Source organism: Poecile atricapillus, chromosome W, assembly GCF_030490865.1.
Source record: "Poecile atricapillus isolate bPoeAtr1 chromosome W, bPoeAtr1.hap1, whole genome shotgun sequence".
NCBI classification, from domain to species: domain Eukaryota; kingdom Metazoa; phylum Chordata; class Aves; order Passeriformes; family Paridae; genus Poecile; species Poecile atricapillus.
The window spans coordinates 83,276,151-83,564,508 of NC_081288.1; the positions used below are offsets into that span (position 1 = coordinate 83,276,151).

Sequence of the window (288,358 nt, forward strand, 5' to 3'; positions counted from 1 at the left end):
AAAATAAGGTTTGATAAGCAGGACTTTCCTTTCATGAAGCCATGCTGTCTGTGACCAATGACTGCGTTGTCTTCCAGGTGTTTTTCAGTACCTCCCAGAATGATCTTCTCCATAACTTTACCAGGTTGTAAGTACAAGGTCAGAGTGAATTAGTGTGGGCTCTATTGTCTATTTGTAATTGTCCTTCCATGCCATGCAGCTAATGAATAAGCAATTTAGTCAAATCTGTAACGGCTTTTTCTGTGCACCAGCCACAGTTTCTCTGAGCTTTTCTCACTGCTGCTTTATTGCATGGAAACTCAGTGTGAAAAACAAAGTTCACTCCTGTAAAATTTTAAAAAAGTTTAATAAAGACAATAAGAGACATAAAGTAAAGCAAAGAGTTACGGCCGGGTGCCTTGGCGCTCTGCCAAGAGCACACTTGGTATCTTGGGAATACCCTTTTTATCCCATCCTTGCTGTGAGGGGTTAATGCATATTCAAGCATGTCCCCTCCCTGGTTCCGCCTTCTTGGATCATGCTTTTGCACAATTTTATTTTCTGCTGGTCAGCATTTTTTTTTTTTGCTGGTCATCATTATTCTAGCTTGTCAGCATTATTTGAAGTTTGGTTTCCTTTCTTCTGCAAATGGTCACTTGTTGATAACAATCCGGGCCCCTTATCCTTCCTCTGAGGGCAGCTGGGCTTCATATCTTTCCCCCCTGCCCACGTCCTGGTACCGGCTTTTTGATAACAGTTTGCTCTCCATTTCCTGCTGCTGATAATAGCCTGTTTTCCACTGTCCTTCTGTTGGAAAAACATCTTGATCCTCCCATTGTCTTGCCTGTTGGAGTTATCTTGCCTTGTCCGGATGAAACATATCCTTACCATTCAGAATTCCTATCTAAGCCTATAACTTGCTAAGAGAGAAAAGAATATAGCGAAAGCATATAGTATATTTATCAGAATAATTGTGAAAAGACAATATTTACAACATGAATTCACAACATCAGGCTACTTCCAGTTCTTTGCTAGGGGATCTCCAGCTTTGAAAGAAAAAAGTCATAACAATAACCAGCCCAGATAATCTTGATTCCTTGCTATAGCAGCACCATCAGCATGCAGGACTTTCCCTTCCCATATGGTTTATTTGCTCTGTAGTTAGTCATGTGCACAGAGTGTAGGGAAACATTTTAGCAGAATAAGGGCATGATATTTTAGTAAAAGCCTGTCTGCACAACCCAACTTTCAATCCAGGAGACAATTCTAAGGGCAGTGTCCTTGAAACTCTCCTGGAACATCAAGAATAAAGAAAAACAATGCCATTGTGTACTTAGAAAAGAATGTAAAACAATATGTATTAACCAATAGTAGCTTGTTAAACCTGCAAACCCTGTAGGACCCTATAAAAGTGTGCTAAAGATAGAAATAGATGACATTTGCTATACCTCTACTATGGATGCTAGCTTTGGAGCAGGCTGTAGGCCCATGGCCTGCCAGCCCTGCCTGAGAAGCTAGCCTGGGAAATTCATGGGAGGATTCAAAACAATCCTCAAAGACAGAAAACAGCCTGCAGGTGCTGTTTTCTGATTCCCGTGTTTTCCTTGCAAGAGAAGGTCAGGGGGTGGTAAACCCCACTGACCAATGATGGTAATGTAGTACTTTACTAACCAATAAGAGTTTCCTTTCTGTACTTTGCACGAACCAGTCTATATAACATGACTGAAGCAATAAACTAGAGATTCTCTCCTGTTCTGACTCCTTTGAGAGTCCGTGTCGTTCTTTCCGCCGTTCCCAATTAGAACGACACCTCTACGAGGACTCAGTGAATAGTCTGAGTGGTTTTCCATTAGCAGAGGAAGCTATCATTATGTAAATTATGCAAAGTACATCTAACGTGAAGGCAGTCTAGACCCTTTAACATGATGGGAGCTAGAAAAAAAGGCAAATTAAATGCACAGGACTTCATATGGAATATGCCCCACTCTATGCAATTCCTCTGAAACTGAGGTGCTGATCTCCATCTATTTTAGGATCTCCAAAATCTGAATTAGCTTGGCTTTGGTACCAGGTATAGGAATTCTGCTCTTTCTGTTTGTTTGCCAAACAAATATGTTTGCCTTTGTCTTTAGCATCCAATATTTCAATCTGTAAATGAGGGACGGGGCATAGGAATAAATAACGTTTCATCTATTTAATAAAATTAAAAGTTATAATTTATAACTAGCCATAAGATAGATGCATGTAGAAAGCTTTAAAACAGCCCCTTTGCACCATAAATTCTTTTTTCCTCTTAATAACAGGATACAATGAATGGAAATAAAGGAGTTTTAAAGGAAGTGTTGTGAAAAATTGTTACATGTGGGTTGTGGGTTGGGAGACAGAAACCACAACTCGAGTCCTCTTGATCATCAGACAAAACAGCCTGTTTTATTGTTCAGAACTTTCTTATATAGTCGGTTCAAAACTCTCAGGCTTAGATAGCTCATTGGCTGGGATCTCTCTCCACCCAGAACTCTGGCCAGTGGTGTGCTTGCAACTAAGCTCAAATGGGGTTGGCTGAAGGTCCCCTGTAATTTATCCAGGGACTTGTTCTGGCATGAACTAGGCTAGCCGAAATGGATTTGTGTTATGGCCAGATTTACCTTGTCCAGTACAGACCAGCTGTACTGTGACAATATAGTGACAATAAATAAATAATACCTTGGCAGATTATTTCCATGAATGATCTAACTCATCTTTTTAAAATCCTAAAAGACTCTATTCCTTTCTCCACTGACTGAAATACTCAGAGGCTGATGGAGTGCAAGATCAGGCTCAAAATCATGGGTAAGTGGACTCCATGTCTAATTTAACTCCACTTTATCAGTGTATTTAAACTGGACACCAATGCCTTATATTGTTGACAGAATGATTTTTGCTTTTATATAATCTCTTTATTCTTTACACATGTATTTGTAGCTCGGTAGCCTATTATTGTAATAATAGCCTAGTCCCAGTACTTTTCCCTACCTTTTCCCTAGGCAGAAAGACAAAACATGTTCCAGAGCTCCAAGCCTTGGGGGGCACAAAGCTTCTATTGTATCTTGGCTCTTCCTGGGAACCAAGGTTGAAAACAGCTCTTCAAGACACATTTTTATAAACAATGTGTTATAGATACATATTATAATATTGGCTTTTCACAAATATTAAAATGAATGTTATATGTATAAGGTTTGAAAACTTTGTTGTATTAATATAGTTCCTTCCATTTTTGTTATTGATGAAACTTAGAAATAGTGGTATAATACATATATGTTGAGCTATGGCATAGTATTAAAGCAAAAACTACTTTTGTTTGTATAACCCAAAGACTGAAAAAATAGTCAGAGACCCCCCTGCATTCTTAGATTATCTTATCCAGATGAAGACAGCAGTCCTCCAAGTCCTCCAGGAAAGGAATTTAGTGCACCTTTGTTATCAGAGTGTGAGACTGAATGGAGCCAAGAAGATTGATTTATTGGGAAGGAAGGGGGAAAGTTAAAAACTAAACAAAGAAACATCTAAAACTTAAGAGGAATGTTTGAATTATGTATAAGAATTTATGAATAGGTAGTAGACTTCTGTTTTTAAGAGACAATCCTTTGTTAGTAAGGTGTGCTCTCTTGGCTGAATGCAAAGACACCCGGCCGTATCTGTATATTTTACTTTATTTTATCTCCTAACTGTCTTTCTATTAAACTTTCAAATTCTATATAAAAAATATGTGACCACGTTTTTCACAAACGTTTAGTCCCTATCTAAAGGGAGGGGGAGGGAGGGCAAGATTAAGAGATAGTTGAACCAGGGGGAAATTACTTCATCACTTGTGCTCCTAATCGGGGATTTTTGTCAAATATGCTAATTTGATAAATTTATGAAACTGTATTCACTGCACAGAGGGGCAGGCATTTTGAATATTTTCCATATCTACCCCCTGGAGGTCTCAAATAAAGACCAGCCTTTATAGTGCCTCCTATACTAATATTATCTTGAGTGTTGTTTCATTTCTAGGTTCTTTAAGGCATCAGTATCAACCTCATTTTTAGCAAACTGTGCTGCCTCTTTAAAACATTAGTGTGTTTAATTTTTTTCACTTTTTCACAGAGTTTATTATCTTAATTTTTAATTCAAAACTGAAACTGAATTTGTTCAGGGGTTCATTAATTTCTGTCAAGTGAACTTTTTACAGAGGGTTTCATATCCATATGACAGACAGGTATAGACTTCGCATTAATTTTGCACAGAGGATCTGAATGCTTGGTGATCTAAGCAGATATTTAATATGTAATGGGAAATCGCTCAGACTATTCACTGAGTCCTCATAGAGGTATAACGAACGTCATCGATTTCTATCTTTAGCACACTTTTATAGGGTCCTACAGGGTTTGCAGGCTTAACAAGCTACTATTGGTTAATACATATTGTTTTACATTCTTTTCTAAGTACACAATGGCATTGTTTTTCTTTATTCTTGCTGTTCCAGGAGAGTTTCAAGGACACTGCCCTTAGAATTGTCTCCTGGATTGAAAGCTGGGTTGTGCAGACAGACTTTTACTAAAATATCATGCCCTTATTCTGCTAAAATGTTTTCCTACAAATATGCCAACACTAGGCAATATAAAATCTTTTATTTCAGCTCCTATAACTGGAAGCGATTGAGAATAAAATTCCACTCTGCAGGTTTTCCAGTGAATGGGTTTATCCCTCAAAACTGTTATAAATTGATGGGGAAGATCTTGCAATCTTGGTAAGAGTAAAAAAAGGGTGATAATTAATTATTAATGATTATAAAGGTATTTCAAAAGACTTTACAAGGAATTCTCCTATAGGGGAATTCACAGCCACTGGAGACAGATTGCTGAAGAGACCTTCAAGCTAAAAACCCAGAACAAAGACTTTGCAGACTTTGGAGAAATTTTGACTAATGCTTATGTTTATCCTTGATCCTACAAGTCAAAATCTTCATTGGTCCAGGAGCAGTTGGCAAGGGGAGAGGGGCTACATCTCCCCTCCATGTGGCACTCGGATGGGGCAGGACTATGTGTGTGCCTGGGGCAATATGCAGTGTCCATCTCACAAACTCCTGACTGCCCCCTTGTTCCTTGGCTGGAATTTGGTTTACCTGTTTTCATAGTGGGTCTGTCTTCACTTGAGCTTTGCAATAGACACGTGGCTTTCATCCCCCTTCTTTCCCAGGCTAGACCTTAAAGGTAGTGTCCATCCAATGCCAATTGCACACAGCAGGAGTTGGGGTTTGACTTATCTTGGTGTCCTGATTTAGGGTAAATTTGGGAGGAAACCTCCAAATGGCGTTCCCCTAGAAAACAGACTCAAGTGGCCTCACCCCCAGCTGGTTGGAGAAAAAGATTTCCTTGGAGAACAGTGGAAAAAACCTGTTTATTTAACATGCAAAGTATTCACAAACATAAAAAAACCTTGAATAATATTAAACAATAAAACGTCTCGCTATTCTGAAGAGATGGCAAATTCAGAAAGTTCTTTTCATGGGGTGTAGCTCAGCTCGTTCAGTCTCTTATCAGTCGTTCCTGCACTGGAAAATGCTGTGTCCTGGGCCCCGGTGGGCCACAGACATGAGCTCCCGGTGTTTTCCTAGGTTTTCAGTCCAGAGCAGGTTTGAACAGTTCCAAGAAAAAGAAAAACCACAGTCCAGGGAACTTCTCTGCCTCAGCTAGCTAAAAACTAACTAAAAGCAAAGGAGAGCTCTCTCCCACTGTCTGTCTGTGCTGCAGACAACACAGTCCAGGAGCAGGAATGCAGAGGAGTGAATGCAGTTTCTGAAAATAAACTGTGTGCTTCTTTCCCCCCCTTTGCTCTTGGAACCAATCTTAAAGGTGCAGAACTTAACATCCAGCATAAACAGAACAGACAATTGGGGATACAAGCATCATACAGTCACTCTAAGACATTTGGGGATCTGCCCCTAAAAGCTTAAAGTTCTTAGATTTCAGTAGAAATCAAAAACCCCCATTTTTTTCATGATTAAAAACAGAACTCGCTGCACAGAAGCAAACCCCTGTGCCAAACTCCAAAGCAAATCCTAGTTTCAGTAAATGTGCATTTTAATCACAGCAGTGTTATCAGGTAAGGTTGACCATAACTCCGTAACTTTGATGTTTTTTTCCTCTTCATGTCCAAGGAAGTGTGCTGAGCTCAATGTGACCCAAGCACTACCCTGCCCTGTCCCCACACACGTGTGCTCCCCTAACAGTGCTTGCCATTGTTTTGCTTATTAATGTGATTAGCAAAGGGATCAGAACAAAACAATTAATTATTTAGAGATAAGCTTATTTATTACATGGATGATAAGTAAGTAACAGAAATAACATACATGGATAATAAGCAGATAATAGAAATAAACATAGAAAGGCAATGCATCAAATTATTACTACAGATTGCAGCTAGTGATTAAGAAAAGATTCATCTCCAATTACCCTAATATGTTACTGTGTCTTGGTTTGAAAGATAGGTGTCTGCCAAGGAAGGTGGGAACCTCCCTTGGAATGGAAAATGTGACCCCCTTCCCTTCAAATTATTATAACTTTGAAATTACAGGGCTTTCAGACAAAGATATGGAAAAAGGAATAACAGTTCTTTACTAGCATATATATGCATAACATGGCTGTAGTAGTTTAGATTCACCAATTTGAGTTTCCCGGCCAACGCACCAAATAATGTGGTGGGTTTTAGTGCTAGCTAAAATCACCAGGGTACTTACTAATTTCTTGCTGTGAGATATGGATTAGAAGAAGGGAAAAACAGGCTTAAAACTTAAAAGGAATAAAGAAATTTTATTAACAGGACTACAAGAATAAGAAACCAGAATAAACTCTCCAGAAACCTTTTCTCCCCCGACACAACCTTTTCCCTTTCCCAAGTGACAACATAGAGACAAAACCTGGGATGTTAAAGCAGTACCAACTATACAATAGTCTTTTGTCAGTCTTTGTAGGGAGATGAGTTTTCTCTTGTCATTCCATGGAGAGTTCTCCACAAGAAACAGTTTTGTCACAGCTTTTCATTTCTACAACTGGCAGCCGCCTGGGCACAAATTCTGCCATCTCCTCCCATTTTCACACCACTCAGAGGTGTGTTCATGGGCTATGAACTCAAAGGGTATTATTTTAAGAATGAGTTGTTCAAAGGCAAAGGTTCTCTCCATCTGTCTCTGTGATCATCTCTGGGAACAGAGGTTTTCTTCTTCTCTCCCTGGGGCAAAGGGTCTTCATCAGTTCTCATCTCTCTCTCTCTATTCAAGCATTTGATAGGATCACAGCTACTCCACCATCTGCTTAGCTTCATCAATGGATACCTTTGCTCAGATCTACAACTTGAATACTTCATTCCCCCAAAACTCTTTCATGAATTAAAGGAGTTATTTTTCAAAACATTATTGTCTATCTCCATGGCCCTACCAAAAGAATATTTCAGCTGATTAGAGCATCTCCTCATTCTCCTTCCATCTGAGACTTGACTTTCTTTCACTGACCTTGATGTTTCATGTTGGTTTTTTATGTGTCACTTTGTTCTTTTATTTCCCTGGAGACAGGACTAAAGTCTGCAGGTCTCATCTGTGTAGTGAAAAGGTTAAATCTGGCTCACACCACACAGGCAGTCATAGTGTCAGATTTCTGGCCAGCAGCCAGCTGGGACAGGCAGAGGGACGGATGGTCCTTGGCCTGGAGCTGTCTGTGCAGGGCGGATGGTCCTTGGCCTGGAGCTGTCTGTGCAGGGCGGAGGGAGCGGGACAGGTCTCAGCTGGTGTCAGCAGCCATGGCTCGGCCCAGCCGGGGGCCGGGGGACCCCTGGGAAGGGCTTTGGCCACCCTGCCCAAACGGGACCCAGAAGGCTTCCCAGGAGAAGCCAGTGCCGCAGCACAGCCTGGCTCGGCGCGGCCTGGGGCCGAATCTCCGCAGTCTCCATTCCCTGCATGGGAGCTGCTGGAGTCTCTCCCAGCCCCTCCCCCCCCCCCCCCCCCCCCCCCAGGCCGCACAGGCCATGGGGGAGTGGGTGGGCCAGCCGCACCATAGTTCTGCTACCTTTGAAGGCTGGAAAGAAAGAGAAAGATGTTTCCGGACTTGGGTTTTTAAAAGGTGATATTCACAAAGGTGAACTTACTTTTCAGTGGTGCAAAATACTGTCAGTTCTCAGAACTGGCCAGCTATTGGCCTGATCTCAAGCAGAGAAGAAACTCCCAGCAGCCTCTCTCAGAGAAATCACTTCTGTGGGTGGTTCCCACTTCTTTCCCTAAATGCCAAACTATCACAATGGCAAACAAACAACGATGGCAGCAAACACAAACATAACTAGAAACCCAGCAACAGCCTTCAAGCTGTTAATCACTTTCCCCGTGGTGTAGTTATGGTCACAGCTGGCAGGGGCACTGGTGGCTCCTGGCCAGGCAGGGCAGGTGTGATGATTCCCCTGTGGCTGCAGGGGGCACTGGGGCACAAACTCAGCCACCTCTCTCTACGCAGTAATGATGGGTGTGCTGGCGGAAGACAGAGAAGGGGCTTTCCTTTGAACACGTGTGGGAAGTACCCACGTTCAGTGCCACTTGAAAAACTGAATAGACTGTATCAGGAAACCTCAGAGCAGCGGCTGGAACGGAAGAGGTGGGCACACCCTGGAGTGGCAAACAAAATGTAACAGAAAACTCTGCAACCTTACCAGGAGCCGCGGGGGTCAGGTGGACAAGGTGTTGGGTTACACTGTAGCAAAAAAACCCAAGCAAGCAGCAGAAAACAGCAGGGCTAGGCAGCTGCAGCAGGGCTTCTCCGCAGCAGTTGCCGCATGCAGCTAGGGAGATGCATCCTCCAGGAAGGGGGAGGGGCGAGGGTTCCCAGATTTTTCCCCTGAGGCACCCAAGTTGATGATGAGAGTCCTTTCTAGTCAGATTGGGTCTTGCTAAGGTCCCAGTGATGCCATGATGATTTTTTGCCTTTTCTTTTTGTGAAAAACTCGGTTCACTCTCCTGGTAAAATTTAAAAGTTTAATAAAGGACAATAGGAGACAAAGATAAAGCAACATTTAACGGCCGGGTGCTTGGCGCTCAGCCAAAAGCACACCTGCTGTTTCAGAGACATTCTATATACCTTTTCTATTGCATTAACCTATTGCATATTCATAAACAATTATACATATTTGAACTTTTCTCCAAACTAGTTTAAATGTTCCAAGAACTGTTTAGCATGGCTCCTCCTTGGGACCACCTTTTTAGAGCATGTGAATTTCTTGGTTGTGGTTTTAGTCCATTCTTATTATCACCTCCAGCTTGGATTTTGGTCCATACTTTCTTCAGACAGTAAGTGCTGATACTTGGCGTATTAGTAGCAGGAGTCTTCAGCATACATTCATTGGATGTTATCCCAACTATTAAAAATGAGATTCACTTAATAAATTATAAAAAGTTTAATATAAACAAAAAGACAATTAGGAGACAAAGGAAATAAAGCAAAGGGTTAAAACGGCCGGGTGCCCTGGCAGGTTGCCAGGAGCACCCCTGGTATCTTGGGAACACTCTTTTTATCCCCTCCTGCTGTGAAGGTTTAATGCATATTCAAAGCATGTCCCCTCCCTGGTTTTGCCTTCTTAGAACACGCTCTGTATGGGGGTATTTTCTGCTGGTCAGCATTATTTCTGCTGGTCATCATTATTCTTGCTGACCAACATTATTTTGAGTCTGGTTTCCTTTCTTCTGCAAATGGTCAGTGTTGATAACAGTCTGGGCCCCTCATCCTTCCTTTGAGGGCAGCTGGGCTTCATATCTTTCCTCCTTGCTGCAAATAACTTGGGCTCTATTGTTCTTCCACTGGCAACAGCTTGGGCCCCACTGTCTTTGCCCTCTGGGGTTTTCTTGCTGGTACGTAGGAGATTCCTTTAAGCTTAAAACTTGTTAGCAAGAAAAAAAAAAAACATACATAGCTAAAAAGTATTTAACATATAATATTCATCTTAATACCTGCGAAAGCCAATATCACAATATAGATTTATAACACAACCAAGCAGGCAGTTCAATTATTGCAAGTATAACTATATCAGCTACTATACCTAAGTTTAGTTAACAGCAGAAAAAAAACTATAGCAAAAGTTACTTTAACATTATACATATAATATCTATTTCAATATTTTGCAAAAAGCCAATATTATAATATGAATTTAAAACATTTTTATATACCTTTTATGTATTCTCAGTATTCTTAGCATACATAATTGAAATTTTTTAGCCTGATAGCTTAGCTTAGACACAGTATTCTGCTTGGCAAGAGGACCAACTATCCTAAAGGCCTCACGGTTGGAGGCTGGAAAGCCTTACGCTATCTTGAGAAACCAAGGGTCTTTCTGGAACATATTTTGTAAACTAGGTTCAAGCCCCATCTAGGGGGGAGTACTTTAGAATAGGGAGATGTCACACAATTCTTTTAAGCTTCTTATTGGTGAATATTTGTCAGATATGCTAATTTGCAAGGTCTATAAAATTATACACACAGCATACCGTGTGTGTGCATTTTGGCGTATTCTACCTTGACAAATTTTTGCACCATAAGGATTCTTATTAATACTACTGAGGTAAAACCTTTTTTATCACTTAGCTCTGTCTGGGTCGTAATTCTAGGACCAGGAAAAAGGCATCACCAGTTCACCAGCAGCTCTTATGAGCAGAGGGTCATCCATGGTAAAGAAGAAGCAGTGCCGTGCTGGACTCCGTGGTGACAGCAAATTCTCCCCTGGTAGTAGCAGCTTGACCATTCCTCTCCGATCCCGAGATGGAAAGGGAGAGGAGCTGAGCCCAGCCCCTCACCCCCTAGCCAAAATATCGTGGTATCTTTGCCCTTTCCCAAGAGAATGCCCCTTAGCTATGAGAGTGCAGCCACCTGCACCCCTCCCCCCACCTTGGCCACTTCTTTTGTATCTTAAGTAGTGCTCATTATTGTCTCTCAACAACAAATGGGACAAAAATCCCTGAGAGAAAGAATAAAAAAAGGAAAAATCCTAACCTCTAACATACTGTTGTAATAAATTATTGTTGTATTAAAAATTCGGAGTGTATATAAGAAAGATATGTTTTGTAGGAACAAAACAAAATATAAAGCATGGAAAAGCCTCTCCTCAAGGTAGGATGAGGCTTTTCTTCAAGGAGTTGCTGATTGCCAGCAACGCCCAAGATAACTAACCAAAACCGGCCCATCAACCCAAACAAACACACAGGACACGGACCATCAGGAAAACAATGAAACTAGCTCGGGAAATTATCTACCTCCGGACCCAAGCAACGCCCTGCGGATTCCAGTGGGTAGAGAAACCGATCAGTGGGAAAAAGACAAGTTCCAAAAGAAAGACTTCGCCAGACTTAAACATTTCTGTGTTGAAAAAGCAATCAGGGGAGACAAAGGAGGAAACCCGGCCGAGATACCCATCGGCACCAGCCCGGATTCCACCACCCTGTCATGAAAAACCTAACATTGCAACACACAGAGTCTCCTTTGCATATGAGGAGATTCTGGCCGGACACGAAATAATGTCATCATTCTATGTCAGGAAATCCATTCACTGGACAATCAAGGACACTTGGTGAATGGAACCTGCCTGGAATTTTGGCCTGAGGACTTAAAAATCCTATAAAACCCCAATCCTGAGGATGCTCAGACGTGGATTTGGGAAACCTATACCTCTGGTGTAGACCCCTGTCCACCCAGCGCTGCGCTGATCTTTTTATTGTGGGTTTTTATCGCTGTTTCTACTTATTATTGTTTATTAATAAATTTCTCTTTGATTTTATCCCAAAATTGCCTTTGCATTTATAACAGATTGGTGCCGTGACTCGGATCGGAAAAACTGTGGGAGAACCTCGCTATCCAGGGGGGTACCCCCGCTGATTTCAGCGGCCTGGGAAGCCGAGAACCTCCGCAGTTCACTCCGACACCCGAACCAAATTTAGGCTAAGGTAAAAACCACAATAAAAGAGGATACGGATCCAAGAAGAGCTCGGGAAAAGAAGCCGCGGCTTGGTAGCTCATAAAAAGTCAGTTGTGCACGAAGACATCCTCGCAAGAAAATTGCTGTAAGTACTGCGAGGTTGAGCGGGGTGATTGGGCAAGCGTGTGTGAGACGTGATCTGATCACGGAGCGAGTGCGGACTCCAAAAGTCGCGGTTCCATCCTCCCGCGAGGGAATTGGCCGGCTACGGAGGAAGCGAATCGGTGTGAAGGGTCTCTCTACGCGTTTGTAAAACCTGGGGCCAAAAGGGGTGCTCTGGGGGACCGATCAAAAAGGGCTGGAAGAGGAAGAGGACGTCCAGTAGAGCTCGGGAAAGAGTAAACTCTTCTAGCAATTAGGATCCAGGAGAGGTCCGAAGGAGAGATCAAAGCGCTAAGAAAAACCCCGGAACAGCAAACCGCGAAGGTGAGTATTAGCAGACTTTTTGACTCTCAAACCACAAACAACGCAGAGTACTAGGTAAGACTCTTGTTTTTTTCTTCACCATGGGACAGAAAAAGAGTAAAATACAAAAGCCAGTAGATACGAAAAACCCTTCCATAGAAACGAAGGAATTGTTAGACATCCCACCAGAAAGTCCTTTAGGTGGGTTGTTAAAAGATTGGGAAAATTGCCCTGAGAGGAAAAAGAAGTCCAAGGCAAAAATGATCTACTATTGTGCCGAGGTTTGGGGTGAACAGGAACTGAGGCCCCATCTCACTTGGCCAATATTAGGAACATTTGAAAAGTGGACATGCAATGAGTTACTCTCTTATGTAGAGAGCAAGGTTTCCTCGGACTCCGAGGAACAGGAATATGCCCGACTCTGGCTAAAGGCCAGAGTAGGACTATTTCCGATGAAACTAAAAGGTGAAACAAAAACAGAAACCTGGGAGCCCCTTGATCATTTACCTCCTCCATACCACGGGCCGGCAGGGTCTCCCGTGGTGGATCAAGTGGTGCCATCAGCTCCCACGAGCTCGCCGGCACAACCAGGTGAAGCACACACATCGCGAACAGGGGAACCGGCGCCAGCAGTGGTTCCGGTGGCCCCTCCTCTGGCTCCTCCTGGGGGAACCGCAACCGCCGCTGTTTCCCCAGAAACCATGGTAGCGCAAAGTAGGGGATCTCCGTATCCCCCATTGCCCGTCCCGCTGCCCCAGCCAGGTTCCCCGACTTTGGCAAGGGGAATCCTTCATAATAACCTAGTGGCGACTGATTTTTCATCAGCAATAAAAGAACAAACTCTCAAAAACCCCTATTCCCCCCCCGCAAGCAGGACTCGGTTTAAGTCTAGACAGATGAGTGAAGAATGGGAAGAGAATGAGAGTAGGCACAGAATGTTCCCTCTCAGGGAAGTGCCTACTGCTCCGGGAGTGATTGGATTTGTGAATGTACCCCTAAATTCAGGGGATGTGCGAGCGTTTAAGAAAGAGATGGGAAGATTGTTGGATGATCCGTTTGGAGTAGCAGAGAGATTGGATGAATTTTTAGGCAGTAGCATTTATACATATGAGGATCTCATGGCTATCTTGAGATCTCTGTTTAGTCAAGAGGAAAGAGAAATGATTAAACAGGCTGGTATCAGGGACTGGGAGCGGCGAAACCCTCAGGGAACGCCAGGCGACCAAAAGTGGCCGAGCGTAAGCCCGAGTTGGAGCGCCCAAACAGAGGATGGCAGAAGGAGCATGAATGATTTAAGGAATATAATTGTGCAAGGAATAAGGGAAGCGGTTCCCCGGGGCCAAAATATTAGTAAGGTGTTTGGGGAATGTCAGGGGAAGGAGGAATCCCCCACCGAGTGGTTGGAGAGATTGCGGCGAAGTCTGCAGATCTATTCTGGGACAGACCCTAGTTCTCCGGTAGGAGAAGTGTTACTTAAAACGCAATTCGTGGCGAAATCATGGGAGGATATTAGAAAGAAATTAGAAAAGATTGAAGGGTGGCAGGAGAAAGGTCTCCAAGAGCTTCTGAGGGAAGCTCAAAAGATTTACATGAGGAGAGAGGACGAGAAACAGAAACTTCAGGCCAAAATACTAGTGGCCGCAGTAAAAGAAGCTCAGAAACAAGAACAGACGCACGGCAAGTTTAAAACAGCGCCGAAAAAGCCGCAGGAGCCACAGAAGGATGGCTCTGCCCCGCGGAAAGATCCCCCAGAATGTTTTTACTGTAAGAAAGTAGGACACATACAACGGAATTGCCGCCAGAAAATAAAAGATGAAAAGGTATTTCAAGAAGATTAGGGAAGTCTTGGGCTCTTTCAGATGGGGACGATAACAGCTAAAGAGCCCTTGATAAAATTAAAAGTGGGTCCCCATCGTGAGGAAATAGAATTTTTGGTTGACACGGGAGCTGAGAGAAGCACCCTGCAAAAATTACCCAGGGGATGCGTAGCAAGTAAAGAAAAGGTAGTGGTAATCGGTGCGAAGGGAGATCCCTTCAAAGTTTCTGTAATTAAAGATGTGGAAATAGAGTCTGAAAATAAAATATGCCTAGGAAATTTGTTATTAGTAGAAGAAGCCGATTACAATTTGTTAGGAAGAGATATGATTGTCTCGTTGGGTATAAACATTGTTGTAAAGAATTCTGAATTAGTAATAAAGATATTTCATTTAACTCCGAAAGATGAAAGGGAAATCGATCCCAAAGTGTGGCATTCAAAAGGGGAGGTGGGGAAATTAGATATCACCCTCATCAAAATTGAAATAGAAAACCCAGAGGACCCGATAAGGGTAAAACAATATCCCATCCCGATAGAAGGGAAAAGGGGTTTGAAACTAGTAATTGATGACCTCCTTAGAGGAGGTACCCTCGAACCCTGCCTGTCCCAACATAACACCCCCATCCTGGCAGTGAAGAAAGCGGATGGGAGCTTCCGACTGGTTCAGGATCTCAGGGCAGTAAATGCTAGAACCCGAACCAGGTTTCCGGTAGTGGCAAATCCTTATACTTTACTTAACAGACTCTCACCCGAGGATGTATGGTACAGTGTAATTGATTTAAAAGACGCATTCTGGACTTGTCTTTTGGATGAAGGGAGTAGGAATTTCTTTGCCTTTCAATGGGAGGATCCGGACACGAACAGAAATCAACAATTAAGGTGGACGGTCCTCCCCCAGGGGTTTGTGGAATCACCCAATTTATTTGGACAGGCATTGGAACAATTACTTACTGAATTCATTCCAGAGGAAGGGACAAAGCTCTTACAATATGTAGATGATTTATTAATTGCTGGAACCATGGAGGAAAAAGTCAGAAAAAGTACAATTTCATTGTTGAATTTTTTGGGAAAAAAGGGTTTGAAAGTATCAAAATCCAAACTGCAGTTTACGGAGCCCGAGGTAAAATATCTGGGACATTGGATTTCTCAGGGGAAAAAGATGCTAGATCCTGACAGAGTGGCCGGGATTCTGGTGCTCCCAGCCCCAAAAACGAAAAGACAAATCAGGCAATTTTTAGGGCTCCTGGGATATTGCAGACAGTGGATTGAAGGATACAGTGAAAAAGTAAAATTTTTGTATGAGAGATTAAACACAGATAGAGTGAAATGGACCACTCAGGATGAAAGCAAGTTTCAGGAATTGAAAACTGCACTTATAACTGCCCCTGTTCTAACCTTGCCAGACACAAATAAAGAATTCCAGCTATTTGTTGATGTAAGTGGACAAACAGCCCAAGGAGTTCTGACCCAGGAGTGGGCAGAAAAGAAAAAGCCCATAGGATTTTTATCAAAAATCCTAGATCCAGTCAGTCGAGGGTGGCCTACTTGCTTGCAAGCAATTGTTGCAGTAGCTCTGTTAGTTGGGGAAGCAAAAAAGATAACTTTTGGAGCCTCTTTAACAGTCTACACCCCACACGATGTAAGAAATATCTTACAACAAAAAGCCGAGAAATGGCTAACTGATTCAAGACTTCTGAAATATGAAGCCATGCTAATTAGTTCACCAGGCCTCGAGTTAAGGACAACTACTGCCCAAAACCCGGCGCAGTTTTTGTTTGGGGAACCAACAGGTGAGCTGTTGCATAATTGCATTGAAGCAGTGGAATTGCAAACTAAGGTAAGACCGGACCTGGAAGATCAAGAGTTAGAAGGGGGGGAAAAATGGTTCATTGATGGTTCATCAAAAATGGTAGAAGGAAAAAGGAAGTCAGGTTATGCCATCATAAATGGTAAGACCGAACAAATCATAGAATCAGGTCCCTTGCAGGCATGCTGGTCGGCTCAAGCCTGTGAACTGTTTGCACTCTTAAGAGCCCTCAAAGGCCTGAAGGGAAAAAGGGGAACTATTTTCACGGATTCAAAGTATGCATTTGGGGTAGTGCATACTTTTGGAAAAATATGGGAAGAAAGAGGTTTAATAAACACCAAGGGAAAAAGATTAATACATGGAGAAATAATTAAACAAATTTTAGAAGCTATCAGAGAGCCCCAGGAGATATCAGTAGTCCATGTAAAAGGACACCAAACTGGGTGGCGGTTTCACACCAGGGGAAACAATCTAGCGGACAAAGAGGCGAAACGAGCTGCGTTACTGGCGGTAAGTATTCCCGAGATCAGTCCCAAAGAAACCCCAGAAGTGTCCGTGCTTCCTTCAGAAAAGGAGCAAGAAGATTTCAAGAAGGTGGGTGGATATTTTAAAGAAAATAAATGGTGGTTGCCAGACGGGAGGGAGCTGGTTCCAAAAAGTATAGCGAGAGGAATACTCAGGAGATTGCATGAACAAACCCACTGGGGAACCAGAGCACTGGCTGAACAATTTTTAAAATTTTTCGGATGTAAAGGAATCTTTGAACTTGCCAAGCAAGAGGTACAGGGGTGCGTGATATGCCAGAAAGTAAATCGTGCCAATTCAAAACAAACAAATTGGGGTGGCCGGCCACTTTCATATAGGCCATTCGAGAGAATCCAGGTAGATTTCACGGAACTACCAAAGATTGGGAGAAATAAATATTTATTAGTGATAGTGGATAAACTGACACATTGGGTCGAGGCATTTCCCAGAGCAAAGGCTACGGCCCAAACCGTGTCTAAAATTCTACTAGAGGAAATAATTCCTAGATATGGGATAATAGACCATATCGATTCTGATCAAGGGACTCACTTCACCTCCAAAATCATTAAACAACTGTCAGAAGCATTGGGAATCAGATGGCAATATCACACCCCCTGGCACCCTCAAAGCTCGGGACAGGTAGAAAGGATGAATCAAACATTAAAATCGCAATTGTCCAAATTAATAATCGAAACAAAAATGACTTGGGTCCGATGTCTTCCTTTAGCTTTGTTAAACATCCGGACCATGCCTCATTCTGAAACCGGTTTATCCCCTTTTGAAATGCTATATGGAATGCCATATAGGCATGGGATGCCAGTGGCACACCCTCAAATAGAGGATGTGCAAATACAACCTTATCTCATTTCTATAAATAAAAATCTACAGGAACTCCGGAAAAAAGGATTGATTCCTCAGAGCACAACATTGGGATTTCCAATTCACAAAATCCAGCCGGGCGACAAAGTATTGATTAAGGTGTGGAGGGAACTTCCCCTCAGTCCTCATTGGGAAGGTCCCTTCCTCGTTCTCCTGACCATGGACACTGCTGTGCGAACGGCCGAGAAAGGGTGGACTCACTTCTCTCGGGCCAAGAAGGTTCCGGATTGCCAAGCTCCCGAGTGGAAGATCACCACCCCGCCAGGAGATTTGAAAATCAAGCTCCGAAGGCACCACAAATGAACAATAGCGAAAGGATAAGTTGCAATATCCGCGATTGTTATTGTTTCCCGTTTGTACATTTTAAGTGCGCTTATTGTAAGCAGATTTGGGTAACTCATTGCATAAGGGGTTATAAACCGAGGGGATTGTGCACTAGGTGCTACGAGAGGGAGTTAGACCAGACCAATCGATTCCTGATACTTGCAACTCGAGCGGGCCTTTTGGAACTTGACTCTCCGGAGTGGTTCCTGTTTTATCAAAAAGGATTAGGGGGTCAGCTTGATTGCAAAGCAGAACCCTTGGAGGTTGAGTGCCGTAGAACCGTGAAAGTACCGTGCAGGTTTGACCCGGTTAAAGCGTCTCGGTGGGCAACCTTCAAGCGGAGGTTTGCCATCAGGACATCAAGGGCCCCTGAAGACAGTCCTTGCTGCCGGGAAGATGGTTATCCCCGCCGTATACTTTTGTACGGGCGGAGGGAATGGCAGAGGGATGCAATTGTGGGGAATCCTGATGTCCCTGAGCCTAGTCATGTACTCGATCAAGAAAATAGAGGCCGAGGTCCCCCCAGGGGAGGTTCCCCAGGGGAAGTGTGAGCAGTGTCAGACTGCCCCAGAAAACGAGCTCTTGACCGAGTGCCCTTCAGAACTACATGCAGGTATTTGTTGGTTAAACGGCACTCAGTTCGAATTGTGTAAATCAAAAAAGAAAATCTGGTGCTCGAATTCGAGAGTAAGTATCAAGGAAAAACCCATTCGGAACTTGGAAGGAATAGGGGTTGTAAGGACCCACTTCCGAAACAAAAGAGCAATAAAGGGAATTCCCCCAATCGAGGTCTGTGGACAGTGTAATAAGACTGTCTGGATTGGGGGAAAGAAGCATTCGACGTTTTTGGCACACCACCGAGTTAACCCTACATGCTACAATGAAGCAAACTTAAAACCGTGCATGATGGGGGGAAAATTGTACTGGGAAGGGAAAAATGTGAAACACGAGACAAGGCTGACGTTCAATAATGAACCCATAATTTTGGAACTATTGAAGTCAGATGATGAGAACTCGTGTCTTCAATTTGACCCAGTGTTCTGCTTTTCAAAGGATGAAAAGGGATTAGATCCAGAGAGTAAAATAAAGCAAATAGCTATAGACTTAAAACGACAAGAAATGGAAAATAAAAAGAAAAGGCTGGAGCAAGAGAGGTTAAACTCTCTCAGTGAACAATATGAATTATTAGAAAGACAATACGATAATTGGAAATTACCCAGCCCCAACCAAAACTTGTTTGTTGATCTAATGCAGGAAATAGCCACCGAATTAGGTATATCCAACTGCTGGATATACGGTGGCTTAAAATCAGCCGAGAGGTGGCCATGGAAAGGAGAGGGATTGACCCCGGAACAAATATTAAAAGGGACAGAATTAAAATTCTCAAAAACAACCCGGAGGCCAGAAGGATGGGTCATAGATGACCGAATAATTGGGACTTTTTGCATTAGCCGGGAGGGAAAAGAGTTTACCGATTTGGTAGGATACACTCCGTGTGTGAATACCCTCACAGTAAACTCAGAAAAGAAAACAAAAATCTGGCACCCGGAATCACCCGAAGGATATTGGATCTCCTATCGGGAAAACAATTGCGAGTGGATAGAGACTATCGGATTATGTTGGAACAAGAAACCAGGGGCCAATCCCTTCCATACTTTCATAGGCCTGAGGGATTATTGGGAGGATCCGGCAAAAACTAATAAAAACTGGGAAGCTCCCGATGGAATTTACTGGATATGCGGGAAAAAGGCATACAGTGAATTACCTCGGAAGTGGAAAGGGTCATGCACACTCGGACTAATTCGGCCATTTTTCTTCACACTACCAAAAGATGAAAGTAAGTCCCTAGGGGCTCCCCTCTTTGAAACTTTAGCTCGACAAAAGAGGGACCTAAAAAAGATATTACCGATAGCAGGAGGGAGCCAGAAATGGAACGAGGAGGAATGGCCGGCCGAGAGAATCATACAATACTATGGTCCGGCCACTTGGGCGAATGATGGCAGTTGGGGTTATAGAACCCCCATTTATCTTCTCAATCGGCTTATTCGACTGCAAGCGGTAATGGAGGTAGTTTCAAATCACACCTCAGAAGCCCTAGAACTCCTAGCAAGGCAACATTCTCAAATGAGGGCCTTTGTTTACCAGAACAGACTGGCTCTCGACTACTTGCTAGCTGAGGAGGGAGGGGTGTGCGGGAGATTTAATGAATCAGAGTGTTGCATGGAAATAGATGATTATGGCGAAACTATAAAGGGACTAGCTGCGGAAATCAAGAAAGTGGCACATGTGCCAGTTCAAAAATGGAATTCTATTTTACAAGCCTCTTGGTGGGACCAAATTTTCGGGCAAGGGGCTTGGTGGAAAAAGCTAGTATTCTTTATAGGATGTTCAATAGCCGGAATCATCTTTTTGCCTTGTTTAATTCCTTGTCTGATTAGGCTAATACAATCTGTAGTGCAAGGAATGCAAATTGCCGCCCTCCCAATAGATCCGGAAAAATCACAAGATAAAAATGCCCTTCTTTCTAAATTACTTATTTTAGAAGAAGAGAAAGAGAGTGATAAGGCATTAAAGGCCTTAGAAAAATTTGAAAACGAACATATGCTGACCACTAAAATTGACAATTAAACAAAGAAAAAAATGATGATGAAAAAGGAGTAAGAAAAGGATACTTTTCTTTAAAAGAAAGTGTGAAAATGACGAATTTTTAAATGTGATAAATTATTAGGTGGGGGACTGTAATAAATTATTGTTGTATTAAAAATTCGGAGTGTATATAAGAAAGATATGTTTTGTAGGAACAAAACAAAATATAAAGCATGGAAAAGCCTCTCCTCAAGGTAGGATGAGGCTTTTCTTCAAGGAGTTGCTGATTGCCAGCAACGCCCAAGATAACTAACCAAAACCGGCCCATCAACCCAAACAAACACACAGGACACGGACCATCAGGAAAACAATGAAACTAGCTCGGGAAATTATCTACCTCCGGACCCAAGCAACGCCCTGCGGATTCCAGTGGGTAGAGAAACCGATCAGTGGGAAAAAGACAAGTTCCAAAAGAAAGACTTCGCCAGACTTAAACATTTCTGTGTTGAAAAAGCAATCAGGGGAGACAAAGGAGGAAACCCGGCCGAGATACCCATCGGCACCAGCCCGGATTCCACCACCCTGTCATGAAAAACCTAACATTGCAACACACAGAGTCTCCTTTGCATATGAGGAGATTCTGGCCGGACACGAAATAATGTCATCATTCTATGTCAGGAAATCCATTCACTGGACAATCAAGGACACTTGGTGAATGGAACCTGCCTGGAATTTTGGCCTGAGGACTTAAAAATCCTATAAAACCCCAATCCTGAGGATGCTCAGACGTGGATTTGGGAAACCTATACCTCTGGTGTAGACCCCTGTCCACCCAGCGCTGCGCTGATCTTTTTATTGTGGGTTTTTATCGCTGTTTCTACTTATTATTGTTTATTAATAAATTTCTCTTTGATTTTATCCCAAAATTGCCTTTGCATTTATAACACTGTCATCCTGTCCTGTGCTTCATCTGGGGAGCCCTGTTGCAGAGAAGGGCTGGAGAAACACTCCTGGTAATTGGAAAGTCTTATACAGCATGTCTGCTCATAGGTGAGGTCCCCGACCTTGATGCAATTTGGTCTCACTTTTATATTGTTACTTGTATGGGGGCACATGACTGGATGTTCCTTTTGGAACTTTGTGGTCTGGCACACCTGTCTGCTGGCCAGGCACTTGGGTATGTCTGAACACGTAGCTCTTGTTTTCCTAAAATTGTATATGTTGTTTTGAAAAGGTACATATGTTCAAAAGTTCATACAGTGATCAACTTGAGAGTTCACATAGTGGTCAACTTTGGTTCAGGCTCCACATAGAGCCTACCCTGTCAGCCATGCTCCTTCTTCTTGTACACAAGGGTGGTCTTCATGTCCACTTTGGAGGTTCTGCAAACAGACAGATCTTGACTGGGGTTTGAGTTCAATCCTGGATGCCACCAAGAAGGAAACTGCTGCACTGGGATAGGACATGGGGTCATTGTTTTAAATAGAAAGAGGATTGATTTGGATTAGATATAAGATTTTTACAATGAGCATGGTAAAACCCTGGCACAGGTTGCCCAGAGAGGTGGTGGATGCCTGTGCTGGGTTTGCATGGCCTGGTTTTTTAGAGCAGGGGGGTTACAGGGGTGACTTCTGTGAGAAGCTGCTGGAAGCTTCCTTCATGTCCAGCAGGGCTAATCCCTGGTAGCTCCTAAGATGGATGTGCCACTGGTCAAGGCTGGGCCAATTAAAAATGTTAGTAACACCTCTGTTATAACAGATTTAAGAAGAAAGAAAAAGAAGTTGTGCAGTTGTAATTGCAGCCAGAGAAGAGGGGGGTGAGAACATGAGAAGAACAACTATGCAGACACCAAGGTCAGTGAACAAGGAGGGAGAGGAGTTGGTCCAGGCACAGGAGCTGAGATTCCTCTGCAGCCCATGGAGATCCACAAGGGATGCAGAGATCCAACTGCAGCCCATGGAGGAGTCCCAGGCTGGAGTAGGTGGATGCCTAGAGTAGGCTGTGAGTCCGGGGGAGACCCATGATAAGAAGGGACCTGGTCCCATGCTGGAGCAGCCTGCCTTTGAAGGACTGCAGCCTGTGGAAGAGCGACCCACACTGCAGCAGTTTGAGGGGTACTGTTGCCCGTGGGGTGGATTGATGGACTCACATTGCAGCAGTGTGCAGAGAGCTGTTGCGTTATAAATGCAAAGGCAAATTCAGGATAAAATAAAAAGAGAAATTTATTATAAAACAACAAAGAACAAACAGCGAGAAAAACCACAATAAAATGGGCAGCGCAGCACTGGGTGGACAGGGTCTATACCAAAGGTATAGGTGTTCCCAAATCCACACTTGAGGGTTCTCAAGCCTAGGTTTTTATAGAGATTTTGTGTCCTCAGGCTAGAATTCCAAGCAGGTTCCATTCACCAAGTGTCCTTGATTGTTGGGTGAATGGATTTCCTGGCATGGAAAAATAGAGTTAACAAGTGTCCGGACAGAATCTCCTCATATGCAAAGAGATTCTGTATGTTTCTTGATTTTATTTCGATTTGTATCATCAGGGCAGAGTGGTGGGATCCGGGCCGGAGCCGATGGGTATCTCGGCAGTGCTTTTCCCTTTGTCTCCTTTGATTGCTTTTCCAACAACGGTTTGACAGGTGGGGTGTTCAGGTCTGGCGATGACTATCTTCTTGGGGCTTGTCTTTTTGTCGACCTGATTGTTTCCCAACAGAGATCTGCAGGGCGTTGCTCAGGTCCGGCGATGGATACCTTCTCCGAGCCAGTTCCTTTGTCTTCTTGATGGCCCTCGTCCTGTCTATTTTTCTGGGCTGATGTGCCTGCTTGTGTTTGTTATCTGGGTGTTGGTTGCAATCTGTTGCCTCTCGGAGGGGAATCCCAACCAGACCCGGAGAAGGATTTTTTCATTTTGTATTTTATATCATTACAAACATATATATATCTTATTTATACCTTTTACGAATTTTTATTCATAGATTAATTTATTACATGTCGTGGTTTAAACCAGTAATTAACAAAAAGGGGAAAAAAGGAATTATTTATTTCTTGCTGTGAGATATGGATTAAAATAAGAGCAAACCAGGCATAAAACTTAAAAGGAATAAAGAAGAGTTTATTGACAAACTACAAGAATAAGAACACCAGAATAAACTTTTAGAAAAAACCTTTTCATTTCTCGCTGCTCACTATTCTTTTGTTTACATGACAACAGAGACAAAAACTGTATAATTTTGATGGTTTAAACAGTCCTAATTCTTTCTATAGTCTTTTCCTCAGTTTCTGTAGAGAAACAGAAGTTCCTTTCTGTTAATTTATGGAGTTTGTCACAAGAAAACTATTTTTGTTATAGTTTCTCGTTTCTCTGATATCAGCTGCTCAGAGCTACTGTTATTAAAGCCCACCCCTCCCATTCCACATCACTCTGAAAATGTGTTATGGGTCATGAGTTTGAAGATAGCATTTTTAAGGATAAGTTAGTCAAAGGTAAAAAAGTATTCTTCATCTGCTTCTGTGAGCTTCACTAAGAAACAGTTTTTCTCATTGCCTCTCAAGGCTTCAAATTTCTCAGCACTTCACTATACCACAATTACTTCACTTATTACTCAAATTTACACTTTGAACACCTTATTCCTCTCCATACTCTATTATGAATTAAAGGGGTTTTTCTCAAGACTTCATTGTCCATTTCCATAGTTTTAACAGAAAGATATTTCAGCTTAATTAAAGCATCTCCTTAATTCTCTACCTTTCTTGAAGTCTCTTTTCTTTCTTGCCACTAGTAGTTTATAAAGTCTCTTTTCATGTTGATTACTTTCCTTTTCTCTCTCTGGATGAAAAGATTAATCTGCAAGTTTCATCTGGATAAGAAAGAGTTAAAATCTTGCCCAGGCTTTTGTAGATGGTTCTGTGATCTCTGCCGGAGCAGCAGCTGAAGCTGTCTTCGATAGAAGATTCTTCATGGCTGCTCTGCAGTGTAGTTGCTGTCTCAGCCTGCCGCAGGTCCAGAGCTTTTCTTCTTTACTCGGCAGTTTCCTAGTAAATTCTATTACAGCAAAACCTGCAGCTAAGCCAGGAACCGGCCTGGCCCGGCTCAGCCCGGGGCAAGCCCCCGCCGGCCCCCATCTCCCGGCCGGGAGAACGGCAGGCTCAGCCCGGCTCCCCACCCAGGCCGCATGGCCTGGGCAGAGAACGGGAGGCTTGGAGCTCCGCCACCCTTTACAGCCAAGAAACAAAGAACAACTACAGACTTCTGGGTGTACACTTTAAGGTGGGGTTCACAAGTTGATTCTACTTTTCAATGGCTAAAACTGCTGTCAATTCTCAGCAATGACCGATAATTGGTCAAGAGAAAAGACTCCCAGGAGACCCCAGCAACTTTAACTTTCTTAAAGGTAAAGGAACTTTATGACATTACAGTTGCTTGTGAGATGGACTCATGTTGGAGAAGTTTGAAGAGAACTGTCTCCCATGGCAGGGACGTGTGCTTGTTTGAAGGCAAACCAGCAGGAAGAATTAACCCCACACAAGTATATTTCAAGAGATTCCAAGTCAGAACTACATTTTAATAGGAAAATTGCAAGAAAGGCAATAATACAGAAACACTGACTTAAACTGACAAAGTCAGAATACAACCTGTCACCCTGTTGGTCAGGGTGGTGTTAGCAGTCCAATTAAATGGTGGTTGCAGTCCTGTTGGAGTGATGGATGTGGTGCTGTTGAAGCAGTGATCATGTGGAAAGGCCTGGTCTTTCTCTGGAGGTCCAGTGGTAGTTATCAATGGCTCTTGTCCTCTGGGAATCCAATGGTAGTGATGTGTCGCACTATATTAAAAACGGTGATAAGCATGACAGTGACTCTCTTAGCTTCATTGTCCAAGAGAGCAAACTTTATTATTCTTGATCTTCTTTTATAGGCATGTTTGATAAAGTTTGAAAGGTAAAATTCTCATTGGTTATTAAAGCAACACATCCACCATCATTGGTTAAGTGGAACACCACCCCTTGACTGTTTTCCTAAACACCACCTGCAAAGATTGTTGTCCTTAACCAAGGACTGTTTGGATTCTTTCTCATGCTTTCTCAGGCCAGAGTGAGAAGCCTGTGACTTAGTTTCACACAGGCTCTGTTCCCTGCTTTTTGCATCCACAGTGGTGTCTTGCTGTCCCAAGCCTCAGATAATATACAAGTAGGAATGCTTGGTTCCTCTCCCAGAGCAAGGCATCTCACGATGAGGAGATGCAATTCTATGAGTCATTCTGGAAGACCTTGATAGCCCATTAATGGACAGGACCCCCCCAGGATGGCTGCTGCTTCCCCAGAGGGAGTTCTCAGGGCTGAGTCATAGAGAAGATAAAGAACACTATTCCACCCATTTTAACACCTCATGTAGATGTTAGTAGAACTTTTGGTTACACCTTACACTGTAACCCAAGACAGGACCCAACGGTGCAGCAGGGGAAACGATTCCTCTCCCTGAGCAGCAGGAGAGACCACAGGTAAAGAACTTTCCATAATCCCCATTCCCTGTCTCTTTGCACTGCTGGAGGAGGAGGTAGAGCTGGGAAGGAGGGAGGGGTGGGGGAAGGTGTTTTTAAGGGCTTATTTTACTTCTCATTATTCTGCTTTGATTTTGTTAGCAAAAAATTCAATTAATATCTCTAATTCTAACCTGTTTTGCCTATGAGGGTATTTGGCGAGTGATCTCTTCCAGTCCTTACCTCATGAACCCTTCATTATATTTTCTCTCTCCTGTCTAGCTGCAGAGTGGAGTGAGAAAGTGGCTTTGGTGGGTGCCTGGCATCCAGCTGGCATCACCCAATTACAATGCCCCATCCCTGGAAACATTCAAGGCCAGATTGGATAGGGTTCTGAGAAACCTGGTCTAATTGAAGATATCCCTGGTCACTGCAGGGGAGTTGGACTGAATGGCCTTCAAATGTCCTTTCTAACCTATACGATTCTGTGATTCTATGATTCTAAGACCATAGCATTATATGGCCAGAAGAGGTTGTCCAAGTCTCACTTGATTAGTGGCTCTATGGTGGGATCTGCTGCAGTGTTTGGTGTGGAGGAATAGGGGATTTCTCCTGGCATGTGGATCAGTGAGTGTTGGATTTCTTACCACCCCTTCCTTGTGCTGTTGGGGAAGGTGAAACAGGGAAACCTTATGAATGTGATTGTTTGGCAGAAGATTCTAAAAATATGAAGGCTAGAATCGAAGTAGCAATGAAAGCCTGCTTTGAGTCATAGGATACTGAGTACTGGTTAACCAAAGAACAATAGCTTAGCCAGCTAGAGGAGAATCCCTGTTGATAAAACAATGTCCTTCTGCTGATAGAAAAGTACAAAGGTCAAGAAGCAAGGAAAGAACTTGTAAAGTTTTGTAGAATCTAAAATGCAACACTGTATGTTAATATAGGGAAGCGCATAGGCTGTATGTGAATTCTTTAGTGGGTGTGTCTCATGGTGATTGGTTACTAAGAATTAGAATATTCACGATAGAAAAAGATATATTGGATTGTAACAAGAACTTCGCTCTCTTAACTCTTAACTCTGACTCCTTACCTCTTACCCCTTAGCCTTTCCCTCTTACCCCTTTACCCCTCTCCCCCACTCCTAACTCTCAGCCCCCTCTCCCTGCTCCTACCCCTCTCGTCTTCCCTGCTCTCTCCCTCTGCTTTTTCCCTCTTTCCCTCTGTTGCTCTTACTCCCTCCCTCCCCCATCCAACCTCACCTCCCCTGCTCTACCTGTTCTCTCTCCCCTCCCCCGGACCACGTGGACGCCGAGGCTGGTGGCGGACATGGGTCTCCCCTCCTTTTACCCTTATAATAAATTGCTTATACTTGAACAGCTTGACCCTGGAGAAGTCTCTCACCGTGAACGAGTGTTTTTTACACTCCAATATTGTGCCACCCACAGAACTGAAAACATGCTATGTCTTCAGAAATACGTATCATTAAATAGCAGTTTATTTATATTTGTCCTTATAGAATAGCTGAATGTTGGAGTGAGAGGCACAGAGTTTGTGCCCTTATCTCCAATACCTGGCTCTGACATCCAAGAAAGCACTGAATTTCATATAACACCATGGAAACAACTGTTAATGTTAGATAGAAAAACTAGGAGTGTGAGTGTAAATTAGAGAGTTTTCATAAGTCACTAGGTAAAAAAGTTAAAGGTTTAAGCTAGTTAGAAAACAAAAGACAAGATGGAGGATTTAGGGTGTTGTCTCTTCTTCCTTCTTCTTTCTTCATCTTTTTCTGTGGGATTTTGGGTAGTAGTAAGTGATTGGATAGAGAATGCCGCAGTGCAGCACACACGTGTTGGGTCATTGGGTCACTAAGAAAAATAATTTACTTGGCAATTGTTAATTGATTAAATAGACATATAAAAGACCTTGAAAAAGTTCTTTGTTAGCCATTTTGCACCTATCTTAGTTCATGTAGCTTCTTGTACCCTGTATATATGTAATATAGCTAAAAGAAGAATATACAACCAAGTCCGAACAAGAGAGAACTGCCTCTCTCATCAATCTCAGTCCAAAGGGGAAAAGAACCCATCCACAAGTGTCCCATCAGGACAGCTAAAGACAAGGAGAAAAGCAACCTGAGACAGTCAGTGCCTCATAGACTCAAACAGGTTCTTTCCCTGCTTTGTTATAATACTTCATTGGAACTGACACATTGATATCCCAAGTTTTTCTAGGAAGTGACCTTTGTTCTGCCCATTGATTCCCAGTGGCCATCAACTCCTTACAATTGGAATGACAGGCCAGGTTAAAGGTCAGTCCTTAAATAAAGGTTCTGAATTACTAAACAACTGAAGTTAAAATGAAAATGGAAATCTGCACCTCATTTTTTCCGACAAAGTTACTGCTAATGACACTTCAGGATCTTAAATGCCTTCTGCTCTTTAACTCATGAATATTTCACTTGATAGCCTCTTAAACCAGCTCCTCTTGCAGGACAGGCAGAAAAGGAAAGCAATCTTCCTGGGATATATGACTTGTGGGAAAAAAAAAGCTTTTGCAGGAAAAGAAATCAGAAGCAAATAAAGTATTTGCCTTTTAGGTGATGGCCAGAAACAATCATTCCCTCAACTAAGATTCACAGTAAAATTATTTTGTTTATATGAGCTGTGGCATTAAAAGCACCTAAATCATACAGTTGTGCCAGGGAAGTCTGATGTGTTTTGCTTGCCTGTGCAGAGTAGGGCAGCACTGAACCCCTTGGCTCTGCCAGGTTATGGGGATGGGTGGTGGTGTGTTTGTACAGAAGAGCAGAAAGGGCTGCTGTCTCCTTATGCCTTACGAAGCTGTTAGTCCAGTCATTCTCACACTGAACCATGGTCCCACAGCCAGGTGCCCTCAGCCTTGGTGGGACCCAGCTCACTGTCTGCAGGGCATCCATGATGCCTTAAGCTGTAGCTTTTATATTTTTCAGATTGTGTTGCAGAATAAGGACTTAACTATTAAAATTGTAAAGATATGTTTTACTTACAGCAGCTGACAGCAGCAGGGACACATGGGGGATTTTCCACCATACATTCTTACTTGGTCGAAACAAGTTACAGGTTTAAATACACACTGATCCCACAAGTCCACACCTCCCTGCCCACCCATTCCCCATCCATTTCCCCTCCACCTGCTTAAGCACATTATATTCTTCTAAAATTCTGAATTTTCATAAGCATACATGTTTCCCATATCAAGATCAGTACTGCTTTAGTGTATAACTCTAAAACTCCATAGCCTGTCAGCTATTGTTCTCCCATTTTATTCAGACAAAACAATTTCTCTCTAGGCCTGAAATTCAAAGACACCTCTCAGGCCCCAAAAAATGTAAACAACAGTGAAGTAGGGGGGTAAACTGGGGGAATGTGACTCCATTATTGAAGCTATAATTGGACAATTAACCTCTGATATGGAAATAGACCAAACTTATATCTGTCTGACAATAACATGGATGAGGGTACTGAGTCTTCCATTAGTAAATTTGCAGACGACACTAAGCTGGGAGCATGCGTCAATCTGTTGGAAGGTAGGAGGGCTCTGAAAAGAGACCTGGAATGACTGGATGGATGGGCAGAATCAAATAAGATGATGTTTAATAAGTCCAAGTGCTGAGTCCTGCATTTTGGCCACAATAACCCCCTGCAACATTATTGCTGGGGACAGTGTGGCTGGACAGTGCCCAGGCAGAAAGGGACCTGGGGATACTGGTGACAGCTGGCTAAACATGAGCCAGCAGTGTGCCCTGGTGGCCAAGAAGGCCAATGACATCCTGGCCTGTATCAGAAATAGTGTGGCCAGCAGGAACGGGAAAGTGATTCTTCCCCTGTACTAGGCACTGGTGAGGCCGCACCTTGAGTACTGTGTCCAGTTCTGGGCCCCTCAGTTTAGGAAGGACATTGAGATGCTGGATGGAGCACGTCCAGAGAAGGGCAACAAGGCTGGTGAGGGGCTTGGAACACAATCCCTGTGAGGAACGACTGAGGGAGCTGGGGTTGTTCAGCCTGGAGAAAAGGAGACTTAGAGGTGACCTTATCACTCTCTAAAACTTCTTGAAAGGTGGTTATAGTCAGGTAGGGGTTGGTCTCTTTCTCCAGGCAACAACTGACAGAACAAGAGGACAGTCTTAAGCTGCACCAAGGGCAATTTAGGTTGGATATTAGGAACAAGTTTTTTACATAAAGGGTGATAAAGTATTGGAATGGTTTTCCCCGGGAGGTAGTGGAGTCACCATCTCTGGATGTGTTTAAAAAAAGACTAGATGTGGCACTCGGTGCCATGGTCTAGTTGAGGGGTTAGGGCTAGGTTGGATTCAATGATCTTGAAGGTCTCTTCCAACCTACTGATTCTGTGACAAACCGAGGACAGTTGTCCATCTTGGGTGCAGTCTCTGCAAGACTCCTGAACTGCCCAAGGTGTACCCTTTGAAGGCCTTTCAAAAAATACCTACTTTTAACTCTGTCTAGCTTCTGTTCCAGGTAGCCTCTCCAGTCATCATCCAGAGCTCCCCAGGGCTCCCAGAACCTTCCTTTGCCCCAAAGGACCCTCAGGTCCTCTGAGGGTGGTGGGTTCAAATTTACCTCTGTATCTTCTCCTCTAAACTTTTATTCATTTTCTGTACCATGAGTTGAGTGGGAAACATTGGTAGATAGCACAGTAAATTTGCTATTGAATCTTCAGGAGTATTTATACTTATTGTATAGCTTTTGCAAAAGAATACTTTGACAGATTCTGCAAATTTATTTCTATGCTATTATAACATCGCTAGTTCCAGCTGAGATGAGCATACCCTTGTGCCAGATGCAGTATATACTCCCCATACCTTTCCCAAAAATCGCACTAAGTAATATGAAGCTATTTGCCTCAGGGTAAGTTCATCTTCTGCAGTGTCAGGACAGGAGGTGCCAGAACCTGATGAACATGGCACCATACTCTTATATCTTGATCCAGACTCCTCAGTGTTTAATAAATGACTATATTGAAACGAAGAAATTAAGAATTAAAAAAAAAAAAATGCTTAACTAAAAGGGGTGTCTGACAAAAACCAGACCCTGACACCCTAATCCACAAGAACAGGAAAAAGAGTCAGACTGCAAGATGAGATAAGGAGCTGGAATACACAAACAAGATGCAAAGACAAAGGCACCACAGGATAAAGGAGATTCCTCAAACCCTAAGCCAGAAGAAACGGATTTAAAGTCCCAAAAAAAAAAAAAAAAAAAGCGACCAAAGGACTGAAAGGGGCACGAGGCTAATTGTAATATGAAGTGAAGACAGGCGGGGTTAGGAAATTAATATGTATTAGGCGTATCAGTGTAAACCTAGTCTGTAAAGGATAAAAAGGGAAAACCCAATCAAAAAGGTGTGCATGCTTTTTGGAGGAGATAACCCCATGCACCTCAGCGCTGAATAAATTCATACCTGCTCTTATAACTACTCTGCGAGTTATAGGGTTCCTTTTATTCCGCACTTCATTTTGGCGAGCCAGCCAGGAGGGTCTCTGTCTGGCTGCGGGAGCAGCCGAGGAACGGATTCCCTTGCGCGCCCCCAGGACTTTCCGGGAGGGACCCCGAACCTCGGTTCGCTCACCGTGGGGACAGACAACAACCTGCCGGCCTGCAGATAAAGGTATGAATTAAATATCAAGGGGAGAGCTGCTGGTAAAGTGACCAGAGACATCTGTCATACAGCACAGTCCCAGTGGGCTTGCAAGCACCCGGCCAGGAGGGGCCGGGGACAGAGGGAAATGGATCGATCCTGGCCAATAGCGTGGCCGACAAGGGGGGGGTTCTCGCTGAGCTGATAGGGCAGCCTGCTAGCGACTCTGGGGGTGAGTCGAGGGAACCCTTGTTTTGTGTGAATGCTAAGTCCGGACATGTTGAGTCACTGAGTGTGTTTGGTGTGTGAATGAGCGAGTGAGACGCACCAGAGGTGCGGAGCGAGTGTGGAGCCCTATCCGCGGTTCCAACCTCGGGCGACTGGGGCGGCCGGAAAAAGGCAAAGCGACTGGAGTCAGTGTGGGGCAAACCCAAATGTAAATGAGGAGTGTTGTGCCTGAGTGCAAAGTGATTAATATTTGTTTTAAACGTGGGTAGACACTGGTATTGTTGCTTTAATAACCATCAGGGCATATGCTTCACGTGCAAAGTGAAAACTTTGAAGTTTGTGTGTGAAAAGTCACATTGGATGCCCACTAATTGCAATTGTGTGTGAAGAAAACTTTGCGTGGAAATGGGACAGGACAAGAAAGGGAAACAATGGGCACTGGACAAAGTAAAGAAATCCCTAAAGCAAGTCAGCTAGGTTGTATTCTTGCACATTGGAAAAATATTGCTGGACGTGGAGGAACTGAGAACAAGAAGGATTTAATCAAATTCTGTAAGGACTGGTGGCCGCTATATAAATTGGATGAGGGAGCGAAGTGGCCACCTAGTGGAACTTTGGACTATAACACGCTATTGCAACTCATGCTCTTTCTCAGGAGGGAAGGGAAATGGGCAGAGGTAACATATGCTGATATGTTTTTCTCCCTTCGAAATCACCCCAAATGGCAGAGGGACTGTGGGATCAGGGCTCCCTCTGACCCTCTGGTATTGGTCCTGGAGAAGGAGAATAAGACTAAGAGGGGGAGGCTTAAGCGGTGTTGTTCAGCATGTAGCATAGGGCAAAGATGCACAAAATCAGATAAGGTTTACCAGACTGTGGCCCAAGAACAAGATCTGGCAGATGATTTGCTTAAGCCTCCCCACATAAGACCAGAAAGGGATGAGGATGAGGATGTGGACTCAGGGGATGTAGACACCCCTCCGGTTGCACACTGCACTAGACAACAGACACATATATTACAGGCACTGCTGCGAGAGGCAGTGGCACCAGAGGGAGGAGTGGTATTGGTTAAGGTTCCTTTCTCCACAATCAATTTGGAGGCATGGGAGAAGGTTGCTAAAAATTACAGCAATGATCCAGTTAACACAGCTAAACGTCTGCGATATATAATAAAACAACACAATCCAGACTGGAGTGATATGCAATTACTATTGGATGCACTGACCGAGACAGAAAAACAATTAATTATAAAAACTGCAGGGGATCTGGCAGAAGATTATTATAAAACCCAACAATTGGATGTGAAAGATTATTTCCCACTCCAAAACCTACAGTGGGATCCAAACAGATTAGCAGAATTAAAAAAAACTAGAAAGCTATCAGGAGTGGATCACAAAGGGGATGGAAAGAGCCATCCCCAAAACTATAAATTGGTCAGCCTTATATGCAGTCAGGCAGGGGCCCTCTGAGTCACCATCTGAATTCCTCGAAAAATTAAGAGATGCCATGCACCGTCACACATCACTGGACCCTGGGTCTGAAGTAGGGATACAGCAGTTAGTTAATTTATTCCTGGGGCAGTCTATGGGTGACATAAGGCGTAAACTCCAAAAGCTTTGGGGGGCAGATGGGAGGAACTTAGAGACTTTGTTAGATGAGGCGCGGAGAGTTTTTAGTAACCGGGAAGAAGGATATAAACAAGGAATGAGGAAGTTTGTAGCTGTTGCAAGTGAGGGAGAGAGAGGAAAACGTGGACAGGGATCATATAGACAAGGCCCGTCTCGGCTGGGCAGAGACCAGTGTGCGATCTGTAAGAAATATGGTCACTGGAAAAATCAGTGCCCAGAGCGGAGACGGGGTGGCTTCCAGGATAAGGGAGACCGGGAAAAAAGGAAAATGATTGCATATGAAGATTGAAGAGGACCGGTAGATCTCACCCCAGAAGATCCACTGGTTATAAAATTGAAACTGGGGGAAAGAGGGAAAGAGGTGGAATTTCTGGTTGACACGGGGGCAACATATTCAGCCTTGAATAAGACTTTGGCACCTGTGGGGAAGGATTATGTTACAGCAATAGGAGCAACTGGTCAACCTGAAAAAGCATATTTTTGCAAGCCATTAAAGTATAAGCTTGGAAAGCAATGGGGTATTCATAAATTCCTATATCTGCCCAGATCCCCGAGACATCTGTTGGGTAGAGACTTGCCGCGGCGACGGAAAGCCCGAAGCACCACGACTTCTCTAGAGAAACCGCCCTGAGAAGGGCTGGGTCGAAGCGCGTGAGCAGCTTCTAGCAGGCGAGTGATTTCAGCTCAGCTCAGCGGCAGCGGCAGGCAGGCAGGCAGGCAGGCAACACAGGAAGCAGGGACGAGATAGCTGGTCCAGCATTCCGCTAAGCACAAACCTTTATTCAGACAGAGCTTCGGCGAAGGGTGCCGGCAACAGCGAATCTCCTGAACAGGGGAAAACCCGGGATATTTATGGGGAAGGAGAGGGGCGGGGGGAAGCCCGAGATACCTGTATCGGGGTGGGACAGCAGGGGGGAGCACCAATGGGACACAACAGTTTAACATATTTAACTCAAAGACTCCTGGGAGCGACACATTGTGTCTCTCTTACAGAGAAGTATCTTGCCTCCAGGGGAGATCCAGGATCTCAGGCCCAGCGGGCTCCTCCATACCCACAACTCCCCCTTCTTTACTTATTAAAAAGGTATTCCCTAGAGAGTTAGCTAATAGCTTCTTAAAACATGAAAACATACTTAGGAAGATAATAACAATCAAGAAAACCCAAAAAATGTTCTTGAGGACGGAGGCAACCCATCTCTCAAGTCCCCAGCTCACAAAAAGGTTTTCAAGCCACTGGGGCTCCTTTTCAGTCTGGAGTTTTTGGACTGCATGTTGGAGTCTCTGGATGCGGGCGTGGATGCCTTCACTGGGGCTGGAGAGGTTAAAGCAGCACAAACCATCTGATTCTTTGCAGCCGTGTCCATGGGCCAGGAGTAGGAAGTCTATGGCAGCTCGGTTTTGTAGCGTGGCATGCCTAACAGTCTCTTCATCTGTCAGGAGGTCACTCAGGACAGAGGAGGTCCGGTTGGCCTGCTTACCAAGCCAACACTCCAGGTGAGAAGGCTCACCAAGGGCTTTAGCAGCAGCTGCCCACGGCAAAAATGCTGACATCACCACCCTCTTTGTGTAGGACCGATCTTTAATTTGGCTATTGCAATTTTCATCTAACTGGGTGTCATGGTTTTAAACCATTAATTAACAAAAGGGAAAAAATTACTTATTTCTTGCTGTGAGATATGGATTAGAACAAGAGCAAAACAGGCATAAAATTTAAAAGGAATAAAGAAAGTTTATTGACAAACTATAATAATAAGAACACCAGAATAAACTTCCAGGAAAAAACCTTTTCATCTCTTACTGCCCACTATTCCTTTGTTCACATGACAACAGAGACAAAAACATTAGAACTTTGATGGTTTAAACAGTCCTAATTCTTTCTACAGTTTTTTCACCAGTCTTTGTAGAGAAACAGAAGTTTCTTTCTGTTAATTTATGGAGTTTCTCACAAGAAAACTATTTTTGTTATAGTTTTCCTTTTCCCTGATATCAGCTGCCCAGAGCTGCTGTTATCAGAGCTCATTCCTCCCATTCCGCATCACTCTGAGGTGTGTTATGGGCCATGAGTCTAGGGATACCATTTTTAAGGATGAGTTATTCAAAAGCAAAAGTCTTCGTCATCTGTTTTTTGTGAGCTTCATCAGAAAACAGTTTTTTCTCATTGCCCTCCCAAGGCTTCAAATTTTCGCTTTACTGTTTCCAGCACTTCACTATATCACAATCACTCTACTTTTTACTCAAATTTTACCTTGAACACTCTATTCCTCTCCATACTCCGTCATGAATTAAAGGAGTTCTTTTTCAGGACTTCATTGTCCATCTCCATAGTTTTAACAGAAAGATATTTCAGCTTAATTAAAACATCTTCTTAATTCTCTACCTTTTCTTGAAGCTTCTTTTCTTTCTTGTCACTGGTAGTTTATAAAGTTTCTTTTCATGTTGATCACTCTCCTTTTCTCTCTCTGGATAAAAAGATTAATCCGCAAGTCTCATCTGGGTAATGAAAGAGTTAAAATCTTGCCCAGGCTTTGTAGATAGTTCTGTAGCCTCGGCCGGTGCAGGAGCGGGAGCCGTCTGCGATGGAAAGTTCCTCATGGCTGCTCTGGAGAGTGTAGTCGCCGCCCCAGCCCGCTGCAGGTCCAGAGCCTCTCTCCTTCTTCACTCGGCAGTTTCTGGTGAATCCCATCACGGCAAAAACTGCAGCGGAGCCAGGGACCGGGGCCAGCCCCGCAGGCCCCCCCCCATCTCCCAGCCGGGAGATGCGGCAGTCCCAGCCAGGCCCCCGCCCGGCCGCATGGCCGGGCAGAGAGCGAGAGGCCGGAGCTCTGCTACCTTTCACAGCCAGGAAACAAAGAGAACTCAAGTGCCCTGACTTTACATCTTAAGGTAGGGTTCACAAGTTGATCTCCCTTTTCAATGGTTAAAATTGCTGTCAATTCTCAGTAATGACCAATAATTGGTCAGGTGTTGGAGTCTGAGATACAGACTGTGTGCCCTTGCTTTTAATATTTAGTTCCAGGATTCAAAGAAACACTGAATTTCATATAATATGAAATTCATGTGCATGTTTTCATGGTGATACATGAAAACAAATGTTAAAGTTAGATAGGAAATGTGTAAATGTGTAGATTAGAAAGTTTCTTAAATCACTGGGTGAAAAAGTAGTTTAGAGAACAGGAGACAAGATGGAGGATTTAGGGTGTTGTCTCTTGTCCTTCTTCTTTCTCCTTCATGTTCTTCTCCTAGGGGTGTTTGGGTAGTAGTGAGTGATTGGGTAGAAAATATCACAGTGCAGCACACAGGTGTTGGGTCATTGGGTCACTAAGAAAAATAGCTTAGTTGGCATCTGTTAATTGGGTAAATGGACATATAAAAGACCTTGAAGAAGATCTTTGTTAGCCATTTTACCCCTTTTCTATCATAGTGCACATAGCTCCTTGTACCTTGTAATGCTGATAAGAAAAAATAAACAACTGAGACCGAACGAGAGAAAAAACTGCCTCCCTCTCATCAATCTTCAGTTCAAAGGGAAAAAGAACCCAAATCAAAAAGTCCATAAACAGACAAATGGCTCCCAAACTTGGGGCACTTTGAACTGAAGGCTCCTGTTCAGAAAAAAGCAAACAAACAAAAAAAAAAAAAAAAAGAGAAGACAGCGAAAAGCTGGAAAAAAGGAGAAGACAGCGGAAAGCTGGAAAACTCCCTGGAAAGGGGAAAAAGAAGATCTCAGTAATCCCGGTGCTGGTGAGAGCGGACAAGCCAAGCCAGATGTCTGTGAGCTGTGGAACGGATCACGGATAGAGGAGCTGAGAGAAAGCTGACCCTGAGGTCAGGTAAGCCGTCAAAAGGGAGCAAAAATATGAGAAACATGTCCAAACCTGAGGGGGAGGTTTTGGCTACCTTGGAAGCTATGGTAAAGGAGCACCCGCTCTCTGTATCCACGGATGAGTTTAAAAGCCTTATATCCTGGGTACGAGTAGAATTCCCTAATGTGAATTCAGAGAATATTTTTACCCCAAGCCTGTGGGAGAAGATAAACGTGAGAGTATATGAAAAAACCACTCTTAGAGACGAGGTAGCAGCTGAACTTCTAACAGCTTCTGCAGTGACTTATGAAGTCATCGCCTGTAAATGGGAGTCTGAAACTCAGGCAAAGGACACTATGGGTCCAGAAAAACAGAAGGGTTTGTTTCAGCCAGATGCGGAATGCTTGTTACCGCACGCTGTAAAGTCTGTATTAGACTTCCTGAAATCTACCTCAGGAATGTCTAAGCCTGTCGAAAACCCAGAGAAACAACTATACAGAGACGAGGAGGCGATTCAAAAATGCGGGCAGAATTTGCAAAAAGGGGTCTTAGAGCTTTCGCAAGAGTGTCTCAGTTCTCTTGGAGCTGTTCCAGCAGCCGGTATGCTGGTGCCGGCAGAAGAGGGAGGGGAAACTTCCTTGGCCGCCTGCGTGCCGGCAGCCGAGTCCCTTTCCGGCCCTAGGGGGGTGGAGGGGACAGCCCTGTCCCCCCTGGGAGGGTACGGCGGGGTTCGGCCCGACCCAGAGCGGTCCGGGACCTCCACGGGCACAGCGGTCCCTGCGCCCCGCCTTCCAGGGGTGGGCTTGGAGCCACAGCTGTCAGTCAGCGTGACGTCAGCAGTGACGCAACCACAGCCGGAGCTCTATACCCCGCCTGCGGCACCGCCCCCAGGCCAGCCCTCATCAGGGGCGCCCGTGACGTCACAGGGAGGCGTGGTCCCGTCCCTGCATGCCCAGCCCGGAGCCGGGGCACAGGCGGGTGGAGAAACCGAGCCTCGGCCTGCACCAAGCGCTGCAGCGGCAGTTTTAAAATTGAATTCGCTTTTCAATACAGCTGCAGCAGAGCAACAACATCTTGAAAAAACAACAGCTTCACAACCGCAGATAGTTTCACTGGACACCACACAAAGCAAAGAGTCTTTTGAGCATAGCCGTGGTAATGCACAGTTCTGTCAATCTACAAATCCTCCCACAGACATGGATACAGGGTTACGGGACATGTCAATACAAAGTCCAGCATCTCTGGAATGGTTTCAGAAAAATAGCCGAAAAGCAAAAATCAAAAGCATTGTAAGATGCATTGCTGGCTGATCTGCAAATTATAGCAGTCACAAGCTTCAGAAAGAAGCCCTTATTGAAGTGCCTTCAAAAATGGATCAAAAAGTTTAAAAATGTTGCATAATAGAATGCATATGGATGTTGTATTTCTAATGATATCTGTTGATTTTGTTTTTACAGAATAACATAGAAAATGATATTTATGCATCCCAAGAAATTTAAAAGATTTTTCTTCAGTTTCAGTATTCTCAATACATGAAAGCTTTGAAAATGTTATCTTCTCTATATATCTACTGATAATGTAGTATTGTATGATATAGAGTGATCAAGCAGTATTACTGTAGTTACAGTCGGTTTCTACAAGATGCATTTCTTTAAAATTAAGTTGAAAGATCATATGATTAACCCTACAGAAAAAGGATTGAATGACAAGTTTTTTTTTATTTTTAATCTTTCCTTTCATTTGAATAAGTGTATTGTAGATTTAGTTCAATACAGTTTTCAGTAATCTGAAAGTTATATTAACCATATATTATCCATTTGCTTGGTATTTTTTTTACAGTTTTAATAAAGAAATTTTAATGTGAGTCCTTTTGTTATAAAACAAAAAAAAAAAACCAAAAAAAAAAAAAACCAAAAAAAAAAAACCACCAAAACCAAACCTGTATAACAGCATATATACCAATTTGGATTTTAGTTAAAAAAGTTAAACTTAATGTTTCTGAAAAGTACTACAAAGGCTGAATCACAAATTATCAAATCTGTGGTGTTGTATTTTTTCTCTAGTAAAACTGAATTCTAAAAATCCTAACAAATTTAAGCATATACCAAGCAAATTCTTGTTACGAATGGTATTTTTAATAACATGTGCAGTTATTATAAGTTATTCTCAAAACCAGATAGCATAGAATGGTGATAAATTTGTTGCATCCCTATAATCTCTATAGTGAATCAATATTCCTGTTATATTGTGTTCAAAGAAGTGTATACCAAACTTTTAATTGCCTTTTTTTTATAATAATAGAGTAAGATTAAGTTGTATTGTCATCTGATACAGATTAAGTGTTAATAGAATTAATCAAAGTTAAATTTCACTATGTTTAAGTTTGAATGTTTTTTACTTAAGTTATAACTTTAGTATTTTTTAATTTTAAGTTTTGTTACTTTCTTTTATCATAATTAACTTTTAACAAGTTTAAATTTAAATTGCTTCATGTCTTATTGAAGACATTTGTTTAAAATGCATAGTTATTTTCCTATAAAGATGAAGATAATTACAAATATTTTCAATTTATTATCTTGATTTCCTCAGACACTTACTGATGACATATTCATTCTATAATGTAAATTTATAGATTTCTATGATGAGCATTATCTATAAAGTGTCATTGTATTTACAAGCAGCTTTATACATATTTTAATATATCTTTGTGTGATTACCTTTTAGACACGTGTCATTTGAGATTTTTTTGCTTTCTCACTACAGATGCATCTTAGTAAATAAGTTATGCAGCTGCTCTATACAGAGTTTTTTTGTCTTAGTTTTTACTCTTTTCTTTGTTTAAAAAGATTTGCATTTGCCTAATCCAATGTATCTTTATTATTTTAGTTTCCAAAATTCTAAGAAGATGTGTCATGGTTGAAAGTCAAGGGTTATGAAAGAAACTTCAGATTGAATTGACTACTGAATGGTTTGATTGGTCGATTGCCTAAGACATCTGATCATTGTTTTATACAAATGCTTTTTAAAAGTTTGCTGTGTTTTAACCATCGTATAGCTATTATTTTTAAACCCCTTGCTTTGAAAATGACTTAAGAGACATCTTTCCCGATGAGGCCTAAGGCTCTGGCCAAGCCTTGACTTTACCTGGATGGAGAATTTACCAATAAACCCAGAAGTTTTCTGCATCAAAACAATATTCAAGTCAATTTGACTTGGCAATTAGTGAATTAATATAGCAGCTGGATTTTACAGTGAGCTTGGAAAATTGTTATCCGGACATGATTTTCCAATCTTCCACTGATTTATCAGCTGTGGCAGACTCTGGGATGAGAGTATATATTTAGTACATTCAGCAATTCATATTATAGATTATTCAGATAAGTTTAATATTGCATAATATTAATTATGCATCTTCTTAATAAGTTTTTGATTTCTGTAAAAGTGTTATTTCCTATGTGTATACATGTGCAAGTGTTTTAATTTGATGGTTTTTCATTTTTATAACAAAAAAAACCAAATACCTTACTTAATTATATAAAGAAAAAGGGGGGGACCAAGGCTATGCCTCGGAAGTATAAAAACCTTATATATCTTAAATTTTTGGAAAAAGCATAAAGATCTTACATCTATTGCAAACAATTCTTGAACAGTCCTTTTTAAACAAGTCTTTTACAAAGCCAATTCCATCAATTACTAGGTATTGTTCTAACAAGTACTCAAGCAAAGTTAAGAGAGAATTCTTTGCGTCTAGTCAAAGGTTCAGAAACAAGATTAAAAAATTCATTTCAATTAATAATTTGGAGGAAAGTCTATGTTTGTGTATTCACAGGTTCAAAGCAGAAGTAACTTCCTAGAGAAAAACATAGAAACTCATCAGCTGCAGAGACAAGCAGACAGCCTAAAGAGCAGAAGAGCGAGCATGCTGATGTGAACTGTATCAAGACCACAGTTGACAGCAGAACAGCTTGGATCCAACATGCAAGAACAATGAACTTTGGGTTTCAAGTGAAAAAGTGGGAAAATTAATATTGTAAAGCCTCATTTGTTAAAACAGGAGTGAAGGAAAAATAACCCTTCTTGAAAAGTAATCCAAAGAAAGATTTAGGTTGATTTTTTTTAATATTTTTTTTTTTTAAAAAAGAGAGGGGCAGATGTTGGAGTCTGAGATACAGACTGTGTGCCCTTGCTTTTAATATTTAGTTCCAGGATTCAAAGAAACACTGAATTTCATATAATATGAAATTCATGTGCATGTTTTCATGGTGATACATGAAAACAAATGTTAAAGTTAGATAGGAAATGTGTAAATGTGTAGATTAGAAAGTTTCTTAAATCACTGGGTGAAAAAGTAGTTTAGAGAACAGGAGACAAGATGGAGGATTTAGGGTGTTGTCTCTTGTCCTTCTTCTTTCTCCTTCATGTTCTTCTCCTAGGGGTGTTTGGGTAGTAGTGAGTGATTGGGTAGAAAATATCACAGTGCAGCATACAGGTGTTGGGTCATTGGGTCACTAAGAAAAATAGCTTAGTTGGCATCTGTTAATTGGGTAAATGGACATATAAAAGACCTTGAAGAAGATCTTTGTTAGCCATTTTACCCCTTTTCTATCATAGTGCACATAGCTCCTTGTACCTTGTAATGCTGATAAGAAAAAATAAACAACTGAGACCGAATGAGAGAAAAAACTGCCTCCCTCTCATCAATCTTCAGTTCAAAGGGAAAAAGAACCCAAATCAAAAAGTCCATAAACAGACAGTCAGGAGAAGAGACTCCTTTCAGTCCCCAGCAACTTTAACTTCCTTAAAGGTAAAGAAACCCCATGACATTGGGTGAGATCCTTCTTTTGGCGGGCCAATTCATTCTTTTTCAGCCAATCATGTATTAGAGTTGAATTTGGAGTGAGGATGGTAAGCTGTCCAAGCATGCAAGGGCCTCCCCGGAGTCAGGAAGGGATTCCTGCCCACACTCTATCCCCACAGATCAAGAACACTCCCCGGGGCAGCACTCTGGGATAGTGAGAGGAGGCGGATCATGTGCTGCTGGTGTAATTGCACCATTTGGACTGATTGTAAATTTTACTGTTGGGAGTCACATTTTTCCTTGATTTAATTGCCTTTTGGTATTTTGAGGCAGGCCATGCATTGGCTACTGGGTGGTAATTAAAATTTATGCAATAGGTAGCTTTAGAGGATCACAAAAGCTCTAATTCCTGGGTTCCTCTGGTGCATGGGGCAAGATCTTTGTCCACTCATCCCAAATGTCTACTGGGTTGGGTTCTTTCCCTGTGAAAGGATGTTCATGGGGCTTTAAAGGAATCCTTACCAGGCAGGATGACAGAGGGTTGGTGGCGCTGCCCATGGACAAGCACATGTGTTCTTGTTGGGGCGTCTTTGTGAGGGTGATCCACACGTTCTCCTGGGGCTGTGCTACTAGCTAGGCATCCACAGCTGATGTTTTCAGGAGCATCCAGATAATCAGGAACATCATGAACTCAAGGATGGTTTTGCTCTCCATTTTCTACAATAGGACATAAAAGATTAGCTCTGATTTTTGGAGGGGGGGGAAAGCTATTTTCTTTCTCCCTTTCCTCTCCCATCTCCCCCCTCTTTAAAAAAAACCAAACAAAAACAAAAACAAAAAAAACCAAACAATTATAAGCAAGGTTATTCTGTGTATTGGGGACACATGACCCAACATCAGCAGCAGCACCGAAGTGCAATTTGGTGCAAACTAGCAATTTGGGCTGCGCAACGAGGGCAAGAAGGGGAAGGGGGAGGGGGTTAAGAAGACTTGTGTACTGTCACGGTGTCAGGAGTGATGTTGGCAGTCATCTCGTTGCGGCCCTGGAAGCAGGATGGTTTGGCCTCTTTCTGGTTGTTGGTCTGGTGGCAGGTCGGTTTGGTGGACTCCGACGACGTCTCCGTTTCCAGGCTGCAGTGGATTGCTGTTTTTCTGGACCTGTGTGGGTCTCAGGAGACTTTGAAAGTTCTGAATCTGGTGCAGGGTTTGTAGGGCCTAAATAAGGTTTTACATTTTTCCCTGGGAGCCACTTAGGTCCTGATGATGTGGACACACACACATACCCTCTCCCCCAGGTAATCAATGGGAAAGGTCCTGATGTCCATTGTGATTCAGCATCCTTGATCAGCACCAGCGGCTTCTCTGTGAGTTTGGCATGAGTTGAATTAGAGAAGTGCCGAATTACAGGGGGGTCAGGCTCTGTAGACAAGCAATTTAGGAAGTTCATGACATATAGAGCCTTACAGAGCCTCTCAATGGGAGGAATGATTTCTGTTCCTCCCCGCTGGTGATCAAGGACCCTTTTCAGGTTTTGGTGGGTTCTCTCTACTATTGATTGCCCTGTAGGGGAATGAGGAATGCCCGTGGTGTGTTTCACCCCCCACTCATTGAAAAAGTCTCTTAATTTGTGAGAGGTGTAAGCAGGTCCATTGTCTGTTTTAATTTGTTCTGGGACTCCCAGGGTAGCAAAAGCAAGGAGAAAATGTCGGATGGTGTGCTTGGCATTTTCTCCTGCATGGGCTGAGGCAAACACTGCACCAGAGAAGGTGTCTACGGAGACATGTACGTATTTGACTCTCCCGAAGGATGGGACGTGACATCGGTTTGCCATATCTGGCAGCTGTTAAGTCCTCGGGGGTTTACCCCTGAGTTAACAACAAGTATTTGGAACGATTGGTAATTAGGACAGGTGGCAACTATTGCTCTTGCCTGGTCTCTGGGTAGTCTGAACATTCTCATAAGTGCAGGCACATTTTGGTGGATGAACTGGTGGGACAATTTTGCTTGTGCGAAAATGTCAGCAACATTGGCTGCTTCAGCAGGCATGGCTAAGGCATCTGCCCTCCTGTTTCCTTCAGCAATGGCACCTGGAAGGTCAGTGTGCGCCCTCACAGGCATGACATAGTAAGGTTGCTTTCTGTGGGAGATAAGATATACTAATTCAGAAAGCAATTTGTATAAATTTGGGTTAGAGACCTCTTTTAGAAATGCATGTTCTGCTCGCATAGCTATTCCAGCCACATAAGCCGAATCAGTCACCAGATTGAAAGGTTCTTGGAATTTCTCAAAAGCTCTGACGACGGCTGCTAATTCAGCAATCTGTGGTGATCCCTCAACCACTTGGACATCAGACTCCCATTTCTGTGTCCTGGGGTCCTTCCAAGTCATGACTGACTTGTGGGATTTCCCTGAGCCATCTGTGAAAACCGTCAGAGCCTTGAGCGGTGTTTTGCTATGTAATGATTTGGGGACCAAATTAAATGTTGTTTTGAAAAGTCTGTGGCCAGGTGGGTGTATAGAAATTTGGCCTGAATAGCTATCGAGAGCGAACTGAAGGCTCTCATTGGTTTGGAGCAAAGGCTCCAAACTTCCAGTTGCCAATGGGAGGAAGATGCATGTGAACTCACTGGCTGCAAGAGTGCGGAGACAGACTCTAGCTCTTTTAATGAGTTCAGCCATGATTTCCTGCAGGGTGGTAATAGTTTTAATGGGCTGGTTATGTGTAAAAATCCACTCGATGATAAGGAGAGGATCCTTCAATGCCATGTCCCATTGAAAAATGAGTGCGTGTTAGCGCGGGGCCTTACCCAGGATAACCAGTTGGAAGGGCAGGCTGGGCATATACCGGCGGGCTTGCCGCAAAGACAGGGCCTCCTGGACCTTGGTGATGGATTCCCGGGCCTCCGGCGTGAGGAAGCATGGTGAGTCGAGGGCCTCGCTGCCACGGAGCAGGTTGAAGAGGGGTGCAAGGACTTCTGTTGTTACTCCAAGCAGAGGGCGTATCCAGTTGATGGACCCGGAGAGCTGATGCAAGTCCCGCAGGGTCTTGGGGTCGTCTTTGATGGTCAGCTGCTGGGGCACGATGGTCCGCTCGCGGATCTGGAGTCCCAGGTAGGTCCAAGGGCAGGTGTGCTGGATCTTGTCCTCACGGATCTCAAATCCAGCGTCCTCAATGGTCTGGATAGTTTTTTGTAAAGTCCGGTGCAGATAGTCATTGTCAGCAGCACAAACCAGGATGTCATCCATGTAGTGGAGGATGACGGCATCTGGGAACAGGGTCCTCACAGGTGACAGAATGTAGGCCACGTACCATTGACAGATGGTAGGAGGATTTTTCATCCCTTGAGGAAGGACTAGCCAATGGTATCTTTTTAAAGGTGCTTGTCTGTTTAGAGAGGGAACTGAGAATGCAAATCTGGGGGCGTCTCGAGGATGAAGGGGTATGTTGAAAAAACAGTCCTTGATGTCAATGACAGCCAGCTTCCAATCCCGGGGGAGCATTGAAGGGGAGGGCATGCCAGGCTGGAGAGGTCCCATGTCCTCAATGACATCGTTAATCTTTCGGAGGTCATGAAGGAGTCTCCACCTGTCCTTGCCTGGTTTGCATAGTGTTGCCGCTGAAGATGAATAGATCACACGGACACAGGTCGAGGTGTGGTGAAGAGAAGAGCAGAGTTTATTTTTCCTCCCAGGATTTATAGGTTCCTGACCACAGCCAGGGATTGGGTGGTCAGGATAACACTTTCTCACTGCACTGGCCATGAGAGATGCCCATCACAAGATGTGTAACAGAAAGAATGTACACATATCTATGTTTACAGTTACTGTCCTGGGAAAGTCTTTAGAAAACCATGTCAGCAAGCTCAGAAGCTGAGTTTTCAGGGCGACACATAGGACAAAGACAGGGGAGTTCCAAGGGCTATTGGACTCAGTGATGTGGCCCTTGGCAAGCTGCTCTTCTACGAGGGCTTCCAGTGTGTGCAGTTTGGTCTCAGATAGAGGCCACTGATCAACCCACACTGGATGGTGCTGTTTCCAGGTGAGTTGGGGGATGGTAGGCGTGGCGCGCTTCTCAGTGACCCCCACTAAAAATCCCTGCTGGGAATCCTCAGAGAAGCCCCCCATTGGGACAGGAGATCCCATCCCCAGAGGGTGATTGGTGCTCTCACCACAAATGGCCTGATGGTTCCCATTTGTCCCTCAGGTCCTTCCATGACAATATTCCGTTTGCTCCTCATGGAAGCTGTCATCCCTCCAATTCCTGAAATCATGCTTGCCACAGGTTGTAATTCCCAATTGTCTGGCCACTCGGAGTGGGCGATGATGGTAACATCTGCTCCAGTGTCTATCATTCCTGGGCGCTGAATCCTTTCCCCATAACAAAACAGGCTGCAGTCCACAATGGGTTTGCTGGAGCCCACAACCTGAGTCCACATAGCGCTGGGGTTGAGGGGAACCTGATCTGGGGAGTCACTAAGAAGTAAAAACGCCTGTGCCACGGGAGTCTGTTCCTTTAAATAATAAGGAGGGTCTATGCAGGTCAGAGAGATGGAAATTTCATCTCCAGGGTATATAGTCTGGACCTCAGGAACAGCATGAATTTGTCCTGGACAGTTGGTAGGATCCCCAAGTATTAAGATGTTAGAGGGACCGCCTGGCGGTCCACGTTTCCCTGTGGGGATTTTGTAAATACAGTCACCTTTCATATGTAAAGGGAGTCTAGTTACCAGTTGACGGCGGGTTCCCATCTGAAGCGCTCCACCTGCTGGGCTTGATATCGGGGTCCCTGTGGTGGCAGGATGGTGGGTTTGGCAGGAGGGGTGGAGTGGTGCGGCATTTGATTTGATGTCGAAGTGCAGGGCCGTCCCGCGCTCTGCTTGAAGTTTCCCGAATGCCAGTTCTGTCTGGGTAACCGTTGGTGGGCTGGCGGTTGTATGAAATGTCTCTCCGGACAGTCTTTCAAAAAAATGTCCAGGCTCGCCACAATTAAAACAACAACTTGTATTGGGGTCTGCAGCATAAGCTCCAGATATCCCCTCTGCCACTCCCTTAGCCACTGCAAGTGCCACTGTATTCTCACTTGAGGCAGAGGAGTGTTTGGTGCAGGCTTCAACCACCTGATCTATGGTTGGTTTGGGGTCCAGTGGGAGGGCTCGCAAAACTGCTTTGCACTCTAGATTAGCATTGGCCATTGCTATTTTTACTAAAAATTCCTTTTGCGCCTGAGGGCTCTCTATCTGCTTTTCAATGGCTACTTTTAACTTATCAGTATACTTAATAAAAGACTCAGTTGCCCCTTGCTTAATATTGGTGAAGCACTGCGTTGGCACTTTATCATCAGGGGTGGTAAAAAGAGATATCTTGGCAGCATTAGCTATATCCTGTAAGGCTGCTTCAGGCAGATCCCGGGCCTGATCTCGGGGCTTTTGGAAATCTCCTTCTCCTGCTAATTGCTCTAAAGTAAAATTAGGTCTGTTGGCATCTTTAGCATAAACATCTGCCAATTGCTTTAAATATTTTTTCCACTGCCTCTCCCATAACATTTACTCTGCTGGGGAGGGAAGGCAGTTCATAATATTTTTGATGTCATGGGGGACCATGACGTGGGCAGAGGAGGCTTCTAGCAAGTGTTTAAAAAAATGTGAACCCCTGCCATGTTCCTCGGCAGCTTTGCAAAGTTCCTGCAGTTCCCTATAGTGAAGGGACTCCCATGCAGCAACCTGTGCCCCTGTCCTGTCTCTCCTCATTATTACAGGAAAGGCAAGTATTTTCCGGGACAGAGCTGAGTTCCCCGCCCGTGTGGCTTCCCTCTGCACCTCAGCCCAGTGTTCTTCATACTCAGAATCTGAATAAGAAGATTCACTGCTCTCATCTCCTAGTGGAGATAGGGGGCACTTGCTGGCAGTGCGGGGCCGGCTCGGGTGTCTAGAGCTGGCCCTTTTGTGGCAGGGTGGGGAAGTCGGGATGGCCCCGCTCCGGCCAGAGCGGTCCAAACGTCCAGGGCGCTGGGACCCTGGAGCGGGCGCGCCGCTGGTGGCGGGGCCCCGGCACAAAGGGGCAGGACTGGGGTCTGCGACGGGGACGGATTTCCCGATGGATGGGACGGGGCCCGACGCGGTTACACCCAACGAGGCAGTGTGGGGGGAGGAGGAGCAGGACGCGGCAGGAAGAGAAGGGGTAGAGGCGGGAAAGTGGCCATTTTGGGCATCGAGGGTGGGAAAACCGGGGTGGGAGTGGGACAAAATGGCGGGGCTGGCCACACTGCCGGCGCCATCTGTGCTAACGCTAGGAACTGGGGGGGACACAACCGGGTGTGAGGGCATGGGAGAGAGGTTAGAGGAAAGATCCAGAGCGGCATGGCCAGTGCCGCCCTGGTACGGGTAGAGACGGTAGGAGGGTGTCAGGGAGACGGCAGCAGCCCTGTGCCCGGGGGCAATGTCCACCCGCCGACTATCTCTCAGATAGGGATGAGGGTTTGGGGACACTTGGAGAGGTTGACGAGGTTGGGGGGTTTAACTGGGGACCCAAAACTCCCTCTTCTTTTTTTCCCTCTTTTTCCAATGAGAAAATAATATTTTGAAACACAGGAAAAAACTTTGCAACAGAAAAATCCCCTTTAGCTTGAACTCTATATAACTTTCTCCCTACATTATCCCAAAAAATTCCTGATATAGCAGAATCCGAATTAATCTTAAAATGTTTAAAAACCCAATGAATAAATCTCTTTAAATCCCCTTTAGAAAACTTAAAATTTCCCGCTTTTAGGGTATTTACAACTTGGATATAAAAGTCCCTCTCAGGTGGGGTCAGTCTCCGTACAGAGGACTGATTCCCCATCCTTTTTCACTCCCCAAACCAGCAGTAAAACAGCAAAGAAAAAAAAGAAAAAAAGCCTGAAAAAAAAACCTTTCACGGGATCGACTTACAATTTCTCTTCAGCAGATGCTGGTGGGTGAAAAAAAAGCTGCTGGGCGGGTGGTCACCAGGCAGCCGGTCCTCAGAGGCTCTTCCTTGCCCCAGATGATCAGACGAGGGTCCCGGTCGCAGCCTCTTGAATAGCTTTCTTGCTAAAACGCAAGAAAGGCTTCCTCGAGTGGTGGCGGCTCGAATGGCGGCTCGCCTCGCAGTTAAAGCTGCAGGCGGACGCTTCTTCAGGGCTCCTTCGAAGGCCTCACTTTGAGACTCCAGTTGCCGTGGCGACGGAAAGCCCGGAGCACCACGACTTCTCTAGAGAAACAGCCCTGAGAAGGGCTGGGTCGAAGCGTGTGAGCAGCTTCTAGCAGGCGAGTGATTTCAGCTCAGCTCAGCGGCGGCGGCAGGCAGGCAGGCAGGCAACACAGGAAGCAGGGACGAGATAGCTGGTCCAGCGTTCCGCAAAGCACAAACCTTTATTCAGGCAGAGCTTCGGCGAAGGGTACCGGTAACAGTGAATCTCCTGAACAGGGGAAAACCCGGGATATTTATAGGGGAAGAGAGGGGCGGGGGGAAGCCCGAGATACCTGTATCGGGGTGGGACAGCAGGGGGGAGCACCAATGGGACACAACAGTTTAACATATCTAACTCAAAGACTCCTGGGAGCGACACATTGTGTCTCTCTTACAGAGAAGTATCTTGCCTCCAAGGGAGAGCCAGGATCTCAGGCCCAGCGGGCTCCTCTGTACCCACAGAGACTTGTTAAAACAATTACAAGTAACTATTAAATTTAAAAATGGAGAGGTTATTCTGGAGGTAAATGATGAACAGTACATAGAGGCATTGAGTCTAATGTTGACAGCTGTCCACACAGAGGGAGAAATTAGTGAAGAAATAATAAATCAAGTATTTCCTGGAGTGTGGGCCTCCAATGTACCAGGGAGAGCGAAAAATGCACTTCCAATATTAATCAAAGTCAAGGAAGGAAGACAACCAGTTAGAATTAAACAGTATCCCCTGAAAAGAGAAGATAGGGAAGGAATTAGTCCCATAATTGAAAACTTTTTGCAGTTAGGCTTGTTAAAAGAGTGCCCATCTGAGTTCAATACTCCCATTTTGCCAGTCCGAAAACCTGATGGGTCATACTGGATAGTACAAGATCTAAGGGCTGTCAACAAAATAACTGAGGATCTCTATCCTGTAGTCGCAAATCCATACACTCTACTAACGTGCCTGACACCTGAGATAACTTGGTTTACTGTTTTAGACTTGAAAGATGCCTTCTTTTGCCTCCCTATCCATGAGGACAGCCAGAAAATTTTTGCATTTGAATGGGAAAACCCCAAAAGTGGGCGCAAATCCCAGCTCACCTGGACTGTGTTGCCTCAAGGATTTAAAAACTCTCCTACTCTGTTTGGGGAGCAACTCGCCAAGGATCTGGAATCCTGGGAGGCTCCCCCAGAAGAAGGAAAGATATTGCAGTATGTGGATGACATCCTCATAGCCACCCGGACAAAAGAGGCATGCATAGCCTGGACTGTAAGCCTGCTAAACTTTCTGGGACTTCAGGGATACAGGGTATCAAAGAAAAAGGCCCAGGTAGTGAAGCCAAAAGTAATTTATCTGGGTTATGAGATCAGTGCTGGACAGCGGACTCTAGGGCAAGATTGCAAAGAAGCGATATGCCAAACCCCGAAACCTCAAACAGTGAAGGAGTTGCGAACATTCTTAGGAATGACAGGATGGTGCAGACTATGGATACACAGCTACGGGTTGCTTGTGAAACCTCTGTATGCGCTCATTACAAGAGGGAACAGAGAACTCCAGTGGACAAAAGAGGCCACACAAGCCTTCCACCAGCTGAAGAATGCCCTAATGTCGGCTCCAGCACTTGGACTCCCAGATGTAAGTAAACCGTTCTTCCTGTTTTCCCATGAGAAGCAAGGAATTGCCCTGGGAATACTGGCCCAGGACTTGGGTCCATACCGAAGAGCAGTTGCTTACTTCTCCAAACAACTAGATGCAACAGCCAAGGGATGGCCAGGATGCCTTAGAGCTGTTGCTGCAGTGGTGCTGAATATTCAGGAAGCACGCAAATTCACCCTGGGCCAGAAGATGACTGTATTGGTGTCTCACACAGTGTCTGCAGTCCTAGAAGTAAAGGGCGGGCACTGGCTTTCCCCACAAAGGTTCCTAAAATACCAAGCCATCATGGTAGAACAAGATGATGTAGAGATAGTTGTAACTAACATTATCAATCCAGCTTCTTTTCTCAGTGGGAATCAAGGGGAGCCGGTGCACCATGACTGCCTGGAGACCATCGAAGCTTCCTACTCCAGCCGCCCAGACCTGAAAGACACCCCGCTGGATGATGCAGAAACCTGGTTCACTGATGGGAGCAGCTACATCATCAGTGGAAAGCGACATGCCGGGTATGCAGTTACCACCTGCAAAGAGGTAATAGAATCTGGACCCTTGCCAACAGATACCTCTGCACAAAAGGCAGAGATCATCGCTCTAACCCGTGCCCTGGAGATTGCAAAGGGAAGGAAAATAAACATCTATACAGACTCAAGATATGCATTTGGGGTTGTACATGCACATGGGGCCATCTGGAAAGAAAGAGGACTGTTAAACTCACAAGGGAAAAACATCAAACATGCGCAGGAGATATTGCGGCTACTGGAAGCAGTCCAGCTACCTGAGCAGGTAGCAATTATGCACATTAAGGCACACCAGAAGGTGAGCTCAGAATTGGAGGAAGAGAACGAGCTGGCGGACAGAGAGGCAAAAGAAGCAGCAAAAGGTGAGATAACAATTGAGGGAACCTTAATTCCTGATGGACAGGTCTCCCTTGAAGGTAAGCCAGTATATACTAGAAAAGATAGAAAAGTAATTCAAGATCAAGGGGGAAAATATAACCAAGAGGGATGGGCTATTACTGCAGAAGGGACAATAGTCATCCCTTCTCATTTGTTATGGTCACTAGTAAGAGAAGAGCACGAGAAAACACACTGGGGAATACATGCCCTGTATAGCTATCTAATTGAAAAGATTACTGCCAGAAATTTATACTCTACTGTCATTCAGGTAACTCGGCAGTGTGACATTTGCCTCCAGACTAAACCTAAGAATACCCCCAAACCAAAACTTGGTCAAATTGGAAAAGTGTGGGTACGGAGGAGACCGCTGGGCCCGAGATACTGGCCCTCCCCTGGAGAGGAGATGCTTCTCTGTAAGAGTGACACAATGTCGCTCCCAGGGGTCTTTGAGTTAGTTATGTTAAACTGTCGTGTTTCATTGGTGTTCTCCCCTGCTGTCCCACCCCGATACAGGTATCTCGGGCTTCCCCCCGCCCCTGTCCTTCCCCATAAATATCCCGGGTTTTCCCCTGTTCAGGAGATTCGCTGTTACTGGCACCCTTTGCCGAAGCTTTGCCTGAATAAAGGCTTGTGCCTCAGTGGAACGCTGGACCAGCTATCTCGTCCCTGCTTCCTGTGTTGCCTGCCGCCGCCGCTGCCGAACTGAGCTGAGCTGAGCTGAAATCACTATACTATTACTGAGCTGAGCTGGAATCACTCTGCTCGAAGCTGCTCACATGCGCTTTGGGCCAGCCTTTCTCAAGGCTGCTTCTGGAGAAGTCGCGGTGCTCCGGGCTTTCCGCCGCTGCGGCAGAAAAGGCCATGGGCCTGGACAACAATGGCAAATTGACTTCTCAGAACTCCCAAGAAAAGGGGGGTATCGATATTTGCTAGTTTTAACAGATACCTTTTCAGGGTGGCCAGAGGCTTTTCCCACCAGGACTGCCAAAGCCCAGGAGGTAACCAGGGTATTGTTACAAGAGGTAATACCACGCTTTGGGGTTCCAGCCACAATATCTTCAGATAGGGGGCCACATTTTATCTCAAAAATAGTACAACAAATCAGTCGACATCTGGGGATAGATTGGGAGCTCCATACCCCTTATCGCCCCCAGTCAAGTGGCCAAGTAGAAAAAATGAATCATTTAATTAAACAGCAAATTGTGAGGCTGGGACAAGAAGCTAATTTACCTTGGCCCCAATCTCTCCCACTGGCATTGATGCGGATCCGAACCAAGCCCAGAGCCAAAGAAAAACTAAGTCCCTTTGAAATGCTTTATGGGAGACCATACGGTGTGCAAAAGGAATTGTCTACCCAAGTGGGGGAGGAGAGGCTGACTGCCTATATGATAGCCCTAGGCAAACAGCTCAAAGCAATTGAGAAACATGTGGCTGGAACCCAGAGCAGAGGGCTGGATGGGCCAGTGCATGACATACAGCCTGGAGATTATGTGTATGTTAAGCCTCTTACAGAAAAAACTTTAGAACCACAGTGGGAAGGACCATTCCAGGTGATCCTCACCACCTTCACTGCAGTTAAGATCAAGGAACAGAGCGCCTGGATTCACCATTCTCGAGTGAAGAAGGCTCCAGAAGCCCCTTGGAAAGTAACACTGGGTGACAATGAACTGAAACTAAAACTTACTAGAGCAAAATGAGTACATTGCAGTTGGGAGCATTCCATGATTTAGCTTGCAAAAACCTAGTCAATAAAGTCAGTCTGTTTGTTTTACTTGTAACCACAAGTGTAATTCAAGAATTGGAAAGCACCTCTAGCCAGAAAAATGCTGAATGGCCTTTGTCCCAAGCTTTCATTCAATCCACTGGATTCATGGGAAAACACTCTGATATAAGAGATTTAAACCTATCAACTGTAGTTATGCATGAAAACCAGATATATAAAAAGCGAGAATGGCAAAAACAAAGGTTATGGACCCTTCAAGGGACTACTGGAGAAATAATCAGGGTAGGATGCCGGATGATTAATGGGACTAACTATGAAAGGCAGTCCAAATTAGTGTTTCAGCTTCCCCTACGAGCAAGCACTGGGAAGTTTTTGACCGTTTAAGTAAATTGGATTGTTGGTATAATTATACATTAGTACAAACAGTGGATGTGGTCTGCCTCTGGGGTCGTGGGGATAAAGGGCTAACATTCAAATTTAGAATGAAAGCCATGCCTATTGCAATGACCAAATCAACTGTAACCCAAGCTCAGACCACACCATCTAAAGTTAAACCTTAGATTGAACCTAAAATTTATGAAGTTGGTCCATATGTAATAAGGAATACAGGACAACAACAACTGTTATTTAATCCAGAGTGGTCTCTCAAGCGTATTGAATTACTAATGCAAACTAACATCTCTGAGATTCAGCCAGCCTGCTCCTCTTTCATAAAGACATCATCTGAGGGCTGGGTAACATGGTTACAAAAGCAGATACACTTCAGGGGCAGAATGAGAAGAGACTTAACTGGAATATTGTCGTTCTATTAAGGAACGGCCGGAAAGAGACGACACAGACTCTCATGGAGTCAGAACAGGAGAATTCCTTAGTTTATTGCTTCAGCCTTGTTTTTTATAGACTGGTTCGTGGAAAGTACAGAAAGGAAACTCTCATTGGTCCTCAAATCACTACATCACCATCATTGGTCAGTGGTGAACAACACCCTCTGACTTTCTCTTGCAAAGACAACAAGAGACAGGAAAACAGCACCTGGCAGTTGTTTTCTGTCTCTAAGAATTGTTTTGATTCCTCCTTAAAACTTCCCAGGCTACTTTCTCAGGCTGGACTTGAGAAAGCTATGGGGCCTGCAGTTTCTGCAGCTCCCTGCAGCCTGTTCCAAAGCTAGCATCCACAGAATATTAGGAACAGGGTTAGGAGTATTAAATGGAATTGATTCAGAAATATTAATGAATAAATTAGCTGCTGCAACAAGTGATTTGACGAAACTAAAACAGCCCCTACAATCCTCTTTATTAGCACTAGGAACTAACCAATGGGAAGTTTCTAAAATATTACCAAGGTGGAAAGAGGCTGGGGACCAAGACCACAAGCTAATAATAAAAGCACTAAATATTGCCCAAAATAATGTGTCGTTAGCCCTTAGCTGCATACAGGCACAATTATGGATGCAATCAATAGTTGCTTCAGTAATAAGAGAAGTAAGTGAAGGTGCTTTTCCAATTGAAATTAGGAAAATTGTCTGGGACAATACAAATAATTTAGAAAGAAAACTTCAGTCTTGGTGGACTCTGGTAAATTTTACTTATGACCCTACCACCAAAATAGCTACTGCCTTTGTGCTGACTATACGTAATGCCACAATTTACAATATCCACCCTATTATTGCATTAGGACTGAATCATGAAGGGGCAGTTCTCTACCCCTTGGAGCACAGAGCATGGGCCCGGATGATGAATGGGGGGTGGCAAACTGTGAATTTGGAATCTTGTGTTACCCGGGAACAACAAGAGTTTATCTGTGAGGCTAACACGATTGATGCACAAGACATATGTTTAGACACTGAGCAAAGCATCTGCCACTTTGAGATTCATCCTGATGCTAGTCAGAAGAGTGTGCTTGTATATATTGGCCTAGGCTGTGTATGTCTAAGAACTGTGTGTGTTTCTGTAGAAATAGATTATAACAGTGTAAATTTGCCTATTAATAACCATTCTAACTTTTGTATTTGTAACTTTGTTAAAATTGTAGGGTATGATTTTTTATATTCAGCACCAGTTACATCCCACCAGTTGATAAGATCTAACTATACAATATACCATAAATTATCACCTACACCCATTGGAATGAACCTGACATTAGTAAGACAGCTAATGAACCACCAAGATTTGGCAAAAATCCTGAAAGAGATCCAGGAAAACGGGCAAAAGACTCTGATTACTGTCTATCATGATACAAAGGAAATAAGCAAAGTATTACAAAGAGTAAACCAAGACACAAATCATCACTGGTGGGATGCACTCTTTGGATGGTCACCAACTGCAACTGGAATTCTGAACACACTTTGCCACCCTATCATTATAATACTGGCATTAGTAGGTATAAGTCTGGTGCTATCGATTGCAATGCTTGTTTGGAACTGGAGGATGTTAAAACGAATGGCAGTACTGACTTCCCTAGCAGCAGCATATGGTAATGCAATGAGGGATACATACCGAGGAGAGCAAGTTGTAAAAGTAGACTGAAAAATAAAAGGCATTAGTATTGCTAAGTAAAAGAATTTACTGATTTTCTAGAAAAGGGGGGACTGAAACGAAGAAATTAAGAATTAAAAAAAAATAAATGCTTAACTAAAAGGGGTGTCTGACAAAAACCAGACCCTGACACCCTAATCCACAAGAACAGGAAAAAGAGTCAGACTGCAAGATGAGATAAGGAGCTGGAATACACAAACAAGATGCAAAGACAAAGGCACCACAGGATAAAGGAGATTCCTCAAACCCTAAGCCAGAAGAAACGGATTTAAAGTCCCAAAAAAAAAAAAAAGCGACCAAAGGACTGAAAGGGGCACGAGGCTAATTGTAATATGAAGTGAAGACAGGCAGGGTTAGGAAATTAATATGTATTAGGCGTATCAGTGTAAACCTAGTCTGTAAAGGATAAAAAGGGAAAACCCAATCAAAAAGGTGTGCATGCTTTTTGGAGGAGATATCCCCATGCACCTCAGCGCTGAATAAATTCATACCTGCTCTTATAACTACTCTGCGAGTTATAGGGTTCCTTTTATTCCGCACTTCAATAACACTTGGCAAGAACCTTCTAGTAGAGTGAAATTTGGGTGGGCCCTAGAGCAGATAGCAAACTATCAGAATAGAGAAACAGGTCAGGTAGATAGACTAGCAAGAGTCACCCGGGAAAGATTTAAAAAATTAAATGTACAATTACAACTTATTACTCCTGAAAGAGCATGGAGTGTGTGAGTTTTTTTAAGGGGACGGATTGATCGTTGCTGCATCCACATCCCAAATGTGACTGCAGATGTAGAATATGACATCAATCAGTTGCAACAAATAGAGCATGGAGCATAGGAAGAGCAAAAGGATTTAACTATAAATTGGTTAGGCAAAATCTTCAAAGGGTTAGGGTGGAATGTGAGTTTATGGATTAAATCTATCATTGAGAGTGTGATAATCTTACTAATTGTATTCTTAGCAATTTAGTTAGTTTACAGCATCTTAAAAGGAGAAATACAGAAGAAAACGTCCTGGAACCAGAAAACAATAAAGGCACTGATGCGAGATCCACACTCACCATCTTCTGGTTCTCCAGTTCCTGACAGCATCCAGGACAACGTTTACATCAATCGAGGATTTAAAGAACACCAAGTATAAACTCAGAAACAAAGGACTGTATCAAGTGAAAACATTTGCACTTATAGTGAAGTGAAAATGCTTTCAAAGGGGGGAAATGATAGTAAAAGGTCTTAAAATCTTAGAAAATTCAGGGACTTAGAAAGAAAGTTAGGTTTGGAAAGCCCTGGGAAAAGTAGGCCCTGAGAAATGTTAGGCCTTGTGCTTGCTAAAGATCAGGTCAAACTGTACCTGTGTAGTCAGTATATGATAAATAATACAATTGTTAGATGTGATTAGATATAATTATAGTTTAAAGAACATGAGGAACAATGTTAGGGGGCTAGGGGGGATCACGAGAAATCCATGCTTGGGTAAAAACAATGCATACAATAGAACAATGTAAGTTTAATAATTAATATGTAAGTTGCATAACGATAGAGTATAAAATATGTTCAACTCAAAACCAAATCGGGTCAGATTTGGGTATGTGTACCCCTGACACCCAGAGCTCTTCAATAAAGCACCTTCATATAATCATTCGTGATTATGTGTGTTCCTGAATGCTAACAAAGCAAATTCTGCAACTCCCATCTTGTGGGGAACCCCCCCACCAGTCTGTGACCTGTTGTGGAGAACTAGAATTGCCAGGCTCTAATCCTGAGGCTGATTCTGCAGCTGCTGCCTTGTGGGGATGGTGTTGTCCTATGCAGACCTAGGTATTTATCATGCATCTTCCTCTGTGGGGACTATAGGAAAACTTTAGGGGAAAGTATTTAATATCTTTCCTTAATAAAAGTTAATTTGTTAGTCACCTCCCTACGCCTAAGATGAACTTGATGCGAAAAAATTGGGACAGGGAGCAATTAGTTACTAAAAAAAAATAAAAATGTGATTTGCTTTAGGCAGTGGCATTGCTTGCTGCTGAACTGGGTCAGATTTAAAAGGAAAATCAATGGAACAAAAGGAGGGGAAATGGTAAAACAACAACTGACATAGCCAGCCCTCCTGCAGGGATATACAGAGTCACCTGTTTTGTTTGGGCAAGCTTTGCAGAAAATTAAGAGAGTTTACTCCACCCTCAGGAGTTGTTGCAGTAGGTGGATGTTAAACAAAGTCATGGTAAAGGAATTTTGGTGCAAGACCACGGGCGAACAAGAAAGCCTGTTGCCTATTTTTCTAAATTGTTAAACCTGATAGCCAGAGGCTGGCCCCATTGTCTGCAGAACCATGAAGCCACAGCTCTGATGGTGGCTGAAGCCCGAAAGCTAACATGGGGAGGGTATCTGATTGTTAAAGTTTCACATCAGATTAAAGCTTTGTTAACTGAAAGAGCCTCTAAGTGGATGACCAGCCCTCGGTTATTACAGTATGAGTCTTGTCTAATGGAACAGGAGGATTTGGAATTTAAAAGCAGGGAAGGGTTTAACCCAGCCTCCTGTTTGAACGGCCTTGAAGCAGGAGGTCAGGAAGAAACCCATGGCTGCATTCAAGTGGTAGATCTACAGACCCAGATGAGGGAAGATTTGAAATACTCCCTGGCCTGAGGGAGAAAATGTGTTTTTTTGATAGGTCTTCAAGGGTGGTAGAAGGGAAGCAATTTACAGGATACTCTATTGTGAATGGAAAGCAATTAAAGGAAGAGGGGAGGTTACTGCTGTCCTGGTCAATGCAGACAGTCGAGCTGTATGTGCTTGTGAGAGCTTGTGAATTATACTGAGACAAGACAGTGAATGGTTTTACTGATTCGAAATATGCATATAGGGTGATACATGCATTTGGGAAACTATGGATAGAAAGAGGTTTATTAACTTACTGGGAAAAAGGTTGGTTCATGAGAACTTAATCTTCTGCCTGTTGGAGGTGGTGAAGTTAGCCAAAAGGGTGGCAATAATACACATCAAGGGGCACCAGGCAGGGTGCTCGGAGGAGACAATAGGAAACCAACTGGCTGATGAAGCAGCTTGTAAAGCTGCATTGTTGCCAGAAATCTCTAAGATCCTCCCCTTGCACTGCTGCCAGAGAAACTCTTTTCCACCAGAGGAACTTGAGATACTTAAAAAGAGTGGGGCAAAGGATAAGCGGGGATAATTGGTTTACAAGAGATGGTAGGCAGTAAATACCAAAAGCTCTGGCCTTAAAATTGCTATAACAACTTCATGAAGGGAGTCATTGGGGCACCCAAGGACTGGCAAGAGCCTTCCTCAAAATGTATGCTGCTGTGGGTCTTTTTACTGTGGCAAAAAGAGTTACTGAAAGTTGTTTGATTTGTGCGAAAACCAATAACAAAGTTACAAAGAAACTTGCCAGGGGAGGGAGGCCTTGGGCTGTATGCCCCTTCCAGAGATGCCAGGTAGATTTTACTGAAATGCCTCGAGTGGCAAGATTTAAATATCTTCTGGTAATAGTATGTCAGTTAACAGGGTGGCCAGAAGCATTTCCAGGCATCTCAGCAACTACAGGATCTGTTATTAATGTATTTTTGGGACAAATAATTCTAAGATATGGGATTGTGGAAGCAATAGACTCAGATAGGGGAACTCATTTTACAGGAAAAATTCTTAAAGGAGTTATGACTGCTTTAGGGATACAATGGATCATCCATACCCCCTGGTACCCCCAGAGTTCAGACTGGGTTGAAAGGATGAATGGGAAAATAAGGAAACACCTTCTGAAGCTGGTGATAGAAACTAAGATGCCATCAGTACAGCTCTTGCCACTGGCTTTGTCAAGAATAAGGGCCAGACTCAGGGGGGATACTCAATTATCTCCCTTTGAATTGATGTTTGGAATTCCTTATCCTTGTAATTCTAAGCCTGGGGGGGGAGGGATATAGATAAGTGATGTATATTCGAAGCAATATGTGGCCTGGATACTGTCTCTTGTGAAATCTCTGACAGGAAGCTCAGCTGGCACAGACCCTGCCTTTGGACTTTGCTGTTCACAAAAGTGAAATCCAGGAGACTGGGTCCTAGCTAAGGAGTGGAAAAAGGCACCACTGGCGGCAAAGTGGCGTGGACCAGTCCAGGTGTTGCTGACCACAGAAACAACCGTCAAGACAGCTGAACACGGGTAGACCCATCACACTCGGGTCAAGGTCTCTGAGGCCCCAGAGATTTGGAGATCTCAGCTGGAGGAGAAGGATGGGAAGCCACAACTGACACTCCGCAGGAGTGGACTGGAGCAGTAGCCAGTGCGTCAGCATTGGGGGAAGCCCCGAGTGCCTACCCAAAGACTGTCTGTTGAAAGAGTTTGTGTGGGCATCTGTGGACCTGATTTTTCTTTGTCTGAGAGAGTTCCAGCCTGTCAGTGGCTAATCTGTTTCCAAGGGAAAGTCTCTTGAGAGCGTCTCTCGCTCAAGGACTATTATTGTAAATAATCTCATGTTCTCAAAACAGTTCTGTACAGCTGTGGTTAGTGTGTTTTCTCTTGTCCCACCAATGGGACAGAGAGGTGGTGTTCCCTTTACCAATCATGTTAAACCTGAGGCGTAATACCCTATAAAAAGCTGAAAAGTTCGGATAATAAAGCTTTTTCCTTAGCATCTCGTTCTGGTGTGTGAGGTGAATGAATCCACTTCTACTTCATGTTCAACAGCGACATCTGGTGGCCCAACGTGGGTTCGGCATCGACACCGCGACTGGTTCGACGGTAAAGCCTCCCCCATCCCCCGCCCGCCCACCCGGGAAAAAAATGAGTTTTTCAGTGGAGACTGTGGGGTTTTGCCTGCTGTTTTTGCTGGAGACCCTTTTTCTGTGAGCTGACAGCATGATAATTACCGTCTTGAATCGAGAAGAGGAGCTGGTCTTGGAGTTATGGTTTGATATCCTGCACAGGTGTCACGATCCGCAAGGTGGGATTCGTGATGTGGTTCTTTTATTCAGTCTTAGAGTACAAAAGATTATCAGCAAACCAGGGACTTAAACAGCAAAAACACACTTTATTGAGTGCTCATCAGCACTAATATGCAATAGAGGGAAAAGAGGAGAAAGCAAAGCATAAGAAAAAGAGAGGGGTTTATAGCTACCAATGTTGAAGTCCACTCAGCCGTCCACCGAAGCAGAGTCTTCTGTCCGTTGGGGAGATCTCAAATGAAAGTAAGTTTTGGGGTATATTTTATAGTTTTTTACAAAGCAAGGGGCACAAGGCCAAAACCAGAGGAGATTGATGACCATTGCAATGAAACCCATTGCTCAGGGGGGCAGGTGTGGGGTACAAGTCTCTACTCGCCAGCAGGAGCGAGGGCAGTGTACCGTGGCAGCACAGCAAGCACACCTGCAAACAATCACTTGGCAAGCATTCACCTCAGCCAGGCCAGAGCCCCTGTACCGAGTCCCTTGTGATATTTAGGGTCTTTCCTTGCGGCGATCGTGAGACAGATGGGAGAATCTTTGGACCGTCTCTTACAAGAGGCATGACTTGAACATTCCTGAGACAGATATTAATGACTTGTATTTATGGGGAAAGGAGCAGGACTTCTTCCCAACTGCTGCGGATGCCCTGCTGAAAGGCCACTGGCAGAGCCTCAGCGATGCCTTGTTATCAGCTCGTGGTGTCGGGTGGGGTGAAGAAGCGAAACTCGTCCTTCCGTGGAGGAAATTCATCGATATGATAGAAACCGTCAGGTCCAGAGCATCTTTGTGGGACGTCTCAGACGCAGGCTCCGATCCGGGAGACTGGTCTGACCCAGAAGACGTTCTCCTAGACCGTGACACACGGAGAATCCCGGTGGAGGTGGTCCAGGGTTGTTTGGACGGGATCTTTGCCCCATCCATATCCCTTAGTGGCTCGAGCGAGGGGCTCGCAGCCCTTTATCCTGAGTCCTCTGCGGCCAGTGACAATAGGGAGGGAGGCAGGGGAGGTTCGGACTGCGTCCCCTCTCCTCCCGCTTGGCGGGAGTCACCCCGCCCGGGGATCGGGACTCCGTGGGAAGAGGGGGAACAAAGCATTCCTGCGGTGTTCCCCGCGGTGGGGAGTGCGACACAGGCGCCCCCCCCCCTCCCCCCGACCACACCAACGGAGCCGTTCAAACCCCTGTCTGTGGTATGCATGAACTGCGGAGTAGCGGCACTCATTCCCTTTCCGCAGTCGGGCGGCGCGGGCGGGATCCCATCCGCACCGCGGGGTCCGCGGGGTGCGATCCCGCTGCGCATGCGCAGGCCACGACCGGCGCCGTGGGACCACTGAGAAACTTCACAAATGCAGTGGCCCCCGCTCGCAGCGCAGGCGTGGACGCTGATCCCCGCGACTCCGCGCCAATGGACGGCGAGAACCGGGGGGGATGCCGCCGCCGCCGCCGCCGCCGCTGCGGCGGCCGAAGGGGCCGATGGGAAGAGCGCCGCTCGCAGCGGGGCAGCTGAGACCGCGGTTGGCGCCGCGCCGGCTCAGCGAGCGCCTCTGCGAAACCCCGTGGGGGGGCAAGCAGCATGAACACTACTGCGGAGAGCACAAGCAGAGCAGACCGCGGGAGGCGGGGGCGACACTGTCCCCCCGACTGGCGCGGGCTCGGCGGAGACGGCGCCACGGCTTCTGACAATTTGCCCGGGGCTGTCCCCGCACTGGGAGCGGTGCCGGGAGGGGGAAGAGTCGGCTCTCAAGTGGCGCCGCCCTTTTCCCCAGGCGGGCCAGCCCCGCCTGCCGGCTCGGCATCGGAGCCGGCAGGGAACGCCCCCCTGGCTTCCGCTTCTGCAGAGGCAGGGGCAAACGAGTCTCCTTTGTTTACCATTGGGACTCGCAGTGACTCTGGCTTGGCGGAACGAGTGTCTGCTCTAAGTGCAGGGCACAGAGACGGCCCTCACTCGAGTACACACTGGACTTTACCCCCTTGCCGGGTTACTGTACGGCCTCGAGATCCAAGGAAATTTTGGGATGAAGTAAAGGAAAAAGCGATGGAGATGGGAGACTGGGAGCTAATGGAAAGATTTAGAGGCATTGGACACAGTTTCCTTGATTTTTCCGATTCTGCCAGGAATGGACAGTATGGTACAGGAGAAACGAGCTCCAGCCAGGGGCCTGTCTGCTCCTGTGACGTCTAAGGGGCAGGATTACAGACATGCTGTGACTTCACAGGGAGGTCTTCAGGCTTTTCCTGTAATAAAAGGAAATCCTGGAACAGGACTGCCTAACACACTGAGCCCTGACCACAAAAACGGTGATGGGTATTAGAGACAAGGTGGCACAGCATGGACTGGGGTCTCAGGAAGTAATGCACACGATTAGCGTTCTTAATTCTGAGCCATGTGGTACCATATATTAGGCACCTTGCTCAGGTGTTGTTTCAGCCTATTCAGTTTGAGATTTTTGAGGACAATTTGAGTCAGATGGCCACAAAAGTGGCTGGATGAAATAGTCAATTGCCTCAAGAGGACCCTAGATTTGGGGTTGGGCCTGACCTTTTGACAGGGATTGGAAATTTCTCTAACCCTGATTTCCAGGTCACATTCCACCTGCTGATGTTAGATCAGTGCCAGAAGACAGGCTTTGCAGCTCTGATGAAAACAATAGAGCTGTCTGCTCCAAAGCAAAAGTTTGCTACCATTATCCAGGGACCTAGGGAGCCATATGTGGATGCTAACTGTGAAACACAGAGCACGGTGCCTGTGGAAATTGCAGGCCGCATAGCTTTCTCAGTCTTGCCTGAGAAAGTGGCCTGGGAAATCATGGGGAGAAATTAAAGCAATCCTCAGAGATAGAAAACAGCCTTGCAGGTGCTGTTTGTCTGTTCCTTGTTTTCTTGCAAGAGAAGGTCGAGGGGTGGTGTGTTGTAGTCTAGGGCATGGCAGTGCGGAAGACTTCGGGATGTCACGGAAAGTTAGTAACCCACCCCTCTCTGTTAGGATAGTAAACCCTCCTGCAATTAGCCAATAGCACCTAACGGTGACGAAAGCAGAATGGGAGTAACACAATGACCCTAGGTTATAAAATGTTAAATTCCCCGGCAATAAACACCATATTCGCCATCCATCACATTGGTGCTGTGGGTTATGGTCCGTGTGGCCAAGGAGGGCCACCGTGCTGGCTTCTAATTCAGGGTGCTTGCCTTGCTTGAAAACCTACATATGGTGCCCGAAACCCGGGAAGAAAAGCGAGAAGAAACCCAGAAAGCGAGGATTCCCTGAAAAACCGAAGCAGCGACCAGGAGAGCTGGACTTAGTCCTGGTGAGGGAGACGTCCCTGCATCCTGAACGAAGATGGAATCACTGATAAAGGTCGTATCTGAATTATATAAGCAGTGGGAGGTAGATTGTAAATCTAAGGATTTTATGCTTGCTGTTACACAGCTTTTACAAATCGGTGTTATAGAGCAGCCAGTGGACATTCTTCACCCTGAGGTGTGGGAGAAATGTACCGGAGCTCTGGCTAATGAAACTGTAGATTCTGGTAATATGAAACATTTTAAGTCATGGGGTAAGGTCGTTAAGGCCTTGAAAAAAGCTAGACAAAAGCAAGAAACCTGGACGGCAGCAAAAAACTGTCTGTTGGTCACCCCAAAACTAGGAGTTAGTGCTACAACACAAACTTTAAAGCCTCCAGATGAGAGCAGCTCAGCTGAGCAGAAGGGGATACAGGAGGACGATACGCCCCCTAAAACCCCAAACCCTGAGCTGCCCTCAGAGGGACAACAGAAAGCAAGAGATTTTTGGGAAAAATTAACAAAAGAAGCCAGAGATGTGGCAAAGAAAGTAAGAGGAGAAACATCCCCCCAAAGACTTAAAGATGGCGCTGAGAAAAGACTTACAGAGCGGGAAAAAAATGTCTTTAACAAAGAACAAAAGCTGGCCTTGGAAGATGGGCACAGTCGGGAGGTTGAGAGAGATAAGAAATGTGGAGAAGAAAGTGGGGGATGGATACAGAATGATTGGAATGCAAAGGCAGTGGAAAGAGGGGGAGGCAGAGGGCAGAACAGAGCCTGGAGTGAGGGGCGGAGGGAAAGGTGGGGTGAAAGACGGAGTGGAGGATGGACCGAAAGGCAGGGAGAACCAGGGGGGAGGGAACGGCCCGCCCACAGGGGTGGCAGGCAGGGCCGGAGCCCAACAAAAAGGTACGGGAAACAGGAAGTAGCCAGCCAGTCGAGCTCGGATTCCGACAGAGATACTAGTGATGAATGCTCAGAGCTCGAGTCCTCAGAAGAGGAAACAATAAAGATAAACAAGAACATCCCCCCCCACATTAAAAAATAACTGAGAGAGGACACCCCTCTCACTGACTGTGGACAGATAAGAGCAGAATGTGCCACCTGGGTTGCCCCAGATGCATTAGTATTCCCAGTCAGGGTGTCTGAGGCAGGGCAGAGGGTTTACTCACCAATAAATCCTAAAGAAGTTAAAACAATTGTTAAAGCAGTTTCAGAAAAAGGGCTTACTTCACCTATGGTCACCTCCCTTATCGATGGTCTTTTTGGAGGTGACGACCTGCTCCCTTTTGATATAAAACACACTTGCAGAATGTTCTTTGATGGAGCAGGGATGATTGTTTTTAAACAAGAATGGGAAGATAACTGTGCCAGATACCTAGCCCAAATAAATGGGGCAGACCATCCACTACACGGTTCCAGCTTGCCACGGTTAATGGGCACAGACCCAGCCATGACTACACCTCAGGCACAAGCCCAGGGTATGCAAGCCCATGAAGTTATGACAACCACTTGTGTGGCCAGAGAAGCTATTCGCTCGGCCTCTAGAGTTGTTGCTAAGCCATCACCGTGGGCTACCATAAAGCAAAAAGAAAGTGAGAGTGTTGCAGTCAGCAACCTCAGGATCTCATCCAGGGAAGCAGCAGGATTCTGGGGACCAGCATCAAACACCAACGAGACGGGCTCCCGGTTCACGAAACCATTTATTCAGCATGGGAACAAAGCCAGGTCCAGAACAGAGAGCTCCGAACAGAGGCACAGCGGGGGTTTTTGAGGGACAGAACCGAGGGTTTACACCTTTGAGGGTGGAGTTCAGGGTCAGGGACCATTAGAAACACACCAAGGGAGAACCCCCCAGGGACTCAAACCCAATCAGAACTCCTGGGCCGCCCTTCACAAGGGGTTTGGGGTGGGACAATGTAACTCTTTGTCTCCCTGAGGCTGCTGCCACATGAGAGCTTTACACAATTTGTAGACCGCCTTCAGGCAGCTGTTGACTCCTCTTCCCTGCCCCCAGAGGCAAAAGGCCCTGAAGGCTGGTGAATAAGCTGGCGGTCTGTCGTGGTTTTGAACCAGTAATTAACAAAAAGGGGAAAAAAAGAATTATTTATTTCTTGCTGTGAGATATGGATTAAAATAAGAGCAAACCAGGCATAAAACTTAAAAGGAATAAAGAAAAGTTTATTGACAAACTACAAGAATAAGAACACCAGAATAAACTTTTAGAAAAACCTTTTCATTTCTCACTGCTTACTATTCTTTCGTTTACATGACAACAGAGACAAAAACTTCATAATTTTGATGGTTTAAATAATCTTAATTTTCTTTATAGTCTTTCCATCAGTTTCTGTAAAGAAACAGAAGTTCCTTTCTGTTAATTTATGGAGTTTGTCACAAGAAAACTATTTTTGTTATAGTTTCTCGTTTCTCTGATATCAGCTGTTCAGAGCTACTGTTATTAAAGCCCACCCCTCCCATTTCACATCACTCTGAAATGTGTTATGGGTCATAAGTTTGAGGATAGCATTTTTAAGGATAAGTTAGTCAAAGGCAAAAAAGTATTTTTCATCTGCTTCTGTGAGCTTCACTAGAAAACAGTTTTCTCATTGCCTCTCAAGGCTTCAAATCTCCCAGCACTTCACTATACCACAATTACTTCACTTTTTACTCAAATTTACACTTTGAACACTTTATTCCTCCCCATACTCTATTATGAATTAAAGGAGTTTTTTTCAAGACTTCATTGTCCATCTCCATAGTTTTAACAGAAAGATATTTCAGCTTAATTAAAGCATCTTCTTAATTCTCTACCTTTCTTGAAGCTTCTTTTCTTTCTTGCCACTAGTAGTTTATAAAGTCTCTTTTCATGTTGATTACTCTCCTTTTCTCTCTCTGGATGAAAAGATTAATCCGCAAGTTTCATCTGGATAAGAAAGAGTTAAAATCTTGCCCAAGCTTTTGTAGATGGTTCGGTGATCTCTGCTGAACAGGAGCTGGAGCCGTCTGCGATGGAAAGTTCTTCATAGCTGCTTTAGAGCGTGGTCTCCGTCTCTGCTTGCAGCAGGCTTAGAGCTCTTTTCCTTCTTCACTCAGCAGTTTTCTAGTGAATGTAGTTACAGCAAAACCTGCAGCTGAGCCAGAGATCGGGCCGGGCCCGGCCCAGCCCGACCTGGCTCGGAGCAAGCCTCATCTCCCGGCCGGGAGACGAGAGACGCGGCGGGCCCGGCCCGGCCCCCGCCCAGCCGCATGGCCTGGGCAGGGAACTGGAGGCCAGCCGGAGCTCCGCCAGCCTTCCCAGTCAAAAAACAAAGAACAACTACGGACTTCTGGGTGTACACTTTAAGGTGGGGTTCACAAGTTGATTCTACTTTTCAATGGCTAAAACTGCTGTCAATTCTCAGCAATGACCGATAATTGGTCAGGAGAAAAGACTCCCAGGAGACCCCAGCAACTTTAACTTTCTTAAAGGTAAAGGAACCCCATGACATGGTCTCTCAATATTTGGTGCTCCGACCAGGGACCTCCCGCAGGCAGAGCAAGCTACTATTGGCTAACACACACAGGTTTACATTTTTTGTCCTACACACAAGGATATTGTTTTGCTTTACTCTCTCTTCTGCATGAAGGTTTCAAGGACTTTAGCCTTTAATATCACGACTCATTCAAAGGCTGGTTTGTGCATACAGGCCTTTACTAATATATAAAATATATCAACAAGGCCCAGTCATGGCAGACTGCTTACGTCAGCAATGCAATTCAACAACCGAGGAAATCCTTCGATCATTACCGGCAAGGGCAAATAGCACAGAGATGATTAAGCATGTCGCGAGGGAGGAACAGGCAGTTCAGATTCAAACTGCAATCTGCACAGCAGTTGCTAACGTGATGGCGTGTTTCAAATGCGGTCAGGCAGGTCATGTTGCTGCAAATTGCAAAAAGGGGGGGGCCCTGGCAGCGCCCGCCTCACAGCAGAACCAGTTTAAAGGACTATGCTGGGCTTGTGGGAAAAAGGGGCACCTTGCCAGAGAATGCAGATCCAAGGCTCAGGGAAACGGGAGGGGGAGAGGACAGCAGGGCCGCATCCAGTTCTCTCCCACTTGGGATGCGAGGCGGCCCAGCTATGCCAATCCTGCAAGAATCGAGCTGCTCCTGAACCCATTACCCCCCCGAGAGGCAACCACTTTCGTAATCCAGCCAGTTACTCAGTCAACCCTGCCTTATCTGCCTCAGGGACAGCAGGGTTGACGTTTGGGGGACAGGACCCCAGGGTGGCCCTCGCTGTAAGGTGTGACAACCCGCCGGTTGTATGGGGGATCTGCACCCTTTATGACACCTCAGGTGATCAAAATATCCCCTCTGGGTCCATCAGTGTTCCTTTTCTAATTGATACTGGGGCAGATGTCACAGTCATTCCGGAGACAAATTGGCCTCCTCTCTGGAAACTAGAGGATGCCCCCATGGTGGGCGGGGTTGGAGGGTTGTCACGAGCTCGGAGAAGCACACAGCTAATAGCCATTACACTCCACACAGAAAAAGGGCCAGAAAAAACTACTGCCCTCTTCCCGTATGTCATGACAGGAATCCCAGCATTGCTAGGGAGAGATGCCCTAGCCTTGCTAAAAGCCAGGGTGACAAATTTACCCTAAGGGCCGCTGCTGTGTACCCGCTGCCACCAATCAAGCTTTCTTGGAAATCATCCGACCCAGTGTGGGTCGAGCAGTGGCCCCTGTCCAAGCCTCGATTAGATGCCCTTCTTGAGTTAGTTAACCGTGAATTACAACAAGGTCATATAGAGCCATCTACTAGCCCATGGAATACTCCTGTTTTTGTAATCCCTAAGCGATCCAGAGAAGGGTTTCGCCTCCTCCACGATTTACGTGAAGTGAATAAGAAAATTCAACCCATGGGACCTGTTTAAACATTGTTACCTATGAACTCTATGGTGCCAGAGGGCCATCCCTGTGCTGTTCTTGATATCAAAGACTGTTTCTTTTCTATATCCTTACATGAAGAAGACAAAGAGAGGTTTGCTTTTTCAGTGGTGTTTCCAAACAGCCAGTGCCCCAACCTACGCTTCCAGTGGAAAGTGCTGCCTCAGGGGATGGTCAACTCACCTACAATCTGCCAAATCACAGTCGATCGAGCGCTAGCACCGATCCGTCATAGCAACTCGACTGCGACCATCATCCAGTACATGGACGACATCCTGATTGCCGCACCCTCGGGAGGTCAGGTAGACCAGTTAGTGTCAACAATCACAGAGACTCTAAAAGCAAATGGCTTTGAAATCGCGAGTGCAAAAATAAAAAAGGGGCCATGTGTAACCTTTTTGGGGGTGGGGATCACAGACTCTTACATATCCCCTCCCCAGATAAAGATCCGTCGGGACATCAAAACGCTCCATGATGTGCAGCAGCTGGTGGGATCCTTTCAATGGCTCCGCAACATCGTCCTAATCCCACCTGAGAAGATGACCCCCCTGTATGATCTCATGAGAGGGAAAAATCCATGGGAACACAAAGCCTTGACAGCAGAAGCAATGAACTCTCTTGACTTTATCGAACAGCAGGTATCTTTAAGTTCCCTCGCCAGGTGGAAGCCCCAGGTACCACTCGATCTGTATGTGCACTTCACTAAGGGTGGGGGAGTAGGAGCACTGGCTCAAGGTCCCCCAGAAAAAGCTCACCCAATACAGTGGATAGTGTGATAAACAGAGACCCTTTTGTTCGACTAAACATGCAGATATGATGTTCTGTAATGCTATGTTCTGTAAAATCAGAATTGTGTTGGGGGTTGCTACTGACGCTGGCATAGTTATTACGGCCTTGCCGAGATTCCTTGAATTCCAGAAAGTTACTGAGCTAAGCCTCTAGGGAGAACGGTGGAGAGAGGTCAAGAAGATAAGGACTGAGGAAGACTTCTGATCCTCCCCTTGCGATCATAAAAAAGCAGAAAAAGACCCCTAACAGCTGGAGATGCATGCGCAGAAACACCCGAGAAAGGACACGTCGTTGGAGAGCCGGACTGATTAAAAGGAGACACACGGAAAACGGAAGTGCGGCAGCGGCGAAGCGGGATCGCTTCCCGGCCGTCCAGCGCTGTGTTTTGCTTATTGCTTGCTTGCTACAATTAATAAAACTTTTCTTTGATTAAACTTTAACACTCTCTCGAGTGTATTTATAACAGATAGTCCTGGGAAAACAGACATGTGCATTTTCCCCAGGAGCTGAGTACCTCAGCAGCTTCATTATGAAAGGCAGAAAACTTGCCCTGAAACATCTTGGCATTGAGCCAGCCAGAATATTCTTGCCTTTCCGCAAGCAACTCTCTACACAGTCAACAGTGATGTCAGAATACCTGGCGACAGCCCTAGTTGGGTTCAGCGGAGAGATTCAGTATTCTGCAAAGCCCCCTTGGACTCAGATGCTGGCTGTTGTCGACATGGATCTACCACAAAAGGTCATGGACCAGCCCCAGCCAGGACCAACAGTCTTCACAGATGCATCCTCGACAACCTCCACTGCGGCTGCAGTGTGGCAATCAGAGGACGAGTGGCACTGTGTCAAAGCAACTGATGGTACACTCTCAGTCCAGCAACTGGAAGTAGCAGCTGTAGTACTGGCATGTGGACTGTTCCAAACAGAGCATCTTAACATTGTAACTGATTCAATGTTTGTAGCCAAGCTTTGCCTGGCTATGTCAGGACCCGGCATATCGACATCTACAGCAGCTCTAATGCTAGAAGAAGCGCTCTCCTCTCAAAAAGGTACCATATCAGTCATCCATGTCAACAGCCACAATCCGATCAAAGGGTTCTTCCAAGTCGGCAACGACAAAGCAGATGCTGCCGCAAAAGGATTGTGGACCCTACAAGAAGCTCGTTAGCTACATGAAACCCTGCACATCAGAGCCAAAGCACTAGCAAAGAGATGTGAAATCTCAGTTGCTGATGCAAAACATGTAGTAGCTTCCTGCCCCCACTGCCAAAAGGCACCACTGTGGTCCCGTGGAATCAACCCCAGAGGCCTAAAAGCCTCAGAGATATGGCAAACAGACTTTACATTGTGCCAGCTGTTAAAACCCCGAGCATGGCTTGCAGTAACAGTAGATACGTACAGCGGAATGATTGTAGCCACGCAGCACCTGAAAACCAACTCCAAAGCAACTATCCAGCATTGGCTAACAGCCATGGCTTGGCTTGGCATCCCCAAGCAAATCAAAACGGACAATGGTGCAAATTTTATCTCAAAGCCGAGCCAGGAATTCACCTCCAAATGGGGAATCACTCTAGTACAAGGCATCCCGTACAATAGCACAGGACAAGCCATCGTTGAGCGAGCAAACCAAACCTGGAAAGCCAAGCTAGAAGTGTTAGCAAAGTCAGAAAGCTTTAACAATTCCATTCCCCAGGCAGACCAGGTGCGCTTGCTAGCAACTGCACTGTTAGCTCTGAACCAATTCCCTAGGGGAGATGAAATAAACAGTCCCTCCCAAAAACACTGGGCCACTCGAGCTCTAGAAGAGGGCCCACAGGTCATAATCAGAAATTAGTTAGGGGAGTGGGAGCAAGGTTGGAGATTAGTACTCACAGGGCGAGGGTACGCTGCAGTGAAAAGAGATGGTAAAGTGAAGTGGTGTCCACTTAAGTCAATAAAACCAGACCTTAAAAATGAAACTGACAAGAACTCTGAAGTTTTGTTCGCAGGACCTGATCATTGGGTGCCCGCGTGATGCATATGCTCCAGTGCCAGAAGGAGGCGATGAACCACCAGACAACCCGAAGGCGCACAAAACTCCTGAACCTGTGAAACCCAAGCGACAACAACTTTTGTGTGTAATCTTGTTTTTAGCACTTGTTAACAGCGAGCAGGTTGGTGCAGAATATAACCCACATCAACCATTCAGGTGGATCTTATACCGTGCCTCGAACAAAGTGATCAAAGAAGTAGTCACAGCAGGCACCCCAAGGTTCTTTGTGCTCATCCGAGACATTTTCCCTGGTATAGCAGCTCATAACACTCACCCTCGCTTTGAGCTGTACCAGTCATACTGGTGCCCAGCCACCAACCCAGGCAAAGACTACTGCCACCAACCAGGGTATTGGTTTTGTGGCTATTGGGGGTGTGAAACAATAGTCCTGAGTAACAGGTGGGCACCACCAAAAGCAGACGAGTTTCTGCAGGTAACCTGGGATCCGGCAGGCTGTATGCGTCCCAGTTTCAACTCTATAGGGCAAGTGTTTTATGGCTTTTATGATGACCGATCTAAAGTCTGTCATCAAATGATCGTGCAGGTTCTGCAGCCAGCAGATGTGTGTTGGACCACCGGAAGAATGTGGTCGGTATTCTTGCACAAACCTGGTAAAGATCCCGGTGAAGTAGTACAAATTATCCGACTCCCAGTTATAGCACCTGAAGCAGTTGGCCCCAACCTTGTGGTACAGGCTGAGAACCCACGATCTAATAGTCTATACCTGCTGCATAATCGAGAAGCTTCTCCCCAAAGATCTGAAGCCACTGCTTTCGATTCGCTCTATCGAATGTTAGATGCCACCTTTTTACCTCTAAATCAATCCAACCCTAATGCCACAGAATCCTGCTGGCTGTGTTATGACACACAGCCCCCTTACTATGAGGCTGTGGCCCTTAACAACAGGCCACTGTGGGTTAATGCAGAAGCCCCAGTCCAGTGCCGCAGTGAGTCACCTTCTCGCAGAATCACCATCAGCCACATGACAGGGCAAGGATTTTGCGTGGGCAAAGCCACTGTTGTTGACAAAAAAGTTTGTGCGACCACCGTGCAGGTGGACAGGTCCAAGAGATGGGCAATCGCCCCCTTGTCTGGCATGTGGGTTTGCAACCGCAGTGGGCTAAGCCCTTGTATTTATACTCAAAGCTTTAACTCCTCTGTTGACTTTTGTGTATTAGCTGTTATCATCCCCAGAGTCCTATACCACTCCGGAGAAGAAGTGAACCAGTACCTTGAGCGAGCAGGCCGCCTTCAGAAAAGAGAGCTGTTGACAGGACTGTCAATAGCAATGCTGCTCGGCTTGGGAGCGACCGGTGCAGCCACGGGTGTCTCCGCTCTGGTAACCCAGAGTCAGAGTCTCTCTCAGCTACAGATGACTGTAGATGAAGATCTACAGAGAATTGAGAAATCCATATCCTTTTTAGAAAAGTCAGTCTCCTCACTCTCTGAAGTTGTTTTGCAGAACAGGCGAGGTCTCGACCTTCTATTCGTGCAGCAAGGAGGCCTCTGCATCGCCCTGAAAGAAGAGTGCTGCTTCTACGCAGACCACACCGGAGTAGTGAGAGACACCATGGCAGAGCTACGAGACAGGCTGTCTCAACGGAAGGCGGAGAGAGAAGCCCAGCAATGCTGGTTCCAGTCCTGGTTCGACCAATCTCCGTGGCTGACCACCCTGGTGTCTACCCTAATTGGACCAGTTGTGATGATTTTACTTGTGCTAATCTTTGGACCGTGTATTTTAAATAAGCTTGTGTCCTTTGTTAAGAGCTGACTAGAAAAAGTTAACATTTTGTTTATAGAAAGGCAACAGATGCTTTAAAAATATACTTAGTTACTGCATGTGCTTTATATTTACTAATGAAAACTGTAGTATCCATTTTATAAGCTTTAGCTTTTTAGTTAAGTATAGTGTATCTTATATTTTACTCAATTTTATATTATCCATTTTTAAAACTTTTTAATATAGATAAGTTAGACAAAGTGTTTAGAGATCCGTATATAGAAAATAACATTAGAATTTTTAAAACTAATATACCTTATGTTTTAGCAAATTAGTTATTCATAGAGGATGGGGAATATGTTGTAGTCTAGGGCATGGCAGTGTGGAAGACTTCGGGATGTAACGGAAAGTTAGTAACCCACCCCTCTCTGTTAGGATAGTAAACCCTCCTGCAATTAGCCAATAGCACCTAACGGTGACGAAAGCAGAATGGGAGTAACACAATGACCCTAGGTTATAAAATGTTAAATTCCCCTGCAATAAACACCATATTCACCATCCATCACATTGGTGCTGTGGGTTATGGTCCGTGTGGCCAAGGAGGGCCACCGTGCTGGCTTCTAATTCAGGGTGCTTGCCTTGCTTGAAAACCTACAGTGGTGTACCCCATTGACCAATGATGGTGATGTGTTAGTTTACTAGCCAATAAGAGTTTCTTTTCTGTACTTTTCACTTATCGGTCTATAAAAAAGATCTGAAGCAATAAACTGGGAGAAATCCTCCTGATCGACTCCCAAGAGAGTCTGTGTCGTTCTTCTCGCCGTTCCTAATAGAGCGACAGCCATACATGCAGTTTTTTGAGAAACTCTCTGCCTCCTTAGAGGAGCAAGTGGACCAGGGGCATCTTGAGTCTTTGACTAGTCCCTGGAACACTCCTGTCTTTTGTATCACAAAGAAATCTGGGAATTGGAGGTTATTACAAGACCTCTGGAAAGTCAATGCCGTGATTGAGAGCATGGGGGTGCTGCAACCGGGTATACCGTCACCCACTATGCTTCCTGCAGACTGGCCTGTTCTCATCATTGATTTGAAGGATTGTTTCTTTACATTTCTTCTGCATCCTGATGATAAACCTAAGTTTGCTTTCACAGTGCCAGCAATTAACAATGCTGAGCCTGCTCGGAGGTATCAATGGAGAGTTTTACCACAAGGCATGCGCAATTCTCTGGCCATTTGCCAATGGCATGTGGCCCTGGCCTTGTTGGGAGTTCGCAAGCAATTTTCTGATGCCCATTTTTACCATATTTTATATGGATGATATCCTGGTGGTGGCATCCACTCAGGATGAACTGCTGAGGATACAGCCTCAGTTGCTCGATGCTTTGCACTCTCACGGGCTGCAGGTGGCTCCTGAGAAGGTTCAGCAGCAGCCTCCTTGGAGGTATTTGGGGGTGAAAATTCTGGAGCAAGCAATTTAACACCAAGAGGTGTAATTTGTGCAGTCTGTTAAGACTCTGAATGATGCACAGAAATTGGTGGGTGTCATTACCTGGTTACGTCCGTATTTGGGACTGACCACGACACAACTGTCTCCATTGTATGATCTATTAACAGGGGACTCTGATTTGAAGTCGCCTCGCAAGTTGACCCCTGAGGTGCAACAAGCACTGGAGGAGGTACACAGACCCATCTCTGATTGCCAAGTTTATCGCATTGATCCCTCTGTTGATGTCACTGTCTTCATCACTGCTCCGGACTTGCCTCCTATAGGCATCATCAGCCAGTGGTGTGACAAATGGTCTGATTCTTTGCACATTTTGGAATGGGTTCTTTTGCCCCATCAGCCACAAAAAACAGCCACGACGTTGCTTGAATTGATTGCTTGCCTGATAATCAAATGCCGACAACGGTGTTTGCAGTTGATGGGAGTGGATCCTGCAAAGGTTGTACTCCCGGTACAGTGGGAGGAATTTGACTGGGGCTTTGCAAACAGTGTTTCCTTGCAGATTGCTCTGGAAAACTTTACAGGGCAGGTCGCTTACCATCTGCCCAGCCACAAGCTACTGAAGGTGGCAACAACAATTAATTTTTCTTTGTGGCCAAGATGTAGTCGGGGGCCAGTGCAAGGACCCACTGTCTTTACTGACAGTTTGGGGAAGGCCATTGTCACTTGGCAGGATGGGTCTGAGTGGCAGAAGCTGGAAGGTCATAAGACTGGCTCAGCCCAATTGGTTGAATTGAGGGTTGCTGTCATGGCATTCCAAAGATTTTCCGAGGTACCTTTCAATCTGGTCATGGATTCTGCCTATGTGGCAGTCATAGCACAACGCTTAAGTTATTCACTGTTGAAAAAAGTCGGCAACGCTACTTTGTTTCATTAGTTGAAGACCTTGTGGTATGCTATTGAGGCCCGAGTTCATCCGTAGTACGTTCTGCACGTTAGAAGCCATACCAATCTGCCAGGTTTTATAGCAGAAAGTAATGCCAGGGCTGACAAATTGGGTAACCCTGCCTGGGTAGCACCTCAGCCTGATGTACTAGTACAGGCCAGAGCATTGCATGAATTCTTTCATCAAAATGCGCATACATTGCAAAAGCAGTTTCAGTTGACTCCAACTGAGGCTAATGACATTGTCAGTTCCTCTGATGACTGTCACACACTTGCTTCACCTTTACCGGTGGGCGTAAACCCTAGAGGTCTCAAGGCCTTAGAAATTTGGCAAACAGACGTTACCCAAATTGCCGAATTTGGAAGGGTCAAGTATGTGCATGTGTCTATTGACACTTTCTCCTCTGCAATGTAGGCTTCTGCTCACACTGGAGAAAAACGCGCAATGCCATTGCCCATTGGAGGCAGGCTTTTGCCATGCTAGGAATACCTTCTACTGTGAAAACCGATAATGGCCCTGCGTACGCTTCACAGAAGGTGCGGCAGTTTATGCAGTTGTGGAGTGTCTCGCACAAATTTGGCATTCTGCATTCTCCAACTGGCCAAGCCATTGTTGAACGTGCTCATGGTACTCTGAAGCAGGTTCTTCAAAAACAAAAACAGGGAATGCAAGGTGAAACCCTGCAAAGTCAATTAGCAAAAGCTTTGTACATGATAAATCACCTCATGGTGCTGCAGAATTCAAATAACCCGGTCGTCTTGAACCATCACCTTTCTTTACAGGATTCAGGTGAGACACATCAGCCCCGAGCGAAAGTTCAGGTGCGAAATTTAACCACCAAACAGTGGGAGAGCCCGTTCAAACTTATCGCTTCAAGTCGTGGGTATGCATGTGTATCCACAGATACTGGGGTGCACTGGGTACCTACAAAGTGTGTCTGCCCTGACCTGCAATCCCAAAGGCAGAACTGAGCCAACAGGCAAACCACAGGCTGTGACCAGGAGGAAGGTCATCAAGTGGAGGAACCTTCGAGTGATGACACAGATGCAGAAGATGCGAGTGATCACTCAGATGGTCCCTCTACAAGCAGGCGTTAAACATCTTGTTCATTTTTTCTTTTTTTAATATAAAAAAAGGGTGAGATGTGGACCTGATTTTTCGGAGTCTGAGAGAATTACAGCCTCTCAGTGGCTGATCTGTTTCCAAGGGAAAGTCTCTTGAGAGCATCTCTCGCTCAAGGACTATTATTGTAAATAATCTCATGTTCTCAAAACAGTTCTGTACAGCTGTGGTTAGTGTGTTTTCTCTTGTCCCACCAATGGGACAGAGAGGTGGTGTTCCCTTTACCAATCATGTTAAACCTGAGGCGTAATACCCTATAAAAAGCTGAAAAGTTCGGATAATAAAGCTTTTTCCTTAGCATCTCGTTCTGGTGTGTGAGGTGAATGAATCCACTTCTACTTCATGTTCAACAGCGACAGGCATCCCTTCTCTCGGATCTCCAATCATTAGGGGAAATCCTCGCTGTCATTGCTTTCTTTATGCTAAGCTGTTTCTGTGCCTTCACTCACCACAGGTGGTACGAAAGACAGCGTGAAAGTGAAAATTAGGTTAGGAAATTAGATTATTACACTATTAGAATGTTTCTCTTAATAATCTTACCATTATATTGTCAGTTAGGTTGGGGTCTAAAGTGGGAAAAGAATTTTTTAACCTTAGAAGAAGAACTAGCAAAAACCTTTAACCTTAGCAGTTGTTGGGTCTGCAGAGGGCCAGGGGGATCTGAAAACTGGCCATGGGTGGCCAGCCCAGTCGAACCTAAATAGTGGGTTAGCAACCTGAGTGAAGTCCATAATGGAACAGGATTTTGGGACAAAGAAGGAAGTCCATGGAAGCTTAATTCTTCTGAAAGAGGCATATATTGTCTAAACAGAACAGGAAGCATATATGTGGGAAAAAGCATTTGTGACTGGACTTTTATCTTTGGGTTTAGATTGTTGGACCCCCAAATGCCCTCGTTATGATTGTTTCAGATATTGAGGCAGATGGAATCAAACGCATGTTAAGCTCACTAATGGTAGCTGGGTAAGGTGTTCCTTCCATAATTACCAAAAGGATTTTGAAGCCTGTAAAGCAGTGGGGAAGGATAAGGTTTTTTTTACCTCTTATTTTTAAGCTGCCCCTGAGATAATTTCACAAGTAGGACACATGTTATCTGGGATGCAACTGCAGGTGGAAACCTCATGTGGGAGCTTGGAAATGCAAATACTGTGATTCTTACGGCAAGGCAACTATTGTTGGGACACCACTGGGCCCCAGAAGCAAGCTGTATTTTGACCCACCAATTGATGATGAAAATTGGAAAGGTCCCTTTGCCAATGGGACTTGGGCTTTAAATGGGCAGTACTGGATTTGTGGCCAATATGCTTACCGCAGGCTACCCCCAAACTGGTCAGGGATATGTTATATAGGGTATATTAGACCATTGTTCTTTCTGCTGCCACAAGTTCAGGGAAATCAGTTAGGAGTCAAAGTATATTGTAATAAATTATTTGTAAATAAAAATTCGTAAAGGTATAAATAAGATGTATATGTGTTGAAATAGTAAAAATCCAAAGATGTACATAAACCCTTTTTCCAAGCCTGGCCGGGAGTTTTTCTCTAAAGGCAAAGGATTGCAGCCAACACCCAGATAACGAACATTAGCTCGGAAAATAGACAGGACGAGAGCCATCAAGAAAACAAAAGGACTAGCTCGGAGGAGGAACCCAACCCCGGACCTGACCAACGTCCCTGCAGATCTCGGTTGGGAAACAATCAAGGCCAACAAAGACGAGCCTCAGAAAAAGTATCCACCGCTAGTCCTGAATCTCTCACCTGTCAGACCAGTGTTGGAGATGCAATCACTGGAAACAAAAGGGAAGACTCTGCCGAGATTTCCATCGGCACCAACCCCGGATCACACCACTTCTGCCTTGATAACCCAAAATTAAAATACATACAGAGTCTCTTTACATATGAGGAGACTCTGTCCGGACACTGGTTAAGTCTATTTTTCCAAGCCAGGAAATCCATTCACCGAACAATCAAGAACACTTGGTGAATGGAGCCTGCTTGGAATTTTAGCCTGAGGACTTAAAATCCCTATAAAACCCCAAGCCTGAGAGCGCTCAGACGTGGATTTGGGAACCCTACACCTCCGGTGTAGACCCTGTCCACCCAGCGCTGCGCTGACCATTTTTATTGTGGTTTTTTTCTCTCATTGTTATTCTTTGCTGTTTATCCCAAATTTGCCTTTGCATTTATAACATATATGATGATCTAATTAGAGAAAAGCGGTCAATTGATGCATCTCTGGCTGGAGGGAGCACCCAAAGGTGGGGCAAAGATGAATGAGCACCTGAACAAATCATACAGCACTATGGACCAGCTACTTGGAACTCAAATGAATTAATATCAGGTGCCAGAGAACACATTTATAATTTAAATTGGATAATTAGGTTGCAAGCTGTCTTTGAAATAATAATCAACCAGACAGCCACAGCTCTTGACCTTCTTGCTGACCAGTCTACTCAGATGAGAAATGCAATATTTCAACACAGGATGATATTAGACTATTTATTAGCAGAAGAAGGGGGAGTGTGTGGCAAATGAAATGACTCAAACAGCTGTTTGCAAATAGATGACAATGGAAAAGTGGTGAAACAAATAACAAAAAGAATAAGAAAGTTACCTCGTGTACCGGTCCAAACATGGAAAGGATGGGAAGGGGACATGTTTTCATGGTTACCTGGTGGACTATGGGTTAAACAAATGCTTTTTTTCCTCTTATGTGTTGTCATGTGTTCTAATCTTCTTACCATGCATGATCCCTTGCAACTCATTCAAGATGTGATCAAAAGGGGTACAGGTAGTAGCCATGCCTACTGACCCAGAGATGGCTACAAAAAGACAGAAATTGATGTCACTGCAAATAGTTGTAAAACCAAAAAAGACCCAGGAACAAGAAATTAAGTCAATGATAACAAAAGTTTGTAAAGACAATTATTAAAAATTAAAAGAGGAGGGATTGAGAGGAATGACGTGTTTGTCTTTACAAACAAGCTGTGAATCTGCTGATAAGATGAAATTATCACTGAGAGATAAAAGAAATAATGGGATGGATTCCACTGATTGAGTGAAAGATGAAAGGGACACTGGGGAAACACCATAAATTCCATAAGAATTAAAAATTAAAAGGGAGGGTTATACATTAGAGGGGAATCTTAGGTATCAGGCATTCCAGGAAGTCTGTACCTCTCAAGTACCTCAGCCAATGGGGAAAGAGAGAAAGACATGCGGCCAGGAAATTAGGATAAAAATGAGGCTGCATCCTCAAAAAATTTGAAAGACCCCAGGGGAATGCCCCATGGCCTCTCCGTTTATTTGAATAAAGTTGAGGGTTAAGTGTCCATTTTTTTTCGTTTTTTTGTTGTTCTGGCCTGCCCGTGGAATTTTTACCTATTAGTTGCTGGGACAACCTAACTGTGGGTACTTAGGGGGTGCTCGACAAAGGACAATGAGCGGCTGGGCCGGGGGGGGGGGGGGGGGTAGGAAAGGAGGGTGGGGACAGTTTTTGGCTGGTTTTCTTCGGCTTCGGGGAGAGACGTTGGTTTTCTGGGTCGCGGAGCTGCTGCGGGGGGAGAGAAGGGAACTTCGCCATCACCCAGATGGAGCTGCTGCTTCTTCTCCTTATCCATATCTCACAGCAAGAAATAAGTAATTATTTGTTACTGGTTTAAAACCACGACACCCAGACAGACAGAGCTGCTTCTTCTTCTTCCCTCTTTGTTGGTTGTCCTCGCACCCCCTGTCCTGCCGGGACGTGTGGCAGTGCCAGCCACCGCCGCGGAGCTGCTGATACACCTAATCCACCAGCCCAGGATCTCAGCTCATTCCTGCTGTTCCAGCCAACTGTTCCTCAGAGCCCTGCAGGAGCACCGGGACTGACTGCCCGAGGGGTTTGTGAAAACAAAGCCTCTCCTCCATCCCGTCTCAGCCGAGAAAGCTGTCACGGGGCTCCCTGTTTCTGTTTTCTTGTTAATGTTGTAGTTATTGTTGTTTGTTTGCCTGGTTATACTAGTAAAGAACTGTTATTCCTATCCCCAGATCTCTGCCTAAAGCCCCCTTGATTTCAAAATTATAATAATTCGGAGGGAGGGGGGTCTACATTCTTTCATCCCAAGGGAAGCTCCTGCTCTCCCTAGCAGACACCTGTCTTCTAGAACCAAGACAGCCCTCCAAAAATTTGAAAGACCCCAGGGGAATGCCCCATGGCCTCTCCGTTTATTTGAATAAAGTAAAAGGACTCCTCTGTCTCCTTTTTGGACATAAACCTCTGGTGTTCATGGATTAATTTTCCTGACATTATTAACCTCTGAATTTCACACCCTCCCACTTAAACATGAAAAATCAAGTTGGGCACACAAAAATCAAAGGCGTAGTAAAGTATGGTAGCTATGATTTCTAGTTTTAACTGTGTTAATTAAAGCTACTATTCCTGAACATCCAAACTGACTACTTTGATAGCACCCAAGAACCCATCAAGGCAGTTTTGATTTAGGAATGGTATTCCCCAATTTAGTGTTCCCACTAAAACACTCCAAAGAATGCTGCTTGTTCACTCCCCCCTCTGCTTCCACCCTGTGACAGGATGAAGAGGAGAATTAGAAGCACAAAAGGAGAAGATCACAGGTTACGAACAATTTACTGAAAACAGCAATGACATAAGGAAACGAACGGTAACAGCAACAATATTAATAACAGGATGTACAAGGGAGGCAAATGATTCACATGTGATTTGCTCACCAGACAGCCTGGCAACACCTGATGGCCCGCCATGCTATGCAACCTTGAAGGGACCCCTTCTCCTGCGTCCGGATGTTGGAGTCTGAGATACAGAGTGTGTGCCCTTGTTTATAATACTTAGTTTTAAGATCCAGAAAAACACTGAATTTCATATAACATGAAATTCATGAGCATGTTTTCATGGTGATACATGAGAACAAATGTTAAAGTTAGATAGAAAAAGCTAAAAGTGTATGTAGATTAGAATCTTTTATAAATCACTGTGTGAAAAGTTAGAGAACAAGAAACAAGATGGAGGGTTTAGAGTGTTGTCTCTTGTCCCTTCTTTCTTCTTCATGTTCTTCTCCTAGAGGTTTTTGGGTAATAGTAAGTGATTGGACAGAAAATGCTGCAGTGAAGCACAGAGGTGATGGGTCATTGGGTTATTAAGAAAAATAATATACATGTGTATTGTTAATTGGGTAAAAATAGGTATAAAGATAAAAGAACTGTGTATTTCAGGGGCATTTTGTGCATCAGACACGAAGTGGGCCACAAAGCCTTGTTGTACCATCAGAAGAAAGAAATGTACCAGATTACAAAGAATTAACCTTGTGCAGCCAGCCTAGAGAGACCTGTCAAGTTTTGTGATGACCTTTTAATAAACACGAGAAACAAGATTCTAACAAGCTCAGGAGTTTTCTTCATATCATAAGAACTGATATAAGCAGGGCTCCCCATGAGGGAGGATCCCAAAATAATTCAGTCCAAAGGAGGCTGAGAAATCCAGGAAGAAAAAGAAAAATACAGAAGAAATGCAGCATAATCAGAAAAACAGAAAAAGGATTTTTTAGAGAAAAGTTACATCTGGAAAATGAAGTGTGGTGGTATAGAATAAACTCCAGGTCCTAGCCATGCCCCCCTCCTGGCTACTGCAAAAATTAACCTTGTCCTGGCTGGAACAAGTACATTATCCACCCCTTTTTCTATACTATCTACATCATGCCCAGATCCTACACTTTCCAACTATATATATACATACACACATACATACATATATATATATACACATATACAAGCATGAGTATAATTTCCATAGTCAATTGCCATCCCTCCAAAAAGTCTGTTGGGTTCATTTAGTCCATGACTACAGGTTCTATCTACCCTAGATGTCTTCATGGAAAGGAGGGCTGGTGTGCTGTCAGATGGTTGCAAACTGCATCATGAGCTCACAACTGGTGTATCTGGAACAGTCCATTCTCATGGTCCATGGTAGTTATGGCATACAGTGACAGTGTCATTCAGAAACCAATATCACACAATTCAACATTGCTGACTGTTCTCACCAAAAAAATCAAAACCCATTAAGGTGCACACAGTGTTTCCCTGTCCCTTTGATTACCCACCAGGTGTACACAGGTCCTTGAGCAAAAATAATCCCACAGCTGGTTTTGACTTGGCTTGAGGCAGGACTAATCCAAACTGTCTTCCTTAACATATTCCTCATAATGTACCAGAGGAACATTATCCCTTTCTACAGTATGTGGAGGTTTTGATTGGGCAGGGCCAGCTTGGTTGGTAGAGCCTCTAGTGTTAACTAATTAGATGGCCTTTGTTAAATGTAGAGTCCAATGTTTGAAAATACCACCACCAATTGCTTTCAGCGTGGTTTTTGACAGTCCATTGCACCATTCAACTTTCCTAGAGGCTAGTATGTGATAGGGAATATGATGCAACCACTCAATACTATGCTCTCTGGCCCAGGTGTCTATGAGGCTATTTTTGAAATGAGTCCTGTTGTCCAACTCAATTTTTATGGGGGTGCCACAATGCCACAGGACTTGCTTTTCATGGCCCAAGATGGTGTTCTGGGCAGTGGTGTGAGGCATAGGGTACATCTCCATCCACCCAGGGGTTGTTTCTAAGCATGTAGTGCTTGCCTTGGTGAGTTTGTGGGAGTGTGATGTAATTTATCTGCCAGGCCTCCCCATACTTATATTTCAACCATCATCCACCATACACAATCTTTACCCACTTGGCCTACTTGATCACAGTGCATGATTCACAGTTATGGATAACCTGGGAGATAGTCTCCATGGTTAAGCCCCCCTCCTTGACCATGAGCACATCTGTTGCATCTCTTCCCTGATGACCTGAGGAGTCATGGGCCCACTGAATCAGAAATAATTCATGCTTATGTTGCCAGTCCAGATTCACCTGAGACACTTTAATCTTGTGTTGTGGGTTGATGCTTGCCAGATGCCAAGCACCCACAAAGGCCACTCACTCACTCCCCTCTGCAGCTGGACAAGGGAGAGAAAATTAACAAAGGGTTCATGGGTTGAGATAAGGACGGGGAGAGATTATTCAACAAATACCATAATGGGCAAAACAGACTCAAATTAGAGCTATGAAATGAATTTATTACTAACAAAATCAGAGCAGGACAAGGAGAAGTAAAATAAGCCCTTAAAGCACCTTCCCCCACCCCTCCCTCCTTCCCAGCTCTACCTCCTCCCCTAGTGGAGCAAGGAGACAGGGAATGGAGGTTATGGTCAGTTCATCACTCGTGGTTTCTCCTGCTCTCAGGGAGAGAAGTCGTTTCCCCTGCTGTACTGTGGGGTCCCTCCCATGTGAGACAGTTCTCTGTGAATTTCTCCAACGTGAGTCCATCTCATGACCAACAGCTCTCTGCACACTGTTACAGCCTGAGTCCATCCCACAGACAACAGTACCTATCAAACTGCTGCAGCATAGGTCACTCTTCCACAGGATACAGTCCTTCAAGGACAGGCTGCTTGTCTTGGTTTAGAGACAAGTTTGGAAAAACATTCTGGAATAAGTGTTTCCTCTAAAAAAAAAGGGTTCCAGCAATCCCTTTACACCAATAAGTGAATACTAGTGGAGAAAAGTGAAAAAAACCCCCCATCCATTTATTGACCGAGTGCACACACAGCACAGTAAAAGGTAAATAAATGCTTGATATTGAACTGTCAGACCTTGCGTTTCCCCCCCGCCCCCCATTGGAACAAAAAACCAAAATGCCAGGGGGAAAAAACCAAAAACCAAAAATCCCCTGCCATGTTGGGGGGGCAAGAAAGATGTCACTGGGTCCTTTCTCAGGGAAAAAACCCAAAAGGTTCATGCAGCAGCTCCAGCAAACAGATGGGAACCTAGTTAATCTCTGGTGTTGCTCCCCTCTTCACAGCAGATGAAGCAGGTGGGTTTGGTGTCCTTTCTCTTGATGGCTTGACTTTTTTGGAGATGTGGGGCCAAAACAGAGTGGCCCCTTGCCTTTTCTGCTGGTTGTTCTCTCTGATCTCAGACCAAAATCAAATTATCCAGGTCACTTTGAAAAGCTGATGAAGGATTGATGCTGCAGCCTCTCCAAGGATGGGGAAAGAAAAAACCTCCTGGCTGGGATAACAAAAAAACCCAAACTAGCCAAGAAAAAAACCCAAACCGCACAGCACGCTGGATGCCTGGGGAGTGAGGCTTTGAAAAAGACTGCCAAGGAGTCCCAAAGCTCCCGCCTCCTCCTGGACCTACCTTAAAGTTACAGCAACCATTTTTGGGCATAAAACAGACGATAAGGGAATAGACTAATTATCATAAAATCACCCCAAGACACTGCTCCAGCATGGGAACAGGGCCCCTCTCTCCATGGGTCTTTCCCCAGCTCATACCCTACTCTAGGCATCCACCTGCTCCAGCGTGGGGCTCTTCCACAGGCTGCAGGTGGATCTTTGCATCCCCCATGGACCTCCATGGGCTGCAGGGGGACAGCCTGCTTCACCATGGGCTGCAGAGGAATCTTGGCTCTTGTGCCTGGAGCACCTCCTCCCCCTCCTTCTTCACTGACCTTGGTGTCTGCATGTTGTTTTTCTCACGTGTTCTCACTCTGCTCTTCTCTGGTTGGAATTAAAACTGTGCCACCACTTTTTGTTTATCTCTCTTCTCAAATATGTTATCACAGAGGCATTACCACTATTTCTAATTGGTCCAGCCTTGACCAGTGGTATATCCATCTTAGGAGCCACCAGGGATTGGCTCTGCTGGACATGGAAAAAGCTTCTAGGAGCTTGTCACAGAAGCCACTCCTGTAGCCCCCCTGCTGCCAAAAACCAGGCCATGCAAAAACAATACATCTTGGCAGCATGATCCATCTGTCCATTGTTGTGATGTTATTTAGTAGCCTGACCCTTGGGTACATGTGCATCTACATGACATACTTTTACAACCAGATTCTCTAACTGGGCAGCAATGTCTTGCCACAATTCAGCAGCCTAGATGGGTTTCTCTCTGCACTTCCAATTGGTCTTTTTTCATCAGTCTAGCCACTCCCGCAGAGCATTTTCTACCATCCATGAGTCAGTTCAGAGGTAGAGTGCTGGCCATTTTTTAAATTCAGAGATATCTAAAGCCAGCTGGACGACTATCAGTCTGCAACCTGACTCAATCTTCCTTGTCCCTCAATAGCTTCTGTGACTTGTCATGTACCACTCCATGTGCATCCTCCAAAAACCCACAGTGCTTAGAAAAGCCTGTGTTTCCTTCTTGCTGGTCAGTAGGTACATAGCTGCTATTTTGTTGACCACATTTATTGGAATCTGAATACATTCATCTTGCCATTTTACTCCTAAAAACTGAATTTCCTGGGCAGGTCCCTTGACTATACTTTGCTTTATGGAAAAAATGGCCTTCAGGACAATCTGGATTATCTTCTCCCCTTTCTTGAAGACTTCCTCTGCTGTGCTGCACCATACGATGATGTCATCGATGTATTGCAAGTGTTCTGAAGTGTCACCCTTTTCCAGTACAGTCTGGATCATTCCATGGCAAATCATGGGGCTGTGTTTCTACCCCTGGGGCAGGCGGTTCCAGGTGTACTGGACGCCCTTCCAGGTAAAAGCAAACTGTGGCCTGCACTCTGCTGCTAAAGGAGTGTAGAAAAATGCATTAGCAATGTCAGTGGTGGCACCACTTTGCTGCCTTGGATTCCAGTTCATACTGAATTTCCAGCATGTCTGGCACAGCAGCACTCAGTGGTGGTGACTTTGTTCAGGCCATGATGGTCCACTGTCAGTCTCCACGATAGTCCACTGGACTTACATACTGGCCATATAGGGCTATTGAAGGGTGAATGAGTCTTGCTAACCACTCCCTGGCTCTCCAGTTCATGAATCATCTCACGGATGGGGGTTACAAAGTCCTGGTTGTTGTGATATTGTTGTCAGTGCACTGTTGTGATAGCAATAAGTACCTGTTGTTCTTTGACCCTCAGCAGTCCCACAGCTGAAGGGTCTCTGAGAGACCAGGAAAGGTATTCAGTTGTCTAATTTTCTCTGTCTCCACAGCAGCTATCTCAAAAGGCCAGTGATGTCTTTTTGAGCCCTTGAAATACCCTTTCCTGAGGTAATCTATGCCAAGGATGCACGGGGGCTCTGGATAAGTCACAATGGGGTGTTTTTGCCATTCGTTCCCAGTCAGGCTCACTTCAGCTTCCAGTACAGTCAGCTGTTGGGATACCCCCATCATCCCAGAAACAGAGATGGATTCTGTCCCTACATATCTCAATGGCATCAGGGTACATTGTGTACCAGTGTCAACTAAAGCCTTATACTCCTGTGGGTCTGATATGCCAGGCCATTGGATCCACAGAGTCCAATAGATTTGACTGTCTGTTTCGTCCACCTGGCCAGAGGTCTTTAGTCCTGGTCATAGTACTCATTGCTCACTTCTTGTAAATATGAACTGGAGGTCCTTTCAAGAGGATCACAAGTGACAGCCCTCTGTATGGGGTTTGACTGAAACAGAGTTCATTTTTCCTTAGCACCCCTCACAGTTCTGTGCTTTGCATTGGTATTGTTTTAGCTACTGTTGAGCAGCGTTATCCCTCTAACATTCCTTCCCCCCCCATCAAGGGGCTGGGAGTAGGTGAGATTCTGGGAGGGGACACAACCAGGCCAGCTGACCCAAATTAACCAAAAGGATATTCTATACCATATGATGTCAGCTCAGATATAAAAGCTAAGGGAGGGAGGAAGAATGGGGGAGGCATTTGTTGTTCTACAATGTTTGCCTTCCAGAGAAACTGCTGCATGTGTTGAAGCCCCGCTTCCTGGGAAGTGGCTGAACATCACTCGCTGATGGGAAGTAGAGATTAACTTTTCCCTTTGCCGATGTGTGTGCAAACTTTTGCTTGTTTATTTCTTTGCTTTTGTAAACTGCTTTATCTAAACCTCCTAGCTGTTTTCCATCTTATTCTCCCTCCCCTGTCCCACTGGAAAAGGGAGTGATAGAGTGGCTTAGTGGGCACCTGGCCAAGGTCAAACCACTACATACTCCTCTTCTGTCTGAGGACTTGCCCACTGCAAACTGAAGCAGCATTTATCCTTGAAGGATTTCTTGCAGTGCTTGTTCTTCCTCTCAACTCACATCCCCATGCTGTTAGGGCAAAGGTGGGTTTTCCATTCCACTTCCTCATGTCCTCTCTGTGGCTGTCGTTCTAATTGGGAACGGCAGGAAGAACGACACGGACTCTCAGGGGAGTCAGAAGAGGAGAGAATCTCTAGTTTATTGCTACAGTCATGTTATATAGACTAGTTCGTCAAAAGTACAGAAAGGAAACTCTTATTGGTTAGTAAAGTGCTACATTACCATCATTGGTCAGTGGTGTTCACCACCCTCTGACTTTCTCCTGCAAGGAAAACACGGGAACAGACAAACAGCACCTGCAGGCTGTTTTCTGTCTTTGAGGATTGTTTTGAATCCTCCCATGAAATTCCCAGGCTAGCTTCTCAGGCAGGGCTGGCAGGCCATGGGCCTACAGCCTGCTCCAAAGCTAGCCTCCACATGTGGCCATGTAGGTAAGACCACAAGTGACCTTGTGGTGTGTACCCTTTCTCTTGAGCAGGGGAGCACTTTCTCCCAATAGCAGAGACTCTTGTTTGTACTAGTAGGGCATGGGACAATTATTTAAATTGCTGGTAGTCCTCTTTAAATTGATGGAGGTCCTTGGACAGTCTACACAGATGAGACACAGGCCCATATAGGGCAAGAGATACTTTCTTCATATTGCCAGAGTTTGGTAACCAAATTATCCACTCTTTATTCTTTCTTTCATTGACATTGTTGGGGGTTTGGTGTCTTTTTTTTTTTAGTTTTGGCTTGCCTGTAAAACTTTTACCCATTAGTTGCGGAGACAACCTAACTGTGGGTACTTGGTGAGCGCTTGAGAGAAGACAAAGAGTTCAGCCATGCCCAGGAAGGGAAGGGGGCAGGAAAAAAGGAGGGTGGGGACAGTTTGGAGGGCTTTCTTCAGCTTCGGGGAAGGACACTTTGGGCACGGAGCTGTTGCAGTGGGGAGAAGGGAATTTCGCCATCACTCAGTGTCATGGGGTGGCTTTACCTTTAAGATAGCTTTGGGAGCTAAGGAAGTTGAAACTGCTGGTGGCTGATGGGAGGCTTTCCTCCTGACCAATTATCAGTAATTTCTGGGAATTGGCAGCAGTTTTGACCATTAGAAAGTGAGATCAACTTGTGAACACCTCCTTCAGATGTAAAGTCAGAGCACTCTGGTTCTCTTTTGTTTCTGGCTTCTGAGAAGGTAACAAGGCTCTGTCTTGGCCTCCTCCTCTTCCCCCCCCCTCAAGGCTGGACAAGGCCGCAGAGGACGAAGGGGGGGGGGGAAAGGAGACAGAGCCGGCCAGCTTATCTTAGTTTTCAGTTTCTGCTGCTGGACTGAAACCTGACACCATGAACTCTTGCAGTTTTCTAAGACTTTAATTCTTTTACTACCTGGATAAAACGTACAGATTACTCCTTTTTCCCAGAAAGACACAGAAAGAGAGACAATCAACATGAAGAAGACATCATAAAACCACCAAAAACAGTGAGGAAAAGAGTTAAGTTTTAAATAGGGAAGAGAGAATAAGGAGACGCTTTACAAGCTGAAATACCTTTCTGTTAAAGCTATGGAGATGGACAATAGTAGTTTAAAAAGACTCCTTTAATTAATGACAGAGTATATTGGAAGGAATGGAGTGTTCAAAGTGTGGATTTTGAGCAAAAGAAAGAGTAATTGTAATACAGTGAGTTGCTGGAACAAAGTGAAGCGAAGATTTGAGGCCATGAGGGCAATGAGAAAACTGTTTCCAGGGAAGCTCACAGAGACAGATGAAGAGAACTTTTGCCTTTGAATAACTCATCCTTAAAATGACATCCCTAGACTCATGGCCCATACACACCTCAGAGTGATGTGAAATGGGAGGAGAAAATCTGATGACAGATTTCCGGGCAGCTGGAATCAGGGCAATAGAAAACTATAACAGAAATAGTTTTCTTGTGAAAAACTCCATAGATTAGCAGGAGACTTCTGTTTCTCTACAAAGACTGATGAAAAGACTGTAGCAAGAATTAGGACTGTTTTTAACCACCAAAGTTCTAAGGTTTTTTGTCTCTATGTTAATACGTGTACAAAGGAATGGTCAAGTAGTGGGGGATAAAAGGGTTTTCTGGAAGTTTATTCTGGTGTTCTTATTTTTGTAGTTTGCTAATAAACTTTTTTTATTCCTTTTTAAGTTTTAAGCCTGTTTTGCTCTTGTTCTAATCCATATCTCACAGCAAGAAATAAGTAATTATTTGTTACTGGTTTAAAACCACGACACCCAGACAGACAGAGCTGCTTCTTCTTCTTCCCTCTTCGTTGGTGGCCTCGCACCCCCTGTCCTGTCGGGACGTGCAGCAGTGCCAGCCACTGCCGCGGAGCTGCTGATACACCTCAGCCACCAGCCCGAGATCTCAGCTCATCCCTGCTGTTCCAGCCAACTGTTCCTCAGAGCCCTGCAGGAGCACCGGGACTGCCTGCCCGAGGGGGTTTGTGAAACAAAGCCTCTCCTCCATCCCTTCCCGTCTCAACCGAGAAAGCTGTCACGGGGCCCCTGGTTCTGTTTCCTTGCTAATGCTGTAGTTATTGTTGTTTGTTTGCCTGGTTATACTAGTAAAGAACTGTTATTCCTATCCCCAGATCTCTGCCTGAAAGCCCCCTTGATTTCAGAATTATAATAATTCAGAGGGAGGGGGTCTACATTCTTTCATTCCAAGGGAGGTTCCTGCCCTCCCAGCAGAAACCTGTCTTCTAAAACCAAGACAGATTTTGGCACCCACCCGTGGGGCACTGAGCGAAAAAGGGCAAAAAAGGAATAACAGTTCTTAAATAACCTAATTTTTCTGTGCTGGATTTAGAAACCTTGTTAGGTAGAACCATGTTGTTTAGCTTACCCAGGTTTGGGTGGCATGTGGTCACGGCTATATTTCTCCCATTTGCTACACCTTACCTAAATATGGGTCCTATAACTAAGGCTACTGTGGCTATTATCCAGTTTGTTTTGTGGGTTGATAAGGTGAGGAATTCATGGATGTTTACCATCCTCTGGATGGCGGGCTCATGGATTCAGAGCTATCACACACTAACTGGATGGTTTTGGGGTTGCTTTAATAATGGTACCTACTGGGAGAAAATAACAGCTGGGGAAATTTCCTCCCAACCTTTCACCCAGTTCCTTGGGCCTACCCCACCAGTTTTCGAAGGGTTAAAATCATCTCTGAATGCTAATGACATCATACAGTGACTGGTGTTGCTGATAGGCCTGTTCTACTTAGCATTCAGAGACAAAGGGAAATTGACTGGGGATGCTGCCTCAGAACCTGGCACAGCCCCAGAGACAGGGGGTGCTACTCCAGAACCTGGCACAGCCCCAGAGACAGGGTGTGCTACTCCAGAACCTGGCACAGCCCCAGACACAGGGGGTGCTGCTCCAGAACCTGGCACAGCCCCAGAGACAGGGGGTGCTGCTCCAGAGCCTGCTGCTGCCCCATGGCCCACCTCAGAAATGAACCACCCAGAGTGGGTGGGGGTTCTGGTGAGGGAGATGCATGAGATGGGCCAGATGCTAAAGGAGTGCATTTCCTCAGCTGCTGGGAAACCCTCCCCCTGCCTCGAAGAGGGACAGTCTGATGGTGCAGCAGTGGAACCCACAAACGTTACAACCGTCCAGGTTCCAGCTGAACCACAAGGGCAGTCACAGCCAGCAGCAGTTGCCCCTGTGGAAACGAGGAAGTCTAAGATGAAATCACAGCACCCTGTTAATAAAGATAAGAAAGGAGGGCCCTCACAACCCACAGGGGAGCCAGAGGTTGAAATCATTACAGAGTCCCTGATGTATGAGAGTCTCTGTAATCTGCAAAAAGACATTGTGAGGTGGGGGTGAGGCTTATACCACCTGGTTACTTCGGGTCTGGGACCTTATGGGTACAGGCGTGCAACTGGATGGTGGTGAGGCAAGGAATGTGGGACCCTTGACCCAGGACCCAGGTGTGAATCAGGTATTCGTCAGGGAACCAGGGCCCCTTTCCCTCTGGGAGCGGCTTTTAATGAGTGTAAGAGAGAGGTTTGTCCACAGAGAGAGAATGGAAGAGCACTATCATAGAAGGGGATGGAAAACCATTGAGGAAGGGATCCAACAGCTGAGAGAAGTGGCGGTATTAGAGGTCCTTTTTGGGAGGGGTGGACAGCATGATAATGACCCTGACAAAGTCAGGTGCACTGGGCAGATGTTGTGGAGTCTGGCAAATCTAGGGCCACGTGAATATACCACCTATATTGCACTGATTAACGCCGCTGATAACAACCGAGAGACAGTGGGTTCTGTCGCCACCAGGCTTAGAAATTTCGACACTATGGTCCATGGCCCGCAGCAGGCCCAGGTTTCTGCTGTGATTAAGGAACTCAAAGAGGCGATGAGGGAAATGAGGGAAGAGATGAGGAAGAGCAGTTCCCATATGGCACCAGTGCGAGTCACAAGCCCAAAACTCCAAGCCCAGCGTCCCCCAGCTAGAGAGAGAGGGTACACCCCACGAGCTGAGCTGTGGTTCTTTCTACGTGACCATGGGGAAGACATGGGAAAGTGGGATGGGAAACCCACTTCTGCCCTGGCAGCACGAGTGCGTTAACTCAGGGAGGGAACCATTAACCAGAAAAATTCCACTAAAGTGAAGGTAGCCTCAACCTCCCGTGACCAAACTGACAGATATTACAGAAAAGAGGATGAGCCCCTTGAAGGAACCTGCAGAATGTATGCCCAGGGAGGAGAGGATGACCAGTGCTAGAGGGGCCCTGCCTCTAGCCAGGAAGAGGCACGGGAAAACCGGGTCTTTTGGACGGTGTAGATCTGATGGCCTGGCACATCAGAGCCACAAAAATATGAAGCTTTAGTTGATACTGGTGCACAGTGTACCCTAATGCCACCAGGACATGTGAGGGCAGAACCTGTTTCCATTGCTGGGGAGATGGGGGGATCACAGCAATTGACTCTGTTGGAAGCCGAGGTGAGCCTGACTGGGAAAGAGTGGCAGAAACATCCCGTTGTGACTGGCCCAGAGGCCCCGTGTATTCTGGGCATAGACTTCCTTCAGAATGGCTATTACAAAGACCCAAAGGGACTCAGGTGGGCTTTTGGAATAGCTGCTGTGGAGGCAGAGGACATTAAGCAACTGAACACCTTACCTGGACTATCGGAGAATCCATCTGCAGTAGGACTCCTGAAAGTAGAAGAACAACGAGTACCAATTGCCACCTCGACGGTGCACCACCGGCATTATAGGACAAATCGAGATGCTGTGATCCCCATCCACAAGATGATCCAAGAACTAGAGAGTCAAGGGGTAGTCAGCAAAACCCACTCACCCTTCAACAGCCCCATTTGGCCTGTGTGCAAATTTGACAGAGAATGGAGATTGACTGTGGACTATCGTGCATTGAATGAAGTGACTCCACCGCTGAGCGCTGCTGTGCCGGACATGCTGGAGCTCCAGTACGAGCTGGAGTCCAAGGCAGCGAAGTGGTACACCACTATTGACATTGATAATGCATTTTTCTCCATTCCCCTGGCAGCAGAATGCAGGCCTCAGTTTGCCTTCACGTGGAGGGGAGTGCAGTACACTTGGAACCGACTGCCCCAGGGGTGGAAGCACAGCCCCACCATCTGCCATGGACTGATCCAGGCTGCCCTGGAAAAGGGTGAAGCTCCAGAACATCTGGAGTACATTGATGACATCATTGTGTGGGGGAACACGGCAGTTGAAGTATTTGAGAAAGGAGAGAAAAGATCATCCAGATTCTGCTAGAAGCCGGCTTCGCCATCAAGAAGAACAAAGTCAAAGGACCTGCTCGTGAGATCCAGTTCCTGGGGGTAAAGTGGCAAGACGGACGGCATCAGATTCCCACCAAGGTGGTCAATAAGATCACTGCAATGTCTCCACCGACCAGCAAGAAGGAAACTCAAGCTTTCCTAGGTGCCATAGGTTTTTGGAGGATACACATTCCTGAGTACAGCCAGATCGTGAGCCCTCTCTACCTGGTTACCCAAAAAAAGAATGATTTCCACTGGGGCCCTGAACAGCAATAAGCCTTTGCCCAAATCAAGCAGGAGATCGCTCATGCAGTAGCCCTTGGCCCAGTCAGGACAGGACCAGATGTGAAGAACGTACTCTACTCTGCAGCCGGGAACAATGGCTTGTCCTGGAGTCTTTGGCAGAAAGTGCCTGGAGAGACTCAAGGCCGACCACTGGGATTCTGGAGCCGAAGCTGCAGAGGGTCCGAAGCCAATTACACTCCCACAGAGAAGGAAATCTTAGCTGCCTATGAAGGAGTTCAAGCTGCCTCAGAAGTGATTGGCACAGAAGCACAACTCCTCCTGGCACCCTGACTACCAGTGCTGGGCTGAATGTTTAAAGGAAAGGTTTCTGCTACCCACCACGCCACCGACGCTACATGGAGCAAGTGGATTGCCCTCATCACGCAGCGCGCCTGTATTGGAAACCCAAATCGCCCTGGGATTTTGGAGATAATTACAAAATGGCTGGAAGGTGGAAACTTTGGTCTCACTGATGAAGAGGAGCAGGAACAAGTGACATGAGCTGAAGAAGCTCCACCGTACAACCAACTGCCAGCAGAAGAAACATTCTATGCTCTGTTTATTGATGGTTCCTGTCGCATCGTAGGGATGAACCGGAAGTGGAAAGCAGCCATATGGAGCTCCACACGACAGGTTGCAGAAGCTACTGAAGGAGAGGGTGGATCAAGCCAACTTGCAGAACTCAAAGCTGTTCAACTGGCCCTGGACATTGCTGAAAGAGAGAAGTAGACAAAGCTCTACCTCTACACTGATTCATGGATGGTAGCCAATGCTCTGTGGAGATGGCTGGAAAGGTGGAAAAGGGCCAATTGGCAGCGTAGGAGAAAACTAATCTGGGCTGCTGATGAGTGGAAAGACATCGCCACCAGAGTAGAGAAACTGTCTGTGAGGGTCCGTCATGTAGATGCCCATGTCCCCAAGAGTAGGGCTAATGAAGAGCACCGAAACAATGAGCAGGTGGATCAGGCTGCAAAGATAGAAGTGTCAAAGATAGACTTCAATTGCAACACAAGGGAGAGTTGTTTCTAGCTCGATGGGCCCATGACGCCTCAGGTCATCAGGGTAGAGATGCCACCTATAAGTGGGCACGAGACCGAGGGGTGGACCTATCCATGGACAGCATTTCTCAGTCATTCATGACTGTGAGACGTGTGCCACGATCAAGCAGGCCAAGCGGCTGAAGCCACTATGGTATGGTGGGCATTGGCCCAAGTATAGGTATGGGGAAGCCTGGCAGATTGACTACATCACACTGCCCCAAACCTGCCAAGGCAAGCGCTACGTGCTCATGATGGTAGAAGCCACCACAGGATGGTTGGAAACCTACCCTGTGCCTCATGCCACTGACCGGAACACCATCCTGGGCCTTGAAAAGCAGGTCCTTTGGAGGCATGGTACCCCTGAGAGGATTGAGTCAGACAATGGGACTCATTTAAAGAACAGCCTTATAAACACCTGGGCTAGGAACATGGCATTGAGTGGGTGTACCATATCCCCTACCATGCACCTGCTGCTGGAAAAGTTGAATGGTGCAATGGCCTGCTTAAAACCAGCTTGAAGGCACTGGGAGGGGGGAGTTTCAAGAACTGGGAGATTAATTTAGCAGAAGCCACATGGTTAGTGAACACCCGAGGTTCCACTAACCGAGCAGGCCCTGCCCAATCTGAGACCTTTAGAACAACAGATGGAGATAAGGTTCCAGAGTGTTGGAGTCTGAGATACAGACTGTGTGCCCTTGTTTTTAATATTTAGTTCTAAGATTCAAGGAAACACTGAATTTCATATAATATGAAATTCATGAGTATGTTTTCATGGTGATACATGAAAACAAATGCTAAAGTTAGATAAGAAAGGTAGGTGTGTAGATTAGAAAGTTTTTTAAATCACTGGGTGAAAAAGTTAGTTTAGAGAACAGGAGACAACATGGAAGATTTAGGGTGTTGTCCCTTGTCCCTTCTTCTTTCTTCTTCATGTTCTTCTCCTAGAAGTTTTTGGGTAATAGTAAGTGATTGAATAGAAAATGCCACAGTGCATCACAGAGGTGATGGGTCATTGGGTCATTAAGAAAAATAATATACGTGTCTATTGTTAATTGGGTAAAAATAGGTATAAAGATAAAAGAACTGCATAGTTTGGGGCCATTTTGTGCATCAGACACGAAGTGTGCCACAAGGCCTTCTTTGTACCATCAGAAGAAAGAAATGTGCCAAATTGCAAAGATTAACCTTGTAACCAGCCTGGAGAGACCTGTTAAGTTTTGTAAGGATCCTTCAATAAACACAAGAAACAAGATTCTAACGAGCTCGGGAGTTTTCTTCGAATCATAAGGACTGAGATAAGTGGGAATCCCCACGAGGGAGGATCCCAGAGGAATTTAGCTTAAAGGAAGCTGAGAGACTAGGGAAAAGTTATATCCACAGAAAATTGAGCCCAAAGGAGGCAAGGAGAGAGAAATTACACATATGAGAGGTATGCTGGGAAAATCTGTTTGGATTAATTCTGCCTCCAGCAAAGACAATCCAATCTGTGGGGTTGTCTTTGCACAGGGACCGGGTTGCACTTGGTGAGTGATGCAGAAGGATGGAGAGACCCGGTGCATACCTCAAGGGGACCTTGTTTTAGGGTGAACTACCCATGACACTGTGCTTGTATCTGTATCTGCATGTACGTATGTATATAGTTAAAGCAGTGTGTGTTTGTGTATAATTTAAAGGTTTAATATTTGATGTAACATTTTGGTATGGGAAAAAATTCAGGGTGGATAATGTTGGGGGTTTGGTGTCCTTTTTTTTTAGTTCTGGCTTGCCCGTGGAATTTTTACCCATTAGTTGCGGGGACAACCTAACTGTGGGTACTTGGTGGGTGCTTGACAGAAGACAAAGAGTTCAGCCAGGCCCAGAGGGAGAAGGGGGCAGGAAAAAAGGAGGGTGCGGACAGTTTGAAAGGCTTTCTTCAGCTTCGGGGAAGGACACTTTGGGCACGGAGCTGTTGCAGTGGGGAGAAGGGAATTTAGCAATCACCCAGACGGACCTGCTGCTTCTTCTTCCCTCTTCGTTGGTGGCCTCGCACCCCCTGTCCTGTCGGGACGTGCAGCAGTGCCAGCCACTGCCGCGGAGCTGCTGATACACCTCAGCCACCAGCCCGAGATCTCAGCTCATCCCTGCTGTTCCAGCCAACTGTTCCTCAGAGCCCTGCAGGAGCACCGGGACTGCCTGCCCGAGGGGGTTTGTGAAACAAAGCCTCTCCTCCATCCCTTCCCGTCTCAACCGAGAAAGCTGTCACGGGGCCCCTGGTTCTGTTTCCTTGCTAATGCTGTAGTTATTGTTGTTTGTTTGCCTGGTTATACTAGTAAAGAACTGTTATTCCTATCCCCAGATCTCTGCCTGAAAGCCCCTTGATTTCAGAATTATAATAATTCAGAGGGAGGGGGTCTACATTCTTTCATTCCAAGGGAGGTTCCTGCCCTCCCTAGCAGACACCTGTCTTCTAAAACTGAGACAGACATCAATGCTAATGAGTTGATGCACGGCAATGGCACTCTCCATAGGAACTACCACTGCATAGTTTCTGTACACTTGACCATATCTGGATTTATAGGGGATTACTCATTATTTGAATCCTTAAAGAGTACCTCCAGCACAGCTAATTCTCTCAGGTGCCAGATACTTTGCTCCATGGTGTTCCACTGTCACCCTGAAAATCAGGCCTTTCAATATTGTTTTCATAATTTCTAGCCACTTTCCCAGGAAAGTAACTATAAACATAGATGTTTATACATTCCATTAAAGATATGCCTTTTGATGGACGTCTCTCATGGCCAATGTGGTTGGGAAGGTGGTAACCTGACTATCCAATCCCTGGTCATTGTCAAAAACCTATAAATACTGAAAGAACAAATAAACTTCACTTCTTCTTTCACCACACTTCGAGCTGCGTCCGCGTGAATCATTTCGTGTCCGACAGTGACATTCCACCTGTCTTAGTGCACTACTAGATCATCCTTGAAAAGATATCTTTCCCTCAAGCTAGACAGGAGTTGCCTCCAGAGGCTGAGTTTCTATTCTTTTCACAATCTCCTGGTCAATGCCCACATCCTGGGACAGGGATTCCAGTTGCTTGGCTTCACTACCATCTAGTTTCATATTGTGGGCCATGACATTCCAGCATCAGAGCAACCAGATCACCAGGGGCTCACCCAATTGGCAATTGACATTTTTTTGCATACCTCGCAGCTTACCCAGGAATAGGGATTACCTCTTCCTCCTGCTGTGAGGGCTCTACTTCATCCTTAAAAGAACTGATTTTTTCTTAGCTTTCTTCTTCTGTACAGGGGCAACTGCTACCAGCACAGGTTGTTCCTCTGGTTCAGCTACAGTTTGAGTGGCCATAATGCCTGTTGGTCTGCTTTTCTCCTCCGCCTCCCCCCCAAGGGTGCTGTCTAGTAATGGGCAGTGTCCAATAAATAGTAGCCAGGGCCTAGCATCTTGCATAACTTTACGCCTCTCTAGAACTGCCACAGCATTTTTCTTTCCAATATACTGCCACTTTATCAGGGTCCTGTAGTTGTTCAGGGGTGAACTTCCAAACCACTGGAGCAGAATAGTCCTTCAAAAGCTGGCTGATTTTCTCCCACCTTCCATGTCGCTCATGATTATCCACCCTCGGGGCAGATCTCTGAAAGACCCTCCTAAAAATCTCTTGTAACTCTAAACATGGTGTGGACATCACTGAGGAGACCTGGCAGACATAGCAACAAGAACATGCTTTCCTTAACACCCAAAGGGAATTCAAAATTCTCAAAACCTGTTGTAACAGACCTGAAGGACAAAAAGGGGATGAAAGGCTGGGGAAATTCATCATCCCCTGTTTCCCCCCACAGGCTGGGTACAATTATTAAAGGACTCCTAGAAGTAGCACACAAGGGAAGGGCAGAAGGGAAGCACTGAAGACACATCCCAAATGACCCTCATTGTCCTTGATGTTCTGTCATTAACTGATATCACACAGTACATCAACAAAACACTCCTGATCCCTCTCCCTGTTCTGAAAATCATCACGAGGAGCATATGTATATATGGGAATATATACAGGGTTAGGTGCCACAGCACATGAACAGACCAAGCAACATTGTGACCAGTGGTTCTGAACCTAATACAACAAATGCTTAAATCAAATTTGGTTCCAACCTGCTCTGGTAAGATCTGTTGTTATCTCAACCCTTTGAGGCCCAAATTGGGTGCCAAATAAGGCTGTCATGGTTTAGGAATGATATTCCCCAATTTAGTGTTCCCACTGAAACACTCCAAACCGCACACTGGTAACACTCCCCCCTTTCCCCTGTGGCAGGCTGGAGAGGAGAATTGGAAGCACAAAAGGTAAAGATCATGGGTTGAGATAAGAACAATTTACTAGAAACAGCAATGAAATAAGGAAACAAACAGTAATAAGAACAATATTAATAACAAAAGTGTATGAGGGAGGTGAATGATTCACACAGGATTTGTTCACCACACAGAGCCTGGCAATACCTGCCCACCCACCACACTACATGACCCCAAAGGGACCCCTTCCCCTGTTCCCAGAAAATGACATGAGGTTGTAAAGAATAACCTCTGTGTGCTAGCCATGCCCCCTCCTGGCTACTGCAAAAATTAACCCTTTCCTGGCCAGAACCAGGACAGGCAGATATTCCTACTTACTTTATGCATTTAAATCAAGCACCTCAGCCAACAGCCTAGGTTCTCTGCCAGAGAGCAACTCAGAGCCCCAAATTCAGGCTTTGCCTTTCTGTTCTGATTATACAGGTAGTCTGAAATTAAACTATGCTGCTTGCCTGCAATCAGTCTCAAGGAGGTTAAGTTCTGATTAAGCACAATGTCCTGAATAAGAGCAGGAAAACACCACAGCTCTCACTGCTCTAGATTTATATAACAGCACCTGAAAGCGAAAGCACTCTGCAAGATGCTAAAGTAACAGCAGAGAATTCCTGTTGCAGAAAGCTTACCACCTAGATAGGAAGCATGCATTAAAGTAAGGGGAAAATACACAGAGAAAATACTTGACTATCAATTCTCACAATTTAAAGCCATAAGTCCAGGCATTTGACATTGTTCTCAAAGCCTCAACCCTGAAACAACATCAAAATGAAATCAGGTTTTTCCTTGGAGGGAAAAGGGTTCTTAAATGTTAGTTCAGTGTACCCAAGTTGCCAAAAGGCAACTCAAAAATAATTTTTAGGCCTGGGTTTTACACCAACTATCTGATTTTTGATTACTTGGCTTTGGCAATACTATGAAAATCAAGCTCAGACAGAGCTAGTGACAAGAGAGAGATCAGAATCCAGGGTTACAGAATCAGTCCAAACTTAAGGCACCAATTACATGCAGAGTTTTTCCAGCTTGACAATACAGATAAGCAGCTGGCTGCCCATACTTTAAGCATCTCCATTTGAGTACTCCCTGCTTGGTAACTATTTTATTTTACAAAACAGCCTCACTGAAAAAAAATTTCACTTTTCATATGTACTTTGGACATCAGTACTTTGGCAGAAGAAGGATGAAATCACATTCCTTACATACCACAGGCATTCCGCATTAAGATGCTTGAGCAGGCACTGGTCAGATTTTGAAGAGCAGAACAGCAGTGGGATAAGTCAGAAAGGCACTGGATTAAGAAACAGGAGTAGGTAAAGTTACTCAAGAACTGACAAAAGAATTTAAATGAAATACAGGCAAGCAAATGTTTCAAATGCAGATAAATTCCCTTGTGCCACTAAGCTGTGGCTGAAACAGCAATCACAGGACACAATATCTTAGTGGTACTAACAGAAGTTAAAAAAAATGACCTACATAGACTGAGATGGCCTTGCATGCAGGCAGCAGCACAGGTCCACAGATAATGTCTGCGGTGTCCTTGTCTACTTGGAAGTGCCCACCAAAAAAAGGGTACGGTCAAGGTTATTAATTACAATATTCAAGGCAAAGCAAAGTAATATTGCCATAACTGAAAGAACACATACAGAAATCCACAGTAAGGGGACTACAGAATTAGGTCATCCAACTGATTCAAGATGCAAACTGCTCATAAATGCAATGGAAGTCTTTCACCCAGACAAGTCGCTCTTATTTGTTTCACAGGTGAAAGTAATCATCTGAGCTAGTAGGATGCAATTTGATTGTAGTAGGAAAAAGCAACATCTTTAATAAAATTAATTGAGAGTAGAAATCTGTATCACTAAACACACATAAATTCAGAACCTGCACAACAGCTGTATGAGAAGTGATTTTAACATCTACACTATACCTTTCCAGCCACAACATGCAGGACAGTTGTGCCATTTATTTGGGTGGGTTAAAATGACTCCTAACCTTCAACAGAAAATACAGACAGCAATTAATAAAAAAAAACAACCATCATGAGAATTAAAAGTTTTATTAGTGTACTCACATATTAGGCAAATGCAACACACATGAAGCTTATTTCTTAGGTTCACAAGTTCTACCAATACATTAGTCTAGTAGTAAAACTAGCATAAATTGGTAACTTCTTTGCCAATTTTGGAAAGGTGTCTGTCCCACTTTTTCAAGGCTTGATTTTTGGTATTGCTTCTGTGTCCTAGTCATTATGGCATAAAACTATCCATCTCTATTATCAATTTACTTAACAGATTAAAAGCTGTAACACTGGCCCCATTTTTGTTCTAAAAGCTATCACTAGCTGTACTTACAAAGTACAGTACTAGTGTAATGGATGAAACAATGGGAAAAACAAAGACAATCCCGCTACTGCCACAATAACAAAAGAATGACAGACAGCTAGATCACAAGCTCGTTAGTAAGATATATATTTTTCAAGTCAGAATAACCCTTCTATATAGCTTCCCAACCCATCCCCAACCCAGACTTATTTGTAGAATATATTTCTGAATATTTTTAATATGGTGTAGCTGTAGTGTCCAAGGGTTCACAATAACATGCACGGTCACAAAGAACCTAGAAGTCCTCCTTTCTGGTCATACCTCAGCAACCACTTTCCTAGAGGTTTTGCAAAAGCAACTACTTTTAATAACAAGACCCATTATGACATAATGAATGTGTATGATCTGGTATGCAAGTAAGCTATACAAAGCCACACAGATCAGAAATTTAAAATCTGTTACTGAAATATATTAAGAAGATCTATTAAAAACCTATATGATCTATTTAAAACTTATATGAAAGAGTAGTTTACCTTGGGAAAGAGTTTTTCAAGGTACTTAGCTCCAAAAACTAAAACCCACGATTTTTAGTGACATCTGTTCAATGAAAAAATACAGGGGTATTTTTTGTAAGGGGTAAACCAATAACCTTGTGTACTTAATCCAGTATCCAATGCTACAATAAATTCTTATTCCATGAGAAAAAAACCAGTGACTTCAATGATTCAAGGTAAACAAACAAGTCCCAAATTATACTATTGCCAGCAATAATGCCAGCACCAGATTCATCAACTCAGATGAGTAGGGAAAAGTAGATTCTAAGTGTGATGGATACTTGGAATTTATAATATGAATGGATTTAGGCCCCATTAAGTGGATAGTGTCATAAAATTTCACAGATGAATCTCAAGACATTTTTTTCCCTTGAAATTGAGGTATTTTATTTTTCTTTAAGAAGGCAGCAAGAAGTTGAGCTTTTTATATTTAGGACAACTCAAAAAACTGCTTATATAAAAAAATATAAAAGAATAAGGGAGTAGTATCTTGGAATTTTATAAGAGATTTACCCAAATCAAAAAACCCAAGCAACTATTTATGGGAACTAAAATGTAGAACAGCACAATATGGTGATATTTGAGATCATGATACATTACCTGTACATATACTTAGTTATTCATGTTATTGATAAACCATTAGGACACTCAATTATATGCCCAGTAAAAACACCATTAAGAGTCTTGAGAACAGTCCCATCTTCTTTCTGAAGAAGGCATTTCTATACACTAAATTTTTATCTAGTAGCAGAGTATAGGAAACAGAATCCACAAGGTGCTTTAATTGATGAGACCTCAAGTGCTGGGTTTTTTTTTTTTTTCTTTTTTAAAAACCTTTTTAGACAGTAAATAGTTCATGGGGACCACACACAAATACTATGGCAGACGAGGTGTTATATTAAGTCTGTTGATTAGACTTGATATTTAGCCCACTGGTAACAGAGGAAGGAGTTTTACGACATGCTGGAGCAGCGTACTGAAGGGGAGCCCATCTGAGTCAATACTTTGTCCAACCACTGTAGAGGTCCATTCAGATGAAGTTCAATCCAGCAAGGAGTGCTTGTTACTGTTTGCCGCCTAGAAAATAAAGAATAGGGAAGTCAGAAAGCAGCTTTAGCTACCATAAAGTTCACCATATGATCAAATCTGTTTCCATCTATATCTCATATACAGAAAGATAAAAATCCACAACCATTACCATAACTGTTACTAAACTTTTTTCAGATAGTCTTTCAAGGAAGAAAACCCAACAAAAACTCCAAAACACTCCACATCTGTAAGACACATCAGTAATTACATGCTTGTACATAATACATTGAGAGTATTCCACTCTGGAGAATAAGAGCTTCAGCATTTGCTTCAAGTACCACACAAAGATCTTTACATCTAAAAAGAAATTCAAAACTGAAGATTGTCCAACCAGTGTGGTGTTCACATCACAGATAGCTGTGTGCAGCTGCACTGCAACCTTCAAAGAGTCTGCATGCATAACTAGGTTTGAATTTTGTAGACAATTACTGAGAAATACAAACTAGAAACCCTTGATTCTGCACTATTAGAATGGCCAAACAGCACAATGCTATGATGATCATAAGGTCTATCTTTTTTGGAGCAACTGACAAGATAAATGTATAAGGAAACTGCTAGATGTTGTCAGAAACACTATGTCAAAACACAGTGTGTGGCTATACTGTGCTAACTGATGCTATCTCAAAGGAACACTAAACTCTTATCTCAAATTTTCTGTAATCTTACACTTCTACATGTGTTTTGTACTGCAACATCCTCACAAAAACAACCAAGGTAACGTAAGTTGTGTTTCCATTGTCTTCTATATAAACTTACCCATAATTTTTCACAATAGAAGCCCTTAATTAAACACCATATTGCAAGTCTCAGTAAGGCTGAAGGGCTGACAAGCAAAAAAGCTTCATTCACTCTCCCATATATCCTTGTTTCAGATAGCTGTTGTTCAAAAATTTTCCTTCTCATCTCCAAAGTAAAAAATCAGTATCAGACATACTCTGCCTGAAAAATTCTGGTTTTTTCACTATACCTGCTCCAGGCATGGGAATTTTCCCAAATTAGACTGCCAAGACTATTGTTGCTAAGCCAGTTTTTCCTAGTAATTCTAGCTATCCCAAAGTCAAAGCAAGAAGCCATCAAGATTCAAAGGCAGCAGATTAGTTAGATACAAACCCAGCCCCTTCATTTTTACTGTTGGCATTGGAACCCTTCGCTTTAAGGAAATCTGTTTATATAAACAGAGGAACTAAAAAGAGAGAAAAATTAAGCCAAAGAGAGGATGAATTTCCAAAGTTGTCAGTGATTTCACATTTTCTAGGAAAAGAAAGCAGCTGAGGTCTGTGCACACTCAGCACTCTAAAAAACATTGTTTATCTTAGCCCCAAATGCCTATGCCAAAATAAAGTGATCCAATAGAACAACCTAAATCACAGGAAATATAATTCAATTTAGTCTCAAATCCTTTCCCAAAGAAGTAAGTTCATTATTCCAATGCTGTTAACTCCCCTACAATGTATTCCACAACACACTTCCTCAGAATTTTATAACTGGTTCTGTTCAACAACCCTAGCTTGGCACTACACTGGCAGAAGTTGATAAAATAGTAACAGTTGCTTAGCAGCTGTCTCAAAACTAAAACTCAGCCTCTTCTACCCACAGATTTCTAGCTCACATGTCACTAAGTCTGTTTGCTGTAGTTATGTCTCTACTGAACTCTCTTCAGATGATGATCCTAGACCTGGATAGCCCTTGTGATAACGTGAACACTTGACTGCTGAGCTGAATTTCTACCACCATCCTTAATTCTAGCCAACATGTGTTGAGCAAAAAGTTGCAAACTATTTTGTTTATCAAGCTTATAAGTTTGGTAAACAAACAAAATGTACCACTTTGCCATGTCTGTGCATTTACCCACATAGCATAAAATGTAAGTAATGCTTTGGCTTTGCCCAAGCCCGTTGTATAAGAAACCTTTTTGACATAATGATGAAGCATGGAAGTTTTAACAAGAATGATGGATTTTACAGTGCCTCCTGGTCTATTTTGATAATTCAGACTACATTTGTTTAAATTCAAGGTTGTGTTTGCAGGAGCAACCTTGTCTTGCTTTAATCACAACTGCAGCATAACTTACAGGTTTTGTGCATCAATACTTTATTAACATCATCTTAAATAGAGATGCAAAGAAACTAGTTCAGCATTATGCCAGTAATCAGTTTCTGTGGTGTTCTGGCAGTGTTTTCACTGCAGCTTTTTTAATCCTATGATCTCTCAGCAGTTTATAGACTAACAACCAACATTCTCCCTCCTTAGAAACAAATTTACCAAAAGGCTCCTCACTGTTTTAATTCAGCACTTATTCTCCATTCACTTCAAGTTGTCTCCATATAATCTGACTTATTAAGCCTCTTCTGTTCCGATTTGAATGTTATATTTAATTATGTGTAAGTGTATACATACTTCTTTCGAGACAAATCCAATAATTCTTTAAACTTGAGACACATTCTTTTTTGTGTATCTCTTACTAACAAAGAGGTACCAATTTATTCCATTACTCAAATTTCTCACTTAATCTAATTAGACTTCTACAAAATTGGCTTAATTTATCTGAGAAGCCTCCCCCACATATTTGTGTGTTGGAGTCAGAGGCACAGAATGTGTGCCCTTATCTCTGATACCTGGCTCTGACATCCAAGAAAGCACTGAATTTCATATAACACCATAGAAACAACTGTTAAAGTGAAATAGAAAAACTAAGAGTGTGTGTGTAAATTAGAGAATTTTCTTAAGTCACTGAGTGAAAAAGTTAAAGTCTAAGGTTTAAGCTAGTATTAAGTGATTGGATTAAAAAGTGCCGCAGTGCAGCACACAGGTGTCGGGTCATTGGGTCACTAAGAAAAATAACTTACTTGGCATTTGTTAATTGGGTAAATAGACATATAAAAGACCTTGAAAAAGTTCTTTGTTAGCCATTTTGCACCTTTCTATCTTAGTGCATGTAGCTCCTTGTACCTTGTATATATGTAATATAGGCAAGAAAAGAATAAACAACCATGTCCGAATGAGAGAAAACTGCCTCTCATCAATCTCAGTCCAAGGGGGAAAAAGAACCCAGCCACAAGTGTCCCATTAGGACATTTGTGCTGCTATTTACATGTGTATATTTCAAGAGCAGATAAAGAAAAACAAACCCCCAAGATTCACAGTGGAACCTACACACCATTACTCAACTTCAGAAATTATATGGATTTTTTAAAAAGTCATTATGTATTACAATAAGGTATTGATATGTCAGACTTCATTCTTTCAGGGGAAAATTGCTAGAGAGGTTTAAGAAATTTGTTTAAATAAAGAATAAAATTGGAATCTATTAAAAAAGCAGATAAAAGGCTATTTTTCCACTAAAAAAAAAGTTATCAGTTTTACTACATAAACACAGTCATCTTACTCCCACAAAGTTTTTTCCATTACAAGTTCTGAAATATTTGTCATCTCTTAAATGCATGTTCTCCAGCTGTTTCATTCTGCAGAATGCACTCCAAATTACTTCAATTCTTTCTGTCAGATACTGTCAACTGCATCCCTCACCATAACCTAATGAACTCATGATACTCCACACAGAACAGGACAAAGACCAAAATTACTACATCTAACAAACAGCAAATAATCTCACAGCACAAACTGTGAAACTTCTAGATATTGTCAGTGATTTTGCCATAATAAGCAAGCAAGACAAACCAAATGAGGAAACAACTTTGACAATATTCCTTGCTCAACAGCTGACTGTAATACTAAAATCAATTTCTGATCTTTATAACTTAAAACCTCAATAGCTGAGGAGGGAGAAAAAGGAAAATAGGGGGTTCTGTCGCTAAAGGACACGAAATGATTCACACGAACGCCTCTCAGTGTCAGAACAGAAAAAGCTCCCTTTATTCTCTGACTCCAGTATTTATAGATTCTCAGCAATGACCAGGGATTGGATAATTAAGTTACCACCTTCCCAAGCACACTGGTCATGAGAAATGTCCTTCAAAAAACGTTTCTTAGAAGGAATGTGATAAACAACTTATGTTTATAGAACTTTCATGGGAAAGTAACTAAAACTATGAAAACATTATCAGAAGGCTTTAATTTTCAGGGCGACATCTCACCCTTTCTCTTTTAAAAAAGAAAAAAGAAAAATTAACTATATCCTAAACAATCAAAAGGAAAATAAACAATGTTCTAAACAATCAGAAGGCTCTAGTTTCAGGGTGATAGGGTTCAACTTGTAGACAGCATGTCTACAGTAGCACTAAGAAGCCTGTAGGTACAGCTTTCAAACCAGACAGAAATAGTACATTAGTGAAAGAAGAAAAATGCACTCTAAAATTAAAAACAAAGTTTTTTACCTGTATTCAGCTCCCCATCCTTTAACAAAACTCATTCTTATGGTACACATTCTAGTAAGCTGATAAACTGCTTCAAAACCCTGATTCACAGATTGAGCCAGAAGAGCAGCAAATTCTTGGTTATTAAAGATTTTTAGATTGCATCCTATAAAGAAAAATAAAAGTCCAAAGAGTACAATCAATCAATGAATACTTGTGTTTGCTATCCAGAAGCCCAAAACTATGAAAAGGAAAGAAAATGTCCAGTGAATACATTCAATGAATATTTTTACACAAGACCTTTGGTAAGCTACTAACCTGGTGGAATTTTGCACACAGTTGCAGGATGCCAGCCATATCTTTGATTACAGTTAGGGCTCTGAACAAAAATCGCGCTATCGCTTAAGCACTCAGCAAAAACTTCTCCACCAATGTAATAGAGACGTACTCCCCTTCCTGTAGCAAAATTGAAAAGAACTCTAGTTATGATATGACCCAAGAAGATTAAGAAACAAGAGAGTATTTGTTTCAGAGAAGGCCAAGGTTTTTCTTTATAACAGAAACAAAAATCAATTATCTACAGGACAACACTGCTGGGCTGACAGCTGTAGCAGGAGCAGAACACAATTAACTTGCAATTTTCCTCCCACAAACTCAAAATATTTGAAGAAGTAGAATAATTTTTGGTCAAGAGTGAGATAGAATTTTCTAGCCATGTAATGGCTTGTAACCAAATCAAAATTAGAAAGCAGTGTTCATTACCAAATAACTTTTTACTTAAAGAAATACCAGAATCAAAATAAAAATATTAGGTTCAGCAGAGTTAAAACTTGTACTAGTATTTAAGTGTTATATATGAAGCAGCACAGGCCACTATGGCAAAAAAAGGAAAACACAGTGTACCACTTCAACACTCTGCTTACATGCACCCATACTATTTCACAACCCACTGCATACCCCTTTCTCTGTACTACTTGAACAAAACCAACAGGACTTCATTTAGCCCTATTAAAAAAAAAATCCCATAAGAAATATTATTGTTCACTTTTAAATTGTGGTTTTGTTCTCTCTGTCTGAGCGGAAAAAACCCCTGTATAGCTAATTTCTAGCAGAAGATAAGTAATGTACAATTGAGCTCTCAAAGAAAGCTATTTATAGTTAACAGGTACTTTAAAGGTCATACTTTCTATTCTCCCTTTTCTTTAAAACAATTTTTCAAACAAGATGTGAATTGGTCTATTAAAAAAATGAAAGTTCCTTACATTTTTGCTTTTCCTCATCATTGATCATTTTGATTAGTTGGCACAGGTGTAGCCATCTAAATTTTTATTAGACAAGCATTTGGATTTGGCATAGAGGCAATCAGAAGGTTCTATTAAATAGGTTGAATTTTTTACTAAAAATCAAACCAAAAAACATCATGAATGTTGCTAAATAAAAGAATCCAGAAAAAAAAGGATAGTTTATTGGAGAACCTAAAGCCAAGACACTGCATTGCAGTAAACAATATTTTTTACTAACCATTACAAAGAAAATCTTAATCATGTCAAAACAGCATGTTATCTCAACTGCAGCTTTTCCCATTTCAGAAAAGCATTCAAGTACTACCAATGTTCATTCTGCATTTTATAAATTAGAATAAGCTAAGCAACATGCTAATATTTTGCAAATAATGGTTAAATTTCAATTATAAGCAACTCTGAATATAAATGCTACCTAGGGCAGAGCAGTCCAGTGAGGAGCCTGAAAGCCAAAAACCTGCCTCTTGGGATATTTTGGTGTGTCATCTTTTTCCAGAAGGCAGAGAACAGCAACATGAGCAACAGAAATCCCCTGCAGTTCAGTGGCTTCCTCCTGCCATCAGCTTAGTGACTACTGATCGAGGAAAGGGAGCTCCTTTCAGCTCTAGACATCACTACATCTTTTCCCAATTGCAACAGGCTGTGGTAACAGAAGCAGCTATATTTCTCCTCAGTTTCAGAAGCAGCAACCTCTCTATCTTTCCACTTCTGTCCTTAGCAAGAGATCAGGCTTTTCTTGGCAAGCCCCAAGAGAGAAGTTCTATGGCTGGCTGCACAAGGGTGAAAGGAACGCAAAACACAGATCTGACCATCCTACCTGGATCATTCCAGATAATTTCATGTCTAAAATGAAATTAAAGATCAGCTATCGTTACCTATGTGTCGCCTTGTCATTTCCACTGTAGCATTTCTGTTTACGTTGGAAAGCAAACCTAGACAAAATCGTTCTGAATTTGATGGATCTGTAAAGCCATCTACAGTCAGGGAAGGCTGGGATGCATGGAAGGTTTCTCCCACTCTCTGATTCAATTCATAATATGCTATTGAACACCAAAATGCAGGCTCCGAGTAAGTAACTGGTTGCAAGTCTATAAAAAAAAAATTTAAAGCAAGCTTAATACAAAATTCGAGGCTGAAATCTATCTGCCCTGCCATTTGTCTCTCCCAGAAACAACAGCTGTAGTCTCCTCAAATGATATTTTACTTGCTGTCATTTTTACCTACTCCAGTAAACAGAATGGAATTTAGACTTTCATACAAAAGAAGAAGGAGGGGAAGAGGGGGTGATCTAATCTGACCACAGCTCATTTAGTTCAGTACTTGCATTTTGCTTGGCAAAATGATTAAGCTAATGCTTCTGTGAGTGCCAGATGTTGAGACATTTCTGTTGCTTTTCTATAACTTGCAAACATTTTGGCAATGTTAAAGAAAAGATTAAACTATCAAACACTGAACCACACAAGGGAAAAATATTAATATGAAAATTGTGTTTCCTTATATTACACTAGATCTTATACTATCTCTTTATCAAAAAGCAGTTCTAACCTCCTTTTACTCTCCCCTATGAGATCTCATTATCTTCCCTGTGCATCTTCAGCTTTTCCTGAGCTGCTTCCCCTTTTTACTTACCCTCATTACTTACTAAGTGTTCTGAAAAGCATTTTTCTGTCATCATTTCTTAAACAAACTCAGGGAAATCTGATCTTCCTGAGGCATTTATACAAATACACAGCAATGGAACCTGATCAAAGCAGGTGGGCAACTAATGTGGGAGCAATGATTGTGTTGCAGTTATAGGTGAAACAGTACATGAGAAGAGTAGCAGAACATATATACAAGGGAGTCAGCAAGTCTGGGCAGCACTATGGATTGGCTAACGTTCTTTAAACTATTTATTTTATAAATGCTAGTCCTGCACACACAACCATATTATTCTTTCGCTTTGCTAGGAACTCAACAGTTACAGAAATAGAGTAGTAGTTAAGAAGTTATTTACCCAGCCCTATTCTGTTTATCATCAGGAAGTCAACCCAATATTCTCCTTCTAATACAGGTCTTATTTTTTTTTAAGTACATTTTCAGTTTTATTGTAATATATACATAAAGAAGTGTCATCACACGGAGAAACAATTACAAGTATTTCCAGCTTACCCAGGCTATGATTAACCGGAGAAAGACTACTAGGAGACAGCTCTGCTGGAGATCCTGTTGAAGCAATACAGATTGTTTCAGAGCAAATGACTCTCGTTATTTCAGATAAGTAGGAATAACCATTATCTAGATATAGTTTTACATTGAAATTCTTCGGAATAAGAAACCTCAGAAATACTAACACCACTTTTCCAGCATATCACACACTTATTGTGAATTAAGGCTGCATTTAATTTTCCAGACTCATGGGACCCTATCCCTCCTCACAAACTTAATTAATATCTTAGTGTTGTATTTGGCAGAACTTTCACTTCATGCACACTCTGTGAACATAACTTTATGTGTCACAGAATCATAGAATGGTTTGGATTGGAAGGGACCTTCAAGATCATCTAGTTCCCACCCCCCTGCCATGGGCAGGGACACTTTCCACTAGACCAGGTTACTTAAAGCCCCATCCAACCTGGCCTTGAACACTTCCAGGTATGGGGCAGATACAGCTTCTCTGGACAACCTGTGCCAGTGCCTCACCACCTTCACAGGAAAGAATTTCTTCCCAGTATCTAATCTAACCCTACTCTCTGTCAGTCTGAAGCCTTCCCCCTTATCCTATCACTCCATGCCCTTGTCCAAAGTCCCTCTCCAGATCTCCTGTAGCCCCTTTAGGTACTGGAAGGTGCTCTAAGGTCTCCCTGGAGCCTTCTCTTCTCCAGGCTGGACAACCCCAACTCTCTCAGCCTGTCTTCATAAGAGAGGTGCTTCAGCCCAGTGAGAAGGTAGTGACTTCTTCCCAAAATTCAGTGGAAAAAAAGCTAAGAAAAAGTGGACGAGACAAGCAAGATATTGCCTCTATTCTCAAAGAAGAGGGTTTATCTCTAGAAGAACAAGCTGGATTTCCTCATTTGAGATTATTCTTTCCTGGAAGGAGGAAGGAAAAATATAGAAAAACATGAACTCTCCAACACAATTTGTGCACTTGTAGACAAAATACAAAGAGGCTTTGCACAGAATCATTCCTACAATGATTGCTGATATGAGGCTTTTTAAATTAAGATAGCCATTATCACATAGTGGGAAAATATTGCAATTCTTTTGGAAACTGGTGCAGTTGATTCCAACTGAAAAAGATTGCTAACATTAGCTAACCAAATACACTCAAGTCTGCCAGCAGATAGCAGGATGTTCTTATCCAGCACATTAACTGTTCTTTGCCAAGTCTAAAGCAAACCACATTATCTAGAAACTCTTTCATACAAAGGCATGGATGCTTAATATTTCTACTACTCTTTCCATAGAGCCTTCCATACAAGAATTGATTTGAAACATGGCAAAAGTGATAAGGTACCAGAGGTAAGAGACAGGTTCTCAAACTTCAGAGTCTGTAACTTGTTTAGGCCAACAGACACATTCCTTCAATGAACCTGTCTCCAGAGGGTAAAGCTGGGGATGGTTAAAACAAATCTGCTATTAAAATCTGATGAAGACTTAATTAGACCTGTATGCTTTTGTTACAAAACAAATGTAATGTACTTAATATGGCACAGAATGTTTTAAAAGCATTCCCCTAACAAAATATTAATTTGTTCAATAAAGACTGAAAATGATATTTTAAGCAGAAAACACCAGGTTGTACAGAGGAAAACTGCCATCATCTTTTAGGCTGAATTGATTCTGCTATGCAGAGGGATCACAGCTAGTGATCCCAAGTTTTGAAAGTAGTTACCTGTATCCATGCTTTGGTTCAACTGCTGGTCATTTGTTTCTCCATCTTCACTGATATATCCTGGAGGTGGTGTTTCTGTAAAAAAAAAAAATAAAAAAAGAAAAAAAAAGAAAACACCTAATGATTCAATGACTGGGGAAATTTGTAATATTTAGCATTTGAGGTTTTCGTTCTCAAGTCCTCATGAGCTCCATTCAATACCTAAATACTTTATTAGAATGTCATTTTGCCATCCCTTTCTCCTTCCAGTGGGTCTTCAAACACACTACCTGCCTTAATTGTCTATGCAAAATGTATCCTCTCTTGTATGCCAGTCAACTGTTCAAATATGTTATATAATTAACAGATAATCTTTATCTTTTCCATTTAAAACAAGATACTCTCACTAGAATAAGTAACATTTTGCAATTGTGATTGACAGCTTTCACATTGAGCAGAATTATAAATGAAAAAAACCCCTCATCTGGTGACTTGCACAAAAAAAATAAAATTATGTGAGCTGTCTTAATGTACTATAACCATCAGATCAGATACACTCCCATGCCTTATAGATGTGAAGGTTACTTTTCAGTTCAATCCCCAAATCCATTTTTTTTCATTACCTAAAAGTTTATTTTACTCAATAAATGTATTATTTAAAGAGTTACACTGCACAAACTCCATTATCATTATTACTTCCAAGCTCTATTAAAACAATCATCTATTCTTTTAACTAGCTTTCATTAAAGATGTGTTGTAGTGCATGTAAAAATCATGGTATGTCCCAAGGGTAAAACCCTCAGTCTCTGTAAAGTTAGTTCCTACCTGAGAACCTTATCCCTTCCCCCTTCCCATTGGCTGTTAACTTCCCTGTGTCCCCTGATCACCCCCACCCCCTAGTATAAGAGATAAGACCCAGGGCATTTTCGGTCTCTTTTCTTACCCCGGATGGACGACATGAAATAAACCCAGGATTATTCCAGCAAGTTTGGGCCTCCTGTGTCTAGATACTTTGAGTCCGTGTTGTATCCACTCCAGGACCTCTCCACTGCCCGTGTTCCATGAAGAGCGGGGCTCTCACCACGGGGGATAGGACAGACGGGTCCCTGAGGAGTGGATTGCAACAGAGTGGCGCCCATCGTAGGGCTGAACAAGCCCACGTTCAAAGGCTTATCATAGCCAGGGCCAGCCATTCTTTGAAGACTTTGGACGCCATTTAAAATACAGCAAAAAAGAAGTTTCCAAAAGGGAGTCGAAAATCCTCCAGCACCAGGGGACCGACTCCAGGGCAACGGGTATCTTTCCACCACCAGAAACGACAGAACAAGGTAAGATTGACTCCAAAACTAAGCTGGATGGGGGGGGTGGGGGGGGTGGAGAGTGAAACAGACCCCGGGGGACTGTGCTCCTCTGTAACCCCTTCCAAGCAGCAGCTGTGCGGGGCTCCGCCACGTGCAAAACGGCAGGGATCCCCCAGCCGTGGGCAGAGAGGGGGAGAAGGAGAGGGAATTCTCCCAGTTGCCTGTACCAGTGTGAGTTTAATTGTAACCCTTGCAGTGCCAGTTTGTTTTCTGCAGTAAGGAAAATAGACAGATTGTGTGCAGAGATGCCTTGACCTCCAGAATGGGTTCACAGCTCTCCACACAAGAAAGGAGTCATACACAAAAAATACAAGATTTTTTAAAAACCACAAATGTAAAAATTTCAAAAAATAAGTTAAAACAGTTTGTATCATATTTGACTCAGCAAAGTGAACAGATCGAATTGTTGCAATTAGACTCAGTAACTGCCTGGGATGAAATTGGAAATTTATTAACCTTAAAAATAGGAGGAGACAAACCGGCTCTGAAATTCATCCCGGTTTTTCTTTTAATTCGAAAATAATTGGTTAACAGAGAAATAAAAATGAAAGACAAACAGGCACTGCAGTATCCACCTAATTCCCCTAACTTTTCTCCCAAAACCTCTGCTCCTACACTGGAAGAGATACCCGGGAAAAACAATACAAGATCTAGTCCCATGTGTCTCTCTCAGCCACCCAGTTCTGGTTCACAAGCCATCAGGACTCCTTCTCTACACCCTTCTTTTCCCAGTGTTAAAGAAAATGTACCTTCCTATCCCCATGTGGCTGAGAGCCAAGATGGCACTGGCCACATGTTACCCGGCCACATGGTGAATTCCCCTGTGTATCCCCTTTCTCCTACCCATAATCCTTTCCACCCACCAGTTCCCACCCCTAACACTTATCAAAATCTCTTTGTTCCCCCTGACATTCCTCCACCCTGCCCCACCCCCCAGCCTTGGCCCCACCCTATGACCCTGCCCCCCGAGGCTGTAACCCTATTCCTTATCCCTCTGCCCCCTGCCCCACAGGGAGGAGGGGTGGGGAGAGAGTTACACCCCTTGCTCCTGCAGAGGGGCAGGGGGAGGGGTGTCCCAACCCTGCCCCCCGGGGGGGGGGAGGCGCGCCCTTGCCCAGCTCCTGCGGGGGTGGGGCTGGGTCTCTCCACAGGTCCGGGGAGGGAATGGGGCCCGTAGAACCTGGCGTGGGGGGGGGGGGGGGGGGGGGGGGGCGCAGGGAAACCCAGGGAATACCAGCCCTGGGGAAGATGAAGTTATGCTAACAGTGGCTCCTGTAATATACAGTAGCAGCAGAGGAGCAATGCGATTGCAACATCAACCTTTCAATTACCAAGTAATCAAGGATATTTGTAAAATTAAGAATGATTTTGGTCATGATAGCAAGGTCTTGAGGGGAATAATAAGAACTACATTGAAATCACAGGATTTAATTCCTGCAGATATTAAAGATTTATTTTGGTGTCTACTAACTCCCTCTGAATATGATCTTTGGGAAAGCTTATGGAAAAAATCTTTAACAAAACTCCTAGCTGAACTCAAACAAAGTAATCAAAATGCACATGATACAGAGAACAATGAAATCACTTTAGAACATTTATGTGGGGAGGGAAATTGGATTAATCCTGCTGATCAAGTGAGAGTATTAACAAAGTTTATTGCAGATAAAGTTTGTGATGTAGCTGAAAACATTTTTAACCAATTACCAACAGCTGATATTCAAGTCAGTTATGTTAATATTAATCAGCTTCCATTTGAGAGTTTCTTGCAGTTTGTAGATCGTCTTAGGCTACAGATACAGAGACAAGTCAAAGAACCAGTGGCCCAGATGGAGCTGCTTAAAGAAATAGCCCAAAGGAATGCCAACGAGGCTTGTCGTAGAGTAATTCTGAGTCTACCTATTAATCCTCCACCCACCATAGCAGATATGATTGAGGCATGTGCCCAGAAAGCAGATTTGTACAGTGTACATGACAAGAAACCAGGAAACCCAAGGACAGTGGCAGCAGTGACACCGGGAATGAACAAGACACAGATGTCACCAGAACAGCTGCAGCACATCATCTCTTTCCAGTGGAAGAGGCCAGGACATTTTGCAAGGAACTGTCCTCAAACCCAGCAACAAGGGAAACACCAGAAAGAAACTGTAGCCATTCAACAAAAAAAACAAAATTAAAGAGCCTTGCTGCCAGGCGTGAGAACATAAATATGACAGACCTGAAACAGGAAAAAGACGCTATTTTAATTGGAAAAGGGGAGGAAAGGGAGCGGGGTGGGAGACTGCAGAAATATAATTGTGAGGAACGTTTGCCTAAAAAGATCTGGCAACCGCAAAAGCGATTCAGACTTGTAACTGCTAAAGCTTTTTGTTTCAGATCTGACCATTGGACTGTCATTGGAGTGCACTTGCAGGATAATTCACAAGACCTGGCTGGACAGGATAGTAGGTATTTTGTTATTGGAGACACAGCACACACACCAATAGAGATTGAAGTGGCTCCCATGACAATTAAGGGAGACCTAACACACCTCACTCTCTTGGCAAGATGTCCTCAACCACCCTTCTATGTAGCAAAAGGGCAGATAATAGCCCAAGTGATCCCTGTTCCAACAGAAGTCCCAGTACATGACAAAGCACCAGGGGTATACTGGGCAGAAGTGGTTGGTGAGCACAAACCCATTATGGGATGCAACCTGACACATGGATCAGAGCATCTCCATGTGGAAGGGTTGATTGACATTGGGGCAGATGTGACTATCATACCTGAAAAGGTGTGGCCTTCACACTGGGAACTGCAACCCGTGGCAGGCAAAATACAGGGTATCGGAGGGGTGAAACTGGCAAAGATCTCTAAAGCTATTGTTCATATTGAAGGCCCAGATGGAAGATTGGCTAGTGTCTGACCTTTTGTCACTGACTACAGGTGCCCCCTGTGGGGAAGAGACACCATGTCCCAGTGGGGAATAAAATTAAAAATTCCCGAAACCCCCCAGGATTTTTGATGGAGGCCACTGTAGAGCGTCCGGTCCAAAAGCTATCTGGGCTAGATAATAATCCAATTTGGGTGAACCAGTGGCCTCTCAGCAGACAAAAACTTGGGGCGCTAAAAAAATTGGTAGAAGAAGAATTGGCCAAGGGACACCTAGTAGAAACAACGAGCCCTTGGAATTCCCCAGTGTTTGTAATAAAAAAGCCAGGGAAGGATAAGTGGCGCCTCCTTCAGGATTTCAGAGAAATAAAAAAATAGAGGACATGGGGTCTCTTCAACCAGGTATGCCATCCCCGACTATGTTACCACAAAATTGGCTGCTAGCAGTGCTAGATATTAAAGACTATTTTTTCCAAATTCCCCTGCACCCAGAGGATGCACCACAATTTGCTTTTTCCATTCCCACAATTAACAGGGAAGCTCCAATGAAACGGTACCACTGGACAGTTCTACCTCAGGGGATGAAAGCGAGCCCCTTCATCTGCCAGTGGTATGTGGGGTCCTTGCTGTCCCCTGTTCGTGCTGAAAAAAAGAGATGCCATCATTTTGCATTATATGGACGATGTGTTAGTGTGCTGTCCCAATAACAACATGCTGCAGGACACCCTTGACTGAGTGGTTAAAGTTTTAACCTCTGCTGGATTCCAATTGCAGGAAGACAAAGTTCAAATGATGCCACCTTGGAAATACCTGGGCCTGGAAATTACTGCACGAACGGTGGTTCCACAAATATTGGAAATGATTGGTAATCCTAAAACTCTAGCAGATCTCCATTCCCTATGCGGGTCACTAAACTGGGTCAGACCCTGCCTAGGTCTCACTAATGAAGACCTGAGCCCCCTGCTCAATTTATTGAAAGGGGAGAGACAGTTGCTGTCTCCCAGGGAACTGACTCGAGAAGCAAAAAATGCAGTTGAAAAAGCACGAAGGGCCTTGAAAGAAAGAGAGGCACATCACTTCAAACCTCAGCTGCCTTTCAAATTTATTGTCCTGGGGAAATTGCAACATCTACATGGGTTAATATTCCAGTGGGCCAAAGGGCAGAGAAATCCACTCTTAATAATAGAATGGGTCTTCCTCTCCCATCAACGACCCAAAACTATCACCAAACCACAAGACCTCGTGGCTCAGCTGATCCAAAAGGCCAGGGTAAGGCTGTGGGAACTGGCAGGTTGTGACTTTTTGTGTATTTACCTCCCGGTCAGGCTCTCTGGAGAAGGCAAAAACTCCCCTGAGAAACTGACCAAAGAGATGTTTGAGCATCTGCTGCAGAGCAATGCTAACCTCCAGTTTGCTCTGGATAGCTATAGTGGGCAAATTTCAGTCCATGTGCCATCACACAAATTGTTTAATGAGGAATTTGACCTCATTCCTCATGAGAAAATGAGCCGAAGGCCACTCAAAGCTCTTACAGCGTTCACTGATGCATCTGGAACCTCTCACAAGTCGGTGATGACTTGGAGAGATCCTCAGACTCAGCATTGGGAAGCTGATGTTGAGTTTGTAGAAGGGTCACCCCAGATAGCTGAACTAGCCGCGGCCGTGAGAGCCTTTGAGAAGTTTTCAAAACCGATTAATTTGGTTACTGATTCAGCCTACGTAGCGGGAGTGGTGTCCAGAGCAGAGCAGGCAGTTCTCAAAAACATTGAGAATGAGCATCTCTTTAGGTTGCTTTTAAAACTGATTTATTTGGTTTCAAATAGAGAACATCCTTTCTATGTGATGCATATAAGATCGCATACCCCATTGCCAGGTGAAGTCGCTTGGGGGAACCGGGAGGCTGATTCCCTTGCTGCCCCAGTGGAGAAGGTATGTCTCCCAGATGTGTTTCAACAGGCAAAGATAAGTCACCAGCAATACCATCAAAATGTGCCAGGACTGATTTGTCAGTTCCAGCTGACATGGGGTCAGGCTAAAGCCATTGTGGCTACCTGTCCCAATTGCCAACTCCAGGCAGTGCCATCATTAGGCATCGGGGTTAATCCCCGAGGAATTGAAAGCTGTGAAGTGTGGCAAACAGACATTACACATATCCCCAGGTTTGGTCGCCTCAAGTATGTACATGTGAGCATTGATACATACTCAGGAGCAGTGTATGCCTCTGCTCATGCAGGAGAAAAATCTGTACATGCCAAGCAACACTTAGTACAGGCCTTTTCTGTATTGGGAATCCCTAAAAAAATTAAAACTGATAATGGCCCAGCATATCAATCCAAAGAGTTCCTGGAATTTGTCCAGCAGTGGGGAGTGGAACATAAAACGGGCATCCCCCACTCCCCCACAGGTCAAGCTGTGATCGAGCGTACCCACCAGACGCTCAAACAAGTCCTAGCCAGGCAAGGTAGCGAAGCAGTGTGGATGTCTCCACAACAGAAACTCTGTAAAGCTCTGTTTACCATTAATTTCCTAAACTGCTCATTTGAAAACATGAATCCTCCTGTGACTCGGCATTTTAACAGTGGTGATCAGTTTAAATTGTCACAGCGTCCACCAGTTTTAATCAGGGACCATGAAATTTGGCAAACCAAGGGCCCCTATGAACTTGTCATTGGGGGGCATGGCTATGCATGTGTCTCCACCCCTACAGGCCCCCCGATGGATTCCTCAGAAATGGGTAAAACCTTTTCTTCCAAAGAATCCAGCCCCAGCAAGAAGAGAAGAGAAGCAAGTGGCTGTTGCTTCCAAGAGACGAGGCCGCCGGAGAGAGCAAGAAGAAACCTTTCTAGCCTCTGACCTGCATACTTTGGCTGTAAATATATTTTAAAAAAAAGTCTGTTCCCCTTTTTTTTAGAAATAACCTACTTCTCACTCAAATCCATGATGAGCCTTAACCCTGCTGTCATCCTGCTCGCACTGAGCAGCCTAACAGCAGCCTGGATCGTCCCTCAGCCACAACAGAACATCTGGGTGACCCCGGCACAAACACTCCAACAAGAGAGCATCTGCCTGTCCACTGCAGCAGCAAAAGACCCTATGTCTACCTGTCTGATAGGAATCCCACTGCAGGCTGAAGAATTTTCAGCCAGCTTTAGTGATCCCAAGTTTAATACAGATTCCAAAACACATAGCACCCAGCCACTCGAAAACCGTAAGCGGAGAACGGTAACAGTTACAAACCCTGTAGAAGAGTGGCTACCAAAATTGCCCAGAGCAGAAAAGGAACCCCAAGAATTAGAGCTATTAGGTTCTGCCCCTGCACCCTTTTGTATCCACCTTATGTATAACACACTGACAGACCCTAAATTATATCACCATGTAGTACAGTATCCAAACAAATTTAAGGCAAGGCAATGGTGTAGTGTGCAGTCACGTCACAGCAAATGGTCCTCTCCGTTCACATCCAAGAACCCTCCCTAAAAGCATATTTCTGATTTGTGGAGATAGAGCGTGGGCAGGGATCCCATCTCGCCTTTGAGGAGGACCGTGTACCTTTGGGAGGCTGTCCCTGTTGGCACCTAACCAAACCCAAATTAAAAAATGGATTTGAAAAGACAATTCAACCCACAAAATTTACAAAAGAAACACTGACATTTTTGATCCAAATTGTGATTCTGACATTTTTCATTGGGCAAAATCAAAAAGAATTGCTGTATCTATATTTCTTCCATGGGTTGCAGCTGCCCAGGCATTAGGTGAATTAGGACAGTTAGAATGCTGGGTAGTGAAACAGGCCAACTTAACATCCACTGCCCTCAGCTCCCTCCTCGAAGATGAAGAAATTACCAGAAAAGCTACCCTCCAGAACAGGGCGGCTGTCGCCCTGAAAACTCAGCTTCTGAGCTTGCTAACATAGTTTTCTAAAGACTTTCCCAGGACAGTAACTGTAAACATAGATATGTGTACATTCTTTCTGTTACACGTCTTGTGATGGACATCTCTCATGGCCAGTGCAGTGGGAAAGTGTTATCCTGACCATCCAATCCCTGGCTATGGTCAGGAGCCTATAAATCCTGGAGGGAAAAATAAACCTCTCTCTTCTCTTCACCACACCTCGACCTGTGTCCGTGTGATCTGTTCATCTTCAGCGGCAACATCTGGTGAACCCCTACGTGTGTTGCACGTGTGTTACAGGGTACTGTCTAGCCTGTGGCTATGGATGGTTTTGGGCTTCCTCTTACGGAGGGCCTGGTTTTGGAGATATGGCGTGCAGTGCATGATCAGAGAGGGATTGATGTTTCGTATGCTGACTTTCAGCAATTGTGTGAGTATGGGAGAACTGAGGGGTTTTTCCCTGTGGTTGAAGCGATTTTTTCTCAGTCGGCTTGGGGCGCTGTAGGCGATTCCCTGATCGAGGCTCTGCTGGTCGATTATGAGCCCCGGGTGCTCTGGTTGCTGGGGATCTGGCGAAGGTGCGGCTTTCTGAGGTCGGGTCCCGAGGTCAGCTCCCCCGGGATCGCCGGGGCCCCCGGCGGGTTGAAGGGGGCCGGCGCAGGCCCGGGGGGTGTAGCCCCCCCTCGGCCCGCGCCCCGGCGGTGTAGGCCCGGGGCGGGGTTGGATCCCTGCCAGCAGGCTGTCCGGGGCGCCGCGGACCCGGGAGGTGTAACGCTGCCTCGGCTCGCGCCGCGGCGATGGAAGCCCGGGGCGGGGTCGCCGCCTCTGCGTGCCCTCCCGGCACAGACCGATGAGGGGGTGCTTGAACGGGGGGCGCTGCCGGCCCTGGGGGATGCCTCGGGGTCTGTACGGTGTCCCTGCTGCGGCTGGGCCGTGCCCCGCCCCGCGGTGGGGGACGGGCAGGGGCCAGGCTCCGCGCCGGTGGCCGCGCACGCCTTTCCAGCGGAGGAGCAGCCGGCACCGCTTCTTGGACCTTTCGCCCCTGAAGAAACGCTGTTAGGGGTGATTCCGAGTGCTGCCCCCCCCACGCCAGATTCGGGGGGCGTGGGGGCGGGTTCTGCGAGTGGTGCCGACGCTGGGCCGGGTTCTGCCGGTCCCATGCTGCCGGATTCCCATGCCTGCTCCCTGGCAGCGGAGCAGGACGGTGCCACGGCTTCGCAGGCTGTGTCTGTACCGGCGCCTCGGTCCTTCCCGGCGCTGGAGGCGGGCTGTGCTGAACTGCCTCCAGCCCCCCCATCTCGGGTTCCCAGGCATCACCCGAGCCTGCGGCTGGAGCCGGGCCTGCCCCGCCGCCTCCTGCGGCTGTGGCAGACCAAGGTCCTGCTCTGTTTATCACTGGTTCGGATGGTGATGCCGCGGGGGCGAAACCGGTGGCCTTGACAGGCCAGGGGTCCCAGGCTGCTGGAGCTTCTTCAGCTGGCCTGTGGACTTTGTCCTCCTGTAAAATGACTGTGCAGCTGAGCATATCAGGCATTCCATGTGCTTCCGAATGCTTTGGTCCGGTGGGTGAGGGCATGAGTGCTCTTCTTGTGGCAAGGTTGAACACCACTGCTCAGGGCATCATTGTTCACCTAGGGGACGTTGATTCGGATTTCCTGGGGTGCATTTCTGCCATGGGTTCCACACCCCTGCCTCCTGTTCCTATCCCTGTGAGACCTGGATTTGCTCACCTTGTGCCTTTTGAGTTTTATGTTCGCAGAGCTGAGAATCAGCTGCGGGGAGATGGTGGCTTCGGGTTCCCTGGACCTCCCTGGGTCACTGGACTGCTGTTCTGACAGCCAGGGATCATCCTGAACGGGTCTGCACCCTGTCCATCCTTGGTGACATACTGTCAGAGATTAGCTTCTGTGGGTTTTGACACTGGCATGGACATCACGATTGTCTGGTTTGCTGATGGACCCTTGGACCCGATGCTGAGACATTCAACACAAAGAAGAACTTGAGACTGACTCTTTGTTCAGCAGATTCTGTTTTTCTTCTCTGATGATAGACTAGTCACCCTCCGTGACTGATGCAAGAACAGTTGGATCACGGTGATCTGGAGTTTCAACCAGTCCCTGGGACATTCCTGTTTTCTCTATCAAGAAGAAGTCTGGGAAATGGAGGTTGCTACAACACCTCCAGAAAGTTACTGCTATGATGAAAAGCATGGGGATGTTGCAGGCTAGCATGCCTTCACCTGCCATGCTTCCTGCTGATTTGCTAGTCCTCATTGTGGATCTGAAGGATTGTTCTTTGCAATTCCTTTGCATCCTGATGACAGACCGAAATTTGTCTTTTTGGTGCCAGGTATCATTAATGCTGAGCCCACACAGAGATATCAATGGAGATTTGCCATTTCACAAGGCATCCAAATTTGCTGGCATTTGCCGATGATATGGAGCTACGAGTGACTCCAGAAACAACCTCCTTGAAATTATTTGAGGGTCAAAAATAATCTTTGGGACAAACAGTCTAGCATTTGGAGGTGCAATTATTTTTTTTGCATTCAGTGCAGACACTGCATGAATGATGTCCAAATATTAGTGGACTTTTACATGGTTGTGTCCTTATATGGGACTGACCACGACACAACTGTCTCCCTTGTTTGGTCTATTAAAGGGGGACTCTGATTTTAAAGTCACCTCTGACACTGACCCCACAGGCACAGTAGATGCTGGAGGAGGTTCTGTGAGCAGTTTCTGCTCCTCAAGTTTATTACATTAATCTTTGCTCCTCAAGTTTATTATATTAATCTTTCCATTGATGTCGCTGTTTTGTTTGTAGGTTTTTTTTTAGAGAGTAATGAGGCTGGATCAGCCCAATTGATGGAATTACAGGCTGCTGTCATAGCATTTCATAGGTTTTCCCAGGCACCTTTCAATTTGGCCTTGGATTCTACCTCTGTGACCAAATTGAGAGCCATCCACGAGCAGGTGTTGATGTTGGACAATTGTGTCATTTATTTTTGAGTTTTGTTGTTTTTTCTGGTTCTTGTTTTTTGGGTTTTTTGTTTTTTGTCTTTTTTTTAATAATAACGAAAGGGTGAGATATCACCCTGAAATTACAGCCTTCTGATTGTATGGAGTATTGTATTTTTTCCTGTTATTTATCTTTTGATTGTTTATAATGTTGCTAGTTTCTTTGTTCATTTTTCTTTTTTCTTTTCTTTTTATTAAACTGAAAAGGGTGAGATGTCGCCCTGAAAACTCAGCTTCTGAGCTTGCTAACATAGTTTTCTAAAGACTTTCCCAGGACAGTAACTGTAAACATAGATATGTGTACATTCTTTCTGTTACACGTCTTGTGATGGACATCTCTCATGGCCAGTGCTGTGAGAAAGTGTTATCCTGACCACCCAATCCCTGGCTGTGGTCAGGAGCCTATAAATCCTGGAGGGAAAAATAAACCTCTCTCTTCTCTTCACCACACCTCGACCTGTGTCCGTGTGATCTGTTCATCTTCAGCGGCAACAGGCGGCTATAGATTTTCTTTTGCTTCTGCATGGACATGAATGCCAGGAGTTTGAAGGACTTTGCTGTTTGAACTTGACCTCGAAAGCTCCCAACATCCATGGAGGCCTCCAAGAGATGAAAAACTTGATTGGAAAAGAGAAACAAGAATCAGAGGACTGGTTTAGTGAGCTGTTCAAAGGCTGGGGACTCACAGGATGGTGGACTTCAATAATCAAAACAATCTTGTTGTTTTTTGTTGTTTTGTTTTTGATTGTGTTAGCATTTGGAATTGTCCGTTGTTTAATTTTAAAGACCCTTAATAGTGTAATTTCTACTACCTCAGAAGCTAACCACATGGAACTAGCCGACAGAAATGAATCTAATCGGCCCACCAATTGTGAGTGGTGGGCAAGCTCACGGTAAAGGAAAAAATAAGCTAAAGTTTTTTTTTTCTTCTTCTTTCTCATTTTTGTATAACAGAAAAGGGTGAGGTGTTGTAGTGCATGTAAAAATCATGGTATGTCCCAAGGGTAAAACCCTCAGTCTCTGTAAAGTTAGTTCCTACCTGAGAACCTTATCCCTTCCCCCTTCCCATTGGCTGTTAACTTCCCTGTGTCCCCTGATCACCCCCACCCCCTAGTATAAGAGATAAGACCCAGGGCATTTTCAGTCTCTTTCTTGCCCCGGATGGACGACATGAAATAAACCCGGGATTATTCCAGCAAGTCTGGGCCTCCTGTGTCTAGATACTTTGAGTCCGTGTTGTATCCACTCCAGGACCTCTCCACTGCCCGTGTTCCGTGAAGAGCGGGGCTCTCACCATGGGGGGTAGGACAGAGGGGTCCCCCAGGAGAGGATTGCAACAAAGATGGAGTTTCACTAACCAAAGCAAACTCAGTAACAAGTTTGAAGCATTCTGATACAAGAAGCTTTGCTTAATTCAACAGAAATATCTTCAAAACCCAGAAGAATATGCATGTTCCTTTTCTCCATTGAAAAGGTGCTTTGTAATCCAGATAAGTTAACCAACTGCCTTTCAGGAAATATTTTTCTTTGAAGTGGGCAAATGTCTTTTCCTATATGGAGTTGGACTTCGATGACCCTTGTGGGTCCCTTCCAACTCAGGATATTCTACTATATATTAAAGGCAAAATCTGGATTGCTTTAGTGAAAGTGTTTGAAGCTAACTATGTCTACAATTGCCTTAGAATTGTTTCTGAGACATCTGAGGGATTAGATACATTTAATTACATTATTATCAAACAGCAGAAATTTAAAGCTTTTTGCCTAAGAATTAAAATCAAATTATATCAAATATCACGTCTGAATTTTACAGCAATATAGTAAGGTCAGAAGGAAGCCAGCAAGAGGAAACTAGATTAAGTCAGTTGATTAAAAACATTAACCAAAAGAATTATATCTTTGGTTCACTCGGTAAAACTAGTGAGCTAAATATAGATGTGACAAAATTCAAATGAGAATTTAAAAGGATGATTAAGGGAAATCTTCACTATCAAGAATTATGATAACAAAACTCATACTAATTTTGCACATTTTTATTGAATTCATTGTCATAAAGTGGACTCCACTCTTCTCCAAATCATTTATTATAGTTAAGCCCACAGCCATGGTAAAAGGTCAATAACCATTTCCAATCCAACCCACACCTCTTGTTTCCAGTTGCTAATCTAGTCTCTGGCACAGATTATTTTCCGTAACTAATCTCTGTCTGAAGAGAGATTTCCTCCAAGTAGTAGTATTAATGGAACATACAGCCCTAACAGCCATCCTGAACCTTAACGACCGCCATCTTCCCAGCTGAAAGTGAAACCAACCTCTCTGTAGACCATGTACTGAGACAGTATTGTGGTGAAAAGCTACCATGGTCTTAGTCGGGCCTACTGCTAAAGAAAATGGTTCTTTTAAGCAGGCTGTCAATACACACAAGACTTATCAGAATCTAGTTAAGTGTTCAAGATTAAGTCAGCAAGGTCAAATAAAGTAAGATGCCATGAATACAACAGGAGGGTGTCAGTGACAAAGATAAGGAGGCAAGGTACGGTTAGCTGCATAAACATTTGAAAGTCATGTGAATACCCACAATCACTTTGAACATACTTCCTGCAAATAACTACCTAGATGCTTTAGCTCATTTCCATAGCACTGGATTTGCAAATGGTAGATTTCCAGTAAGTTGTTAGCAAATGGTATCAAAAGCCCTCAGATTGAGTCAAAGAAGGCATATATCAGTTAGGAAAGCAGCACCAATTTCTATCCCCTTAAATTGCTCTTTAAAGATCTGTCCCTAGGTGGCAACAAACATGGCCCAGATTAAACAGATGAGAACAAATTGATTGCATTTTTTAATGCCATTTCAATTCTTGGATACATTTAAAGAAAACACAAGCAACTACCTGTTTAAGACACATAGATACAACTTCTACATTGCACATATTTGAGTTTCAAGTAATTTTATTCTTCAAAAGAGTCCAGATCTGAATTTTCAGCTTCATAACATAGCTATATTAAACATTTATGAGAAAACTTCAGCTTGACTTGGTTTTACACTCCAGGCAACTTCCTGAAGGGATAGGAAACACAAAGTTGGGGCAGAAAACAAAGTTCACTGATTTTATGTTTCACTAATAGTACCAGCTTTTGGGCGCACTGTAGCAGGTTAGTCTTGGGGTAGGGAAGGGGCAAAGAAGGGGAAGAAGGAATTTTTTGATTTCAGTATTGTTAGGTTGTTCTTTCATACTAAAAAGACAAAACTGTGCACACAATAGTAACAAATACACAAAGCAGACCTTGATCAATTTTTGACTACAGATCAAAACACTAAGTCACTGATTTGCAACTTAAAGTTTTCTCTCCAAACTACATGTGGTGAGATTGAGTAGTAAACTGCTGCTCAATCTCCAATACACAGCATTTGGCAACTCCTATATGCTTGTAAAACAGATTGAAAGCATAAGACAAAGGTCTATTTTTCACTCATTAGCATTCTGAATCTTAAATAAGCTACTGAAACCAAGTAAGCAATATAGTTTCACACAGGATCGTGTTCTGAAAACAGCAATGTTCAGGTATTTCCATTAGAACTAATACACAAAATCGACTAGATCTAATTTATTGTCACATCTTGCAATTAATTTGATCACTTAGGAGCATAAAATTACCGTCTTTGTTTCAGCAGCATAATGTTAAACACTGTTTAGAGCCAAAGTTAAGAAAATACCTGGTATGTAATTGCTCTGTGGTTCAATTCCAGCTGGAAAGTTAGTGTTTTCAGGAATGGAATGGGTATAGTCATCGAGAGGCGGCAGTTCTGTTAGAATCTCAGTGTGCCGTGGCACTAGTACAGGAGGCAAGACTGGAAAAGCAAAATTCAAAGCATTAGCAAGACCTTCAAAATGCATGCTTCTGTGAGCTAAAAGGAAAAAATATATATCTAAATCATCTAACAATTTCTTCAGATGTTTTGAAATTTTCTGACTCTCAGTACTGCTAGCACTATGATTGTACTGCTAGTGGTAAAAACAGATTCCTGAAGTGCCTCTCGAGTAAGACTATTCCACATTAGCAAAGGTGAATCATCTCTGTTCTCCTTTTAAGTCTGGGCTGTATTTAGCCATCTGGAAACTACTAGCGGTCCTGGAAATGTTTGTCAGGGGTAAAGGTATCTCCACATTCATAAAGATTTTTCAGTAATTTTACTATTAAAAACTATCAGGGGTGGTTTTCTCAAAAACTGTATCTCTAAGAATCTTGTACTTTTGGCAAGAGAAAGCATCATCTTTCTCTTTCTTACTTATAACATTATGCTGATCAAGTACGTACAGATGCTATACAAAGTCAGAAGTAGTCTTCCTACCTGGTGTCTCCACCCTCTGGTAGTGGTAAGGGTTTACACATACTTCATCCTTTTTAAGATTAAAAGCATATTCACAGTTTTCAATTGCTTTAAGTTCATGGTGACTGTGAAGATCTGGCCAGCGCCACAAACGACAGTAAATAACATGCGGCAATCCTTTACGATGAGATACCTGTAGACGGCCATCGAGAGATCTGGAGGAGAAAGATGTTAAAAAGTTTTTACAGACTGCATGCTCTTAGTCACTCAAGCACGAGTATATACACATGGGATGGGTACTTTATTCATTCTCAGAATTCAGTGGATTGATACTGCTAGTGACATTTATACTCTTGTTGAAAGGCTTCAAATATGATAGGAATTACCATAAGAGTAGTCTCTCAACTTATATTTGAATTGCTCAAATCATTGCCAGTAAATTTAGAATTCATTAAATGCTACTTTACCTCCAACCAAGTATTTAGGATGATTGTTTTGTATTTTTTTAAATGTAGAAGAGAGTTGTTAAAAAAAATAATAAAATCACACACTTAATGGTCCCTTCTACTACTAAATCTCAAAGCTTTGCTATGGCATAGATGCTTTATGGCTTTAAGGTTAAGAATTCCCACAGGACTGCAAATAAGACTATAAGTATTCAGCTGCCCAAATGATCAACATGGCAGTATAACTGTAATGCAAAAAGTATGAATGCACATCTTTTAAGGACTGTACAGTTTATCTTCTTGACTTCGTCTGCCTTACTACGAGCTGAAATCATTTTGCTAGTTTTAAGACAGACTGTATATGCTTACACAAATGCAAATGTTTATGATTGTTATGGGATGGGAGACAAACCTCAATAAACAAATCAAGTAATGTGACATGAAAAAATAAAGACCCCGTTTAGAATTTGCCTGCCATTAACTACTGAAGAATTTCCAAACAATTATTTAGTAGCTCATATCTGAGCCAATTAGCAAGATTTAACTGAAAGCTTGTGACATACAAAGCAGTTTAAATACTTTGTAAGATTAGGCCTAAAGAATCAAGCTTCCCAACTTTGTTAATATAAATACCAAATCATTAAAGCTTGCATTTAACAAGTCTTCCCATTCTTTCAATAGCACTGTCATGAAAAATCAGTATTGCAGAATTAGAGTTTCATTGGTCAAAACACCAGCTGATAACACTTGGATTTCTACACTGGCAATCAAATATCTTAAAATGCTATACCATGAGAGGCCTAGGAGGCATTTTAGTCTATTTTACAGCTAAAGTATCCCATTACAGACCCTTCAAAGCCAATCCCTCCCACAAGATTTCTATGATGCAAGAGGGCAGAATATTCACCTGGTTTGTTCAGAGAAGCTGTAAAGGCCTGTTGTATCCCACTGATCTATCGTGTTTGGTGTACTCAGTCCCCAAATTTCAGAACAAGTGCTGTGCATAATAAATTGAAAACAAAAACAAAAAATTGATATGAATATGGAACATGGTTATTCAAAACACTGTGGTGTCAAACATGGAAAAACATACAGAATACTTCCTTTCACATAGAAGATAGAGCATTGTTAGACTTGCATTTAGACTGACATTGCATGCTATATTTTCTATATGAAGGAGGCTATCAAAATGGAACAAGTGATTCAAGGTAAATGATAAATGTTTTTAAAAGTTGAACAAGTTCTCTGCTTTTAAGTAGTCATACAGTTGTAACGTTACTTAAAACAGGCAAAACTTCTTCAGCCTAGCTCTTAAAAAAATTCAGTTTTAAAGGGTAATTTCTGGGGGTTTTTTGTTTCTTTTTTAACATAAGCTTCCCTAAGACTTCAAATAAATGTAATGTATATCTGAAACTGAACATCACAATTGAACTTTCAGGTACCACCACATTAATCTCATTCTCCATGCACATACTAATTTGCTGCTTTCCCTAAAAGAGGAAAATTCAGACTTTAAAGAAAACCACATTGTAGCTAATAGTTCTCTGTTTTCAGAACTCTCCTTGATTAAAGAACTAAATAATCTTTTCCACAGTATACAAAACACAGAATGTTTAACACAGTTTTACAGTATAGTATTTTAGGATTCAACTACAGGATAACAAACCTTTAATTGCTAAATCAAGGAGGAGGAAAAGAGAGACAACTAATTTTTTACCAAACTGCTTCAAGGACAAGATCACAACAGTAAAGAAAAAGGAGCCTTCAATCATAGGCACAAACTAAAAGCATCATCAGATGTAAACAAAGCAAGAAAACAGCATGGGTTTGTAAACAGAAAGCAGACTCAGAAGCATAAATCCAGCTCAGCTCTATCACAGACTTGCTCTGTGTCCTGGGGTGACTTTATGATGCTTGTATCCCCAATCGTCTGTTCTGTTTATGCTGGATGTTAAGTTCTGCACCTTTAAGACTGGTTCCAAGAGCGAAGGGGGGGGAAAGAAGAAGAATGAAGCTTGTTTTCAAAAACTGCACTCACTCCCCTGCATCCCTCTCCAGACTGTTGTTGTCTGCAACACAGACAGACAGTGGAAGAGAGTTCTCCTTTGCTTTTTAGTTTTTAGCTAGCTAAGGCAGAGAAGTTCCCTGGACTGTTTTTTTTTCCTTTTTTCTTGGAACTGTTCAAACCTGCTCTGAACCAAAACCCCAGAAAAACACTGGGAGCTTATGCCTGTGTCCCACCGGGGCCTGGGCCTCAGCACTTTCCACTGCCGAAGGGACTGATACGAGACTAAGAGAGCCAAGATACACTCCATGACAAGGACTTTCTGAATTTGCCATCTCTTCAAACAGTGAGAGATTTTATTGTTTAATATTACTCAATATTTTTTTATACTTGTAGATATTTTTCTTGTTAAATAAACAGGTTTTTCCACATTTTCTCCAAGGAAATCTTTTCCTGAACCAGTTGGGAGATGGGCCACTTGAATTTGCTTTCTGGAGGGACCCCATTCAGAGCTTTCTTCACAAATTTGCCTTAAACCAAGACATTCTGTGACCACTAAAAATGGACAGTTTATTTTTTATATAAGTGACATACAACTAGACTTCGCACCTCAGAAATTATGAGAATTTGATTCATAAGAAACTTACATCTCTACTTCCTAATTACAGAACCTTAAGTTTGACTGTCTGCTACAGTCCCTTTAAAATGAATAGCCTCTGAAAAGTTGCAACAGAAAGAATCCAAGTTCACCAAACTCCTGGTTTTAAATATAGGTGTTGCAATTTAAACTACTAAACTTAGCTGATACAGTCACAAGTTTGGATTGAGTGCTTAAGGGAAGAAAAGTAGGTATTTTTATTTCTCCTCCCTACACAGGGAAAATTCATTAGTGTTATGAAACAAGAAGACATAAATATGTGTGGGCTACTGATGAAGGGAATTAATGGTTCTTGTCCCCTCCTTGCCTGTCCCAAATACCTAATTTTTAGTGTCATTCCAGGGAGGCTGAAATGTTAATGCAATTGAGCGGCAACCTAAATCTATCAACTGGCTATCTGACCACAGAACATACATGGCAGAAAATGTAACTTTTGAGAGTTACTTTTCATCTAGATCACTTCTATTCACTGTAGAGCTACATGAGCACTACAAATGAGGAATAAGACTATAATTGTGGACAGCAGCCTGCATTTATCACAAATAAAATTGTTACATAAAGTATGGTCTTTGACATTTTACTGATTATGGACACAAGTAAAATCTTGTAGTAGGGAACATTTGTCTAGTAGAGAGCAGCAGAGTGTCAGACGAGAAGGCCCATTCTCTGATTTAGATCCAGCTCTTCAAAAGAGCCAACTCTCCTGAGCAAGTTACATCTATCTCAGACAAAGGCAGCACCACATATCTCTAGAAAGTGGGAAAAGAGGGATCCTGAGCATCACTATATCAGCAGAGCATACAGCCTCTTTTTCATGTTCCTAAGATGTCTCTAGGATGGTAGACAGCTAGAAGCTGCATAGTGATTGAAATAGTTGCCCTGAAGACACATAAGGAGCCTGTGAGATGCCAGGGAGCATTCCAACACTACTGTGTCCTTAAATATTCACCACTGCTGCTTGTAAGAGACCATCACATCAAATCAGAAGAATAATCAGCAGACACAAAGCCTGCTGCATATTGACACATTCAGCTCATTACCTTTGAGCAATGGATCCTTTATACAAAGCAGTGCTCCAAAGCTGACACTGTAACAGATTACACATTCCCAAAATTGTGGGGTGCATCACTGGTGTAAGAATGGCATGCCACACATTTGCTGCACAAGTCTTAAGATAGCACATGCAAAAGTAAAATTTCACAGATCCTTACAAAAAATAATGAATAGGAAAAATATTTTATATTGCTAACCTCTTCTCTCTATAAATATTCAAACTATCAAAGCTGACAGCATATTTCATAACCTACAGAAAGACAAACCATATCCTGAAGTGACTGCAACAGAGTCATAGGTTACAATGAAGCTCAGGACACCATGGAGGGAAGGCAGGCCAGGAGGTACAGAAAAAGTGAACAGTTAGAGCAAAACTGTTCTAATATACACCAGCTTACATGACATGCTATCTTCCAGGATGTATGTTTGCTTCGAGTTATGATTAATATAAATGTTTTACGGGTTTATCTACACTATGACTGTACTCAACTCAAATAATCCACAATCAAACACACAAGAGCCTGCAGTACATCAACCCATATGATCAATAAAGTCAGCTCAAAATAGCTTTTACTGTTCACTGGAAGAAACATCTGAGGAAATAAAGTGGTCTCTCCACTCTCCTGCTCACATAAAAGATCCATTGCCTGAGATGCAAGACAGTCCCCCCATTACATCACCCACAGAGTAAACAAGGCCTCTTAATATTCACACACATACACAACTAAATCAGAATGAAATTCCTCACAACCCTAAAAAGCATACTTCATGCACAGCACTTCCATGAAAGACCACAATATGTTCATTCATATGCAAGCAATAGCCTGACAGAGAGCAGACATCTATTCATCGCAGAAAGTTGGAAATCTATAGCCACTAACAAGTTTGCCAAATCCACATTCAAGGCAATCATCTCCATTTGGTTTTCTTCCTGCATCTTATAATCACAAGAATTTTTTCCATTTAATCTGTCTACCCCTACATTTTCTGAGGCATTTGTAGCACTGAATCTGTGACTGAAACAAAAAATAATTTCAGTAAACCATGACACTACCCTATTTATCTGTTTTAAAGTAGGAGATTGTAGTGGTTTAGATTTGTCAATTTCATTTTCCTGGCCAATGCACCAAATAAATGTCGTGGTTTTAAGGCAGTAACTGAAAAATTACTAGAAAAATTACTTATTTCCTGCTGTGAGATATGGATTAGAACAAGAGCAAAACAGGCTAAAAACTTAAAAGGAATAAAGAAAGTTTATTAACAAAACTACAAGAATAAGAACACCAGAATAAACCTCCAGAAAACCCTTTTATCCCCCACTACCCACCATTCCCTTGTTCACATGACAACATAGAGACAAAAAACTTTGGAACTTTGGTGTTTAAAACAGTCTCAATTCCTGCTAGTCTTTTCATCAGCATTTGTAGAGAAACAGAAGTCTTCTTCTGCTAATCTATGGAGTTTTTCACAAGAAAACTATTTCTGTTATAGTTTTCTATTTCTCTGATGCCAGCTGCCCGGAAATCCTGTCATCAGTTCACTCCTCCCACTTCATATCACTCTGAGGATTGTATGGGTCAATGAGTCTAGGGATGTCATTTTTAAGGATGAGTTATTCAAAGGCAAAAGTTCTCTTCATCTGTCTCTGTGAGCTTCCCTGGAAACAGTTTTCTCATTGCCTCAAGCGGCCTCAAATCTTTGCCTCACTCTGTTCCAGCACCTCACTGTATCACAGTTACTCCACCTTTTGCTCAAAATCCACACTTTGAACACTCCATTCCTCCCAATATACTCTGTCATGAATTAAAGGAGATTTTTCAGGACACTATTGCCCATCTCCATAGCTTTAACAGAAAAATATTTCAGCTTATAAAGCATCTCCTTATTCTCTCTTCCCCATCTAAAACTTAACTCTTTTCTTTTCTGTCTTTGATGGTTTTATGATGTCTTCTTCATGTTGATTGTCTCTCTCTCTCTGTCTCTCTGGGAAAAAGGAGTAATTTGTATGTTTTATCTAGGTAGTAAAAGAATTAAAGTCTTGGAAATGCTGCAAGTGTTCATGGTGTCAGGTTTCAGTCCAGCAGCAAAAACTACAAACTAAACCAGGCTGGCCAGCTCCGTTTCTCTTCCCCCCCCCGCCCCGCCTCTGCCCTCTGCAGCCTTGTCCAGCCTGGAGGGGGGGGGAGGAGGCCAAGACATAGACTTGTTACCTTTTCAGAAGCCGGAAAGAAAAAAAAAAGAGCAAGAGAACTCTGGCTTTTCATCTTAACGGGGCGTTCACAAGTTGATCTCACTTTTCAATGGTCAAAACTGCTGTCAATTCTTAGAAATGACTGATAATTGGTCAGGAGGAAAGACTCACATCAGCCACCAGCAGCTTCAACTTCCTTAGCTCCCAAAGCTATCTTAAAGGTAAAGTCACCCCATGACAGAGATGAAAGTTTTAAAATTCTAGAATTGTTATGCAAAGTCTTCCCTATAGATATGACCTTGAAATTTATTTTTACTCACATTTTCACTGAAAGACTAAACAAGTGTAGTGGTTTAGATTCGCCAGTTTGAGTTCCTAGCCAATGCCCCAAATAATGTGGTGGACTTCAGCGCTGGCCAAAAATCACCAGTGCACTCACTCATTTCTTGCTGTGAGATATGGATTAGGAGAAGGGCAAAACAGACTCAAACCTTAAAAGGTAAAAAGATACTTTCTTAACAGGAATACAAGAATAAGAAGCATCAGAATAAAACCTCCAGAATCTTTTTCCTCCCCCTGCCCAACTTCTTTCCTTTCCCAACTGACAATGTAGAGACAAAACTGTCGTACTATTGGGAATGATGAGAAGCACGACACAGACACTCTTGTGAGTTGATCAGGAGAGCCTAAGGTTTATTACCTCAGATATTCTTTTATAGACCAATACACGAAAGTACAGAAAGGTAAAACTCTTACTGGTTAGTGAACTAACACATTACCATCATTGGTCAGTGGGGTACACTACCCCTCAACCTTCTCTTGCAAGAAAACAAGAAACTGACAAACAACACCTGCAATGCTGTCTTCTATCTCTGAGGATTGTTTTAATTCCTCCTTATGATTTCCCAGGCCACTTTCTCAGGCGAGACTGAGAAAATTATGCAGCCTGCTTTTCCACAGACACTGTGCTCCCTGCTTTTGCTCATATTTAGCATCCATACAAAACCTGGGATTTAAAATCAGTTACCAACTGTATAGTAGTCTTTCATCAGTTCCTGTAGGGAGAGGAGTTTTCTCTTGCCATGCCATGGAGACCTCTCCACAAGAAACAGTTCTCTCGTGGCTTTTTATTTCCATGAATAGCAGCTGCCCAGGGAAAAAAATCTGCAATCGTAAAATCCCTCCCATTTTCACAGCCCTCCTACAGCTGTGTCCATGGGCCATGAACTCATGGGGTATTATTTTAAGGATGAGTTGTTCAAAGGCAAAGGTTCTCTTGATCTGTCTCTGTGATCATCTTCATCTCTGGGAACAGAGGTTTTCTTCTTCTCTCCCTGGGGGCAAAGGGTCTTCATCACTCTCATCTCTTTCTCTCGCTCTGTTCAAGCTTCTCATGGGATCACAGGTACTCCAATATCTGTTTGGCTTTATCAGTGGATGCCTCTACTCAGATCTACAGTTTGAATACTTCATCCCCCCATACTCTCTCACTAATTAAAGGAGATATTCCACTGTATCACTGTCCATCACCATGGCCTTATCAAAATAATTTTTCAGCCCAACACTAAGGCATCTCCTCATTCACCTTCCATCTAGGGCTTGACTCTTTCTTTACTGACCTGTGTCCTCACGTTGTCTTGTATGTGTCCTCACTTTGTCCTTTTGTCTCACCCGAGGGGAGAATCATGGTCTGCAGGTCTCATCTGTGCACTGAAAGGGTTAAATCTTGCCAGGCCTACAGATGGTCATGGGCAGAGGCTGCAGCAGTCATGATGATGGATTTCAGGCTGCACTGGGCCCCTCCCTCCACCCGGAAGGCACTCAGGGGGGCAGATGGGATGGCCCAGAGCCGGTCCCGAGGCCTGGTGGGCCCCGGCTTGGTGGGGGCTGGTAGGGGGGGCTTAGTGTCGGTAAGATGTGAGCAGCAGTGGCCTGGCCCAGCCTGGGTCAGGGCCCACAGCCTCCATCCCCTGCCTGGGAACCGCTGGGGTCTGACCCATCCCCCCCAGACTGCACAGGCCATGATGGAGTATCCTGGGGTGACTTTATGATGCTTGTGTCCCCAATCGCCTTGTTTATGTTACATATTAAGTTCTGCACCTTTAAGACTGGCTCTGAGAGAGAAGGGGGGGAAGAAGCGCACAGTTTGTGTTGAGAAAGAGCATTCACTCCCTTGCATGCTGCTCCAGACTGTGTTGTCTGCAGCACAGACAGAGGACAGAGGTCTCCTTTGCTTTTAGTTAGTTTTTAGCTGAGGCAGAGACATTCCCAGGACTGTTTTCCCTTTCTCTTGGATCTATGCAAACCTACTCTGGACTGAAAACCCAGACAAACCCCGGGAGCTCATTCCTGTGGCCCACCAGGGCCTGGGCCTCGACACGTTCCAGTACCGGAGGGACTAATAAGAACCTGAGTGAGCCGAGCTACATCACATGAAAAGGACTTTTTATGGATTTCCCATCTCATCAAACAGCGAGAGGTTTTGCTGTTTAATATTATTCAATTTCTGTTAAATAAACACTTTTTTTTCCACTTTTCTCCAAGGAATATATTTTTTCAGAACCAGTTGGGGGAAGGGCCACTTGAATTTGTTTTCTGGAGGGACCCCATTCGGAGGTTCTCTCCCAAATTTGTCCTAAACCAGGACAAGGAGCAGGGCTGGCCCCACCAGAGCTCAGCTACCTTCTGAGGCCAGAAGCAAAGAAAGAGCTTTCCCAGGCTTGCTGTTTTTAAAATGTGGAATTCACAGAGGCGGATCTAGTTTCTAAATGGTTCAAAATGTTGTCAGTTCTTAGAACTAGCCATCTATTGGCCTTTTCCAGGCACTTAGGAAGCTCTTAGCAGCTTCTCTCAGAAAACTCATTTCCGTGGGTGGTTTCTTACTTCTTTCCCAAGTGTCAATCAATGCAAAACCAGCACAAGAAAAATGCAACAAAAAATATGATCAGGTTTTCACTTAAACTGGAGAAGTTACTTAGCACAGGGACACAAACACCTTTATACCAGCCTAACATTTACAGGACTTACTACCTTTGTCGAGGGGTAGAAAAGAGCTGCAGAATTTGCTTTGAGAGCTACACCAAGCTATCCAAACAAGAGTCAGAGCAGTAAGAAACAACCATTAGATTTATAGAATCCCATTTTCTCACAACAAATGGACAATGCCAATGCATTAACATTGCTCATTGCTGATTGTGTAAAATTTGCCTGAGAAAACAGGTTGAAGTCTGCAGATTGAAGATCTCTACCTTGCATACGAATTGGTTTTTGGTTGGTTGGGGTTTTTTGTGGGGTTTTTTTTGGTTCATCACTGGTGAAGCTCCTGAGAAGACAGTCCCATTACACTCCACTGATACTAAGTTTAAGAAAAGGACCAACAGATTGATGGATGAAAGAACAGAATCCTTCCTCTCATACTAGTTATCTTCTTCCTGATGCACCTAAGGTTCAAGAAGAGCTGGGAGGGAAACATACCAAACCTTTGGAACTAGTTCAGAGAGGGTTTCAAAGACAACAGTAATAGGAAAGCCTGATTTGACAAGCTTAGGTATAATATAGATGAAACAAAGTCAGTTATTAAAAAAGTTCATTGGCTTACATACAATATTGTATTCAGCACAGATAGTTCCTATCAAGTCTGTCAAATTCCACCTTGGACTTCTGGTGGTCAGTCTTTGGCCTGTTTAGGACATTTATTGACAGAGTACCTGGGGAGTTAGTCCTGAAGGGTAAAGGTGTCCAGGAAGGCTAGATGTGCTTTAAAAAGCAATTGTTAAATATCCAGGAGCAGGCTGTCCCCATTTGTAAAAATACAAGTTGTTGGGGAAAGATAATCCTGGTTAAACAGAAAATTTAGGCTGGAACTTAGGGGGGAAAAAAAAGAATCTGTCATCTCTGGAAGGAGGGTCAGATAACTTGGGAGGACTATAAGGATGTCACGAGGGACATATATAGGGAGAAGATGAGAAGGGAAAAAGTCCAACTAGAACTTGATTTGGCCACTGCAGTTAAAGACAACAAAAAGTTTTAATAAATACATTTGCAGCAAAAAAGGGTCAAGGAGAGTCTCCATTTATTGAATGCAGAGAGTAGTGTAGTGTCAGGGTATGAAGAAAAGGCAGAGGTATCTAATGCCTTCTTTGCCTCAGTCTTTAATATCAAGACAAGTTGTCCTCAGGATAACCAGCTCCCTGAGCTGGAAGATAGGGACCGGGAGCTGAGTGAAGCCCCCATAATACAGGAGGAGATGGTTAGTGACCTGCTATGCCAATTAGATACACACGGGTCTATGGGCCCAGAGGGAATCCACCCCAGAGTAATGAGGAAACTAGCAAAAGACCTTGCCAAACCACTCTCCATCATATACCAGCAGTCCTGGTTAACCAGAGAAGTTCCAGCTAACTGGAAACTAGTAAACATAATGCCCATCTACAAGAAGGATTTGAGGGATGATCCGGGGAACTACAGGCCTGTCAGTCTTACTTCAGGGCACATGCAGGACAATCAGTGGATCAGGCCCTGGCCAACATGGATTTACAAAAGGAAGGTCCTGCTTCACCAACCTGATCTCTGGCCTGGCTAACTCAAAATGATATCATATGTCATATCTGTGCCCAAAATTGTTACTGTCTCTTTATGACCCTGCAATGCAGCCAGAAACACAACAGTGGGGCAGGAGGTGCCTAGGACTTTTAAAAGTGGGAGCATGCAGGAAGCCCTCTCTCTCTTGCCATTTTGGCTCTCTCTTGCCTTATAGCTCTTGCTCAAGGCAGAGGCTCCCTTTTGTGGTTTATTTCCTGTTTCTCTCTGGCCTCTGGAGGGGGTTGTTTCAGGCAGGTTTCTGGACTCACAATAGCAACTCAAGAACCTGCATTTCATGATCAAAAACTGTTACAGAGTAAAATTTGCAACACCTGTCAGCAGTGCGAAGCCTAAGCCAGTCTGGGGTTGGGCTGCCATTCATGAGTACCTGACAGTCCATTTTCTACCCCCCCCCCCCCGCCCCATGAAAGCAGGTACCCAAGACAGCAGTGCCACCACTGACAAAGTCCAGTGGGTGACAGGCACCAAGAAGCGGTAGCACTGACCCCCACAAAGATCAGCAATTAATGTAACTTTTCTCTAAAAAGACTTTTTTCTGCTTCTCTGCTTCTGCTGCATCTCTTCTGTATTTTTCTTTTTATTCTTGGATTTCTCAGCCTCCTTTGGACTGAATTCTTTTGGGATCCTCCCTCGTGGGGAGCCCTACTTATTTCAGTTCTTATGATTCGAAGAAAACTCCTGAGCTCATTAGAATCTTGTTTCTCGTGTTTATTAACAGGTGATCACAAAACTTAACAGGTCTCTCCAGGCTGGTTACACAAGGTTAATCTTTGCAATTTGGTACATTCTTTCTTCTGATGGTACAAACAAGGCCTTGTGGCACACTTCGTGTCTGATGCACAAAATGGCCCCGAAATATGTAGTTCTTTTATCTTTATACCTATTTTTACCCAATTAACAATAGACACGTATATTATTTTTCTTAATGACCCAATGATCCATCACCTCTGTGATGCACTGCAGCATTCTCTATCCAATGACTTACTATTACCCAAAAACCTCTAGGAGAAGAACATGAAGAAGAAAGAAGAAGGGATAAGGGACAACACCCTAAATCCTCCATCTTGTCTCCTGTTCTCTAAACTAACTTTTTCACCCAGTGATTTAAAAAAACTTTCCAATCTACACACTTACACTTTTAGCTTTTTTCATCTATCTTTCACATTTGTTTTCATGTATCACCATGAAAACATGCTCATGAATTTCATATTATATGAAATTCAGTGTTTTTCTAGATCTTATAACTAAGTATCAGAAACAAGGGCACACACACTGTATTCCAGACTCCAACAATTAACAACTGCTACTAAACTGCTTCATAAGCTTCTACCTTCCTGGTTTTTTTTTCTTCCAGGGACAAGGGTGAACCAAGCAAGGTTAGTCTGCCATCTCCCTTTTGTCTCACAGACCACACAGTCATTTGAAGAGCACACCATCTTGGAGGGAGGGCTGCCGCTGTCTTTTCCCTTTGTCTCTCTATGCACGTGTCAGGCACCCTCTTGGGGAAGGAGACACTGCCATTTTGGGTTTCTCTGTTCACAGGGAGTCTGTGGGATTTCAGCAACTTTGAAACTAGTGTCTACAACTTATTTTTTCACTTATATCTACTTGTATTAGTTTCTCTTTATTGGTGGAAAGGGATTCATTAAAACTAAAGAGGTAACTCATTTCAGTGTCCACCTTAAATTGTATTAAACCAAGACACCTTCTATGACAAAGTGACCCACTTAGTAGATGAGGGAAAGGTTGTGGATGTAGTCTATCTAGAGTTCAGTAAAGCATCTGACACCATCTCCCACAGCACCCTCTTAGAAAAACTGGCTGCTTGTGGCTTGCATGGGTGGACTCTTAGATATGTAAAACAAGAGCTGGATGAACAGGCACAGAAAGTTATGGGATATGGAGCTAAATCCAGTTGGTGGCCGGTCACTAGCTGTGTTCCCCAGGACTAAGTTTTGGGGCTGGTCCTGTTTAACATCTTTATTGATGATCTGGACAAGGGGATCAAGTGAATCCTCAGTAAATTTGCAGACAACACCAAGTTGGGTGGGAGTGCTGATCTGCTCAAGGGTAGGAAGGCTCTGCAGAGACATCTGGATAGACTCAATCAATGGGCTGAGGATGACTGCATGAGGTTCAACAAGGCAAAGTGCCGGGTCCTTCACTTGGGTCACAGGAACCCCATGCAGCACTACAGGCTGGGGAAGGAGTGGCTTGAGAGCTGTTTGGCAGAAAGAGACCTGGGGGTGCTGGTTGACACTTGGTTCAATATGAACCAGCAGTGTGGCCAAGAAAGCTAATGGCATCTTGGCCTGTATCAGAAATAGTGTAGGCATCAGGAGTAGGGCAGTGATTGTCCCCCTGTACTTGGCACTGGTGAGGCTGCACCTTGATTACTGCATTCAGTTTTGGACCCTTCACTTCAAAAAGGACATTGAGGTGCTGGACCGTGTCCAGAGAAGGGCAACAAGGCTTGTGAAGGATCTAGAAAACATGTTTTATGAGGAATGGCTATGGGAGCTGGATTTTAGTCTAGAGAATAGGAATCTCAGGGGGACCTGATCTCTCTACAATTACATGAAAGAAGGTTGTAGTGAAGTGGGGGCCAGTCTCTTCTGTCATACCTGCAGTGAGAGGACCAGAGAAAATGGCCTTAAGCTGAGACAGGGGAGATTCATATTAGATATCAGAAAAAAATTTTCACTGTTAGGGTAGTCAGGCATTAGAATAGGTGGCCCAGGGAAGTGGAAGAGTCACCACATCCCTGGAGGTGTTCAAGAAGCATCTAGATGTGGCACTGGGAGATATAACTTAGGGGTTACATTGGTAGTTCTAGGTGGTATAAGGACTTGAAAGGCACAGTTGCCCATCTCAAACACTGTCAAGGCCATGGAAAGAACTTGCCAAAAGGACAGGAACTTGAGATAAGCACAGAGGGGAGGAATTTGTAACAATGTGTTAATTCCAGGCCAGGCAGAGGTGAGATCTGGCTAGCACATGCTGGTTAATGCATCTGGACAAAAATTCCAACCATGACAAACTGTGGAAAAGGAAGCAACTGCTCGTACACATGTGTTGGTTTTGCATTGATTGACATTTCGGGAAGAGGTAAGGAACTACCCACAGAAGTGACTTCTCTGAGAGAAGCTGCTGGGAGCTTCCTCTGTGCCTCGGAAAGGCCAATAGCTGTCTAATTCTGAGAACTGACAACATTTTTAACCATTTAGAAACTAGATTCGCCTCTGTGAATTCCACATTTTAAAAAGAGCAAGCCCAGGAAATCTCTCTCTTTCCATCTGGCCTCAAAGGGTAATGGAGCTCTGCCTTGCCCCGCTCCCCCACGGCCTGTGTGACCTGTGAGGGGGGCCAGGCCGGACCCCAGTGGCTCCTGGGCAGGGGACAGGAGGCTGGGGGGCCCCGGCCCAGACTGGGCAAGGGCCACAGCTGCTAACATTTTGCTGACACTAAGATCCGCCCCGCACCCGGCCCCCACCGAGCCAGAACCCGCCAGGCCCCAGGAGTGGCTCCAGGCTGTCCCATCCTCTCCCCCCTCCAGCAGCTGCTGGGGAGGGGGCCCAGCACAGCCTGAAATCCATCATCATGACCACTGCAGCCACTGGGCGAGATTTAACCCTTTCAGTGCACAGATGAGACCTGCAGACCATGATTCTCTCTTCAGGGAGAAAAAATGAGTCTTGACACATAGAAAGACAACATAGACACCACGGTCAGTAAAGAAGGAATAAAGCCTCAGATGAAAGGAGAATGAGGAGATGCTGAATGGGGCTGAAAGCTCTTTTGGTAAGGCCATGGTGATGGACAATAATATACTGAAATATCTCCTTTAATTAGTGAGAGAGTATGGGGGGATGAAGTATTCAAACTGTAGATCTGAGTAGAGGTGTGATAAATATAACATTGGATAAAAATTCGTGAAAGAGAATAAAGAATTATATGTTATATTTGTAATACTGTAAAGATACAAAATGTAAAATAACCCAGAGATTTCTTCCCGAGTCGGGCAGCAACGATCGACAGCAACGCTTACCAACACAAAACAAAAGGCAGGACACAAGCCATCAAATCAGACAATGAGAGTGGCTCCGCACCCAAACTGGCCACTCCACCCCGTAGGTGCAATCAGGAGCTATTCGCATGTGAAAGGGACTCTGCTCCGTCGAGATATCCATCTGCCCTGCACCCAAACTGGCCACTCCACCCCGGTAGGTGCAATCAGGAGCTATTCCACATGTGAAAGGGACTCTGCTCCGTCGAGATATCCATCTGCTCCGCACCCAAACTGACAGTTGCGAACACTCCATCCTGCAGGCCCCGACCTATGGAGGCTAGCTTTGGAGCAAGCTGCAGGCCCCATGGCCTGCCAGCCCTGCCTGAGAAGCCAGCCTGGGAATTTCATGGGAGGATTCAAAACACTCCTCAAAGACAGAAAACAGCCTGCAGGTGCTGTTTGTCTGTTCCCGTGTTTTCCTTGCAAGAGAAAGTCAGGGGGTGGTGAACCCCACTGACCAATGATGGTAATGTAGCACTTTACTAACCAATAAGAGTTTCCTTTCTGTACTTTCGACGAACTAGTCTATATAACATGACTGAAGCAATAAACTAGAGATTCTCTCCTGTTCTGACTCCCCTGAGAGTCCGTGTCGTTCTTTCTGCCGTTCCCAATTAGAACGACATCTGGTGACCCCGCGTGATGATGAACCGACCCTCCGAGGTCTGGTAACCCGACGTGATGTGCAGCCGACCCCCGAGGTCAGAAAGCAACCTACGTGAAGACATCTGCTAATTCCCTGAGGGTAAGCAGTGAGCGGGAAAAACACCAGCCCTTCCCCCTAGAGGGGAAAGTGGAATTCTCCCGGGCTTTCCAAGAGGAAGCTGGTTTCTAACCAACGGGATAGTGGAGCCTGCCAGAGAGCGGGCTTGGAACGGCCTATCTTGGTGAAGCAGAGCTTGAAATCCCGGGTCCAAGCCGATAGCGTTTGCATAATTGCATTCGCAGAGCCACCAAGATAAAAAAAAGTTTTCATAATGGAGAACTGTGATTCAGCTGACGAGCAACTTGTCAGCTTTGCATAGCAAGACGCCTTGCTGAGCATGGGACTCTGTATTCCTGAAGAAGATATACGCGCTTTGTTCCACTGGGTGAAAGCGCAGGAGTTTGCTATGACTGTGAATGATGTGTTTAACCTTGAGATTTGGTGGTCAGTGGGGGACCACCTGTGGACTAGGCTAGCTGCGGGAGATACCAGTGCGTGCAGCTTAGCAGCAACTTGGGGAGTGATTTTTAAGGCACTGGAACAGTGCCAGCCTAAAAACAGTGAAACCGACCTGTGTGGCAGTCCTTCAGCTCTGCCCGGACCCTTAGAGAACTTTAGCAGCGGGCAGGAGCAATCCGTGGACCAGAGATCTCCCTCTCCTGAAAAATTTGACCGCCCACCATCCGCAGAGCTTGGCGCGCAGGTTTTACCAGCAGAAAAACAACAGAAGAGTGAAAATCGCTCGGCTCTGCCTTTACCGCACCCGCAGGCGCCGCCATCGCCAGCGCAGCGAGAGCCGCCATTGCCTGAGCCCTCCGCGGAGCCTCCGCCGGCCCCTCCAGGACCAGCGCTGCGAGCACTGCTGTCAGCGGCCGCCTTGGAGCCTCCGCCGGTGCCCCGAATACCTGCCAGTGCGGCCGCGAAAAACCCTCTCTTCAGCCCCCCCCGCGCACAGGGGGCGGGGGGGCGCCGCCGCCGCCGCCGCCGCGGAGCCAGGGCAGACGCCTGAGCACACAGAAGAGCCGCAGCCACCGGTAAAATCCCCACAGCGGCAGCAGCAGCGGCGAGAAAAAAACGAGAGAAAAGGTGGAAAAAAAGGAAGAAAAAGCTAACTCAGGACGCCGCCCGCCGCCACCGACCGCGGGCCGGGCGGCCATCCAAGCCCTCTGGCTCCGGCCGGCTGCGAAAACCCCGTAAAAGCCGAGCCGAAGCCCGGATCTGGAGCCGGAGCCGGAGCCGTAGCAAGCATTCCCCCCCCCCCGCACCCATCCAAGAAGCGGCGGGGGAGGGGGGGGGAGCCCAGGCCCCCCTTTCGCTTGCGCGCGCGCGCCCTGTGAGCTCCTTTCTTCTGTGCCACGGGAAGCAGCGCGAAACCGCGGCACCCTCGCGGACGCCCGCCGCTGCCCCGCGCGTGTGCGCCCCGCGCGGAGCGAGCCGCGAGGGGCGGCGCGGAGCCGCGGGACCTGCACAACACCCCCGCTGCCCCGCGCTCGCCCGCGCTCCAGCGGGGAAGCGGCGGGGAGGACGGGAAGCGAACTTCGCTCCCCCTCGCGCCCGTCAGTGCGACCCGCGCGCGCGCGGACCGTGCTACGGGCGCCGGGCCGGGTTCTGCCAGCCTTGTGCTGCCAGGTTCTTCTCCTGCGAACCCGAGCCGCCCCGCGAGACGGTGCCAGGGCTCGAGCAGTGCCCCGGCCAGCACGCGTTCCCCCCACCTTGCAGGGGGTGAACCGCACCAAAGTCCTGCAATCCCTGCGAGACCCAAATTTGGTCACTTTGTATCACTTTAGTGTTCTTTTAAACTACTATATTGACAAGTTAGACTGTCAGTTTGAACAGACTAACAATGTTTTGTATTAGTTCACTGAGTTAAAGATATTTGACTCAACTGTCAAATCCTTGCAAAGAAAACAATCTTTAAACATTATCATAAACCAAAATTCCAAATTAATATCCATTCCAATATCTAGTAAAAGAAACCACTTGTGCCGTGTTTGTTCCCCCTCCTGCAGGGCCCAGCAGGATGTTACAAACACTGTACATTTTTTATTTTTTTCCTAAACCGAAAGGGTGAATTATAGAGGCTAGCTTTGAAGCAAGCTGCAGGCCCCATGGCCTGCCAGCCCTGCCTGAGAAGCTAGCCTGGGAATTTCATGGGAGGATTCAAAACACTCCTCAAAGACAGAAAACAGCCTGCAGGTGCTGTTTGTCTGTTCCCGTGTTTTCCTTGCAAGAGAAAGTCAGGGGGTGGTGAACCCCACTGACCAATGATGGTAATGTAGCACTTTACTAACCAATAAGTTTCCTTTCTGTACTTTTGACGAACTAGTCTATATAACATGACTGAAGCAATAAACTAGAGATTCTCTCCTGTTCTGACTCCCCTGAGAGTCCGTGTCGTTCTTTCTGCCGTTCCCAATTAGAACGACACTGACCAAAGGTGCAATCAGGCTAAAACAATGAGAGGAGCCCAGCCGAGATAGCCATCGGCTCTGCACCGGACCTGGACACTCCACCCTGAGAGCCCAACCGAAGATACAATCAGGAAGCACTCAGAACCTTTCACGTGTGAGAGGACTCTGCTCAACTGTCTATTGATTCAGTTCGCCGGTTCCAGGAAATCCATTCAACCAACCATCAAGACTCTTTGTTGAACAGTGACTGCTCGGAGTTTTGGCCTCAGGGCACAAAACCCCTATAAGAACCCTGGACTGCAGCACATACAGCGTGGATTTGGGAGCTCGGTACCTCTGGGTACAGATCCCTGTCCACCCGGCGCTGCGCTGATCTATTTATTGTGGTTTTTCTCTCTCGTTGCAGGTGCTTAAATTGTTTTATAATAAATCGCTTTTTATTAACCTTATTTTGCCATTGCATTTATAACAGATTGGTGCCGTGACTCGGATTCGGAGAAAACTGTGGGGAACCTCACTTCCCAGGACAGGTACCCCCACTGATTTCGGCGGCCTGGTGAGTTGAGAGCCCCCGTAGCTCGTTCCGACATCCGAACTAAATTTAGGCTGAGAAAAACCACAATAAAAGGGAAACGGATCCAGAGGAGAGAGCTTGGGAAGGCACGGAGCCTTCGGAAAGCCACGGCTTGTTTTGCTCATAAAACGTCTGTTGTGCACGAAGACATCCACGTAGGAAAATAGCTGTAAGTACTGCTGGTTGAGCAAGGTGATTGGGCGAGTGTGTGAGACGTGATCTGATCACGAAGCGAGTGCAGACTTCAAGGTCGCGTTTCCATCCTCCCGCGAGGGAATTGGCCGGCCATGAAGGAAGCGATTTGTTGTGAAAAAGTTCTCTCTACACACACTTGTAAAAACCTGAGACAAAAGGGCGTCTCGGGGGACTGATCACGAGAGGCTAAAAGGGGAAGGATACGTCCTGTCGGGCTCGGGAATTGGTAAACCCTTTCAGTCAACGGACCAAGGTAAAGGTCCAGAAGAGGATCGGAGTGCCAATTACAAGAAACCTCAGCTCAGCTCGCTGAAGGGTGAGTATTGGCAAACTTTGATTTCTCGAGTAAAACGCGAAAAGGTCACAACGCAGAAACAAAAAACAGACTGGTAAGAAATTTTTTACATACTAAATATGGGGCAAAAAAAGAGTAAAATGCAGAAAAAGACCACCGGGAAGGGCCCCTCCGATCAGGCGGAAAGGTCGCTAGACATCCCACTGGAAAGCCCTTTGGGATGGATGCTAAAATACTGGGAAGATTGTCCCCAGAGAAAAGGTAGGTCTAAGACAAAAATGATCCATTATTGTGTAGAGGTTTGGGGAGGACAAGAATTGAGAAGTCACCTCACTTGGCCGGTGTTAGGCACATTCGAGAGATGGACATGTAAGGAATTGCTCTCCTATGTGGAGGGCAAAGTCCCCTCGGACTCCGAGGAGAGGGAATATGCTAAACTCTGGTTAAACGCCAGAGTAGGGCTATTCCCGATAAAACAAAAAGAAAAACGTGGGTCGAGAGCTGAACCCTGGGAACCTCTCGACCATTTACCACCCCCATATCATGGACTTGGCAGAGCCTTCTTCTATAGATCAAGTAGTGCCTTCAGCACCTTTGGGCTCCCAAGGACAACCCGCTGAGATGTATACATCCAGAGCGGGAGAATCAGTGTCGGCAGCTGTACTGGCAGCCCTCCCCTTACCCCCGCCTGTGGACAACATAGTCACAGAAACCTCTCCAGAGGTTGTTCCTGCGCAAAGCTGGGAGCCACTCTATCCGCCCTTGCCAGTCCGGTCGCCACAACCGGGACCTTCCCATATAACGGAAGGGATCCCTCCCGTTAACCGGGTGGCGGCAGAGTTCCCACAATTGACAAAGGAGAGAACACCCACAGCCCCCAGTTCCCCTCCCGCAAGTAGAACCCGTTTAAAAGCGAGAGGAGGCGAGGAGTGGAGGGAGAGTGAGAATGAGCACCGGTTATTCCCCCTCAGGGAAGTACCGACAGCTCCAGGAGTGATTGGATTTGTGAATGTTCCCCTCAACTCCGGAGACGTACGAGCGTTTAAGAAAGAGATGGGACGATTGCTGGATGATCCTTTCGGTGTGGCTGACAGGTTGGACGAATTTCTAGGGAGTAGCATTTATACCTTTGACGATCTTATGGCAATCCTAAGATCATTGTTTAACCAAGAGGAGAGAGAAATGATTAAATAAGCTAGTATCAGGGACTGGGACCGACGCAATCCACAGGGGGCACCAGGTAACCAGAAATGGCCTAGTGTAAGCCCGAGCTGGAATGCCCAGATGGAGGAGGGCAGACGAAACATGATAGATTTGAGGAGCATGATTATTCAGGGAATAAGAGAAGCGGTTCCCAGGGGCCAGAATATTAGTAAAGTTTTTGCGGAATGTCAAGGGAAAGAGGAATCACCCACAGAATGGATAGAGAGATTGCGGCGAAGTTTTCAGATTTACTCTGGAATTGGCCCGAACTCTCCTGTGGGGGAGGTTCTGCTAAAAACACAATTCGTTGCCAAATCCTGGGAGGACATCAGAAGAAAATTAGAAAAGATTGAGGGGTGGCAGGATAAAAGCCTCCAAGAGCTCCTAAGGGAAGCTGAAAATGTATACATGAGGAGAGAGGATGAGAAACAAAGACTGCAAGCTAAGGTTTTGGTAGCTGCAGTCAAGGAAGTCCAGAAACAGGAACAAGCACAAGGTAAGTTTAAAACGCTACCTAGAAAACCGGGAGGTCCTCACAGGGCAACCCCAACCCCAAGGAAAGAACTCCCTGAATGCTACTACTGTAAAAAGGTAGGACACATTCGACGGGACTGTAGGCAAAGAATAAAAGACGAGAAAATTTTTCAGGAAGATTAGGGATGTCGGGGGCTTTTTACCTTGGGGACTGGAACATCCAAAGAGCCCTTGATAAAATTAAAAGTGGGTCCCCAGCGACAGGAGGTAAGTTTTCTGGTGGATACTGGAGAGGAGAGAAGTACCCTGCAGAAACTGCCGGATGAATGTGTGGCAAGTAGGGAAAAGGTTTTTGTAATTGGCGCCAAGGGGGATCCCTTCAAGGCGTCCGTAATAAAAGATGTGGAAATAGAATTGGAAAATAAAGTTTGCTTAGGGAATTTGTTACTTGTGGAAGAAGCTGATTACAATTTGTTGGGAAGAGACATGACTGTCGCTTTAAGAATTAATATCATGATTAAAAATTCTGAATTAGTAGTGAAAATATTTAAGCTGACTCCCAAAGACAAAGAAGAAATTAACCCTAAAGTATGGCACTCACAGGGGGAGGTAGGAAAGCTGGATATCAAGCCCATCAATATAGAAATTGAAGACCCTGAGGACCCTATAAGGGTCAAACAATACCCCATCCCGATGGAAGGGAGAAGGGGGTTGAAACAAGTAATCGACGACCTCCTAAAAGGGGGTACTCTGGAACCCTGCATGTCTCAGCATAACACCCCCATCCTGGCTGTAAGAAAGGTGGATAGCAGTTTCCGATTGGTTCAGGACCTAAGAGCTGTAAACGCTAGGACCCAAACCAGGTTCCCGGTGGTGGCCAATCCCTATACCCTACTAAATAGACTCTCACCTGAAGATGTGTGGTACAGTGTAATTGATTTAAAAGATGCTTTTTGGACTTGCCCTCTGGATGAAAGGAGTAGAAATTATTTTGCATTTCAGTGGGAGGACCCTGATACAAACCGAAAGCAACAGCTAAGGTAGACGGTCCTCCCCCAGGGGTTTGTGGAATCTCCGAACCTTTTCGGGCAGGTGTTGGAACAATTGCTAACACAATTTGTTCCTGAAAGTGGGACAAAGCTTTTGCAATATGTTGATGACTTATTGATAGCTGGAACAACTGAGGAGAATGTGAGGAAAAGCACGATTGCCTTATTGAACTTTTTAGGGAAAAAGAGGTTAAAAGTATCAAAATCCAAGCTGCAATTCACAGAGCCTGAAATAAAATACCTCGGACATTGGATATCTCAGGGGAAAAAGAAATTAGACCCTGAGAGAGTGGCAGGAATCCTGGCGTTACCTGCACCAAAAACGAAAAGACAAATCAGGCAATTTTTAGGGCTCTTGGGATATTGCAGGCAGTGGATTGAAGGTTTCAGTGAGAAAGTGAAGTTTTTGTATGAGAGGTTAAACACTGACAGATTGAAGTGGACTGAACAGGATGAGTTTGATTTCCAGAAATTGAAGAATACCCTTATAACCGCCCCCGTACTAACTTTACCGGATACAAATAAAGAATTTCAGTTATTCGTGGATGTGAGTGGACAAACAGCACAGGGAGTTCTAACCCAGGAGTGGGCAGAAAAGAAAAAGCCTATAGGGTTTCTCTCAAAAATCTTAGATCCTGTCAGTCGGGGCTGGCATACATGTTTGCAGGCAATTGTGGCAGTAGCTTTGTTGGTGGGAGAAGCTAAAAAGGTAACTTTCGGAGCTCCCTTGGTAGTTTACACTCCACATGATGTGAGAAACATCTTACAGCAGAAAGCGGAGAAGTGGTTGACTGATTCTAGGCTTCTGAAATATGAAGCCATTTTAATCAGCTCGCCTGGTTTAGAATTGAAAACCACTTCTGCACAAAATCCTGCTCAGTTCCTGTTCGGTGAACCTCCAGAAAAATTGTTACACGACTGCATTGAGGCTGTGGAGCTGCAGACTAAAGTTAGACCAGATTTAGAAGATCAAGAGTTAGAAGGAGGACAGAAGTGGTTTATAGATGGATCTTTGAGGGTAGTTGAAGGAAAAAGAAAGTCAGGTTATGCAATAATAAATGGCACATCAGGAGAAATTGTAGAATCGGGCCCCTTGAAAGCAAGCTGGTCTGCACAAGCTTGCGAGCTCTATGCTCTCCTAAGAGCCCTCCGGGGACTGAAAGGAAAAAAGGGGACCATTTATACAGACTCACGGTATGCCTTCGGGGTAGTACACACTTTTGGAAAGATTTGGGAAGAAAGAGGACTAATAAATACGAAGGGAAAAGGCCTAATCCATGGGGAGATCATTCGACAAATCCTAGAAGCTGTCAGAGAACCGAAGGAAATATCAGTTGTCCATGTAAGAGGACACCAGACAGGATGGCAGTTTCAAACCCGAGGTAACAATTTAGCAGATAAGGAGGCAAAACGAGCAGCCTTGTTAACCGTAAGTATTCCCAGAGTAATCCCGGAAGAATCTCTGGAAATCCCCATGCTCCCTTCAGAGAGGGAGATAGAGGAATTCAAGAAGGTAGGGGGAATCTTAGAACGGGGAAAATGGTGGTTACCTGATGGGAGGGAATTAATTCCAAAAAGAATGGCAAAGGGGATATTGCAAAGGTTACACAAGCAGACACATTGGGGAACTCGAGCATTAGCTGAACAGTTCCTGAAGTTTTTCGGGTGCAAGGGGATCTTTGAACTTGCTAAACAAGAGGTACAAGGGTGCGTGGTTTGCCAAAAAGTGAACCGGTCCAAATTTAAACAGACGGCTTGGGGAGGTCGTCCTCTCTCATACAGGCCATTTGAAAGGATCCAAGTGGACTTCACTGAACTACCGAAAATTGGTAGATACAAATTTTTATTAGTAATAGTAGATAAATTAACACATTGGGTAGAAGCCTTTCCCAGAGCAAGGGCCACAGCCCAAAGTGTCTAAAATTTTATTAGAATAAATCATTCCTAGATATGGGAGAATAGATTGTATTGACTCAGACCAAGGAACCCATTTCACTTCAAAAATTATTAAACAAATTTCAGAGGCTCTGGGTATTAGATGGCAATACCACACCCCTTGGCATCCTCAGAGTTCAGGACAGGTAGAAAGGATGAACCAAACACTGAAATCCCAATTATCTAAACTCATGATAGAAACAAAAATGTCATGGATTAAATGTCTTCCCCTTGCTCTGCTAAATATAAGAACTATGCCTCACTCTGAGACGGGTCTGTCTCCCTTTGAAATGTTATATGGGATGCAATACAAACATGGTATGCCGGTGGGACACCCTCAAGTGGAGGATGTGCAAATACAACCATATCTCATTGCTATCAACAAAAATTTACAGGACCTACGAAAGCAAGGACTTATCCCCCAAAGCACCACTCTGAGATTCGCAATACACCAGATACAGCCTGGGGATAAAGTCCTCATCAAAACTTGGAAGGAGCTCCCCCTCGCTCCCCACTGGGAAGGACCATTCCTCGTTCTCCTGACCACAGACACACCTGTCCGGACTGCTGAAAGGGGCTGGACACACTCATCTCGAGTAAAAAAAGTAAAGGATTACAACACCTCCGAGTGGAAAGTCACCACCCCTCCGGGAAAGCTGAAAATTAAACTTCGGCGTCATCACAAATGACCAGTGACGACCAGATAAGTTGTATTAACCCTGAATGTGATTGTTTTCCGTTTATACATTTTAAGTGCGCTTATTGTAAACAGATTTGGGTAACCCACTGTTGGGGAGAGTACAAACCTAAAGGATTGTGTACCAAGTGTCTAGAAAAAGAACAGGAGGAGACTAGCCGTCTCTTAATACTTGCCACCCGAGCGGGGTTATTGGAACTAGACTCTCCTGAGTGGTTCCTGCTTTTTCAAAAAGGGATAAGAGGTAAACTAGACTCCAAGGCAGAAGCTTTGGAAATCGAGTGTCGAAAGACAGTTAAAGTACCGTGTAAGACAGACACCATTAAGTCGTCTCGGTGGGCTACTTTCAAAAGAAGGTACGCCACTAGGACTACAAGGGCCCCTGAAGAATATCCTTGCTGCCGAGAAGATGGTAATCCCCGCCGTATATTCTTGTATGGGCGAAGGGCAAGGCAGAGGGATACACCGGTGGGGAATCCTGACAGTCCTGAGTCTAGCCGTGTGCTTGGCCGAGGGAATGAGTCCCGAGGTACCTCCGGGGGAGCGTCTCCTGGGGAAGTGTGAGCAGTGTCGGACTGCCACAGATACCGGACGAATAATTGACTGTCCTCCAGAACGACAAAAGGGGTTTTGTTTGTCTAACGGCACTCAGTATAATCTCTGTGAACTAAAGGGGGAGGTCTGGTGTTACCGCTCAGGGGCAGGTTTTAGGGACGGGCAGTCTAAGACTCCTATGATAAGAAAAACCAAAGCTACCCACTTCAGGTATAAGAGAGAAGTGGGAATGCTTCCTCCGATTCCAACCCGTAGCCAATGTAATAAAACGGTTTGGATAGGAAGAAAAAGACAATCCACCTTTTTAGCATATTATAAAGTCAACCCTTTGTGTTACAATAAAGCAAACTTAAAAACATGTACCATAGGAGGGAAATTGTATTGGGAAAGTAAAAATTTAAAACATGAAGAAAGAGCCTCCTTTAGTAATGAGCCGATAATTCTTGATTTATTTAAAAGTGATGATGACCGAATATGCTTACAATTTGATCAAGTGTTCTGCTTCTCCAGAGATGAGGAAGGGATGGACCCTGAAAGCAAAATAAAACAACTAACCCCAGAATTAAAGAGACGAGAAGTAGAAATTCGGAAAAAGAGACTAGAACAAGAGAGACTAAACTCTCTTAGTGAGCACTATAAGCAATTAGAAAGACAATACAGCAATTGGGGATTACCAGCCCCCAACCAGAATCTTTTCATAGACCTAATGCAAGAAATAGCCACAGAATTAGGTCTGTCTAACTGTTGGATATGTGGTGGTTTAAAGTCGGCTGAAAGGTGGCCTTGGAAGGGAGAAGGACTCACCCCAGAGCAACTCCTAAAATGGGAAGGCTCAAAAATGTCAAAAACGACACAAAGACCCGAGGGATGGGTGATAGACCAAAGAATAATTGGTACCATCTGCATTAGCAGAGAGGGAAAAGAATTCACTGACTTAGTAGGCTATACTCTGTGTATAAACACACTCACGGTGAATTCTGACATTAAATCAAAAACTTGGCAACCTGAACCACCTGCGGGCTATTGGAGTCGCACCCGGGGTAATCACTGCGAATGGGTTGAAATAATTGAACTATGTTAGTACAAAAACTCCAGGGCCAATCCCTTCCAAGCACTAGAAGGCCTAAAAGAATATTGGGATGATCCAGCAAGAACCAACAAAGGTTGGGAAGCTCCCGACAGCATTTACTGGATATGTGGCAAAAAGGCATATAGTGAGCTACGTAGGAAATGGAAGGGGTCCTGCACACTCGGAATAATTAGGCCCTTTTTCTTTACTCTACCCAGAACAGAAAGTAAATTGCTGGAAGCTCCCCTCTTTGAAACATTAGATAGACAAAAGAGGGAATTAAAACGGGAACTACCAATGGCAGGAGGCAGTCAAAAATGGAAAGAAGAAGAATGGCCTGCTGAAAAGATCATTAAGTACTATGGGCCTGCTACTTAGGCAAATGATGGCAGTTGGGGTTACAGGACTCCCATTTACCTTCTCAACAGACTTATCAGGTTACAAGCGGTAGTAGAAGTAGTTTCCAACCACACCTCAGAGGCCTTAGAACTCCTAGCGAAGCAACATTCGCAAATGAGAGCTTTTGTGTACCAGAACAGATTAGCTCTCGATTATTTGTTGGCCGAGGAAGGAGGAGTATGTGGAAAATACAATGAGTCCGAGTGCTGTATGGAAATAGATGATTATGAAGAAACAATAAAAGGACTAGCTGCTGAAATAAAGAAAGTAGCACATGTGCCAGTTCAAAAATGGAATTCGATTCTGCAGGCCTCCTGGTGGGACCAAATATTTGGGCAGGGGGCTTGGTGGAAAAAGTTAGTGTTCTTTATATCTTGTTCAATTGCAGGAATCATCTTCCTCCCATGTTTGATTCCTTGCCTCATCAGATTAATTCACTCTGTTGTGCAAGGAATGCAGATTGCCACCCTTCCAACTGACCCAGAAAAGGCACAAGGGAAACCCACTTCTTTCTCTAAACTAATGAACTTAAAGGAGAAAGGAGAGAACAAGAAAGCAGTTAAAGCCTTAAGGAAATTCGAAAATAAAAACAAACCTTCTCAAGAATACTGTGGGAATTCACTTACAGACTGGGAGGAAGACGAATGAAGTTAAACTCCACAGCTCTCCCTCATGAGAAATGAATGGAATAGCACGAATTTTTAATGTGATAAATTATTAGGCGGGGGACTGTGATAAATATAACATTGGATAAAAATTCATGAAAAAGAATAAAGAATTATATGTTATATTTGTAATACTGTAAAGATACAAAATGTAAAATAACCCAGAGATTTCTTCCCAAGTCGGGCAGCAACGATCGACAGCAACGCTTACCAACACAAAACAAAAGGCAGGACACAAGCCATCAAATCAGACAATGAGAGTGGCTCCGCACCCAAACTGGCCACTCCACCCCGGTAGGTGCAATCAGGAGCTATTCGCATGTGAAAGGGACTCTGCTCCGTCGAGATATCCATCTGCCCTGCACCCAAACTGGCCACTCCACCCCGGTAGGTGCAATCAGGAGCTATTCCACATGTGAAAGGGACTCTGCTCCGTCGAGATATCCATCTGCTCCGCACCCAAACTGACAGTTGCGAACACTCCATCCTGCAGGCCCCGACCAAAGGTGCAATCAGACTAAAACAATGAGAGGAGCCCAGCGGAGATAGCCATCGGCTCTGCACCGGACCTGGACACTCCACCCTGAGAGCCCAACCGAAGATACAATCAGGAAGCACTCAGAACCTTTCACGTGCGAGAGGACTCTGCCCAACTGTCTATTGATTCAGTTTGCCGGTTCCAGGAAATCCATTCAACCAACCATCAAGACTTTGTTGAACAGTGACTGCTCAGAGTTTTGGCCTCAGGGCACAAAACCCCTATAAGAACTCCGGACTGCAGCACATACAGCGTGGATTTGGGAGCTCGGTACTTCTGGGTACAGATCCCTGTCCACCCGGCGCTGCGCTGATCTATTTATTGTGGTTTTTCTCTCTCGTTGCAGGTGCTTAAATTGTTTTATAATAAATCGCTTTTTATTAACCTTATTTTGCCATTGCATTTATAACAGAGGCATCCACTGATAAAGCCAAACAGATATTGGAGTACCTGTGATCCCATGAGAAGCTTGAACAGAGCGAGAGAAAGAGATGAGAGTGATGAAGACCCTTTGCCCCCAGGGAGAGAAGAAGAAAACCTCTGTTCCCAGAGATGAAGATGATCACAGAGACAGATCAAGAGAACCTTTGCCTTTGAACAACTCATCCTTAAAATAATACCCCATGAGTTCATGGCCCATGGACACAGCTGTAGGAGGGCTGTGAAAATGGGAGGGATTTTACGATTGCAGATTTTTTCCCTGGGCAGCTGCTATTCATGGAAATGAAAAGCCACGAGAGAACTGTTTCTTGTGGAGAGGTCTCCATGGCATGGCAAGAGAAAACTCCTCTCCCTACAAGAACTGATGAAAGACTACTATACAGTTGGTAACTGATTTTAAATCCCAGGTTTTGTCTCTACGTTGTCAGTTGGGAAAGAAAAGAAGCTGGGCAGGGGGAGGAAAAAGGTTCTGGAGGTTTTATTCTGATGCTTCTTATTCTTGTAATCCTGTTAAGAAAGTTTCTTTATACCTTTTAAAGTTTGAGCTTGTTTTGCCCTTCTCCTAATCCATATCTCACAACAAGAAATGAGTAAGTGCACTGGTGATTTTAGCCAGCGCTAAACCCACCACATTATTTGGGGCATTGGCTGGGAAATGAATAATTGGAAAATCTAAACTACTACAACATATCACCCCAAGTTATAGGCACATCATTGTGATCACTCCATAGATACCCAAAACTTGGACTGTGTAAAGTTGGTAGCCCCAGAAGAATGACTTTGCAATCCCCACAACAAAGAAGTCCAGGGTGAAGAACCCAGAGGATGTTGTTGGATCCACCGGTGGTGACTGTCTTCTGCTCTCTCCTCTTTTCTCTCCCTCTCTCCAAGCGTCCCTCTTTGTCTCTCTTTTCCCTCTCTCCTTTTCTCTTGCCTCCTTTCTCTCCTGCTCCCTCTCTCCTCCTTTCTCACTGCCTTCTCTCTCTCCATCCTTTCTGTCCCCCCCTTTCTCTCTCTCTCTCCTTTCTCATGAAAGACCTTTTGTTGCCCAAGGCCCCACTTGAAGTGGTTCATCTTTCAGGTCATTCAATAGAGGGGGCTCAGAGGCTAACTATAACCTAGAACATGTGTTCTCCAAAACCCCACGAGGCCTAGAAAAGCTTGTGTTTCCTTCTTGATAGTGGGTGGACAAAGTTGCAATTTTCTTAGCCATCTCTGTAGGCACATGACAGTGTCCAACCTGCCATTTTATTCCCAAGGTCCCTTGACCTTCCTTTTCTTTTTGGCAAACTCAGTTTTCCAAAGAATCTGAATTATTTTTTTCCCTTTCTCAAACACTTCTTCTGCCTTATTGCCCTACACAATGTCATCAATATATTGTAGATGTTCAGGGGCATCACTTTTTTCCAGTTCAGTTTGGATCAGTCCATGACAAATAGTAGAGCTGTGCTTCCACCCTTGGGGCATTCAATTCCAGGTGTATTGGACACCTCTCCAAATGAAAGCAAACTGTGGCCTGCACTCTGCATCCAAAGGAATTGAGAAAAATGCATTGGCAATGTCAATTGTAGCACACCGCTTGGCTGCCTTCAACTCCAGTTCATATTGGAACTCTAATGTCTGCTACAGCAGCACTCAGTGGTGGCGTTACTTCATTTAGGCCACAATAGCCTACTGTTAACCTACACCCTGCATCAGACTGGCACTGGCCATATAGACTATTAAAAAATAAGTGAGTCTTGCTGATCACTCCTTGGCTCTCCAGCTGATGAATCAGGTCATGGATGCGAGCCAGGGTGTCTCAGTTTGTGCAATATTGCTGCCAGTGCAATGTCCTAGTAGCAACTGGCTCTTGCTGGTCTTCAACCTGCAGCAATCCTAAGATGAAGGGATCTTCTGAGAGGCCTGACAGGGTGGATAATTGTTTGACCTTCTCTGTATTCACTGTAGCTACACCAAAAGCCCATCAATACCCTTTTGGATCCTTGAGGTACCCTCTCCTGAGTTAGTCCATGCCAAGGAGACAAGGGGCCTCTGGGCCAGTCACAATGGGGTGATTTTGCCATCTGCCCCCTGTCAAGCTCACCTCAGCCTCCAATAGACAATTCTTAGCATCCCCCTGTCACTCCAGAGATCCAGATGGGTTCTGTGCCCCTGTACTGTGATGGCACCATTGTACACTGTGCACTGGTATCAACTAAAGCTTTATACTTCTGTGGATCTGATGTGCCAGGCTATCAAATCCACACAGTCCAGTATGCCCAGTCATCCCTTTCCTCCGCCTGGTCGAAGGCAGGGATCCTCTATTCCTGTTCCTGGTCAGAGTACTCACTGTCTGACCTTTGCAATGCCACACCACATGTCCCCTCACCAGGGTCAAAGGAAGTAATTTCAGTTGTGTCTTAGAGATCGCTGATTGTCTTCTTGTCTCTTTGCAGCAACTACACTGACAGCCTTTTTGGGTGACCCCTTAACAACTCTCTCCCCTCTCAGTTCACCAACATGGGCTTCCAGCTTAGAGGTGGGTTCAACATCCGACTTCCTCATGTCCTCCCTCTGGTCACAAAGAACCAGTTCATTATGTGGCCTGCACTTGGAGCTTCCCTCTGACTGGGGCAGGAGAGAACTGATCTCTTGGGCTGCCCCCAAAAGTTGAGGTGCTAGTCTGTATGGATGTGGAAGTACCTAGAGTTTCTTCTAAGTTTCGGTGTCTTCCTGGCTCCATCTCTACAGTTGACATACATTTTCAGGTAATACATTGCTACCAAGCTGCTGGAATATGATGCAGAGGAACTTTGAACCACCTTCCTCCACAGGGCCCTTGAGCAAGAGACATCCTCTGGATCTTTAGGGACATAATTTTTTAGATTACTATAGACAACATCCAGCACTGCTAATTCTCTCAAGAACTGGATATCTTCATCTGCAGTGGTCCACTTCCCTGGGGAGTTAATAAGATCTTCCTTAAATGGATATCTTACCCTCACACTTGAGAGAAGCTGTTTCCAAAGGTTGCAAATTGCTCCTTCCTTTCCAATTCCTCTTTCAATTTCCCGATCTTTAGCAAGGGATCCCAGCTGTTTGGTTCCATGACCTTCTAACTGCTGACTGTTGACCCCATTATCCCAGAATCAAAGCAGCCATGCATAAATCCTCTCACTTGGCTGGTGGCTGTAATCTTTGCGCAAGTTCTGATGAGGTCAGAGACCGAGTAACTTTGGTTTCCTGTTTGATTTGCCTCACTCCTCTCAATTTCTCTGTTGAAGGAGCAGCTTCTTGATCTAACTCCTCCTTTGCTGATTCTCCTTCTTCCTCCTTGGTTGGATAGATGGGCAGAATCCAATAAGATGGAGTTTAATAAGTCCAAATGCTGAGTCCTGCATTTTGGCCACAATAACCCCCTGCAATAGGCTGGGGACGGTGTGGCTGGACAGTGCCCAGGCAGAAAGGGACCTAGTGGTAATGGTGAATAGCCAGCTGAACATGAGCCAGCAGCATGCCCTGGTGGCCAAGAAGGCCAATGGCATTCTGGCCTATATCAGGAATAGTGTGACCAGCAAAACCAGGAAAGTCATTCTTCCCCTGTACTTGGCACTGGTGAGGTTGCACCTTGAGTACTGTGTCCAGTTCTGGACCTCTCAATTTAGGAAGGATGTTGAGATGCTGGAGCATGTCCAGAGAAGGGCAACAAGGCTGGTGAAAGACCTGGAACACAAGCACTATGAAGAATGGCTGAGGGAGCTGGGGTTGTTTAGCCTGGAGAAAAGGAGACTCAGAGCTGACCTTATCACTCTCTACAACTTCCTGAATGGTGGTTGTAGTCAGGTGGGGGTTGGTCTCTTTTTCCAAGCAGCAACCGATAGAACAAGAGAACAGTCTTAAGCAGCACCAAGGGAAATTTAGGTTGGATGTAAGGGAAAAGTTTTTTACTGAAAGAATGATAAAGTACTGGAATCGTCTGCCCAGGGAGGTGGTGGAGTCACCATCCCTGGATATGTTTAAAAAAAGATTAGATGTGGCGCTCAGTGTCATGGTCTAGTTGAAGTGTTAGGGCATGGGTTGGACTCGATTTTAAAGGTCTCTTCCAACCTAGTGATTCTGTGTGTGATTCTCCCATTCTAATTGATGATATGGACCTGTAGCTCTCCTTATCTATATTTCTTTTTCACTACTTGAGCAATTACTGTAGTTGCTGTGGTTTGAGTCCCTGTCTCAGGTATAGTGTCCTCAAATGCAGTTTGCGTTCCTGTCTCAACTACAGTCTTCTGAAAGTACTGAACAGTGGCTCTGTAGGCACAGACCAGGCCCCAATACAGGGAAAGAAGCTTCTGGTTTTCATTGGGGTAGGCAAGACACCCTTTTATCAGTTAATAGGTCAGTTTGTTAAAGTTGTTTACTTGTTCAGGAGTAAAGTCTCAGGCAATGGCAGGTGATAATCACCCTAGGAAGCTTCTCAAATCCTTCCATGCACACTGCCACTCAGGAACTGGATGGCTCAGGGCAGATTTCAATAGCTCCTCACCTAAAGTGTTTTCCCTTACACCAGAATGACACCAGATTCCACATACCACATGATATGTTAACCGTATTAATTAATAGTAATAAACAGCTCACATAAGGACAAACATGGACCACAGGAGTCTGCATTATAAAACCATTCACATCAATCTAGGGCAGGCAGACGGAGGTGTATTCCCTCATTGTCCACAGAAGATAGCTCCCCCAGCACAAGACCATCAACATAAGGACAAAGCACCACTGTCTTGGGTTACAATGCAAGATGTAAGCAAAAGTATGTATTCTATTACTATCTGTTGAAACCAGGTGGGGCAGTTTTCTTTATCTCTTCCACAACCCATCCTCCCTCCAGGGGGATATCTTCTGTTAATGGGCCATTGAGTCTCATTACATGACTGATAAAATTACATCATCCCATTGTGAGATGCTCCACACATGGGGAGGAGCCAAGCATCTAAACATGTATATCTTTGGAGGCTCAGAACACCACAGCAGCCTTTCTCCACTGAATTCCTAGAGAGAGACCGGACCCATCTACACCACTAGACCTTCAGAGGAAAACTACGTCCTTCTATGGAATCATTACTTCAACAGAACCCCATCTGTCACTCCAGGAGAACTACAGCTACCATTTAATTGGACTGCTACCAACACCCTGACCAACAGGGTGTCAGGTTGTATTCTGACTCTGTCAGTGTGTTGGTTTTTGTTGGTTTTTTTTTGTACTACTGTATTTTTATTTTAATTTTCCTAGTTAAGAACTGTTATTCCTATTCCCATATCTTTCCCTAAGAGCCCCTTGATTTCAAGATTATAATAATTCGGGGGGGGGGGGGGGGGGTGGTATCCATTTTTCCATTTCAAGGGAGGTTTCTGCCTTCTTTAGAAGACACCTGTCTTTTCAAACCAAGACAACCACAGAAACATTGCTTATATTCACATGTTCCCAAACTCAGCAAAAGATAAGCAGTGAAGCTGACAAACTCCATGTTCCACACATGAGCTTGAACTTGGTAACTTCTATTACTATAGCATGCAATATACATATAAATGTTACGTGCTGGTTGTGAGTTGGGAGACAGAATCTATGACTCAAATCCTCTTGCTCATAAGACGAAATATCCTGGTTTATTGTTCAGAACTCTTATATAGTCGATTCAAAACTCCCAGGCTTAGATAGCTCATTGGCTGGGATCTCTCTCTGCCCAGATCTCTGGCCAGTGGTGTGCTTGCAACTAAGCTTGAATGGGGATGGCTGAGGGTCCCCTGTAACTTATTCAGACACTTATTCTGGCATGAACTAGGCTAGCTGAATTGGATTTGTATTATGGTCAGATTTACCTTGTCCAGTACAGACCGAGTGTACTGTGACAGTACTGTGACAACTCTCCTTTTCCTTTTTATTAAAAAAATGTAAAGTGTTCTGTTATCCTATCTGCAAGGGCTCTTTGCAGACAGGGTGACAGGAGAAAGCATGGGTCTACTTTGAATGAGGTTTTCCACACAATTTGACAAACCTAGCTCCCCTCAGCCATCAAGGTGTCCTATGTACCAATGAAGTTTGTAGCAATCACTTCCAGGAACTACTAGGCAAGATCACAATCCTTCAGGCTAACATGCCACAGGTTAACTACTTATTGTTACAAGTTACAACTTAACACTAAAAAACAAAAAACCGTTTAGAACACAAATTATACCTTAACTCTATAAACAAAAAACATTCAACCTTTAGAACTGAGAAAAAAACCCAACTTAACAGAAAAAGCAATTTGTAAACAAATAGAGTTTTTAAATGAACTGCCATTTCAAGAGTCCAGATTTTCATGAGGTAGGTGTATAGGCTGTTCTGGTCACTCTTCTTCACTACGTCTGTTGGGGCACCATCAGGAGGATGCTCCTTGTGGTCCCAGGCAGGATGTAGGGCAGGATGGACACATCTGGCAGGTACCAAATGAATTCCAGTGTCCGTGGAAGCACAGGCATATCCCCGTCCCCAGGTAATGAGGTTCCATGGGCCTCCCCACCTATTGGTGAGAAGGTCTTTCACCATTACCTTGGGCTTGGGTAACTGTTCATCACCGCATGATTGTAGTGATAGAAAGTGATTAAAAATGACTGGGTTCTGTGACTTTTCTGATAATGTTAAATGATTTAGCGTATAATTGGCTTTAGCTACCCTGCTCTGTGGGGTCTCACCAGACATTCCTCCCTTTTGTTTTTCAAGAATATGTTTTAAAGTGCCATGTGCTCTTTCCACGATGACTTGTCCTGTTGCTAATCAGGGAATATCAGTGTGGTGTGCTACAGCCCAGAGCTGTAGGAAATGTCTTGCTTTCTGTGAAATGTATGCCAGGCCATTGTCTGTTTTGATGGCATGAGGGATGCCCAAAGCCGCAAAAGCTGATCACCAATGTGAGATGGCATTTGTCATGGTTTTAAAGCATTAGCTAAAAAATCACTAGAAAACTTACTCATTTCTTGCTGTGAGATATGGATCAGAAGAAGAGCAAATCAGGCTTAAAACTTAAAAGGAATAAAGAAAATCTATTAATAAAACTACAAGAATAAGAAACTAGAATAAAATTTCCAGAAACCCTTTTTTCTTACTACTCAACTATTCTTTTGTTCACATGACAACATAGAGACAAAAAAACTTGGTGGTTAAAACAGTCTCAACTTTATTAAAGTCTTTTCATCAGTCTTTGTAGAGAAAAAGAAGTTCTCTTCTGCTAATCTATGGAGTTTTTCACAAGAAAACCATTTTTCTCATGTTTTTTTATTTTTGATGCTAGCTGTCCAGAAAACTCTGTCATTAATTCTTTCCTCCCATTTCACACCACTCTGAGATGTGTTATGGGTCATAAGTCTAGGGTTGTTATTTTAAGGATGAGTTATTCAAAGGCAAAAGTTCTCTTCATCTGTCTCTATGAGCATTTTTGGAAACAGAAGTTTTCTCTTTGTCTCTTAAGGGCCACAAATCTTCAACAACTATCACTTCTCTTTTTCTGTTCCAGCATCTCATAGGATTACAACTACTTCACTATTTGCTTAAATCCACACTTTGAAATACTCTGTTCTCCTTAAAATACTCTATCATGAATTAAAGGAATTTTTTTAGAACACTATTGTCTATCTCTATAGTTTTAGCAAAAGAATATTCCAGCTTATTTAAGCATTTCCTTATTTTTCTCTCTCATCTGAAGCTTAATTCTTTTCTTCACCGTCTTTGATAGTTTATGTTGTCTTTTTACTTGTTGATAACTCTCTCTTGCCCTCTTCTTGGGAAAAAAAAAAAGATTAATCTGCAAGTCTCATCTGGGTAGTAAAATGTTAAAATTTTGCTCAATCCGCAGGTGTTCATGGTGCCAGGTTTTAGATCAGTGGTGTTCAGAGCTGGGAGTTTCTCAAGAAAAGTTCCAGCCACTCCGGAAGCTTCTCAGGAGGCTGCAGCAGAGCCCGGCTTTGGCCTGGGCCCAGGAGAAGGTCCGCAGGCTCTATCTCTCGGCTCGGGAACCGCGGCAGGCCTAGCCCAGCCCCTCACCCAGGCCGCATGGCCTGAGGAGGGGAGCTAGCTAGAGTTCTGTTACTTTTCAAAGCCGGAAACTAAATAGAGACAAAGAAATTTCTGGGCTTAGGTCTTAAGGTGGTGTTCACAGGTTGATCTCACTTTTTAATGGTCAAAACTACTGTCAATTTTCAGAAATGGCCAGTTATTGGCCAGGAGAAAAACTCCCATCAGCCTCCAGCAGCCTAAACTTCTTTAGGTGTTTCTTTTTGTTTCTTAAATGTTAATTTATCACAGCATCGTGACCCTTTTCTCTTGTGTGTACTGTAGCCCATATTGCTGATGAAAACGTATCAATGGGTAAGTGTACATATTTTAGATATCTGAATTCAGGGACGTGTATGACATTGGTTTGCCAGATTTGCAAGGCATGCAATCCACAAGAGTTTACTCCCATCTGCAGTGGTGCAGTGTGGTCTTGGCAGTCAGCACAGGTGATAACAATATTACAAGCTTCTGTCAGCTGGAATTGCCATTGTAAGGCCTAAACACCTTGGTGGAAGAAATTGTGTAATGCCTTTGCTTGTGCCAGCATGTCTGACTGTGGTGCTGTCCAGGCAGGGCTAGCTAGCATATCTGCTCTAGTGTTGCCCTCTGTGATGAAACCTGGTAGATTTGTGTGACTCCTGATATGTAAGATATAATAAGGGTAGGTTCTGGCTTTGATGCTATGGCATAAAGTTTGTAGCAAATTAAATAATTTTGCATTGTCAATTTCCTTTAACAGTGCTTGGTCTAATCTCTGTGTGATGTCAGCTACGTATGCAGAATCAATTACTATATTTAGAGGAATGTGGGGAAAATGTTGGAAAGCCATAGCCACAGCATGCAGCTCCACTAACTGGGGTGATCCAACTTTCCAATGTTTGCCACTCACCTTCCTCTTTCCACGTTACAATAGCTTTTTCTGTTTTCCCAGAACCATCAGTAAACACTGTAACACCCTTTAAAGGTGTTCAGCTATTCAGAGGTTTAAGAGACAGTGCAGTTTCCCCACTTAACTTCAGCAATCTATAGCTTGGTAAATGATAAGTGATTTGTCCTGTGAAGTTTTGCAGGGCACTTTGTAAGGCTGTGCTGTTAGCAAAACATCATTCAAAGTGTTCTTGTGTTACAGTTATCATAATTTGTGAAGGATCCCTAGCATTCAATTGTAAACACCTGTGATGACATTTGATAATTAATCGTGCAATTAGATCAAATACTGTAGGTGCTGTCTTTTTTGGTTGATGAGGTAAAAACATTCACTCTAGGATGTGCAGAGGATCGGGCCAGTGAGTATTCCACTGCCCAATAATACCAGTAGGGTGGAGATTAACAATGAGAACAAATACAGTGATACACACGTCTGGGCATATCCAGTAGACTTGTCTGTTTGTGATAGTTTGCTCTACTGTTTCAAGAGCGGCTTTTGCCTCTGGGGTTAATTTTCTGGGGGAAGTTAACTCTGGATCGCCTTTTAAGAGGTCAAATAAAGGTGCCAATTGTGAGTTGGTCAATCCTAAATAAGGTTTGACCCATTTGATGGTACCCAAAAGTTTTTGTGCATCGTTTAGTGTCTGAATTTTTGTTGAAAACTGAGTTGTTTTTAGCTGTATAGTCTAGTTCATTATTTTGAGTCCCAAATATTTCCAGGGTGCTTGCTGCTGCACCTTCTCTGGTGCTACCTGCAGCCCAAATGTTTTTAATGCTTATAGAAGGCTTGGCTGAATCTGTGAGAGCTCTTTTGTGGTTTGGGTTGCAATCAGAATGTCATCCATGTAATGATAACAGTATGTCCCTGGAAATTTTTCTCTCACTGATGAAAATGCCTGTGCAATATACCACTGGCAAATTGTGGTGCTATTTTTCATGCCTTGAGGCAAAACACACCCTAGATAATGTTGCACTGGTGCCACATTATTAACAGAAGGCACTGTAAAAGCAAACTTTGGGGTATCATCTGGGTGCAGTGGAATAGTGAAAAAATAGTCTTTTAAGTCCACTATCAGAATGTCCCAGGAGGCAGTATCATTGTAGGAGATGGCATACCAGCTTGCAATGTGCCCATGCTCTCCATCACAGAATTAATTTTTCTTAGGTCATGAAGCAACCCTCATTTACCAGAATTATTTTTTATGACAAATACTGGCATGTACCAAGGGCTCATGGATGGCTCTATGTGTCCTTGAGCTAGCTGTTCTTGTACTAATGATTTTAGGGCATCTAGCTTCTCTTTTTCAATGGACCACTGTGGTATCCACAGACTAATAATTCTTGTAAGATGCAAATTAACAATGATAATAAACACTCTAATACAGATTAGAAGCTCTTGTACTTATATATATAAAAGTTTTTGTTTCAAGCTAGAGTACCTGTGGGTTGGAGTACACGTTTGCATCTTTCATTAGGGCTTGTAGTCTGAAGTTAACATGTGATGGGATGGTGTTTGATAGAAGTGGTGATGGAGCTGGACCTGGTTTTGTCAGGACTGCAGGGGCTTCTTCTTTGGGGCTGGTGGAGGTTCCATCTTGTGTTTCCATCAGCGATGTGGTTCTTTGGAACTGTTGGAGCCTTGGCTGCAGCTGCACTGAGGCTGCAGGGCTGGGACCAGTGCCGGAATGTTACTTCCTACTTCTGGTCTACTTCTGGGTATGACACAGGCACAAAATCCAGGGACTCAAAGTGATGTCATCTCAGGCCCCACACCCATGCTGCAGCGGCAGGCAGGCATGGCCAGCAGAGGCAGGACTGTGGGTGGGGTTTCTGGGCTGAGCCAATTAGCTCTGGGCAGGGGTGGCCTGGGCATTTCCATGGTGACGAGGGGCATGGGCAGTTCCAGTGATGGGGAGGGGATCCCGGGAGCTGCACAGGGCTGCATCATGGCCACAGACTGCGGTGCCAAAATGGCGGCATTCTCCAACCTGGGACAGCAGTTCCGCACAGCACAAGAGTTCAGGGCAGCTGGAGGGCATTCTGGCACCGCACCGCAGCTCCTCGGTGCAGCCGCGCCTTTGCTGCTTGTTGTGGTTCGCCCAGCTGTGGTGGTGTCGGCACAGCTCGGGGCTCCGCCGCCCTGCCGTTTGGCAGGATCCAGCCACATGGCAGGATTGTGCCATTTGGCTCATTGTCGCACGCCGCAGTCTGTCCACCTGCCATGATGCCGCCAGCCGCCTGTGCTCTGCGGCACGGTGGAGTTGTGGGAAACGGCTCGCTTAAAAGCAGTCCCAAGGCAAGAGGCGCATTCAGGGTGGCATGGCTGTGCATGGCAGTGTAATAAATTATGTGTAAATAAAAATTCGTAAAGTTATATAAATAAGATGTATATGTTAAAATAATAAAAACCAAAGATGTGTATGTAAAAAAGAAAGAAACCTTTCTCCCAAACCTGGCTGGGAGCTCTTCTCCGAAAGAAAAAAGATTGTAGCCAACACCCAGATAAGAAACATTAACTCGGAAAATAGGCAGGATGGGAGCCATCAAAGACAACAAAAGGACTAGCTCGGGGGAGGAACCCAACTCCGGACCTGACCAACGTCTCTGCAGACCTCGGTTGTGAAACAATCAAAGTCGACAAAGACAAGCCTCAGAAAAAGTATCCGCTGCTAGTCCTGAATCGCCCACCTGCCAGACCAGTGTTGAAGATACAATCACTGGAAACAAAGGGGGAAACTCCGCCGAGATTTCCATCGGCACCAACCCCGGATCACACCACTTCTGCCTTGATAACCCAAAATTAAAATACATACAGAGTCTCTTTACATATGAGGAGACTCTGTCCGGACACAAGTTAGGTCTATTCTTCCAAGCCAGGAAATCTATTCACCAAACAATCAAGAACACTTGGTGAATGGAGCCGGCTTGGAATTTTAGCCTGAGGACTTAAAAATCCTATAAAACCCCAAGCCTGAGAGCGCTCAGACGTGGACTTGGGAAACCTACACCTCGGGTGTAGGTCCTGTCCACCCAGCGCTGCGCTGATCATTTTTATTGTGGTTTTTCTCTCTGTTTTTTCCTATGTTGTTTATTAATAAATTTCTCTTTGATTTTATCCCAAAATTGCCTTTGCATTTATAACAGATTGGTGCCGTGGACTCGGATCGGAAAACTGTGGGAGAACGTCGCTATCCAGGACGGGTACCCCCGCTGATTTCGGCGGCCTGGGGAGCCGAGAACCTCCGCAGTTCACTCCGACATCCGAACCAAATTTAGGCTGAGGTAAAAACCACAATAAAAGAGAACACGGATCCAAAAGGAGCTCGGGAAGAAAAGCCGCGGCTTGGTAGCTCATAAAAAGTCAATCGTGCACGAAGACATCCTCGCAAGAAAATTGCTGTAAGTACTGTGAGGTTGAGCGGGTGATTGGGCAAGCGTGTGTGAGACGTGATCTGATCACGGAGCGAGAGCGGACTCCAAGGCCGCGTTTCCATCCTCCCGCGAGGGAATTGGCCGGCCACGGAGGAAGCGAGTCAGTGTGAGAGGACTCTCTCTTCACGTTTGTAAAGCCTGGGGCCAAAGGGGTGCTCTGGGGGACCGATCACAAGGGGCTGGAAGAGGAAGAGGATGTCAAGTTGAGCTCGGGAATTAGTAAACTCTTCCAGCAACAAGGACCCAAAGGGAGGTCCGGAGGAGAGATCGAAGCGCTAAGAAAAACCCCGGTACAGCAAACCGCGAAGGTGAGTATTAGCAGACTTTTGACTCTCCAAATACGAACACAACGCAGAAAAACAGGTAAGACTCCCTTTTCACCATGGGACAGAGAAAGAGTAAAGTGCAAAAGCCAGTTGATAAGAAAAACCCTTCCAAAACAACGAAGGGATTGTTAGACATCCCACCAGAAAGTCCTCTGGGATGGATGTTGAGGAATTGGGAAAATTGTCCCGAAAGGAAAGGAAAATCCAAAGCTAAAATGATTTATTACTGTGCCGAAGTTTGGGGAGGTCAGGAACTGAGAAACCATCTCATTTGGCCAGTACTAGGGACATTTGAAAGGTGGACGTGTGGTGAATTAATCTCTCACGTAGAGCGTAAGGTTTCCTCGGACTACGAGGAGAAAGAATATGCCAGGCTCTGGTTAACTACCAGAGTCAGGTTGTTCCTGGTAAAACAGAAAGATGAAACAAAGATAGAAAACTGGGAACCCCTGGATCACTTACCCCCACCATACCACGGGCCGGCAGAACCTTCTGCAGCAGATCAGGTGGTGCCGTCAGCACCCGCAGGTTCCCCAGGGCAACCAGCCGAAGCACACACATCGCAAACAAGGGAATCGGCACCGGCAGAAGTTCCGGCAGCCCTCCCTGTGTCCCCGCCTGCAGGAACCCCGGCCGCCGCAACCTCCTCAGAGGCCAGGTTGATGCAAGGCTGGGGAACACCCTCTCCCCCGTTGCCAGTCCGGCCACCACCGCCAGGACCCTCGAACGTAACAGAGGGGGTCTCTTTTGGTAATTTAGTTGCAGCGGAGTTTCCGCAAACAATAAAAGAACAGATTTTCAAAAACCCCAATCCCCCCCCTGCGAGCAGGACTCGTTTTAAGGCGAAATTAATGAATGGGAAGTGGGAAAGGAATGAGAGTAGACACAGAATGTTCCTTCTCAGGGAAGTGCCAACTGCCCCTGGAGTAATTAGGTTCGTGAATGTACCCCTCAACTCAGGGGATGTGCGAGCGTTCAAGAAAAAGATGGGGCGATTGTTAGATGATTCGTTTGAAGTAGCTGAGAGATTGGATGAGTTTCTAAGTAGCAATATTTATACATATGAGGATCTCATGGCTATCCTGAGATCACTGTTTAGTCAAGAGGATGAGAAACAAAAACTCCAGGCCAAAATATTAGTGGCCGCAGTAAAAGAGGCTCAAAAACAAGAACAGGCACGGGGCAAATTTAAAACAGCGCCGAAAAAGCCGCAGGAGTCTCAAAAGGACGGCTCCGCCCCGCGGAAGGATTCCCCAGAATGTTTTTACTGTAAGAAAGTAGGACACATTCAGCGGAACTGCCGTCAGAAATTAAAAGATAAACAAGTATTTCAAGAAGATTAGAGAAGTCTTGGGCTCTTTCAGATGGGAATGGTAACAGCAAAAGAGCCCTTGATAAAATTAAAAGTAGGTCCCCATCGCCAAGAAATAGAATTTTTGGTTGACACGGGAGCTGAGAGAAGCACCCTGCAGAAATTACCCAGGGGATGCGTGGCAAGTAAAGAAAAAGTAGTTGTAATCGGTGCTAAGGGAGATCCCTTCAAAATTTCTGTAATAAAAGATGTGGAAATTGAGTCTCAAAATAAGATATGTCTAGGAAATTTATTATTAGTAGAAGAAGCTGATTGCAATTTATTGGGAAGAGATATGATTGTTGCATTAGGTATAAACATTGTTGTAAAGAATTCTGAATTAGTAATAAAGATATTCCATTTGACTCCAAAAGATGAAAGGGAAATTGATCCCAAAGTATGGCATTCGAAAGGGGAGGTGGGGAAATTAGATATTACCCCCATCAAAATTGAAATAGAAAACCCAAAGGATCCGATAAGGATCAAACAATATCCCATCCCGATAGAAGGGAGAAGAGGTTTGAAATTAGTAATTGATGACCTCCTTAGAGGAGGTACCCTCGAACCCTGCATGTCCCAACATAACACCCCCATCCTGGCAGTAAAGAAAGCGGATGGGAGCTTCCGACTGGTTCAGGATCTCAGGGCAGTAAATGCTAGAACCCGAACCAGGTTTCCGGTGGTGGCAAATCCTTATACTTTACTTAACAGACTCTCACCTGAGGATGTATGGTACAGTGTAATTAATCTAAAAGATGCATTCTGGACTTGTCCTTTGGATGAAGGGAGTAGGAATTTCTTTGCCTTTCAGTGGGAGGATCCTGACACGAACAGAAATCAACAGTTAAAGTGGACGGTCCTCCCCCAGGGATTCGTAGAATCACCAAATTTATTCGGACAGGCATTGGAACAATTACTTACTGAATTCATTCCGGAGGAAGGGACAAAGCTATTACAATACGTAGACGATTTATTAATTGCCGGAACAACAGAAGAACAGGTGAAAAAGAGTACAATTTCGTTGTTGAATTTTCTGGGAAAAAAGGGTTTGAAGGTATCAAAATCCAAACTGCAATTCACAGAGCCCGAGGTAAAATACCTTGGACATTGGATATCTCAGGGGAAAAAGAGATTGGACCCTGACAGAGTGGCCGGGATCCTCGTGCTCCCAGCCCCAAAAACAAAAAGACAAATCAGGCAATTTTTAGGGCTCCTGGGATATTGCAGACAGTGGATTGAAGGGTTCAGTGAAAAAGTAAAGTTTTTGTATGAAAGATTAAACACTGACAGATTGAAATGGACAATGCAAGATGAAACAAAATTTCAAGAATTAAAGAATGCCCTCATAACAGCTCCGGTATTAACCTTACCGGACACAAATAAAGAATTTCAGCTGTTTGTGGATGTAAGCGGACAAACAGCAAAGGGAGTCCTGACCCAGGAATGGGCAGGGAAAAGAAAGCCTATAGGATTTTTGTCAAAAATCCTAGACCCAGTCAGTCGAGGTTGGCCTACTTGCCTGCAAGCAATTGTGGCAGTAGCCTTACTGGTTAGTGAAGCCAAAAAGGTAACTTTTGGAGCCCCTGTGACAGTATTTACCCCACATGATGTAAGAAATATCTTACAACAAAAAGCAGAAAAATGGTTAACTGATTCCAGGCTTCTGAAGTATGAAGCCATGTTAATCAGCTCACCAGACTTAGAACTAAAAACAACTGCTGCACAGAACCCAGCACAATTTCTGTTTGGGGAACCCACAGGAGAGTTACTTCATAATTGTATTGAGACAGTAGAACTGCAAACGAAGGTAAGGCCTGATCTGGAGGATCAGGAACTGGAAGGAGGAGAAAAATGGTTCATTGATGGCTCCTCGAGAATGGTGGAGGGAAAACGAAAATCAGGTTATGCTATTATAGATGGCATAACAGGACAAATTATAGAATCAGGCCCTCTGAAAGCAAACTGGTCGGCTCAGGCCTGCGAGCTGTTTGCTCTCTTAAGAGCACTTCAGGGCCTGAAAGGGAGAAGGGGGACCATTTTCACAGACTCAAGGTATGCATTTGGAGTAGTGCATACCTTTGGAAAAATATGGGAAGAAAGGGGGTTGATCAACACAAAAGGAAAAGATCTAATACATGAAGAAATAATCAGGCAAATTCTAGAAGCAGTCAGAGAACCAAAAGAAATATCAGTTGTTCATGTAAGGGGACACCAAACGGGGTGACAGTTCCATACAAGGGGAAACAATTTAGCGGACAAAGAAGCTAAACGAGCTGCTTTGTTGATGGTAAGTATTCCTGAGATAACTCCGGGAAAACCACCAGAAGTCTCCCTGCTTCCGTCCGAGAAGGAGCTGGAAGATTTCAAAAAGGTAGGAGGTTACCAGAGAGAAGGGAAATGGTGGTTACCCGACGGGAGGGAGCTAGTCCCGAAGGGGGTAGCAAAGGGAATACTTAAAAGGCTACACGAACAAACGCATTGGGGGACCAGGGCATTGGCGGAACAATTTTTAAAATTTTTCGGGTGTAAAGGAATTTTCGAACTCGCAAAACAAGAGGTGCAGGGCTGTGTGATATGCCAGAAAGTAAATCGATCAAATTTTAAACAATCAAATTGGGGAGGTCGGCCACTCTCGTACCGACCGTTCGAAAGAATTCAAGTAGACTTCACGGAATTGCCAAAAATCGGTAGGAATAAATTCTTATTAGTGATAGTGGATAAGCTGACACATTGGGTGGAAGCTTTTCCCAGGACAAAAGCAACGGCTCAAACAGTATCTAAGATTCTACTTGAAGGAATAATTCCAAGATATGGGATTGTAGACCATATCGACTCTGATCAAGGTACTCATTTTACCTCAAAAATTATTAAACAATTATCGGAAGCATTAGGAATTAGGTGGCAATATCACACTCCCTGGCATCCTCAAAGTTCAGGACAGGTAGAAAGAATGAATCAGACTCTAAAATCACAACTATCAAAATTAATTATTGAAACAAAAATGCCCTGGACCAAATGTCTCCCCTTGGCATTGCTGAATATCAGAACGATGCCACATTCTGAAACAGGCTTGTCCCCGTTCGAGATGCTATATGGAATGCCATATAAGCACGGGATGCCGGTGGCACATCCCCGAATTGAGGATGTGCAACTGCAATCCTATCTCATTTCTATAAATAAAAACTTACAGGAATTGAGGAAAAGAGGACTGATTCCTCAGAGCACGCCTCTCGGATTCCCCATCCACAAAATCCAACCAGGAGATCGGGTCCTGATCAAGACGTGGAGGGAGATTCCCCTGAGCCCTCATTGGGAAGGCCCGTTCCTCGTCCTCCTGACAACGGACACCGCTGTGCGAACGGCCGAGAAAGGTTGGACTCACTCCTCTCGAGTGAAGAAAATCACAGATCACGGTTCAACCGAGCGGGAAATTACTACCCCCCCAGGAGATTTGAAGATCAAACTCCGGCGACAACACAAATGAGTGGAGATCGGATAAGTTGTGTCAATGTTGATTGTTATTGCTTTCCTTTTATCCATTTTAAATGTGCTTATTGTAAGCAAATTTGGGTTGCTCACTGTTTGATGGGACGTAAACCAAGAGGTTTATGTACAAAGTGTTTTGAAAAGGAATTACAGCAGACAGACAGATTCTTAATACTTGCTGCCGAGGTGGGCCTGCTGGAACCGGACTCTCCTGAGTGGCTCCTGTTTTACCGAAACGGTCTAGGGGGTCAGCTTGACTGCAAGGCAGAACCCTTAGTAGTCGAGTGCCGGCAAACAATAAAAGTTCCGTGCAGATTTGACACGGTTAAAGCGTCCCGGTGGGCGGTCTTTAAGCGAAGATTTGCCATCAGAACATCAAGGGCCCCTGAAGATAGTCTTTGCTGCCAAGAAGATGGTTTACCCCGCCGTATGCTTATATACGGGCGAAGGGCAAGGCAGAGAGATGAAGTGGTGGGGAATCCTGATGTTCCTGAGCCTAGTCACGTGCTCGACCAAGGGGTTAGACCCCGAGGTGCCCCCGGGGATGAACCCCACGGGGAAGTGTGAGCAGTGTCAAACTGCCACAAGAACCGAGACACTAGCCGTTTGTCCTCCAGAACTGCACGAAGAAATATGCTGGCTAAATGACACCCGATTAAAATTGTACAAATTAAAAGAGAAAATTGAGTGTTCCAATCCGGGAGCAAGTATTACAGAAAATCAAATTCGGAACTGGGAGGAACAAAAAGTTAAATTAATCACCTCCGACCAAAAAGAGAACTAAAAGGGGTTCCCTCAATCTCAGTCTGCGGGCAGTGTAATAAGGCTGTCTGGATTGGGGGAAGGAGACAATCCATTTTTGTAGCATATCATCGAGTTAACCCTATTTGTTACAATAAAGCAACTGTAAAGCCGTGTTCCGTGGGGGGGGGGGAAATGTACTGGGAGGGAAGAAACTTAAAACATGAAACTAAAGTGCCATTGAATAATGATCCTATAATCCTAATTTGAGACCAGGCACATGTTAGCACAAGAAAATAAAGAAGGTACGGAGGAATACTAGTATTCCTCTCCAAATAATAATAAAATACGAATTTTTAATAGGATAAATTATTAGGTGGGGGACTGTAATAAATTATGTGTAAATAAAAATTCGTAAAGTTATATAAATAAGATGTATATGTTAAAATAATAAAAACCAAAGATGTGTATGTAAAAAAGAAAGAAACCTTTCTCCCAAACCTGGCTGGGAGCTCTTCTCCGAAAGAAAAAAGATTGTAGCCAACACCCAGATAAGAAACATTAACTCGGAAAATAGGCAGGATGGGAGCCATCAAAGACAACAAAAGGACTAGCTCGGGGGAGGAACCCAACTCCGGACCTGACCAACGTCTCTGCAGACCTCGGTTGTGAAACAATCAAAGTCGACAAAGACAAGCCTCAGAAAAAGTATCCGCTGCTAGTCCTGAATCGCCCACCTGCCAGACCAGTGTTGAAGATACAATCACTGGAAACAAAGGGGGAAACTCCGCCGAGATTTCCATCGGCACCAACCCCGGATCACACCACTTCTGCCTTGATAACCCAAAATTAAAATACATACAGAGTCTCTTTACATATGAGGAGACTCTGTCCGGACACAAGTTAGGTCTATTCTTCCAAGCCAGGAAATCTATTCACCAAACAATCAAGAACACTTGGTGAATGGAGCCGGCTTGGAATTTTAGCCTGAGGACTTAAAAATCCTATAAAACCCCAAGCCTGAGAGCGCTCAGACGTGGACTTGGGAAACCTACACCTCGGGTGTAGGTCCTGTCCACCCAGCGCTGCGCTGATCATTTTTATTGTGGTTTTTCTCTCTGTTTTTTCCTATGTTGTTTATTAATAAATTTCTCTTTGATTTTATCCCAAAATTGCCTTTGCATTTATAACAGCAGCCATTTTGTTCTTCCGCCCCCTCCACAGGCTTGGAAGGGTGCCCAACCCTCCCTCTATCAGTTCTCACCCTGTAGCCCGCTGTTTAACCGTCTCATTAAGTCCAAAATAAATTTCCAAGGCTTTATAACTTTTATCACACTTTCGTTCCCTCTGGAGGCTGCCCTAAGTATTAACTGATCAGTTCATTCCCATATATTTATATCAAGGGCAGCCTCTCTGGCTGCATCCAAATCATGGTTCTTTGCCCATGTTATTAAAACTAACAATGCATCTTTATCATATTCTACCTGCTATTCTTGTAAAAGAAGCAACCATACATTCAAAACTGGATGAGGTTGTACTGAGAGCCATCCTCCCATAGCTCTTGCGATTGTTCTCTTCTATTTTTAAGGGTAAGTCCAAAAAAATTATGGATTTTGAGTGGTTTTTCCCCACAAACCACTCTCCTTGCTGTAAATTTTAGATGGCTTTTTCCGCACGCCTCTTATTTCTAGCTTTCTACTGTAGATCGGGCTCTACTCACCTGTTTTTTCCAGCTTTCTTCTGTTCTGGACAGGCTCTACATGCTCTGTCTCCGCTCTGCTTATGGAAATGGCTGCATCTTCACATGGCTTCACTATGCATTATGTACCGGTTGTGAGTTGGGAGACAGAATCTATGACTCAAATCCTCTTGCTCATAAGACGAAATATCCTGGTTTATTGTTCAGAACTCATATAGTCAATTCAAAACTCCCAGGCTTAGATAGCTCATTGGCTGGGATCTCTCTCCGCCCAGATCTCTGGCTAGTGGTGTGCTTGCAACTAAGCTTGAATGGGGATGGCTGAGGGTCCCCTGTAACTTATCCAGACACTTGTTCTGGCATGAACTAGGCTAGCCGAATTGGATTTATGTTGTGGTCAGATTTACCTTGTCCAGTAAAGCCAGATGGACTGTGACAATACTGAGACATAAAAATAGATATGTATATATATATAAAATAGCCTTTGTCTTGTCCCAATTGGGTGCCAAAAAGGACTGCAGTGGGCTGATCTCAGCTGGACACCAGGTGCCCACTAAGCTGCTCTCACTCCCCTTCCCAGCTGGACAGGGGAGACAAAATAAGAAGGAAAACAACTCATAGGTTTAGATTAAGCCATTTACTAAAGCAAAAGTTTGCACATGTGCAAGCAAAGACAAAAAAAAAATATTTTATTCCCTACTTCTCATCAGCAAGTTATGTCTAGCCACTTCCCAGGAAGCAGGGCTTCAGCACAGGTAGCAGTTGCTCTGGAAGACAAACACTCTAAATAACAAATGCCCCCTGTTTCCTCAGCTTTTATATCTGACTTGACAACATATGGTATGGAATATCCCATTGGTCAATTTGGGTCAGCATTATATTTTTAAAACTAACATAGCATGTTTGCTGACTATATTATATATATTATATATATATTATATATATAATATATATAAAATATATATAAAATATAATATATATGCATTATATACATTATATGCAATACATACTATATACATATACTATATATACTATATATTACATTGCATTATATTACATTATGTGTTTTTGCTAAGGCAAGAATCAAGAAAGCAACTTAGTAGCCAAGGTGTTTAACTACAGGACCCTGCTCTCCTCAGGCCCAGAACAGAACACAGGACCCCATATTTGATACTGTTGACAGAAAATTGACTATGCAGGGGACACCTGTAGAACAAGAATCAAAATCTATTTCCTGAGCTTCACTGCCTAGAGGTAGACAGAAAGGACGTATTAAAATCACAGACAAGCCCTGGAGTCTTCAAGAATCTTGCTCACAATCCACACCCAGAACATGCATCTGAAGATGATACCCACAAGTGCTCTTGCCTCACATGCAAGGGCTTAACAGTTAAAGCAGTTTCCCAGGACATCCAACAATTTCATTTCCTCACTCCACCTAGCAGGAGTCATTTGCCCTCTGCTGAGGTAGCAGTCACCCTGCTCTCTCTCTCTCTATCCTATTGCAGCCAAAAAGATGAGTTTCAAAGGCTTGAGGAATATTAGCATTTAAATAAACAGTTATATATCTTCTTGCTGGAAGGAGAACTGTTTAAATCCTTATTGTAATTGCTGTGGTTGTTGGTCAAAACACTGAAGGTTTCCCACATGATGAAAGACACACTGACACTGGGCTCGAGTACAAACCTCTTATCATTAAACAGACTATTACAGCATTTTTAAAATGGCTGCCACCAATGCAGCCTGCGACAGGTACAAAGACTTATATTTTCTTACCACATTCACCTAATTTGAGATGCATAGGTGACAGCAAAACATTGATTTTTCATTACTAACTGTGCTTAGACAAAGCATCAGTCTGCAAGACAGGTACATGGGACAAGCAGAACATTAGACACTCAAAATTTAAATACAAAGGTGTGGATAGGATTTCCGAGCCTGAGAGAGTTTCGGCCTGTCAGGGGCTCAACTGTTCCCGGGGAAAAGTTCCTGGGAACAGTTTCTCTCCAGGATTGTGTTATTGTAAATAGATAATATTTCTCAAAACAATACTGAACAGATGTTCTTGGTGTGTTTTCTCTGGTCCCACCAATGGGACCAAAGAGGATGTTGTTTCGTCTACCAATTGGTAACCTGGTTGGAAAAACTTTATAAGGGTTGAGAAAACCCCAAAATAAAGGCTTTAGCCTCACGAAGCAGCTGGTGTATGTGTCAGATTATCTGAAGAACCCTCAATATATCGTGTCCATCAGTGACACAAAGGAACTAAAAAGGTATTCTCATTATTAACTTTCTGGAATTCATCAGTATGGACACACTTGAATTCTTTCCATGATATGGCTGTTATGTTTATATTCAAGTTCCCCCCCCCCCCCCATCACAGAAGAGATTTATTACAGAAAGACAGTAAAGAATAATCAATAAGCTTTGGTGATTAGTATGGATGCTAAATATGAGCAAAAGCAGGGAGCACAGTGCTTGTGGAAAAGCAGGCCGCATAATATTCTCAATCTCACCTGAGAAAGTGGCCTGGGAAATCATAAGGAGGAATTAAAACAATCCTCAGAGATAGAAGACAGCCTTGCAGGTGCTTTTTGTCAGTTTCTTGTTTTCTTGCAAGAGAAGGTCAAGGGGTGGTGTACCCCACTGACCAATGATGGTGATGTGCTAGTTTACTAACCAATAAGAGTTTTACCTTTCTGTACTCTCACATATTGGTCTATAAAAGAAGATCTGAGGTAATAAACCTTGGAGGAACTCTCCTGTTCAACTCACAAGAGAGTCTGTGTCATTCTTTTCGCTGTTCCCAATAGAGCAACAGATTAGAGGCTGCACTGCTGTAGTCTTACACTAATACAACAAGGTTCACAAGCCAATCTTGCAAAACGTAGTTGGAGTCCATGAAATCAACATTTGAGTTATCTATTAAATGGAAAAAGACTTCAACCAAACACCTGAGAATCAAACATTGTTTCAAACACAACTTTCCATGGCACAAAGTGGCAGGATTCCATGCCAGTTGTCAGCCTTTCTTCCTGTACAAAATTGTGAAACTACAGCATGAGGTACAATTATTTCAAATACCAGAGGAACATGATTTGTACCCTCCCACAAAACTAAGAGGAAGTGAAGACCAGCTCTGGGATGTAATTTGCCAGTTCAACTAAACAGTAACTTTAAAATTGCACATTTAAGCAAAACCTAGAGTATGTTTCTTGTTGCCCTGAAAACTCAGTTTTTCAATCTGGTTGACATAGTTGCTAAAGACTTTCCCAGGACTGTAACTGTAAACATAGATATGTATATATTCGATGGAGATCTCTCACAGCCAGTATGGTTGGGAAGGTGTTATCCTGACTATCCAATCCCTGGCCGTGGTCAGAAACCTATAAATTCTGAGAGAAAAAAGAAATCTCTCTCCTAACTTCACCACACCTCGAGCTGTATCCAGGTGACTCATTTCGTATCCAGCAGCAACATCTGGTGACCCCCAATGTGTGTTGCAGGTGACGGTTGTAGGGCACTCTCTGGCCCTGGGCCATAGCTGCTTTTGGGATTTCTACTGCAGAGGCCCTGGTTCTGGGGGTGTGGCGTGCTGTCTTTGATTAGAAATGGATTGATGTTTTGGATGCTGACTTTCAGCGGTTGTATGCTTATGGGAGAGCTGAAGGTTTTTTTCCTGTGGTTGAAGCATTTTTTTCGAAGCCGGTTAGAGACACGTTAGGCAATTGCCTGATCTGGGCTATGGTAGTGGCTTACGACTCCCACCTAGCCCTGCTGCTGCAGATCTGGTGGCAGTGTGACCGCACTCTGAACAGCTGCGCATCCCCTTCTGCCGGATCGGTAGCCGCTTTCTCCAACCTGGATGAGAGGGATGGCTCTGACTCCAGTTGTGGGAGCAGGGCGGAGCTCTCCCTCTCCCCCGGTGACACGGAGCCGGGGGGCAGCTGTGTCTCGGGTTCCGAGGTCAGCTCCCCCAAGGTTGCCGGGAGCCCCGGTGGGTTGGATCCCGGCCAGCAGGCCGTCGGGGGCACCGCAGAGCTGATGGGTATGACCCCGCCTCGCCCGGCATCCCAGCTGCATAAGCCTGGGGCAGGGTCGCCGCCTTTGTGTGCCTTCCCGGTGCAGACTGATGAGGGGCTGCCTGAACGGGGGGCAGTGCGGCCCCTGAGGGAGGCGTCGGGGACGGTCCCATGTCCCTGTTGTGGCTGGGCTGTGCCGTACCCCGCGATGGGGGACAGGACGGGCCCAAGCTCCGTGCTGGTGGCCGCGCACACACATGCTGTTCCAGTGGAGGAGGGCTCGGCGCTGCTCCGCACAGAGCGGCCGGCACCGATTCTTGGGTTTTGCGCCCCCAAGGAAACTCTGTTAGGGGCGATTCCGAGCGCTGCTCCTCCCGCCCCGGATTTGTGGGGCGTGGGGACGGGTGCTGCAAGTGGTGCGAACGCCGGGCCAGCTTCTTTACCTGTGCCTTGGTCCCTCCCTGCACTGGGGGTGGGCCACAGCGAGCTGGCTCCACCCCACCCCACCTCAGGTTCCTGGACTTTGCCCAAGCCTGCGGCTAGAGAGGGGGCACCCCTTCCGCCTCCTATGGCTGCGGCGGATTGGGGTCCTGCGCTGTTTACAATTGGCTCGGGGGGTGATGCCGTGGGGGCAAAGCCGGTGGCCTCCACAGGAAAAGGGTCCCAGGCTGCAGGAGCCTCTCGGGCTGGCCTGTGGACTTTGCCCCCCTGTCAGATGACTGTGCAGCCGCAGGATAAGGCACAATTTTGGGGCACTGTGAAGGCTAAGGTTGATGAGGTAGCTGGCTGTGATTCTGGGCACAGCCCCCTGGACAGCGGGGATGGGTCCTCTGGTTCTGCTGGTGTTACAGCGGCTGTGGCGCCAGATGCTGTTGTGGGGTCTTCTGGCAAGGTGCCTGGCCCTGTCTTGGGGGACTCCGTGAGACAAGATGCAGCAAGCGAGTCCAACATCAAGAGGTGCAATTTGTGCATTCAGTGAAGACACTGAATGATGTCCAGAAATTGGTAGGTGTCGTTACATGGTTGCGTCCCTATTTGGACTGACCATGATACAACTGTCTCCCTTGTTTGGTCTGTTAAAGGGAGACTCTGATTTAAAGTCACCTCAGACACTGACCCCAGAGGCACAACAGGTGCTGGAGGAGGTTCGGCGAGCAGTTTCTGCTCGTCAGGTTTATCGCATTGACCCTTCCATTGATGTTGCTGTTTTCATTACCACTCCAGATTTACATCCCACAGGTATCATTGGCCAATGGAATGATGAGTGGTCCGATCCCTTGCATGTCCTGGAATAGGTTTTCCTGCCCCATCAGCTGCAGAAGATGGCAACTTCACTGTTTGAGCTGATAGCCCATTTTGATAATCAAATGCCGCAACGGTGTTTGCAATTGAGGGATGTGGATCCTGCAAAGATTATGCTCCCGGTACCACGGGAGGACTTTGGAGCTTTGCGAACACTATTTCCATGCAAAGTGCTCTGGAGAATTTTTCTGGGCAGATCACCTATCATCTGCCCAGTCACAAGCTATTGCCAGTGGCAAACTTCACTGACCTTTCTTTGTGGCCCAAACATAGTCAGGAGCCTGTGCAAGGATCCACTGCCTTTACTGATGGTTCAGGGAGGACTGGAAAGGTCATTGCTACCTGGAAGGATGGATCTGAGTGGCAGGTTTTGGAGAGTCGGGAGGTTGGGTCAGCCCAATTGGTGGAATTACGGGCTGCTGTCATGGCATTTCAGAAGTTTTCCCAGGCACCTTTCAATTTGGTCACAGATTCCGCCTCCGTGACCAAATTGAGAGTCATCGAATGGATAGGCCATTGGATGATAACTCGGATGCGGATGACGTGGGTGATCACCCCAATGGCCCATCCACAAGCAGGTGTTGATGCTAGACACATTTTCACTTTTATTTTTTTTGTAATAACAAAAGGGTGAGATTTCACCCTGAAATTACAGCCTTCTGATTGTATGAAGCATTGTTTATTTTTCCTATTATTTTTCCTTTTGATTGTTTAGAATGTTGTTAGCTTCTTTGTTCATTTTCTTTTCTTTTTCTTTTTTTAAAAAACAAAAAGGGTGACATGTCACCCTGAAAACTCAGTTTTTCGATCTGGTTGACATAGTTGCTAAAGACTTTCCCAGGACAGTAATTGTAAACATAGATATGTATATATTCTTTCTGATACACATCTTTTGATGGACATCTCTCACGGCCAGTATGGTTGGGAAGGTGTTATCCTGATTATCCAATCCCTGGCTGTGGTCAGAAACCTATAAATTCTGAGAGAAAAAGTATATCTCTCTCCTTCCTTCACCACACCTCGAGATGTGTCCGTGTGACTCATTTCGTGTCCAGCAGCAACAGCTTCTTCTGCATCAGGCTTTTCTCCATCCAATACCCAAGAAAAGGCAACCCAAGCATCCAAAGAAATGGTCAGTTTATCTACAATTACAGGAAAATTCTAAGTGAAAATTTTCAATTCCTGACCTACTAAAATTTGCTTGTAGATTTCAGAATAAAAAGCCACAATTTATGGAATCGTTAAACAAGTATTAAACAAGACATGGGAAGGTACTTTTTATTAAAATAGCAAGTATAGATTACAAGCAGGATTAAATCAGTAAGGGAGCCTATTAACTAGCTATTTGTGTTCAAAGCTGCAGCAGTAAAAGAACTGTAGTATGTTGTTTATCCTAGAAAATCTTTGTAAGCTAACTGCCTGAGCAATACAACCAGGAAGGGTTGTTTTCTGTAAAATTGCTCTGGTTGTCATAAAATACTCACACCAGTAAAAACAGCACTCAGGTGTTTTGTTACAGTACCAAGTAAACTAAATTGGGTAACTTCTACAGAAGAAAAATATAATGAGGAAATGAATCTTTGTCACACTGAATAGCTGGCCTGATATAAAGGCAAATTACCACAGTAAACCAGGGAATAGTTTAAAATTGACTGAAGCCAACTATGGCCTTCATTTCATTACTGGAGGGAAAATAAGTACTATTTATGAGACAATTTGGGGCTTGGTATTGACAATAAAGCACAGTCAACATTTTTCTTGAGTGACTAATACATCTTCTTAATGACAGCATGAAGTGCCAGATACAGATATTATTCTAACAAGTTAGAGCTTTATACCAGGATTCACTGAGCAGGTAAGTCATTAAAGTAATCACAAGTATCTCTTTTTCATTTGCTTAAAACTCAACAGTCCTAGCATCAGTTGTTAATCTGACAAACAATAAATGACATATAAAAATCAAGCAAGCTTTAACACTTCTTTTTGATTCTGATTCTTCTTGCTTACTATTAAGACAATCCTCATGAGGAGCAACAGTAACTTGAACTTGCACAAATTCCAACATATTTTCACCCATAAACTTGCTTTCCACATCACTGATACTCCAATGGGAATAATACCTTAAACTTATTGCCTAAATAAATAATACAGCTTATATCACTGAGGTGAAGAAATTGCATTATCATACGCCTTATAGAAAATCATTTCAATTTATAGACTGGAAAATGTCAGCAAATTAAAAACTTGTAAGGTTACCTGAGAAAAAGCAGCAGAGACAAGGCCAGAATCCACATCCCCTGAGCCTTTATCCAGTGCTCCAGTTAGTATACAATATAGTCTCCAAAATTCAATGGCTTTTTTTCCTCCTGACTTGAGAGACAAGCTCCTTTGAACTATACAGCATTTTGCTATTGGCTAAGTATCTTGTACATTTATATTCTTACATGTTGACCTACCTCAAAAGACATGCTGGTACTTTCTGCTTGGCACACCAACTCTAACAAATTATGTGGCTAAGTCACATGGCTACCTGAATTGTGCAAGTTTAAAACTGGTAGCCCTAAGTATCTTTAATACTCTAAGACTTCCTTTTTCAGGATGACATCATTATAAGATGCTGTAACCTGAACTATGTCTACACTAAAGCTTAACCTTAGTTATAGAATTCAGTCCTCATCACGAGCTGTGCAACAAACCAAGTTATCAGCTATATTTTAGTATTTATAATTAAAATTCAATTACACTTAAACACAATTGCTATTTTTAACTTCAATCAACACTGTTAGAAGGCTAGAAAACTTAAATCTTCAAATTAATCTTCTAAAGAATGACTGATTTGCAAGGCCCTAACTGCTGTAATACACAGTGTCTGGGCAGTGCCCTACTGATTGTCATGAGGTGGCTTTACCTTTAAGATAGCTTTGGGAGCTAAGGAAGTTGAAGCTGCGGGTGGCTGATGGGAGTCTTTCCTCCTGACCAATTATCAGTCATTTCTAAGAATTGACAGCAGTTTTGACCATTAAAAAGTTAAGTCAACCTGTGAACACCTCCTTAAGGTGTAAAGTCAGAGCACTCTTGTCCTCTTTGTTTCTTGGCTGTGAAAGGTAACAGAGCTCTGGCTAGCCTCCTGTTCCCTGCCCAGGCCATGAGGCCCGGGTTGGGGCTGGGCTGGGCCCAGCGGCTCCCGGCCGGGAGATAAGGGCCTGCGGGGCTTGCCCTGGGCTCTGGCCGGGCCAGGCCGGTCCCTGGCTCGGCTGCAGTTTTTGCCGTGACGGAATTCACCAGAGACTGCCGAGTAAAGAAAGGAAAAAAAAAAGCTCTTGACCTGCGGCAGGCTGAGACAGCGACCACACTCTCCAGAGCAGCCATGAAGAATCTTTTATCAAAGACAGCTCCAGCTCCTGCTCTGGCAGAGATCACAGAACCATCTACAAAGCCTGGGCAAGATTTTAACCCTTTCATTACCCAGATGAGACTTGCAGATTAATCCTTTTATCCAGAGAGAGAAAAAGAGAGTAATCAACATGTAAAGAGCCTTTATAAACTATCAGAGACAGTAAAGAAAAGAATTAAGCTTCAGAAAAGGTAGAGAATAGGGAGATGCTTTATAAGCTGAAATATTTTTCTGTTAAGGCTATGGAGATGAACAATAGGGTCTTGAAAAAACTCCTTTAATTCATGACAGAGTATATAGGGAGGAATAGAGTGTTCAAAGTTTGGATTTTGAGCAAAAGGTGGAGTAATTGTGATACAGTGAGGTGCTGGAACAGAGTGGAATAGAGTAATAGTTGAAGATTTGAGGCCTTGAGAGCCAATGAGAAAACTGTTTCCAGGGAAGCTCACAGAAACAGATGAAGAGAACTTTTGCCTTTGAATAACTCATCCTTAAAATGACATCCCTAGACTCATGGCCCATACACACCTCAGAGTGATGTGAAATGGGAGGAGAAAATCTGATGACAGATTTCCAGGCAGCTGGCATCAGGGCAATAGAAAACTATAACAGAAATAGTTTTCTTGTGAAAAACTCCATAGATTAGCAGAAGGAGACTTCTGTTTCTCTACAAAGACTGATGAAAAGACTGTAGCAGGAATTGGGACTGTTTTAACCACCAAAGTTCCAAAGTTTTTGTCTCTATGTTGTCATGTGAACAAAGGAATGGTGGGTAGTAGGGGATAAAAAGGGTTTTCTGAAAGTTTATTCTGGTGTTCTTATTCTTGTAGTTTGTTAATAAACCTTCTTTATTCTTTTTTAAGTTTTAATCCTGTTTTGCTCTTGTTCTAATCCATATCTCACAGCAGGAAATAAGTAATTTTTTTAGTTACTGCTTTAAAACCATGACACTGATGCACATACATTTTTCTGTATATAGATATCAAAATTACTTGGGTTGAAAAGGACCTTAAGGCCATCTAGCCCCAACCCCCCCTGCCATGGGCAGGGACACCTTTCACTAGACCAGGTTGCTCAAAGCCCTATCCAACCTGGCCTTGAACACTTACAGTGAGGGTGCAGACACAACTTCTCTGGGCAACCTGTGCCAGTGCCTCATTACCCTCACAGTCAAGAATTTCTTTCCAATATCTAATCTAACCCCACCCTCTGTCAGTTTGAAGCCATTCCCTCTTGCTCTATCACTCCATGCCCTTGTCCAAGGTCTCTCTCCAGCTCCCATGTAGCCCCTTGAGGTACTGGAAAGTTGCTATAATGTCTCCCCAGAGAGAGGGAGATATATCAGAATATATCAGAAGGGTCCTGCTGCTTATCAGCCGTTCAAGTAGGAAGTGTTGGTAGAAGAAAAATATGCTATTAAAAATCCTGCATCCTACACTACATATGAAATACACTGAAACTATGAAACAAATAGGAGAAAGCAAACCATTTAACTTTAGGCTATAATGTGGAAGTTATGTAGAAAGGGTTAAGGGAAAAACAAAATTTAACTTCTTAGCTTGTTCTGCTTCGACCATTCACTGCACTCTGCTACACCCCCATCCATGATGTCTCCTCTCTATGAACAAGGACCTCAAGACTGTTGACCAGTTCACAAAAAAATTTTACTAAAAAATGCTTTTTACTAAGAAATTACTGTTTTCACAAAAGGCTTCAAAAAGGAATTTTTTCAAGTCTGTTTCTAAAGACAAGCACCACAGACATACAGTTAGTTATCTAACTCCTTCCCTGAATAAGCATTTTAAAAAAAAATAACAAATCGGGAATACTAATGCCAGAAAAGGTGATATTTCCATGTGGTTAGTTTGTCTGAACAGATTGTTTTTTTTTCACCAGCTCAAAAGAATTTGAGAAATTTGTGAGTGACCACCAGTTCTCATTTTTAAGTTTAATTTGGTAATGAAACATGAACTAAATTGATTTTTAAGACAGTTTTTTAGTTAAAAGAAATGCATAAGAGTAGTTTGCAAACAGATGCAGGAAATCTCATAACACTGTCTTATTGATTGCTAATATCAAGCTTAGAAATTAAGTTTCATAGAGACTTGAAATCAAACCTGACATGAATTTTTATTTCCCATTGTATGTTCATATAGCATCTAAAAAATATTCTGCAACCTAGAGTTTGAATATGTCATTTTACACATATGTAATTAGGGCCAGAGGAAGTCAGGAAGTTACACAGTAAGCTGCCATAGGAGTACATACACATAAGGCCAACTCCAAGATGAAGACATGTCACACACAACAGGAAGCTACTGCAAAGCACACCATCACTCTGTCCTTACTGCCCTGTGGAAACCAAAGCCTGGTGCAACACACTTAGAAAGCACCAAGAACTTTCTTTAGTCTTTTACAGAGAACATAGAGACAAAGTTGAACTCCCACCATAATTACAGAACTGAGAAAAGGAAGGACAATTTGATCCTCCTGCTATACATTTCCAGTTAACACAGACAAAGTCTTCACAGCACCAGCTATCATAAGGATGATGAGGGGATTTTGAAGCTTATTTTGGCCAACACTCCCCAAAATATCAACTATCTCTTGCCATATTTCCAGGAAAGATCTCTCTGGCTTTCTTCTAAAGCATTTAAATTGAAATTTCAATAAGAGAAAAATCACAGGGAGCTCTGTTTCATCCTCAGTAATCCTGTCATAAAAAGGAGTCAGTTTATAAACAAACTATTTACAAGCACATTCTTCTTGTAACCTCAGCAATAAAAATAGTATATTCTGATGCACTGTTTAAATAACTATACTTGTTTTAGAAAGCTTAAGATGTTCAACTATGGTCTTCAAAAATTCACAGAACCAATTTACAGCTAAGTGAATGCATCCAGACTGAGATATGGTATATGCCATGAGAACGTTCTTCATACATAGCAACTCTCAACTTGTGAGCTATGATTAAGAATCAATGTCCATCCCCAACTTGAATAGTGAATTAGCTCTGCTACAAACTAGCAGGCAGTGCCAAGTTCTGCTTCTGGGAAAATAGACTTCACCTCTGTCTGGATAGCAATGTTATTTTAGGATCTACTGTGTCAATCCAACTGCCTGCTGTTGTCCCCTCACCTAACGCACTCATAGCTTAGCAGCAGATGTTGGGAACTCTCCTAAAACAGTTTCCAGAGGAACTTTCCCTTCCTCCCAGTGTAATTGTTGAAACCATCCGTTTCCTATGGCTTTAACCTGTATTGCTATACTCTGAAGCAACCTATTTTGGGGAACGATATTAAAACTTGAAAACAAACTATTCTAAAAGCCACATTAGCTTGACACCTCTGCCCTACTGGTGATCAAAAGCATCCCTAAAACTAGGTTATTGCCTGCAGCTATGTGATCACTTTCCTGATGTGAGAAACAATGCTCACTTTTAAAATTTTAAAGGTTTATTAAACCTTAACAAAATACAACAAAAGACTGAATAAGGAGAAAGAGTAGTGCTAGGAGTCTCTGTGACCAGCAGCCACATGCTAGTCTACAAAATGGATGCTTTGCCTTTTATACTCCTAGCCCCTCCCAAAGTCCTGTCAATCAACTCCTTCTTTGCCATCTATTGGTGGAGATCACTGTCTTACATCTTGATTGGAGGTCAGATGTTGCCATAGTAACAAGCCAGCCCTCCACAAATGCCCCTACCAAGGCCATGCATGACAACAATACAAGGGGGAGGGGAAAGAGGACTATGGGAGGACATATCACAATAACATAACTATACATGAATAAAACTTCTCTTAACATACACATAATAGTAATTCCTTAATTGTGAGAGCCAACTATCGCATTGCTCATCTGTAACACTGATAAATATTCCCAAGGAATTAAAGAAAACATGGTAACAAGTAGCACAGGTTATATTCAAGAAAAACTGTGCCCTATACACCTAAATTAGAATTTATTTTTTTTTTTCAGTTATGAGAAGAAAAGGCGTCAAAATGTTATAATTTTTTAAAATTTTTTTGTTCTGAAACAGCAGTTCCAAGTTTTCCCATCTTTGCCTAATTTACTTCTGCTGTTAACTCCTTTGTAGACGCTGTGATCAGCATTAAAGTTCCATGTATGGAGGCTCATATTAACTAATAAAGAGAGTGAGCATTCAGAAAACAATTTTAACATGTACCATAAGCTATGCCTAGGCTGCTTATCCTTAGTGCCAACTCACTGCAGGGAATGAAAAAAAGGGCTGCAGGACAAGCAAGCAAAGGAATAACATTAGTATACTAGAGAAATTCATAATTTCTTTAGAAAATCTTGACCATGTAAAATGGTCTTGCTTTCACATGTTTGATGAACTTTCACCAGATTCTGCAGTTTTAGTAGTAATACTTCATATAAAATAAATCCCTAATACAGTCATCACATTATACAAATGTTTGCATGGAAGCAGAACTCAACCTGTGATATGGATGTACCCAGTTACAGCTCAGGAAGGACACAGTCAGTTCTGCACTAGGTTTCAGACGTATGCTCTAGAGGAACACAGGACATCATGGAGTCTAAACTCAATGCTTCCCTTCGACTAATTTTTTTTCAGTTTTAAAAGCATAGGAGCTACAACATTCCAGGCCAACATTATCCCAAACCTGCCCCAACTAAACTCTTATTAGTTGTATGTTATCAGGCATTTTACAAAAGCAACTGCATTTGGCAAGTCTATTTAAAAGAAGCAAGAAGGCATGAAGTATATCTATACTCTTTTAATGACAGAAAAGCCTCACAGCTGATCACACCAAAATACCGAGATGATGAAACTAGCTATTTGTTTGCCTGCTTTGGATTCCTATACTCTGTACTGTCATCACTGAAAGAACTTTTAAATAATAAAGATAGACTGTGAATATGCCATTTGACTATTCACTATGCGGCATGGTTTGGTTTGTTAAAGGCTTGGATTTCAGCTACCACTAATTACAAAATATTTATGGACAGGGCTTTGAGCAATCTTGCTTAGTTCGTGGAAGGTATCCCTGCCCATGTCAGGGAGGTTCAAACTAGGTCATCATTAAGGTCGCTTCCAACTCAAACCATTCTATGATTCTGTGATTCTATTTCAACAGAACAATCCATGATAATAAGGAAGAAACTGCTCCATTAGAAGACTCATATAAATGGTGAACTCACATGCCAACATTTAGTTTCAAGATACTCAGGGATTATATGATTAAAATCCCACTGGCTTGTTGGGAGGATTCAGCAAGATAACTACAAATTACTTAGAGGGCTAGTGTCAAAAGGTCCTCTGTACTTATTTAGCCTCTGCTCTAGATTACTGACCCACTTATGAAGAGCTAAGCATCCCTGCTGTGCAATGCCAACACCCACTCCATCTGTTTGCTTCTGCTTTCTCAGAACCTCTATTAGTCTGAATAAGAAGTTCTGTTAATTACCACATGAGCGGCTTTTGCATAGCACACAGTAACAGCCTCAGTATGTAGTCATCTTGACAAACAGCATAGGAACAGAGCAATCCTAATTCAACAGAATTATCAATGACATACAGTAATATATAAAACGCAGATTTCTGAAGAGGCAATTTAATACAACCTTTGTCCAAGCTCCTCTCAGTTTTTAAAAAAAGGCTTGTAGGTGTTTAGTTGCTTTAGGTTTCAATGATGAAAAAGTATACTGGAATTAAGTACTGTATCAAACTCTCTGGAAATCTCCAAGGGGACCAGAAATTTGTGAAATCACAAAAGAAACTTCTGTTGAGGAAATAATGCAACAGGGGAAAACAGGAACATCCCACATTTGTCAATATCTACACTGAGTATTAGTAAGTAAATCTAAAGGAAGTTCAAAAAACCCACACAAAACCAAAAATACCCCTCCCCAAGCAAAACAAGGTTTGGAAAGTTAGCCCAGCTGCCACATCACAACTACATCACAGCATCTTGGCACCTCAAACTTTCTGTTGACTAGGAAGGAAAAAAGTTCCAAATTCAGCATTTTATTATTTATCCTGACTGATCTGCAGATCTTTAAGACATTCATTAAATAGGTCTCAATCAGCAGTGTTAACTTACTAAATCCAAGAACAAGAATCTCCAGAAGTCATTACAGTACTGAGTTGACATTTGTTATTTCCTGGGAACCCAGACTCCTGCTATCAAAGTGAAATAATATCAATAGTCCAAAACCTAACAATGAAACTCAAGAATTCTGGCAACCCTGATATAATCTCACTCCTTAATACCAAAGCCATTTCTTAGTTTAAAATTAAACCTTGTACAATTGCCAACATCACTTCAAGAGCTCTCTAGCTACTAGCTTACTCCTAAGGTAGTTAAGAAAAGTAAAACCTAGGTCCAGTACTTCTTACAGCTTACTGGAAGATAGATGAGAACAGTATATCACAGCCCAGCAAGAACTGCTGGTCACAACATGGAGGCTATACAGAGTATCACAGCTTTGTATTCTGTTTTAAAGAATTATTTAGTATGTCACACAAAAGGTCAGGCAAGCAGAAGAACATACTCAATGTACACTAGGAAAACGATATATTAGCATAGTTTGTATCCTCTAGAAAAATTAGACAACTGTTCTTCTCAAATACCAATATTTACTGCCCCAGTACCCTTGCAGGAGAGCTCTAGAAGATAGATACACATTTTGTATCAAGTGAATCTCTATATGGGATATTTAGCTTCTGTCATATGAAGCACCTCACAATTAAAGCATTTTGTCTTTTTCATGGTAAAGACTTGCTAAATACATAGAGTCATCTTATGTCAAGTCGAGAAATACATACCCCTACAGGTTCCAATCTTAGTCTACTGATATACACCAAGACAAGAAAGAGCTAATATTTTATTTCCGATTGTTTTCCAGCCAGCAAAAGGAAGAAAGCAGAAGGGAAACCCAGAGAATTTTGGAACTGCTCTAGGGAAGAAAATACAAGCAGAGGGCAGCATTAGAAACAAAAGGTGGATAGAAAAGAGAAAACACAAAGTAGTCATTTATTCAGAGTATACTCATGATTTTCCCAAACAGCTGTGTCAAATCTAAAAGAGAACACTAGAACCATTGTAAGAGCTATAACATATTTGATATATAGAAATCATTAGTGACACCAGTCAAACCTAGTTTATGCTATGATTAATACAAAGTTTAAAAGTAGTTGGGATGAATGTGCTAATAAATCATAATAATAATCATAATAATAATCATAAACCACATGTGGTTTCTCTCCCCCAGAAATTATTTTAAGTGTCAAGGCACTAAATGCCCAAAATATTCCCATGTCACCAGATCCTCTTTTTCATAGAAAAACACACCTGTGAAGTGATTTGATACTTGTGTTGCACATAATGAACTTGCACATGCACCTTAGAGGTATTTCTGTACAACATGAATGGAAAATACCACATTATACTTACAAACATAACCCTTGCCCCTCGCACAGCAGTTGCTATGAATTAAGTTGAGAAAAAGGGATAGAATGCAAGTTATTTACCTAAATGTATATACATAGCAGGAGTGGAAGAACAGTTCTAGAAATATTCCAAGTTATTAAATAAAAAAGCATTTACATTAACCAATAGCAAATAATTAAAATGGTCTTCAGACAGTGTGCCTCCAAAGATAAAAACTTCAAAAGGGAGAATAGACACAGTTTGTACAATTTAACTGAAATTACCAGACAAAACAGAAAACAAATAGATGACTGAAGTGTTGACCAAGGAAAAACTAGTCTTACTTTTAAAATGAAAGTTCAAATATGCCCCTCTGATTATAGACAGTGTTATTAAATAAAACCATAAGGCAGTGCTATAAACTAAGAACTGTGCTAGGCACCACCAGAATACACAGAATTTGAATCTAAGTAGCAATGAAAATTGAAACAAAGATATTATTAGAAATTATAACTTTACAAAGCATGTTATAAGCAGGCACTATATAAAACCAAAATAGGTCTTAAAGAATTTGTAAAGAATCAAAGCTTGCAACTGATTTTTTAGTCATTTGTTCAGATAGCCTAAACATACATTTACTTATTTCCTAAGTGGTTGTAACAATTTCAAATACAACAGCACTTACCTTGGAATTGTCACACATTTTGTACTGCAATTCTGAGTGGTAATTGCCTTCTCAAGCTCATCCAGCTGTCCTGTTTTCTTTAGCTTTTTGACCAAGCTTTTCACTGCTTTTTCACACCACTTTTCATCCTGACCATTCTGCTCACTACCAGCAGCCCCTCCAGAGCCACCAGCAGATTTTTTCCATCCCAGAAGTCTCTTCACAACTGGTGGAGTGAATGGCAATATGGATGACATGACTTTCACCAGACAGAAGACTCAGCAAGCAATAAATTAGAGATTCCCTTCCAATCCCTAAAAACACAAACCAAAACAGACATTAGCACTGAGGTTTCACATGAAACAAATACCTTGCTTTGGACTTTTTATTACCAAATGCCATAGGATCCTGCATCCTAAAATAAGTCAGATAAATCTACATAAAGGTTAGGTACTTCAACAATAAAATTCAAATGCAAGTTTGCTGCAGACTCTTCAACAGTTAGCACAGACTAAGGTTACTGTTGGATTGGACATTTAATTTTTCCTCAAGTCTTTCCTGGCTAAATCAACTCCAGAAAAAAAAAAAAAAAAAAAAAAAACAGGTTAACTTTAGGCTAGCTTGGCACCTAGGCTGGCTGGGTCTATTAATTTATTAAAATTTTCCACAAGTGATATGTACATTCTGCCCATGTCCAAATTAATTTACCAAGCAAAATTGTGTTTGAAATGTTATTTAGTCACAACAGCTTGACAGAAGTTTTCCAACAGCCAGCCATTTCACAAGCCTTTTCTCCTTGTTTTTCATGCTTTAAATAACTAACAACTTTAGTTCCACTGGGGACACCAATTTGAAATTCACTTATAAATCTGCTAATAAGCTTATTCCCATCTTTCAGTCTAGAATTTAATGGCTTACAGATAATTAATCTTCTCAACTGGCAGTGCTCAAAATCACCAAGTCTTTTAAAATTTATTAAAGGATAGTTAAAAATCTTAAGTTTGCAGATACATGGGTAGTAGAACTGACCATTTTTAATTTTGATAGCCTTTCAGTATCAACTACCTGATCAGGATGTTTATATGAAATGAAATATTAAAAGATATGCTAAAAGTTGGACTATGTTTAACATTCACTACGACTTGCACTTCAAACAATTTAAAATAAAAATTATGGCAATTTAGAAAAAAAATCTTAGTTTTGGAGCTTCTATTAGACTAGTTTGATGTATTAAAATGTAAGCCCCAAACCAACCACATTATTTCAGGCAGACAGCTGTTAGAAATTGCTCAAGTACATAATGGTCTTATGGATAGAAGCATGGCATTGAAGTAAAAAACAATCTTATTTCCATGCAACAAACTCCAGAAAGTTCCCTTACTTCCAAGCTGTATAAATTAGTTGTCAGCTGAAAAAACCTTGTTTTAGCTAAAACTTAACACTAGATTCAGTCTACTCAATTTGAGCTTTCAAGGCAGCTTACATGTCTCTACATTCTGTACAGGTACACACCTCACTTCTATCCAAAATACACCAACTTAATCTTACTGAAGTTTCCCATCTGCAAAAGAGCATGGTTGATTTGGGATACTTCAGGCAACAGTATTTATGGCTAATTTATGTCTTGTCACATCTTTGCAGTTTCACTGAGAGCCAAGTCAATAGACACTAGATTATATTCTACAAGTAACTTTAAATCGTAACTTTTCAACTTCCGCAAAACAGAACACTCAGTAGGCATGACATTTCAGTTTCGACTAAATTATACCTCCATAAACCAGCTTCTGAGAGCACCTCAAAACACAGGTGAAGCAAGAAATGTAGTTTTCTTGGATCTGGGAGACAGAGGTTCCAATTAACAGGGACTCAAGATTAAGACTGGGAATGTTATACAAGCAATTCAAAATAATCTATCCTAAATAAGAGAATCATAGAAATTTTCAATTTAAACACTAACTAGGACACTCAGGGTATAGTTTCATAGGGAGGCAAGCCAACCCAACAGCTTCCTGCCACAGGAAGCACAGCCCTCCTTTTCTTCCCTGTGGTACCACCACCACTACCACCTCTGAATCTGTACTAATACCTTTCCACAAAGACTCAGCTAGATAACCAAGTAAAAACTGATCCATTTAGGGGTGGTTTTTGTTTTCTCTTTTGCTGAGTTAGTTTCCTTTTAGGTAAACAAGTTGCAGCAGCTCACACAGAGTACTGTAAGTACTCCAGCTGATGTCAGGGGAGTTACAGGAATATGTATGGAGGACTCCAGTCCCAGCCTTCAGCAGCCATTGTAGCATTGACTGCTTTGCTGGAAATGCAAATCTGGGCATATACTTTTAACTTAGATAATTTATTTTGGTGGCAAAGCCAAATAGGCAGTCTTACACTCCCTTTTTCGCATGTTCTTAACTGTTCACAAGCCGGGAAGTGAAACATGTTAGTCCCCTAATGCAGTACACTGAGTAACTCCAGAAGGCTTGCATGGCCTCTACTGTTTTAACACTCACACACTAGGTTTCTGAAACAGGAAATAGCAGTCACTCTGAGTGTTATAAAGACTTCAATATTTGAGCAAGGCCAACATTAGATCCTCCAGAGGCATACGCAAGAAATTGAAAAAGACCAAATCAAAGAAGATAACCTCTTCTGCTTTAAGGATTCCATTTTAAATACTAGCAATTGATGGTATAATACTTGAACATTAAATTCAGTGTTGAAAGGTGTGGGCAACCAAGTTCCACTATCACTGCTTATCCAGACACCATTTTTTCTCCCCATCTATGGAGTTTGCTGAGATATAATATACATATTTCTTGTTTAGCTTCAAAATTCTTACCTTTCATTGCCCCAGAATACTCCTTTGATTGTCAGTCTTATAAAACACTTCAGTACAGTCTCATCACCAAGGTAAATTGCCTATTCTTCCAGACCCTCTAAATATTCTCAATGCTTTTATCCAATTTTTCAGCTTTACAATACTCCTTGTCATGAGGTGTCCAATTTTGCAGTCTTCTTTCCTTTAAGAATGATCTATGTATCATTTTCTGTATTCCCCGGTGTTCTTTTTTTTTTTATCCAAGATTTGCCTTTCTGCTTCAAATGCACATTTAAATAATTTAAGTCTTGCAGCAGGAAAGAATTTAGAAGCCCCATACATTTCAGTTTTTCTGTATATTTGAACTCTCACACTATTTTGAAATACTCAGAGGAGGAAAAAAAAAATCATTCTTTTCCCACTTCCAAAAGACTCTAAGCTCAGATATAACTAATTGTAAATTTCCAGATACTATACTTAGCTTTAACCAGTTCCCTTATAGACGTGTGCTCATCCAGCTTCTCAAGAAGCTGTCAGTGTTTGATCTGCTACCCGAGTGAAAAGTAGCTTTAAAAAAATATAAACCACAAAGGGATACACTTAAAGAGCTCTTTATTACAATGACTATTACAGCTTAGCATCTATTGAAAAAAAAAAAAAAAAAAACACAACAAAAAACCCCCACAACATATACCACAGCTGCAGACTAAGTCTGGGGAGGTTTAAATGAGCTTCTTTCTAGCTACTGTTTTGCCATGTCAGGGATTTGCCAGAAGTATCAATAAGAATTTCACTAAGTTACTTCAGTAGTGGCCCTGTATCTTTCAAAGGGTAAGCAGAGAAAATATGACACAAGTAGGAAAGGACTTCATTCATCTTAATACTTCAGCCAATTGTGATGACTACTCACAGGAGAGCAGCACTGCTCCAAGCCTAGAAGAGACAGTGTAAAGTGCAAGGCACGGTTAGGTTGAATTATGAGCAATTTAGATAAATGCAAATTATGCAAGGGCAAAGTAGCAATAAAGAAATTAATAAAAAATACCCTACTCTGCCAGGAGTACATCCAGCCTAGCACTCCATCTCCAAAGGTGGCAAAAGGACATGCTACTCAAGGAAAGCACAAGAACCTGGCTCTTTTCTGAGCCTGTTCTCATAATTCTTCAGCACCTTAAACTGTTACAGCAGTAAATTAAAAGCTACATGCCTACCCATTCCCTTTAGCAGCCATTTATGTACCTCCTGCCCAAAAATTCATCTAACCACTTTTTGAACCTGTCTCTACAACCTCGTGGCAGACTGCACCAGAATTTAACGGCTCACTGTTTAAAGAACTACTTTTAGCTATTTATCATCGTTTTAGTTTCACAAAGTGCCTCTTGTTCTACTGTTGCAAAATGTGGAATATGTAAAATTTTCTTAAGAAGGGATGTTCTTTGATCTTTATATACTTTCAAGCCTAATCAACAAGAAGGGACATTTAATCCATGAAACAGGGAGCAACTAACAAGCTCTAAGTGATGTCCAGGTGTTACAAAAACAAACTACTTCTTGGTAGATTTGCCTTGTTAAGGTTTAGGGCTCAACATGTTTCAATGATCTCAGACCTAGGGGGAGGTTAATAAAGCTTGGCAAGAAAGATGTACCACTGATAGTGGACACAAAGAATGCAGAATTTACAGGCCACAAGGACATTTGGCAGACCTCCCAAGATAAGGGAGAAACTAATAAAGCCAACTCAGCAACTATGCTGAATCAGCTCCGATTGGGTAAAAAGTAATTCTGGCAGGGGGAGAGCACAACCACAGACTCACGAACCACTGACCCAGGAAACCCACTGACTCAAAAGAAGAGAAAGACTGAGTATGCAGAATAATTACCATTAGAAGCAAGGGAATCATTAACCAATAGAAGATAGAATATTAATTAATAAGAGAACTATCTAACTTGTAGCCAATGAACACTAATTCCTTTGTTTGCGAAAATGTATATATAGTAAAAACTTTTAATAGTTGCTATGCTTGATTTGTAGAATACCACTGAGCACCCAGGCTTGTGCAACTCTGAAATAAATAATCAATGTCTCCCTCGAGTGTGTAATTATTGGCTTGTTTCACAACAGGTAACAAATCTGAATTTTGTGGACAACGCTACCGCTGCAAGCTTTGCTGAAGAACTGTTTGTATTCATCTTGTCTGCAAGCTTCATGATTCTGTACATTTGAATCACATCCCTCCCTCAAATGGAGGGCTATTATCAGCCTTTTGTCACAAAGAAAGTATCTGAACACAGCTCATACAGTTTGGGATGCTCCTCTAGAGAGATGCCAAGCCTGAAAGCTTTACTACTTCAATTAAATTACAAATACTCAAATACACTGCCTAAGGACTTGACCTAAAGACCACAGAAAAATTATATCAGTTTATGGTTATCTTCTCACTTATCTTTTTTGTCATATTATCCTAAAGCTCTCAACATTATAATTTAAATAAAAAGCACAAAGACAGAGATCTACACCTCATGAGGAACTGGACATAGAAGGCAGAGTTCATATCTGGTGCTGAATATCTGGCAGGAGCTCAAATAAAAAGGAGGAGCCCTACACCTGTGTTGTGTTCTAAATATCTATCCCGTCTCAGACACCATGTTTATGGTAATAGATTTAGGACTCACTGTTGCAGCTCATTTTTGAGCAGCAAATCCCATTTCAATTAATTAACTGTAACTTTTGCCTTCAAATTGATACAGTAATATAGGTTTTGATCTTTGTTCCTAAAGAATCATCCTCTTATACACTGGCACTGTTCATACTAGCCTCTTGCTAAAAACATTCTAGTTCTTTTGTCTTGTAATTTTCTTCATTCCCCCAAAAAAATAAAATGCTTTTTCCCCAAACACACCCAGAAAATAATCTTTGCCAACAATACAAAAAACATTTCCTCATTGCTAAATTGGCTGCAAATTAAATACATGCTAAATATCTAATATCCCCTCTTCCTTGCCATGTTTTTTGTGATTTCCTTGAAGTCTACAATCAACCATCTCAAAAAAAATGAGTACTCATTTACACCCTTTGCTTTTAAGGATTTTTGTGTGCTTCACAATCATTCTTTTCACTGCCTCTTCCTTTGCTCACTCTCTTCTACTGAGGCCAAAAACCACAGCCCAAATCTAATTTTTAATTCCCATGTACTATTTCAAATTTCCACTACAACACACCAACATACAGGGACTCTGAGGGACTGCAGAGAGATTTTTAAGACCCCTTTCTGAGCTCAACTATAGGTGAACTATTACTATCAAGGCAGCAGTGCAATACATAGCAGAAAACTTACACTGTTTTATCCCTTTCCACATTCTCTGGATTGTGCCTTAAAATTGCAGCTTTGAATACTCAAGGTGCACTCACTGTTAGCCAAAGAGGTACAAGAGTTTCTTTAGACTGATGGAACACATGCTGTTATTCCAAACAGATTAATACTGGAAAAGCTACAAACTGCCTAACTCTGCTGATATTTATTTCATCTCTGCCCCCATAGTATTTCTGCCTCTTGATGCACACATTTCTATAGTGTGTCAAAAAGTGTCATAGTTGGCAGCTTCTAAAGTCACAGCTTGAGTCATCTGCTATTTATTACATTCTACTGTGGTTCTCTGGAACAAGTATTAAATATTAAGCCCATTATCTCAGCAATAACTAAGCATAAAATACAAAGTAAACCTTAAAGACAGCATGCTATCAGACTAACATCTTCAAGATAAATTTTCCTTTCCTGAGTATCTGGAACATACTATAAACACACTGGTGCTACCAAAAGTATCAAGTGCTTTCTGGCTAATTTATTCTAAAATCTTATGCAACATATTTCATATCAGCATGCTTATTCATCTTAAACTTGAAAATAAAGAAATCTGATCTTAGTTTTACTAGAAGAACTCTGTCTTAGAGGAACTTCATTTGCAAGAGCGATTCTGAAATAAAAAGGACAGATATTAAGCTCCTAAGGAAAGAAGATCAAGGAAAATAATTAGTGGTATTTGGGAGTCTACAAGCTCATTTCCTCACAAATTTAGTACCATTTTGGATATTTTTAAGGCAATTTTTTTTCATTACTCCTGGAATTTGGACAAGATTTTTTATCAATTTCACCAACTGCACAATGTTTCAGATCTTTCAGAAGACAAGGGTATATCCACCCTTTCCCTTCACATGTGCCCCTGTGATATTACTGGTTTCACAATAAAGTGACATTAATTGAAGCATAGTCTATTTAAGGAAGAATCAAGACCTTAGGTTAAACAATAGTGGGAGTTGAAGTTTTAAAAGGCATAGCTTATGCAGTACTTGCATGTCTCCTATATTAAATCAAAGTCATTAAGACTTAGAAAAACAATATAACAAGTATTTCATCTTGCATTAAACAGAAGAAAAACCAAAACTAATTTATTGTCTGCTTCTCGATCCTTCAGGCTGTGTTATTCCATCCAAGGAAACAGTTTATTCTCTGTGGAATCTGAGAAAGTTCTCCTCCATGTTAATGATCTCAACTTGCAGAAAACCTGAATTCTGCATGAACTTCAAACTAAAATCAAAGCCAGTTTTTTCCCTTTCAGATAGAATACACTCCAGTTAAATTACACAGCGTAACAGACAAGAGAAGACATTTCACTTTTATTGCAGCCACAATCCCTCCTTTCGCAATTCCATAAGGGCAAATTCTTTTTCTACAAATGAATATTAGACACCTGGTTTTGTCATTCTGGAGAAGCCCAAGCCTACTGTTACATACACACATTTCTGAAAAACAACCACACAAGAAAATGAGATGGTGCTCATCTTCTCTCATATTTCAGTCCTAGTAGGACAGCTTCAAGTATTCCCTTACTGGGTTTGGGGTGTTAGGGTTTTAGTTTTTTTTGCTTTGGAGGAAGGGGAATGCAGCCCTACTGAGCAATGCCCTCAAATCTAACTCCCAGTTTAACTTTTCAGCCAATTAGGCCAGCAGTGGGGAGTGGCTCTGAAGAGCTTCCTCCCAAGGGGCGCCATCTGGCCAGCTCACAGCCCAAAGATCCAAGGAGTAAAAAGCCAAGGTCCTGGTTGAGCTTGGACATGAGCCAATGAGGCAGGCTGCTTGGGATCTGGGGGGACAGGAACAAGGAAAATTCTTGCTCGGGGTCAGCTTTAGAATGAGAATTTCAAACGTGCCTACAGAGACTCAATATGCACAATTTTTAAGTATACTATGGTCTAGTATTGCAATGCATCTTGAAACTGGATAATTGTAGTACCTTTATATAGCTCACTGAAAACAGAATTACCCACCTACTTTGAAAGTAGACTTTTTTCCTCTCACTCTCTTCATGAAATTTGGTTATGAATCAAATGAGAAAAATCATATTTCTCATACACAGAACTAAAATAAGCACAATCATGACATTAGGAAAGCTTCGAAGTTGGATTTTTTTAAAATTACTAAGAACTACTACAAATGACATTGAAATGTAGTAATGAAAAGCTATATTGCTATTAGAAAATTGCACTCTATGTAACACATTTATTCATGGTATACTAAAATTGCATGCAACTGGAGACACAAGAAAGATGTTAATTTTACTAACCTTTGATGAAATCACTAATAGGACTGAGGTATTTTAGCAACTCCCCTAGAATTGCAAATGAGGAAAATTGCAACTAGTCAGCCAATTAACCTGTCTCTGCAAAGCAGCAAACTTCTTCCACTTAGTGTTATGAATAACCTAATAATATTGCTCCTTAAAAGGCCATAATAGCCCCACAAAAGCACCACTCCAAACCACAGCAGCTTAAGCCCTTACCTCATTAATTTTGACTAAAATTTTTCAAGTGTAACAAAGTGTCAACTTCATTATTTTAGAAAATAAATATTCCTGGGCTAAATTGGTCAGGAATATTCACAGAACTGATTATCAGGTACCTAGGTACTTGTTTCAGATTTTATCTGTATAGCTTAGCAGCTTCTCCACTAAACCCCAAACAATTGCATTTAACAATTAGTTAATGCAAGATCACTATCAATACAGGCCAAACAAACATTTCTCAAACAATCCCCCTTGTTAAGCAGAGTTCACTTTGCATAAGCTCATATTGTTCCTGTGTAATTAAATCTAGCTTGAGCCCCAGACTAAACTGATAGGACACCCAGGAACAGCTCTCTCACAGTCTCTTCTTGGTCTAACTTGACCACTTATGGCTGCCACCCATCATAATAATAAAAAGTCACATGGAATGATGCCTTACTGTTTGTAACAGTTTCTCTATTGAAAGTGGAGAGGAATGTTTAGGAAGGTTTTCTGCAGTAGCCCAGAGTACTGAACACAGGGCTGCCTGTACTTCCCATTCTATTACAAAAAAACCTAATCCCTATCACATGATCTGCAGCAATTCAGTTTAACAAATCAACAGTTATAAATATTTTGGCAAAGTAAGCTTAGGTATTTTTTGCCTCTCAGCACACTTCACCATCAGTTAATGGCTTTTATCATAAAGTCATTAAATCCAATCTGAAAAGCAGAATTTACAGCTCGCTAAGCAAGTCAGGCCCATAAACGGATGCTTTAAATTACAGGGCATTTATATGCACAATCATTAAGGCAGCACTGAATACATTTGAAAGCTCAAAAATACTTCTGATAATAATTAAAACTTTTGTGCACTGTTCTTTATACAAACAAAACATAGGAATTCATTTCAGTCTCAAGCAGAGATCAGATTTGTTATCCAGGCCTGTTCTCACAGTACTTTTATGGAAAAGGGATTGAAGAGGTGGAAACAAGTTCTTTTAAGTTGTGTTTAGTAGCAGAGATTTTTTTGGAGCTCAAATAAACTCAGTTATATCAACTGGTGCTCAACACTTCTGAAAGATCAAGAACAGGAAAACAGAGGACCCAGAAGGGGCTTTCATTTGGAGATTCACTGTAATTATTTGATTTTGTTCATGAATCTAGCTTCTGGGTGGAATAAAATAGATTCTACACAAACTCAGCTTCTTCCATAAAGAAAACTGGATCTTCAAACACTCTCATTCCTTTTCGTGACTGTCAGTGTAGTCTGAGTCTGACCCACACAACTGCAGAACAACAATCAACTACCAGGTTACTCTATTAAAATCACAATATGCTCTTAAATATGTGCTTAGACTTGTCTTTGAGTTAGAATTTAAGCCACTTTAAATAAGACCCTCCTCTTTCTCTTTTTAAAGGCATTTGTAACTAATGCTATCTTTCATCATGATAATGCTAAATAAACAGGGGGACTTCACAAACCTCCTGTTTACTTACATTCTCATTCTCCTCTAATTCACTAGTTTGTAAACATTAAAGTTTTAAAGCTATACCTCAGAACAAACACACAGTCAATATACTCACAAAATGCAAGCTCCAACACTGCAGTGAAGCATAGGAAGGAAGAATGATATTGCTATATAGACTAAGGGAAGCCTTTCACTTTAACAAGAGGGGGTTTTGTTGGTTTGGGTTTTTTTTTTCAGTTTGGAGAACAGAGCAAAGACTAATCAGTCACTAGAGAGTCCAGTCTCCACAGAAATAATGTCACAAATAATTCTGAAAGTACAGCTCTCCAGGCTAAGAGGAGCACTTAAAAAAAAGACAAATTTGCTGTTATGTGCAGTCTCATAACAAGCTGTTATTATAAACTTCTTGTTACATATGGAATCTGACTCATTTATAACCATGAACTGTGATAACATGAGCCCTACACAGGTTGCAGCATTCACTAGCACTATTTTCAGAAATAATTTGATGGTAAACCCAGTAAGCAAAACTTTTTCTTAATGCTATCCACTTGTTTGCAATGGATTTGAAAAGAGCACAACACCCCCGTTGTTTTTTTTTTTTTAGTCAAAAACTGTGACAGACAAACAAAAATACATCAGACTAGGCTGCAGTATGAATTCCAGCTGTTCAATTCAACAGCTTTCCAAGATTATCACAAGAGCTCTTCACTCACCCACTTTTTAGCCATCTTTTATTTCCCCAGAATGAAGACTAAAAGACTAGTGTCACACTTTTTCTTTTCCCCTCCACCTCCTACAAAAAAATTACAAATAGGAATTCCACAAAATTACAAAAAAGAACTCTGCAGTAACACCAACTACTTGCATTTATCACAACACAACTTTTCCCATGTGCTTATCTAGGTAGATGACATACTTAACAGATGATGTTTGTTTACATCTTACAATGCATGGATAGCCACAGTACTAAAACTAATACCATGAAGAAAATCACTAATCAATTCGCATATACATGTCTCATGTAGACTGTATATATATCACCTCCACGGTTCTGGAATACACAAAAGAGCACTGGCTGAAGTGAAACCTTGCAATCCTAAACACTTCTTTCCAATTTGCTTCTAGCTTTCTCCATCACCCCGGCACGAAGTCTTGCACACCTAACCTCTGTAAGAAAAAAAGTCCAGGCAAGAGAGGGAGGAGAAAAAAAGCATATATTCTTTTTTTCCCCCCTCCCCTCATACACACAATGAGAGCGCAGGCCAACCCTTCCCACCTTTCAACACCCCACGCCGAGGGCTATTCCGGCGTGTGAAAGGCGGAGGGGGTGACATCAACACTCCCCGCCCCGGCCCTACTTCCTAGGAGCAGACCCTGGGAGCAGCCAGCAGAAGCCGCCACCCCCCCCCCCCCCCCCCGTTTCCTTCCGCCAGGAGAGGCAGCTTCCCGAGCCGCCGCCGCCAGTGGGGCCCACCGCGTCTGTTTGCCACCCTCAGCGCCAGCAGCGCCCCACCAAAACAAAGGGGGAAGAGGTGTGCGGGGAAGCGGGAGTGGGGAGGAGCCCCCGTCTTCCGCCGGGGCCAGGCCGGGCCTAGTCAGCCCATACGCCGCCGACGGGGCACTCCTTCCCACAGCGCAGCCGAGCCGCTCGTCGAAACCACCCCAAAACCAACCTCCTCCTTAGCAAGCAGCCCAGCAGCCCTGCTCCCTCAGCGTTGCTCTCCCTGGGCGCCTGCCCTCCCCCCACCCATTGGCTCCTGCCCAGACCCGCCCACAGCAGTAGGCGGGGAGGCGGAGCACTGGCTCGGCCATTCGTCACTTGAGAAACAGTGGTCTAGGATTGGGCAACAATTGCCAAGGCCCGACCCCAGCCTCCGATTGGCGGATTGAGCCGCCAATCGAATGCACGCGGCCCGAAAAAAATAAGGAAAGAGAAAAAAAAGACGCGAGGCGAAGAGAGATGGATCCGGCTGGGCGGGGCGGGGCGGCGCTTATTGATCACTCTTCGTTCCACGTGCCCATTAGGGGTGGTTGATCAAGAAAGGACAATCGGGGCGGAAGTTCGAGTTACTCGTAGGCGCGCAGCCGCCGCTGCCGTAACATTCCGCGCCGGGAGCAGGTGAGAACTGAAAAAAGTAGTTCGCTGTTTCCCGACAAAAATTACCTCAGGAACCGCAGCGGGCCCGCCACGGTGACACCACCCCCCGCTCCGTTTATCCGGACCTCCTGCCTTCAAGCGGCCAACAAAGCCGTAACTAAATCGAGGTTTAAATGTTCCTTGGATGAGGACAAAACCTCTTCCCTCAGAGTTCGGGTACGGATGGGAACCACGGTGACCCCTCAGGGGCACAATACTACACAGTACCTGCAGCTAAGGTGAGGACAAAATGGCCTGCACCCCAGCCCTCACCAGGCCCCTTTTCCCTGATCGTATCCTGAATCTTTTGGTTGACAGCGGCCGAATATGAGCCAGCATGTGCCCAGGTGGCCAAGAAAGCCAAGGGCATCTTGACTTGTATCAGCAATAGTGTGGCCAGCAAGACGAGGGCAGTTATCGTGCCCCTGTACTGGTGGGGCTGCACCTCGAGTACTGTGTTCAGTTTTGGGCCCCTCACTCCAAGAAAGACATTAGGGTGCTGGAGTGTGTCCAGAGAAGGGCAATGGAGCTTGAAGAAGGGGCTGAAAAAGTCCTATGAGGAATGGCTGAGGAAGATGGGGGTGTTTAATCTCGATAAGAGGAGGCTGATGGGAGACCTCGCTCTCTATAACTGCCTGAAAGGAGGTTGTAGCCAGGTAGGGGTCGGTCATCTCTCCCGTGTAACAAGTGACAGTGTCACTGAAATAACTGGGATGAGACTCCCTAACACTCTTTTTGATGTTGGTGAATAAGATATTACTTTATTCTTGGCCAGGGGGTGTGTGTGGGACTGACAAAGTTCTGGCCTCCACATAGACACCGATACAAAACTTTTTCACTTATTTATGCTTTTTCAGCAAACAAAGAAATTAATATTCATTGGTTCTAAGTTACATAATTCTTTTTATTAATTAGTATTCTATCCTCTATTCTATCTATTAGTATTCTGTCCTCTATTGATTTCTCCCTCTTCATGCTAATCTGGTCCACATGCTTTAGTCCTTTTGCTATCTTTTTCTCAGGTGGGAAGTCTCCAATTTTCCAGGCCTTAATCTCCTCTGTGTCTTCTGGTATTTTGCCAGTAGGCAGAGTTGGCACCAAAGATGCAGACACAAACTTAAGGAACAAGTGTAATTTACTATAATGCAAAACTGCTAGGAATTACAAAAGGATAATCTAAGCAATGCACATAATCATTACTACAAAACATTGCCTATAGTGATTAAGAAAGATACATTACCAGTTACCCTAAGACTTTACTCCTTCATCCAGGTCTGTGCAACAGCTGGGGAAGCCACTGTCACAGTGAAAGACTGAAGAGCCACTCCCAGCAACTGGGATTTCTGCGTGGTGCATCCACCCACAGGCAAGGCTTCCAACTTTGCTATAAGAAGGCCCAGCTTTTATATTGTTGACTAAACAAGCTGACATAACTTCTAGTGTGGGAACATCTGGTTTCATCCTCCTCTTGGGTTCCTCACAAAGCCTGGCCAGGGCTCAAGGATGAAATACAGGAGTTGTCTTTGATCATACACCTCCAAACAAAGCCAGATGTCTGATTTCATGGCCTTGTCTGGCTTCTAAATACAGAAAGGTAAATACATGTTTCACTAATGATATATATATATATCATATTGCTTATAATACTTCATTAATGAGTGGATACATATAACGTTTGGTTGGAAGGTTCATCCAGAGGTCAACTTTGGCTCAAGGCCTGTTGTTCATGCCTTAGTACTTCATCTGATTACTACAACATCCTTGAAGTGCCATACATTTAAGATCCCAGATGCCCAGTATTCAAATCCTTTTGGCTTTGTTTATTGAAGCTTCTCGGGGTTAGTTTTTAAAAACTTAAGGTTTCAGTTATTTAATGTTAAAACAATAAGAGTCTGTGAAGAAACTTAACTAGTGCTGGCTAAAAGTGGACACTGCTTACAATTAATTAAAACAAAAATTAAAAATTAGTTAGGAAACATCTATCATTTCCAACAATTCCCCCCTTTGGAAGTGATCTTCATTACTTTTTTTAAGATTACTTCCACTTAAATCATTGAGTGTTTAGCAAGACTTAAGACACTAGAATGCAATAATCACTATTAATAAAACTTATTAGGTGTCGCCCTGAAAACTCAGCTTCTGAGCTTGCTGACATGGTTTTCTAAGGACTTTCCCAGGACAGTAACTGTAAACATAGATATGTGTACATTCTTTCTGTTACACGCCTTGTGATGGGCATCTCTCATGGCCAGTGCAGTGAGAAAGTGTTATCCTGACCATCCAATCCCTGGCCGTGGTAAGAAGCCTATAAATCCTGGGAGGAAAAATAAACTCTGCTCTTCCTTTTACCACACCTCGAGCTGTGTCCGTGTGATCTATTCATCTTCAGCGGTAACAATTAGGTAAAACATTTAAATTATCTAGTACCTTGTCTCGGTTTTAGATGACAGGTGTCTGCTAGGGAGGGCAGGAGCCTCCTTTGGAATGAAACTGTAGATCCCCTCCCTCTGAATTATTATAATTTTGAAATCAAGGAGCTCTCAGGCAGAGATCTGGGGATAGGAATAACAGTTCTTTACTAGTATGTATAACGAGGCACACAAACAACAATAACTACAGCATTAGCAAGAAAACAGAACCAGGGACCCTGTGACAGCCTTCTCTGCTGAGACAGGAAAGGATGGAGGAAAGGCTTTGCTTCCCAAACCCCCTTGGGCAGTCAGTCCCGGTGTTCCTGCAAGGCTCTGAGGAACACTTAGCTGGAACGGCAGGAATGAGCAGAGATCCCGGGCTGGTGGATGAGGTGTACCAGCAGCTCTGCAGCGGTGGCTGGCACTGCCGCATGTCCTGGGGGGACAAGGGGTGCAAGGCTCACCAACAAAGAGGGAAGAAGGAGAAGAAGAAACAGCAGCTCCATCTGGGTGATGGCGAATTCCCTTCTCTCCACAGCAACAGCTCCCAGCAAAGTGTCCTTCTCTGAAGCAGAAGAAACCTGCCAGAACTGCCCCCACCCTTCCTTTTTCCTGCCCCCCTTCCCCCCTGGGCCCAGCTGAACTCTTTGTTTCTCAAGCACTCACTAAGTACCAGCAGTCAGGTTTTCCCAGCAACTAATGGGTAAAAATTCCACAGGTGAGCCAGAACTAAAGGAAGGACACCTAACCCCCAACATACCTTAACGATATGAATCAAGATTCTTAACACTAAATAAACAATCAATTTTCAAAAAATATCCATTATACAGAGTAGCCAGCCATCTTTTTGGGATCTTTTTCAGTTTTAGAAAATATAGTTTTTGTTGGATCTATACATTCTATTACATCCCATTTTGCAAATTTGGAATAAAATCCATAAACCAACAATTAATATCAAAAATATGATAATTATGCCAATCAGTTTTCTTGTGATTGCACTTAAATTTTAGCTTCATGATGATATTCAATTAAAGACATCTTCCACTTTATCACTTGATATGGTCCTTTCCACCTTTCTCAGAGTAGTTCTTTGTCATGAATAAAATCTGTCAAGAAATCCACCCCAGTTTAAATACTGTAAGTGTTTGGTTGTGTACAGTTAATGTTCTTGTCCCATTTGTAAACCTTGTTTGTTGTACCCCTTTTTTACCCCAATAGTTGTTAGTAATGTTAATTACTTACCGGTTATTGAAGTGTTTTAAGAGTTCTCTTATAAGATGTACCTCTACCCCCTTTCCCTTACTTCCCTGTTTTTATATAACAACCCTGTTCCCTACATGCCTACCTCCCTTCCTCCATCGGGAATCACTACTGCTGCTCCCAAGGGGCTGTGTGCCCTGAGGCATATGCAAACTAAGGCAAGCCAGACACCAAAACAATGAGCTAACAAAGGAATAAAAGGTCAAAGAGACATATCCTAGCAAGCTATGATGGAAGACCATCTTCCTGCATCACCTGAGCCTGCTTAAAAGGTGTCATCATGGCCTAAAGAGGACTGGAAAGGAGTGACCCCCCTGGACAATGAGTCAGAACAGGCCTCCTGGCTACTCCTGTGAGGACAGAAGCCGCAGCTCTGCAGTGTGTGCTGCAAAGCTGAATTGTGCCTCCTCCTTGGAGCTGCCAGTGTGGGAGTAGCAGTGATGCAAGCGACCCCTCGGGCCCCCACCCCAAGGCTGAGTCCTAATAAAGGCATAAAACAGGAGTCTGTCTCCTGACCAATTTATTTCGTTCTTCAACTGAGGTTTTGAGGTATACCCAGTCTCCGGGTTGGTATGGATGGGCGGTGATGTCCAGCATTGTGGGTGCTGCCAGTACAATGTATCTGTGGAGAGAAGACACCACTTTCCCTAAGGCTATAACAGACTCTGATTCATTATTTCTACTTTCCTGCTCAACTGAGATCTCCATGGGGTGTGCAAGTCCCATTTCACCCTTAACATTTTAGCTGGGCTTTACACTATTTTAGTTGTGAAGTATGAACCTCTGACTGGTGACATTCCCACTGGCACTCCAAACTTCAGAATAATTTCTTTCAATGATACCAGTCATTCATATGCTCAAAACTTGAGTCTTCAATGTTTGTTTCTACTATAGACTCTATTCCCCCATGAGTTACCTTATGTTGTTGCCCTGCGATTTTCCTCATAAGGTGTTGGGGAATTATTACCTCTTTGCTGGGTGTAATGCACTATCCTTCAGGACTCTTTTCAGTATCTAACAATTTTTCCAATTTCTCATCTTCAGCCTGATAATCGGCAGCCTCCTTGTCCAAATGCCAGTATTTCTCAGGTAAGACCAACAGGATGTCTCCACCAGTATCCTCCTTGGCTGCTTTGTCAGCCAGGCTATTTCCAACATTCACTGGGGTCTCTCTTAATTGATGAGCTTTAAAATGCATTATTGTCATCTTTTGAGGTAGCTATACCCCCTCTAACAATCTCTTTATAGTCCATGTTTAATGGGGGATCCCTGAGAGGTTTACAGCCCTCTTTCTTTCCAAATGGCTCCATGGGCATGGACCACTCCAAAAGTAAATTTCAAGACAGTCCATATATTTACAGTATTATCCTGTGAGAGTTCTAACGTTATCATCAGTGCAATCAGTTCTGCTTTCTAAACTGATGTTTGGGGGATTAGAGCTTTGGCTTCTATTACCTCATGCTGAGTTACCACTGCATATCCAGCTTTTCAGATTCCATTTTCACAAAGCTGCTCCTATTCATGAAGAGTTCCCAATCCACTTCTTCCAAGGGAGTGTCCTGTAGATCATCTTGACTGGAGTATGCCTGTTCAATAGTCTGCCAACAATCATGGACCAGTTCCCCTTTTTCCTGGGTCAGCTGTTAAGAACACTGCTGGATTCAGAAGGGCAGTTACTTTTAACTCCACATCATCTTGTTCTAACAATATTGCCTGGTATATTAACATCCTGCTTGGTCATAACCAGTGTACTTATTTTTGTTACAACACCACTGTAACTGTATGGGGCCCAAGACCAGTCAATTTCTGTCCCAGGGTTAATTTTCTTGCTTCCTGGATTAGGAGGACTGTTGTGGCTACTGCCCTAAGGCAGACTGGCCATCCTTTGCTCTTCCAGGATCCCAGTTATGTCAGTGCCCCCAGTGTCAAATGGGACCTTTCATGCACAAACAATTCAAAAGGTGCTTCTAAGTCCAGTAGTCCCAATGCAGGAGCAGTTATTAAAGCATGTTTCAATTCCTGAAAGGCTTTCCTGCATTCAGGCTCAGTTCTCTTTTAGAAAGGGGCTCAGGAGTTTGACAGAAAGCCTCTTGTCTTTCCTGACCCAGACTCCTTTCTCCATGTGAGATAGTAAATCTCCTAAAGTGCAAGTAACCTTCCAGTTCAGAGGTAAAGCCTTTCCACATAACAGTTAATCTGAGCAGGCCAAGGCCTGTGTAGTGCTGCACCAATCCCTTGGCCACAGGACAAACTAAGCCTGCTCATTGTATCAGAGGAACCTGAAGAAGCAGTGGCCTGCTCAGGCCATCCTGACCTTGATGAGAGCTCTGTGTAGAAGCAGCAGCCTGCCACATTTATCTCAACTTTGATAAAGGTTCTCTGTTCTCTTGGGAAAGGTGCGTACCAAAGGATTGACTCCAGCCATAAACACCGCGTGTGAATGTTTTCCTTTACCACCAGGAATGCTGGAAGGTAGCATGTTTAAGAGAATGACTGATAAGGGCAGAAATGTCTGCTCTATGGGTGCTTGGTGATGTGGCTGTTTTGTCTTTGCTTCTGTACCTTCCTATAACTTTCCCATAGTAGAAACATATAAATATTGAAGTGTGTGTAATAAAGATGGATCCTGCTAGAAGCAGCAGTGGTCTCTGCTTGTTTTTTTCCAAGCTGCTGCAGAGCCTGTAGCCAGAAACTTGGTACTGGTGATGAGGCTCCAGAACATCTCCAGTACATTGATGACATCATTGTGTGGGGGAACATGTCAATGGAAGTATTTGAGAAAGGAGAAAAGATCATCCAGATTCTCCTAGAAGCGGACTTAACCATCAAAAAGAGCAAAGTCAAGGGACCTGCTTGAGAGATCCAGTTCCTGGGGGTAAAGTGGCAAGACAGATGGCATCAGGTTCCCACCAATGCCATCAACAAGATCACAGCAATGTCTCCATTGACCAGCAAAAAGGAAATGCAAGCTTTCTTAGGTGCCATAGGTTTTTGAGAATGCACATTCCTGAGTACAACCAGAGCGTGAGCCCTCTCTACCTGGTCACCTGCAAGAAGAATGATTTCCACTGGAGCCCTGAAAAGCAACAAGCTTTCTCCCAGATCAAGCAGGAAATCACTCATGTGGTAGCATTTGGCCCAGTCAGGATGGGACCAGATGTGAAGAACGTGCTCTACTCTGCAGCTGGCAGCCATGGTCTTTCCTGGAGCCTTTGGCAGAAAGTGCCTGGTGAGACTCAGGGTCAACCACTGGAATTCTGGAGCCAAAGTTACAGAGGCTTTGAAGCCAACTACACTCCTGTTGCAGTGCATTGTTGTTCATGATATTTCATTCAATTACCTTCTGTACTGTTAAGTTGTACCCCCCCCCCTTGTTAGTACTTTAGTCCCAGTTGTGCCCTCCTACCCTGGTTGCCAATCCACCCTGATACCAGCCCCTTGTTCCTGAATGTTCCCTGTTCCCCCTCCCATTAAGTTGTCAATCCTCCCTTGTGCCAACCCCCTGCCTGGACTTCCCCCTTTGGAGTTCCCCTATTCCTCCAAGCGCCATTGGACCATGTACCCCACTCTCCTCCCCTTGTGTTCCCCACTGGTTTATGTATTATGTAACCCTGCCTTGTGCTCCTCCCCTAAGTCTTCCCTTTTGACTTATTATTTGTACACTCCTCTTCCTCCTCCCCTGTATGTAAGTTGTTGTACCCCTGTATCTTTGGTCTTTCATCCCTGGAACCTTCAAGAAAATAAATCCCTTTTGGAAGCCATATGGAAGACTTCTCCCTCATCCTTGCTCCTGCCCTCAATGCTGGACAGTCTGTGCCATAGAGCATAAGTCCTAAGCTGCCCAGCTTTCCAGGAGCAGCCCACTATTGGCCCAGTGCCAGGAGCTGGCTGGGGAAAAATCCAGCACCGCATCACACTCCAACAAAGAAGGAGATCCTGGCAGCCTATGAAGGAGTCCAAGCCACCTCAGAGGTAATAGGCACTGAAACACAATGCCTCCTGGCACCCCGACTACTGGTACTGGGGTGGATGTTCAAAGAAAAGGTTCCCTCTTGTAGATAATATTTTATATATTAGTAAAGGCCTGTGTGCACAAACCAGCCTTTGGAATAAGTCGTGATATTAAAGTCTAAAGTCCTTGAAACCTTCCTGCAGAAGAGAGAGTAAAGCAAAACAATATCCTTGTGTATAGGAGAAAAAATGTAAACCTGTGTGTATTAGCCAATAGTAACTTGCTTAGCCCGCGGACCCTGTAAAACCCTATAAAAGGTATGCTAAAGATAGAAATAAATGGCGTTCACGTTTACTTCTGTGAAGGGTCGTGAATAGCTGGCGGTCTCTCAATATCTAGCGCTCTGAACGGGACCCTGGGGGCAGGGGGGCTTCGGCGGGTCCACACACACTGGGACGAGGCCTTGGACCGAGGTTGGTGGAGCAGATCTGAGTGCGGATAGATGCTACCTCAGATTGGTACCGGATGGACGACCTGAGCATGGTGAAAAAGGCGTCGGGTCATTGGGGGATTCTAAAGGCAAAGGAGTAAGTGAGGGGTCGCGCCCTTTCCCCCGCCATGGCCGCATGAAAAATGGAAATGGAGTTTGCGGCAGCATGGAAACTACTTCTAAGCATTATCGTTAAACGAAGCGAAGCAGTCAGGGAAAAGGCCCTGGAAAGGCTTGTTGTATGGGCTAATGAATATGGGCACCTCGTGGTGCCCCCACTGCAAGCAGTTGAAAAATGGTCGGATATATGGGATCTGATGTGGGAAACGGCAATCACGGGAAAGAGTAAAGATGTAGTAGCGCTTGGTTCGATATGTAAAATTGTGTTGGATACCTTAGATATGAAGGCGGAATCCAGGGTCGTAGCCGCCGCTGTAGAAGCCATGGCGCGACCCAAAACAGACGTGCCACCACAGTCACCTCCTGCCACATCAATCAGCTGTCTGGGTGCTTTCTTTGGGGTTGGGCACGTTCAGCCAGCGAAGGGGTTCACAGAAAAGCAGTGTAGCACCTTATCGGAAATTTTAAAAGCTCAGGAGTGTGCCGGGGCAGGCAGGACCACGTCAGCGGAGCCCAAACCAGAAGTTACTCCACCAAATGCGGATGTAGAAATGACTCGTCTCTGGAAGGAGACAGCGCCAGCCCCAGGCAGGTGGAGCCTCACATGTCATCAGAAATCAAAGCCCCAGATTGCCAGCTCCCATCTACTGTTCACTGGGGAAAGCTGCAGGACGTCCCTCTCCCCCATAAGCATGTTGATACATTCAACAGACAGGCAACCACCGGCAGGAGATGAATCAGTAAATTGTAATGATGCATCTAAAAAAGATCTATTAGGGAGGCAGCAACAAATAGAACAGCTCGTGCAACAGCTGCAAGCTCAGATTGAGCAGACACTACGTGCAAACGAAGTACAGCATTATCAAGAGAAAGCAGCTCTGCATCAAACACCAAAGCAGCAGGGAGAGTCTGTTCAGCTACAGCAGGATGTGATACATCTGGAACTATTTGCTTCACTTTTGGAGACACTCTTAACACTACAATCTTATTTAAGTTCCAACTTTACTACCTTGGAAGAAAAGAAGCCAAGTTTAGATTGGTTTCTACCCAAACCAGTGGGACATGGGGGAGCACTGAGGTGTGCGCAGAGAACAAAGGCACCCCCAGGGCAGAGGCAGTGCAGAAAAAGTTCCAAGGCCACGCTGAACAATTACAGAAGCAGTTGAGCAGAAACAGGTGGCTCAGACAGCTTCAAAGAGAGACAAAATAGCCAAAAAATTGTGAACTATATGGTATCTAGTTCGAAATTTATCACTGTAATTAAAAGTTGATAAGTTGCAATGGTCACCATTGTTACCACCTGTCCCTGAGAGACTTTTCGTGTAACGTCGCCTGCTTTTGTAAAATCGTGCCCTTTTTCCTCTATCTGCAAACAACGAGAGAGAAATGGAGAGAAAAAACTGCATTTGTTAAAGTTAACTTTGTGAGGTTTTTTTCTTTCTCTCTGTTTTTCTTCTCTGCGAGAGTGTGATAAACAGAGACCCTTTTGTTCGACTAAACATACAGATATGATATCCTGTAATGTTATGTTCTGTAAAATCAAGATTGTAACTTACCCCTTACTTACTTACGATAGTTACTTACGTATGCATAGTAACTGATGCTTGTATAGCTACTGACGTTTATCATGTCCTTGCTAAGATTCCTTGCATTCCAAAAAAATTACTGAGCTAAGCCTTTACAGAGAACAGTGAAGAAAGGTTAAAGGAAGATAAGGTAAAGACCGAACGATCGGACCCCTAGACCGATGAAGGCGCATGTGCAGAAAGACCCGAGGAAGGACACGTCACAGGAGAGCCTGGAGAGCCGGACTGATTAAAAGGAGACACACGAAAAACAGAAGCACGGCCGCGGCAAAGCGGGATGGCTTCCCGGCTGTCCAGCGCTGTCTTTTGCTTATTGCTTGCTTGCTATAATTAATAAAACTTCCCTTTATTAAACTTTAACACTCTCTCGAGTGAATTTATAACAATTTGGTGCCCGTGACTCGGATGCAATTTGTAGGACGGATCGGCACTTCCGGGGGGCGCCCCGCTCTAAGGTTTAGCGGCCCGGGGGGGCCGGTTCCTGCCTCAATTGCACCGACGAACCTAAAATTAAAGCAATAAGCAAAAGGGAGACCGGTCGACCCCTTAAATTCTGTGCACAGAGTCCGGACGAAGACGCGGGACGTGGGACGCGTGAGTATAACGGGGATCCGTCTGGGCGGGGTCGGGATCCCGGAGTGTGGTGAGTGTGTGTGTGTCTGAGAAGGGAACCGGCAGCTGGATTCCCCGAGCAAGAGCGGTACGAACGAGGGGAAGCGAAAGGAATTGTGTGATTGAAGGCACTCCGGAAGAATGGGACAGGGGAAGAGCAAGCCTCCTGTACCTGTTAAACTCCCACCGATACCTAAAGATAGTCCGTTGAGTTTTATACTAGATAATTGGAAACATTTCCCGGGGACAGAAAATAAAGATAGGGCAAAAATGATTTTGTGTAGTAATTATTGTGTAGTAATATAGAGAGGAAAAGAAATTTCAAAGAATGTATTTTGGCCTATATTTGGATCAACCGAAGAGTGGGTTAAACAAAAGTTAAATTCCTGGGAACAAAGGATCCTCTTTAACCCAGAGGAAAGTGCTTATGCAAAGACCTGAGTAGAAAATCCACTAGGATTTTGATCTACTAAGATCCACTAGGACCAAGAAGTATTTAAATCTTCCTACCTTTGGTAGTTCTGTGAAGTCAATTTGAATATTTGCAAAGGGTCTTTTGCTAAGGGTCTCCCTCCATAAGGTAATTTTCAGAGATTTTTCCTATTTGTTTTTAAACATGGGAGGCAGCTTCTAGTAATTTCCTTAGCTAAGTTTCGAATACCTGTGCTCATATACTTTGTTGCAAAATAATCTATTAACCCTTGTGCTCCCCAATGTGTTCTTTGATGTATTTTTCTAATATTCTTTGAGCTATGGCTTTTGGTAGTACTTCCAGACCATCTGTGAGAGGCTATCTCCCCTCTGAGTTTTCTATTGCTCCTGTCTCTGGGAGTTTTGGCCTTTCTTCCTCAGTAAGTCTACTTCTTAAGTCACTATTCTTATGTTCTAAAGTTTCTTCCTGTCCCTCCCTTTTTTTCTTTTAGGACCATTGTTTGTAATGCCGCCTGTTTTGCCTCCTAATCAGCAGCATTATTTCCTCTACTCCTCAAGTCTATTCCCTTCTGGTGTCCTTTCAAATAAAACACTGCTAACCTCTTGGGCCTTCTCAGGGCTTTTAATACTGCAATTATAAGTTTTTTATGAACTAAATCTTTCCTTTAAGAGTTTATTAAACCTCTTTCTTCCCACAGTTTACCAAACATATACACCACCCCATAACTATATCTGGAATCTGTATATATTGTCCCCTCCTTTCCTTCTAGTGATTTCAATGCCCTTAATGCTGCATACAATTCACAGGCTTGGGCTGACCAAGATTTGTCTAATGGACCTGATTCTAAAACTTGAATATCAGGTCCTTTTATTATAGCATAGCCTGTTTTCCTCTTTCCTTCTATCACTCTGGAGGACCCATCCACAAACAGCTTTTCTCCGCTTTCTAATTCCTCTTCTTCCAGATCAGGTCTAATTTTGGTTTGTTCCTCAATTGTAGTTATACAGTCATGTGTCAAAGATTTACTTTCAGGTTCTCCATACAAAAGGCAGCCGGGTTTTGTACAGTTTTGTACAGTTGTAGTTTTTAATATTAAGTTTAAGGCTTCAGTTGAAATTCCTTCATGTTTTAAAAGTCTAGCATCTGAAATCCATTTTTCCGCTTTTTGTTGTAGCACACCCCGAATGTTATGAGGGGACATTATCTTCAAATTGCTATTAAAGGTGATTTTGCTAGCTTCTTCTACCAGTAAGGTATATCCTGCTACTACTTGTAAACAGGCTGGCCAGCCTTTACTCACAAGGTCTAAGATCTTTGATAAATACCCTATTAGCTTCTTCCTCCCTGCCCACTCCTGAGTTAGGACTCCAGAGGCGACCCTATTTTCTACATTTACAAACAAGTAAAAGGGTCTCTTTAAATCTGAGAAACTCAAGACAGGAGCATGAATTAAACTTTCTTGTAGTTTCCGGAATTTTTCTGTATCTTCTAAACTCCATTTTATTACTCCCTCCTGTGTCAATTTTTGATATAAAAATTATACTTTACTACTATAGTTTTCAATCCACTGTCTACGATACCCTGTTAATCCCAAGATTTGACGTATCTGTCTTTTATTTTTAGGAATTAGTAGTGACAAAATTCCTTGTATTTTTTCAGAGTCTATTTTTTCTCCCCTTTTCTAAAGTAATGGCCTAAATATTTTACTTCTTTTCCACAAATTGGAGCTTTGTCTTAGATACTTGCAATCCTTTTAAACCCAGGAAATTTAACGATTTAATACTCTCTCTCCTTACATCTTCCTCCTCTTTCCAGCTAAAAGCAAATCATCCACGTATTGTATCAGGGTCACTCCTGGGTCTGTCTGATAATCCTGTAGAATCTGTTCTAGTGCTTGCCCAGGCAAGTTGAGAGGTTCTGTAAATCCCTGGGGCAATAGTGTCCATCTCAATTGTTGTTTCCTCTCTGTGTCTGGATCTTCCCATTCAAATGTAAAATAATTTCGACTAGTCTCATCAAGAGATGAGACCAAGGCCCAAAATGTATCCTTTAAATCTATAACACTGTACTATAGACTGTCAGGTCCCAATTTGCTTAATGATGTATACGAATTTGCTATTACAGGGAACCGTGCCACTGTACGTTTATTAAATTCTTATTAATTTCTCTTAAATCTTGTACCAAACGATAAGTCCCATCTGGCTTCTTTATTGGCAGTATGGGTGTGTTAAAAAGTGACATACATGGTTCTAATAGTCCCTTATTTAAGAATCTATTTATTTCTGGTTTCAACCCTCCTCGTCCCTCAAGTGACAAGAGATACTGCTTTATTCTAACTGAAATTTCTGAGTTTTTAATAGTGACCGAGAAAGGAGTTATCTTCAACTGCCCTACACTCTCAGGTACAACCCGGAGAGTAAGCGCTGATAAGAAACTAGAAAGAAAATCCCTAACACCGAAGTGAAAAAAGCCGTACCAAGTGTTATTAACAACTGACTCTGTAGTTCGAACAGCTGAAAAGGAGTGGACACATGCCAGTCGTATAAAAAGACCTGTGAAGCCACAAAAGACTAATAACTGAGAAGTGGTTAGCCTGGCTGGGAACCTGAGACTTAAGATATCCCGAACAAAGTAACATCCAAGGACTATTAACCGGCTTAAAAACTTATAAATAGTAAATTTCATAAAGATTTTTATATAGAATATAAAATACCCCCATCTAGTAGTAAAGAAATATATAATAGAAGTGTTAAAATAGGCTGTACTTTATGTCAGAATTGTTATCTTTTTGTTTGTTTTAAATGTATAATATGTAAAGAACATTAGTAGACCCACTGTCATAGAGGCTACCCACTAAGAGGGGTGTGTAGATCTTGCTACACTGGCCAGAGAAAACTCACGGATTAGCCCTTAAAAACTAGAATACGAGCAAAAAAAAAAAAAAATTTGAGACAAAATCAGAGGAGTAGTGGACTATTTATGCCAGAGGAGTTAACCCCTTGTATTATTACCATCCAAACGAACCTGCACCTTTTATAGTAAATATAGTAGCTGGGTTGTGCAGACAGTGTCTCCAGGAATTGAGGTGTAATACCCCTTTAGTAAGCATAAAAGTTGAGAAAAATACATACAAAGAATTAATAAGAGAAGGAGTAATTTCCCTCCCGATGAATACTCTTGCTGCCGAGAAGATGGTACACCCCGTGTCCCGTAGCAACCGGGTCAACAATGGGAGAGGCAGAGGAGTAATAAACTGTGGAAGGAAACACTCCAATATATATGGGACCAAAAGGTCATAGACGTGGAAATGCCACAAGAATGGAAATGATACAACCCAGCGAAATAATTTTTGGAAAATCAAAACTAACACTATACAAAAGAAAAGCCTCTATTATAGCAGGGGAAGCTAATGCTCATTAAAGAAGTTAATAACATTTACAATCTTAATTAGCACATTTGACATTTGTATAGGTAAGACTCACGAACCCTTTAATTGGTCTATAATTCGATGGGAAGACCAGGCTATTATCCAATCACAAATCACCTCCGGAAACCCTAGCTTTCAAGTTACACTAGATTCTCTTATTAAATGGAAGAGTACTAGTAATATCCCGCTCGGGCGAGTACTATATATGTGCCCAGCTTCTAATCCAGGCAGAGGATATTGTAATTATCCTGGGGAATTTTACTGTAGATATTGGGGCTGTGAAACAATTTCCATGGGGTGAAAAGTACAAAACCCAGATAAGTATCTAAAGGTTGAACAGGGTCCACATGGATGTATAAAGCCCTGGATAGGCCCCTCAGGGGAAGTAACATATACTGGGACTTGTAAATTTCATTACATCAATATTACACAGTCCCAAGACCCTGGGTGGTTACTGGGACGAACCTGGGGTCTCAGAGTATGGGAACCCGGAAAAGATCGGGGAGTGCACATTCTTATATAAAAAAGAAATAGTTCCACATGATTCGAGATCTGTTGGACCAAATCCAGTGGTGTGGGGAGTAATAGATCCCAAAGTAAGAGATCAGAGTAACTATTCAGAAAAATTAGAAAATAGCACACAAGTAACAACTACAGTAGAGACACCCCAAGAATATGGAAATGAAGTTCTTTAGAAAATATTGCAAGCTACCTTTAAAGTATTAAATGATACACACCCAAATTTAACCAGAGAATGTTGGTTATGCTGTAACATTAACCCACCCTTTTATGAGGCCATAGGCTCCATAGCAGAACCAAAAAGAGTAAATGACACTAATCCTGTTGCCTGTTTATAGAAATCGGGAAGGGAAAACACTCCAGGAATAACATTATCTAGAGTCACTGGAAAAAGGAAATGTGTGAGAAATGTGCCCCCAGATAAGAAGCACTTATGTCAGACAAAAATACAGATTAATGACCCTTGCAAGCCAGCTCAGTAGCTGATTCCAGCACCTAATACTAAATGGGTTTGTAACACTTTAGGAGTAACCCCATGTGTCTCTGTAACAGCCTTTAATGAAACCTATGAATTTTGTATACAAGTTATAATAGTTCCCCGAATTATTTATCATTCTGAAGAATATATGTATACACAATACCAAAACTCAGAACACCATTTAGTGAAACGAAAACCCCTCACAGTATTAACAATAGCCGTATTACTAAGCATAAGAGGAGCTGGATTAGGAACAAGTGTAGCATCCTTAGTTAATCAACACCAGGGGCTTAAAGAGCTTAAAATTTCAGTAGATGGAAATTTAAGAAGAATTGATGAATCCATAAAAGACCTCACAGACTCCCTAAACTCACTGGTTGAAGTAGTCTTGCAAAATAGAAGAAGATTAAACTTATTATTTTTACAACAAGGGGGCCTGTGTACTACACTTAAAGAAGAGTGTTGTGTATATGTAAATAAAAGCGGGATAGTAAGAGAAACCATAGCCAAATCACAAAAAGAACTGGAAAAGAGAAAGAAAGAACAAATGCAACAGAGTTGGTACGAATCCTAGTTTAATTATTCTCCCTAGCAAACAACTTTACTATCTACTATAGCAGGACCACTAATTTTACTAATCTTAAGACTTACTTTTAGCCCTTGCATTCTTAATAAAGTTATTAACATTGTAAAAAGCAAGTTAGAAGCAGCTCACCTTATGAAACCTTAAATGAAGCAGAAACCGAAGATTATTTAGAACTAAGTAAAAAAAGAATTGCAAAGATTTAGCGAACAAAAGTAAGGAATAGAAAAAGGGGGGGATTGTGATAAACAGAGACCCTTTTGTTCGACTAAACATACAGATATGCTATCCTGTAATGTTATGTTCTGTAAAATCAAGATTGTAACTTACCCCTTACTTACTTACGATAGTTACTTACGTATGCATAGTAACTGATGCTTGTATAGCTACTGACGTTTATCATGTCCTTGCTAAGATTCCTTGCATTCCAAAAAAATTACTGAGCTAAGCCTTTACAGAGAACAGTGAAGAAAGGTTAAAGGAAGATAAGGTAAAGACCGAACGATCGGACCCCTAGACCGATGAAGGCGCATGTGCAGAAAGACCCGAGGAAGGACACGTCACAGGAGAGCCTGGAGAGCCGGACTGATTAAAAGGAGACACACGAAAAACAGAAGCACGGCCGCGGCAAAGCGGGATGGCTTCCCGGCTGTCCAGCGCTGTTTTTTGCTTATTGCTTGCTTGCTATAATTAATAAAACTTCCCTTTATTAAACTTTAACACTCTCTCGAGTGAATTTATAACAGAGAGTATGTGGGAGATGATGAAGAAAGATAACAGCAGAGCTGCAGCAGCAGAGCGGGCAGTTCCCCCCCCCACTCCCTCTCTAAGAAAAGCATCGGGATAGTACCCAGTTTGTCAAAAAGTCACGATTCATTGGTTTTTTAAAATGTTTTTATACACCCTTCTAGAGTTAATTTTGTGTTTTAAGTAATTATGAGTTTATACAGTTGAAGGTTTTTAGAGTTTTACTAAAGAAATTATTGTGATTCCTTGAGAGTTCAAAAAGGCACATTATAAAAAAGAAAACAACAAAAAAAAACTGTTTAAAATGAATATTAACAAAGTTAGCATGCAATAATTAGTTTTAAAACCTAATGTTAAAATATTGTATGATTTACAGCTGCTAAGAAAACAACCTTCCAATTAATGTTATCTACAAAAGGGATTTATGGTTTAAAAAATAATTAGTTAAGAGAAATTTACTGTACAAGACAAAGTTAAGTCAAAGTATATATTACCCATTTGCTTGTTTTTTTCCGCAATTTTAATAAGGTAATTTCAATGTGAGTCCTTTTGTTATAAAAAATGTGCATAACAGCATAAATACCAATTTGGACTTTGGATTTTAATTAAGAATTGGACTTTATGTTTCTGAAAAGTGCTACAAAAGCTGAATGGCAACTTGCCAAATCCTGTGTTGTTGTGGTTTTTCTCTAGAAAACTGCACTTTAAAATCCTAACCAATTTAAGCGTATACTAGGCAAATTTCTGTTATGAATGAGTGTTTTTAGTAACACTTGCAGTTATTGTGAGTTATTTTCAAAGCTAGATGACATAGAATTGTGATGTATTTACTACATTTTTATAATCTTTATAGTGAATTCATGTTATTGTTATATTGTGTTTTAAATTGTATATATCAAACTTTTAGTTGCCTTTTTTTAGTAACAGAATAAGATTAAGTTATGTTTTTATCTAATATAGATTAATGTGATAGATTGGCATTTAAGAAAACAAAGAGAAACACTTAAGGAAGTTAAAACTGCTGGTGGCTGATGGGAGTTTTTCTCCTAGCCAACAGCTGGCCATTTCTATGAATTGACAGCAGTTTTAACCATTGAAAAGTGAGATCAACCTGTGAACACCACCTTAAGACCTAAGCCTGGGAATTTCTTTGTCTCTTTGTTTCCTGGCTGTGAAAGGTAACTGAGCTTTAGCTGGCTCTCTGTCCCCTGCCCAGGCCATGCGGCCCGGGCAGGGGCTGGGCTGGGCATGCAGAGGCTCCCGGCCGGGAGATGGGGGGCTGCGGGGCTTGCCCTGGGCTCTGGCCGGGCCAGGCCCGTCTCTGGCTCGGCTGCAGTTTTTGCTGTGACTGAATTCACCAGAGACTGCTGAGTAAAGAATGAAAAAAAGCTCTTGACCTGCAGTGGGCTGAGACAGTGACCACACTCTCCAGCGCAGCCATGAAGAATCTTCCATCGCAGACAACTCCAGCTGCTGCTCTGGCAGAGATCACAGAACCATCTACAAAGCCTGGGCAAGATTTTAACCCTTTCATTACCCAGATGAGACTTGCAGATTAATCCTTTTTTTCCAGAGAAAGAAAAAGAGAGTAATCAACATGTAAAGAGACTTTATAAACTATTAGAGACAGTAATGAAAAGAATTGAGCATCAGAAGAGGTAGAAAATAAGGAGATGCTTTAATTAAGCTGAAATATTTTTCTGTTAAAGCTATGGAGATGGAAAATAGTGTCCTGAAAAAACTCCTTTAATTCATGACAGAGTATATTGGGAGGAATGGAGTGTTCAAAGTGTGGATTTTGAGCAAAAGGTGGAGTAATTGTGATACAGTGAGGTGCTGGAACAGAGTGAGGCGAACTAATACTTGAAGATTTGAAGCCTTGAGAGGCAATGAGAAAATTTCTGTTTCCAGAGGAGCTCACAGAGACAGATGAAGAGAACTTTTGCCTTTGAATAACTCATCCTTAAAAATGACATCCCTAGACTCATTGACCCATACAATCCTCAGAGTGATGTGAAATGGGAGGAGAAAATCTGGTGACAGATTTCTGGACAGCTGGCATCAGAAAAATAGAAAGCTATAACAGAAATAGTTTTCTTGTGAGAAACTCCATAGATTAGCAGAAGAAGACTTCTGTTTCTCTACAATGGCTGATGAAAAGACTCTAGCAGGAATTGAGACTGTTTTAAACACCAAAGTTCCAAAGTTTTTTGTCTCTATGTTCTCATGTGAACAAGGAAATGGTTGGGTAGTGGGGGATAAAGGAGTTTTCTGGAAGTTTATTCTGGTGTTCTTATTCTTGTAGTTTTGTTAATAAACTTCCTTTATTCCTTTTAAATTTTAAGCCTATTTTGCTCTTGTTCTAATCCATATCTCACAGCAAGAAATAAATAAGTTTTCTAGTAATTTTTTTAGCTACTGCTTTAAAACCACGACATTTATTTGGTGCGTTCCACTAAAATTAAGTGTTAATAGAATTAAGAAAAGTCATGTTTTATTATGTTTAGGCTTGAATGTTTTTAAGTTAAGTTTTATAACTTGGATATTCCTTTAAGGTTAAGTTTTGTTATTTCCTTTTGTTATAATTAATTTTTATTATGTTTAAATATTGTTTAATTTAAATTGTTTTATGTTTTATTGGAGACACTTGTCTAAACTGCAAAGTATAGTTATTTTCCTAGAGAGATAAAGATGACTACAACTGAAACAGCTGTGATAGAACACTAACGAACATCTGCTTATGAATAGAAGTGAATGCAGTCCGTGACACCCTTGACTTCATTGGAAGTTCTATTGGATGTTGCAATCTCTGCAGTTGTTTTTTACAGCTTTATTATTTTTCACTGTTTCCAGAATTCCAAGAAAATGTACCATTGCTGAGGGTCAGCTGCCATGGGAGAGACTTCAGATTAAACCAACTGCTGAATGGTTTAATTGGTCTGGTACCTAAAGCTTCTGATAATTTGCTTTCTACAAATGCATTTCAAGTTTGCTGTGCTATATGCATCTCATAGCTGCTATTGTTATAAACCTTGTTTTAGAAATGAGTTAAGAGGCATCTTTCCAGTTTAAAGCCTAGGCCCTGGCCAAGCCTTGACTTTACCTGGATGGAATGTTTGCCAACAGATCCAGATATTTTTTGCACAAAATCAGAATTTGAGTCACTTTTTGACTCAGCAATTTGACCCTATTAATATGACAGTTGGATCAATTTTGAAGTGGGCTTGGAGAATCATTTCCAGAGGTGGTTATCCAATCCTTCACTGATTTTTTTGTTTCTGTTTGTTTGCAGACTATAAGATGCTGGTACAATGTTTTAGTAGTTAATGGTAGTTTTATATTACATATGTTATTAATAATGTGTATGATTTGACTGATATTTAACTGCTATAAGTTTTTATTCATTGTTGTCGTAGTTTTAAACTAGTAAAAAATTACTTATTTCTTGCTAGAGATATGGATTAAAATAAGAGCAAAACAGGCTTAAAACTTAAAAGGAATAAAGACAGTTTATTAACAAACTACTAGAATAAGAATACTAGAATAAACTTTCAGAAAACCCTTTTTCTTCTCACTACTTGACTATTTCTTTGTACACATAACAACATAGAGACAAAAAAAATTTTACAATCTTGGTGGTCAAAAACAGTCTCAATTTCTAGAGTCTTCTCATCAGTCCCCGTTGAGAAACACAAGTCTCTTTCTGCCAATCTATGGAGTTTTTAGAGTTCACTCCTCCCATTTCACACTACTCCAAGGTGTGCATGGGTCAAATGCGTCCAGGGATGCTATTTTTAAGGATAAGTTATTCAAAGGTAGAAATCTTCATTTGTTTCTGTGAGCTTTCCTGGAAAACAGACATCTCTTTGGCTTCTTTAAGGCTTCAAAATCCTCACTTCACTCGTAAATTCCAGCAACTCACAGTATCACAACCACTCTTTCTTTTCTCTAAAGTCCACACTTTGAATACTCTATTCCTCCCATACTCTAGTCATGAATTAAAGGAGTCTTCTAAATTATTATTGTCCATCTCTATAGCTGTAACAGAAAGACCTTTCAGCAGCAAGCATCTTCTTTTTTCTCTCTTTCTTATTTAAACTTAACTTTTTTCTTCACTGTTTCTGGTAGTTTTATGATGTCTTACACGTTAATTGTCTCTGTTTCTCTGTCTTTTCTAAGAAAAAGGAGTAATCTGTTTGTTTATCTAGGTAGTAAAAGAATTAAAAGTTTTAAGAAAGCTGCAAAAGTTCATAGTGTCAGGTTTCAGTCCAGCAGCAGACCTTGAAAACTGAACTAAGCTGCTAGGCTCTGCTTCCCTCTCCTCTCCCCCCCTTTCATCCCTCGCGGCCTTCATCGGCCGAGAGAGAGAGAGGGGGTGGGGTGGAGGAGGTTATTACAGAGCCTGTTACCTTCTCAAAGCCGGAAACCAAAAGAGATCGAGAGAGCTCTGAGTGTACTTCTTAAGGGGGTGTTTACAAGTTGAATTCACTTTTTAATGGTCAGAACGGCTGTCAGTTCTTGGAAATGACTGATAATTGGTTTGGAAGGAAAACTCCCATCAGCCACCAGTAGCTTCAACTTCCCCTCTCTTCAATCTGTCTTAAAGCTGAAGCTACCCCATGACAATTGTGTATATGGTTTTGTATTTATGTTGATGTACATGACGGAAGTACATCTCTTTTTTATTTTTTTTTAAAAAAAGGGAGAATTGATGGCCTAAAAGCATTTGATTAGTGTAATTCATTAACTTCAAGGGGAGGAGTGTCTGTGTTTTATTGACAGGTTCAAAAGGTCACCTGTTCAGACTGTCTGCCTCTGAAAACATGAGATCCAGTGAACAGAGACATCACCACACAACCTTGGTACAAGATCAGAAGTGGACCTGTCAGGACACAGTTGTGTCTGAAAACTACACAGACAGTTTACCAACAGAAACTTTATGTTGTTATTATGATGTGTCTCTACCAATTTTTTTCAGTTATTTTCTGTTTTAAGATTTAAAAGGACGTGAAAAACAACCTGAACATTGAAGCCCTCAGTCACCGATTGTGATTCTGCAAGCATGGTGTCATTTGCACGGAACAAACTGCTTATAGTAATTGTGCTGTGTATAGTCCCGACCAACTGTCTGCTAACTAACATCCAAAAGCAACAGAACATATGGGTCACTCTCGCACATTAAACTGGCCAAAAATCAATGTGTTTGAGCCTAGCCACACCTGGAGATCCTTTTCGCACCTGTCTCTTAGGAGTCCCTGAAAGGGATCCTCAAGCATTTAAAGGTGTAGTTAGTAACGAGACTCGACTGAATTGATTGGAAATGTTGCAAGAGTGCAATCGCACTGTTAACTTAACATTAAGACAATTTGAAGCCTGCTGGCAAGCGAAAATTATCAAAGTTCTCAATGTTACCATAGAGCACCCACAAGAATTAGATCTGTTAGGTTCCACCAATACCTCAGGTGGATGGATAATGTTTGAGCCCCCGACAAAAAGCCATTCTAACAAAGTAAGGCAGCATTGGGCTGCAGTCAACCCTATAGCTGATCTTGTTACTACCATTGAAAGTGAAGCCTTTATTCGTGATGCAATCTCACAGGACAATTACCAAAGCCTAGTTCCTAGTTCCAATTACCTAGTTCCATATTCCTAATCTATGGAGATAGAGCATGGAATGGGATTCCTTCTAGTCCACATAGAAGACCCTGTTATCTTGGGAAACTTACTTTGTTCCATCCAAGCTTACACCAATTGCTGAATGTAGCTGATAAAATGAAAAACATCAAACAGTCAAAGCAAAGCCTGAATGAATTAAACCTTAGCAACTCTAAAAAGGCTCGACTGTTAGACTAAGAAAGAATTAAACTTAATATCCACAATGTTAAGTGAACTTTGAGCCAATGTGAGTAGTGTACATCATGCAGTATTACAAAATCGAGCTGCAATTGACTTTTTGCTCTTAGCACAAGGACATGGTTGTGAGGAGTTTGAAGGCATGTGCTGTTTGAATCTTACCGATCATTCAGTTTCCATCCATAAGCAACTACAACAGCTACAGGATGAGTTACATGCCCTGAAAGAAGATAGTGACCCCATCGGAAGTTGGTCCGCCAGCTGGGGCATCACTAGATGGTTGAAGTCTCTTGTGCTAGAAACAGACGGACTTTACTTATAATGTTAATTGGGATGACAGTTTAAGTTGTATGTTATCTTGTCTTCATAAGAGTATAGAATGAGTCACATCCAAAGCCTGGTTTGTGCAAAAAGAGAAAGGGGGAATTGTTGATATATTAGTAAAGGCCTGTGTGCACAAACCAGCCTTTGAAATAAGTCGTGATATTAAAGGCTAAAGTCCTTGAAACCTTCCTGCAGAAGAGAGAGTAAAGCAAAATAATATCCTTGTGTGTAAGAGAAAAAATGTAAACCTGTGTGTGTTAGCCAATAGTAGCTTGCTCTGCCCGCGGACCCTGTAAAACCCTATAAAAGGTGTGCTAAAGATAGAAATAAACGGCATTCACAATTACTTCTGTGAAGAGTGGTGAATAGCTGGCGGAGCTCTCAATAAAAAGGTATACGAAAGATAGAAACAAACGGTGTTCACTTTTACTTCTGTGAAGGGTCATGAATAGCTGGCGGTCTCTCAATACCCTCTATCCACCATGCCACCAATGCCACATGGAGTAAATGGATTTCCCTCATCACACAGCACACCCATATTGGAACCCTGAATCGCCCTGGGATCTTGGAAATAATCAGAAATTTGCCTTAAGGTGAAAACCTTGATCTTTCTGATGAAGTGGAGCAAGAACAGGTAACCCATGCTGAGGAAGCTCTACCTTACAACCAACTGCCACAAGAAGAAACATGCTATGCTTTTTTCACTGACGGTTCTTGTCACATCGTAGGGATGAAACGAAAGTGGAAAGCAGCCGTATGGAGTCCCACATGACAGGTTGCAGAAGCTACTGAAGGAGAAGGTGGATCAAGTCAACTTGCTGAACTCAGAGCCGTCCAATTGCCCCTGGACATTGCTGAAGGAGAGAAGTGGCCAAAACTCTACTTTTACACGGATTTGTGGATGGTAGCAAATTCTCTGTGTTATTGGCTGGAAAGCTGGAAAAAGGCCAATTGGCAGCATAGGGGAAAACCAATTTGGGCTGCTGAAGAGTGAAAAGGCATTGCCACTTAGGTGAAGATACCTGTGAAAGTCTGTCATGTAGATGCCCGTGTCCCCAAGAATAGGGCTAATGAGGAACAGTGAAACAATGAACAGGTAGATCAGAATGTGAAAGTAGAGGTGTCACAGATAGATTTGGATTGGCAACAGAAGGGGGAGTTGTTCCTAGCTTGATGAGCCCATGATGCCTCAGGCCATCAGGGTAGAGATGCCACCTATAAGTGGGCATGAGACCAAGGGGTGGATTTAACCATGGACAGTATCTCCTAGGTTATCCATGATTGTGAGACGTGCTGTGATCAAGCAGGCCAAGCAAGTGAAACCCCTATGGTATGTTGGGAAGTGGTCCAAATATAAGTATGGGGAGGCCTGGCAGACTGACTACATCACACTGTCTCAGACCCACCAAGGCAAGTCCTATGTGCTCATAATGCTAGAAGCCACCACTGGATGGCTGGACACCTACCCTGTGCCTCATGCTACTGCCCGGAATGCCATCCTGGGCCTTGAAAAACATGTCCTTTGGAGAAGGTATGGTAACCCCAAGAGAATTGAGTCTGACAAGGGGACTCATTTCAAGAACATCTTTATAAACACCTGGGCTAGGGAACATTACATTGAGTGGGTGTACCATAATCCTTACCATGCACGAGCAGCTGGGAAAGTTGTGTGATATAATGACCTCTTAAAACCACCTTGAAGGCACTAAGTTGCCAAAATCCCTTCACTCCCAGCCCCAGGAAATCGTCAGCTAGCTCTAATCCACCTGGGGTGGGGAGGAACAGCAAGGACAAAGATAAAAGACAAAGGAGGCTTTTTTCTCCTGGGACAGTGTCCCAGTTTAACCCAGAATGATTCCAGGGGAAAAAGAGGCAAGAATAGGGATGGCGGGGATTTTTAAACTGAGGGAAAGGGGGGAGGGAAGGGCAGGTTACAGCCAATGGGGAGAAACCAAAGAAGTGGGGTGAGGGGGAAGGAACCAACACACCACAGACCCACAGCGGGAGCAACAGGGTGAAGCCACTTATCGTAACAGTGCAATACATCATCTCCCCCTTTTTTAATAATATAAAGTTAAAAGAAGGGCATTGGGCTTATTCTGATAGAGAACATGAATTTGTCCACCACTCGTGATTGGTGGGCCGATTAGATTGCTCTCGGTCCATTAGTTCTATGTGGTTGACTTCTGAGGTAGTAGGGATCAAACTGCTGAGGGCTTTTAAAATTAAGTAACATATAATCCTGAATGCCAACACTGTTAGGAACAAAACAACAAAAAACAACAGGATTGTTTTAACTATCAAAGTCCACCATCCCATGAGTCCCCAGCCTTTGAACAGTTCACTAAACCAGTCCTCGGATTCTTGCTTCACTTGTTCAATCAAACTCTTCATCTCTCGGAGGGCTACGTGGACGTTGGGAGCTTTCGAGTTTAGGTTCAGGCAACAAAGTCCTTCAAATTCCTGGCATTCATGTCCATGCAGCAGCAGGAGGAAGTCTATGGCTGCTCGGTTCTGGAGCGTGGCCTGCCTGGTAATTTCTTCGTCTTCTAGGAGGGAGCTGAGGGTGGTGGATGTTAAGTTTGCCTGTTTAACTATCCAGCACTTTAGGTGCCCTGTAGGTGTATAAACAGGCTAGCGGTGAGAGACTTCTCCAAGCTAGGCTGCTCTTGGGATAAGTAGTTTATTATTTAGGTAGAGGGTGGAAGAGATCCGTTTACACTGCCAGCCACAGCATAAACGTGCTCAAAGAGAGAGAGAGTGGAAAGAGGGGTCTGAGGGCATGAGGGCAGAAGGTAATTAAGGGGGTACAGAGAGAGGGGCAAGGGAGGGTAAGAGAGGGTAAGAGCCTAAGAGGTAAAAGGGTAATGAGAAGTTAAGAGAGTAAGACAGCAAGAGAGGCTAAGTAAGAGAGCGAAGTTCTTGTTAAAATACATTATATCCTTTTCTATAGTGAATATTCTAATTCCCAGTAACCAACCAGTACATGACACACGTTCTATAGAATTTACATATAGACTATAAGAACTACTACATTACCATACAGTGTTACATTTTAAACTCTAAAAGCTACTTTTCAAATTCTTCTCTTGCTGCTTTGACCTTTGGATTCACTATCAGCAGAAGGGTATTGTTTAATCAACTGGGATTCTCCTTCAGCTGGCTAGTCTATTGTTCTTTGGTTATATAGTAACTAACACTCAGTATCCTATATCTCAAAGCTAGTTTTCATTTCTATTTCGATTATAGGTTTCATATTTTAAAAATCTTTTGCTAAACAATCATATTTATAAGGTTTCCTTGTTTCATCTTCCTCAACAGTGCCCTAACTCACCTAGAGCTTTGGCAGCTGCGACCTATGGAAGAAATATGGATGCAGCAATTCTTTTTGATTTTGCCCAATGAAAAATTTCCAGATCACAGTTTGGGTCCAAATTATCAGCGCTTCTTTTATGAACTTTGTTGGTCGAATTGTTTTTATGAACCCATTTGCCAATTAAGGTTTGGTTGGGTGCTAACAGGGACAATTGCCCTATGGTACATGGCCTTCCTAAAAGCCGAGATGGGATTCCTGCCCATGCCCTATCTCCACAAATTAGGAACAAACCCTTAAGGATATTTTTGGGATGTGAGCAGAGAGGTTCCTCTGCTGTAACATGACTGAGAATATCACACTGTTTCTTGGGAGTGAATTCTTCCCAAAATTGTAATATGTTGTTAAAGGTTCTAGTGTCACACAAAGAGTTGTAAGTAAAGTGAATACAATAAGGTGCTGGGGAGGAACCCAATAGCTCGAATTCTTGGGGTTCCCTATCTACTTTGGGCAGTTTTGGTAACCACACCTCCACAGGGTTCCTAATCATTACAGCCCGCTGCCTACCAATTCACGTGGTCGGATGCTGTGTGATTAAGGACCTGTGTTAGGCATAGTTGTAGGTAATATTTTAACAGAAGGTGGGCATGAAAGGCCTGTCTGCACAAACCAGCCTCTGGAATAAGTCGTGATATTAAAGGCTAAAGTCCTTGAAGCCTTCCTGCAGAAGAGAGAGTAAAGCAAAACAATATCCTTGTGTATAGGAGAAAAAATGTAAACCTATGTGCATTAGCCAATAGTAACTTGCTTAGCCCGCAGACCCTGGCAAACCCTATAAAAGGTGTACTAAAGATAGAAATAAACAGCATTCACTTTTACTTCTGTGAAGACTTATGAATAGCTGGCAGTCTCTCAATACATAGGAGTGTGAAAGCTGGCTGGAAATTCTCCAGCCTGCAATAGAACCCCTACCAGGCAAGTGGACATAGGGTCCTTTGCTTTTTCAGTGGACAGGCATATATTTTCTTGCTGGAGTGTCTGTGCCAGGGTCACCCAGATGTTCTGGCTTGGCTGAGGGCCGATCCACGCAGCTGTCAGACGGCTCAATGCGAGCAGGATGACAGCTGGGATAGGGCTCATCATGGGGTTGAGTGGGAGGTAGGTTTTCTCTAAAAGAAAAAACATTTTTAAGCATAATCACAGTCAGTGGGTGTCGGCCAGAGAGTAACCAGATGTCAGGAAGGTTTCCTCTCCCTCTTTCCTGCGGCGTCTTCTTTTGGAAGCGACTGCCACTTGTCTTCCATCTCTTTCTGCTGGAGCTGGGTTTTTGGGAACAAAAGGCTTTACCCACTTTTGGGGTATCCAACGCGGGCCTGCAGGGGTGGACACACATGCATAGCCACACCCCCAGGTAACATCTTGCTCAAACATCTCCTTGGTCAATTTCTCAGGAGAGTATTTTCCCTCCTCAGAAAGTTTGACTGGGAGGTGAATGCACACAAAGTCACAACCAGCCAGTTCCCGCAGCCGCACCCTGGCCTTTCGGATCAGCTGAGCCATCAGCTCTTGTGGTTTGGTGATGGTTTTGGATTGTTGGTGGGAGAGGAAGACCCACTCTATGATTAAGAGTGAATCTCTCTGCCCTTCGATCCATTGGAATATCAACCCATATAAGTGTGGTAGTTTCCCCAGGACAATGAATTTGAAAGGCAGCTCAGGCTTATAGTGATGAGCCTGTCTCTCAGTCAAAGCCCTCTGTGCTTTTTCAACTGCGATTTTTGCCTCTGGGGTCAGTTCCCTGGGAGAAAGCAGCTCTCTCTCCCCCTTCAAGAAATTGAGCAGGGTATCCAGGTCCTCGTTACTGAGACCCAGCCAGGGTCTGACCCAGTTCAAAGACCTGCACAGGGAATGGAGATCCACTAGGGTTCTGAGATCACTAACAATTTCTAATTTCTGCAGAACAACGGTCCGCGCAGTGGTCTCTAAGCCCAGGTACTTCCAAGGTGGCATCCTTTGAACTTTGTCTTCCTGCAGTTGGAATCCAGCAGAGGTTAAAACTTTAACCACTAGGTCAAGTGTGTGTTGGAGTATAGTGTCATTGGGGGTGCACAAAAGCACATCATCCATGTAGTGCAAGTTGATGGCTTCCCTTTTTTCAGCACACATTGGGGACAGCAATGAAGCCACATACCACTGGCAGATAGAAGGACAGCATTTCATTCCCTGAGGCAGAACTCTTCAGTGGTACCGTTTCATTGGGGCCTCTCGGTCGATCATAGGAACCGAGAAAGCAAACCAAGGTGCATCTGCTGGGTGTAGGGGAATTTGGAAGAAACAGTCCTTTATGTCTAGGACCGCCAATTGCCAATTTTGTGGGAGCATTGTTGGGGAGGGCATCCCAGGTTGGAGTGACTCCATGTCCTCAATTACTTTATCTCCCTCAGATCTTGAAGGAGGTGCCACTTATCCTTCCCTGGCTTCTTTATTACAAAGACTGGGGAGTTCCAAGGGCTAGTTGTTTCTTCTATGTGGCCTTTGGCTAACTGCTCTTCCATGAGCTCTTTGAGTGCCTTGAGCTTTTCTTTACTGAGTGGCCACTGATTTACCCACACTGGATTATCATCCTGCCACGTTAACTTTTGGGTAGGGTGCTCCACAGTGGCCACTTATAAAAATCCTGGGCAGTCTCAGGGATAATTAGTCTGACTCCCCACTGGAACATGGTGTCTCTCCCCTACAGGGGATACTTGCAGTCAGTGACAAACAGACGGACACTGGCCTATTTTCCATTCGGTCCCTCAATTTGAACAATGCTCTTAGAGACTTTTCCAATTTTACTCCTCCTACACCTTGGATTTTCCCATCCACGGGTTGCAAGTCCCAATGTGAAGGCCACACCCTTTCAGGTATGATCATCTCATCTGTCCCCATGTCAATCACCCCTCCCACATAGAGATTATCTGATCCACGGGATAGTTTGCATCCCATAATGGGTTTATCCTTGCCAACCACTTTTTCCCAGTAGACGGCAGGTGTTTTGTCATCTACTGGGACCTCTGCTGGAACGGAGATGGCCTGAGCGATGATTTGCCTATTGGCCAAATAGAAGGGTGGCTGAGGACAACGCGCCAGGAGAGTGAGGTGTGTTAATTCTCCCTTGATTGCCATGGGAGCCACCTCAATCTCCATGGGTGTGTGTGCTGTGTCCCCAATAACAAAATACTCACTATCCAGTCCTGTCATGTCTCGTGAATTGTCTGGCAGGTCCACTCCAATGACTGTCCAATGAGTAGACCTAAAAAGAAAAGCTTTGGCAGTTACAAGTCTGGATCGCTTGTGCGGCTGCCAGACTTTATTAGGCACGCGTTCTCCAAAATTACTTTTCCACAGTCCTGCACCCTGCTTCCCTTCCTCCTCCTTATCAATTAAGAGAGCGGCTTTTCCTATTCTAGAGCCCGCTACATTTATATCATTGTGCTGGGCGGGACTGTGCTCTAGTTTCAGTTTTTTTGTTGGTTGGCTATTGCTTCCTTTTGGTATTTCTTTTGGTGCCAGCTTTGAGAAGAGTCTCTAGCGAAGTGTCCTGGCCTTTTGCACTGGAAACAGATGATATGCTGGAGCTGCTCTGATGACATCTGTGGCTTCTTCATTCCTGGTGTTACTGCTGCTACAGTCCTTGGGTTTGTCAGTCCTGGCTTCCTGTCTTGTGCACCAAACATCTCTGCTTTCTTGGTTAACGCCTCTATCATCTGTGCTGTAGTAGGCAGAGGATCAATAGGCAGTCCCAGGATCACCCTGTGGCAGCCCTCATTGGCATTCCTCTGAGCCATCTTCTTAATCAGCTCTTCCTGCACCACTGGTCCTTCCACTTGCTTTTATATTTCCACTTGAAGTCGGTCGACAAACTGCAAAAAACTTGCTGAGGGAAACTCTTTCATGTTAACATATCTGCCCTGAGTTTCAACCGTTGGCAGCTGGTTAAAAACTTTTTCTGCCATGCCACAGATCTTATCTAAATTGGATTTTGTTAGCGCTCAAGCTTGGTCCTCAGGTTTAGCCCACATTCCCTCGCTGCATTGATGTTCAAATGTGATCTCATTATCATCCGCATCTTTTACATCCTGGGTGCTTTGCTTAAGCTGAACCAGGAGACCTTTTAAAGATCTCTTCCACATGCTTTCCCAAAGATAAAATTCTGAGGGGGTTTACGAGACACCGGAAGAGGTCTCTCAGATCAGCTGGAACAAACTTATTGGATGTTAAAGTAGCTCTCACCATTCTCTTAAGGATTTCACTATTTCTACCAAACTCTCTTTGTGCTTTACAAATTTCTTTTATATTTTGGTAAGAGAAGGGCTGATAGTATTTATTTATCCTTCTTTTATCAATATATATAATAGGGGTGGCTGTGGGTATAGCTTCATCATCCCCAGGGTCCCCATCCCCTGGGTCCCCCCACCCACCTCCACCCCTGTGGGGGCTGGGGGGCCCAGCCCCCCCACCAGGTCTGAGGAGGGGCCCAGCCCTACTCCCACATGAGCTGGGCAGGGATTCACCCTACCCCCTGGGGGGGAAGGACAGGGACACTCTCCCCCACCATGGGAACAGGGGGTGGACCAAACCCACCCACCATGGGAGCAGGGCAGGGACCCGTCCCCCACTTAGTGGGAATGGGGGGCGGAGCCACCCGCTCCCATGGGAACAGGGTGAGTGGGCATGGGAACCAGGGCTCAGAAAGGGTATGGGGTCACCGTGGGAACCAGGATTGCAACACCTGGGGGCAGGGTTTCAGGGTGATGTCATGCAGGACGAGAACATGCTGGAGAGGGGAGGGATATCTGAGGGAAGGAAGGGGTTGTGGGTGGGGACAGGTGGGTGAAAGGGATTATGGGAAGGAGAAGGAGGGTAAGATGGAGGTTCCACCATGTGGCTGGCCACCACATGGCCAACGCCATCTTGGACCTCGGCCGTGTGGGTATAGGGGAGATCATCACTTTTAGAACTAACAAAACACTGTAACTGAGGAGTAACAGCCAGAGTAAAGGGGTGCAGGGAAAGATCTCTGTTATTCTGTGCACAACCACCAGAGACAGGGTGCTGAATGGGAGGCAGGGAGGCAGAAGAGCAATGGCTGAGCCAGGTGTCCTGCGTTTCTTGGGCTGCTCCATGTATTCTCTTCAGCTCAGGAGCAGAGGGTTTGGGACAAGGGGTAGGGGAAACCAGAGGAATTTGCTGTGATTGTCCCTTCACTTCCCTATTAAACAGCTCTTTCCGAATTAAAAGGAACAGTGGGAGAAATATTGAAGCAACTTTGTCTCCCTGTTCTACTTCAAGGGTTAACAAGTTTCCGATTCTGTCCCAGGAAGAGACAGAATCCACATCTAGCAGTGTGAGCTGGGGAAAGTGCTGAGACAGCAAACAAACCGTTTCAACCGAGTTCTAGAAATTTTAACATTCCTAACACCTAAAATTTCCCGAACTTGGGAAAATAAACTCCTTTTGTGTACAGATAGCTGTAAGCCCATTTTGATGCTAAAAGCTACCTGCACAACTTTGTCTACCTTCCTTCACAGCAAAAACAACACAGCCAGCCCTGTGAGGCTTCTCTCAGTTTCTCTCCTCCACCACAGACTGGGGTAAGAAACCAAACTGCTTGCCAGGGAAACCGCGATTCCTTTAAACTCAGCTGCCTTGGGGTGGTGGCGCCATCCCCACACACACCAAGCCGAGCCGCTAAAAACACACGGCCGGTGCCACGTGGAGGCACAGCTACTGCCCCCCCCACAGAGCTGAACCGCCAAAAACCACATGGCCCCACACTGCTGAGAAACCGCATACTCCACTGCCAAAAAAAAGCCCACATGCCGTGCCAACAGTGGCTGCCGCTCGTGTGGCGCCAGGCGTACCATGTGGCTGGCCGAGAAAACTGAGGGTCCGCCCTTGGCTGCGCCACCCCCGTACCATGCTCGCCCTTGCCATGGCACTGAAAAGCTGCAAAAAGAAAAGAAAAGAAAAAACCCTTGCATCTGCCTCACCCTGTGGCTTTTCGGTGAGCACCCACATGCCTCCGCAGCTGAACTCGCGTGGCGAATGTGTGCCGCTCACACTCACCCATTCTTGGCTCCTTGGCTGGCTCAGGGCTGTGTAGGAAGTTCTCGATGTCCTAGGAATCAACTCTCCCAGGCCAAGGAGGGCTTCTAACCCCACCCTTGTAGGCTTAGCTGTGCAAAAAACAACTCATAGCCCCAGGGTAGTTGACAATCCAAAGCTTGTACAATCCACACGCAGATTTCCAGCTGTCTGAGGGAGCTCTGCTCTTGAGACAAGCCCCACAAGCCAAAATCCCTTCACTCCCAGCCCCGGGAAATCACTGACTAGCTCTAATCCACCCAGGGTTAGGGGGGAATGGCAAGGACAAAGATAAAAGACAGAGAAGGCTTTTTTTTCCCGGGACAGTGTCCCAGTTTAACCCAGAATGATTCCAGGGGAAAAAGAGGCAAGAACAGGGATGGCAGGGATTTTTAAACTGAGGGAAAAAGGGGAGGGGAAGGCAGGTTACAGCCAATGGGGAGAAACTGAAGGGGAGGGGTGAGGGGGAAGGAGCCAACATACCACAGACCCAGAGCGGGAGCAACAGGGTGAAACCACTTATCGTAACTTCGTGCAATACAACACTGAGTGGGGGGACTTTCAAAAACTGGGAGATGCATTTAGCAAAGGCCACATGGTTAGTTAACACCAGAGGCTCCACCAACCAAACAGGCTCTTCCCAATCTGAACCCCTGCAAACAACAGACGTAGATAAGTTTCTGGTGATATACATGTCACGATCCACAAGGTGGGATTCATGATGTGGTTCTTTTATTTGATCTTAGAGTACAAAAGATTATCAGCAAACCAGGGACTCAAACAGCAAAACACACTTTATTGAGTGCTCATCAGCACTAATATGCGATAGAGGGAAAAGAGGAGAAAGCAAAGCATTGCAAAAAGAGAGTAAGGGGATTATAGCTACCAACGTCGAAGTCCACTCAGCCGTCCATCGACGCAGAGTCTTCTGTCTGTTGGGGAGATCTCAAGGGAAGGCAAGTTTGGGGTGTATTTTTATAGTCTTTACAAAGCGAGGGGCACAGGGCCAGAAACAGAGGAGATTGATGACCACTGTGATGATTTCCATTGTTCAGGGAGGCAGGTATAGGGTACAACACAAACCACTTCTTACAAGCCTTTGCTCACCAGCAGGAACGAGGGCAGTGTACCGTGCAACCACCTGCAACAATCACTTAGCAAACATCCACCTCAGCTAGGCCCAAACCGCTATACCAAGTCCCTTGTGATATTCAGGGTCTCAGTCTCTGTCCTTGAGACGGTTGTGAGTCAGATGAGAGAATCTTCGGACCGTCTCTTTCACCACCCCGTGTCTCACAATCATGGTCAAGCGAGGTCTTTCTGCACGATGTTGTAGTGCTGCTGCGAAATTCTTCTTTGATGTCTTCAGGACTTGTTACAGTTGGTAGTATATCCCGGAAAAAAAAGACAGGTAGTAGGGAAAAGACGAGGGACAAGAAAAGGAAAAAGAGAAAACAAAACAACAGAAATCAATATATTGATTTAAAAAGGAAAACTAATCAATATATATAATTCCAATTAAGGATTACACACTAGTTTCTTATCATAAAACAGTCAATTTCATTTTAAAATACAACGCAATAAAATGATTAACCTCATAGTCACAATGGCAAATTACTTATTGTAGTGCCTGCATAGTTTGTCAAGTGTCAATAACCTTAGGGGTATCGGCAACACGTAAAGCACCAACCATATTGTGTGTATTCATTATGGAAGTCAATTGTGTCAACCGCCTCATCATGCTCCAATTCATGATGTACAAGATTGCTGATAGAACAAAACTAAGTAAAACTAAAACCAAGAGGATGATGATGGGATGACACACTTTGTTCAAAACACCTGTGGCAGTTGGTGACCATCCAAAAAGAGTGTCCCACCACTTGTGTTCAGCATCTTTCCTTACTCTTTCCTAAACATGATGTATTTCTTTTACATTGTGATGAACCATAACTAAGGTCTTTTGTCCATCCTTTTTGATCTTTTCCAAAATTTCGATTAAATCCTGGTGAAGCAACAATTGCCTTACCAGAGTAAAGGTCATTCCAATTGGAGCAGGCACTAAATGATGAATCAAAGTATAATTAAGCTGTAAAAAATAGTATGATGTATCTGGAACTGAATAAGAAAACTCACATCCTGTAATCTCAATAAAATTGCATACACAAAAATTTGAATTATTCTTAGTATCCACTACTATGTTTTCTAGAAGCATACTGTTATAAATAAATAAATCAAATTTTATCAATAACAATTTTTATTGAAAAATTTGCAAAATCAAATTTTGGGACAGCCACAATTAAAGGCAATGCCGAGCCCGGGATCGATGTTGGGTGAACTCTGAACCAGTCCCTGTCGCACTGATTCCCCCAAGTTCACAAACTGTCTATTGGAGTGCCAAGTTTTATACAGTTTTTTCGGCCTGAGGACATGCAGTATCAGGTTTTTTTTTCGTGATGTGTTGTTACATATTCATAATTTAGCTGTTGAACTGCTGATGAAGTTTCTAGGAAGGAGATTAGGTCTGAGTGGATTTTCAGGAAGCAGTCCTTGAGATGTAGAATTTTTGATGAGATTTCCCCAGAAGGGGATGGAGTCTGAGTGTTTTGTTTTTTTCTTTCAGGAGACCGACACTGAGATGCACAGTCAACCGAATCGGTATCACGTGCTGATCACCGAATCATTAGTGGCTTGTCTTATCTGAGTGGATTCATCTCTCTCCTGGTGCCCCCTTTGTCCTTTTGCAAAGTCCTGAGCTCTCTGTCGTCGTTGTGGCAATCCTCCGGTGCTCATGTTTTATGTAATATGCTCAAGTTATCTTTGTGCACTATACACACAAATTTTATCAAAAATACACATATTACAATACTATCACAAGCAGTTCTCAAGCATACACATCCATTGCCTATATACACAAGCACTGTTTCAGAAGTCTCATTAGTATGGATTTCAAAATGACAAATATTCTGTTCTGTGTCTAGACAAATGTCTTGAGTTTTGATGGCATTACTTTCACAGATAAACCCTTGTTGTTCCCAGACAATACAGTTTTCTAAACCAACAGTTTGCCATTTCCCACTAATTTGATGGGCCCATTCCCTATGCTCTAAAGGATAGAGAATAGCTGTCATGATTCAGTCCCAATGCAGATAGAAAAAACTGAATGCACTGAAGCATTACGTATTGTCAACACAAAAGCTGTGGCTGTGTTTGTGGTGGGGTCGTATGTGAAATTCACCAAATTCCACCAAGATTGAAATTCTCTTTCAAAATCATTTGTATTGTCCCAAATTATTTTCTGAATCTCGGTGGGAAAGGTGCCTTCTTTGCTCTCTCTGATAATTGATGCAGCAACTGACTGCATCCACAATTGGGCTTGAACATAGCTAAAAGCCAGAGAAACATTGTTTTGTGTAGCACCAAGTGTGTAAATTATTAATTTGTGGTCATTCACATTTACCATTTCCCAATTTGGCAATGTTTGACAGCAACCACTGTTGGGTTCCCAAAGCTGATGACTGTAGTGGTTGCTGTAATTTGGTTAAATCTTTAATTGCAACAGCCAATTTATTCATTAACACTTCTGAATCAATACTATTCAAAATTCCTAGTTGTCACCCTGAGAATTAAGCCTTCTGATCTTATTTTCATAGTTTCTAGTCACTTTCCTAGAAAAGTAACTATAAACATAGATGTTTATGCATTCCATTAAAGAAATGTCTTTTGGTGGACGTTTCTCACAACCAGTGTGGTTGGGAAGGTGGTAACCTAACTATCCAATCTCTGGTCAGTGTCGAGAATCTATGAATACTGAAACCACAGAATAAATCTCTCTCTTTTTTCTATCACACATTGAGCTGTGTCTGTGTGAATCATTTTGTGTCCAACAGCGACATCTGGTGACCTTTGGTGTGTACTGCATGTGACGATAGCAGTGTTGTTGAGTACTGTACTATGGCTTCCCTCAGGTTTTCCCCAATGGAGGCCTTGGTTATGGGATTTTGTTGTGCTGTATTCGATAGGAAACAGATCGACATTTCAGATGATGATTTGCAGCGGCTGTACGCTTATGGGAGAGCTGAGGGGTGTTTTGCCTATGGTTGAAGCAGTTTTTTCAAAGCAGGCGTGGGATGATGTCATAGGGTGACTTTACCTTTAAGATAGCTTTGGGAGCTAAGGAAGTTGAAGCTGCTGGTGGCTGATGGGAGTCTTTTCTCTTGACCAATTATCGGGCATTTCTAAGAATTGACAGCAGTTTTGACCACTGAAAAGTGAGATCAACTTGTGAAAAACACCTTAAGATGTAAAGCCAGAGTTCTCTTGCTCTCTTTGGTTTCCAGCTTCTGAAAAGGTAACATGCTCTGTCTCGGCCTCCTCCCCCCACTCCAGGCCAGACAAGGCCGCAGAGGGTGGGGGGGGTGGGGGGGGGGGGGGGGGAAGAGAAACGGAGCAGGCCGGCCTGGCTTGGTTTGTAGGTTCTGCTGCTGGACTGAAACCTGACACCATGAACACATGCAGCTTTTCCAAGATTTTAATTCTTTTACTACCTGGATAAAACGTACAAATTACTCCTTTTTCCCAGAGAGACAGAGAGACAGAGAATCAACATGAAGAAGACATCATAAAATCATCAAAGACAGAAAAGAAAAGAGTTAAGTTTAAGATGGGGAAGAGAGAATAAGGAGATGCTTTATAAGCTGAAATATCTTTCTGTTAAAGCTATGGAGATGGACAATAGTGTTCTGAAAAAACTCCTTTAATTCATGACAGAGTATATTGGGAGGAATGGAGTGTTCAAAGTGTGGATTTTGAGCAAAAGGTGGAGTAATTGTGATACAGTGAAGTGCTGGAACAGAGGGGAAGAAGTAATAGTTGAAGATTTGAGGCCACTGGAGGCAAAGAGAAGACTTCTGTTTTCAGGGAAGCTCACAGAGACAGATAAAAAGAACTTTTGCCTTTGAATAACTCATCCTTAAAAATGACATCCTTAGACTCATTGACCCATAACACACCTCAGAGTGATGTGAAATGGGAGGAGTGAACTACTGACAGGATTTCCTGGCAGCTGACATCAGAGAAATAGAAAACTATAACAGAAATAGTTTTCTTGTGAGAAACTCCATAGATTAGCAGAAGAAGACTTGTTTCTCTACAAAGGCAGATGAAAAGACTCTAGCAGGAATTGGGACTGTTTTAAACACCAAAGTTCCAAAGTTTTTTGTCTCTATGTTGTCATGTGAACAAGGGAATGGTGGGTAGTGGGGGATAAAAGGGTTTTCTGGAGGTTTATTCTGGTGTTCTTATTCTTGTCGTTTTGTTAATAAACTTTCTTTATTCCTTTTAAGTATTAAGCCTGTTTTGCTCTTGTTCTAATCCATATCTCACAGCAAGAAATAAGTAATTTTTCTAGTAATTTTTTTAGTTACTGCTTTAAAACCACAACATTTATTTGGTGCATTGGCCGGGAAAACAAAATTGGCACCACTACAGATGCCTTGGGAGATTCTTTGATTCAAGTGATGCCCGTGGGGTATGATGCCAAAATAGCTCAGCTTCTGGTGATCTAGCAGCAGTGTGACTGCTCTCTGGACAGCTTTGCATCCTCTTCTGCTAGTTCAGTGGCTGTTTTCTCTGACCTGGACGAGGAAGATGGTTCGGACTCCAGCTTTGGGAGCAGGGCAGAGTATTCTCTTCCCCCCTGTCACGCGGGGCTGGGGAAGGGATGTGTCTTGGATTCCAAGGTCAGTTCCCCTGCGGTTGCTGGTGTCCCCAGCGAGCTGGGCCTGGCGGGCAAGTGGGCTCTTGGGGGTTCTGTGGTGCTGATGGGCGTTTCCCAGCCTTGCCTGGCGCCCAGGAGGCGGAAGCCCAGGGTGGAGTCATATTGAGAGCTCCGCCAGCTATTCACCACTCTTCACAGAAGTAATTGTGAACGCAGTTTATTTCTATTATTAACACACCTTTTATAGGGTTCTACAGGGTCCGCGGGCAGAGCAAGCTACTATTGGCTAGTACACACAAGTTTACATTTTTTCCCTTGTACACAAGAATATTGTTTTGGTTTACTCTCTCTTCTGCAGGCAAGTTTCAAGGATTTCATCCCTTAATATTACGGCTTATTCCAGAAGCTGGTTTGTGTAGACAGGCTTTTACTAATATATCGTGCCTACCATCTGCTAAAAACTCTCTATAATTCCCCCTCTCTCTTTTTGCACAAACCAGGCTTTGGATGCGGCTCGTTCTACACTTTTACGAACACAAGATAACATACAACTTACAAGCATTATCATCATTAACCCTATAAATAGCATCCGTCCCCCCTCCAGCACAAGAGACCTCAACCATCCATTGATGCCCCAGCTGGCGAACCAACTTCCAATGGGGTCACTATCTTCCTTCAGGGCATGCAACCCATCCTGTAGCTGATGTAGTTGCTTATGGATGGAAGCTGAATGATCAGTAAGATTCAAACAGCACATGCCTTCAAACTCCTCACAACTGTGTCCTTGCGCTAAGAGCAAAAAGTCAATTGCAGCTCGATTTTGTAATACTGCATGACGTACACTACTCACATCGGCTGAAAGCTCACTTAACATTGTGGATGTTACGTTTAATTCTTTCTTAGTCCAGCAAGAGAGCATTTTTAGAGTAGCTAAACTTTTAGCGGCAGCTGCTCCTGGAAGGAAAGAGGAGGTTGCCCATATTATACCGCGATTCCAAAAGTCTGGGTTTCTAACATCATTACACTGTAACTCATTTAGGCTTTGCTTTGACCGTCCATTGGTTTTCATTCTGTTAGCCACATTTAGCAATTGATGTAGGCTTGGGTGGACAAAGTAAGTTTCCCAAGATAACATAGCTCTCCATGTGGACTAGCAGGAATTCCATTCCATGCCCTATCCCCACAGATTAGGAAGACGGAACTAGGTAATCGCTTTGGTAATCGTCCTGTGAGATTGCACTGTGAGTAAAAAGCTTTACTCTCAGTGGCAGTAACGAGATCAACTATGGGGTTGACTGTAGCCCAGCGCTGTGTTACTTTGTCAGGATGACTTTTCGTCGGGGCCTCAAACATCATCCATCCACCTGAGGAATTGGTGGAACCTAGCAGATCTAATTCTTCTGGGGGCTCCATGGTAACATTGAGAACTTCAATAATTTTCGCTTGCCACCAGGCTTCAAGCTGTCTAGATGTGAAGCCAATGGTGCGATTGCACTCTTGCAGCATTGCCGATTGATTCAGTCGAGTCTCATTACTAATTAAACCTTTAAATGCTTGAGGATCCCATTCAGGGACTCCTACGAGACAGGTGCGAAAAGGATCTCCAGGTGTGGCTAGGCTCAAACACATTGATTTTTGACTGGTCAGGTGTGCTAAGGTGACCCATACGTTCTGTCGCTTTTGGATATTAGTCAGCAGATAGCTGGTTGGGGTTACACACAGCACAATTACCATAAGCAGTTTGTCCCATGCAAATGACATCATGTTTGTAAGCTCAGGGCTAAAACTTCAACGTTAAATGAACTTTCAAAGATGCTTACACTAGCTCTTGAAGGGGGAATACTTATACCTTATACTAATATAATAATCACTACACAAGCTAAACTCCTTTTCTTAAACACTATCTACTTTTAACACATGTTCTCTGGTCAATATGTAGTCTAAACGTGAAAGCAATTTGCTAGAAGGGTAAACACACAGCTAAAATTTGTTTTGTGCACAATTAGATAGAGTCTCTGCACTCTTCTCAGATCTTTACAGGAATTTCCCACAAACAGACTATGACTTGACACAATTCAGTCTTGAAACATCTGTTGTTCTCGTGGTATCAGCTGGCAGCCGATCAGAGACTGACTGAGGGCATCAGCGTTCTGATTGTTCTTCAGATCTTTTGTGACTGGTTTAGTCCATCGGCTAGGCACCCATAGCGGTCCAGCATCTGTGGAAACACAACTGTAACCACGCCCATTCAATAGCAATGGACTCGGTCCCTCCCAGATACCTGTCTTTGGGTTCTTGTAGTACAACTTAACTTCTGGGGTAGCTTGCATCTTTACTTGACTATTGTGAATTACCACCGGGGGTTGCTCTAAATCTCCAACTAAACTGAGGAAATTTAGAGTGAACAACACTTGCTGCAATCGAATGGTAGGGTCTAATTGTTCAGGTGTTTTTTGCTTATTCAAATACTCTTTTAGGGTCCTATGGGCTCTCTCTACAATGGCCTGTTCAGTTGACACATGGAGAATTCCAGTTACATGTTTGACTCCCCATTTTTGTAAGAACCGAGAAACTCGTGTTCCTACATATGCAGGCCCATTGTCTGTTTTTATTTCTTTTGGAACTCCCATTACGGTAAAGCACGCTACCAAATGTCGAATTACATGTATGCTTTTTTCTCCTACTTGTGCAGTGGCCCAAACCATTTTTGAAAAGGTATGTATTGTAACATGTACATATTTGAGGCAACCAAATTCAGGCACATGTGTTACGTCCATTTGCCAAATCTCAAAGACTTGAAGACCCCTAGGGTTAACACCTAAGCCTAGAGTGGTTCCATATTGACTGCACTGTGGACAGGATTTTACAATGCCTTGTGCATCTGTTAAGCTGATATTAAATTTTCTCTGTAAGGCTTTTGCGGCTTGATGAAAGAGAGCACGACTCTCTCTTGCAGCTGCGAAAGAGTCTCTTGGTGCTGCTACAACAGGACTGACAAGCGTATCAGCTTTTGCATTGCCTTCTCCGAGACCTAATTCTGTTTGATGACTGCGGATGTGAATGATGCAACAGGGCTCATTTCTGTCCTCTATAGCTCTTTTGATTTGAAAAAATAGTTGACACAATCGCTTATTATCTGGTGGCTTGATGAGAGCATCTTCAATACGCTGTACCACTCCTACCACGTACAGTGAATCTGATACAATGTTCAGCTTACTGTCTCGCCAATGAGACAGTGCCCATGCGACGGCTGTAAGTTCTAATGTCTGCAGTGAGTCATGTGCATCTCCATCTATAGTTTTGCTTCTCCAACTCGAGTCTTCTTGCCAGGTACAGGCTGCTTTTCTCTGCCGACTTCCTGCATCCGTATATACTGTAAGGCCTTTTACCGGCTGCTTCACGGCTTTGGGCTGTTGCAACCACCGCTGCTTTAAGATGATCTGCAGGCGTGGATCTCTAGGTTGCCTGTTGTGTACAGTTCCTGGATAGTTGAGCAGGGCTAATTGAATTGGTTCTGAGTGTCTCAGCATCCACTCAAAATTTTCTACCGTTATTGGCAGACTGATATGTTCCGGCTCAGCACCACTAATTTCCACAATTCGTGTTCTCACTTTTTTGATGAGATAAGCAATTGCTTCTGTCCTCTGCCAGATACTCATTGGTGGCATATACGGTGTAAAAATCCACTCAAGGATCACTAAAGGCTCTGCACATTTCCTCGCTGATTGCACTGACATTAGCTTCTTGGCAGGCTGCTTGGCACCTTGATGGCTCTTAGGTGGGCCTTCTCCCCCTTTCTCTTTTTGCCAAGCAGGCCACTGAAATATGATAGCACATGGTGCAACAGAGTGGTTACAAATCAGAAGTCCTAAAGGCACATCTGGCAATCTTCTGTCTGCTAGTGTTGAAAGCAGTTTCTTCCCTAGATATATGAGACAGCTCTTCTGATTTGCAGAAAGGGTAATTGGAGTTTGCGGGTCTGTACCTTTTAAAAGGCTCATTAAGGGTGCTGTCTCATCATTTCGGATACTGGCAATGGGTCGTACCCATTGCAGATCTCCAACAAGCCTTTGTGCATCATTAAGGGTGTGGATCTCAGTGGTTAATTCAAATTTTTGTGGGTGGACTGACAAAGATGTCAGAATACACCACAGATATTTCCATGGGGCTTGTTGTTGAATTTTTTCTGGGACAACCACCAAGCCTTTCACTGCGAGCTGGGTGGTGATAAATGTGAGATCTTCATCTTGGAATGGATCACGTTGACAAAACAAGATGTCATCCATGTAGTGATAAATAATTGTCTGGGAGAGCTTGGCCTGCACAAGTGTCAGTGCCCAGTGCACCAACAGTTGGCACATTGTTGGAGAATTTTTCATCCCTTGTGGAAGGACCACCCACTCAAATCTCTGAGACGGACTTTCTTTGTTGATTGACGGCAAAGTGAAGGCAAATCTCACCGTGTCTTCTTTCTGCAGGGGTATTGTGAAGAAACCGTCTTTCAAATCTATGACTAGAAGATGCCATTCTTGTGGCAACATTGTGGGAGAGGGCATCCCTGGTTGTAATGCTCTCATTGCCCACATTTGGTCATTTACTTTGCACAGATCATGCAGCAATCGCCATTTTCCAGACTTCTTTGGGATGACAAAAATTGGAGTATTCCATGGGCTGAGCGATGGTTGGATATGCTTTGCTTGTAGCTGTTCCTTGACGAGTTCATGCGCAATTGCTAGCCGCTCCTGAGACAGAGGTCACTGCTCAACCCACACAGGCTCTTTAGATTTCCACTGAATCCTTGGGGTTGGCAGCCTGTCAGCAGTGGTGACTACTGAAAAAGCGATTGATTGGGAAGAGTTAGTGTTGCCCCGAGCTGGCTGAGAACATCTCGACCAACGAGCCCTCCAAGGCTTCCAGGCAAAGGCATGACGTATGGACATAAGGTGGTAGTCTGTCCTTCAGGAAATCAAAACTGGATCGGGTGTACACTTCTCAGCATTGTGGAGTATCCTCCTACACCTTGTACCGAGCTTAAGGCTCTGTGGAGAGGCTATTCTCTTGGCCACCAAACTCGGCTGATGATGGTAACATCAGCTCCTGTGTCTAGCATCATCTTGACTCTTTGCTGCTTTGTTCCGTGGCACAGGGTGAGTTCAATTACTGGTTGATGACTCATTTGTTGAACAAGATTCACCACTGTGTCTCCTGTTGACCCAAATCCTCTGGCTCCACGTCTAGGAGCTCTTCGAAAAATGTCTTTCTCAGTTGCCACCTTTTGAAATAACACCAATTGAGCAATTCTTGTTCCCTTTTTGATCGTAAGTGGAGGAGCTAAGGTGTAGGCACACACTTGGATTTCACCAGTATAATCAGCATCAATGACTCCTGGGAGAACAATAAGTCCTGCAATTCCAGCAGATGATCTCCCAATCAACAAAGCACCAAGTGCACTGGTGACAGAATAAACAGGTCCTGTAACTCCAGTTGGGATTTTGCGGATGGTGCTGTTGATGAGTGTGACATCTACTGATGCTGCCAAAGTGATTCCAGTGAGTTGGGCCGGCAACTTGTGTCCCCACACAGCGGCTCCTCGCTCTCTTGATCATGTTTTTTGCGAGGCGACATACAGAAATAGCATGTTTGTCTGACTGACAGCGATCACACCACACAGTACCTGGACAGGATTTTCGAAAGTGCCCTCTGTTGCCACATCAATAACAGATGGCTGGAGGTGTGGTGGAAGGTTTGCGTCCGCTTCCCAGTTTACTGCCTGCAGCAGCAAGTAGAGCTGTAGCTGGCTTGATGACCTCTGGAACGGCATTGGCTACTAGCTGTCCTTGTTGCGTCTGATTAACTCGCAGGGCGATATCTAGCATGTCTCCCACATCTGCTTGCTTTGGGAGTGTGGCAAGGATAGGCTTTATCTTCGAGTTGGCATTCTCAAAAGCTAACAGTTTAAACATGTTCTGTTTTGCCTCCTCAGTCATGTCATTCTGAGCTTTTAGGGCTGCTGACAGACGATCGATGAAATGGGGATACGGTTCTGTGAGGCCTTGCCGTACTGTTATGAAGGAAGGATGAGGCTTTGAATCAGGCACAGCATTGAAGGCTTGACGAGCAAGCTGTGCAGACAAATGATGCATTGCAAGAGGGTAGTTTAACTATACAGCCATATGACTGTAAATTCCTGAATAGGTGAGCATGTCAGGATTAAGTCCATATAATACATCATTTTGATCTCGAGGTCAATTGGCTTCTAGAACTGCTAACCTTTTCCATTCCTTCTCCCACACCATAAGCTGTGATGGAGTTAAAAGCAGACGTGCGAGATTTTGGCTGTCTATGGGACTATTAACATCAGAGGTGAACAGCCAATCTAATGCAGTTTTTGCAGCTTCAGATTTAATGCCATGCTCAGTAACTGTCGTTTTGGCTTGCTGCAAGATCTTCCAGTCATGTTGTTCATAATGTGGATTTTGCTGATCATATAAAATGGGACAAGCGACTGCCCCTGCTGCTTGCCACTCTCCCTCAAGGATTGCATCTTGAATGACGCCGGACCACCTCTGCTGTGCTCGGTGTTTTCTGTTCTCTTCCTCCAAGGTGATAGAGCTAGAACAAGGTTTTGGTGTTGACAGTGTTTCCAAAGGTGGAGCAGATGGTTCAGGACGCAGCATATCCTGCAGTTGTTGAACTGACTCTGCTCGCTGTCTCGGTGTTTGCTGCAGAACTGCTTTCTCTTGTTGAGGCTGTGCTTTATTCGCACATAGGGTTTGTTCAATCTGAGCTTGAAGCTGTTGTACGAGCTGCTCTATTTGTTGTTGCCATCCCAGTAGCTCTTTCTTTGATGTACCGTTATCATCAATTGGCTCTGCTCCTGCTGCAAGCCGTCCGTCATCGGAGTGCATAGAGATATCGTCATCGGAGGGGAGAGTGATGTCCTGCGGTCTTCCCCAGTGAACAGTAGATGGCATCGAAGGGTAGATCTTTGGTTTGCACTTCGTGGCTCTCGTTTCTGCTGACGTATCAGGCTCTGCCTGGCTGGAGCTGGCGCCCGCTCCTTCCGGGGAAGCCGTCATTTCTACATCCGCGTTTGGCAGGGTAACTTCCAGCTTAGGCTTCCCCGTTGCGGCCGGAGTCTGAGAGGGCTCCGCTGACGCGGCCAGAGTCTGAGAGGGCTCCGCTGACGCGGGCGCAGCCGCATCGGAGCACCCCTGGGATTTTAAAAGTTCCGACACGGTGCTACACTGCTTCCCTGTGAGCCCCTTCGCTGGCTGGACATGCCCAACCCCAAAAAATGCACTCAAACGGCTCGCGGACTTGGCAGGGGGTGACTGCAGCGCATCCGTCTCGGACGGTGTCATGGCATCTAAGGCAGTGGCTGCCACCGAGGACTCTGCCTTCATATCCCTTAAGGTATTTAACACAATTTTCCGTACTGAACTGAATGCTATTACGTCTTTACTCTTTCGCATGATTGCCGTTTCCCACATCAGATTCCCGACATCCGTCCATTCTTCTACCGCAAAAAGCAGTGGGGGCACTGCAAAATGCCCATGATTTTTCGCCCATATAATGAGCTTATCCAGGTCCTTTTCCCTGGCTTCTTCGCCTTATTTGATGAGAATACTCAGAAGCAGTTTTTTCACCATCGCAAATCCCACTTCCATGCTAGCGGCAAACAGCGGGGGGGAAGGTTGCGACCCCTCTACTACACCCCCGCACCTCGATCCTCCCCAAGCAACCTGAATTTCCATGTCCAACCACATGGCGTCTCACCGCACTCAGGCTGCCTATTAGGTACCGATCCGCGCCCGCAGCTTCCCGCACCCAAATCCTCTCTGCCGGCTCCAAAGCCCCTCTGCCCACAGGAGGTCCCTGGTCAAAGCGCCAGATTTTGAGGGATCGCCGGCTTATTCACCAGTCTTCACAGAAGTAAATGTGAACGCCATTTATTTTTATTATTAACACACCTTTTATATGGTTCTACAGGGTCCGCGGGCAAAGCAAGCTACTACTGGCTAATACACACAAGTTTACATTTTTTCCCTTGTACACAAGAATATTGTTTTGGTTTACTCTCTCTTCTGCAGGAAAGTTTCAAGGATTTTAGCCTTTAATATCACAACTTATTCCAGAGGCTGGTTTGTGCAGACAGGCCTTTACTAATATATCGTGCCCACCCTCTGCTAAAAAACTCTCTATACAGGGTCGTGGGGCGAGACAGATTGTGCTCAAAAACCTCATGAGGTCTAATTGTAATGGCATGTGTCGGATGATCATTGGCATGCTTCCTGGTGATCCCTCACTGCTGAAAATGGTACAGGCTTGTGTAGAGGCAGGTATCACTGTGGATGAGACACCTACCATGACTGCCGTTCTGCTGCCTACTTGGGTGAAGCCACAGGGTGGGCAGCAGCAACAGGGGACTGCTCAGGCCAGCAAGAAGCAGAAAAAGAAAGCACAGGGGATCTCAACTCCCTTTTTTTTCTGTGCCCAGTGTGGTAGGCCGAATCATGCGGCGAATGTGTGCAAGGCAAAGGTCCATGCAAATGGTCAGCCTCTGTCAGGCTTGGGAAAAGGGAAGCAGAGTGCGACTGAGAGACGCACTCAGACACAAGCCTCTCTTCACACCCCAGAGCCAATGGAAGTTTGCTTGACCAGCTCATAGACAGCACCTGCGGCTCAGGAGGCCTTGATGTCTGCACAGCAGACACGGCTGTCTTAGACTCTTGCAGGATGTACAGGGTTTCTTTGGATGCTTTTGGTCCTGTGGGTGAGGGCATGAGTGCTCTTCTTGTGGGGAGATCTAGTACCACTGCTCAGGGCATCATTGTGCACCTGGGAGTCATTGATTCGGATTTCATAGGGCGGATTTATGCCATGGTTTCCTCGCTCATCCCCCCGTCACTATCCCTGCGGGAACCAGACTTGCTCAACTTGTACCTTTTAAGTCTTGTGTTTGCAGAGCTGAGAACCGGCTGCGGGGAGATGGCGGATTCGGGTCCACTGTGCTGCCTCAGGTTCACTGGAGCACTGTCCTGATGGCTAAGGATTGTCCTGAGTGTGTCTGCACCCTGTCCATCCCTGGTGAGACACCATGAGACATTAGCCTCCGCAGGCTTCTTGACACTGGCGCAGACATAATGATTGTCAGGTGTTGGGGGTTTGATGTTCTTTTCTTTTAGTTCTGGCTTGCATGTGGAATTTTTACCCATTAGCTGGAGGGAAAACCTAACTGCGGGTACTTGGTGGGTGCTTGACAAAAGACAAAGAGTTTGGCCGGCCCTGGGGGGAAAGGGGGCAGGAAAAGGGGAAGGTGGGGACAGTTTGGTGGGCTTTCTTCAGCTTCAGAGACGGACACTTTGGGCGCGGAGCTGTTGCTGTGGAGAGAGGGGAATTTTGCCATCACCCAGACGGACCTGCTGCTTCTTCTCCTTCTTCCCTCTTCGTTAGTGGCCTCGCACCTCCTGTCCTGCCAGGACGTGTGGCAGTGCCAGCCACCACCGCGGAGCTGCTGATCCACCTCAGCCACCAGCCCAGGATCTCAGCTCATCCCTGCTGTTCCAGCCAACTGTTCCTCAGAGCCCTGCAGGAGCACCAAGACTGTCCGCCTGAGGGGGTTTGTGAAGCAAAGCATCTCCTCCATCCCTTCCCATCTCAGCCGAGAAGGTTGTCATGGGGCCCCTGGTTCTGTTTTCTTGCTAATGCTCTAGTTATTGTTGTTTGTTTGCCTTGTTATAAATACTAGTAAAGAACTGTTATTCCTATCCCCAGATGTCTGCCTGAGAGCCCCTTGATTTCAGAATTATAATAATTCGGAGGGAGAGAGTCTACATTTCTTCATTCCAAAAGAAGCTCCTGCCCTCCCTAGCAGACACCTGTCTTCTAAAACTGAGACAACAGTCCATTAAAGATATGCTTTTTGATGAATGTCTTTCAAGGCCAGTGTGGCTGGGAAGGTGATAACTTGGCTATCCAATCTCTGGTCATTGTCAAAAACCTATAAATACTAAAAGAACAAATAAACTTCTCTTCTTTTTTCACCACACTTAGAGCTGCGTCTGTGTGAATCATTTCATGTCTGACAGTGACACAGTTGAACAAGGGTCATCTGGAGCCTTCTATCAGTCCCTGGAACACTCCTGTTTTCTGTATCAAGAAGAAGTCTGGGAAGTGGAAGTTGCTGCAAGACCTCTGGAAAGTTAATGCTGTGATGGAAAGCATGGGGACATTGCAGGTTGGTATGCTCTCACCCACCATGCTTCCCGCTAATTGGCCAGTCCTTATCATGGATCTGAAGGATTGTTTCTTTACAATTCCTTTGCATCCAGGTGACAGAGCAAAATTTGCCTTCTCGGTTCCAGATGTCAATAATGCTGAACCCGCACAGAGATATCAATGGAGGTTTTTGCCACAAGGCATGCAGAATTCTCCAGCCATTTGCCATTGGTATGTGGCTCAAGCCCTGTCTGGAGTTCACCAGCAATTTCCTGATGCTCATCTCTATCATTATATGGATGACATATTGGTGGCTGCGCCCATCCAGGATGGACTGCTGAGGATACAATCTCAGCTGATCAGTGCCTTGCACTCTCACAGGATGCAAGTAGCTCCAGAAAAAGTTCAGCGCCAACCTCCTTGAAAGTATTTGGGGGTCAAAATTTTGGGACGAACAGTCCAACATCAAGAGGTGCAATTTGTGTATTCAGTGAAGACACTGAATGATGTCCAAAATTTGGTTGGTGTCATCACTTGGTTGTGTCCCTATTTGGGACTGACCACGTCACAGCTGTCTTCCTTGTCTGATCTGTTAAAGGGAGACTCTGATTTGAAGTCATCTTGGACACTGACCCCAGGGGCACAACAGGTGCTGGAGGAGGTTCAGCGAACAGTTTCTGCTTGTCAGGTTTATCGCATTGATCCTTCCATTGATGTCACTGTTTTTATTACCACCCCAGATTTGCATCCCACAGGTATCATTGGCCAATGGAATGATGAGTGATCCAATCCCTTGCATGTCCTGGAACAGGTCTTCCTGCCCTATCAGCCACAGAAGACAGCAACTGCATTGTTTGAGCTGATAGCTCTCTTCATTGTCAAATGTCGCAACAGTGTTTGCAATTGATGGGTGCGGAACCCACAAAGATTGTGCTCCCGGTACCATGGGAGGACTTTGACTGCAGCTTTGCAAACAGTATTTCCCTGCAAAGTGCTCTGGAAAACTTTTCTGGTCAGATCACCTATCATCTTCCAGACCACAAGCTATTGCAAATAGCAAAATTCACTGAACTTTCTTTGCGGCCCAAAAATAGTCAGGAACCTGTGCAAGGACCCACCATGTTTACTGACAGATCGGGGAGGACTGGGAAGGTCATTGCTACCTGGGACGGATCCGAGTTGTTGGAGTCTGAGATACTGCGTGTGTGCCCTTGTTTCTAATACTTAGTTCTAGGATCCAAAGAAACACTGAATTTCATATAAAATTAAATTCATGAGCATGTTTTCATGGTGATACATGAGAACAAATGTTAAAGTTAGATGGAAAAAGCTACAAGTGTAAGTGTGTAGATTAGAAAGTTTCTTAAAACACTGGGTGAGAAATTAGTTTAGAGAGCAGAAAACAAGATGGAGGATTTAGGGTGTTGTCTCTTGTCCTTCTTCTTTCTTCTTCATATTCTTCTCCTAGAGTTTTTTGGGTAGTAGTAAGTGATTGGATAAAGAATGCCGCAGTGCAGTACACACGTGTTGGGTCATTGGGTCACTAAGAAAAATAATTTAGTTGGCATCTGTTAGTTGGGTAAATGGACATATAAAAGACCTTGAAAAGGATCTTTGTTAGCCATTTTTACCCCTTTTTATCACAGTGCACATAGCTTTTTGTAATGCTGATAAGAAGAGGATAAACACCCAAGACCGAACAAGAGAAAACTGCCTCCCTCTCGTCAGTCTTCAGTTCAAAGGGAAAAAGAACCTAACCACGAAGTCCATAATGAGACACCTGTTGTAGTCTAGGGCATTGCGCTGCGGAAGAATTCGGGATGTAACGAGAAGCTGCTAGACCCCCTCTCTGTTAGGATAGTAAAACCTGCAATTAGCCAATAGCACTTAGGTGTGACGTATGTAGATGGGAGTAACACAATGACCCTAGGTTATAAATTGTCAAATTCCCCTGCAATAAACGCCATTGCTTCGCCATCCATCATATTGATGTCTTGTGGGTAGATTGGCCAGGGTGGCCCTGGAGAGAGGCCACGGGCTGGCTCCTGGAATAAGGGTGTTAGCCTTGCTTGGAAAACCCACAATTGGTGCCCGAAACCCGGGAAGAAAAGTGGGAAAAATCCGGAAAGTGAGGAATCCCTGAAAAACCAGGAGCAGCGGTCAGGACAGGCTGGACCTTTCCTAGACGAGGGAGACGTCCCTGTATCTTGAACGACAATGGACCCAAGGATAAAGGTCGTATCTGAACTATATAAACAGTGGGGTGTAGACTGTAAATCTAAGGATTTTATGCTTGCTGTTACACAGCTTTTACAAATCGGTACTATAGAACAGCCAGTGGACATTCTTCACCCTGAGGTGTGGGAGAAATGTACCAGAGCTCTGGCTAATGAAACTGTAGATTCTGGTAATATGAAACATTTTAAGTCGTGGGGGAAGGTCGTTAAGGCCTTGAAAAAAGCTAGACTGAAACAGGAAACCTGGACAGCAGCAAAAAGCTGTCTGTTGGTCACCCCAAAACTAGGGGTGAGTGCTACAACACAAACTTTAGAATCCCCAGATGAGAGTAGCTCAGCTGAGAAGGGGACACAGGAGGATGATATGCCTCCTAAAACCCCAAACCCTGAGCTGCTCTCAGAAGGGCAACAGAAAGCAAGAGATTTTTGGGAAAATTTAACAGAAGAAGCCAGAAATGTAGCAAAGAAAGTAAGGGGAGACACATCCCCCCTTGGACTTAAAGATGGCGCTGAGAAAAATGTTATAGAGCGGGAAAAGTATGTCTTTAACAAAGAACAAAAGCTGGCCTTGGAAGATGGGCACAGTTGGGGAGTTGAGAGAGATAAGAAATGTAGAGAAGAAAGCAGAGGATATGTGCAGAATTCTTGGAATGCGAAGGCGGTGGAAACGAGGGGTGGCAAAGGGCGGGTTAGAGCCTGGAGTGAAGGGCGAAGGGAAAGGTGGGATGGAGGCGGAGTGGAGCCAGGGGGGAGGGAACGGCCTGCCCACAGGGGTGGTAGTCGGGGCCCAAGGAAAAGGCACGGCAAGCAGGAAGTAGCTGAGCAGTTGAGTTCTAACTGTAACCGAGACACGAGCGGGTCAGCACCCCCCCCCCCCCCCCCCCCGGGAAGAAGCGCTGGGATAATAGCGAGTTTGCTACAAAGTCATGATTTCTTGAGTTTTTAAAAGGTGTTTATGTACCCTCTTGGAGTTAATTTTGTGTTTTAAGTAATTATGAGTTTATGCAGTTGGAGTTTTCAGAGTTTTTCTCAGATTTAAAAAGTAGCCCGGCACGGCCGAGTTCAGGAAAACACACGGCAGTACGCTGTCGCCATGGCAACCACCGCTGAAACAAGTAACAGCGACTTCAATGGAACCGCGGAAAGTAAAGCAATAAAACAACAAAAAACAACAGAAACCTGGACATTTTTGAGAGGGATAAAAAAAAGAGAGAGTTTTAATTAGACAATTTAAAAAATTAGAAGTTTTGTAAATTGTATTGTTTATAAATTAGCAGATTGTTATAATTAAAATTGAGATTTAAAAATAAGTTTTTATTGAATGAAGTGCCTTTGAAAATAAATTAAAAAGTTTAAATGTTGTATTTCTGTATCCCAAGAAACTTAAAAGATTTTTGTTTTGTTTTAATAATTTCAAAGTTATGTTAATTATATATTACCCATTTGCTGAGTTTTTGACAATTTTAATAAGGAAATTTTAATGTGAATTTTTTTGTTATATAAAACACATATAACTGCATATATATTAATTTGGATTTTGGATTTCAGTTTAAAAATTAGACTTGATGTTCCTGAAAAGTGCTACAAAAGCTAAATGACAACTTGCCCAATCCTGTGTTGTGACTTTTTTTTAGAGAGGCTGCACTTTGGAATCTTAGCTAATTTGAGCATATACTAGGCAAATTTTTGTTGTGAATGAGTGTTTTTAGTAATATTTGTAGTTATTGTGGGTTATTTTCAAAGCTAGATAACATAGAATTGTGATGTATTTGTTACATTTTTATAATTTTATAGTGAATCCATGTTATTGTTGACTTTAATGTTTTTAAGTTAAGCTGTATAACTTGGATATTTTTTTAAAGTTAGGTTTTGTTATTTCCTTTTGTTATAAATAATTATTGTTAAGTTTAAATTTTGTTTAATTTGAATTGTTTTATGTTTTATTAGAAACACTTGTTTAAATTGCAAAGTATAGTTATTTTCCTAGAAATATGAAGACAGCTACAACTGAAGCAACTGTGATAAACCACTGATGAACACCTGCTTGTGGACAGAAATGAATGCAGACTGTGACACCCTAGACTTCATTAAGAGTTCTATTCAGTTGTTGCAATTTTTGCAGTTTCGTTTGCTATAACTTTATTATTTTTCAGTGTTTCCAGAATTTTAAGAAGATGTAGCATTGCTGAAGGTCAGCTGCCATTGAATAAGCTTCAGATTAAACCAACTGTTGAATGATTTAATTAGTCTGGTACCTAAAGTTTTTAATTATTTGCTTTGTACAAATGCATTTTGACAATTTGCTGTGCTGTAAGCATCTCATAGCTGCTACTATTGAGAACCTTGTTTTAAAAATAAGTTAAGAGGCATCTTTCCAGTTTAAAGTTTAAGGCCCTGGCCAAGCCTTGACTTTACCTGGACAGAATGTTTGCCAACAGATCCAGATGTTTTCTGTCCCAAATCAGTATTTGAGTCACTTTTTGACTTGGCAATTTGACCCTATTAATATGACAGCTGGATCAATTTTGAAGTGGGCTTGGAGAATCATTTCCGGAGGTGATGATCCAATTCTTCACTGATGATTTTTGTCTCTATTTGTTTATTAACTATGGGATGCTGGTGCAGTGTTTTAATAATTAACAGTACCTTCATATTAATTGATTTTTAACTGTTATAGGTTTTTACTAATTGTGTATAAGGTTTGTGTTAATGTTGAACAGAAATACATCTCATTTTTATTTTTAGAAAACGGGGGAAATTGATACCCTAAAAGTAATTTGATTAGTGTATTTCATAAACTTCAAGGAGAGAAGTGTCTGTGTTTTGTTGGCAGGTTCAAAAAGGTCACCTGTTTATCTGACCAGACTGTGTGCCTCTGAACACACGAGATCCGGTGAACAGAGAGGTCATCACACAGCCTTGGTACTCCAGACATGGATCAGAAGTGGAGCTGTCAGGACACAGTTGTGTCTGAACACTATACAGACAGCTGCCAACAGAAATTTTATGTTGTTATTATGATGTGGTGTTTCTATTAATTTTTCAGTTATCCTTTGTTTTAAGATTTAGAAGGGTTTGAGGAACAACTTGAACATCAAAGCCCTCAGTCACCGATCAGCTACCAGCTGACATCATGGGAGCAGTGAACGTTCCAGGACTGAATCGTGTTAGAGAAATTCTGTAGAAGATTTGGGAGGTGTAGAGACTCCATTTAACTATATACAAAGCAAATTGTAATTGTGTGTTTATCCTTTTAGCAAATTGTTTTTACGCTTAGACTACATATATACCAGAACACGTATGTTAAAAGTAGTTAGATAATAGTTTAAGGTAAAGTGTTTAGTCTGTGTAGTAATTGTTATGTTAGTATAAAATATAAGTATTTTCCTTTAAGAGGTAGTGTAAGTATCTTTGAAGGTTCATTTAACGTTAAAGTTTTAGCTGTAAGTTTATAAGTATGATGTCATTTACATGGTAAACTGTTTATAGTAATTGTGCTGTTTATAGTTATAACACCTGAAGCAGTGAGCCCCAATTTTGTAGTACAAGCTGAAAACCCATGATCTAATAGTTTAGCCCTTGAATTTACACCCAAAGCTTAAACTCCTCTGCTGACTTTTGTGTGTATTAGCTGTTATCATCCCCAGAGTCCTGTACCACCTGGATGAAGAGTTGAGCCTGCAAGTGGAGAGACTCACCCGACTTCAGAAAAGAGAAGTGGTGACAGGTGTAACCATAGCGATGCTGCTTAACCTGAGAGCAACTGGTGCTGCCACAGGTGTCTCTGTCATCGTGACCCAACAACAGAGACTGTTTTAGCTACAGATGACTGTAGATGAAGATCTACAGAGAATTGAGAAATCCATATCCTTTCTAGAAAAATCAGTCTCCTCACTCTCTGAAGTTGTTTTGCAGAACAGGTGAGGTCTCGACCTTCTATTCATGCAGCAAGGAGGCCTCTGCATCGCCCTGAATGAAGAATGCTGCTTCTATGCTGACCACACCGGAGTAGTGAGAGACACCATGGCAGAGCTACGAGACAGGCTGTCTCAACGAAAGGCAGAGAGAGAAGCTCAGCAAAACTGGTTCCAGTCCTGGTTTGACCAATCTCCGTGGCTAACCACCCTGGTGTCTACCCTGATCGGACCAGTTGTGATGATTTTACTCGTGCTAATCTTTGGACCGTGTGTTTTAAATAAGCTTGTATCCTTTGTTAAAAGCTGACTAGAAAAAGTTAACATTTTGTTTATAGAAAGGCAACAGATGCTTTAAAAATATACTTAGTCACCGCTTGTGCCTCATATTTACTAATGAAAACTGTAGTATCCATTTTATAAGCTTTTAGCCTTTTAGTTAAGTATTTTATATTTTATTCAATTTTATATTATCCATTTTTAAAACTTTATAATATAGATAAGTTAGACAAAGTGTTTAGAAATACGTATAAAAAAATAACATTAGAATTTTTAAGACTAATATACCTTATATTTTAGCAAATTAATTATTCATAGAGAGGGGGGAATATGTTGTAGTCTAGGGCATTGCGCTGCGGAAGAATTCGGGATGTAACGAGAAGCTGCTAGACCCCCTCTCTGTTAGGATAGTAAAACCTGCAATTAGCCAATAGCACTTAGGTGTGACGTATGTAGATGGGAGTAACACAATGACCCTAGGTTATAAATTGTCAAATTCCCCTGCAATAAACGCCATTGCTTCGCCATCCATCATATTGATGTCTTGTGGGTAGATTGGCCAGGGTGGCCCTGGAGAGAGGCCACGGGCTGGCTCCTGGAATAAGGGTGTTAGCCTTGCTTGGAAAACCCACAGACACCGAGTGGCAGGTTTTGGAGAGTCATGAGAATGGGTCAGCCCAATCGGTGGAAATACGGGCTGCTGTCATGGCGTTTCAGAAATTTTCCCAGGAACCTTTCAATCTGGTCACAGATTCTGCCTATGTGGCTGACATAGCCCAGCAGTTGGGTCATTCAGTTTTGAAGGAGGTCAGTAATCCTGTCATGTTTCATTTACTGAAGACCCTGTGGTGTGCCATTCAAGCCCAGGTGCATCCATACTACGTTCTGTATGTGAGGTGTCATACCATTTTGCCAGGGTTCATTGCAGAAGGTAACGCAAGGGCTGACAAGTTAGCAAACCCTGCATGGGTTGCACCTCAGCCTGATACGCTCGAGCAGGCCAAAGCATCGCATGGGTTTTTCCACCAGAACGTACATATTTTGCAGAAGCAGTTCCAGTTGACGTCATCTGAGGCCCATGACATTGTTGAGTCTTGTGACGACTGTCATGTGCTTGCTGCACCTTTGCTGGCAGGGGTAAACCCCAGAGGCCTTAGGGCCTTGGAGCTTTGGCAGACAGATGTCACCCAAGTTGCTGAGTTTGGTCAGCTCGTGTATGTGCACGTCAGTGTGGACACTTTCTCCTCTGCAATGTGGGTTTCTGCTCACACGGGAGAAAAGGCCCGCAATGTCATTGCCCACTGGAGGCAGGCCTTTGCCATTTTAGGCATACCTTCTGCTGTGAAGACTGATAATAGTCCTGCTTACACCTCTCAGAAGGTGCAGCAGTTCCTGCACTTGTGGGGTGTGCCACACAAGTTTGGTATCCCTAATTCTCCGACAGGTCAAGCTATTGTAGAATGTGCTCATGGTACACTAAAAGGAGTTCTACAGAAGCAGAAATGGGGAATGCAGGGTGAAACCCCACACAGTCGGTTGGGGAAAGCTTTATATACCCTCAATCACCTCACAGTGCCACAGAACTCCAATAACCTGGTCATGTTGAACCATCAGCTTTCACTGCGGGTTTCGTTTGAGACACATCAGCCTCGAATGAAGGTTCAAGAGAGGAATTTGTTCACCAAGCAGTGGGAGGGTCCCTATGACCTCATTGCTTCGGGGCATGGGTATGTGTGTGTATCCACAGATACTGCGGTATGCTGGGTACCTGCAAAGTGCGTTCATCCTAACCTGCAACTAGAAAGGCAGCATCTGGCCGACGAGTGGGTTGGAGACCGTGGCCAAATTGAAAGTCATCCAATGGATGGGCTATCGGATGATGATTCTGATGCAGATGACGTGAGGGATCACCCCGATGGCCCATCCACAAACAGACACTGATGCCGAACATGTTTTCATTTTTATTTTTTGTAATGGAGAAAGGGTGAGAGATCACCCTGAACCTAAAGCCTTCTGATTGTCTAGAACATTGTTTATTTTCTCTGTTATTTTCTTTTTTGATTGTTTAAGATATTGTTTGTTTTCTCTGTTCATTTTTCTTTTCTTTTTTTCTTTTTTTTAAGAAAAAAGGGTGAGATGTTGCCCTGAGAATTAAGCTTTCTGATCTTGTTTTCATAGTTTCTAGCCACTTTCCCAGGAAAGTAACTATAAACATAGATGTTTATACATTAGATTAAAGAAATGTCTTTTGGTAGACGTTTCTTACGACCATTGTGGTTGGGAAGGTGGTAACCTAACTATCCAATCCCTGGTCAATGTCAAGAATCTATAAATACTGAAACCACAGAATAAATCTCTCTCTTTTTTCTATCACACATTGAGCTGTGTCTGTGTGAATCATTTCGTGTCCAACAGTGATGCCTAGTCTTGATTCCACAACACTGGTTATATGTCTTGTCATCCGTTTATGAAAGGAATTCTGTTTTTGCAACCAGCTTGTCCACCCCTCAAAGGAAGTCTTCAAAAAAGGTGAACAAGCTGGCTGAATCTCTTAAACATTGTTTTGCATTAGCAATTTGACTTGTTTGAGAGACCATGCTGGATTAAACAGTATTTTTTGTTGGCCAGTTTTACTGATTATATATGGTCCAATTTCAAAAAATTTTGGAGTCAATTTAATTGGTGGTTGGATGGTAGGTATTACAACATGAACATTAAGCTCTCCACAATATTTGGTATTGTTTTTACCACACACAACTTTAGAGGACAATTGTACAGCCGTTAAATCCAGTTAACAATCTTGATTCCAAGTTTCACAAGATATAACCTGGCCACGAGATCCAGTGACATGACTGTGTACAGATTCAGTGTGAGATCCGGTACTCAGTCTGCAGCGTATTGAAACATCATCACCTTGGGCTAACATAAAAGGAGGGAAAATGTTAGTTTTGTCATTCAGCACAAAAGGGGTGTTCACACCATGGTATGTGATTATTACACTTAATATAGGCCTTGCTACAGTATTTATTTTAAACCTGTAAACTAAACCTGTAAATCCTGACTGATCATGTCATGGTTTTAAAGCAGCAACTAAAAAAAAAATCACTAGAAAACTTACTTATTTCTTGCTGTGAGATATGGATTAGAACAAGAGCAAAACAGGCTTAAAACTTAAAAGGAATAAAGAAAATTTATTAACAAAAACTACAAGAATAAGAAACTAGAATAAAACCTCCAGAACAACTCTTTTCTCCCTCACTACCCAACCATTCCCTTGTTCACATGACAACATAGAGACAAAAAAACTTTGGTGTTTAAAACAGTCCCAATTCTTGCTAAAGTCTTCTCATCAATCTTTGTAGAGAGACAGAAGTCTTCTTCTGCTAATCTATGGAGTTTTGTCACAAGAAACTATTTTCTTCATAGCTTTTTATTTCTCTGATGCCAGCTGCCTGAAAATCCTGTCATCAGTTCACTCCTCCCATTTCACATCACTCTGAGGAGTGTTATGGGTCAATGAGTCTAAGGATGTCATTTTTAAGGATGAGTTATTCAAAGGCAAAAGTTCTCTTCATCTGTCTCTGTGAGCCTCCCTGGAAACAGAAGTTTTCTCTTTGCCTCTCACGGCCCCAAATCTTCAACTATTACTTCGCCTCACTCTGTTCCAGCACCTCACTGTATTACAACTAGTCCACTTTTTGCTCAAAATCCACACTTTGAACACTCCATTCCTCCCAATATACTCTGTCATCAATTAAAGGAGTTTTTTTTCAGAACACTATTGTCCATCTCCATAGCTTTAAGAGAAAAATATTTCAGTTTATTTAAGCATCTCCTTATTCTCTCTTCTCCAACTAAAAATAATTATTTTCTTTACTGTTTTTAATAGTTTATGTTGTCTCTTTACCTCTTGATTACTCTTTCTTGCTTTCTTCCTGGAAAAAGGATGAAATCTGCAAGTCTCATCTGAGTAGTAAAAGGGTTAAAATCTTGCTCAAGCCACAGGTGTTCATGCTGCCAGGTTTCAGCTAAGTAGCACCTAGAACCAAGAGTTTCTCTAGAAAAAGTTTCAGTCACCCCGGAGGCTTCTCAAAAAACTGCAGCAGAGCCCGGCCCGGCCTGGGGCCAGGAGAAGCCTCGCAGGCTCCATCTCCTGCCCAGGGACTATGACAGGCCCAGCCCAGCCCCCACCCAGGCCGCATGACCTGGGCAGGGGCCGGGGGCCAGCTGACGTTCTGTTACCTTTTACATCCAAGAATCAGCGACAAGAAATTCCCAGGCTTAGGTCTTAAGGTGGTGTTCACAAGTTGATTTCACTTTTCAATGGTCAAAACTGCTGTCAATTCTTAGAAATGGCCATTTATTGGCCAGGAGAAAAACTCCCATCAGCCTCCAGCAGTTTCAACTTTCCTAGCTCCCAAAGCTATCTTAAAGGTAAAGTCACCCCAGGACAGATCAACTGGGTTATTTTGACAATTGCAAGTCACATAAGCTGACCTGGTCAAGGTAAAGTTGTACCAGCAGTCATTGGGTTCCTTTTTGCAGAGCTTTGTGATTTCAACGTTGTTGGTGCTAAGATCTAGTGTGTAGTTTCCAATGTTCTTCTGACGGCAATACAATATGAGGGGATCATATTTGTTGCATCTCCACTCTTTCGTGGGACAATACTTTGCTGAAATGTTGGGGTGTAAACTGCTTGTTGCATTTGGTTCAGAAAGGTTAACAACAACTGTAATGATGGAGGCTTTCTCATAATGAGATTTTTCTATTTTCCTACATCCTACCTTAATTTCCTCACCAATCGTTCCTGTTAGCATTCTAACCCAATCCTTCCAATCCCACTCCGTCACCCAGACAGTACACTTCAGAATCATGCACTACTACTGTTGCTAGATTTGGCTGACACTCTCTGGGGTAGTGTCCTACAGCATAGTTGCTGCTGATAGCTTTGGACCATGGCCACTCAGTCAAGTTTTGGCCATGGTATTGCGGTAGGATGAAAAGAAGGATTAGTAGTGTTATCATGGCTTATTCAATCTTCATGTCCCTCGGAGTTCTTCTGTGAAAATAAAAGAAACAACAGATTCTGCCACATAAGGGCAGGAGATTAAAACTAAAGAATTATCCAGCATGTGTTTATCCAATGCTGCTTCCCCAGGGCATTGGATGCTATCCACGCATACTTATTCAAAGCAACTTTCAGTATCAGTGACACTTCCCCTACTGTGGGGAGGTCCACCAAAACCGGCTGACCAGGGTAGTGCGCTGGATTCTTAGAGTCATCTGGCCCCCATGATGCAGGGATGATGCTAGGAGCTTTTAAACAAAAAGCAGTGATTTTGGGACACCCGTTTACCCCCCATGTGTCATTAACAGTTTTCACAGCTTCCCATAACCGAACATCCCAATTCCCCTCATGTGGTTTCAGGAGTCGCTTAAGGAGACCATTGGTTCTTTCTACAATCCCATTAGCTTGAGGGTAGTAAGGGGTGTGAAAGGTCCATTTAATTCCCTCACCCTTTGCCCAATCTTGTACAACTTTAGCAGTAAAGTGAGAACCATTATCAGATTGAGTTTCCTGTGGTTTTGGGAAAGTTCCAAACCATCCCTGCAAGACTTTAACACTGTTATCACCAGTGGCTCTTTTAAAAGCATCAGCCTGAACCAACTCAGACACAATTTCTACCCCTACCAGCACAAAGTGTTTACCTCTTGACTGTTTGAAAGGACCGATATAATCAACTTGCCATGCGTCCCAAAGTCCTTTGCCTGTTCTTAAATGCAAAGGGTCATCTTTCAAAGGGTGCCTTTCTAGCCGCTTGGGACATTGCTCGCAGGCTGATATACATGTTTTGCACATTTCTCTGGTTACAGGCCACCCGCGGGAAAAAGATTCTTTATACAAATCCTTTACACCTGTATGTTGTCTTTTTACATGCAGCCACTCTAATAAGTGATCCCAGTCATCTGTAACAAGTTCCTCCTTTAGAGGACTTATTCTTGCTAACTCATCAACTACATTGTTCTGATCACCAGCTAAATCTCTACTTGTTTGGTGTGAAGCTACCCATCCTACAGCAAAATTTCCTTGGGTTGCAATACTTAAAATTTCGTGCCACTTTCCCTTCTGCCACACTGGAATCCTATTTACTTCCCAATCATTTTGTTGCCAAAAAGGAAGCCACTCTGTGCATCCCTTAAACACAGCACAGGAGTCAGTGTAAATATAAACTACAGAGGTATTCTGTGCCTCATGTTTAAAAACACTCCAAACAGCTATTAATTCACCCACTTGAGCACTACCCTCCCCTTCAGTAACTATTTGTTCACTTGAGGAAGTGCGAAGAGCTACTGCCCAGTACTTCCATACCTTTCCTTCTCGCTTAGCAGAAGCATCTATGAACCAAGAATTTGTTGATTTTTCAGGGGAGAAAGGAGGGGCTACTTTAATTACAGAGACAGGTTTTTCATGGCCTTCAGCCAAGCTCTCAGTTTCTTGTATGGCCAGATTTTTACAGCTCCTTCTGTTATTGAAAAGATGTTACAGTAATGCTCAATCTGGGCATACCATTTTCTCACTGAAGCCCTCTGTGCCACCCCATTGGGGGGGGGAGAGTCCCAGTAGTAACTGTTTTTATAACTTTGAAAGGGACTCTCAGCACTATGGGTTGTTGTCGTGTAATTTTCTCCACTACTATGAGAGCTATGCTAACCACAAACAGCCCCTTTTCCCAGGTGGTATATATCTTGTCAGGATCTTTAAAGCCACAGGAGAAAAACCCAACAGGTCTTGTAGGGCCCTCTGTACCCTGTTGCCATATGTAAACTGACAGTGATGAAGCAGCAAACCCCCATTCTACTTGGAAAGGATCTGTGGGATGTATGGGGCCTAGTGCTTGATGTAAGAATCCAGAAATGGAGAAACATTTCTCTGTTTGCCCTATTCTCCAAAAAGGTATTAATCCTTTTTTTCACTGACAGAAAGGCTTCCAAATATCCCTGGGTAAACCAGGATTTATAAAAAAATTAAGTAGAAAGTAGTAGAATGTTTAGTATGCCACTTAAGTGAAAAATATAAATTTTCAAGGGTTTAATACATGGAGTAAAGATGGAGGAAAAAAGGTGTGGTTTTTAACTCTCCTTCTTCCTTCTCCATAATTCTGCAGTTTTTAGGAGCACAAAAAGTGATTGGTTGAAAGTTAGTGGCAGTTTTAGTTACGTAAGTAGATATAAAAAATTTATTTTTTAAAATAGAAAAACAATACACGTGTCCATAGTTAATAGGGTAAAAATAGATATAAAGATGAGGCGGCTGTGTAGTTCGAAGCCATTTTGTACCATCAGAACAAAAATGAGCCTGGGTGCAGTGAATTAAACTTGTGCAGAAAGTCTGGAGAGACCTGCCAAGTTTTGTAATAGCATCCTAATAAACACAAGAAACAAGATCCTAACGAGCTTTGGAGTTTTCTTCAGACCCAGAGAACTGAGATAAGTGAGACTCCCCATGAGAGAGTATCCCAAAAGAGCTCAGCCCAGAGGAGACTGAAAAATCCAGGAGTGAGGAAAAGTGAAAAAGAAGTGCAGCAGAATCAAGAGAGAAAAAACAGAGTTAAAAAAGTTATAGCTTGATAGGCTACTGCTTAAAACATTAATAATTGCAATGACTCTTCTTGAGAAGGGGTCCATTCCCATTGCACCCCTTTTCTTAAAAAATCATAAAGAGATCTGGCAATTATGTAAAAATCTGGGATGTGTTTTCTCCAGAACACTAACAAGCCTAAAGCTTGTTGAAGTTCTTTCCTAGATTCAGGCATTTTGATCTGATCGAGAGTGGTTAGGGTATCAGGTGGGATACATGCCATACCTCCCTTCCACCAGATTCCCAAAAACTTCACTTCTTGTGAAGGCTTCTGAATTTTTTCTGAAGGGATTTGTAAGTCAAGGGTTTCTAAGTGAGATATTTTTTGCTGAACTTCCCCCACTACTTCTTTTTCGTCTCCTCCCATAAGAATGTCATTGATGTATTGATAAACAGCTATATCCTCAGGCTTGGATATCTTTTCTAATTCTTGTGCTAAAGCATGGTGAACTAAAGTGGGAGAGTGTTTGTACCCTTGTGGTAATCTGGTGAAGGTGTATTGCTGACCATCCCAAGTAAAAGCAAAGTGGTTCATGTCCTCTGGCTGTATATGTATCCTAAAGAACATGTTTTTGACATCTATAGTTGCCATGAATGAGTGAGCCTTTGTTGTAATGCATTTAGAAAAATGGTATAACCCAAGATGTACCCCCAAAATATAGAATGTAAGCTTCTTCCCCTTATCTTTTTCTCCCCAGCTCTCCCTATTGGATGTAAGACCCTAACTCTCCCTCTTTCCCCTGACTTCAAAAAGAGGCACTTATCTATACTCTTCCTCTCTCCACGGGACCCCAGGAATAATGCTGCAATACCATCTCAGCAAGAGAGAGAGCCTTGTTTTTAGCCCTCTGGTCCATGCTGCAAAATATCTTCCCTGCCTCCCTGGCTGCAGCTGGGTGGGCAGTGGCAACAGAGAGGCAGGGGACATATTTATATATAAAGTAGCAAGCTTTTTCTTGAATTGATATTATTAATTCAGCTAAATTTGGAACTGCTGCAGTGAGGGGATCTGTGTTGGCATTTAGCCTGCAAAAGTCAATGATAAGTCTCCACTTTCCATTAGGTTTCCTCACTGGCCACACTGGAGAATTAAAAAGGAAATGAGTATTGATTATTACTCCTTGATCTCGCAAATCCTGAATTACAGCTTTGATACCTTCTTTGGCACTGGAAGGGAGAGGATATTGTTTAACATTAGTGATTTTGCTGTGCAGTAGGGAAGGTGCTACTTGGAGCAAGTTGATGTTAAGACATGATGTGCCAAAAGACCACAATAGGCCATCTTGATCTTCCCACTGCTTCACGGCCAAAACATCCATGCCTAATAGATCATTTGGGATATCTCCAAGCACTACTTTATTAGTTAACTGTTCTTCCTCTCCAGGTAACAAAATTTTTACAAGAGCTATTTTCATAGCTTCTGAAGTTCCCAAAGCATTCAGGACACAATACCTTTTCTTTATTGCAACAATTCCACATTTTTGGGCAGTTGCATTTGTTAATGCGGAAATTTGGGCTCCAGTGTCTATTACAAAAGTGACAAATATTCGCTTGGGACCAACTATTGCTGTTATTAATAAATATCATTTGTTGATTGTGGGTGGACCTTCGAAGATATCCAATTGCCCCCCCATCTCGATGCTCACCTTTAATTAGAGATGGGGGTTCAAGTTTCCCTGCTTCTGAAAATGTTTTAATTCTATTGCCAAACTTTGTGATTGTTTTTGCTCACTGTCCAGAACCTCTGAGTGATGTTGCTTTGGCCCACTGCCCAGACACTGTGTGTAAGGTTGTGTTGGCTCACTGCCTAGAATCGGTTGAGGGGGAGGTGAAGCGCTTGGTACAATGGGGCTGGAATCCTGCCACCGAGAGACCAATTTACTTAATTTTTCAAATGGCAGGTTATCCATTAAACCCTTTGGAACCCCTTTCTTCACCCCCAAGTTCCACCAATACTGTCGGCTAGAAATTTGCCTACCCTTTTCTGGTTTTATGTTGGGAGGGGCAATGTGCCTAACACCCTTTGTTTTTTCCAGTTTTTCCCCTGGGGTTTTTACAGGACCATATTTTCTATTATAATTTAGTAACTCTTCCGTAACTTCACTCCATGTCCAGATTTTGTGTTCTCCAGAAACTGAATTGTGTTGTGAGTTTGAGTGTGGTGAAGGATTTATGTATGGAGAAAACCCAGGATCAACAGATCCACTTTTATTATTCGGGTTTCCCAGAAACCTGCCCAGTCTATCTACAGGGCTTATGGCAGCTATCGTTTTCTGGAGAAAAATAGAAATGGGTTTAAGTGATTCTGGAAGACCAATAATTAAAGGGGTCATAATTTCAGCTTTCACTGGTAACAACATTGGTGATTCGCAATCAGCAATTAATTTTCTTTCATGAATCAGTTGCAAAAAAGCTGCCTTATTAATATTTTCTAGAATTTGGTCTGGGGAGCCGGTACGAGCTACAGGATCTCCCCTTTCCAGGGGGTTAAGTCCTCCTTCCCAATATGCAGCTTGCTGGGTTAGGGACCATGGGTTGCATTTATCTCCTGTTGTTAAGAAAACACCATGCCCTCAATAACCACTTGCTTCTTTTTCTGTTAATTGAATTTGATCTCCCCCTGTGAGAGACACTCGGAATAAGTATTCTGTCTCTGACTCGTGAGCGAGACACCTGTACTCTTTTTTTAACTTAGCCAATTCAGTAGCAGTGTATGGGATTTCTTTAGTGGTTATATGCGGCTCAAGATCTTCATCATTGATATAATTATATTCTGTTTTAATCAAAGGTCTCATTTGGGAGCAACAATTTTCACCACAATTTTTTACCAAATGTAATTCTGCTTGAGGATATATGTGATTTATCTGAGAAGTTTCTTTTTCCAGCAACTCTTTAAAGGAGTCAGCACACCGTGAATTTTTGGCACACTCCTAAGGGCAGTTCGTAATCAATGATTTTCATTTTGCAAACTTTCAACTAAATTTTGTAGGGATTCAATAATTGCATTTTATTCCTGCCTTCATCTCATGCGAGCCTCCACAGCTGACATAAGGCAAGCTCCCAATACAGAACAAATTATGGTTTTATTTCAGACAAATTTTAACTTTGCCTCATGTTGCAAGGAGCAAATTCTATCAGTTACATTTTCCAGGTTGAACCAATTATTTTGAGCTCATTCTTCCCTGGCTGGAGAGGGCCTAGCATTGTGTTTTGCTAACAAAGCATAAAATGCAGCTTTAAGCTTTTCAGTGGAATTTTCGGTCATTTTTATGAAGGGAAAACCACTACAGGGAGGTATAAGCTTAAGTTACGCACACACGCAGCCTTTGCCATGTCACCCTTCACTTCCCTGTGGGTCAAGAAAACCAAATCTGCTTGGGAGACACTCCCTATACCAAGCAGTCAAAATTCATCAAAACACACAACAATTTATGAAGGGAAAAAACCACTACAGGGAGGTAAGACTTAGTTACACTACAACACACGCAGCCCACACTGCGTTTCCCTTTGCTTCCCTGCTGTGGGTGGTGAGACCAAATCTGCTTGGGAGGTACTCCTTCAGTTTAAAATTTTGGTTGTCTCTCCGCTACACCAAGCAGTCAGTATATATAAAAAAAAAATCAGTCCCACACTTTGTACTCAATCCCTTGTGAAATTCTGAAGACAGAGACCTCAAACAAGTGTGAGGTGCTTTTCACCTAGGCGTGTCCAGTTTGCAGAAAATTTGAGTCACCTCCCTTGCTTTCTAGACACTGCTCACTAGTGTGGCAGGCTAGGTGCGGCTGAAGCGAAACATCCCCTGATACAGACTGCACAACAAACCTGCAACCCCTTCTGTCTCTCAGAATCCTGTCCGTGACGCAAATTTATGTCATGATCCACAAGGTGGGATTCATGATGCGGTTCTTTTATTCAATCATAGAGTACAAAAGATTATCAGCAAACCAGGGACTCAAACAGCAAAACACACTTTATTGAGTGCTCATCAGCACTAATATGCGATAGAGGGAAAAGAGGAGAAAGCAAAGCATAGCAAAAAGAGAGTAAGGGGATTATAGCTACCAACGTCGAAGTCCACTCAGCCGTCCATCGACGCAGAGTCTTCTGTCCGTTGGGGAGATCTCAAGGGAAGGCAAGTTTGGGGTGTATTTTTATAGTCTTTACAAAGCGAGGGGCACAGGGCCAGAAACAGAGGAGATTGATGACCATTGTGATGATTTCCATTGTTCAGGGAGGCAGGTATAGGGTACAATGCAAACCACTTCTTACAAGTCTTTGCTCACCAGCAGGAATGAGGGAAGTGTACTGTGCAACCACCTGCGACAATCACATGGCAAAAATCCATCTCAGCTAGGTCCGAACCGCAATACCAAGTCCCTTGTGATATTCAGGGTCTCTGTTCTTGAGATGGTTGTGAGACAGATGAGAGAATCTTCTGACCATCTCTTACAACATAAGAGGTATGTTGGGAAAAACGGTTTGAATAATTCTGCCTTGAGCAAAGACAAGCCCATCCATGGGGCTGTCTTCACTCAGGGACCAGTTTGCACATGGTAGGTGATGCAGAAGAATGGAGAAACCTGATGCATACCTCAAAGGGACATTGTTTTGGGGTTAACCATCTGTCACACTGTGCCTGGATCTAGATCTAGATGTATATATGTATATAGTTAGGGTAATATTCTTGGTTTGAGACAAATTGGGAGGAAACCTCCTGAAATGAAAGTGTCCTCTAATAGAAGGCAGGTTTCAGTAACCCCTCCCCCTCACAAGGTTTGAAAGGAATTTTCCTTGCAGGAAAGTGAAAAAAACTGTTTATTTAACAAGCAGGGTGTTCAGAGTCATGAAAAAAGAATGAATAATGGTAAATAATTGTTAAAAATGACCATATAATATTGGCTGTTGCATTTATATATTAGCTTTTGCATGTTATTATTGATCATAAGTATTTGGATATGGTACTATTTGTAACTCCTTTTAGCTGCTTATTAGTATAATGCAATCTATTAGTTTTACACCATATAGCTTATAGAAATAGCAATGTGATGATTATATTATATCTAATTATGCACTGTATGGCTTGTAGAAATAGTGGTGTGATGAAATTTATTGTCAGGAAAGTTAATCCACAAGAATCAGAGGTTTATGTCCAAAAAGAAGACAGAGGAGTCCTTTTACTTTATTCAAATAAAGGGAGAGGCCATGGGGCATTCCCCTGGGGTCTCTCAAATTTTTTGAGGATGCAGCCTCATTTTTATCCTAATTTCCCAGCCACATCTCCCTCTCTCTTTCCACATTGGCTGAGGTACTTGAGAGGTACAGACTTCCCAGAACGCCTGATACCTAAGATTGCCCTCTAATGTATAACCCTCCCTTTTAATTTTTAATTCTTATGGAATTTATGGTGTTTCCCCATTGTTTCTTTTATCTTTCAATATCCAATTTCATTTATCAGTAAACCTACAGTTTGTTTGTAAAGGCAAATATCTTTTTCCACCCATCAATCAATGGAATCCATCCCATTGTTTCTTTTATCTCTCAGTGGTAGTTTTATCTATCAGCAGACCCCAGACCCATAGCTTGTCTGTAAAGACAAATCTATCATTCCTCTTAATCCCTCCTCTTTTAATTTTAAATAATTGTCTTTACAAACTTTTGTTATCATTGACTTAATTTCCTGTTCCTGGGTCTTTTTTTTTTTTGTTTTTAAATTATTTGCAGTGACATCAATTTCTGTCCTTTTGTAGACATCACTGGATCAGTAAGCATGGCTACTACCTGCATCCCTTTAATCACATGTTGAATGAGTTGTACTAAGCAAGGGATCATGCATGATAAAAAGATGAGAGTTGCTACAGCACATAAGTGGAAAAAAAGCATTCATTTAACCCATAGTCCACCAAGTAACCATGAAAACATCTCCCATTCTTATATTTTCCATGTTTGGACCAGTACATGAGCTAACTTTGTTATTCCTTTTGTTATTTGTTTCACCACCTTTCCATTGTCATCTATTTGCAAACAGCTGTTTGAGTCCTTTAATTTTCCATGCACTCCCCCTTCTTCTGCTAATAAATAGTCTAATGTCGGGGTGCAACACTGGTGGTTGGGTTATTTTTCCCCAGGACTGAGATTGACGAGAGAGAGACTGTTTTCTCGTGTTCGGGCTTAGTTGTTTATTCTTTCCTTATCTATATTACATATATACAGAGTACAAGGGGCTACATACACTAAGATAGGTGCCAAATGGAGAACAAAGAATCTCTCCAAGGTCTTTTATGTGTCTATTTGTCCAATAATCAAATGCCAAGTAAGTTATTTTTCTTAGTGACCCAATGACCCAACACCTTTGTGCTGCACTGCAGATTCTTTCCTCCAATCACTCATTATTACCAAAAAACCCTTAGAAGAAGAAGATGAAGAAGATGAAGAAGGAAGGAGAAAGGGACAACACCCTAAATTCTCCATATTGTCTCTCATTCTCTAATATACCTTAAACTCTGAACTCTTTCTCACCCAGTGACTTAAGAAAACTCTATCTACTTACACACTCACATTCCCAGGTTTTCTGCTTAACTTTAAAAGCTGTCTCCATGGTTTTAGGCTAAACTCAGTACTCTCTTGGGTGTCAGAGCCAGGCACAACAGGTAAGGGCTTATTTTCTGTGCTTCTGACCCTAACAGTCTAATACCATACAATATTGAAATATTGCATTTGTCATCTGAGTAGATTGGTCACCAAGAAGGTCAAGAGCTGTAGCTGTCTGGTTAAATATTATTTCAAAGACAGTTTGTAACCTAATTATCTGATTTAAATTATAAATGGGTTCTCTGGCTTCTGATATTAATTCAGTAGGTGTCGCACTATATTAGGAACAGCAAGCACAACACAGACTCTCTAGCTGGGCTGCACAAGAGAGCATGTTTTATTCTTCCAGATCTTATTTTATAGACAGTTCTGAGAAGGTTCGAAAGGTAAAACTCTCATTGGTTATTAAACCAACACATCACCATCACTGAACTGTTAGGAACTACACCCCTTGACTGTTTCTTGCAAGTAAGCAACAAGGATCCAAACAACACCTACAGATTGTTTTCCTTCTCTAAGGACTGTTTGGATTCCTCCTTATGATTTCCCAGGCCAGAGTGAGAACATTGTGTAACTTAGTTTCACACAGGCTCAAGCTAATGCCTGAAGCCTAAAAATCTCTTATTTGACCATTGACAATTGTCAGTTCCCACAAGTAGGATTCAAAGTGGCTGGTCCATAGTGTTGTATGATTCGTTCAGGTGCTTATTCATCTTTGCCCCAATTTTGAGTGTTCCCTTCAGCCAGGGATGCATCAATTGACTGCTTTTCTCTAATTAGTTCATCATATGCCTTGATTCCTAACTGATTTCCTTGAACTTGTGGCAGCAGAAAGAACAATGGTATAATATACCCCACATAACATTCCTGACCAGTCTGGGGATAACCTGCGATAAGTATATTGGCCACCAATCCTGTTATGCCCTTTTAAAGCCCAGGTCCCATTGGCAAAGGGTCTTACCCAATTTTCATCATCAATTGGTAGGTCAAAATACAGCTTGCTTCCTGGGCCTAGTGGTCCCCCAACAATAGTTGCCTCACCATAAGAATTACAGTATTTGCATTTCCAAGATCCCACATGAGGTTTCCACCTGCAGTTACATCCCAGATCTGTTTTGTTAGATCTGGACCAGAACCTACTAAAAAAGGTTCGAGTTCTGTTCCAGTGTTGCCACTTACAATGATAGTCATGGACAACATGTGTCCAACTTGTGGAATTATCTCAGGGGCAGCTTAAAAATAAGGGGTCAAAAAACTTATCCTTTGTCACTGCTTTACAGCCTTCAAAATCCTTTTGGTAGTTATGGAAGGAACATCTTACCCAGCTGCCATTAGTGAGCTTAACATGCGTTTGATTCCATCTGCCTTGATATCTGGAACAATCAAAAGGAGGGCCGTCGGGGGTCCAACAATCTAAACCCAAAGATAAAGTCCAGTCACAAACGCTTTTTGTCACGTATACGCTTCTGTTTGCAAGTTGTTTGTTTTTTTGCAAGTATTAAGATGAATGTTATATGTATAATGTTAGAATGGCTTTGCTGTGTGATTGTAGTTTTGTTCTCTCCTGCTATTAGCAAAATTTAGGCATAAGTAGCAATAGTCAATATAGTATGTTTGAACTGCCTGCCAGTTAGGATAACCTCCAGTGAACAGATGATGGGGACCTGGCAGCTATCAACACTCACTGCCTGTGGAAAGAAGGAGACAAAGCTCAAATTAAAAGATGATAAGAGAAGAATTAAAATTGCAAGCCAAGAAATGCGCATGCTCTAAAAAAGTGGATCCAAGGAGTGGCCATGCAAGATAGTTCCTGGAAAATGTAAACTAGTTAATAGAAAAGTTTGACTATGCATAAAGTCTGTGAATATGTATCTAGTTGATGTAATAGAAATAGTATATAAAGGGTGTTTCCAAAACACCAGGTAGTGCTCTTGGCAGAGTGCCAAGCACCCGGCCATTTTAACCCTTTTCTTTATTGTCTTTGTCTTCTATTGTCTTTTTTTTCCATTAAACCTTTTAAAATTTACCAAAACAGTGAACGTCATTTTTCACAGCCTCCAATGACTGGAGATCCCAGAGAAGGGATGTCCATTCAAACTATTTCAGCAGACGGTCTGTGGGTAGGCACTCAGGGCTTTCCCCGATGTTGACGCACTGGCAACTGCTCCAGTTCACTCCGGTGGAGTGTCAGTTGTGGCTTCCCATCCTTCTCCTCCAGCTGAGATCTTCAAATCTCTGGGGTCTCAGAGACCTTGACCTGAGTGTGATGGGTCTACCCATTATTAAAAACAAGATTCACTTAATAAATTATAAAAAGTTTAATATAAACAAAAAGACAATTAGGAGACAAAGGAAATAAAGCAAAGGGTTAAAACGGCCGGGTGCCCTGGCGGGTAGCCAGGTACACACCTGGTATCTTTGGAACACTCTTTCTATCCCCTCCTGCTGTGAGGGTTTGATGCATATTCAAACTTTTTCAAGAAGTATTTAGCATGTCCCCACCCTGGTTCCACCTATTTAGAACATGCTCTGTTTGATTTCTATTTCTGCTGTTCAGCACTATTTTTGCTGGTCATCATTATTCTTGCTGATGAGCATTATTTTGAGTCTGGTTTCCTTTCTTCTGCAAATGGTCGGTGTTGATAACAGTCTGGGCCCCTCATCCTTCCTTTGAGGGCAGCTGGTCTTCATATCTTTCCCCCCTGCCAATGTCCTGGTACCGGCTTTTTGATAACAGTTTGCTCTCCATTTCCTGCTGCTGCTAACAGCCTGTTTTCCACTGTCCTTCTGTTGGAAACAGCTTGGTCCTCCCATTGTCTTGCCTGTTGGAGTTATCTTGCCTTGTCTGGATGAAACATATCCTTACCATTCAGAATTCCTATCTAAGCCTATAACTTGCTAAGAGAGAAAAGAATATAGCAAAAGCATATAGCATATAACATTTATCAGAATACTTGTGAAAAGCCAATATTTACAACATGAATTCACAACAATAGTCAAAGGGTCAGTATCAGGGGTCATCATCACATCTGTTCTTTAAATGTTATCTGACCATGCAGATGGTTTTAGCTATTTCCATTATTGTAAGTTAACCATAAGTACTTTATATCAACATCAAATATTTCACAAATATATGAGTAATTCTCATTATTCTCAGTTAACTACAAAAATAAAAGCATTAATGCCTTGGTTTTGGAAGACAGGTGTCTGCTAGGGAGGGCAGGAACTTCCCCTGGAATGAGAATGTAGACACCCTTCCCCCCATGGGCCCAGCTGAACTCTTTGTGTTCTTCAAGTATCCACCAGGTACCCGCAGTTAGGTTTTCCCTGCAACTAATGGGTAAAAATTCCACAGGTATCTAAAAGAACTAAAAGAAGGACACCTAACCCCCAACATTATCCACCCTGAATTTTTTCCCATACCAAAATGTTACATCAAATATTAAACCTTTAAATTATACACAAACACACACTACTTTAACTATATACATATGTACATGCAGATACAGATACAAGCACAGTGTCATGGGTAGTTCACCCTAAAACTAGGTCCCCTTGAGGTATGCACCGGGTCTCTCCATCCTTTTGCATCACCCACCAAGTGCAACCCGGTCCCTGAGCAAAGACAACCCCACGGATGGGATTGTCTTTGCTGGAGGCAGAATTAACCTAAACAGTTTTTCCCAGCATACCTCTCATATGTACCACTGGAACCTTATCTCCATCTGTTGTTCTAAAGGGCTCAGATTGGGCAGGGCCTGCTCTATTAGTGGAACCTTGGGTGTTCACCAACCATGTGGCTTTTGCTAAATTAATCTCCCACTTCTTGAAAGTCCCCCCACCCAGTGCCTTCAAGCTGGTTTTAAGCAGGCTATTGCACCGTTCAACTTTCCCAGCTGCTGGTGCATGATAAGGGATATGGTACACTGTCTTGGGGTGACTTTACTTTAAAGATAGCTTTGAGAGCTAGAAAAGTTGAAACTGCTAGAAGCTGATGAGAGTTTTTCCTCTTGACTAATGACTAGCCATTTCTGAAAATTGGCAGCAGTTTTAACTACTGAGAAGTGAGATCAGCCTGTGACCACCTACCTTAAAATGTAAGACAGAGTTTCTTGTTATAAATGCAAAGGCAAATTTGGGATAAAATCAAAGAGAGAAATTTATTAATAAACAGCAAAGAATAACAATGAGAGAAAAAAACCACAATAAAAATGGTCAGCGCAGCGCTGGGTGGACAGGGTCTACACCGGAGGTGTAGGGTTCCCAAATCCACGTCTGAGCGCTCTCAGGCTTGGGGTTTTATAGGGATTTTAAGTCCTCAGGCTAAAATTCCAAGCAGGCTCCATTCACCAAGTGTTCTTGATTGTTCGGTGAATGGATTTCCTGGCTTGGAAAAATAGACTTAACCAGTGTCCGGACAGAGTCTCCTCATATGTAAAGAGACTCTGTATGTATTTTAATTTTGGGTTATCAAGGCAGAAGTGGTGTGATCCGGGGTTGGTGCCGATGGAAATCTCGGCAGAGTCTTCCCTTTTGTTTCCAGTGATTGCATCTCCAACACTGGTCTGACAGGTGGGAGATTCAGGACTAGCGGTGGATACTTTTTCTGAGGCTCGTCTTTGTTGGCCTTGATTGTTTCCCAACCGAGATCTGCAGGGACGTTGGTCAGGTCCGGGGTTGGGTTCCTCCTCCGAGCTAGTCCTTTTGTTTTCTTGATGGCTCTCGTCCTGTCTATTTTCCGAGCTAATGTTCGTTATCTGGGTGTTGGCTGCAATCCTTTGCCTTCGGAGAAAAACTCCCAGCCAGGTTTGGAAGAAGGGTTTATATACATCTTTGGATTTTTATTATTTCAACACATATACATCTTATTTATATCTTTACGAATTTTTATTTACACATAATTTATTACATTGTTTTCTTTAGTTTTCAGCTTTTAAACAAATAACAAACTCTGGCTCAGCCTCCTCCCCCGCCACCAGGCCGGACAAAGCCGCGGGGGTGGGGGGGAGGCGAGCGGGCTCAGGCCGGGTCAGGCCGGTTCCCCTGGCTCAGCTGCAGTTTCTGCTGCTGCTGAGTTTTATCAGAGACTACTGAGTAAAAAAAAGCCATCGCAAACAGCTCCAGCCGCCACTCTGGCAGAGATAAGAGAACTAGCTACCAAGCCTGAGCAAAATTTTAACTCTTTCATTACCCAGATGAAACTTACAAATTAATCCTTTTTTCTAGAGAGAGAGAGAGTGATCAACATGTAAAAGAAACCCTATAAACTATTAAAGACAGTGAAAAAAAAATTAAATCTCAGTGAAAGTAGAGAAAAAAAGAAATGCTTTAATAAGCTGAAATATTTTTCTGTTAAAGCTTTAAGGCTAAACAATAGTGTTCTGCAAAAACTCCTTTAATTCATGACAGAGTATATTGAGAAGAGTAGAGTGCTTCAAAGTGTGAATTTTGAGCAAATAGTGAAGTAGTTGTGATACTGTGAGATACTGGAACAGAGAGGGAAAAATAATAGTTAAAAATTTGTGGCCATTGAGAAACAAAGAAAAAACTTCTGTTTCCAGACAGGCTCACAAAAACAGATGAAGAAAACTTTTGCCTTTGAATAAATCATCCTTAAAAATGACATCCCTAGACTCATTTAACCCATAACACACCTCAGAATGATGTGGAATAAGAAGAGCAAACTAATAGCAGAATTTTCCGGGCAGCTGGAATCAGAAAAATAGAAAGCTATGAAGAAAAATAATTTTCTTGTGAAAAACTCCATAGATTAGCAGAAGAAGACTTCTGTTTCTTTACAAAAACTAATAAAAAGACTCTAGCAAGAATTGGGACTGTTTTAAACACCAAAGTTTTTTTGTCTCTATATTATCATGTGAACAAAAAAATAGTTAAGTAGTGAGAGAAAAAAGAGTTTTCTGGAGGTTTTATCCTAGTTTTCTTATAGTTTTTGTTAATAAACTTTCTTTGTTCCTTTTCAGTTTTAAACCTGTTTTGCTCTTGTTCTAATCCATATCTCACAACAAGAAATAAATAAGTTTTCTAGTGATTTTTTTTTAGTTACTGCTTTAAAACCATGACATACACCCACTCAATGCCATGTTCCCTAACCCAGCTGATTATAAGGCTGTTCTTTAAATGAGTCCCATTGTCTGATTCAATCCTCTCAGGGGTACCATGCCTCCAAAGGACCTGCTTTTCAAGTCCCAGGATGGTGTTCCGGGCAGTGGCATGAGGCACAGGGTAAGTTTCCAACCATCCAGTGGTGGCTTCTGCCATTGTGAACACATAGCACTTGCCTTGGCGGGTTTGGGGCAGTGTGATGCAGTCAATCTGCCAGGCCTCCCCATACCTATATTTGGACCAACGCTCACCATACCACAGCGGCTTCAACCGTGTGGCCTGCTTCATCGCAGCACACGTCTCAAAGTCACGAATAACCTGAGAAATGCTGTCCATGGTTAGATCCACCCCTCGGTCTTGTGCCCACTTATAGGTGGCATCTCTACCCTGATGACCTGAGGCATCATGGGCCCATCGAGCTAGGAACAACTCTCCCTTGTGTTGCAATTGAAGTCTATCTTTGACACCTCTATCTTTTCAGCCTGATCCACCTGCTCAATGTTACAGTGCTCTTCATTTGCCCGACTCCTGGGAACATGGGCATCTACATGAAGGACCTTCATAGATAGTTTCTCTACCCTGGTAGCAATGTTTTTCCACTCATCAGCAGCCCAGATTAGTTTTCTCCTATGCTGCCACTTGGGTCTTTTCCACCTTTCCAGCCATCCCCACAGAGCATTGGCTACCATCCATGAATCAGTGTAGAGGTAGAGCTTTGACTACTTCTCTCTTTCAGCAATGTCCAGGGCCAGTTGAACAGCTTTGAGTTCAGCAAGTTGGCTTGATCCACCCTCTCCTTCAGTAGCTTCTGCAACCTGTCATGTGGGGCTCCATATGGCTGCTTTCCACTTCCGGTTCATCCCTATGATGCGACAGGAACCATCAATAAACAGAGCATAGCATGTTTCTTCTGCTGGCAGTTGGTTGTATGGTGGAGCTTCTTCAGCCCGTGTCACTTGTTCCTGCTCCACTTCATCAGTGAGACCAAAGTTTTCACCTTCAGGCCAGTTTGTAATTATCTCCAAAATCCCAGGGCGATTTGGGTTTCTAATATGGGTGCGCTGCATGATGAGGGCAATCCACTTGCTCCATGTAGCATCGGTGGTGTGGTGGGTAGCAGGAACCTTTCCTTTGGACATTCACCCCAGCACCGGTAGTCGGGGTGCCAGGAGGAGTTGTGCTTCTGTGCCAATCACTTCTGAGGCAGCTTGGACTCCTTCATAGGTGGCTAAGATTTCCTTCTCTGTGGGAGTGTAATTGGCTTCGGACCCTCTGTCGCTTTGGCTCCAGAATTCCCATGGTCGGCCTCGAGTCTCCCCAGGCACTTTCTGCCAAGGGCTCCAGGACAAGCCATTGTTCCCGGCTGCAGAGTAGAGCACGTTCTTCACGTCTGGTCCTGTTCTGACTGGGCCAAGGGCTATTGCATGAGTGATCTCCTGCTTGATTTGGGCAAAGGCTTGTTGCTGTTCAGGGCCCCAGTGGAAATCATTCTTTTTTTGGGTAACCAGGTAGAGAGGGCTCACGATCTGGCTGTACTCAGGAATGTGCATCCTCCAAAAACCTATGGCACCTAGGAAAGCTTGAGTTTCCTTCTTGCTGGTCGGTGGAGACATTGCAGTGATCTTATTGACCACCTTGGTGGGAATCTGATGCCGTCCATCTTGCCACTTTACCCCCAGGAACTGGATCTCACGAGCAGATCCTTTGACTTTGTTCTTCTTGATGGCGAAGATGGCTTCTAGCAGAATCTGGATGATCTTTTCTCCTTTCTCAAATACTTCTATTGCCGTGTTCCCCCACACAATGATGTCATCAATGTACTGCAGATGTTCTGGAGCCTCACCCTTTTCCAGGGCAGCCTGGATCAGTCCATGGCAAATGGTGGGGCTGTGCTTCCACCCCTGGGGCAGTCGGTTCCAGGTGTACTGCACTCCCCTCCACGTGAAGGCAAACTGAGGCCTGCATTCTGCTGCCAGGGGAATGGAGAAAAATGCATTAGCAATGTCAATAGTGGCGTACCACTTTGCTGCTTTGGACTCCAGCTCATACTGGAGCTCCAGCATGTCTGGCACAGCAGCGCTCAGAGGTGGAGTCACTTCATTCAATGCACGATAGTCCACAGTCAATCTCCATTCTCTGTCAAATTTGCACACAGGACAAATGGGGCTGTTGAAAGGTGAGTGGGTTTTGCTGACTAGCCCTTGACTTTCTAGTTCTCGGATCATCTTGTGGATGGGGATCACAGCATCTCGATTTGTCCTATACTGCCGGCGGTGCACCATCGAGGTGGCAATCCGTACTCGCTGTTCTTCCACTTTCAGGAATCCTACTGCAGATGGGTTCTTCGATAGTCCAGGTAAGGTGTTCAATTGCTTAATGTCCTCTGCCTCCACAGCAGCTATTCCAAAAGCCCACCTGAGTCCCTTTGGGTCTTTGCAATAGCCATTTCGAAGGAAGTCTATGCCCAGAATACACGGGGCCTCTGGGCCAGTCACAATGGGTTGTTTCTGCCACTCTTTCCCAGTCAGGCTCACCTCGGCTTCCAACAGAGTCAATTGCTGTGATCCCCCCATCTCCCCAGCAATGGAAACAGGTTCTGCCCTCACATGTCCTGGTGGCATTAGGGTACACTGTGCACCAGTATCAACTAAAGCTTCATATTTTTGTGGCTCTGATGTGCCAGGCCATCAGATCTACACCATCCAAAAGACCCGATTTTCCCGTGCCTCTTCCTGGCTAGAGGCAGGGCCCCTCTAGCACTGGTCATCCTCTCCTCCCTGGGCATACATGCTAGAGGTTCCTTCAAGGGGCTCATCCTCTTTTCTGTAATATCTGTCAGTTTGGTCACGGGAGGTTGAGGCTGCCTTCACTTTAGTGGAACCTTTCTGGTTACTGGTTCCCTGCCTGAGTTGACGCACTTGTGCTGCCAGGGCAGAAGTGGGTTTCCCATCCCACTTTCTCATGTCTTCCCCATGGTCACGTAGAAAGAACCACAGCTCAGCTCGTGGGGTGTACCCTCTCTCTCTAGCTGGGGGACGCTGGGCTTGGAGTTTTGGGCTTGTGACTCGCACTGGTGCCATATGGGAACTGCTCTTCCTCATCTCTTCCCTCATTTCCCTCATCTCCTCTTTGAGTTCCTTAATCACAGTAGAGACCCGAGCCTGCAGCTGGCCATGGACCATACTCTCGTAATTTCTAAGCTTGGTGGTGACAGAACTCAGTCTCTCGATTGTTATCAGCATTAATCATGGCAATGAAATGGTGTATTCACGTGGCCCTAGATTTGCCAGACTCCACAACATCTGCCCAGTGCACCTGACTTTGTCAGGGTCATTATCATGCTGTCCACCCCTCCCAAAAAGGACCTTTAATACTGCCACTTCTCTCAGTTGTTGGATCCCTTCCTCAATCGTTTTCCAGCCCCTTCTATGATAGTGCTCTTCCATTCTCCTTCTGTGGACAAACCTTTCTCTTACACTCATTAAAAGCCGCTCCCAGAGGGAAAGGGGCCCTGGCTCCTGGACAAATTCCCAAATACCTGATTCACACCTGGGTCCTGGGTCAAGGGTCCCACATTCCTTGCCTCACCACCATCCAGTTGCACGCCTGTACCCATAAGGTCCCAGACCTGAAGTAACCAGGTTGTATAAGCCTCACAACCCCGCCTCACAATGACTTTTTGCAGATTACGGAGACAGTCATATGTCAGGGACTCTGTAATGATTTCAACCTCTGGCTCCCCTGTGGGTTGTGAGAGCCCTCCTTTCTTATCCTTATCAACAGGTGTTGAGGGTTAGGTGGGAATTTTTACCCATTATGTGCTGGGAAGCCTAACTACCGGTACTTAAGGGTGCTCACAAAGGACAAAGAGTAGCCGGGCCCAGGGTGGCGGGGAAGGGGGCAGAAAAGGAGGGTGGGGACAGTTTTTGGCTGGCTTTTTTTTTTTCCTCGGCTTCGGGGAAGAAGGACGTTCGTGCGCTGGGTCGCGGAGCTGCTTCTTCTCCTTCTCCCCTCTTGGTTGGTGGCCTCGCACCCCCTGTCCTGCCAGGCATCGCCGTGGAGCTGCTGATACACCTCATCCACCAGCCCAGGATCGCAGCTCGTCCCTGCTGTTCCAGCTGACTTTCCTCGGAGCCCTGCAGGAGCACCAGGACTGACTGCCCGAGGGGTTTGTGAAAACAAAGCCTCTCCTCCATCCCGTCTCAGCCGAGAAAGCTGTCCCGGGGTCCCTGGTTCTGTTTTCTTGTTATTGCTGTAGTTATTGTTTGTTTGTTTACCTGGTTATACTAGTAAAGAACTGTTATTCCTATCCCCAGATCTCTGCCTGAAAACCCTTTGATTTCAAAATTATAATAATTCGGAGGGAGGGGGTCTACATTCTTTCATCGCAAGGGAGGCTCCTGCTCTCCCTAGCAGACACCTGTCTTCTAGAACCAAGACAACAGGGTGCTCTGATTTCATCTTTGACTTCCTTGTTTCCACAGGGGCAACTGCTGCTGGCTGTGACTGCCCTTGTGGTTCAGCTGGAACCTGGACGGTTGTAATGTCTGTGGGTTCCACTGCTGCATCATCAGACTCTCCCTCTTCGAGGCAGGGGGAGGGTTTCCCAGCAGCTGAGGAAATGCACTCTAGCTTCTGGCCCATCTCACATATCTCCCTCACCAGAACCCCCACCTACTCTGGGTGTTTCATTTCTGAGGTGGGCTATGGGGCAGGGGCAGGCTCTGGAGCAGCACCCCTAGTCTCTGGGGTTGTGTCAGGTTCTGGGGCAGCACCCCTAGTCTCTGGGACTGTGTCAGGCTTTGGGGCAGCATCACTAGTCTCTGGGGTAGGTGTCAGGGTGCTTATCCCAGTCAATTTCCCTTTGTCTCTGAATGCTAAGTAGAACAGGCCTATCAGCAACACCAGCCACTGTATGATGTCATTAGCATTCAGAGAAAATTTTAACCCTTCGAAAACTGGTGGGGTAGGCCCAAGGAACTAGGTGAAAGGTTGGGAGAAAATTTCCCCAGCTGTCATTTTCTCCCAGTAGGCACCATTATTAAAGCAACCCCACAACTATCCAGTTAGTGTGTGATAGCTCTGAATCCATGAGCCTGCCATCCAGAGGACGTTAAACATCCATGAATTCCTCACCTTATCAACCCACAAAACAAACTGGATAATAGGCACAGTAGCCTTCATTATAGGACCCATATTTACGTAAGGTGTAGCAAATGGGAGAAATATAGCCATGACCACATGCCACCCGAACCTGGGTAAGCTAAACAACATGGTTCTACCTAACAAGGTTTCTAAATCCAGCACACAAAAGTTAGGTGATTTAAGAACTGTTATTCCATTTTTGCCATTTTCTCTCAGTGCCTTCAGGCCCCACTGTTGGGCATGAAAATCTGTCTTGCTTTTGGGAGACAGGTGTCTGCTAAGGAGGGCAGGAGCCTCCCCTTGAATGAGAATGTAGACCCCCTTTCCCCCCCTGGGCCCAGCCAAACTCTTTGTGTTCTTCAAGTATCCACCAAGTACCTGCAGTTAGGTTTTCCCCGAAACTAATGGGTAAAAATTCCACAGGTATCTAAAAGAGCTGAAAGGACACCTAACCCCCAACAATTAGTTATTATTTCACAACTACAGATACTTGTGCAAATGTTAACATTATAATGCACAACACATAACATCCACTTTAATATTTTGTGAAAGCCAAAACTATATATTTATCACCCTGTCCATAAACTAAAATATCATCCATCAGTGATATTCTAAGGATACCTGCTACACAGGGGCCAGGGCATTGGCCACAAAAAGCTGACAAATTATACTATATCAAAAGCAATTTAAAGTGATTACAAACTGTACTATATCAAAATTGTTGTGAATAATAATAATTTCCAAAAGCTAATACATAATAGTGAAAGCAAACAACTACATAGTTATTTATTACACCGTGTTTCCCCTGAGGCACCCAAGCAGATGGTGAGGGTACCTTCCAGTGAGGTCTTGTTTTGAAAAGGTCCCAGTTGCAAGCAGAGGCTCACCCATAGTAAAGAGAAGCAGGGAAAGACAAAACTCCGCAGTAGCAGCAAATTGTCCCCGCAGAAGCAGTTTAGCACCAAAACCACAACTATCTTCCCACCGATCCCCGAGAGAGAGAGAGGTCTGAGTCCAGCCCCTAACCCCCAGCCATGTCTTGGTCACCCCCCCCTCCCACCTCTTGCAGTATCTCTGTACTTCCCAAGAGAAAAAAACCCAGCCAGTGAGCTCACTCCGCAGTAACAGCAAATTGTCCCCGCAGAAGCAGTTTAGCACCAAAACTACAACTATCTTCCCACCGATCCCTGAGAGAGAGAGAGGTCTGAGTCCAGCCCCTAACCCCCAGCCATGTCTTGGTCACCCCCCCCTCCCACCTCTTGCAGTATCTCTGTACTTCCCAAGAGAAAAAAACCCAGCCAGTGAGCTCACTCCCCAGTTAAGAGACTGCAGAAAACTGCACCACTTCCCCACTCCTCCTCTACCTGGCCACATCTTGATGCCTAGAGAGGCTGGTCTGGAACAGAGGCTAGACAGAGTTAGAAGAATAAAGTAGGTATTTATTAAAAGGCCTTCCAAGGATACACTTTAGGCAGTACAGGAGCCTAGCCAGGGCTCTTTTCAAGATGGACCCAAGATAGATGCAAGATGGACGACCAATCACAAGGTTTCACACTTTTATAAGTTTTGGTCCATTTGCATGTTGGGGTAGTCTAATTATAGCTTCAGGTTATGAAGTTCCATCCTCCTTGTTTTCTCCCTTCAATCCACCGTTGTTTATGCTTTTTGGGCCTGAGGCTTGTAACAGTTGTCCTTGGTTCTTGGGTTGGAGAAGGATTGTTTTGTCTACCTACCCTGTGAAGAGAACTTACTAACACTTAATATGAAGCTCAGAGTTACACACTAAAGCAGCACAGAATCTGAAAAATATGAAATCTAAAACTTAAGGCATCAGTCTTTTGTCTCTTAAGTATCATCATTCCTATCTCTTAGGCAACCAATGGGAGAAAAATTTCCTGAGAGAAAGAAAAACATAAGGAAAAATCCTAACCTTCAACACAAGGACAGACAGGCAGCATCTTGTGGAGCTCCCCAAGTATCTATACCACCAAGGGAAATGAGTTAATATGATGAGCAGTATGAACAGTGTCTAGACATAGACACCCTCTGCCAAAAAAAAAGGAAAGACCAAGTCCTTCCCTACCATAAATTGTCATAACTCCGTTGACACCATTGGAGCCACCCTAATTGACCAGTTGAGGCTTAGCTTCTATTTATTGGAATACCAGGTCTGTCTGCTCCCTCCTTCCTTTGCCACATCCACACAACCAGCAACAGCTCCTGGCCAGGCAGGGCCAACGGGACACAACAATAGGGCATAGGCATTAGAATTCTATTTCTAGTAACAGCGATTGAAACAAGAAGGTTTTTCAAGTCTATGTAGTGCATTCAGCTGTGGGACCCCCAACATGGGAAGTACATAGACCTACTGGAGCAAGTCCAGAGGAGACCACAAAGGTGAT

General features: G+C 43.5%; 2 protein-coding genes across 3 annotated transcripts; one reads left to right on the forward strand and one right to left on the reverse strand.

The window, feature by feature from the left end:
* The first annotated feature begins 63,609 nt into the window (after nt 1-63,609).
* On the forward strand, nt 63,610-184,388 carry LOC131592506 (skin secretory protein xP2-like). Its single transcript, XM_058864068.1, has 2 exons — nt 63,610-63,631; nt 179,339-184,388. Exon 2 carries the CDS (start codon nt 180,558-180,560, stop codon nt 181,812-181,814), a length of 1,257 nt encoding a protein of 418 aa, XP_058720051.1. The 5' UTR covers nt 63,610-63,631; nt 179,339-180,557; the 3' UTR covers nt 181,815-184,388.
* LOC131592502 (mothers against decapentaplegic homolog 2-like) lies at nt 103,307-205,463 on the reverse strand. Of its 2 annotated transcripts, XM_058864052.1 has the most exons (11): nt 205,394-205,463; nt 193,635-193,927; nt 129,904-129,993; nt 128,572-128,765; nt 127,936-128,070; nt 113,105-113,179; nt 111,382-111,435; nt 110,106-110,318; nt 108,248-108,385; nt 107,951-108,095; nt 103,307-103,607 (listed from the first exon to the last, which is right to left on the reverse strand). In XM_058864052.1, the coding sequence occupies exons 2-11, from the start codon at nt 193,868-193,870 to the stop codon at nt 103,484-103,486; spliced, it is 1,404 nt and encodes a 467-aa protein (XP_058720035.1). In that variant the 5' UTR covers nt 193,871-193,927; nt 205,394-205,463; the 3' UTR covers nt 103,307-103,483. The 2 variants fall into 2 exon arrangements, with proteins under 2 accessions (XP_058720035.1, XP_058720036.1); XM_058864053.1 differs by lacking the exons at nt 193,635-193,927; nt 205,394-205,463 and adding an exon at nt 167,218-168,108.
* Between the last annotated feature and the right edge of the window lie 82,895 nt (nt 205,464-288,358).

What these genes read in the sequence shown, in the direction of transcription:
- LOC131592506 (XM_058864068.1), top strand. Translation starts at nt 180,558, where the DNA reads ATGGTAGTGGCTTACGACTCCCACCTAGCCCTGCTGCTGCAGATCTGG.
- LOC131592502 (XM_058864052.1), bottom strand. Translation starts at nt 193,870, where the DNA reads ATGTCATCCATATTGCCATTCACTCCACCAGTTGTGAAGAGACTTCTG. An exon ending in AAATGTGTGACAATTCCAAG is followed by an intron (nt 129,994 to 193,634) that starts GTAAGTGCTGTT and finishes TATTATGCACAG; the next exon opens with CACTTGTTCTGAAATTTGGG. An exon ending in CCAGAGGGTGGAGACACCAG is followed by an intron (nt 128,071 to 128,571) that starts GTAGGAAGACTA and finishes TTGCTTTTCCAG; the next exon opens with TCTTGCCTCCTGTACTAGTG.